The sequence below is a fragment of the Gasterosteus aculeatus genome, chromosome 1, assembly GCF_964276395.1.
Source record: "Gasterosteus aculeatus chromosome 1, fGasAcu3.hap1.1, whole genome shotgun sequence".
NCBI lineage: Eukaryota > Metazoa > Chordata > Actinopteri > Perciformes > Gasterosteidae > Gasterosteus > Gasterosteus aculeatus.
In genome coordinates, this window is record NC_135688.1 from 15,066,846 (window position 1) to 15,281,033 (window position 214,188).

General features: G+C 43.8%; 7 protein-coding genes and 2 long non-coding RNA genes across 17 annotated transcripts; 5 read left to right on the forward strand and 4 right to left on the reverse strand.

The window, feature by feature from the left end:
- Positions 1-7,980: 7,980 nt before the first annotated feature.
- On the forward strand, positions 7,981-71,405 carry gbe1b (glucan (1,4-alpha-), branching enzyme 1b). 2 transcript variants are annotated; one of them, XM_040184777.2, is made up of 16 exons: positions 7,981-8,856; positions 16,367-16,536; positions 19,888-20,003; positions 22,032-22,157; positions 23,203-23,338; positions 25,597-25,687; positions 26,950-27,159; positions 34,352-34,467; positions 35,162-35,289; positions 35,592-35,690; positions 42,701-42,811; positions 42,897-43,068; positions 52,436-52,620; positions 55,387-55,517; positions 62,179-62,296; positions 69,423-71,179. In XM_040184777.2, the coding sequence occupies exons 1-16, from the start codon at positions 8,759-8,761 to the stop codon at positions 69,483-69,485; spliced, it is 2,070 nt and encodes a 689-aa protein (XP_040040711.2). In that variant the 5' UTR covers positions 7,981-8,758; the 3' UTR covers positions 69,486-71,179. The 2 variants fall into 2 exon arrangements, with proteins under 2 accessions (XP_040040711.2, XP_040040720.2); XM_040184786.2 differs by lacking the exon at positions 62,179-62,296 and having other exon boundaries at positions 8,413-8,856; positions 69,423-71,405.
- LOC120824194 (uncharacterized) lies at positions 58,243-86,374 on the reverse strand. The gene is made up of 2 exons (XR_013467643.1): positions 85,890-86,374; positions 58,243-58,709 (listed from the first exon to the last, which is right to left on the reverse strand). It is a non-coding gene; the product is annotated as an uncharacterized LOC120824194 (long non-coding RNA).
- Positions 75,124-85,513, forward strand: LOC120824176 (high affinity cationic amino acid transporter 1). Of its 6 annotated transcripts, none has more exons than XM_040184819.2 (13): positions 75,124-75,472; positions 78,802-78,837; positions 79,307-79,714; positions 79,797-79,955; positions 80,043-80,214; positions 80,319-80,452; positions 80,535-80,757; positions 81,143-81,282; positions 81,987-82,089; positions 82,773-82,978; positions 83,064-83,215; positions 83,508-83,616; positions 83,719-85,513. In XM_040184819.2, exons 3-13 carry the CDS (start codon positions 79,345-79,347, stop codon positions 83,889-83,891), a joined length of 1,941 nt encoding a protein of 646 aa, XP_040040753.2. In that variant the 5' UTR covers positions 75,124-75,472; positions 78,802-78,837; positions 79,307-79,344; the 3' UTR covers positions 83,892-85,513. The 6 variants fall into 6 exon arrangements, with proteins under 6 accessions (XP_040040753.2, XP_040040762.2, XP_077958513.1 ...); XM_040184828.2 differs by lacking the exon at positions 81,143-81,282 and adding an exon at positions 81,624-81,760 and having other exon boundaries at positions 75,262-75,472; XM_078102377.1 differs by lacking the exon at positions 75,124-75,472 and adding an exon at positions 77,982-78,302.
- On the forward strand, positions 85,890-106,969 carry mtus2b (microtubule associated tumor suppressor candidate 2b). 3 transcript variants are annotated; one of them, XM_040184730.2, is made up of 15 exons: positions 85,890-86,096; positions 89,395-91,373; positions 91,470-91,653; positions 91,962-92,177; positions 96,180-96,320; positions 98,250-98,348; positions 98,959-99,155; positions 102,969-103,035; positions 103,246-103,460; positions 103,592-103,697; positions 103,771-103,844; positions 103,931-104,029; positions 104,161-104,280; positions 104,409-104,509; positions 104,610-106,969. In XM_040184730.2, the coding sequence occupies exons 2-15, from the start codon at positions 89,577-89,579 to the stop codon at positions 104,815-104,817; spliced, it is 3,624 nt and encodes a 1,207-aa protein (XP_040040664.2). In that variant the 5' UTR covers positions 85,890-86,096; positions 89,395-89,576; the 3' UTR covers positions 104,818-106,969. The 3 variants fall into 3 exon arrangements, with proteins under 3 accessions (XP_040040664.2, XP_040040655.2, XP_040040671.2); XM_040184721.2 differs by having other exon boundaries at positions 86,012-86,319; XM_040184737.2 differs by having other exon boundaries at positions 86,012-86,319; positions 104,412-104,509.
- Positions 105,958-111,076, reverse strand: stoml3a (stomatin (EPB72)-like 3a). Its single transcript, XM_040184837.2, has 7 exons — positions 110,237-111,076; positions 109,641-109,744; positions 108,972-109,044; positions 108,098-108,180; positions 107,783-107,986; positions 107,345-107,479; positions 105,958-107,266 (listed from the first exon to the last, which is right to left on the reverse strand). The coding sequence occupies exons 1-7, from the start codon at positions 110,313-110,315 to the stop codon at positions 107,075-107,077; spliced, it is 870 nt and encodes a 289-aa protein (XP_040040771.2). The 5' UTR covers positions 110,316-111,076; the 3' UTR covers positions 105,958-107,074.
- Positions 111,077-112,937: 1,861 nt separating this feature from the next.
- foxo1a (forkhead box O1 a) lies at positions 112,938-134,593 on the forward strand. Its single transcript, XM_040184798.2, has 3 exons — positions 112,938-113,998; positions 129,885-130,076; positions 130,429-134,593. Exons 1-3 carry the CDS (start codon positions 113,327-113,329, stop codon positions 131,626-131,628), a joined length of 2,064 nt encoding a protein of 687 aa, XP_040040732.2. The 5' UTR covers positions 112,938-113,326; the 3' UTR covers positions 131,629-134,593.
- Positions 134,594-140,643: 6,050 nt separating this feature from the next.
- LOC144407422 (uncharacterized) lies at positions 140,644-144,480 on the reverse strand. Its single transcript, XR_013467644.1, has 2 exons — positions 144,395-144,480; positions 140,644-141,764 (listed from the first exon to the last, which is right to left on the reverse strand). It is a non-coding gene; the product is annotated as an uncharacterized LOC144407422 (long non-coding RNA).
- A 10,816-nt stretch (positions 144,481-155,296) lies between these two features.
- Positions 155,297-172,989, reverse strand: cog6 (component of oligomeric golgi complex 6). The gene is made up of 19 exons (XM_078102432.1): positions 172,738-172,989; positions 172,324-172,467; positions 171,821-171,892; positions 171,555-171,613; positions 165,781-165,892; positions 165,354-165,436; positions 165,186-165,256; positions 164,310-164,403; positions 163,035-163,163; positions 161,953-162,044; positions 161,144-161,208; positions 160,937-161,028; positions 160,607-160,724; positions 159,645-159,776; positions 159,356-159,523; positions 158,752-158,859; positions 157,115-157,168; positions 156,933-157,012; positions 155,297-155,746 (listed from the first exon to the last, which is right to left on the reverse strand). Exons 1-19 carry the CDS (start codon positions 172,870-172,872, stop codon positions 155,599-155,601), a joined length of 1,956 nt encoding a protein of 651 aa, XP_077958558.1. The 5' UTR covers positions 172,873-172,989; the 3' UTR covers positions 155,297-155,598.
- A 1,086-nt stretch (positions 172,990-174,075) lies between these two features.
- On the forward strand, positions 174,076-209,686 carry LOC120822845 (LHFPL tetraspan subfamily member 6 protein). The gene is made up of 4 exons (XM_040182793.2): positions 174,076-174,409; positions 175,215-175,732; positions 206,007-206,105; positions 208,907-209,686. The coding sequence occupies exons 2-4, from the start codon at positions 175,348-175,350 to the stop codon at positions 209,023-209,025; spliced, it is 603 nt and encodes a 200-aa protein (XP_040038727.1). The 5' UTR covers positions 174,076-174,409; positions 175,215-175,347; the 3' UTR covers positions 209,026-209,686.
- The last annotated feature ends 4,502 nt before the right edge of the window (positions 209,687-214,188 follow it).

The window sequence follows — 214,188 nt, forward strand, 5'->3', positions numbered from 1 at the left end:
TTTATAGAGAACTCATTAATGTTTAGGAGGGAACAATTTAGCTAATTCACTTTCAACAAACCGGAATTCATGACGTGTGCAGATCATCATAACTAACTCTTCGTAACAAAGCAACCAAGCAAATATTAATGGTAGGACGATGACAGAGGTCTTTAAAGTGTGAGTGAAGCTGGTGTGAAATGGAAGGTAATCAAAGTTCCTTCTATGGCAGAACGAAAGAATAGTCTTCATTTTTTTGTCTTGTTGAGAAAAATAGACCTTACATGGCGCGTTTCCATTCCATGGCGGTACCCTTCCGTTGGGGTACCTGGCACAGTTGTTTGGTACTAAAGGGTGGAGCTAGACTCACTGCAGAACGTAGATTGGTTGAAAGAGTGTCGTCATTTGTGTGTGCCGCAAGGGGAAAGACAACACACGTAACACACTTGCAGCATGTAGCCTTTGCTCAAACAAAGATTGTCGTCTCCTTGTGACAAACAGCCACATATCGAGAAGCAAGAACAGGATCGGCTGTATGTCCTCCATTGTTGTTTGCGGTTAGCTTTCAGTTTTCGTGCGATCGAATGACTTCAATCTACTTTCCGTCATATACCACGCCTATCAAGTAAGGGTACTGTTGGCGGTGAAAACAATCGCCAAATCATGGTTAACAGACCCGACCCGTACCGACCCAAACCGTACCGTATCATACCGCTCTGTGGAAACGCGCTAATAGTCAACCCTTCTGCCCCCAACGAGGCTGAGGGCTAAAATCAAGTGGTTCCTCTTGACCACAGCTTTTTAAAGAGGTTATCCTTGTTTTCCTACATTTGGGCCCAATCCCAAAATAGATTTCTATAGTTGACTGTATCATGATACAAGGGAAACGCATTTCCTACAGGGGCTGCCATTTGGTCACGCACCATTCAACCTTTCGGTGGAGGCCTTAGCTGTCAAGTTTTGAACCTCGTCTGGATCCCATAGTTTTCAGAGTGACAGGTACTCTTCCTCATCTGCCAGTTTCTTAAACATATAGTTTGGACCACTCTTGAGGCGCAAAATAAATGCTCCCAATCTCGCATATATCTATATATTTATAGATTTAAATCTTGAATGATATTTTAAAGTGGTATATAGCACTGAGTCAGGGCCTTCTTAAAATTTATAAAATTACATTTTAGCAGTAAATGCTGTGGAATTTTCGATCTTAATCTTTTTCGATCTCTGTAAGGCTTTTGATACTGTAGATCATGCAATTTTAATTGACTGCCTGAAGCACTGCTTGGGTATCAGAAATGCAGCATTGTGCTGGCTCAGCTACTACGGCACATTTCCCAGAGAACCTTTTCTTTCACTGTAGGCAATCATTCTCTTTGCCAGACACACTGTCACTTGCCGAGTCCCGCAGGGTTACGTTTTAAGTCCTATCTCCTTTGGCGTGAATGTTCTCACTTGGCCATAACATCCGTGAACATAATGTCTATTTCAGCTGATATAACTGAGGGTTTCTTATCTTACCTTACTTACCCTTCTTACCATATCTTACCATACATTCTACCAGAACCCCATCAGCATGATTTAAGCTTTGAATTACAGGTACTCAACAAGAATTAGAGTAAAGGAGTGAATGCACAACAAGAAAGTAATCCACCAATAGCCTTCGAATGCAAACATTTCATGAAGCTACATAGCCTACAAGTATCAAGGAGCATCAGTTAGCATCAATTGTTGTTAGCTTCATAGTTTAATAGTAGGCTATCTCAATTCAACAGATACAAAACACATCCTACACACAGAGTGCATGTGAGCAAAAGCAGCACTTACATTGTTGAGGTGAAGCTGTTGACCTAAAGTTCAACTTTGTGGCTGACAGACTTCTGACAACCGCTGAACGCCGGCCGAATCTGCAACAAGAAGCTCCAAAAAGGATCCTGAAGCCTTGTAATCCCAGATGGTGTGACTGTCTACAGGCGAGCGAGTATGTAAAACAGAAAAAGGAGTAGCAGTGCTGGAAGCAGCAATAACGAAGAGTTCAGCAACCACAGTTCAAAATACATCTGAGTCACTTCACAGCGAAACACTGAAAGTTTCAATAGCGCGCAGAGGTGAAAAGTTGGATTAGATATCTATTAAAGCAGAGCAGACTAAGACATGTGCACTAAGATGCTTGGCTGTATTACTACACTACTTGTGGTTGGACAACTCATTTTAGCAATGAAATGTAATGATAAAACTTTCCAGTCCAATCAAGAATTAATCAAAAATAGTTTTGTGTTTTCTGTGTATGCACTTCACTAGTTTCCTCGAGTGCATTAATAATTCTGTAAATATTTTCTAATTAGACAATTATACATAAATTTCTGCTTTTGTGATAACTTCCACTACTTACATTAGAGAACTCTAAAATAATGTTTTACATTTAGAGTTAATGTTACGTGCATTTGGTAAATGATTCCATTTCCATTTGTATGCATTATATCCACAACGCATTAGCTGAATGAAAACTATACAGCCTGCTTTGCTGCGAGAGAGAAAGAGGAGATCCGTTCGCCATTGTTGTAAGTAAATGCATCAGTAACAAAGAAAACATTGTACTTGTGAACAATAAATGAACATTGGTAAAGTGTATATTAAAAATGAAAACGTCAGCAGTCCTCATTCAAAATGACTGATGCATCCAGAAAAAAATGTACAGATATTTAATTTTGATGATTGCCTTTAATGATGCATTCAGGCCATCTTGATAACCAACGTTTCATCAGACTGTGACAAGCGAGATGGAACATGAACATTATATTTATGTACCTACAAGATAAGTACTATATATATAGTAATGGAAGTTCTGTCAAATTACAGGCGTAGTTGAGTTGAGATCTTAGATGCACTCATGCGGCCGTTTAGGCTAATAGAGGACATTATGTGCCTCTTGAGTTAATCACTCAAATGTCAATGTTCACTGGTTGAATAGGTCACATTATTGGACTTTTAAAAGAAACTTAAAAGCAGGACAGCCTGAAAATGTCACTTCATTATCGCATTACACTTAAAACACAAAATGTAAGACTACATTCACAGTAATAATAAGACTAGAAAGCTTTATATTCTCATGCACCTAAACACTCCGAGCTTTCTGTAGTTTGAGTCATCTTTGTAATAAGAAATAGAAAACATTCATTTTTTTCACTAATCTTAGTGTAGCATTTTGTCGTCCGAAAAAATTGCTACTGGCTTAAAAAATAATGCGTTTCTCTTTTTTCTTTTTTACATGCTTGATCTTGAAAGGTGCCGGAAACACAAACTCACACGGTGGAAACGAGTGAATTCAGTACACGCATTTGATGTTTTAATGCGTTCATCTTTGCTTTCATCTTGGCAGCAAAATGGAAACTGGGCACGTATGATCGACTGCATTTTTGTTTTTATTGCTTAAGGTTTGAACGTCTGTAACAACATATGCCTGGATTTGTGAGTATGATCTCATCTCAACCAATAAATAAACAACAAAATATAATCTTGTTCCTTTTTTTCGGTTATTCCCTTTTTTTGTTTTGCCAGTTGCACTAGGATACAGTCGGACTGTGTTCATCAAGACCACGAGGGACATTACACCCTCACGTGAGTAACCCGCAAATCAATGGTGACCACGGCGGGTATTAAATTAGTCATTATTATGTGTGTTATGTTCAATATTGAGACGAGGCCAGTGTAATTATTTTCCGGTAACCTTCTTTGACAATGGTCTCCTTGCTTCTGTTGAGGAAGCCTTGACTTCCCCTCACCGAGGCTCAACGGAAATGCGGCCTCTTCACCCTCTTTCTCCGGCGGCATCCCTTGAGTCCCTGCTGCTCGTTTTAAACCATTTGCCCTGTTAAAGTGTGAGGTCAGGTGCTAACAATCCACTTCTTTTGAAGGGGCTGACTAGTATGGAATTCATAAATGAGTTTTGCCCAAAGCCCCTGAGTGGGGCAATGCAGGCTCCGCTTGCCTCTTTGTGTCCTCAAACTACATCTGAAACCACGATGTCAACCGAAGGAAACTCCTTTAATTCATTTTAAACTCACTCGACATATTGGCAATAGTACAGTGACACGTTCAGAAAGAGGACACATACACCTTTGCACGCTGGAGCGGCACGCCACCTGATACCTCGACTCTTTGAAGGGATCCATGTATACGTGGTCAGCTCAGTTGACTCTCGCCTTGTGTCCTGCATCACACGTACAGAAAATTCACAGCTCCCGCCTTCGCCGATGTCGCTCATCAATGATATCCTTCCCCGTGTCAGTCTGCGGCCCTTTCTGAGGTTGCCAAGCTCCTGCATCCTTGAAATTGAAGGCTGGAGGGAATCTTATCGCCTCTCATTAGCTTCATTCCCATCCTATCTGGTTGCTTTTATTGCCCGGCATTACCCTTCTCACTCGGTAGCATTAATGGAGAAGTGGTGTCTTTCTGTCAGGGGAATTATATGAGACACAATATTTCTATGACATACAACTTGAACCCCAACAGAAAGAGGTTGTCTGTATTGTGCCCGGATCATGTGGATTTTCTTCATGTAGCATTTTGTTCCTTTCTTTATCCCTGATCCCTAAACAAAAAGGAGCATGAGCTGTTACATTTATATAGCTCCATTTAAGAGGGATTTGCCCATATTTTTATTGCAAGTGTTCATGGACTGTAAACCCCAAAACTGTCTCAAGCTAATTGTCTGATGAGGATTTATGGAACATTTAGTTCCACACACTAAAATCAGCAGCAATTTGAGGCTTTTGGTTATGTTGTGTTATGGATGCAGTTCAAGAAACATTGCCCATGCTTTTGTTTAGTTTGATGGATGTTTTTGCTTTGATGCTAATTATTTTTGCCTTTCTTCCCCCAAATCACAAACCAAAGGAACTGATTCTACTCCTGTCTGATGGCACACGTTGGGAGATGGTTGTTGTTTTGAAAAATAGCTCCCCGGAAAAAATGTCTTTCGTCATTCGACTGCTGTGAGGCAGCGTTCTGTCCACACAGTCACTTAAAAATGACTGTTCCCTGACCAACAATACGTCATCTTCATCTTAATCAAGCACGGCAGACAGAATCAGAGTTGCAATGCTCAGAGACTGTGCTTGTTTCAGTCAATTTGGCTCCAAATTTGGATTAAAATGAGACTGAGATGTCCGCTGTTCTTTTATATTGACATTGAATGGAGCGGTCCTCTTTGCCTCGGCTGTGACATCTGGAAATATAATGCGTTTGTTTATCTTTCAGTTTTTCGTGATGTCATAAGCTTTCGTCAAATTTCCTTAGAACTCTTAGATTATGACTGCAGCTTACAGTATATTTCAAATTTCATTTGATGGACATGTTCTTTGGGCTTGGCTCCTCACAGATCTGATAAGAATTCTAATATCCAACAACGGTTTGGCTGTGATTTTTTTCTTATCATAGTTATGGGCACGAGGGACTTCTGTTTTTTACAAATATTGTATCTATAAATTACCCATGTGGACAATACAATCAACCATTTGTATCTATGCAATCACAACACAATGAATATAAAAAAATGATGATTAACGCAATGTGGAAAATGTTGCACAGAATGTCTGGACCCTAACCTTAACCCTAAGACCAATAAATTCTCCACAAAATTAGTTAAGTCACCAATACAGTATCACAAGTATTTCTGAGCTCCTTTTTATTTTCTCTGCTCATTAACCTATTATGCGTCCTCGCATGGCCTTTGGAAGCATTGCACATGGTTTAGCACATGATTTCCACATCAAACTGTCAACTTCTCCCTTGCAAAGATATCGTGAAAATAAGTTTTTCTTTACATTGTCTGTGAATGATGAACATGGCATCTTGATGGAGAGGCTGGTTTCCTTTTTTTAAACTTCAGCCTTTATTTTTCTCTAGGATTCCTGCAGAGTAAATATATCCTCATTCTGTGTCCTGCTCCACGTTAATACGATTGCATGCAGTAAGGACATAGTGGTTATGCTCAAAGCTTTGCTTTGAAGAGATGTTACTACTATTCATGCACCAGATTGTTTTTTTATTCTTTTAAATTGAAAATTTAAATTCTTATAAAACAATGCCTCCTATTAAAACATTTAACTACAGTTTTAGTATTCACTGACTTCCATTCTATCTTCAAACAGCTATATTGTTTAGCTTTAGATGTGTAATGTGGAGATTGAATACTCTGGGAAGTAATTCTCTCTCGCTTTGATGCAACAATATCTTTTGGAGAATAATTACCGGTATTGGAAGACTAATTGTATTTTTTCATTACACACGATATCAATGTAGCATGCTTGTATACCCACATCAATTTAGGAAAATGAGAAGCTTGTATGTGTCAGCTTCAATTAAAGTCACATTGCCAGTCGAAACTAGCATTTCAATTGTGTTTTTCATCTGTCATAGTCTTTCCCACTGAAATAGGATTCAGCGGAGGGACATACAGTTCAGCACCACAGGGAGGGGATGCTCAAAGCTTCGTCATCAACATCATCTGTACTCTGTCTGAATGAATAAATTACTGCCACTCTGGGTTGTAAACATGGTGTCTTGGGAAAAGGAAACACAGAAAAGGGAAGACTTTGTCGCAGTGAAATTTGGGTGAATAGGTTGGGAGTTGTCATGAAAAAAAAAAAAAAAAAAAAAAAAAATTGAAATCTCCTATTTTCAGTTTGAGTCTGTCTCTGCACCAAATAGTTTTGACGCCTGTAACAAAGCATCTACATATAACATATGTATAATGCAATGGTCGGCTCAACCACACTAATCATAAAGCGTCAAGCAGACCTGCAGAAAACCACATTAGGACACATAGAATAGTGATTTTGTCTTAGTCTTATATATCTTTAGTCAAGTTAGTTCTGTTCCTGTAGACGGGCTGAAGAATTTCTGTGTTGACCGAATGGAGCTCTGTTTGCTGACTTGCCCGGCTTTGAAAGGTCACATCAAGATAACATTGCCTAACGTTTATTTTGTGGTTGACAAATGCCCTCATGCATTCCTCCTTCACAGCAGCGTTTGTAATTGTGACATTCATTGCATTTTATTATTCTGTCTACTCCATGGGATTTGTAGGTTACAGTAAGGTTGATGAGCTTTTTATTTACTGCTGCAGTCAGACTATAGTTTAGACTCTGCAGCCACTTAATGCATACAGATGTGCATCATCGGGAAAGTGTTATTTAGCTCCGTATTGATTCATTCAACCAAAATCAACTGTATAAAAAAAAAAAAACATTTGTGGGAAATGTTTTAGCTCACGGCCTTTACAGAGAGATCGCAATCGTAATTTGAAGTGCAAAACATCTCATTGTCGTTCGTTACAGCTGAAAAAAACTGTTTAACTGAATCAGACGGATTAACTAAGTAATATAAAGTGTAGCTGCTGCTTGTTTTACCGTATTGCTCACAGGTAGCCTGAAATCCCTCAAGAGCTTCCTTTTGCTCCTCCAGTTAACACCCTGTAGATAAAATCGAATGTTTGTGTCAACTGTTGTCATCGGGTTTCCTATTGTGTCTTTCCACATACCGTTGAAAATATTTGTTATTTAGCTATGAATTCCAGAGACAAAATTTATTGGCATAACCTTCAGGGATGGACAGTAATACGCTTGTTTCCTCTATTACCAACGGATGGCTCTTTAGAATGGCACTCCTGCTGTCACTTTTAGATGGGAAAGTTTTATTTTGCAACAAGGACATTTTCAGGAGCCTCTCTATTTCTTCAGTCGGCATGCATTTTTATCAGCCTTTTTCCAAGGGGGATTTAATCCAAATTATAGCAAGTTTATCGTTCTCAAGTCTATGAAGTTAGTTCTGCCACTTTGCTGAAGTTGTTTAGGGCAGAACATATTGAGACCGCAGACAACAAAATCAGCATTTCATTTGAGAAAGACATGCAGATAAAAAAGGGAATAATTATTTACAGACACAGAGACCAGTGCTCTCTCTCGCACACACAAGAGTTCAATAGTTCAATAGTCCTACAAGAGTGGGACTATATTTACTTAAGCTCTGTCAGCACAAATGTCAAGGACAGATGTTTTTACTCAACTACATGTATTTGAGAGCTTATGTTACTAGTTTATTTGCTTTAAAATATAATCAACAAATACATGTTAAAAAAGCTAAACACCAGGTGATTCTCAGAGCAAATTCAACCCATACTAACTGTAATATTAAGCTAAGCTCCAATTTTATCAGCGGTCATATCAAATGAGTGTTAATGTTAATGCACCACTAATTTAAATAAAATCTTATAAATGTACATCATTCTGAAATTAGCTATTCTCAATGATGCGTAGCATTGGTGCTTAAAATGTTTCCTGATGCTACTGCTTTTCGCTTGTGCTTTTAGTTAAGACCATTTACACACTGTCATGTTATACTTTTACTCAAGTTATGTATTCTGTGGCCCCTCCATCATTGGTTGTTTGTATACATCTAAACTAAATCACCAGGAAGCCCAGCAGCAGCCTGCCGAGCCGCCGAGTCATCTTCCTGTGACGCGCCACGTTTCTACCTCTGCGGTCATCTTAAAGTTACACTGCGTCACGCCACCGTACGGCTCGGCTCGGCTCGGCTCTCCCTCGTGTCTAAACCCAGCTGGACAGCAACGCATGTGATCATGGGACGGGCTTGGCACAAAAGCGGGGTGATGCGCCGTTGCGCCCGGATGCTATAAAGAGGCGCACACCGCGCGCGCGGCTCTCCGGCGCCACACTGTCAGCGAGCGGTCGGTGCTCGATTGGTTTCGTCTGGAGAAACCATGGCAGACCGAGAGGATAGTGTTGCAATTCCTGAGTTCAGCTTCCTTCTCCAAATGGATCCCTATCTCAAACCGTACGAGAAGGACTTCAAGAGGAGGTAAAAAAAAAAAACACGGCTAAAACGGGCGCTTGTGTGCAATGCTTTACTCCCCCAAAATCAGCCCCACGGTGACGCGAGCAGGAGCCCGGGTTCACGGTGTCTTTGAAATTAAACGCGCACCCACCAACAGATGCAAAGCGATGTTTCCCACACAGCAGGCGGTCAGCCCTCCGCGTGCGAGGTTTGACATTCGGTTTGATTGGAGGCCGTTTCCCTCCCACGCGCGCACGCACGCGCGGCTCGCCTTCCTCCCCGCCGAACAGCACGTTCCGCGGGTGTCACATGAATGAACCGCCGGCATTGTGCGTACGAGTTGCAGAAGAGGTCGAGTCGTGTGTGCACATCCTGCGCGTGACCGCCGCAGGTAGCCGCGTGTGTCGCACTCAGGTGACGTCTACGTTGCGTCGTCAGCTCCTGCTTTTCATTTTGCGGCTGCTGGAGCCTTTGCTGTCATTATGTCAGATTGTCCACATTTTTTATTTATTTATTCCTTTTTGATAAGCTTGTGTTTTTGTTTTTTCTGCAGAGTGAGGCTCTGCAACACAAATAACCTCAGACATAAATTGACTTTATGTTGCACTAATGTCTTTCAGCCTCGATTCGGCCTGCATACAAATGAATTAGGCTGGAAGTCACAGCTTTTTGTGAGACACACACACACACACACACACATATATATTGTTTGTGCACTTGGCAAAATAAGCTGGTTGATGATATCAAACTACGACTGCTTCCATGATGCATCTTCCTAACAGAGTCGTGTCTGTACCAGTAAAGTGCACCCCAGAGAGGAAGGTTCAGATGTTTATATAATGCAGTGTCTTTGAGTGCTGTGCATGAACTTTAGATCGAACCATTTGTTGGACTGCAATGTACCTGAAATGATAAATTGATGTTATTGTCTAATTATCCCAGTTTCTTGTGGCATCACTGTGAGATTGTTAGATGCCATAGTTGCCTTTTTAACGAATACATTGAGGGAAGACGAGCCATACCGTTCAACTGGATCAATTTGAATTTACTCAACTTAAATTTACTTTGCAATTTAGTCACCCAAGATTAGGACCAAAATCATACAGTGAATATTTACAGGAAATGGGGCGAGGAGTTGCTTTACGTGAACATTAACAACGATTTTTAATACATTTGCTCTTAAATGATCTCCCCTCCAGAGACCTGAAAACTCTTTTCTCCCTCATTTGACCTTGTGCCTGATCTAATCTCCAAAAGTAAATAGACTCTGTCTAAGTCAATAGGCAGTCTCTTTACATTAATTTTTTGTGGTTCTTCTTTTTAATTGCTGTGAGTTGATCAGAATTAAAGGTTGCACTTTAAATAATGATCGAATGGCAACAAACTGTTGCAGGTCATAGTAACGCAATGTTGTTTTCATAATGATTTGTTTATCTTTGAGAAGATCCTGTAGGCCTATTTCTAGGCCGAAGGCCATATGGCAGAGGCTTACACGACGACAGTGCAGTTATTCAGCTCAATTCCACACCTGTCAAATTAGTCCTACCTGCTGAATGTCTTGATTTAAAAAGAGTGTGATTTTTTTTTTTTTAAAGCAGACCGCGATAATGATCTTCAGCGCTCATTGCTACGGTTTTGGTTCATCCCCCAATCTAGCCCTGAAAAACTTAGCTTAGGGGCCACATTAGTTTAATCCATTTTCATTACCGTGTCCGATCTAAAGTGGCAGGTAAGGGACCACCTGCTTTGTATTTGAAGCACGCGAGTGGGGCCGTGGTCCTGCAGAGAGACGAGCGCGTCAGTTCCATCTCAGACACAGCTTGGGATCGCTCTGCTTCACAGAGCCTCAGACGTGTCTCAAACACCTGTCACGCTGATGAAACCCGCACATAAATTATTTTACATATAGGAGCACTGCTGTGCGAAGGTTAATTCTTGATAAGCCCGCCGGTCTCTTAACGGCCCACGGCCCAAACATCCCACCACCCAGAGCAGGCGTGGCAATCGAGAGCCTTCTCCGGCTTCGGCGTCACGCTGAGTCCCCTCGCCGAGCTGCGCAGTGCCAAGAATTCAGCCGGCTTATCAGGAAGAGACCCGTGACCACGCGGCTGATTCTTCAGATTGAACCGCCATGTCGCGGCTTAAGGCTTGGCCACATCTCAGGTTTGTCGTTCTTTAGTCTCACACCAGAAACAAACTGGCCTTATTTTAAGACTGATTCCAGGCAAATCCCCCCCCTCCCCCCCATCTAATGAGTTGTTCGACGGTTCGTGGGCAGTTTTGATTTCATTTCATCAGGATGCTACTTTTAGAATCGGTGCAAAAAAAACCATTGATGTTGGACTTGGGTTACAGCCCCAGCGAGCAGTGCTCTGTTGACATGCTTCATTATTTACACTTCCTGTTGGGCAATTTTGCTGGAAGATTTGCCCAGATTTTGCAGCTTCGTGGCACCACGCATCTCCTAAATTGGACCAAATGAAAGTCTGCTGCTTTGGGAACGCTGCTTATTGCGGCGATGCGTTTTTTCGCAGAGACTTGATGTCATCACAACTCATTTCCGAGTAAAAAATAAAGCAATATGTCTGCGTCGGCTTCTGATGGTGATGCAATACATTCAAAGCAAATGTGATAATTAAGTTTGAAGTGATGAACACGGATGCATGTGCTCTGACTGAAAAGCGAAGTGCCAAAATACAGGGATTAAGTAGAAGTACGTCTGTGGTGAAGGGAGAGGGGCGGGGGGGATTTACAGGTCCTTGATGGGTAAATCTAATTATTAAACATTTAACATTTTCACATTTCGGAAACTGTTGTATTATAATGAGGGAATTTGTAATATACCTGCGTTTAAAGGGCAGTATTCATATTTCCGTCACCTTGCTTGAGGGTCAGTGAAGGTATGAGGTCAGCAGGGAAGTTTCACTGCCATCCATCAATCAACATCTACGTTCAGGCCCCTCTTTAGCCTCATTAATGGACTTGTTCAAAGAAGGACGTTAATGGCATTATTTGAAAGTCACCTTGCCACATGGAAGCCGTGTAGGCGAGCTGAGATCCGGAGGAGAGTTCAAACCTTTTTCCTATGTGTGTTTCTCCAAGCTGTTGTGGACGAAACGGACACCTCTATTTTCAGCTGTCACCCTCAGCCAACAGACGCGAACGCTTTCTAAATTTAGATAACAGTGAGGGAACGAACAGGTTACAAAGTCCAGCTGCTCCATCGGGAGATTTTTAAAAAGTGTAAAGTTTGACTGTAATTGAGGAGATTTGAGTGATGTGTGTGTCTGTGTGTGTTTAAGTGAAGATAAGACTGTTGAAGGATTAATAAGAGTCACTAAGCCAGTCTCACATACCACCATTGAGCAAAGGTTCTCATGTCCGGCCAAGTTTTTATGAGAATCCAAGGGAAAAAACCTCACAGGTCTTCCACTGGGGTGAGGCATTGAAACTGCTTCGCTGACTAATCCCGCAGGATGGCAGGCAATCTTCTTCCTTTTTCGTTTTTGCAGATGTTAGATCTTCTGCTGCTCCAGACCAACGCTTCAGAACCAAAGTCTGGCCAGCTGTGTCTGAGCCTCCTTTCTCTTATTCAGTAGAGTGCGCCCCAGCTGGTGTTCCATGTTGAGCACCCTCTGAGCCTCACTGAGATCTTCATGAACCTTCTGCAGCAGCGGAATATCTCTCCCACTAACCTATGAGCTCTCTTTTGCCTGCTGGGCCTAACTGTTCCTCTGTGGCACGGCTTTCTCCACACAACTCCCACTTTCTCTCGCTTCAGTCTCAGTTTGTGACTTTGGGACTAACTGAACGTTTCCTCAAGATACAATGTGATCTATTTTGAATAATTGCTTGAAAGAATCATGTGAATCCAACACGGAAGTGATTTCAAAGGATGTTGATGTCTGTCGGAAATATGCATTTTAATATATCTGTTGTGCCATATGATATTTTTTCCAGTATGTTTTTAGATAAAGAACAGTTATCCAAACCAAGAGTGAGCCCCTGTTGCTCTGTACCACTGCAGAAGATGCAGAAAAAGACTTTTTGTCATTTGTGGCCATAAGGATGATTATTATATTAGATTAGATTTTCAATGTCTGCCGGGGGTGTAGGAAGCAGATAATTTTGAGTTAATCCCCATAGAAATTCGTGGTTGGCGGCTCACAATAGCAACACCAGTGTACTGTTGTTGTTGTTGTTAATGACAACTATAAATGTACCAGAATGCACTCTATCCCGTTTTAGCGTTTATTTCATGTGTAAAACACTCATTCATTATATTGCAATTAGGAAATGCGTTTGAGGGCGACTGAAGAGTAGCATCGTGTCAAGAACCACATTAAGATTCAAGTTGCACATTTGTTTTTTTGACAGCCCAACTCTTTAGGGACTCTTAAAGCCTGTGCCAGATATAAAAACCCTCACTTGAGCAATAGTATATCCAACGGTATTCTTTTAACGAAAGAACTGGGACTGACACCAAATAAATCCTCATTGTTACTGAATAATTCTGTAGATGGAATATTCCCACAGAACTCCTGCACCTTTTTGGGATCAAGCTAGAGCCAAACGAGATTCTCAACATATGATTGAAGAACATCACCAACACCCTGTGATAAATAACTTCTGTATTATTACATTTTGTATGCATAAAGATGTTTTTTTTTAAATGTATAGATAGTTTTAGCTTTCACAGGTTTAAACGAGCCAGGAGCAAAGTATTTATGGCTTTAGAACCTCGTGACCCACTAAGAAATGAGGTGGCTGCAAAGGAATAAGGGAAGACACTGTATAAAAATTCAGCACCAGTTCTACAATTCTAAAATTGACTTTTCCTTTATTAGGAATTCAGCGGCAGGGGAATAAAGGCCTGCCATATGTGATGAAACGGTCACACTTTTAGACTCGGCTCTTTGCAGCTTGATGGGAGAGTGTTTTATGGCCAAATATTGCCCATGGATACCTTGTGCGGTAGCATGCTGGATGTTGTTGTGTAGACTGTAGAAAAGCTATAGAGATGTGGGAGCAGGTACAACGTCATCAAAATACCATTCGTAGACGAGGGCGCAGAGGACAGCAAGGGTCTTATGTCTTATCTTCAATCACAGGAAAATAGATCAAAGTTTAGATTTTTGCCATAGCTCCAACTCTGTTAATGACTTTTTCCAAAATGAATTGTTCCTTTTTTATAGGTGCACAATTCATTCGTGACGTGTGTGTCTCATCTCGCCTCCCCGCTGCAATAAAGTGGAAACCGAGGCGGGAAATGTGCGGCGAATACGGCATCCATAGGACATTGGCTCGCTGTCCCCCTGCCATGTCCAACTGTCTGGAACTCACTTGTTATAACGATAGGTGTGACTTTCATGCCTATTAATGCCGTGGCAGAGGAGCTTTGCCGCTTTTGTGAAGTGTTCCCTTTGCCCTTCCCTTTTTCGGCATATTCTGCAAAATGTTGACAAAGTGGCAAAGGAGGCATGTGGCGTCATTGGTTGGGCATTAAAGGTTTCACATTTGGCAAGTACTGTCTGTATCCACTGAGCTCAACAGAGGGAGCAGCTGCTGAGAAATGGCGCTGTGACTTCAGCCCATCATCACCAGCCCCAGGGCATTCACAGGCCAGCCTGAGCTTGGCTTCAGGGCTATAGGGGAGCGAGTGCACTTAACTCGGCTGGCTGAAAGAGGCTTTCTGTACTCTGGGGTCGGGGTGGGTAGGGGGGGATTTGATACGGACACCAGCTGGCTGCAGGAACTTAAGTGAGATAAATTGCAAAGTAGTTAGTTTTTCCTTTCGCAGTCGAAGGTAACGGACAGAGGTTTTATATCTCCAAGTGTGCCTAAAGTCAGTCATTGTTGAGGGACTGAGCCAGGTTTGCAACCCAAGATATAGAGCTTAAAGGGAGAGTGTTTGCGTGGCAACGTTGACATTCTGCACCGTCAACTGATTTACTGCCGTATTTGTCAATATTTTCAACTATAAAAGATTTTCAAGCATGCTTTTGGTAAATGGGAAAATAATTAAATTTGATGATTAAATAATTTGTTTATAGTGACATTGTAGCTTGAATCATCAGTTTACCATTCCTGTTTTCATACAAAGATAGAAGAGTTTTGAGTTATTATGCTTTACTAGTTATTATGCTTAACAACTAACACAGAAATAAGGGAAGTAATTAATTACTGATGCTTTTAAAAAAAATGCTTTCATAAGTATCTGTTCCTTCTAGTTAACCCGTGATAAATTTAAATCACGGACTGGGTTTTTACTAATAAATATCTTCACCTGTTATTTGGATGTAAATGTAACATTAGGATTTGTCTTCCTGTGTAATGAAGCAGTTGTTTGAAAATTACATGTAATCGCATGTCATTTATCGCACTACATATTTCACATTATTAATTGCCTTAAAAAAAAATCCAAAGGTGAGACACAAAATAAAAATAAAATAAATGAAACTGCCATCAAACGCCCCCAGTTGATGACTTACTTTAAGGCAATCCAATTGTATATTACAACAATAATTTGTTAGTTTTTCAAATTTTTGCTGATAACTATAATCGTAAGTCAAAAAATACTGTCAACAGTCATGATTTCTTTTTAGTAGTCCATGGTTTAAGGAAGCTATGAATGATGGATGAACAAAACGCTGTGCCAAACCCTTCAGAATATAGAGGGGAATATAAGTCTGTAAGTGCTGCTTAAAAGATTTGTGGCTCAGAGTATGAGAGAAAAAAGCCCACTTTGACTAAATATCTTTTTAAAGGAACATTGTGTAGCATTTAGGAAGGATGTGTTTCCATAAAAACATGTGTAACTGAGTGTTTTCTTTAGTATGTATTAACCTGAAAATAAGAATATTCGTGTTTTCAATATCTTGAGTCACTTACATGGGCGCTGATCCTTAACATGAAGCCCTAAAGGGACAAAGCCAAACGCATTGATATGGACGTGTTGTCCTTTTCACAGTTCTTTCTCCTCAAGACACTGTGGCTCATCTATGGGTAGTTTCAGTCTGTAACCTCACTGCAAATCCTATGATCTAACAGATTTTACCATAAAACTTTTTAGGAAATTTTATTTTCAAATATAAAATGAGACATTAACGTTTGGTGAATTTAGTCCATAGATGCAAATTGACAAAGTGGTAAAAGTGTGGTATTTTGCATGTTGTCTTTCCTCCAGTCCACTAAGAAGGGATGTTATGAAAGCACTAAAAAGAAATTGATCAGTGAAGGAAAACCCAGTTTTTGCCTTTTTTGAGTCGCTGATACCTGATCAATTCTTTTGATTTACTTAATTTATTCTGACATTCAGCAGTCACACCGAGCGAGAATCTCTGTTTTTACTGCTAATTCACTCTCCACCCAGACCCGAATGCAGTTAATGTTCTTCAGGGGTCAAAAAGCAAATGAGTGAAATGTATTCAACATTCCCAACGATGGACACCATTTAATGTATCTTGTGTTTTCATTGGTCGGTATTCCCTTGACCTGAACCTGCGTTTCGTGTGTGTTTTTCCTTGCTTTCAAGGTATGAGCTGCTACAGAAGCAGCTGGTACGGCTGGAAGAGACAGAAGGAGGCTTTGACCAGTTCACAAGCAGCTACAAGAACTTCGGTGTGCATCGGCAGCCCGACAACAGCCTGCTTTTCCTGGAGTGGGCTCCTGCCGCAGAGGCACTCTTCCTCACCGGTGACTTCAGTAAGTTCACAACAGCATGTCCATCTAGTTTCCCTTAAGCTTGCACTTGAATTTTAATGTTACTCGTTCATTATCCGCTCATGCATTTTAAGGTGTCACTAACCCTTTTGTACCCGGTATGGACGTGAAATTGGGCGCGTTAACCTCCATGGTTTTCACGTGGGCGTCATTCCAATTGTACAAGGCAGTCGATTTTCGGATTAATTCAAAATAACACTTCATTATAACGTTGTGGTCACTGTTGGGACGAGAAAAGGACGAAGAGATTTCAGGGTTGTGACAGTACAATAAGGTTGCATATATTTGTGCTGCGTTAAATAATAAATGGGACATTTCCGCGCCCTTGAACACAACGGGGCACAAAATAAAGAAGGCTCAGAACCGCGGCACAAGGACAGCAGTCCTTTTGATCAACCAACTCGAGAGCAGAAAATGTGGAAAATATTGATTACACAGTGAAAACTTTTAAACTGAAGAGGGTTCTCTTGAATGTGGGAGTGTTTGTTAATATTTCAGTAGCTGGTTATTTCATCAGCGCTTGTAAAGTTGTTGAGAGAGTGCAACCTCTGTGTGTGTGCGTGCTGAAATCTCTCCACCCCCCCCACCGCCCCTCCTCCCCGGGGCCAACTTTGAAAGTAATTTCAGGTTAATAGTCTTTTGAGTGTTATTTTCTTTTAATGTGGCCTGTGCAAATTCGGCAAGATCATTTTTTTTTTTTTCATCATTAACACGATGAAATGTGACTTCCTCTCATCTATCGAGCAGATGTACAAGGTTATGCAAGCCCTCAGTGTCATTTGCTTCCCTCTATCGAATATATTAATGTCTCTTTTACACATGCCAGTAGAAATGATAGCATGCAAGTGGAAATAAATATGTGTGTATATATATATATATATATACATACATATGTATGTGTGTATATATATATACATATATATATACACACACACATACATATGTATGTATGTATGTATATATATATATATATATACATACATATGTATGTGTGTATATATATATACATATATATATACACACACACATACATATGTATGTATGTATGTATATATATATACATATATATATACACACACACATACATATGTATGTATGTATGTATGTATGTATATACATACATATGTATGTGTGTATATATATATATATATATACATACATATGTATGTGTGTATATATATATATGTGTGTATATATATATATATACATACATATGTATGTGTGTATATATATATATATATATACATACATATGTATGTGTGTATATATATATATATATATATATATACACATACATATGTATGTATGTGTATATATATATATATATATATATATATACACATACATATGTATGTATGTATATTGTTGGTGCCAGACGGGCTGCTCTGAGTACGCCACAAACTGCTGATCTCTGGGGTTAACAGAATGGTCCGAAAAAGAGAAAATATCCAGTGGAGCGGCAGTTATGTGCAAAAAAATGGCTTGTTGACGTGAGAGGTCAGAGGAGAATGGACAGACTGGTTTGAGATGATGGAATTCGACAGTAAGTCAAATAACCACTTGTTACAACCAAGGAATGCAGAACAGCATCTCTGACCGCACGTGGAACCTTGAGGAAGATAAAGCAGCAGAAGGAGAGCACACCGGGTCCCCTCCAGTCCGCTAAGAACAGGAAACTGAGACTGCAATTCGCACAAGCTCACCAAAATTGGACAATAGAAGATTGGTAAAACGGTGCCTGGTCCGGTGATTTTTGATTTCAACTGCGACATTCAGATGGTAGGGTCAGAATTTGGAATAAACGACATGAAAGCATGGATCCATCTTGCCGGTCCAGGCGGCTGGTGGTGGTGTAATGGTTTGGGGGATATTTTCTTGGCACACTTTGGGCCCCTTAGTAATAACTGAGCACCGTTTAAATGCCGCAGCCTTCCTGAGTACTATTGGTGACCATGTCCAACCCTTTATGACCACAGTGTACCCATCTCCTGACACTTCCAGCAGGATAATGCACCATGTCACAAAGCTTGTGTTGTCTCAATCTGCTTTCTTGATCATGACGATGAGTTCACTGCACTCAAACGGCCTCCACAGTCACCAGATCCCCATCCAATAGAGCACCTTTGGGATGCAGTGGAACGGGAGATTCGGCCGCAACTGCGCGATGCCATCATGTCAATATGGACCAAAATCACTGAGGGTTGTTTCCAGCAGCTCGTGGAAAGTATGCCACAAATAATTAAGGCAGTTCTGGAGGCAAAAATAGGTCACGTGCATGTGAATTACAACAAGGATGGTGAAATAATTCAGACCTGTCCACATAACTCTGGCATCATTTTCCATGCAAGGCCACGGCACAAGCACCGCTTTTGGTGCCAAAGCTATTCTGAACATGCACCCGGCAGGTAATGGCGAAGAAAAGTGAACACGAATGCCCTCAGATGGAATGCGGTGTAAATTGTTTATTGTCCCTACACATTTTATTTGTAAGTAGGCTCTGTTGCTGCCTTTCCCTCTTTCCATATTTTCTGCCGTTTCCTTTTTTAATTATCTTCCCGGGACCTTGGGCAGCAGCTCAATTCCAACATTCAATTCTGCGAGAGATTACATTTTGACATGAGTCAGTCATATTATTTGATTTCAATTTCATACTAAACGGGGAAACAGCCGAGCGGCCCCAGTCATGAATATAGTGCAGGTTGGATGCATAATGCACTATTTTTTGAAGCGGTTTAAGCAAAGGGAGATAAATAAATGGTGAAAAAAATATGACTTTGTCTGCTGTGCCAGAGAAAAGTGCTAGTGTTGTGCCCGGTCACTTCTGGAGTATCTCCTGTGATTTAATTTCCCATCCTGCGCCTGTTTCTGCTCATGAATAGCAAACGGGTGTGGATTACTGAATAAAAACAACATCCCTAAATTGAGACGCCAAGGTGGCCGCCTCGTGCCCCGAAGTGTTCCCGTCAGTCAATGGCGTTTGGTAATGTGGAATCAGCAAGTAAAAAATTTAACTCCTCTGACGTTCCCTCAGATTTATAATTCAATAAACAGCACTTTTTTTTTCTTCTTTTTTTTCCTAAGATGACTGAGCCCGCTGCTTTTCCCACTGTGACAAAAGTCACAGGATACAGGGGAGCAATGTGTGACAGTGTGACAACGATGAGCCCGAAAAATGCATAATGAGGCAGAGACATTGTGATCGCGTCACACCGAGTTGTGCATCTCCGATCATATGGCTTCTTTTGATCATTACACAGTTAATCAGAATGTCGTCTGGCTCCGTGTTTGTAAACAAATTAATTTGCCGTGATTTTAATCCGTGTTCCCTTCTAGATGACTGGGAGAAATTCTCCTACCCCTACACCAAGAAAGAGTTTGGCAAGTGGGAGCTGATTCTACCCGCCAAGCATGACGGGACACCCGCTGTGGGCCATAACACCAGACTTAAGGTAGAGAACGGAACACCTTCATGCCTTTTCGCTCCCTCAGTAGGTGTCACCCTGCCGCGGTACAGAAGACGGGTCTGCTGTAATGTGCGAGGGAGATTCCCCGGCATGTGTGGCGTCTTATTGACCAAGCGAAAACCTGGCGCTTCAACAACATGTCATGCTCTCAGCACGCTAGCACGCGGGAGGTTACTGTATGTACACAATCTGCACAGTGGAGGGTGGATACACCCGAGGAGCCCGGCCGACGGCTTGTTTTTCAGCTCCCTCAAGATCCGTTTTTTTTTTTTCTGTCTGTGCCAAAAAAAAAAAGAAAAGAAATCCTACGTGGTGGTTTAGTCCTAGTAAATGATTCATCAGGATTCAAGGCAAAAAAATGCATTGCGCATTATTCATTGTCTTCTGAAGCAAATGGCGTGGATGAGAAATAATCGTGAAATGAGATGCCAGACGTGGAACGGACGGCACCGTGGCGCCGCTCTCCTTGGGCCCGGGTCATCGCTGGCACGCGGTCCCGCGCCCTGGACAGGCTGCCCGGCTCCCATTGTCAGCGGAGGTCAGTCTAAGGACGATAAGAAGCAGATGGAAAAGCTGGCACCTGGCCTTTTTCCGCGCGCACCCGCACCCCCGCCCCCCCCCCCCGCCGCCTATGAATGGCCGTCTTGCTGCGAGCTCCACTTCAGAATTAGTTCCACAGCACTCCCTCGTGGAAGCACGAGCCCGGCTCCAATCCCGCTCACGCAGAGCCGCTTGCCCTCCGCTCCCCTTTTGTTCAGGGCCCAATTTCTCTCCATAAACAAGCAGTGTCTTTTTGTCGCTGCGGTACTTACAATGAGCTCTTCATGTTGAGAGTAAGCAAGACTTGAGAGGACGAGGTCTCATCGAGGGGAACAGACGCCCACTTTTTATTCTTTTTAATCCCCACCTAACTTCTCTAGTTCTCTAGTCTAGTCCCATGTCGCTTAGTTGTTTTTCCTGTTCATGCATCCCCTCACCTAGCAGTCAGTTTTCTTTAATATTCCCAATTTGTCTGGCGGACCACCGCTCTCTCAGCCATTATGCCAGTCCATGGTTCCAGCTATCTTTTCCTAATCCTATAAACTGTGAAGCACGTTATAAAGGGAGCCAGGCAGCGAACCCCTAGGTCGCCTGGCCATAATAAAAAAAAACCAGAGGGGGGTCTGGCCAACGGCTCCACCCGCTGGGGGGCATTGGAACAGTCATTACTTCAACAATAGTGGCCAGAATTAGTCGGCTTCTAATGCCGGTTTCTGCAGGGGACAAAACTGTGCAAACGCATAGGGCAACGCTACAGGATCGATTTCTTGTTGGGTTTTTCCGAACTCTCACACTGGCTTTCTCCTTCGCTTTTTCACTGATGGAGGCAAAGTAACTTTTCAGTTAGATTTCCGAACTATACTTATTCGACCCCCTTCCAGTCCCGAATTGCAAACATAATAGATGAGAGGCGAAGGATAATGATTTATATTTCCTATTTTTCTAAATTGCTCCCTGGCTCCAATCCCCTCTCCAGATGAGCCAGTGAGTGGCCTTGTTTGTACCAAAAATGATTACCATTTAATCCCGATTTCACCACAACAACTTCTCTTAACAATGTTTTCTGTCTCTGGGAGAATTTTTTTAGTTTTTTTTGGAAAGCACGCATCCGTTTCCTGGAAAGAGTGCGCTTTTCATTTTGACATGTTTGAAAAATATCTTTCATTGGTTGAAGAATCTGTAACATCTTCTCTGTATAATGTGTGAAGGATAACGGCACAGGTGTATGATGTAAGCATGTCATGGCTGAATAATGCTGCTTTATTGTCTCATACATCCAGGGACAGCTTCACACGAGAGTCACAGAAGACTCAAAGGCTACTTGAACTTGGCTACTTTGATAGAAAACAATGATGTTTTTTCTTTAAATCACCTTTTTCTACTTTTGTAGAAAGAGTGTGTGCGCATTGTTTGGATGACCTTGCAGTAACCGAACACTCATTAGTCTTTTTTTTTTTCTTCTTTTTTTTCTAGGTGGTAGTTCACACCAAGGAGGGTGGCCGGCTGTACCGAATCTCTCCCTGGGCAAAATATGTGAACAGGGAGGAGAAGTCCATCGTCTATGACTGGGTTCACTGGGATCCCCCTCAGCCCTATACTGTAAGTTGCTGTTTTAATTTGAACTGAAGGGGGGAAAAAATCTTTCTTCATCAATTTATTCTTTAATTATAGAAAAGTAGCAATCAAAAAAAATCAAATCCAGGTGAAATAGGGTTTGGAAAAAGAACAGTGCAGTAAAATCATTCAGAGAGACTGGTTTATTTTTCCCAATTTTTTCCGGAAGCGTTTTATAAACTGCCAATATTGAACGAGGACATTAAAGTTGTGATGTAAACAACAATTATCGGTGTCTTTTTGCAACAGCAGAATGAAACAAGCGGTTGGATTTGAATGCCACAGAATGCGACATAAACTGAGCTGATCCTTTTTTTCTGGTGTAAAAACATTTGATGCATAATTCTCAAAAGCCTCATTGTCATGGTTTGATGGCTAAAATAGATTAAACAGATTAAAAAAAGAAAATGCTTTATCAAGCTAAATTCATCTGTTGTCACTATAATGACTGAGTTAGTCCAGTGTCTGCATGCAGCGTGGATGATGCAGTTACATCTGAAAGCAGTCTTGCTTGTCATTCCCACAGCTGTTGTGGCGATTGTTAACACGGGTGCTTGATGGTAAGAGGGTCTGAATGTGTCTCAATACTTAACGCTCTCAGCAGGAGTGTGCCCAAGCAAAACAATAAGAGGCTATTAAAGACCACCTTGCTTTTTGATCGGCTGTTATTTAGCACCGTTTTAATTAGAGGAGCCCTCCGACCGGCAGTATATTTGCTTTATTTACAAGTGGCTCAATCATGTGCTTCAAACAGTGGGTTTGTTCGGCCTGATTGGTGGCAATCAGGACATGTGTTCTAGTGTGAGACAAATCCTGTTCTCATTATCACACTCGGTGTGAATCATAGATCTATTTGTGTTCTACATGTGGGGAACCATTTTCATCCCCTGTAGAAACATGCAAAGACACAGAAATCCCAAACTGACCTCATGGCTCATAATCACCCACAAAATATAATGTATTTATGTTTTGAAAGCAATTTTTAAGGAAAAAGTGCTCTCGTGATTTCTTATGTTGGTTTGTTCTCCAGCAAATCCACCCGCGGCCCAAGAAGCCCACGAGCCTGAGAATATACGAGGCCCACGTGGGCATCGCCTCACCGGAGGGGAAGGTCGCCTCATACACCAACTTCACCACCAACGTGCTGCCTCGTATAAAAGACCTGGGTAAGAAACGCGGCTACTTGATATTATTTTCTTCCCCTTCCGGCGTCCCACTTATTTCATTGGCTACTCTTTAAGTCTGATGAGAATGCACAGCAATCATCCTGCTTTTATCCCCTCGACCTGTGAGGGCTTTTGTTGACTCGCCTTGAGACCGTTTTGTATCTTTTCTAGCCAGGAGCGGATGTGAAGCAATGAGGCGATGCAATCAGAGCCGGCGATGTGGTTGGGAGAATACCAGTCGAGTGGTTCATTGAAATCCATTCCTTTTTATAACTGCCAGGGTCCTCTGCAGTCTGTGTCAACACGCTGGTCTATAACCGCTCCTCCAGTAGCCGTGTTTGCAGGGGCAAACCTGTCACTCTCCCTGTGCTCAAGGCCACATCGGCGAGTCAACGTCCCGTTTACTGGCGTGCCCTAAAGAGGGCTCCACAACACCAGTCTGACGCCACACCCACTTGGTTCTTCAGCTCGAATCTCGCGGATAATCCAAAAATATATTTGCACGTTGCGTGTTCAAAAGCCCTTTTAAAGACTACCTCTAGTATATATTATAAACCCTCACAATTAAGTTGAGATCAAAACAATTAAACGGTAATCTTTTATTCAGTGCCGACTGCCTTCTGATCTGTATGTGCAGATTAATTCAGTAAAACCCTCAGAGGTTTTAGCCGTCCGGACTCAACTGTGGGTTTATCGATTGTTTGAAACTCTGGTTAAATGTCAGTGGCTGTTGCAGTTAGCTCTGTTGCACTAAATAGGACAATTTATTTATAGAGTCAACTTGGTCAGATATTCAGTGAGTCAATAAGGGCATTTCAGCAAAGCTTTACTTGTGTTCAGTATAGAAACTGTCTTTTCTTTTCTTTTACCTGGAGGCTACTTTAATTCCCTTTGCTACAAAACCAGCTATTCATTAGATGACTATTGGTGGCACTAAATGTCCCTTCATCTCTTCGACACTATAACATTTTATGTAATTAGTATAGTTGTGGTAAAATACCTTAAAATTACCTTAACACTGACAGGATTTCAATTTTTCCACCAATTATAAAAATGAGTTATAATCAGTAAGTGAAATCACACCGCTTAAGAAATTCTTTGGGCAACAAAACAAATTAAAAACACTTCATTTATTCAATTAAAAATATCCAATACTATTAAGTGTGATTTGTTTCTCATTACACATGTGACTTTGTAATATTCAATTTGTGATGCATTTTCATAATAACTCAACTTGCAATAAAGAGCTTGGCTTCAGAGAGACTTTAAGCAGAAACAGATCCCTGCTAAGCTCTACAGTTCAGCCCATATGAGCAGTGGCATCCGTTTGCTTTTAAATACAGCCTGCTGCCCTGACATTACAAGGCACAGATATGACTGGCATAGAAAACCAGGAGCAATCTGATAAATACTTTCCCTTGGATGTCAGAGTAAATGCTGTCAAACTATCTACTTGCAGCCGCTCAGGGAATCTGCACAATGGGATTCTTCAGGAGGCTAAACTCCACCGTCTCTAGTGACGGTTGCCTTTGCTTGCCATTCCATTTTCTTGACTGCGAGTGTGTGTGTGTGTATATATCAATATAAAAAAAGAGAAATGTCCTCTCACCCCAGTGCTTTGTCACACCCCTTCAGAAGCCAACATTCCCCCTTTTTTTCTCTCTCTCTCTCTCTCTAGCCTGAAAAGAAGCTGCAATATAAATAAATAAATGTGCTCCAAACAACAGTGGAAAACCACAGGGCTTCCCTCCGGAGTGCTCAGTGGCAGTTCAAAAGCCTGTTGTTCTCTTATTCATAGAAGCAGTTTTTGTAGGTCGTTTTTGAAATGTCGTACATGACCTCCTGACTCTGATGGCTGGTGTTTCCCTGTAGCCACAGCTTGCCTTCAGGATCCCAGAGCTTTTATTAGAAAGGAAATGCCTGCAGCACACACGGTACGATTGACGCGGGTTAAATAGTATTGAGTCCTGAAGTTTCCAGATGATTACTGTACAACATTAATGCATCAGAAGAGTAGAGGCTTTCCGTTTCAGTTCAGATATTTCCTCTGATTTTATTTACAACCAAACCCATGCATGTAAGAAAAGTAGGAGATGGCATGAGGCTGCCTAATGTAATGCACTGTGTGACAAAGAAGCGGCGGCATGTGACACCGCATTGTGTCATGAATTGTTTTCATAAGTTGAACGTTGGTTCCATACTCTGTTAGGAAAGTCAAAGAATGTTTTTTCAAATGTCTCTCCTCGCTGTGTGTGCAGGTTACAACTGCATTCAGCTGATGGCAATCATGGAGCACGCTTACTATGCCAGCTTTGGATATCAGGTTACCAGTTTCTTTGCTGCTTCCAGGTAAATGCCGGTCAATTTCACAGTCCTATACAACATGTGTTTATACACTGAATGGCTCTCCTGTAAAAAAAAAAATCTCTGCATTTACTATTTAATATTTGTAAAAGCTATCGTTTTCATTCTAAAAGCACTAACATTTTATTGTATTTGTTAACATTTTCCCTTTTTATCATTAGTCATTCATACAATATTGTTTGCATTAAATGGCAAATGACTAAAAAAGACCAAATAGTTGCCGATAAATGTGTGTTTTATTAGGAGGGTTCGGTGAGTAACTTCACAACTGCATGAGAGCAAAACTCCCAAAGCAACTTTCTACATTGAAACAGTCCCCTTGATTCAAGGTTGGAAAGTCTTACCCCAACAATAATCTCTCTGTAAATACATTTGTTGTTAATCCAGAGGGCAAAGGAGTCTCGGATAAAGGTTCACTAGTCGGGAGTACTTGTAATTTCCCCTTAGATCTGTCTTCTCTTGCGTAAAGTAGAGCATAACTCCAAATTGTAATGTGTACAGTGTAATTTCACCCCAGATTGATCTCTCAGTGTCATTTAAAACCCGAGCGGTCGAATACCAGGAAGCACGGTAATACTGTCGCTACGTGTCCCGTTTTGAAAAGGAAGCGGATATAATGCTCACTAGAAGGGCAGCGCGCGCGTGTGTGTGTGTGCGTGTGTGCGTGCGTGCGTGCGTGCGTGCGTGCGCGCGTGTGTGCGTGTGCGCGTGTGTGCGTGTGCGTGTGTGTGTGTGTGTGTGTGTGTGTGTGTGTGTGTGTGTGTGTGTGTGTGTGTGTGTGTGTGTGTAAAAACGTACTCTGGATTTTTCCATTGTTTTTTCTTTATGACCCTTTGAATGATAGTGAAGGTGTTTTAGAATATTTTACAAAAGCCATCAATCCTTTGCTGTGGTTGGAGTGGATGATCTTTCGTCAAACGTTCTGAGAAGGACATTATGTTCGTGAAACAATGTCCTGCTCAACAGTCTGGTGGTTATTTAAGTTGGAAACTCCTGCCTATGAAAATAGTTCTGCGTGTCCTCGCACTTCTTCTTACATTGTAAACTTGTGGTCCTGTGAGGATAAGGGGAAAAAAGTTAAGGTCTATTTTACATTTAGCTGATGCTTTTGTCCAAAGCGACTTACAAAAAGTTATAATTAGAAAGAGTGGTTGATTTGGGGTTATCATTGAGATTTGGGGTTTGAGCCCTATAAAATGAGCGAGGTTTGGGACTAACACACTACGCACATGTGTGTGTGTGTTTAGTCGGTACGGGACCCCAGAAGAACTGAAGCGGATGATCGACGCGGCTCACTCGATGGGCATAGTGGTGCTGCTGGACGTAGTTCACAGCCACGCCTCCAAGAACACGGAGGACGGCCTGAACTGCTTCGATGGCTCCGACTCGTGCTTCTTCCACTCGCCACCCAGAGGGGAGCACAAGCTGTGGGGCAGCCGTCTCTTCAACTACTCCAGGTACTCCTCGTCTCGTTCCACCTTTCTGTGTTCTTATAAAATGCATTACTCTGTAATGTACCACGCGTAGACATCCGTTAATCAACATGGAAGGGTTTCTTCACGCTTCCACCTGTGGTACCTCAATTTCTCAAGCTTATCTTGTTGGACAACGTGGTTGCGCGACGTGATGTATTTGTTGATGCTACGCAAGAGAAACGGAACATTTATGGAGTCTCAAGTCTGAGCAAAGAGGCTGCTCTGTATTCTGCTAGGACTGCAGCCAGTGCTTCCTTCTGTGCCACTTGCCAGACAGCAGCAGGGTGAGCAGGCTGTGTTGTGGTGGGTATAAACGACACAAACAACGGTTTTTTTTTCCCCTGCATTAAGTTTTTTGGCATCAAAATATGTTGTGAGATAATAAAAAACATATTTCCGGATGTGCGTTGGTTCATATGTTCAAAACACAATGTTAAAGTCATTCATGTTTACCTTTTTTGTGAAAGAGTCTCATTAATGAGCACTAGGATTTTAGAAGGTTATGGATTTGAAAGGAAATGCATAAGCAATGTGTTAAGTGGTTAATGTATGAGGCCGAATGGGAGCTGGCATTCCGCTCTTGGTATTTTCTCAGACTATCGGATACAGCACGGTGTGCTAAAGGTCAAAAGCAAGACATGATTCTCAAAATGACAGATTGCATCTCTCACGGAAATGGCCATGCAGTCAGGCTCACTGTTCCTATAAGGACCATTAGTGCTGAATGCAAGTTTCCCCAAATGCTCTTGATTTTACACATTTGGCCACACAGGTGTCGGATGTTAATCGTTGTGAGTAATGCTTTGGATGTTACGGCATTGGCAGGTTTTAGTAATGTTCATATTTTCACCATATTTTTTACAAAATGCGGCAGGCTGTGCTGGGGCTCAGTACACTAAAACTATTTAGTGTCCTGTATTGATTGGTGTTGTTGTACAGGCCCCTGTTTAATTAAGTCTCTCTCCTCTTCCCTCTGTTCCCAGAAAATGATCCTAGAGCGCATTAAAGAGGAACCCGCGCTGTTCAGTCTTTTGCTTTTAATAAGAGTGCGCTGCAGTTTCCAATACATTACACCATGTTTAGTGTCAGGCATGCGGCCTATAATAAGGGAACAGGGTTCTTCCATCATCACTTATTGAACCCTCCCCGTATCCGCGGCACTCATTAGAAACGGTGCAGACATACGCCACGACCGGGAGGCATGCGAGGAGTCGTTTGTAAAAGCCCAAAGGAGCTCCGCCACGTCGGAGCCAGTTCATTTGTCTTCGATGTCTCTCACAGGTTGTTTGGACGTGTCAAGCTTTTCTGCTGCTCCCTGTAGGAAGGAAATCAACCTCGGAGGCCCAGCAGCGATCGCGGTGTGAAACACGGGCTGTTTTTAATCAAGCAGGCCTGCTATCTGCCATCACACTCTGACCATGATGTTCTTATTAGGTTGACGGGAGCTGACTGATGCTGACTATTGGAGCACAGATATATTTTCCTCCTTGCTGCAGCTTCAGCTCTGCATCTTTATCAAAGAGCACCGTTTTTCTAGTTTGTATGTGTTTCTCTTTAACTCTCCCTCATAGACAAATGGAGCTCACTCCGGAGTGAATCTTATTAATGTATATGAATGCTATCTAGCTGTTAACTTGAGGCAAATACATCTGGATTCGATTCAGATGCCTGCTCTTGCCGCTGATGTTAGAGCTGGTAAATATTGGGATGTTCCTGTCGTCTCTGTATTAAAAGTAACTTATTTTTCCACTTACTAAATGGTTGAATTAGATAAATAGCTTGAGTGTAATGGTAGGAAAGGTAATAAATCCTCTGCTCAAACCTGTGCTTTGAACCGAAATGTTCCAAATGCCCTTGAAACTTCAAAATATATTTAGCTTTCCATCAACAGACTGTCTGTCTGATAAAGATTTTTTTTTTTTTAAACTTACAGGGATGAGTTTTATTGAACGTACCAGTTATTCTCCGAGCTCTCAACTGCTCTTCATGTGACGAGCAGAAAAACTAACCTGAATCATTTGTTATAAGGCCGTTTCTTTCTCAAACCTTGTTTTTAAATAAGTCAAAGTCACCCTGAGACGGGGATCGAGCCCGTGGTTCGGCGTGTAGGCGGCTGGCAGCCAGAGAAGCCTTTCTGCAGATCAGGGCGCTCAGATGTGAGCGTTCTAAGAAGCTTGATGTGGGCTTGTTCCGTAATCCCCCCCCCCCACACACACACCTTTCTCAGGATCATTTGCATCCATTTTTCATCAATCTTTGTGTGAATTCTTAAGATAGGAAAAATAAGGCCCAGGGCCAGGCTTTTGAAAACTCGTTTTAATTTTTTTAATTTATTTTTTTAACTCTTCTGCGTGTTCTCATGCTGAGACCAGGACGGTGTTGGAGGACCATGGGGGCAAAAATTCTCCTTTTGACAAGATTATTTTATGCGTGTCTTTGTCATTAAGATCAAATAATTGTTAAAGATGTGTGCAATGGGTATGAATGTTGAATATTACTGGTCATGTGTGCCGCTGGTGATCCTACATTAATGAGGACCAAAGAAGGCTTAAAGAAATTTGCTAAACAGATTAGCACTTTTTAGACAACGTTTTTACAGCATGAGAGCTCAAATAAGAAAAGAAACGTGTAACATTCTTCTTGGTAGGCATTGGTATTTGACCAGGGAAATCTGTCTACATCTTTACTGCAGTGTGAGCCAACAGTGTATACCGCCTTAACAGTTCTAAAAATCATGAAATTCTTAAATAAAGGTATCACACACTAACGGACATCTAGGGAAGCAAAGAATCATCAGGCTTGTAAGTGACCGTTTTTTATTTTAGAGAACCTGTGCTGAAACAAACAAACAAAGGAAGGGAGAAAATGGACCTCCCTTTTGGAGTATATGGCGTTTATGTATTGGGGCAAACTTTTCACTATTTGGTGCATTGCTACTGCCTGATCAATCAATAAACTCACACTCAAATTCAGTCATTTCAGTATTTAGTACCCATGACTTATTTCTCCTGCCCCATCAAGTCACACAGCAAGGGGGGAAAAGCTGTTTTTCCCTTCCGGTGAGCACAAGCTAATGAGCTGAGCGCGGCTGTAGGTGTGCATTGCGCCTGGTCGGAGTTGCCTGTAGTGCTTCCAGTAGATGCTGGATGGAGCCAGTTGGAAAGAACTTAGCAGCTCTGCACCGTCATTCCCCTCAGCCCCTTTAAAATCAATCTGACAAATTGCGGAAAAGTGCCATGGAACTAATGTGTGCAAAGAGCTCTCTGTTGGCAGTCTTTTTTTGTGTTTCTTCTAAATGGAAGGACTGCTTTTCATCTTAAACACCTATTTTATACATTGTACACTGAAGACAAAAAAAAAACATTTAATGTGTTGACAGAAATGTATTTCCCCTCGAGTCGCTGCTTTGTAGTATTTTGTGAGTGCATGTAGGGATTGGAGGCAATTTGAGAGGATCTCAGCCACACGGTATACGACAGGTGGCCATGGTCACCGTAATGACTGTTTCTTCTTTTTTATTGGTGTTTTCGTCACCAGAAGAAAGGTTGAATCTAAAAGGACCTTTAAAGCTAATGCTGATTATGACATTTCTAGGCCTCCAAACACATAAACTGAAAGCGCATTAGGAAAGGGTTACAGATTTCATATGGAAATATAAACACCCAGACTACCCTGCTTAATTGTCTATTTGACTCTAAATGACACCATTGATCTCATTTTATGCTGTATAAAGAAACCGGTCATTTGCAATATTTACTAAGGTAGTAAAGCAAGTGAGAAGTGGTATTATTGTCTAATAGACTCAGTTTTCTTGCAACTACAGGAGTTGCCCCATGCAGGCTTTTATGTACCGTTGCAGAATTACAGGTTGCTGCCTGGGTGCATCAAAAAGGGGCCGTTGTCACATTCTTTGTGTGAAGCCCTTTTAGGAAATGGTGTCTTCTGTTGCTCTACTCCGGTTTCCTACCTTACCGACCCCAGGGACTTCTATTCCCCTCAGGCAATCTCCCTTTATACTCATTGCCAAGCTCTGGCCTACCTTTTTTTTTTTTTGTTTCTAGGTAACCAATGCCAAGTGTGCCACTACTAAAACATGGTCCACTGGAGAGAACTCCAATGGCGCAGGGTTGGCCTGCCGCACAAGTACACAGATCCTAATTATAGGGCGCTAAACATACAAACAGTCTCGCGGGCAGGAGAGTATCTCTCCCAGGATGCCAGGCAATAGCCCCTAGCTGCCAGGCAACCCAACGAAAGCCAGATAAATGGCAGATATCTGACACAAAGCACAGCAATACAGGGACAATCTGTCAGGCTGCTAGATGAGAGCTTAGACGGCGATGCTGCCAGCCTCCCCCAGACTGCTTGGAAGGCTGTTCAACAATGCAGCGCCAAATATCAAGATGTATTTTTATTTTTTATTTTTATTTTTTTTACACGTGTCCAGTAAATCGTGAACATTTGCAATTTGCAAAGACACACAAATAGCTTATTGGCTGACGGAACCGTGTTTTGCTGGACGGTGGCTTATTTAAAATAAACATGATTAATATACCTCTCTTTAGTCACAAACATAATGGAAAATGCATTATACAACATCAGCAAGTCATATCTGTCAAGAATCTGCAGTGCATATATGTATTTAATGTACCTACAAGCTGGATGAATAATTTCATGATTGAATAAATAAATAAATCAAGCCTCGCCCTAGAAATGGGAATTTATTGCAGGTGTCTCTCCTGTCACATTCTCTGTCCTGGACACTTTAATAGCTTCGGGATTGGAGAAAAGTTTGAAATGCGTTAAATGAGGCACCTTATTTGTCCTTTTTGGTCCAACAAATGCACACCATCCATCAGGCTGTCGAGCGTCGTTGTTTCAGCATCACATTTTGTGTGGAATGACCTGTCAGCTTCTTAAATTTATTTGGTCTTATCTGCGGCTTACCTGTGATGTTGTAAGAAAAGGGACTTAATCTTTCTTTCTCCCATCACGACGAGTTACCTTGACCCCTTATTCAGTTGACTCCCTATAGGCTCCCTATAGGCTCTGCTTGCAACAGATCCCGAACACCATAATATGGGTCAGAATCACGTTTGGCTGGAGGAGGAAAGTAGTCTGAAAATGAAGTCTTAATTTTGATTAAACTTTGTAGCTGTGTAACCTGCTTTTGCTGTCATTGCTGAGCTTTATTATGAGGACGGTATAATATGGAATTTGCTTTTGTATTACCACAGCAGGCCGAGGGACACCTTCATGCACGCGGTGCATTGCATCGCGGGCAGAGAGCTAACTTGCCCGCTGTAATTGGACTTGATGATGAATGGCATTGTGGGTCCTAATGTGGCAGTATGGTTTCATCTCGGGGCCGCTGGCTCTCACTGGCTATTATCTCCCTCCCGCGAGGATACATTGTGTCTGAGCCTTTTGTTGGCTCTGCGCAGTGGAGTGGAGGACCTAATCTATTTATCACAGGGTCTGCGTGACCACCCAGCCAGGCTGCTGTATCAGATCATACCTCCCTTGTGCTCTTCCTCAAGGGGGGAGGGCAGGAAGCGCCGATGTAACATGCAGCTTCACACCTGTCAAACACTGAGGTTGATCGTCCCAGAGGAATGGAGCACAGAAGGAAATGTTCTTAAATGTATTTTTGAGTCATGGCCTACCTGGACAAAAATATCTTTTTTTTTTTTTTTTCTTTTTTTTTCTTTCACAATAGAATCCTCAGGATTTTATTGTTTGAGCCCTCCAGCGATGAATCGTTTATATTGTTGTACACAAATGTTTAGTGTTTGGATAGACTTGTCTGGGATCCCTCACTGCTTCAACAACTTTTGGACATGAGATGTTTCAGCAGTGAAACAAGACTACCCACTTTAGTGTGAACTCACAACTAACAAACAAAAAAACTCATTAAATTTAATGCCGAACTTTTCTAAATTACGGTCTGAATGAGATCAGACTACTGAAAACCTCATTCAAATCCATATTTAAATTATTTTATTATGTCATTCAGAACTTAAGCCTTACCATACAACTTTGGTCCACTCCATTTGAGATGGTAAATCTTGATGTTTCTCATGTTGGTGTATCTTATAAATCTATTCCAAGTAAGTTTTGTAAATTGTTGGGTTTGAATTTGTCGAAATCAGGAAGGATGCAGTTTATAATCACACCTGCTGTACTACAGTCGTTCTCAATCAGGGGTTCCAATAAATGGGGAAGGAGGGTATTTTTACTATTTAATCCACTGTAGAATATTTCGCTATGTGAGGGAGGGGAAGGGCCTGCCGCACTGCCGGCCGATGACCACGTAGACGTACCGTAGCCTAGACACCAGCTTTTTCCAAAAACAAAAGATCTATCGGCTCCCTAGGAATGTGTAAATTCATGTACCCTGTACATGTGTCTTCAGACCGTACAGAGAGAATCTGAGAATATCCGCCCGAACACAGGCGGCAGTTCACGTTTCATCATTCTCATGAATGTGTCATTTGCCTCACATCCACTGAGCTTCACTGCTGCCTTTAGATCACGGCGTCCCTGCGTACAATGTTTCATTCTGCACTCATTATGCACGCGGCACAGAGACCACTAAATCCCGAGTTTTAACGGTTCCATGGCAACGTGCCACGGTGCAGGAAGAGGTGAGGTGCGCTGTGTACTTTGCCTGAAGTGGCTGCTCAGATCCAGATGTGCCCCCCCCCCCCCCAAAAAAAAATTCTGCTTTTCTATTTCTTTTTGTATTTTCTTTTTTAGTGGAACAGAGAAACTTGTGGAAGCCAAACAAGTAGACGTATATGAGTAATATAAATTCCCCGTCATGGTGTTTGTGTGCCCAAGTTTAACGTGAAACTCCCGTTCCCGGCTGTACTAAACGCTTGCTGACGGAAAGCGGACAACTTTGACGCGGACTGGAAGCCCCTGATTTCTCATTCTGACACCAGGATACCTGAAAGGCAGGTTCTCCTCTACAGTGCAGTTAATGAAAACACCATCCTCTGTCACGGACACTCCATCTCTCACAAAATGGGGCTTTGGGTATCAATATGTGAATGTCCTGTAGCGGTGAAAATTAATCTCTGGTGTCTAAAGCGCATGATGAAATGTGTGAATAATTCACGGCTTCTTTGTTTATCTGACCTTGCATGAATGATTGTGTGTGTTTTGCTAGCTGGGAGGTGCAGCGGTTCCTACTGTCAAACCTGCGCTGGTGGATGGAGGAGTACTGCTTTGACGGGTTCCGATTTGATGGCATTACGTCTATGCTGTACCATCACCATGGCATCGGTAAGGCTCATATTTCAGGTGTGTGTGTGTGTCTGTGTGTGTGTGTGTGTGTTACCCCTTTTGCATCATGCAGCGCAAACTTGTCAATCAATCGCGATGCAGAAACCGACACCTGGGCTTTGGGTGTTGGCCAATACTGATCCCAACCCAGGGCTTAATCACTGTGTGGAAGGGACAAAGAAGGCAAACATTGTTTTATTCACTTTTGTAACAACATAAAACAATTATTACTTGGATATAAATGCAATACGTGTTTATTGTTTTAAAAAGGCTTACGACGGACTATCTGCAAAAATATCTTACTCCAGATGTTTAGTGAGTAAAGGTATTGAATAAAACTGTAAAAATGACTAAAGGAGCCAATTAAATTAACAGATTCATGCTTGCATAATTCTAATTATTTTATTATCTAATAAAAACTACTTTTAACGTTTTTTGTAAACGTACAACATGATCAGCTTTGTTTCAAATCTGCGATTTGTCTAAAGTCTTATTACAAATATCTTCTACCACTTGTAGTTTGTAGTACTCCGTCTCTTGAGTAGCATCTCACTCGTGTGCTTATCAGAGTCTCTGTACTAAAGTGAATGAGCAGTACACTTCTGATATAATGCCGAGTACTGGTGAAAGTACCTGAACCTACTGAGGAACAGGGTTTTTAGGAGCGTTTACGGTGTGGACGTTTACTCCGCAGGCACTGGCTTCTCGGGAGACTACAGTGAGTACTTTGGCCTACAGGTGGACGAGGACTCTCTGGTCTACCTGATGCTTGCCAATCACATCCTCCATACCCTTTATCCTGACTGCATCACTGTGGCAGAGGTAAAAAACACCCTCAACAACACACCTTTCCACTTACTTTGCAATGACACTGCCCACAGCTATTGTTAATTAAAAGCACTTAATAGTCAGGCATGGCTTACTTACATATTCATTGGTGTAATTAAGAGATAATGCAAAAGAAGATGGGGTGTCTCTCTTTTGGCCTGTGGAATACTATTGTCAGCCTTTTTCAATATGTGAGTTGTGGAGTGGTATTGGATGTGACCTTTGCTGACTACAGGAAAAGAAAGCGGTCCACACAAAGGACAAATGTGATCTAAAATGGTGTGACTTGTTTGCAGGATGTATCTGGGATGCCCGCTCTCTGCAGAGGAGTGGAGGAGGGAGGGCTTGGGTTTGATTACAGACTGGCTATGGCCATACCCGACAAGTGGATTCAGGTGAGATTATGTACTTTTTGTTCTTCCTCTTTTGTAGTTTTCTTTTTTTCTTCTCCCCACCAGGACAGATACTGTAGACCTCTGCTCAAACAGAAATTATTCAGCCACCAATTCAGTAGAGAGGAAACAAAGTACCTCAAAAGGGGATAAAAGACAAAGAAAGTGACGGGACAATGTAGCAGCCCGAGCACTCTCCTGTGCAATATTACAGCGTGGTCTATTGCTAAGCATATGAGCCTTTTTATAATGCCCAGTTTTAGGTTCATCATTTTTTTTAGGTTTCCACTTGAACAGTTTTACTTGCTTTAATGTCAAGGTGAATATAGACTCTTATACCTATACCTACCCACTATTATCAATCCCCCACCACTCCCGAAAAAAGCTCATTCTGCACTAACTGGTTGTGCCACGCTGCCATCTTCACAGTGTGTTACGCACACGGAATTTACATGCACTTTTCGGTCCGACCGTATAGTTCTGAAATCGCAACCAGCTCGGATAAAGCCACAGCTTCTGAAGTCTGGCTCGTCGCGGATGGTGCTTTTCGATACTCAAAGACCTGCCTTATAATCTTCTGCAACTGATTGATAGACCAAAACTGCACTAAAATAGCTCTTCTTTTACACTGCTGATACACTGGACTGCCATGCACAAATTAAATTGCATTTTCATGGAGTAGTAACACATTTCTATGAAGCAAAGCACCAAGCTGACTGTAAGCACTCCGAAAGGATGACAATACATATGCTTCGACAAGCACAATGTCACATTAAATGAGAGACACGTTTTCAAATAGGTCAAATTAATTTTCTTGACCTATTTTGCTATTATAAAGAAGATGACACAACTATTGTTTGTCTTTCCTTTTATTCTCCCCGAGCGGCAAATTCTTTTCTTTTAAAAAATCGAGGAAGGTCTTTGTGCTTTTTATAAAGCACTGTTAGTTCATCCCCCAATCCCCTTAATCCTACCCAGTGTGTGAATGGGAAGGTCATTATCTATCCCTTCAAACAGAGTTATGAATAGATGATGGAGGAGAAATAATTGTGATTGAAAATAAAAGCAAGAGAAAGACAAACTTTAATAATGGCAACTAAAAGGTCATGGTCACTGATCCAAGCTGAAATCTCTGTGTGTGTTTTTTTTTTTTGTGCGTTTTGTCTTAAGTGAAGCATTTGAATAGGCTGGCAGTCGCCTCTACATTTCTCTTTGATGCATTATTCCGTCTGCTATGTCTCCTCGTAGAGGCTTGAACTGATGTCAAAGCAAGGGTTATTTTTCTGTTCTAATTCTAAATTCTATAAAGATCTGTTCATTTTACTCTTCTAACAACAAACACTTGTAGCATTATGTGTTTCACCCTCCTCTGGTTCACAAGGCCACAGGATCATTTCAGCTGCACAGAATTATGTTCACTCAAGCATTAGCTGTGAATAAATAAAATGTAATAATTGGCTTGAAAATATCAATTAATAAATGTAATTAAATGGCAATACATTATATTTACTACACAAATTGAGAAATAATTACGTATTTCTCAGTGCTTAATGTTGCACTGAAAATCATGAAACACTGGAGGGAGGTTTGTCTTGATGGCCTGAAAGAGAAATATGCTCAATTTAAAGTTGATATGTGACTTTGGCAATTTCTTCGTCTAGTTAAAGTCAAAATAGGATGTGAAGATGGAGAAAAAAGAGCTTTATTCTAGAGTTGCAAATGTGTTGTGCTTCACTTTCCTTTCTTTTAATGAATATACCATCTTGTTTGTTGATTCAGTTTTAGTTTTGCAGATGAGTGAAGTGATGTGTGAATAATTCACAATATGCAGAATCAGTGCCACCACTTGGTTATTCTCGAGGAAAGGCTAGTTGCAAGAGGGATGTCTTGCTAGTATTTAAGGCCATTTTAGGGCAGATCAATGTTTTTTCCCCGCTGTCAGAGTTTTCAGTTTTTAAAATGTTTCCATATTTTCTCAAAGTCTACACCAGTCATGCATACAACACGTGATGCAGATCTTTGCTCTCACCGATAGCGTAAAATGCCTCGCCATTAAACAGCAACTGCTCCAGGTGAAGACTATAGAACAAACGTGTTTTTATCCGTTTAGTGTCGGGGACAGATGTACTGCATCTGTGCTGGGAATGTGTCCCATCAAAATGTTGTTTAAAAATAAAATGATTGCAAAGGTTGTCGCCGAGGGAAAAACTTGGTAATCACTGCTAAAATTTTAAAGAGGATGATTAACCATTGCCAGCAAAGGTACGCGAGTGATATGTTGTTGTTCCCCGGCCCCGCTTCACACTGGATGGGAAATTCTGGACGCCAAATGTGCTCCGTCCTTCCACAACAACCGGTTGAAGCACCCTTTAGCTTGCCACTTCAGTCCAAACTGCCACTGTGAAAGTACTTAAGTGGCCCACAATGGGAAAATGTTGTTTATAACCATGCAGCCATCGGGTATGAAAGTCCACAACTGTGTGATATGAAAGCCGAGCAGCGCAGTGGAAGTGCATGCATACTCCGCCATCCATCCAGAGACGAATAAAGGTTATTATGGGTTTCTTTATCTGAGAGTTGCTGTCCGCACTGCTGGTCGCCGTCACACACTGCCGTACACGTACGCACTTCTTTCTACCCTTTTTGGGGGATACAATCTCTACTCTACTTGGGATTAGTACATAACTCATTTATTTCCTTCCCTTCTTCCTTCCTCTAAGCGTGTATTAATATTAACAACATATTGTTGTGATTCAGGAAAGCAGCTATATTACTTTAGAAAGAACATTTGTAGAATTTGCGGGTGTGTCTGTTTTGAGTTGTCTGTATGTTCACAGCAAGCAAAGGACTTCTGTTGTTTGATAATTATGAAAAACATGGTAGGCCTAAAGACGTGGTTAAGATTTAGCCCAGATTTTTATATAGTTGCCCCACATTAAAAGTGATACTTACTCATAGTTTGGCCTCTACGCCGTGTGCATACTTTCGCACTACGGTCTCTGGTGTTTCCCGATGGGGAAGGTCTATGCACGATGGGGGAGGTCTATGCACCGTTAATCTGGTCTCCTGGCCTTCCTCTGGTTCTCGCAGTATGTGTGCAGGACAATGTGCTGCGCTGCCACCATGCAGCATCCTCCACGGTACCCAAAGGTTTTACAGGATTATCCTTGCGACACCTCTGGAGAGGTTGTAGATGTTTTTACTTTATTTACAATATCGCGTGCAATGCAATATTCGTTTACATACTACTTCTGGTGCATTTTTTTTATTTATTTTTTTTCAACTACATTTGTTGCCTTCCCGAGGAGACTTGAAATCACAAGAATCGCAAAGCTGAGGGAGAACAAGCGAGCAGTGAAATTCATGTATTTCTGTGCAGGGAAGCATTCACATGAACATGCCTTGGTATAGTCAGTGAAGTGCACTCGGGGGTAGCCTCGCCTCTTCTCACAGTGTCAATTAGGGAAGGATTTGAATGGACTGAAGGAGAGCCCCTAGTGAGGGGGGGTGTTGCAGTGAAGGAAGGCATGGGGCGGACAGACAGACAGACAGACAGACACAGACCGACCGACAAGAAGGGAACAGAAGGAATGAGAGACAAAGAGAACCGAGCAACATGTCCGTTGGTTTATTTATAGATTCACGTGTACACCCGCCGTTCCCTCTCTGGGTTCCTCAAGCGGGCATCACGCTGTGTTTCTTCCCCATCAGGACTGACTGATGACTTTACTGGCTGTAAGTGGGCTGTTGAGACCAAAAAAAGATATCCTAATGAGGACCAGATAAGGAAACGCAAGTTTGGATGATTCAATCTGATTATAACCAGAAAATGCTGTCAACCCTAATGGATAATATTACAAAGGCCCTCTGATTTAACAAGCACCATTCCCTCCAGCTACAATCGATTTGTAATTGAAACGATTGGAGGCAGAAAAGGTGAGTGGCTCGCCAGTCGCGGCTTCGAAGAGAGCCTCTGCTTCTCGCCGCTCTTCAACTCGAATGACCTCCGACTCACTTGTTCCCATTTTTTTTTATTCGTTTCTGTTCGTCCATTTATTTTAATTGAACGAACACATCACACTGCACAGCTATCCTTATTAGTTCAAAGGGGGTAATCCATTTGTGCTTGACATACTTTCCTCGGACATCATACTGGAAACACTTTCAATTAACAAGACTTTATAAATTCCAGGTGCCTGCTAGCGATGATGGACTCCAGCTTTTATGTAAACATGCCGAAGGCTTCATGTCTGACCGGTGTCGGCCTCGTCTTTGCCTCCTTAACATTCACATCTCAGTTTTATTTTTTTGTTTCTATTCACTAATTGCACCCTGAGGCCTCCCTCTAAGGGTTGTACTGGCAATGCAAGATTTTAGAACCGTGTCTCCTTCCTCAAACTGTGTCTATTTGCAGAGTCAAGCCGGAGACATTGTTATGGGAAGAATGTTTTATTAATAAAAACCGATAGTCTAAAGAGCGCGAGGCATTGACTCGGGCCCATCGCTGCACACCTTTTTGTTACCTGCCAATCTCTGGGGGCGGCACCGTGAGAAGTGACCGCATGTCCCCATAGCAACACAGTGAGGACAGGAGAGGCAGGATGCTCAGGGCCGGCCAACAAATGTAAAACAAGAGCTTTATACTAAACACGCCACCAGCTCAGAGTCGTTCCCAGCATGATGTGATGCTGGTAGACTGGCTCTGGAATCCGTCACAGCAGGCCAGCGACAGTGACATGACCTCATCCTGCACCGCTAGATTTCTTTCTTTTTTTCTTCTTTTATTTCTGGATCTGCCTAATTAATCTGGGCACTGTGGTTGGCTCCTGACAGCAGGCTTGTAAAGTAAGATTTGTGCACTGCTCATTATCGTTGATGAAGTGGCGTGTCAGTGGTGCCAGGAAGCTCGGCTGCTCGGGGCTGATGCGGGTGAGCTGGTGGAAGGGACGTCGTCGACCCAGTCGCTCTCGTCTCCGCTCCGACGCTGCCCCCCCCCCCCCCCCCCCCCCCGCTTCCAGATTAATTGCTCCCAGGCCACTTTTGCGGTTGAATTGAATTGTAATGATTCATAAGGAAGGGTAAAGTGTCTGAGTGTACGTGGATGTGGAGGCGGAGGGGATGATCTCTGGGGTATATTCTGCAGATTTGGTTGTTTGGCTTTTATATTGTAGCCGGGGGTAAAAAAGGAGGGCATTATTATTTAGATTTATTTGTTTCCAGCTGGTGTTGTATTCTAAACAATTCAATTTATTTGTTCTAAATAAAATGTATTATTAAACATAGTTGCAGGAGGGAAATTCAATTTAAAACTTTATTACTATTCAGTCTATCCATTTATCAACCATTTTATTGTAATATTCTCAATGTTGCTACAGATCTACCTAACACATTTTTGTTTAGAATTATCAAAACATAAACTGGATAACTGAATGATCTGCCATCATTATTAGTGGCCATTTAATTTGATCAAATATGCATAGTCATGACCGTTTTCACAGATGTCATGTATGTGATGCAATGTTTTTCAATCATTTTTTTTTAGCCTCCACTAGGTTTGCATAGTACGTTCTATGTACCAAGTACAGTACCTCTGAATGTAAAGTTTGGACCATCTGCTTTGTGAAACAGCTTCAGTTTAAAATGCCTCGAATGAATACACTTTTTAACCTGTTTGTTTTGATATATTGATGACTTATAAGGCGTCTTTGCCTGTCGTTCCTGCCCTCATACCTTTTCATCCTCCTCTAACTTTAAATGTTTATGACTAATTACACTTGCTGCACTTAAAAATGGTACGTTCAAAAAACACAAGCAAATAAACTAAACCAATAAACATGTTCAAAGGACAACATGGACTACATTAATTCCATTAAATCCAGTTACTTGGGACAAAAACAGGTGAACACTAGATCAAACACGACATCTGGGGCGAGGGAAGACACTTGTTAAACTGTGATTGTTGAAATAACAGTGCTGTTTGTTCCGAGGTATAAGGTCCTCCGTGTTGAGCTGAAACCAAATAACAGCCGGCGCGGCTTGGCCCGACCGATCTGAGGCAATGCACCGAGCTCAGAGAGAGTTAAGCGGCTTGAGAATTTGTAGCACATGCAGATGAGAAGTGCCTCACGGAGGTTTTTCTGCTGCCGGTGGGAATGACTAATATATTGCCACACAAGGCGAAGGTTAGGAAGAGTGAATGTGAACAGATGGTGATGTATAGAGCGCGGGAGCCTCTATTTAGGTGGACCAGCCAGTTCATCTCAGACATATTGATCGACACAATTACCTTCTTTACTCCGAGGATTATGGCTCTGTAGAGTAATATAAAGGTTTCCCGACATGTCAATCAGCTGTCACAGCAAATTCCACCGAGCAGACTTCAGCCTGTCACTGAGAGGGGGGGGGGGGGTAGCAGAGCCCATCTCAGGCTGCATGTCTATCACCAAGGGTTCTTGGAGGGCATAAACCCTCTTATTTTTCCATTTAATAGTGATATAGAGATTTTGGCTTTCTAACATCCTTCTTTTCTTTTTAAATCCTCTCCGTTGCCCACGACTCTGATTATCTTTATTTTGCCCCTGTGCTCTCGTTAGCTCGACCACCTCCTGAAAATGACCTTTTCAGCAGCAGCAAGCGTGCATGCAGGCAGGCCAGCTGGACATTGATTCCGTGGTTGGATTTATTGTTGAGGCCCTCGGTTAGGATGAGAGGCTCTGACCTTGCCCGTCTCAAGTGGGGAGGGCCGATGCCTTAACACCCGTGGGCTGTAAAGAAGTTATTAAAAACTCCATTACCGCCATTCAAAGGTAGATATAACTCACAGCGCGGATATAGAGATGTCAAAACAGAGATTGATCTGAGAAAGCCGTGCAAGCCGGAGAAAACTTAAGAATGGTAGAAAGAGTGCCAGGAACCGAAATACCGAGCTCCAGACATCAGTCAGAGCCTGAATGGATCTCTCGGCTACACATCCATCACTTCCTTTTCAATAACCCCACCGTGTCACCCTGTAGATCCTGAAGGAGTCAAAGGATGAGGACTGGGACATGGGCGACATCGTACACACGCTGACCAACAGGCGCTATGGAGAGAAATGCATAGCCTATGCAGAGAGTCACGATCAGGTAGGCCACTCTCTACGAGATCCCACCTTTTCAAGTGTCTGGATTATGTTGCTGTTGGGTTCTAAAACACAAGCCACCTTTCCAGGCCCTGGTTGGGGATAAGAGTCTGGCCTTCTGGTTGATGGACAAGGAGATGTACACCAACATGAGCTCCCTGATTCCCATGACCGCCGTCATTGACCGCGGCATGCAGCTGCATAAGATGATCCGCCTCCTCACTCACGGTCTGGGTGGAGAAGGCTACCTCAACTTCATCGGTGAGCGATTGTGCTCACAATCAATCTATCGATCTAACAACTACAATTGTCTAGAAATGATATTGTATAGAAAGACTGTACGAGATATGAGGTGACTGAGTGAGTAGTCATTCAGAAACGTTGCGTCCGCCTTATGTGAAATCTTTGATGGTCAATTCGGGGTGGATTTATACTGGCAATCTACTACTAGTCCTGTCATTGGGTTTTTGTGTAAAGTTAATTTTTACATATTGTACAATATTATCGATTCCGCTCTCGCATGTATTACAATCTTTGACATTGCATACAAATTGCTTGTATATAAATATATGTATCTAATAGATGTATAAATATACCTACAAATATACTATATATAACTGGTCATATTATTGATGTATGACGAATAGTCAAGAGGCAGGTGGGATCGTCATTGTGAGGCATCGTCCTTCGGTTTGGTTCACTCTTTGTTGAGAGTTCATTTTAGATCTCTCTCATGTACCGTATTCATCCTGGATTTGAAGCTCTCCCCTCAGGCGGACACATCAATCCTTTAAGAGTTCAATGAATGGATAGAAATGCACATTTATTCTCCTGTCCCTCCACAGAAGAAGTCAAAGTCCTCCACAGAAACCGGTTCACAATACATTTTTAAGTGACGAGCTATTCCTCCTGCTGTTTGAGGTGATTAGTGCATTTTATTTTGTAGATATCATTTTTTTCGTCAGCTTCAGGGTTCAAAAAACAGAATTAGCCTTTGCAGTAATAAAGATCTCTTAATTCTCAAAGGCTTCAAGCTTGACGAAGACCGTGCCACTTTTTTTTCATTTTGGGTTGAAGTGTTCAATTATTAGATTCCATATATTTCTTTCATGGATGCATCTTCGGAGTAGCTCGCGACCAACGAGTCGAAGGGGATGATAAGCATCAAAGGAACCTTTTTGAAGTGGGGTTGACATTAATACTTCCCAGAGATGATGGTGAAATACAGGACGAAAGCGATCTGAGATCAGATAGGTTATTTTTTATTTCTCGCATTGATTCCATTTCACAGTCACTGCTGAGATTCTTTTCATATCATCTGAGCTGCCGTATACTTTATTGAGGCCTGGTGATAAAGATAATACAATTATATTTGATGTTGTTGGAGGTCGACCTTGGTTGAAGGGAATGCATTTCCTTGGATGAGCCGACGGTAAAGACGGCCTGCCCTTGTGATCCACAGTATTTGAGCTCCACCTGGTGACCGGGTGATCTGGTCAAGCTCCTTGAATCCACTGTCGCTCAGTATTCGTTGTAATGTCCCGTCTTACTGTGGAGATTGCTGATGATGTCGTGAGGAGGGGGGTGGACATGTGTGGTGGAGGGTGGGGGACATAATCAAAGCGGCAGACAATCATAACAGCGCTGCTCCTAACTGACCCCCTGTGGGCAGTTGAAGGACAATTGATCGTAATCATATCTTGTCCTCTGGCTCGAGTGTTCGCTAAAAGTCCCACTCTGCTGTGCTCTTGGTGTTTTGTGTCCCATGTACTTTTACTCTTAATCAGTGCAGCATCAGAATCATTATGTGATGGTGTAGTGGTTGAAAAAAAAAATCCCTAAATGGCTATTTGATAATGATGTCATGCTAATTCTTATCTTTTTTTTAATGAAAACTAATTAAACTGCTCATTTGCCTTCTTAACTTTAACTGATTGCTTTTTCCATGCATCTTCTGATCAAATGTACTGCATTATTGCATAGTCGTAAGCATATACATTTACAGTAGCTGAGTCTCTTGAGTCTCTTGTGAGTTGAGGACTGAATCGATGCTCTGCCAATTGAAGTGCTCCAATCTGGCTAAATAAAGCAATGTTAAAGTACACAACATGGGACTCATTGTAAGAACTTTATTTGTTAAGCTGAGACTAGTTTTGCACTATTCGCTTCATGTTTAGTCGTCAGAATGGGAATTAGAGGGCATGTATTATTTTCACTTTCTATTGACAAAAAATGGGAATGAACATCTTGTCTAAGTAGTAAAATGTGCAAAATATTCATTTTTATACTATCTCTACATTTGTCCATGCTCCACTACTCCAATTCTTGCATTACGTATCCTACATCCGGCCTTTCAATGTTTAATGAAATAAATCTTAATTAGAGTTGCTAAAATAATAGACATTGAGAAATGGGTGTCGATGATAACAACCTACTTTCTTCATTTATATTCACTTGAAATATGAGCTAAAGAATGTAAATCTTTAGATTCCATCGAAGTCCTCCGCCTGTCTTGAAATAATGCGGTAAAACATCAACCCTCATCAGCCTCTAGATCACAGCTAATTCTTCTTGTTGATGCAGTTTTCTACGGGCCAGACTGCAAGCCTTTTATTACCCGCTTTACTGAAGGAACAGATGGACACTTTATCACACAAACGACTTTCCTCCTCCCCCTTAGTTTTCTCTAAAGCGGTTGTTTTGATTTTTTCCATTTTTCCTCTTGTTTAAATCTTTCATGCATCGGTAAATCTGTTTAGTTTGTAGGTGTTGCATCATAGAAGCATCGACTCTGTTTTAATATTGATACAGCTGTAACAAAAGGGGGCGGCACGGTGGCGTGGTGGTTAGCACTGTCGCCTCACAGCAAGAAGGTCCTGGGTTCGATTCCGCCCAGTGGCCTTTCTGTGTGCAGTCTGCATGTTCTCCCCGTGTCTGCGTGGGTTCTCTCCGGGTTCTCCGGCTTCCTCCCACAGTCCAAAGACATGCTCTGGGAATCAGGTTAATTGGGGACTTTAAATTGCCCGTAGTTGTGTGAATGTGAGTGTGAATGGTTGTGTGTCTCTGTGTTGGCCCTGCGATTGGCTGGCGACCAATCCAGGATGTACCCTGTCTATCGCCTGAAGTTGGCTGGGATGGACTCCAGCCCCCCCGCGACCCTGTGTGCAGGATAAGCGGTCTGACAATGGATGGATGGATGGATGTAACAAAAGGACTCCGATGTGATTTACTTCACAATTATGCTTCCCGGTAATTGCGCTTTATTTTCTTTTAAACCCGAGTTGACAGAGTTACCACAAACTTGCATTTCAAACTTAAATTTACACCATTTTGTCTAATATTTGAATAGCGGTTACGGAAAGGAGACCAGAACTAAGGACTCACAAAAACCTAAAGTATAATTTTCTTTTGAGAACTGCTGGCTGACTAGTACGAGAACTAGAATACTTCTACCACCGTGTGATAACAGGAATAATGGATGAAAGCTTAAAATGATCCTGAAGCATGAAGAAGTTTCAAAGTAACGCACCGCTCAATAGTTCATCCCTGACAACTTACGACTTTCGGTAGATCATTGGGGGACGGGGGGGGGGGGAGAAAAGTCAAGTAGATCTAAGACGACATGTCGTGTCATGTGATCAATGTCGACAGTCATTTAGTCGGAGCTGAGCAAGAGCAAATTGTTTGAGCAAGCAAATCAATTGGACGTGTCTAACTGAGAAACCCATTTATTTACTCATGACCAATGCCGAGCAGCAAGGGGACGGAGGGAGCGTCGGCCTTTGAGCGGCTGGGAGACGGAAACAGTGAAGGATGCAGTGTCAATGACATCAAAGGGCTGAGTGGCACTGCATTAATGAAACGCCTCAGTGGTTTTATCATTACGTCAGCCGGGACAGAACGGAGGCACTTGCTCTTTCTGACTCTCAGGCCTCCCAGACACTTAAGATAACCTTGCAGATTTACAGTCAAAATCATTGAGCTAAAAAAGTTCTCCCAAGCACTCTGTATTTTATGGATTGCTACTAAGCAGGCAACTATTATACGCCAGCCTAGGACAGTGATGTTAGAACCAGAGCTCCCTCCTCATACATTTCAAATAGATCATCTCATTGAGAGCTAACTGCACTGCACTGACGCTGCTGCTGGACCAGTAATGCTCATTTTATGTGCAAACTGTGACTGGAGGAGTCTGTTGACGCAGTAACAGGAAATCGATCTAGCTGGTGCAAATAATCATTGCATCGTGTTTGTACATTTTTATTTTTTTCATTTTTATTTCACTACATCTGAAACCTGTGCCCCCTTACTGCCCCCCCCCCCCCCCCCGATCACCTCATTGATCTTCCTTTGCCAGAATCCCTCCAATGGAAAACACATTGATCCTTGGCTCCTTCTTGTGCTGCTAATTACTCGGGGGGGGGGACTGTGTCACTGTCAGGCCCTTATCTGATGCAGGGCTGTGTGGAGGAGCAACGGGACGTGCCAGCTGAAAAGCCGTCGCACATAACCTTGTTTGAAAATTCTTGTTGCCGATTAATCACATGTTTATTAGAACCACCATAATTGTAAGCATCGCTTGCCTCGTACAATAGGGGTTTAAAGTCTTTTACCCATTAAATGTAATTTTGTCTGATCTCTTATTGGCTATGATAACATTTAATTTGACTCCTCAGTTAATGACTTCTGAGTATGTGGTGGGTGAGCTGTAATCTTGAAATCCGACACCTTGTACATCAATGATGGATTACGTTGTTTCACTTAGAATCACAAAGGTTAAGCAGCTTGTGGCAGGAGAGGGAAATTCAGATACACACACAATTCATCCTCTGGAGACCATGCACCTCGGTGTCACATTTCTTGGCAGTGGTTTGGGATATTTTTGGTTTGGGATGCTGAGTGTCATGCAGATGGCAATAACTGCTCTCTAATAATGGTGCTCTAGTAGAATTTGGAGATTTACTTGTAAATGCCATTCTGGCCGACAGAGGATTTGGCCCAAATCTGGATGTTTGCATCTTGACCTTCCTGACTAGTGTTTATCCACATGTCGGACTTCATTGTAGACCAAAAAATGCAATTATCCTTTTAAGGAATGTTAAAAACGTTGTTTGTATAAACTGAAACCCCTCATGGTATTTTATCTCTGATAACGGTACCCCATATGTAGTTTGAGACATGAATGATGATTTTGTTCACATGTGTATTGTGATGGGAATCCATCATATTTTACCCTCGTTACAGAATGTGCTATCTGGTTTATTTCAGCTGTGAGGAGGCAGAGGACGGTTATTATCGCAGTGATTAATGCAGGCATATGGGAGGAACATTGGCGTGTTATCGTAGGGGAGAGGGGGAATGATTACCTAATGGAGGTGTGTCCAATGTGTTTCTCTAAAGCTGAAATGAAAAGAGACAAAGACTTCAACAGGGGCACTGAATCAACCTGAACGGGAAATCCATCATCTCTACGAGACTTTATAAAACAATAACATTAGGAAAAATCAAAGCAAATACAGGCAAAATAGGCTGGTGTGGACTGTTAATGTTGTGTTAGTGTTAATGTGTTAATGTTGCTGTTAGTGTTGCTCCGGTAGCCTGTATCAGGGATCCAGTAACTGTAATGTCTGTGTTTAAGCGGATGTCATTGAAAACTTTAACAAGATCATTTTCAGAACTGTGAAGTCGCATCGCATTGAAATATCTCAAGAGCAGCGTTGAGCCGCAGTTCCTCTTTTATACGCTCATTATTTTTGCCCCGGCGCTGTTCACGCCTGTTCGGTTCCCGCGTTCTAAACCAAAGACCAAAAATGATCCAATGTTTCCTATTTGTTCAAGTCCATTTGGGGTTGAAACTAAGTTATTGCAAACAAAGCTCGAGTTGGAAACATGGACTCATGGGCAACTTATTCATTAGACAGTTTTGGTGACCTATTCTGCATCGTCAGCGCTACTTGGGGACCAGGGGGAGAAAATCATCGTCATCGACAGCAAGTGACGCTGTGTTTTTGTGGCAGTAAAAAAAAAAACTACCACGAACAGAGAAACCGGGTCTTTAGCAGCAGTTCAGGCTGGAAGGTCAGAGACAGAAGTGAGCCGTCGGGGGCTGCTGATGGGGAAACAATTGTTGTCAGTATCAGATTAGAAATTTGCTTAGTTTTTTTAAACTCCGCTTGTGTCATTGCATTTGGTTGGTCAATGACATGGATGCTCTCACTCTCCGACATGATCCAGGTGAAAAGGGCAGATGCAGCAGAGAAAAAAAAAAAAAAATTAATTAATTGAATGCAAAGTTTATCAATAACCGCATGCATGAACCCACTTGAAGACATGCGTGAGAATGGAAAAAGATGCGTGTTGAGTGCGAGGGGGGGTGGACCAGTACTCTCTGGTATGTTCAGTGAGTATCTTGATGGCATCAGATGGAAGGGACTCCAGTCTGCCGCAGACTTTGCCTATTTCTGAAGCTCACACTCTGTCTTCACCAGAACATGTTTGTTACTACTGTGGTTGATACCACTCACACCACCGACTTGTACCCGATGCAACGCGGAGGTTGAAAATCATTCTGGGAATTTAGTGAAGCCAAAAGTACCCAATAGATGTTGTTAAGCCAGAAAGAGGAAGGACAAAAAGATTTCATGATGCACTGAACATCACGTATTGATGCCCTACAGAGAGAGTATCTGAAAACTTTTTTGCCATCGCTCCCTCTTGATCTGTCTTTTATTACGCTAACTCTACCTGATTCAACATAATCTTATGCTAGCAGGGACTGCCATTGTAAAACGAGAAATGAATCCTGTGTCTGTTCATGAAATAAGATCATCAAATTATTATAATTATACCATCACATTTTTCATTCAGCACAATCCCGTTGGATGCAGACAGCATCTTGCTTTCTTACAGCGTTAGTTTACTAACGCTAATGTTATTCCATGAATCACTCATTTCCCCCATTCTTTGTGCTGTGCATGTGACTGCTCGGCTAATCAACCTGAGCTTATAATCGCCCCTTTGGGGAAGCCCCTACGTACTTTAGGATAGCATTGATGCAATTCCTTATCAAACACATGCTTACGGTGGGTAATTTGTTAACAAAATCATCTAATTGACTCATATCACCTAAAAACGTTTATTTTTCAACCCCACAAAGCTGGTGAACCACCGACAAAGTAAGTCTCCAAAGTCCCTGTTCCCAGTGTAAAGCACAGATGTGGGGTAAACCCAAATGCCCACTAGGGAAGTTAGAAAGAAGGAATCTGTTTCTGTTAAATGTCTTTGCATTAATCACAAGTGAAGGGGACTGGATTTGTAAGTTTAAAAAATCTGCTCCCGGCTGAGAGACTTTGGTGCTTGAAAAGCTTGCTGATGTAGCTTCATATGGTGGACTGGGCATCTGCAACTAGTACGCTCAGTCAGCCGCGATCAGTTCTTTACATACACACGTTTGTCCCCGTCAGTATCCAGGATGGCCGATTTGGGGGCCGGTGCAGCACGGCATTGAACAATTTCTCCCCATTGCCTGAGGTTGTCCTTCACAGTGCTGCCTACATGCCCACATACCCCGGTGTATGTGTCCAGGGGTGGCTAATATCTAGCGCCTCATCGTTCAGTGCACATTGGTAACCAAACAATTCAACGTTTTCTTTTTTTCGGTCGAAATGTGTTGAAAGTGGTGTCATCGCTGAACGCAGAGGGAGGATGATGACCGCTGAGGAAGAGTCTTGAATTGGACTATTTCATCCTTGAGGCTTGTGAGGGCGCTGGGAAGATTTGACACATTGGACTGTCTTTTTCGTGGCAGCAGAGCACAACCAAGAACTTCCAACGGCTTTCTGTCTCAAGGGCAGTCGCACCTACCAGACGTACCGGCCGCCGTCTTGTGGTTGAGGCTGTGACGTTGCCCGGAGCGGCTGCCACCTTTATAGGGAAAATTACAAATTTCTGTCGCTACAGCAGATGCAAAAACAGCTCGGTCAAAACTGTGAGCCTGAAACTTGAGAAGACTACTCCCATAAGTGTCCCAGAATGTGACGGTCTTCAGTCGTGCCAGGAAGAGTCTGGTCTTAAGTCTGTAACATAGAGTGTTTCTAGGAATGTAAAGTGAAAGCCAGACACTGATTTACATACATGCACAAGGTCTCATCACAAGAGGCTTTCTAGTCTTTTGCTGTGTGTGTGTGTGTGTGTGTGTGTGTGTGTGTGTGTGTGTGTGTGTGTGTGTGTGTGTGTGTGTGTGTGTGTGTGTGTGTGTGTGTGTGTGTGTGTGTGTGTGTGTGTGCTTACTGAGTTGTTTGCATGTTAAATACCAACACATTTCTCTTGTTGTAGTGCAAGGAAGAAAATCTTCCTTTTGACTGCCAGTGTTTCAAGCCTGAGATGTAATTTTCTCCTTTCTTTCCACTTCAAGTTCAGATGTGTAGGAGGCTTGTTATTCATGCAGATGTCACAAGTAAAGTGTCTCTCTCTCGCTTTGCCCTTTCCTCCCTCCCTCCCTCTCTGTGTTTGTCTTTGCTGCCCTAATTCCAAGGCAAGTGCTGCAGAGGGCTGCTTCTGCTGGCATTCCTCGCCTCATTGTTTGCTACTTCTTTAACACCTACATAATGTATTTCATTAGAATCTGCTGTCAGCCCCTGTCTGTTCCACTTCAACCCCTCAGATTTTATTTCTTTTTTTTTTTCTTTGAGGAGGTTGTGCTGCTGGCCCTGCAAACAACTAGCCTGTATTATTGTTGTTATTGTCATGCATCTTACTCCGTCTCTTGTCTGTGCGTTTCTTCCTTTGCCAGGAATTCAATTATCCCGGCTGTTGTTTTATGATGATGTGGTGACATCTGATGAATGATTCATTATCTCTTCTCCGGGCGTGACAGCAGTGTAGCAACAAGACCGCTGTTTCCAACACTTCGGCAGTATATATGTTTGGCTTTGCTTCTGGACCGTGTGACTCCTTCTCTTTTGATGCTGCTACTCTGAAGTTTTTTTTTATACTGGCCCTCGTTGGCTTTTCCTCAATTAAAATATGTTAAGGAAGAGGAAAAAATCTTGGGTTGTTACTTGAAAAGTGCAGTACTGGTGGTTTTTGAGGGTGCGGAAACATTCAGATATTTAGTTAATGATGTAATTAATATGAATTAATCAACACTGTGATGAAGAGTGTTGAATTTCCTCTTTTCTTCTCAGCAGTTTCTCCCCATTTCCAGCATTGACTTGTTTGCTCTTGGTGAATTAATATATAAATAAATGCTGGTGAACTATTTTTGCATAACTTTGTTGAGGTGAGACTCAAGTGAAAGTTATGGGATTTTTTTGCAATGTTTTTTTCCCCTTTCCAGGCTTTATTTATGAAAGGGCACAGTCCTGTGTGACAGTAATGTTTGTACACTGTAGATGGTGAAAACATCGCAGGAGCACCGGGGCTCTGTTTTTTAATATGGAAAGTACTAACCTCGGCTGGGGTTATACGAAGGTTGCTGACTCTGGCCGCTTTGATCGCTCTCGTCTTTAAAAATAAAAGTAAAAAAACCCTGCACAAAACCTGAAATAGAACCTCACCGAGCATGCGAACACAGCATGCCTTCCCCTTCGTTATGTAGCTTCCTTAATTACACACTCTTGTGTTGCAGGGAATGAGTTCGGCCATCCTGAGTGGCTGGATTTCCCTCGAGAGGGGAACAATCAGAGTTACCACTACGCCCGCAGGCAGTTCAACCTGCTGGAAACGGATCACCTCCGCTACCACCAGCTCTACGCCTTTGACCGGGACATGAACCGCACCGAAGACCAGTACGGCTGGCTGGCTGCCCAACCTGTAAGGACACTGCACACTCGCTGTGAAATGAGCACTATGCGCACACACACACTCCCAATGACGACGCGATACGGCAACGTATTGTTGAAGCATCCTCGTCACTTGCAGCAGGTTTCAGCAAACTGCTCATAAATGTTTTTGCTCTGGTAAAAAAGAAAAAAGTTATTTTCACAAATGAATACATTTCCAAAGCCTCCGTCTTCTTCTTTCCACATTGGAGTACTCAGGTAGGTGGTGATATATGCACCCTAAGGAGAGTTCATTTTGAAGATGTCCTGATTGTCTGGCTGCTGTCAAGGTGAACAGTAATAGATTTCATTCTCATCCGGCATCCTCTCTTTTTGCCTACATTTGAAGCCCACGAGAGAAAGAAAATGATGTTTTTCTCTTCAGGGGCCAGCAGCAAAGTAATGGGATAATGCAAATGGAGAGTGTGGAGAAATTGACAGGGATTAGAAGGGGAGTCTGTGTAATTGATTCAAAAAATACCCTCCCTCACATCCCCGGGAATCAAGTCGTCAGATTAGAGCTATACTTCACCTTGGCGCATTACACTCGGGCTTTTCTCCTCGACAGACAGATGGACAGACAGATGCAGCAGAGGGGAACATGTCGTATCAGAGTGCATAATTAGGGACATGTCTGGTTCACAAGTGTAATTTCTGTAAATTGGCCTTTCGATCAGAAGTGTGTTCTGACTCTTACAGCCTTTATAACCTGATGAAACGGAGCGTTGGAGGTGAGGCAAAGGAAAACGTCAGAGCCCGTCTGATTTCTGAGCTCCTTTTGTGCAGGGAGGAGGGGAGGACTGCTGTTCCCGGAGGATGCTACTGGCAGGAAAGATGCATATGTTTGGCATCAGTCCTGAGTCCTGCTACACATTCAACGCTGTTTCTTTTGGCTTCCGCTGTGCCTCCAATGTATGAAATCATATAGATTGAGAGAACGTGTATTTATTTCTATACATAACATATATGATTATATTTTCATCTACTTTTGTTCTTCCGATTTATCACCTCAAACAATTCCCTTGTTTGAGGTGGAGCAACTAAAAGTGCTGCTATAATGTACGTCTAGAATCGGACAGTGTCTTTGTACCTCCCGATTTAGTCCATATTAGTTCCAAGGCTCGATCTGAGTGGAGGGACGTCTGAATCAAGGCACATGAAGGCCTACTCAGAAACCATTTATACTGTCCTGATGCTAATGATGAGCAGACAAAACGGGATCCTTTATGTGGTCTGTGCAGCTCGTGTTAAAAGACTAGAAGGGACCAGAATGGCCTTTTTCAGAGATTGATACAATATCACAAAAAGACTTCGTAGAACATCACTCACCGATAAGCCAATAACTACCGAGAGATTGTGTAATAACCAAATGAGAATCCTCTGTGCAGCTTATCGATGACATTGCCATGGTAATCGTGCTTAGAGGGAATGTTCTATAGCTGGGTTGAATATATCTCGGTACTGGGAGCTTTCAAGGATTTTTCTCTAGTTTAATTGACAAGCAGAAGAGGATTTACTGGCAAATCTCCCTGTTGTCCCAAGTGCATGTGAACTTAGCATATGTTTGAAACATGCAAGGGCTCTGCTTAAAAGTGTGATTCTTGTCCACGTCTCTTCAAAAGACCAAACTCTGGACCTGAGCTGAAGTGCTCGGCATCTCTTGAAGGGTTTTGCCGTGAGGAAATGTACATAAACCAGTACGCACACAGACGATGGCATCTAAGGTAGTCTGTGTTTTACTTTAACCAGCACTACTTAACTGGCATGCAAACAATTAGTTATCCATTAGATTTATTTACTTACTAGTCATATGTAAAGATAAATATACCTTTAATTTTTACCAGTAAAAATAGTTTGTGTACCCAAACATTCATTAAAACGTTTAATTTTTTAATCATTATCACACAGAATCACCATTTATGGAAATGTTTGAACGTTAGCTTCATTGCTGAGGTCACAAGTGGGTCTACGGAGGGATTACCCTGCTCCCCCAGTAGTGTTTCAGATCAGATGCTACATGCAGAGACAGCAACTTCAAACCACAATCTTTGGCCTACTGTGTCTTGGGGAGGTATGTTTCTTGCATAAAAATAATAGGTTAGATGATCATTTTTATATTTTCCACAACACATTCTGAATATAATCACAATTCATAATCAACGTCAAGTCTGTTAATTAAGTTTTACATTCATTTATTTGAGAAAGTCAACAGTACTTGTTCATCAGGTCCTAGCAGCACGGATGCAGGTTGTTGTTGTTTTTCTGACGTCGAAGCAGTTCTTCTCCGCAGGGCTTCTCCCGTTAAAAATGGACTCACTCCTCGTCTCCTCACCCCATAACCTCCATCCTTTCAGCCGGTCCAGCAGCAGGGATGCTTATCTTCTCGTTCAGCCGTGCATATGCTGCCCTGAAATTGGCTTTGGCGAACAAGACACTAAAAATAGGGGGTTGGGTGACATTGATAATCTCTGCTAATGACGCGTTAACAGTGGCGCGCTCCGCAGGAGAGTGGTGACTTTTTAATGTGCAGCTGTCTAAAGCCGTCAGCGCGTCCCTCGCACCATCCTGGCCCGGTGCTTTCTGCTGATGAGTGCCACCTGAAACGCGGTGCGGGAACGTTGCCCTATTTGGAAATGTGTAGCTCACTGATATAATGTGTCCCATTAGAACTCTCTAAATCCAAGATGAGAAAGGTAATGACTATTCATGAGGAAATATTTCATTAGCTTGTTCTCCCTCTATCTTTTTCTCCCTTCAGGGCTTTGTCAGCGCCAAGCATGGAGAGGACAAGGTCATTGTGTTTGACAGGGGACACGTGGTCTTTATCTTCAACTTCCACCCAAGTAAGAGCTTCCAGGACTACAGGGTTGCTGTAGAAGCTCCAGGAAGGTATCCTTTTTTTTTTTTTTATTCGTCAGACATTTGCTTTCCTCTGTCACTCACACCAGTAATGATGTTGTTGTTAGCTACTTCTGCCATTCAAAGAAATGACAAATCTTTTTGTCCTGACAAACCCACTAACTGCTGATATTACAGCGGTGCATGTCTGTTGAAAAGGGAGGAATTACATGATCTATGTGCGTGTTAACACCTTGTTGTTAGGATCATGAATAGGATTATTTTGAAAAAACGTCATTATATAGTTTATTTATTCTTTACGAGAAATTAAAAAAAGAACTTCTCTGCTGTAGTTTTTAGCAAATGTTGCATTTGCTGGACTTTTTTTCAGCTGCGGCTTTTGCGTGCTAACCATGTCGCAGCAGCCGTGGAATCATGGAAAGTGGATCAGGGATCTAAATCGTGTCAGACTTCAGTGAATGTGATTTGCAAAGAACTGGCATTTTGATCGCCGTTTTTCTCCGAGGCTAATACGTTAGTGGTGTAATATTGGCAGTCGCTGTTGAGAGGAATACGAGTCCGTTGTTTATGGTGATATTATGCTATCACAGAGAAATAAAAGCAGAGCGCAGTGATTCAGAAAGCGCTCTCTTTAGAGGCATTGGCTGTCTTCCTTCCCAGTGAGCCGCACAGAGGAATTTAATGAGTTCCAGAGTTGTGATTACAGCAGGCTTAATGATCAGGGATGTGAATGGGGACTGGAAGTTGACAGATTTGTATTTATTATTACGGGACATCACTCTCTTCTGGGGCCCACTGAAGCCACCGCCAACAGTTTACCGCATGGATACGAAGCTGTGTGGCTTTTTCAGCTATGCCTTTAAATAACGAAATGGCAAGCCGGAACGCAGAGAGAGTTTGTTCGTTTTCTCTGGGCGCCCCTCGGCTCAAATGGCTGCGCATGAACCATTCATTCTCAAATAACGATTATTTTGGCTGACGAGACTGTTAAACAGCAGTTGGTCCTCCGATTTCTGCATTTGAAATTTGTTTCATTTAAATGGAAAATGATGCTTCTGTCTAATATCAGTAAAACTCCTACCTAAATGCCCTAAAAGGAAGGGGAAAAAAGGTTCAACAATCTCAGACAATATGTTTTATGACTTCTCAAATCATTTAAGGAATTGAGGGAAAGGAATTTAATTCCTTTTGCCTGGCTATTACGGACAATCAATCATTATTGGACAATTATTATATGATATACTGTTGGTTGCATTTTAATGCCATATAACCGCATATATAAAACTATTTTAAAAAGTGTTAATCACCAAGTTAAAAGATAAAGACAAAAAGAACATAGACAGAGCTACAAGTTTGACAAAAAATTTGACCGCTAATCTCTTAACAGCCAGCGTTGATTGTAACCCTGTTTGATGTGCAGTAATTGCACTTTCTGCCTGGTGTTTTTCGGCTCTCCCTTGATGTGAGTCTCGGGCATGCCACTAATGGCCCTACTGCGCAGTGTCTGTAACACCGTTTTTGAGGGTTTATTTTCATTTAGATGGAACCACGTCTCTTCCTCCCGGTGCTTCTTTTGATGTGTAAGGAGCAGCCTCAGACACTTGGTGGGTTGAGAGGAAATGCAAATAAATGTGAGGGCAAAGCTCCGGCTGTCATTATACAGAGATGCAGTAAACACATAAAGGCAAATGTGCTGTGTGCGGGGAAGGTAAATGTGGCGTGTGTGCATGAGGAGATGCAGATCCTCCGATGGGAATGTGTGCAGAGGATCCAATTAGGAGAGAAGAGCGATGAAAGTGCCACTCTGAGCTTGTCTTGTTTACCTCCTCTGCCTCTTAAGAGTCCAAAAGGGGGGTTTTTTCATCACACTCTGCTGTCGTGCACTTAAACTTTCTTCTACCTGTGAGGGTCCGGGATGTCACCGTGTAGCCCCACACCATTGCTGTGTCTCAAAAAAATAATGGCTGCGTGCAGCTGACCACTGAAAATGGATCCAAAACACAGGCTCATTTTAACCTGGTCCCACTTCCGCCGCGTCAAATAAACCGACAGATAGCCCTTCTGCGTGTGATGCCACCACGCGGGGCTTTGATCGAACGTCTGTGTGAACTCATCCATGTCCTCATAGATGACACTGCGTAGTACAGAGAGGTGGACTGTTTGTGTCGTGTGCAAAACAAAAGGAGTTTTGCCGTTTTTTGTCCCGTCAGTCTTGAGTCACGTGACGCGAGTCGCTGCTCAGTCAAGTCAACGTCGACGGGAATCAAATCCTTAACATAACTAAGTTGTTTTATTGCCGCAACCCAGCTTCCTGTGAAGATGGTTTATTTAGAAAATGCGTTGGGCATGAAGGGAATAGAATATTACATTGCCACATCTGACACAGATGGGTCACAGTTTGACGCTTAGGGCTACTGACTAAGTGTTGCTTTTTGAACCGTTCGTAAGAGTGTGTCTGTTAGTTCCAATGGCAATATGGCAAATTGGATATGATATGAGAAATGCTTTGAATATCATGATGGAAATAACTGATGCTGTTCAGATGTGTTACTGCTGAAAAGCGAAAAGAGTTTTTTTGTGTTTGCAGTACAATGTAAAACTGAAAGTCTGCAGTCTTAACTTTGAGATAAATAACTCTGCGGCAATATGGTCATCATCTCTTAGTGCCGGGCCTTCGCTACGGTGACTCTTTTGCCTCTTCTGAATGTGTTCTTTTTTTCTCGAAAATATTGGCCATTAAAATGCACTCAGCGTGGACTTTTCGACAGGCACTCAATCAATCTGTTTATTTTGTTTCATTATTTTCTCTCTGTCATGGTGGAGACATTCTTCCAGCATTCGGCTTCATCAGAAACTGTTGTGTTGGCCACCTGTGCTTATGCATGCTTATCTTTTGCTCTCCACATACTGTATGTACAGTCCCTTTTTTACAAAAACGATAACAAGGACAGCACAAAAAAGAATAGGTGCAGGTGTAAACATTGGTTTTGGCGTACGGTGCTCTGAGATGAAACGGGTCGTCTGAAGGTCTCCAGTGATATTTCCTGACTGGAGTCCAGGATGGAGGGCAGACTGGAATCAATGATTCTCTCTGCAGACAGTCCGTAGTCGTCTGTCCCGGTCCTGTGCCTCCTGTCTAGTGGCCGATCCAAACAACACAGGGATGGAAGATGGAACCAGCAGCTCCCGAGGAAGGCTGTACTTCCTGAGCTGGCTTCCTTCCTGCGGAAAGAGACAAACCGAAAAAGTACGAGAGCGAGCGAAGCACCGAGGCGCCATCTTGCTTGCTATTTATCTGACTGGTTGGAGTATTTTAAATCGGAGTAGGATACCGTCATGATGAAAGCTGTACCTGTCGGGGCCGATTGGGCTTTGATTTACACTCTGCCAAAAGGCAGTTGAGATGGTGTCAGGTCATCATTCTCCTTTTCTGTCTGAGCCGTTCCTTGAATTCCATTTGGAATAATTCGTCTACGGGGGCAGCGACACTAACAAACTAGAATAAAATGTACACCGATCGAGAATGTATCAGATATGTCTCTGAAATTGTGACGCATCAAGATGGATTGCTTGAACAAAGTTACATTACTTTTCTCTGCGGCTAGATATCCCCCACAAACATCCTCATCAATCCGTTGGCCTCGTGTTAAATCCAAATACCGTCGTGTTCAAAAGCTGGAGACAAATGGTAGTACTGCTTTTTTACAGGAAGTTAAACTTCATCCTGACTTGGGTCTTTTTTTTAATAGTTTTTGATTATGATGAAATCGTAAGGATGTCAAATCTGATGGAGCAAAAAATATGTGAAGAGCAGCCAACGTTTGCTCCGTTAACATCTACAGAAGACACTAAACGGGTAGATGAAGCAGTTATTCGTGCACGTACCATAAGCTGCAGCTCAAACACCCCAAACTCCTGAGTAAATCATTTAATATAAGGCATGAGGCTCATTGCAAAACAACCATACTCATCAACCACATCAGCAAACACAGGAGATTAGATTCTCTTTCTGAATCGCAATAATCAAAAGTGTTCTCGTCACACCATCTAATCGTCTAGTTCAACAGTCAAACGCACAAAGGACTCCTGCAGCTTCCAAATCACTCGACATAATCGGCATCACCTCCTATCAACGAAATCCTTCACCTGAAACGTATTACAAAAAAACGCATGGAAACTTTGCAAAATAAGTAAGCCCTTCAATGCCCAGGAAAACTGACTCATAATGGTACCTTCTTTACACAAAGTGACGGAATCCCTTTTCTTTAAAAACAAATCTTCAGTTTCAGCAGAAGGCCGGGAGGAATCCAGGTGAGGCAAGACGTGGCGTTTAGAATGCTGGTGAGGAAATGCCACATTCTTAAGATGTGCACCCACATTCAGCTCCGCTCTTGTAAACCATCATCGGGTTTCCATTACTTTCATAAAACCGGGGGGAGACGACAGCCTGATGGGGAAACTAAGTGGGGGTTCGGTCTGCAATCACGGTCAAGGCCAGATTGTTTTCAGGTCATTAATGGCTGCCATCTTTTTCTTTCTGCTCATTGGGCAAAGTTGATTGTGTTCTTAAACCATTCCCCTTTTATTCACAAAAGCGTTATTGATTGCAATGCTTTAGAGCTGCACTTGCAAGCTGCTGTTGTTGCCACCGTCTGTGGCCGCTAACAAAGGCGTAATTGCGCAACGCCTCAACTACCAATTTGTGCTGTTTCTCGCTTCCTTGCAGAGATCTTTGCCAAGGAACTCGGAATTACTGTAACTGCCTCATTTCCAGAGCGCTCCGTGTCACTGACATGCGCTCCAGCAGTGCACATGCAATCACACATGACTGGAAACGCACTACAACCTGTGTGGACGAGCACCGCAGTGTCGCTTGCCCTCCAAATCACTTGTAGGAAAATATTTACAGCGCACGTGAATTGCTCCATGTCGTGGCTTCTCATTGTTTGTATTGGGAGGATTAACCTTTTTGAAATCACAAACATGCTCCGTTTCCCCAGAAACCCTTCATAACCCTTGGGAGACTATTTCCATATTTGTCTGATTAGATATTGCACTGCAGAGCAGAATGAGTTTGTTCTGTCAATAAAACAGCAGAGCATGGGAGATGTGGGGGAGGAGAAACGATGCACAGGGCGACGCTTTCTTGGATCATCACTATCAAAGCGGACGCGCAGGCGGCAAAGGAGGAATTGGCCTGGCTCCGGGCACAATGCGGCAAGTTTGAGGATCACACTTGAGCTCCACAATGTCTGCTGTAGGGAGGTCGGGTGATTATTCAGCCGTCCAATTAGGGAGCTGTTTACATGTCTTCTCCTCGCTCCTGGTGTTTGTTACAGGGCCGTTCCTTAGAGCTCCTGTCCCGTAGGAGTAAATAATGTACTGCCCAGATGTTTATGGGCATTTGCATTACACATGGACATAGGGGTGTACATGTAGGCTGCCAAGAACTAGAGGAAAACTGTCTGGGGGGGAGTTTTCTATTGAGGGTATATGTTTAGACAAACTGCAATTTCTTGCATTTTAAATCAGGCTCTTAAAATGCCTTCTGTATTTTCAATGACATTAATAACAGCTTTGTAAGTGATTCCAACATCCATCCCTTTTTTCGTTTTTTGATGGGACTTGTGCAAATGTCAAGCACTTTAAGAAAGGGAGGAGGGCTTTGTTCAAACTAACTTGGGGTGCTCTTTCCTAACAATTATTCTATTGTTATTCTTCATTTACCTTGCTGTCGGGCATAATTCAAAATCTAATTGATTTGATCCTGCAGTTCTGGGAAACATCTGAATGTATGCTCAAGCCCTCAGTGGAGCATTTGGCATATTGTATTTCCTGCAATGTCTTTCCATCTTGTTTCTCCCTCAAGAAAATGCACATATTTTCTGAGACTGCGTTAAACTTCTTATGGAGGCTCCCAGCAGTCAGCTCTTCAGTGTCTGAGCGTCCTTCAGAAGCACGGAGGATGGCATTGGCCACTCTCACACACACACTCTCACACCCCTTCATTTTATATATGTTTGACGGCTGCTTAATAGTTTTTCATCTATTTAACTATCTCGGTGCAGCAAAGATCCTTACCACCATCACCCTGTCTTGGCATGTTTTATTGTTTTGCTGCCTTGAATCACGGTGGAAACAGCAGGCTTTATTGACCGGGTGCGTGATACATTATTTCCCACATAAAGTACACCGTCTTTCTATAGGAAAACTGCATTGATTGTTTGGTAAGTCAGGTTAGACCTAAAATCAAACTCATTTACATGTTGTGTTACTCATTTCCAAAGATTATTTTTCTTAATCTCTAATCAAATGAAATTAATTAATCCCTAGATGAGTAGATTTATTTTACAGTGTTTTTGTTGCAAGTCATATGCATCACTTTTGTGATTAAATCATTATTTATGCAGTGAAGTGGATACATTGGAAAGACAGACAGACAGACAGGACGGCTGATCACTTTTGTAGTTATGTTTATTTCAGGCAACGTTCTCTTCGCTCTGTCACTTTGTAATGTTGCAAAGGGGAGATAAACGCTGATGGATGCGAGGATTTCAATGAATATGAACCAGCCGAGCAAGTCTGAACGCCGAGAGCACTGCTGATAAAACCCTCTCCCGTGCTTCTTACGTCTTAGATCTTATAATCTACTTCTCCGCTGCTATTGTGCCTTAACATCAATCTTTGCCAGATACAAAATCAAGCTGGATTCAGATCAGGATCAGTATGGAGGTCACGGACGGCTGGACCACAACACCGAGTTCTACACTGAGCCGCAGCCCTTCAACGGTCGCCCCAACTCCATGCAGGTAATCCTTCTTTGTCTTTGACTCGTCAAAGGTGGTCTTTTGTTGAACGTCAGAGGCTCTAAACTATGGAGTGTACTCCAAACTTAAGTCCCACGCCGTTGTGGCCGAGTTCTGTCTCTAGACCACTTTAATGCTGTATCACCATCCCACTCTGCACACTAATTCTAAATGTGGCTCAAGGATGTTGTACGTTGGTACAAAAAAGTGACAAAATGAAGGGCACTCAAAGATGTCAGTATGCATACTAAATATTTGTGGAGTGTGTTGTTGATGGACACCATTGTCCCGCAATGCAGTGCACATGAGTAATGGAGGAGCTGCTCATGGCTAAAACAAATATCAAGAGCAGCTGTGGGTGGTGATGAGACAGCTCCCAGAAGTATCTCCGAAAATATAACGTGTGGGGATTCAAACTAAGGACGGATGTTTTTTGGGGGGTTTTTTGTTTGCTTTAGTCGGTCCAAATGTATTTTGCCTGTAGCAGTCGCATGTCATTACAAAATGTACAAAAGTTGCATTCATTTTTTTTTCTCCAAACTGCCTGAATGCTCACAGTAAGTTTGCTGCATGCTTGTTAGGTGACGGGCATAGCTTTGATGTTGTATCCTTTTTTTAATTTCAGGTATTATGACTTGTCAGGTTTAACTAGATGGGTCATAAAACACTTGGAGCTAACATAACAGGAAAGGCACCTGGTGACACTAAAGACTTAAAACGGATCTATTCCAATTAGGTGTTCCTGTGAACCTCACCAATACAATATGGGTAGATTAAAACATAATGCAGCATTCATTTGTATTATTGTATTAAACCTCATAAGTGTGTATCTGGAGGATTAATTCATGTATATCCACTAGTCAACAGATGAATCGCCCGTGAACAGAATACCTTTCTTGAGGACTTCCACAATTGTAAACATTAATCAACATGAGATAATTACTATATCCTGACCATGACATCCTGATACATCAAATTGTATTTTGCAGACGTAGCTTTAATTTCCGAGGGTGCACATAAATAACGCTCTGTAGAAACTGAGGCATTACATTATAGCCGTGATTAGGCCTTGACTTTACCGTCCCATCAGTGAAGACAGATGATTAACGTTATTCTATTTTGTCTGCAGCATTAGTGCCAACAGTTCATAACTCGCCTGCCAGTTTCATGAATCGGTTGGGTAGTGATGGTTTTACAGCGGGTAGTGTTTTCCTTTTATGCAGGAATGATGTGTACACTCAACCTGCTTGCAGCAATTACAAAGTACGATGAAATAGCTCTGAGCGTATTCATGTTTTTTTCCTTTTAATGTTTCTTGATTTACAATTTACAAATTTTCCTCACAATTAAATTCGCTTGAAATGGAGTTTGGCCCGAAAGGATCCTCTCGGTATCTAATGAGGTTGATGTGTGCTGTCACAAGAGAAGGCTGGCTGTTCTGGCAAAAAGCCACCGTCTCCCCGGTCCAGGCCCCTCGGCTTAACCACTGCTCTATAATTCAGTATCTGCCTCATTAATACGATTAGCTTTTAATGCAGAATATTGAAACTGATCAAACATGCACGCACAAGACTCTTGGGCATCCATTGTTTGTGAATATCTGATTTGGGCTTCTATGCATTTTACTCATGCTGGCGGTCATCCTGAAGTCATTGAGGTTTCTGTGAATCCGATGGACGCCGATCATTCAGATTCCACCGCGAACAATTTGCATTATGCATGTTGTTAGAACTCACCTTTTTATGTGCATGCCTCTAGAACTCGCACTCCAGCACGGAGGGGCGGATAATGTCTCAGAGAATGAACCACTGGTCTTCCTTCGTGGAGATTGCTTTAGGGTAATTGAATAAAATAGGTCGGTCCTCGAAATAAAGAAAGCAGCACCGATGTGCATTTTCAGCAAAGTGCTTAAGGAGCTTGCTCATTTTTTACTTTTTTGGATGTAATTTTTGCTCGATCAAAACACTGAAAGGCGATAATATGTTTATGAAATAAGGTCAGGGATGAATTAGTGAGGATCAGCACTGCTACCACAACACTTCAAATGTAACTCTGCCGATTGCGTGTTAGATCTTATGTTAATGAATGCAATTAATGTGGGGGGGACTGTGATGTCTGTGAAGTGGTCTGCACAGTCATCGTCTCGCGCTGTGGTTTTTCAGTTTCAGTCAAATATGAAATATCTCCAGGCAGTGCACTTCAGCTGGTACCAGAGATGACATATCACCCCATAAGGTGCTTGTTTATCTGAACTCAACTTGACTCCCCTCGGATCAATACGGAAAGCGTTGCACGTAATGAACTGAGAATTTGCTCCATGTGTATATAAGAGTTGGATGAAGCACTTTAATGAACCAAAAATGTGTTTGGAAAAACTCACAGTGCCATTTAGAGCATCATTTCAACATTATTTAACCTTTTAAAAGCCTCTCACTCCCTCATGCAGACCGTTCAGGTTTTGCCAGATGGGGACTCAAATTCCACATTCGCTTAAATCTCTTATTACTTCAAACTCCACTGCTTTAGCCACGTCCCTCTTGGCCAAATTGTGAAGTTCAGTTAACGAGTCGTCTGCTAATGTTTGCACAATCATGGATTAAAGGGGGAATGAAAGAGTGAGCGGGCCGAGGCCGACAGGGTGGGCCCCCTCCTGCACACACTGTAACTCCTTTACAGGCCCCCTCGGAGAGATTGCACAGGGAGACCGTGGTCTTGCATAAGGACGCGCCTTTTTCTTCTCCACCTCCTCCTCCTCACACCTACCTGCTTATGACAGGAACAACCAGATAAGGGGCTCCGCGGGAGCTCCGAAAGGAGCCCACGTCGGCCATGTTTTATTTAACAACGGCTGCTTTCAAAGTCCGCGCAAAAAGTATTTTATTTTTTAATGGGTCCGACTGAGCGATAATAAACCGCTGTATCTCCTCAAACCGAGGATGCACGTAATTAGATGAAGCCCGCAGAGTCGACAGCATGCAGGTGGCCCGGCGGGCTGCGGCGAACATCATATAACGGGAACGCCCTGTGTTTACAAACGTGCTCCTCGTCTGTTGTTGTTGTTGCTGTTGGGTAATATGGCTTTAGCTCTTTCACTCGTGACACTCTTCCGTACACGGAACAAATCAATGAAGAGAAGGAGATCCTGCACCTCCTCAAAAACGACAAACAAGAACAAAATGGAGGCGGTTGGGGGTGACAGACGGTTAACAGGTTCCACAGCCGAGCCGAATGCTCTCTGATAGCAGGTGAAATAATGGATATCAACGTTTTCTTCCACCGAATTGGACTTCATGCTGCGTCTGTTCCAAGGCTACGAAAAAATAAATCTATTTGGATTTCCCAGTTTCAAAATCCAACGATCATTCATAAGTCTTCAGTTAAGTTAGTGTGTTAATTAAGTTAGGACTGATATAAAGATTAGTTGTTAGTAGTTTCCTTTCATTAATTGTTGTATGAATTTAATAGCTCACCCTGAAGCTGAATGGAAAAAAAAAGCTAACAAATATGCTCGAGTCTCAATGTGAATTAAAACTTTCAACCTTCATCTGAGGGAACTGACAGCTTGATATAGTCAGCAGGGCGTTTTATGAGAATCTCACACTTCACGGACTACTGCAATTGAATGATTACAATGTATTTGTTTTAGCTACACAAACCCTTCTCGTATAGTCAGGGACAACAACTCTGTGTGAAAATGGGTTCACGGTTTAACCTCTTCTGGTTCATGTCACATTTCGGCTTTTGTCTGATCGTTATAATGTCAGACATAACGCTAAGAAACTCTGATGAATAATCAGGCGCTTCAGAAGCTTTTGATCAACTTTGCATGCATCAAAGGGCTCGTCTCGTCTGACAGTTTCACAAAAAGAAATTAAGTGAGGGAGAAAAGGAAAATGAGGGAAACGTTGCAGGCTCTTAGCAAATCATCAAAAGATGTAAATTTCCATCAGAAGCATCTAAGGCCTGTTGTTGAAGTGTGACCTCAAAGAATAAAACTTTGCCTGCAGATACAGATGTGCAGTCCTACTGAATCCTCTGTTGTACTGTATGCAACACGCACATATGCCCTTTACACAGGTACTGTCATTGTGATGATACGTTTACAGAATGTGAAACCGACCAGGCCGCGCTTTCATTAGTCGTGATATTTTGTCATTCATCTATTTTGTGTCTGGTAATAAAAACACAATTTAAAAGGTGGTCGGTATTGGCTCGAAAAAAGTTATCATTCTCTATTTTAAAGGCGCTTAATGCGTGGCGATTTGTTGATGGTAAATGCGATGTTGATCAGTGAGTGTGGTGCTGCGTATAAAGTGACCAATACATCCTAACATTCCTCAGATACTACGGTTGTGCTTTCTCCAGCAGCCTGGATCCGCATGCAGAGACGTGGTGGATGATATATTTCTGAGAAGCACTTCATGAATCCTTTATCGGCGTGCTTTAACATTGATCATCAGCCCAAAGGCTGGACTCGTCTCACAAAGTGAGACGAAAATCCATAATTTCACACGAGAGCGATACAAAAATATGCGTTCTAAAGCAAACAGCCTTTTCCGACCTTCTATTAATTCAGTACTTGTACTTACATTGGCTCGACTTTCTCTTATTCTCGTGTTTTTGCAGCAATGATTTTAACACTTACAAATTGCCGTATTTATAAAGGTTCTGTTGAACAGGAGCTGCTGTTGTATGTGGTCACTGTAAGTAACTGCTGCTGCTGTTGGATCTCAAACGTGGTTCGTGAGAGTCGGCCGATGAAGCGATAGCCGCCTACTCCAAATGAGTCATCAGAAAGCAGAAGAGGCTTTATGGAAATATTCAGACAAATCCAGTCAGAGGCTTGAAGACGGGGGTTGCTTGTTGTGTATTACCTTCTACAAAACGTTGGCAGCAGAATGTGTGCTACACTGATTAACACTGGGTGACTGGATGTGTGAGCTGAATAACATCACACTGCAAGTTCACCAGGAATGTGAATTCTTTGCACTGACAGCTTCTTCTTTTTTTGCCATTCTGGTTTGTTCTGTTTTTCTGTCGTATTGTTTCACTTTGTGGTAGTGGTCTTTTTGTGGTCCTTTTGTGTATATCTGTGGTTGTTCCGTGTCGTTTTGTGGTCATTCTGCGTCTCTTTGTGGAGGTTTCGTATTACTTTGGGGTGGTCAAGCATTTATTGCTTTAAATTGCATTACCACAAAGACAATACGGCACCTACAAGAAAATTATTCATTCTCCTGCTTTATTTAAATTTCAAGGTGCAGAAAACCGTTTTTAATATTTTACGGAAACAAACAAATTGATTGAATAATGCTAATTCTAATCCACAACATTTTTAAGACACAGTAGAACATTTTGTAAATGGTTAGCTGAAATATGTCGTACAACATTGGCTAAAATGTTCAAAGTCATTGTTAAAGCTTGTTCAGAATTATGCACAATTTTTTTTAGCTCAACTCGAGATTTCATAATATCACGTCAATGCGTCTAATTGAAATCATGAATGGCAACGGGTAACTGGTCATCTACAAGCTGTACAACGTAACACATTTATATCTTAGAGAGCAACATGTTCATTAGAATTCATTTCGCTAATTGCAGTGGAACTATCTGCTGCTCTTTGTTCACAGATCAATTTTTGGAATGTGTCACTATTTGTATCTATTCGGCGGAAGTCAAAGCTGTTGACGCACCCCGGGTTCGGCGCCGTGGTGGCTTTTGTCTAAACAGGTGCAATGATTTATTCTGGCTTCCCCTTTCTCTGCGGTGCGCCTGCATGGAGACGCTCCCACTGTGACTGTTTAATTAGTCACCAATGTCTGTGTGAGTGTTTTCTGCGCCGAGCTGCTCGACTCCCTCGGTGACAAACTGTTGCCAAAGAAACACATCGGCGGCGAGCTCGCATCCACCGAGGGGCGGCTTGAACAGTTCAGGGGGTGATTGAATTGTTTACAGTTCTCCGCTCTTTTTCAGTTTTCTGTTGGGAAATGTAGCATCATTTATGTCTGCTTGGCTTTTCCTTTTGGCATGAATCTGAAATGACTAATGGTACACAGTGTCTCCTTGCCTCCAAACAACACTGAATATCAAAAGGATTGATCAAAGACTTTATCAGCTACACCTCTCCAGAATAACACCCTTACGAAGATTTATTTTATATATATATATATATATACACACATATATATATACACATATATAAACACACCCACTGTAAAAAGAAATCTTAGTAGGGGTGTTATTTTGGAGAGGTGTAACTAATAAAGTGAATATATGGGATCTGACTTTTCCAGGCTCGGTTCCTTCTCTCTTTTTTTTTTTTTTTTTCCCGCTGTGTGCGTGTGCTTAGTTTTTGCTGACATTTTGTTTCTTCAGTCCACCGAAACCCGGGAGATGCTCACAGCTCAGTTTATGGCCGCTGGCAGATTGCATCTTCACAGGACTTCTAGTTTTACAGTTGATGCTCAGCCAACGTATAGAGAGGACGAAACACAAAGTAATTGCATCTAATTAGAGAGTTAAGAATTGAAAAATAATTACTATTTGGCTCCACACGGGTTGCTCATTTGGGGTTTGTTGACTTTAAAGCACAAGCTTTGAACGTGATGAAATGTTAATGAATTTAAGACAGATTAAGGGCCCTTTGCAGCACCAACTACGCCTCCACATTTCAACGATGAAATTGAAACTCTATAGAACCAGCTTGAACACACAACTTGAAGCTACTGACCCGCTGACTGCAGCGCCACCCTGAGGTGTTGACGGAGCTGGGACTTTGTCCCACTTTGATTTATACTTTCATGACCTTGGTAATCCATTTCAGACACTGGCTGTGGTGTTTCTCTACCGTCTGCTCACATCTGTATATCCTTCTAAATAAAAGCCCCATCCCCTTCACAGTTTCCCCGCTTTTTTCGCCTTGCCTTCATTTTGGGCCGTCGTGTCGACCTTGATTGTGAGAAGCAATCAGGCCTGGTTGCCAAGGCACCACCATCTGACTTCTAAAGAAGGATAAACGTGAAGATTCAATAAGTTACAAAATTGGTGATCTTGTTGACATCATTAATCTTCAATTGTCAACTCACTTTTCTCCCTACTTGCTTCCCCCCCATTGTCTCTCTTTCTCTCTCAGGTCTACATCCCCTGCAGAACCGCTATTGTCCTGGCCAACGAGGAGAGAGATTACTGTTATTAGAGGATGATTGTCTCCACAGAGACCAGCATCGAGAATGGATTCCAGCCTCAAACTGAGTGTTAGCAATCACCTTCATCTTAAAGCGCCAACCTTGCGCACCACTCAAACCAGTCTTTTTTCTTTTTTCTTTTCTAAATGAGGATGGGGGGGGGGGGGGCAATTGTGAGCTTTTGTGCTTTCAAACTCCATCTGCAACCGTAGATGCACATGTAACCCCATTTAGTACAGATCGGTCCGTTTGGGAAGCGTCCAACCCAACCAGCAGCTAGATGCTAGAACATAAAACCCTGCCGAGTCCTTCCACCACCAGCCAGCAGCCATTTATAGGCTCTGATGAATTTGGCGTGCCATCTGAAACACATGACCGGCGACTGCGACAGAGGAAAGCGATTCATTAAGCATTCCAACATGATAAAAGCTCAGAGAAAATTAAAACATTTCAGAGTATTATACATGTTGATAAACCGTTAAACTTTAATTATTTTCTAATTAAATACGGATTAAATGACAGTGTCAAAGACGCAAGGAGATTAACAGTATCATAATTTACATTGAAGTCCATCCAGGTATTTAATCGCTGGTGATTCGTCTTTCATCATTTGCATTTTGGGAGTGTGTACGTATAAAAATACTGCAATTTGCACAAAGTAATAAGCTGCTTTGAATTATTATACTTTTAATGGGTATCAAAAACAGTTGTGTTGTAATGTTTGAATTAATGCAGCTATTGGGAGCTGTTGTGTGGTTATTTATGTTCCTGTTATTTAGCAGCTAAAGCAAAGTGATAAAATCAACTAATTGGGATTGTTCGTGCTGTGTTGCATAATGCACAAGTTACGCTTTTGCTGAATTACTTGGATTTTTTTTTGTCTTCCACTTAACTCAAAGCAAAGCGTGGTTTTCTTCAATAGTAGATCCCATTAGAGTAGTTTGTCATGTGTTTCCATAAAATCCTTCGTAGTGTGCTGAAATAAATTGGTACTGATAATGAACACCATTTTCTGCGGGTTTTAAGAGTGTGACTCGCACACCAGACTGCTTTAAGATACCATGATTCACGAGCACCATGTTGATTAGAAGCTGCAGCACTCCTTTGGGATGCGCTAGAAAACAGACGGAGCCTAAATTCACGCAGAATGACATGTGCCTCCCCCCAATTAGCTCAGACTTTTGTGACTTTTGTCTCAACTTGATGATTGAACAGCTGCAGCGCTTGTTCCTGTTCCTCCCATTAGATAATACGTACGGAGGTAATCGATGAACTAAAACGGGTGATAGGTGACTGTTTTTGTGACGGCTGAACTCACTGTGTCATTAAATTGGGCTTTCATACCAGACGATTCATCCTTTGAAATTATGTTTTGCAAACTGTGATAATTGATCTGTCTTCAGCCTAAAAGTCTCCCATCTGAATGGATGTCTATTGGACAACTTTCAGCATTTGCTGCACGTCCTATCGAGGCAATCCTGGTGTAAGTGAAATAAGAGCAGATTCCTGCGCATCCCAGATAAAAGCTAATGCTTTGATTCACTGCCAACGACACTGTTATTCTGTGATCCACACCTACTGCATTAACACAGATTCTCAGCCGTTTAAGCTGTGCATTGTAGCATATGGCAGGTTTTGATCTGCCGCCACTGCAGCTGAATAAAACTAATTTATATTCAAGACCATCCTCTCGTTTGGCCAAAAAGTATCATGAACATGTCATTTTTTTCTCTTTGTGTTGCACTCAGCGACGCCTTTTTCCACCCCTCAAAGCACGGAGTGGATGACTGCATTCATTCCAAGCAACAAGGTGGTGATTGATGTGGAGCGTTAAATCATCCCCCAACTGACCCGTTGTCGTTGTCGTTTTACCACCGGCAACATGAATTGTCTGCGTTTGTTCTTATAAGTAAAATTGATGTCTGATGCAACTTTTTTTATGCATATTTCATTATTACTAATGATGATAATTTAGTGCCTGTCGGACCACAAGAAAAATGTGGATGAACTACATATGCAATCTGACTACTGATTCTGTGCCATCGCTCACTTTGGTGCTTGTGTGAGTAGGAGAGCACTGGACCAGACTTTAATAAGGAAAGCCTTGAAGAGTTTGGGATGACAAAAGTTGGACTCTGCCTTGCACTCTGCACCCTAGAACATAGTTTGAGTTTCCATTTGGTGACCAGCGAAGCTGTGAAATGTTGTTACAGGACTATTCATGGCAATTCCTTCAGCCTGATGTAAGGGGGATGAAAGACTACTCATCAGGCCATAGTAGTTATATTTACATTTCCTAGGTATTGTCACTTGTGCGGCTTCGTCCTCTTATCATCTTAATAGCAGGTGCACTATGAAAAGAATAATGCTGTGGTCCTTTTGAGGTTGTATTTTCTTTTTTTTCTTCACATTTTTTCATCTTAAAACTTCAGAAGATGTTAACTAGTTCCTGCCAACCGACTTGGTGTTTGGAAGCTGCAGCTCATGTCTCCAGCAACTTTTCAGTCTCTTTGCTGTCAACTAGGCCAATGCCTAAAATACATAAATCTCCACCCCTTAAACTCTCCAGTCTTAGTAACTTGATGGGTATGTGTGTGCTACAGCAGGGGATGGCTTGTACAATGCAATGCAATTCAATCCAATTACCATGCAAATTTGATCACGATAGACCAAACACCCTTGCATACTAGTTAAATCCACAACGTTCTCAAACAGTTGCAGAAAACTGACGTGAAAGCTTCAGTCTTTAGATCTTGCACTGATGCTGCAAGACTGACTGCTTTGACAAATCAGGACACGTCTGATGCACTGTAGCCTCGCTAAAAATGTTATAATAACCGTTAAAGCGCAGACCGTATTCTGTGTTTGTCTTTTTGTATTTCTTATGGACTCACAAGCCTACAGATGCAGTGGAAGGAGAAGGGTAAGGGGGGGGGGGGGTCTTGGAGAATGCAGTATTTTCAAAGTCAGAATTGGGGCTCTGACATGCACAAAGAAAGTGTTTTCAGAGCTCAACCCAGGTGACTGCACGGTTAGATCCTTACCTGACTTGTGCAGGCTGATGCGTCTTTAATACAAAATGCCTGCTATCATTTTATATTTTGTCACCTGAGCTTCCCAGGTACACGCTGGCCTATTTCTAGAAAACGACTAAATCAATTACAAATGTGACGTTAACGTGACAATCCGATATCAGTAAATATGGCAGCATGCAAGTATAAATACCAGGCAACTTTGCGGTCGTGGAAGCAAAGCACTGTTGCCATTGTTTGTTTGTTTGTTTGTTAGTGCTATTAGCACTGCTAGCCGCTCGCCGCCAGCTCATCAGACTAAAATTTTCCATTTTAGCAGGTTTAATAAGTGAACAGTTTGTTAGGTCACAACCGGCGGGCTATTTAGTGTTAGTTGTCAAAGTATTGCATAAAGCAATACACTTTAAGGCAAATGTGATTAAATGCTCTAATGAAGAAGGCTCTGTGTCTGTCTTTCAGAATCATTGTAAAAATGTATATTTTCAATCCAGTCCAAGATAATTTGTCAGGTTTGAGGATAAATGTTCAAAATACTTAAAGCCTTGTTGTCTCCATTAATAAATACATGATCAGAGCTGTTATCAAATTAGCACATTCCATGCTACAGTTGGAGAATTAACAAGTAACAGGAGTAAGCAGTAACACGGATTGGACCAAGAAGGCCAGATTAAATACAACTAATCTAGTACAAATAAAAAAATACCAAAATATGGTAAAACATATAAGTTAATTAAGGAAAGGGTAAAACGTTATTAGTGACACATGTTGCAACTATCCATTATTGTGTTGCAAAATGTAATATCTAATTTGTTTCCTTCAGATGTGAATTACATGCTCTATGAGTTCGATAAATAGGAACTAGAACTGTCCCTAGTCTCTCTATAAAGTTCAGATTAAACATAAAAATGATTTTCTCTTGTGAATATGTGGAACAGTGGAGAAAAGGTTATCTTTATCGTTGAAAGAAGAAGGGTAGCCTGTGGTTTTCAGGAACAATTGCTCCTGCTGGGCTGAAGGCCCACAGTACGGTTACTTGATGCGGTTTGAAAAGCTTGATGTAATTTTATAAAATTGTGAAACACTATCTTCCGCAACTTCAATCCATATGTAATCAAAAGCGTCCTTTCTTTGGATAATTAGTGAGACGTTTAAAAAAAAAGGTTAAAAGGTTTTTCAAAACTCATATTACAACCCATAGTATACAAGATATTTGTAGTCGGGATGGGGATGTTTGGGGGTTGGCACATTTTGTGCCTCCCGTGATTTACAAAAAAAATAAAAGCAGGAGGATTCTGCTTTTGTTACAAATCTGAAGGTATTCACATAAACCTCAAAACTTCTCAACATCTAGATTCAGATCAGAAGGTATATATCTCCTTGCTCATTATTAATGAAACATAAATCTATTCTCAACGTGGATGTCGTGAAACGTTTTAAAAAATGAATTCAGTCAATACGAGCGTAAAGAAATCTACAATGCCAAAAGAAATTACACAACGAAGACTAGAAGAATAAATATTTGGCACGACTGGTTCCAATGGAGATCTTCGGGGCCCAAAGTGCCTTTTGTTTCCTATTGTGCGAGGTAATTAAATGCGTTCCCCTGGCATCTCGTGTCTATTCAGTCCTCGTTAAACAGCTTGAATGAAAAACATCTACCAGAGTTCCCGAGAACCAGAGTTGGGAAGAAACTGCATCAGGACCCTGAACTAAGTTCATAGAGCTGAGGAAAGGATTCACCAGAAATCTACTATTAAAGGTAGCAAAATGCAGCAGTTCCTGGTGAGGGGGGAGCGTACAAGTACCTCTCGTGAAGTGCTTCCTTCTCCAAGTCCCATCGGGACTGCAGTACCTCTGCGTCACCTTAAAGTGACTCCGAGGTCTGACGACCATAAATCTAGAAATGTCAGATGAAGCAGCGTCTACAACAACTTCTCCACCAATTACGTGCGAGTAAGCGCTGATGCATGTGGTAGTTGTCGTCAAAGCAAAGCAGGGAATCATGAAGTCGGCAATATCCAACTGATCTCAACAAGCTCTGCGGCTGCTTGCAGCAGGGGAAAACCTACTGATGCTGTGGGGAGGAATCTCTCCCTCCCAGGAGCTCGGTCATGTGTGGGCTCCTTTTCTTACAGTCAGAAAGGATCCACTTGCACCAAATTAATCCCAAATCCTGGTGTGGACGTTGGGGGCTATATAACAAGAGTGAGTTTGTAATGTAAAGAGGAGGTAAGTGGAATATATGTTTTTATATAGCATGTTTGATACAAACACATGTGCGCATACCAGGGTCACTAACTTAGAAAAGTTATTAAAACAAAGGCGCAATAAACATTAAATAACAGAAGAAGAAAAAATGCACAGCATGAATTTCACCCAAACGCCTGTTGAAACAGGTTCGTCTCAAGCTGATTTTTAAAAAAACAAATTCATAGAACCAGCAGTGCTCGGTCGCCTGGGGCCTTAAGGCGAGTGTGTGGGATAGACGGAACACTTAGTCTGACCTGAGAGCGCGCTGGGGGGGTCAATAAGGTCAAAGCAGTTCAGCCACTCATAAATGCTCCGTAACGTTAGTGTGAGGGAGCATTTCAAAGTGGATCTATACGTCCTACAGGGGGACGGGGAGGGCAAATCGGGATTGTTAAGAGCATACTGAGTGAGGAGGAACGTGCCTGAGAGTTCACGGAGCTTAAATCTAAAATGAAGACATGCTTAAAAGGCGGAATGTCTCATGAAGGTCCTTCCGCTGGGGAAGAGCGCCATCTGCTGGGAGACGTGTGGTACTGACGAAGGGGAACAATAGGCGGCTGATGTTAGTTTGATGTTCGGGTGGAACCAGCTAGTGGAACCCCCGCCCCCCTCGCCACTACACACAGAAAACACGCACACGCGTGTTCCTGCGGCCGGAAGTTGAGTCGCGCAAACCGAAAGAGGCCGGAAGCTGTTTGGCGGGTTCCTTAAATAAGGTAAGACGTTGCGGCTCCACTCGTGTGTGTAAAAACAAAATGACAATACAATGAAAGGAAAATAAAGAGTGATGGGGGGGGGGCAACAACAGCGTGGTTACGGCTCTGCGTCGCGCGTCCTGCAGAAGTCCACGCGGACACGCGGAGTGGACGTGGTCGCAGGAAGGCGAACGAGAGAGCCGGCTGATGCAACATGCACGCGCAGCTGCGTGCAGTTCACTGGACCGTGTCCTCCCCGTCCGGTACCAGCAGAATTGAGAGGCCCAAAGAGCCCCAACTGCTGCTCCACAGAGTACACGGGGGGGGGAAGTAGCTATGGACGCGAGAGAGGACACGTTGTCTTTTGTGAAAGCGGGGGACGCGTCCGCGGGACCGCGGGGAGAGCTCGCGCTGTGAATAAAGGGCCGTTAAGCAGAATAAATGAAAAGGTTATTCCCAAATAAGGAAAGTCCTCTTCTATCAGGCGACATTGTCCCGGTCCAAACGGTACTTGCAAATGAACAAGTGTTATTTGAACGCTTCCTCTGGCCGGGCGGAGGATCCTCTCTGAGCCCTCCGGAATGGAGCAGACTGTGACTAAATCGACTTTTTACTGCCTCTAAAGTTCACCAAAGCTCACCTCAGAAGTGTGAGTTGTTCATGTCACGTCTGTATCGTTCAAAGTGAGTGTTTTTTTTTAAATTATCTTCCCTCGTGTTGATAAAAAAAGATAAACAGAATTCGCTGAAGTAGACGAAGACACATTTAATTGAAGAAGATGGTGCCGTCAAAAGCTTCCCAGAATAAAACAAATCCTACACGAACCACACAGATGTTTGAGTCTATCAAAGTTCACAATCACAAAGGTCAGTACTGCGTCCCTTCTGTCCACCCGTCCCTCTGAGAAGTCTCACGACGCAGGACATATTGGTTCCACTTTTTTAAACTATCTACACCTTCAAACCCTAGAATCATTACCGCGTCTATAATGCCTCAAAACCGTTAAATTCAGTTTTTATCATTTTATTTTCCTATTTGTTTAGTTTCAATGGGGCTGTTTGGGGTCCGGTTTGCCATTTCCTTTCCTTCCTACTTGAAGATTCATCATCTGTTTTGATCACACCTTTATTAACGGTTTTATTATTTAATTATTTGTAACCGTGACGTGTGTATGCATGAGTTTATGTATGATGATCTATGTTTCGTGCATTTGTGTGCGTTGTCATGCTGGCAGCTGTAATTTGATGCTATGGTTTGATCCAAGAGCAAATACCCCGTGGGATGTTAATTCTTTTCTTATCTTAGTGCGCAGTGACCGTACTTTGTTTGGTTGAATCAGATCTCTTGTATGAGGACTGTTTCTCTTCAAAGAAGTAAATGTCAATAGAGGGCTTTATGCGGGTAAAATAAATGTGAATATTGGTATTATTCCTGTCATGTTGATAAAGCAAAATGTCTGATTGAACAATTGTACAATGGACAGAAAAAAACTTCCACACTCCTTCTTGAGGTTGTTTGCTTTAAACCAGGGTGTCTACATCACGGATGGTCCTAGTATTGGCTGTACTCTGTGCATGTGTGGTTTTATATTCAGGCATTAAACCACCCAGAAGAAACCACCCATGTTCGCTCAAGTGGCCACTTTGAGACTTCTGTCCGCCTGACAATATGAACGTCAGCTGTACTTTCCTTTCTTCTATTGGCCCCTTGTAACGTTCTGTCCTTCGCGGCTTCAATGCTACAAGGTCAGCGTGGCCCGAGAAAGGTCACCGAGGCCTGATTTCCTGGAAAGTTTGTTTTGGCTTGTGTAAGCGTCATGTTTCACGATCGCTCTCACGTGGCACTTTTGTTTGCTTCACACCAGTTGCACCACAAGGGCAGGTGGGCTTTTTGTAGCGCTGCTAAATACACTTCTTGTGCCAAGTGAGACACAAGCGTCCTTTGTTACTGCAGCCTTTTTTTTAAATTCATGCAGGGAAAATGATCAAAGACACTCCGCAGTGTTTCTCAAATTCATGGGAGAAGTTGCATACTCAAACCCTCTGGATACGGTGTATTTTCCACATGCAGGTGGTTCTGCAGGTGTTCACGTCGAGTAATAAGACTCACTGAAAGTCCATCATATTCTGAGGATGTAATGCCATCGAAAACCTTCGTTTACATCAATGGAACGATTTTGGTGATATATTCCTTAAATAGCAACAACTACTACTAAAAGGTCACTAACTTAACTTTTTCCTGGAGCTTAAAAGTTAACGGCGCTTAAGTATTTAGTCATACGCCAAATAGTTCCGAGCATGTGGTCGCCTGCTATTCCTAATTCACCCAAGTACGTCACGAGCACATTTCCCCCCGATTGGCTGAGAAGAGGGCCGGGTCCTGCCTCGCCCACCCGCCTTTTTTTAGCCCAGCCGCTGCACGTCACTTCTTCTTTTACTTCTGTTACAGAACTCCCCCGCCTCTGCGGGGAGTTCTGAACCACTTCCTTTTTTTCCCCCTGTAATTTAACAAATGTTGCCACCTGCATCGCACACAAGGTTGCATTCTTTCACGTCCTACACACACGTACACCCATGTTCATTTTTATTGCTTACGGCTTTGCGTGCATTCAGCGAGGGTTTGTTTGGCGGCCTCGTCCAACTTCTTGCCCAATGGAGACGTTTCAAGTCACCGTAACCTCGAGGGGCCGCAGAAAAGGGGACGGGCATCATGGCAGCTGGTTTTGGGTCTCCAGCTCATTGGCCCGCTGAGGGAGTCACCGTTCTGTTGGAGTGAGTGAGTTGTTGAGTGGATTTGCACGCTAAAGAAGAAAAGCTGCACAGCAGTGAAGGCAGGAGATCCTGTTGAGAAAGTGAGTGCTTGTGTGCACTGTCGATCAGATCGGTCTCTGATGCACTCTTTTAGAAGAAGCTTTGACATCGGATGTCAGATTGTCATGAATTATGACCTGCGCAATATTAAGAATATGCATTTATGTCATTTGTTCTGCAGATGATGTTGTTATGAAACGTCTGGTGACATCATGGTTGAGTTATCTTTATTCTCATGAAAGGTGACGTTTAAGCTGTCCGGCTGACTTTGTAACATTGATGTTGTTATTTTAACTGAACAAATTGTTCTTGTGCCTTATTTTGACAGGTTGTTGTTATATTTGATAAGAAAATAAGTTGTCAGCCGCTGTATTTCTCTGCGTAGATCGGATAATATAGGAGAACAGAATGTCTGTCACCTTATTGATGGATAATACTTTTCAACTAGAATGGAAAATGTAATGGATTTTAGGGTTCAAATGAACAACGTTGCAACCTAATTGTTCACTCCAGTCACTTTTCTTTTTTTCTTTTTTTCAGCCACCTAAAGGAACACACAAGCGTGTGCAGAACTTGGTATGATTTTATTGACTGTTTCTTTACCTAAAGTCTTGTACTGTAATAATGTGCTCGGTTGAAGCAATTAGTACGTTCTATACTCTCATTGAAGCACTTTCATAACGTGAAACCTACTTGATTGTGTTTTTGGATTAATGGCCATCACAATGCAGAATAAATAAACTAATTCTCTTTATTTGGAAATCCCTTTTTATTACAGCATGTAGCCTCCATCACTGGACAGAAGACCTTCAAGTACATTAAGCAGAGGGGATTTGAGTGTGTTTTTATTTTAAATGTAAAAGTGATACAACAAAATGTTCCGTTTATATGTCAGCACTTCAATCAACCCACGCTATTATTTCTGAAACCGTCCAGTCACAGAGAGACGTTGATCTGATGGAACAGCACTTGTTTTCTCCTTCCTTCTGTCTGATTACATGAAATCTCGGCGCTGAAGTCGGTCCCGTCTTTTTTCTGTCCACAGCCAAGTGACGTCCCGCTGAGCTCCCGGTGGCGGCCAGGATGATTCTGGCGACATTAAAGGGCGTCGGGAAGCAGCTCCTGCGGGTGAAAGTCGTTGACTGCAGCGCCGACGACTCCCGCTTGTCTCGGTGCCTCAACACGTTTGACCTCGTGGCCCTGGGGGTCGGCAGTACGCTGGGCGCCGGGGTCTACGTCCTCGCCGGCGCCGTGGCCCGGGACGGCTCCGGACCCGCCATCGTCCTCTCCTTCCTCATCGCCGCCTTCGCCTCGGTCCTGGCAGGCCTGTGCTACGCCGAGTTCGGCGCCCGGGTCCCCAAAACCGGCTCTGCTTACCTCTACAGCTACGTGACTGTGGGGGAACTGTGGGCCTTCATCACAGGCTGGAACCTCATCCTGTCTTACGTCATCGGTGAGACACTGGGACTCGGGGAGGACTCGGCGTTCGGCTGCTACGTGTTGCTCCGTTAACGTGAGAACTTTCCTCCGCACAGGGACTTCGAGTGTGGCCCGGGCGTGGAGCGCGACCTTCGATGAGCTCATCGGAGGGCACATTGAGATGTTCTGCAGACGTCACATGACCATGAACGCCCCAGGCATCCTGGCAGACTATCCAGACATATTTGCCGTCTTTATAATAATCTCTCTGACAGGTGAGCAGCTCTGGGGAAACGACGGTTTTATCTCTGTCTTCCTTTCAGCTGTCCTTTCTCACGTTGTCTGTTGTGATCTGCTCTCAGGACTGCTTATATTTGGAGTGAAGGAGTCGGCCTGGGTTAATAAAGTGTTCACCTGCATCAATGTGCTGGTGCTGCTGTTTATGATCATCTCTGGCTTGGTCAAAGGAAACGTACAAAACTGGAACTTGAAACCTGAGGAAATCCTCAATGCCACCAGCAACTTTAGCCTCAAGTGAGTGACACCAGAAGCCCGTTTCCTCAAATGCTTTGTGCCTGATAATGTACCTGTGTGTGTTTATTTAAATAAGCAAAAGCCTTTTTGGGTTTTACTTCCAGTGCGTCCGTTTCCACACCATTAAAAGCACGCATCGGCGAAGGCGGCTTCATGCCCTTCGGCATTAGTGGCGTCCTCTCCGGCGCCGCCACCTGTTTCTATGCATTTATAGGCTTCGACTGCATTGCCACCACAGGTGAGCGGGAACGCAGCGCATTGATGAGCCACGCTGGTGCCGCTAGCCTCTCTGACGTCTCCCTGCTATGTTCCATCCCCAGGAGAAGAAGTGAAGAATCCTCAGAGGGCCATTCCCATCGGGATCGTGGCCTCGCTCCTTATTTGCCTCGTGGCGTACGTCGGTGTGTCCGCGGCCCTCACTCTGATGATGCCTTACTACTTGCTGGATGAGAACAGCCCTCTACCAGTGGCCTTCAAGCACGTGGGCTGGGAGGAAGCCACTTACGCAGTCGCTATTGGATCTTTATGTGCCTTGTCGACCAGGTAAGAGGCTTCCCTACTGCCTTTCTGCATGCAGAGTTCTTAATAATTCATTTTTATAACCCCTAATATAGTATTTAATATAGTTTTTATTTTCTTTAATTCAACACATGTGGTTGTTGTATAATTGTATTTTTTTGGAGCTGAGCCATATTGATTTGGATTTTTTGTGATTAATTAACTCCGGTTTTCTCTTGCTCGATGTATTATAGGGCGTTTTCCCTGGTTTGAGCTCCTTGGATCTAGTTATGGGAATTGTTGATGCTTTAGCAAACAACATTTCAGACTGTGGACACGTTGAAAGCTTGTGGCGACAGCCCCCTGTTAAACGATCTAACCGCGTGCATTGGCTTGCACGGCATGCCGTTTTCTCTCCCTCCCGTGCTAGTTTACTCGGCTCCATGTTCCCAATGCCCAGAGTGATCTGGGCCATGGCAGAAGATGGCTTGCTCTTCAAATGTTTGGCCGAAATCAGCCCACGAACCAAAACCCCTCTAACAGCTACAGTAACATCAGGCGTGGCGGCAGGTGAGGTCATGACTTAAAACCTACTAACTGGCTGGGGTTCCTATTGAACTTTGACCCTATAAGACGTGCTTGGCACACGACGCCTCAACACACGCACGCACTCGTCCAAAAACCAAGATCGGGATGCAGGACAAGTGTCCTGCAAAGATGCTAAATGTTTTCCACAAGTGTTGCCATGTGCAACTCAGCGCAGGCACATCTTAAGAGATGAGCTGTATAACCGCATGTCTGGCTGAGAAGGGTTGCAGTTGAGGCCACGTGTGAAACTCGATCTCCCGAAATATATTTAAGTAAAAAAATATCTCTGCCTCCTCCTCCTTCTTCCTTCATCCATGGCTTAGTCTCCTTGGCTCCATGTTTCCACTCCCACGCATTATCTTTGCGATGGCTCGCGATGGTCTGCTCTTCTCGTTTTTGGCGCGTGTCAGCGTGAGGAGGACGCCCGACCTCGCCACCTTGGGGGCGGGGCTTATGTCTGGTAGGTAGCTGCCATGAGGCCCAAGGCAACAGTGCCCTCTTCAGGAAGGAGGATGTTGGCTGAGGTTGTAATGAAATAATCTACAGTAATACTTGAAAGTGTGTAGGAATAATATAAAAATAAAATATCTGCCTTATGTTGTGATACTTTTTTCTTTTTCTTTAAGGATTAGCTAAAAGAAATCTCATCCGTATGTGTGTGTGGTTTCCTCCCGTTTGTCCTGCAGCTGTGATGGCTTTCCTGTTTGACCTGAAGGATCTGGTGGACCTCATGTCCATCGGCACGTTGCTGGCCTACTCTTTGGTGGCGGCCTGTGTGCTGGTCCTCAGGTACGACGCATCTCTCCGTTGACGTATACAGTCTGTCGCGATGCTAAAGGATTACAGGCCTGAATCCCTCGGGAATTTGCACCTCCTCTCACTGGTTGAGGGAATCCCCAGTCAGAGGCTTGTTCTGGTCAGATGTGTGTAGAAGTGCTTAAAGGTCCAAGATAAAAGATTGTTGGCGTTTCTAATGCCTCTCAACAAGGCAACGGCCGAGCTGGTGGCTGAGAGCTAGAAGTGCAAACTGTGTTTAACGGGGTGAGGAGATGCTTTGCGAACAACACACACACACACACAGGAGGGAATTTACATGACAAATAGCAGTTTGGTGCCACATTAAAGCGCTTACTCCTGCACAATACACCTTTTTAAAGATGCTCAGTTTTTGTTTCCACTTTTCTAACCTGCATCGTGATGTTAAACGTTTTGGCTTCAAATACACATTGAATGATTTTAAAGACGATAATTTGCAGCCGCCTCCCTTCATAAACCCATTGATCTCCAGCTGGACTGTATTTCATGTGTATTAGATTACAGTAATTCTCTGCAGCATTTTCACAAGAGAGAAATGCTAAACCCCTCATAATGAAGGTGATGCATTGGAATTTAAAATGTCCTGAGCCATGGCGAACAGCAGTTTGGGGACTGTGCAGTTTCTAAGCTTTGACCATCTGTTTTGCCACCTGAAGGTACCAGCCTGAACAGCCCAGTGTGGCCTATGAGATGGCCAACACCCAGGACAGGACCGAAATGGCTGAGACTTGCAATGAGGGGAACATCCACATACTGCCACAACCGGACGATCGCTTCACCATCAGGAATTTACTTTGGCCTTCAAACAGCGAGCCGTCCCCCCTGTCCGGGTTTTCGGTCAACATTTGCACCAGCGTAATCGGTGAGCTGCACCCACGAAGCGGGGGCGGAACAAACGGTGGTACCGACACCGTACATCATCTCACGCTTTTTCTTCTCCCGTCCAGGTGTTTTGGTGTGTGTCTTCAGCGTCGTAGCTGTCCAAGGACGCCTGGCAGTGTGGTCGGTGACTGTCCTCTGTATCGTGGCGGCGGCCTGTTTGGTCGTCACCTTCATTGTGTGGAGACAGCCGCAGAGCAAGACCAAGCTGGCCTTTAAGGTACACTGCGTTCTTTCAGCAGTGTGACACTGTTATATAGAGTACTCAGCTGTTTGCTTGTATGTAACCTGTTTTATGTTGTATGCAAATACAGCTTGACTTGCTGATCTCAAGAAACCACTTAAAATGCCTTCTTTAAACATGAGTTGTTGCATACAGTAAAGTGAGAGGAGGGGGTTTGCGCTTTAGACTTTGAAGTTGCTCCCAACATGCTAGAGGACTAATGCAAATAGAGTGTACTTTTTCCTAACATTTAAGGTTGTAATGTTGTGCACACACTGTTTTCTCACAGGTTCCCCTGCTGCCCTTTGTCCCGATTATCAGTATGTTCATAAACATCTATCTGATGATGCAGCTCGACAGAGGAACCTGGATGCGCTTTGCCATCTGGATGGCGTTAGGTATTTTGGAATTGTGGCACTGCAGTGCCAAACACAATCTGTGCACTCGTGATTTAACAATGAATTTGCTGCTTTCACGTAATGTTTGTACACCATTTCTAGGTTTCTCCATATACTTCGGCTATGGTATTCGCAACAGTACAGAAGCGGCGTTGAGCAGGTCCGACACCTACGCGCCAACCTGCGCAATAAAGGGGGAGCCCATGGCCAAAGAGAGGGAAGCCTTTCTACACCACAAACAAACTTCCACAGGAGACAACGATGAAGATTCATGAGGAGACGGGAGTTTTATTACCAGATTGTTTTTGAAAAGGCCGATTACATCTCAAACCCAATATTTTATTTCAGACGTATGGATTTTCTAGCTGAAAAGTAGGTTTGCACTCTGATATATGAATTAAATATGAATTTTTGCTGAACCAAATCAACCAAAGAAACATTTTTAGAGACTTCACTCAAACTACTTGGTTCCTTATAACATCAGTGTATCAGAATTATTTTTCATTATTTCTGTTATTATATCTGACCTTTTTTGGGGGGGGGTCGCTCAACATTTTTGTGTTGCCAAAAGCGTTCAGATCAAAATAAGGCTCAGCAGATATGCATGCGTTTGGACGATTTTCTACGTCCAGGACGAGTTACTCGCCTTGCAACTTTTACATTCGGCACAGTGCCGGCGACCGTGCCAACGTCAAATTGTAGATTATTTTTTTTAATCCAGGTGGCACTCGGAAACACTACTACATTCATCCAGGAAAAATAAGCACAAAGTTAATGATCCCTTTTTAGGAATTTGCCAGTCAGCAAATAATGCTTTTCAAACTAAGCTGGGAATTTCCCAGTATCTTGATTGAAAGAAAGCACAATTCTGCAGGTATTACACTTGTTTCATCTCCGAGCTCTGAAACATGGTACAGTACTTTGATTAGTGCATCTCAGGGCATCTAAGATTAAATAGAGCAGTGTTGTCTCAATCAAGGAACGCCATTTTCTTATACCAGCCAAAGAGAAGAGACCATCCTAATGTGGAATGATTTATTAAACGCAACAGAGGAGGTCTTTTAGGTGTCTACTTCTCAAGCGAATGTTAAGTCTTTGAAAGGTGGGATATTGCTCTATCAACACCTAGAATTTTGAAAAGTATATATTATCTGCATATAGTGTATACTTTGATGTTTGGAGAGCATATATTTATAAGGCCAAACAGAAATTTTCACCTTTTGCCATTTTATGTTTCACTTGAGAAAAACGTTTAATTTTATTTTTATTATTGTTTTTAGTTATTTTAGATTCCTTACCAATGGAAATGAAATGGCGTGCAAATGTCAAATACGACATGGCTTTGTGTATAAACAGTTTTTATGAAACTTTGCTGTATTTGAGATTATGAAGCAACATTGACAAATAAGATTGTGCTGCAGAAAGTTACCATTTTCTGGCGCAGCTGGCTTTTATCTAAACTGTTCACTAAATGTTGTAAATCAGTGGGACATTATCAAACATTCGAGTTTCACTTTCCGTCCTTGGTCTATTCTTGCAAGTGTTACTTAAAGTAAATAATGAACTGATTGTACCTGTGGCTGTTCACACCGTAGATGGAATACATGTTTGAATGTACAGCAGTCAGGAATCATTCATTTAGTGAGACTCCTCTTCCTTTGAGTTGGATGGTTCATCTGAATAAGTCGCATAGGGTTTTTTTAAACATTTGCATGCTGCACTATGTAAAAACTTAATGATGCTTAAAAGATATTTAGATAATTTAGGTAGGTGTTTACGGTGCACTGGAATGGTGACGCACGCTTGTCCAGCAAGTGTTGTCTTTGTATTGGTTGCGGTTAGTATTGTTACTGCTGTAAAATATTTGAATTAAATTTCAATAAAATGTGAAAATATACACACAGATCCTGTTTTTCTTGCTAATTGTGTTATGGGTATTTTCCTTTTTTTTCCCCCCTACTCTTTCCCTATTTTAAATTTTCTAAAATGACTGTATATTATACTATATATACTAATATATCTAATTTACTTGGGTCAAGCAATCATTTATCTGGTTGTATTTATGGAAATTCTACATAATGTTGACAGTTCAAAAATACAGTTCGTAGAACAATGACACTGAGAAAGCTCTTCGCGAGGAGTAGAACTTACTTTGCTACAACTCTTTATTAATGTTCAGTGTTTCTGTGTCCTCTTCATCGCCTTCGCGGACTATAGCGCTATGACGCCTATGCACCTATTTGAGGAGGAGGAGGAGACATGGAGGGTCTTACCTGAAGGGGGCGACGTAAAGTCGGCATGGGCGTCGGGTCCTCTCTCCTCTCTCCTCTCCTCCTTCCCTGCTTTCCAGCCATGGTGCAGACCTCCTGATTGCCTCTAAAGCCGAAGGTGTCGTCCCTCCTCCTCCTCCTCGTCTTCTGGCGGCTTCTTCGTGTCTCCACCGACGCGCTCCTCCGCGGCGGATGTCCTGCATCTCGTCGGTGAGGTTTTACCGTTTCACGCCGGAGGCCAGCGGGCGTTTTTCTCTATTTTGTCTCCGTCTCAAATCTCCGATCAGCGGCAGTGATGATTGGATTTATTGACTACTGGAGCGACAGCGAATGAATCCATGGGTGCTGCTGTTCTTTTCAAGTCGTTTTTCCAGCAGCACACATTATAGTTGCCAGTGTGCACGTTCAAGCTATTCAAAAAAAAGAAGCAACGGTAACCTCGCTGCATGTGGGCTCACCTCAGAGTGTGTGTGTGTGTGTGTGTGTGTGTGTGTGTGTGTGTGTGTGTGTCTCAGACCTGCATGCATTATTCTTTCACCTCTCTCATGTTTGTTTCGTTTCTGTCCCAAAAGTCACACATCCTCCTCCTTCCTCCGTGTTTGGGATCATGTGTGTGGAATTTATATTTAGAAGCTGCGAAATGAGGAAGAAGCTGCAGCATGAGCCGGGTTACGAAATCAGTGACAGATGTCTGCTGGTGGGGTTTTGAGTGACCACGGTTATTCAAATCTGCAGATTGGTGGATGGAAAATGTGACGGTGAAGCTCTGAGGACCACGAGGCCTCAACCAGCTGATTATGTTTAACATGAACAATGTTGTTGCTGCACCTGTGCAAATATCTAGAAATCACTTCCATTTATTTGTATGTCACATCAATGCTTTTCCCAGCATGTATTATTGCCTCTGCACGGAGTGTGCCTCTACGTGGCACACACACACACACACACACACACACCGTGTTAATGTGCTCATACAGGATCTTATTCGAGCTCCAGTTGGTTACACAAAGAAGTCAGAGCCACTGAAGCGTTAAAATGGGAGGGAGACTGGTGTCAATATTTCATGAGGAATCCAGTTCAAACACCAAGAGCAGCTTGGTGGACAAATTGCCGGCCTTGATTTGTGCCCTGCTGTGGATAAATTTGCGCCATGTAGCTCCTCAGTTACTGTAAAAACCAGTGGTTCGAGTCCACGCTCCCACGAGCAGCAAGGATGCACTGATTTCATAAGAGGTCCGTTGAAGGTCTCGCCATCACGCCTATATGCATCATGCTGCATACAGGCGGGAAGGTGGCGGCGGCGGGGTGAGTCGCTGAACAATTGGGGGAGGGGGAAAACATGCTCCGTGAAGCGTGTCGTCGTTGCGAGCACGGATTCCCTGCATCGCTGTAACCGTTGTGTGAGGAAAACATTTAGCAAGGAAACAGCCTGAGATCCTCACGCACATCAGTCTGCACATACGGTGGAGCAGCATGGGAATGGCATAGAGGCCGTAAAGGAAGTGGAGTGGAGTCAGTGAGACGAGCGGCGTTTCACTCTTTCCGTCAGGCTCAGACCCCTAGAGGTTTTTTTTTTTTTTTTTGAAGGGAAAGCGGTTTGAAATGAATTAAAAGGTAATTATCTCTGTAATGCTTTCATCTCAAACCTGTGCAGCGGAAACGCACAGTGTGAAATGTTAACGTAACTCCCAGGTAAAAGTAGGACAGGCAAGGTACGAACCCTTCCCAGATCAGAGATCCCTCAAAGTGAGCGAGTGACAGTCTATTTTGGGCCTTTGAGAGATGTTAATGTTACATGTTTGCCTTAATCCTTTCCGTTTATGTTTTTGTCATTTGTCAAATAACTAAGAAAAAAAGAAAACATCTACATAACACTGAGCCACATCCATCACCTGTTGTGATTTGTGTTATATATATATATACTTGACACGGGCACAGTGTTGTTGCGTCTGCAGTGCATTTTACTGGAGCCGGAAATCCGTTTAAGAAAACAGAAAGAATCCTACTACTGGAACTTCTCTCTTGAACAAGACTTAATCCCTCCTCTGTCAGTTCTTGTCAGGCAGTGAAGTAACCGTGTGGTGTAGACCTGATTGGTGGGCGGGGTGGGAGAGTCAGGTCTGATTCATCGGTTTGTGCTCTGCATTGCAGCTGCTGACACAGCATTTACTGTCTGTGCCGTCTTTGGGCGCCGCCAGGAGTAGAAAACACAATACACGTGTTTGGTTACAGTTAGTATCCCCCTTCTGGTTGGAAACCTGCAGCAGCTTGTTGTAACACAACTGTTTTTATTTTATTTTTTTAAAGAAGGGAAATGAGATGCCATTTCCTGCTACGTAAGAAAAGTGAAAACAATTAGTTGTTTTATGAAAAAAAGAGCCAAAGCTCTCAGTACCACACACAAGGTCACTGAGGGAATAGTTCAATCCCTGAGGTCACATTTAACAGCCACACGCTGTTATTATAACACAACCGCACGCTTCTCTTCTTGTCAAACAGTGCCGTGCCCGCTGTTCACCAAATGTTCTGGCATTGGTAACATGTTATGTATTTACACGGTATTTTCAGAGTAAACTACTTTGATGACATTTGATTGTTGAGAAGTATGAAAAGGTATGTTTGATCATCTTAGACAGAGCCATAGTGTCTACATGAGAATGATCTTAACATGCACCTACATGCTCCTACATGCTCTAGCAAGACCTAAAATCATTTTGTTGGGTATTAAAGGACTTTTAAAGGACAGGTCATTCTTGTGTGTATGCTCGTCTGTTTTAAAGGACTGTAACTGCATCTTTTTTTAACTCAAAGGTTGGAAGTATTTTCTCCTCTCGCCCTTTTATTAAATTATGTTTTTATTGCTGCCAATCGGAAAACCTTTTCAGTATTTTCCGAGTGCAATCAATCAGCTTTCTGTCAGATGAGAAAATCATTTGGGAAATTATCCACTAATGAGGTTTCTCCAGTTTTAGATTTTGCAATCATGCGTTCAACAATGGATGGATTTTGGAACTGGTGGGAACTTTGATTAATGGAATCTCAAGATATACAAAAGCACAAAGAGCGTTTCGCGAATGTATTTATTTGACACTCTTCCCAAAACTATTTTCAAAGCACAGAACATCATTATTGTTGGATATGAATGTAAAAACTAATCCATATACATTCTCACATAATAATATATATATATATATCTGATCCACGCACAAATGCATCCTGCTTTAAATACATATATTATACTCAAATATCCCTGTATTTAGATGTTACATTCATATACAAACCATTGAACCAGCATTTACAAACTGTTTGTCATTTGTAAACTGGAAGGTGAAATCCAAATGCATCTTTTTATTTTTAATCTTTTTTCTCTACAGACTTAGTAAGTCTTTGGAACATTTTGCCATCTGGTTGTTTTACTTGTCTGGGAGATTCCTTCCTATTTCTATCTATTCTTCTATCTATCTCTCATTAGTTGACATTTTAATCTGTCATCTTTTATTCAATACAGGATAAGGACCCCAGATTTCATGAAAATTCATCCTCCAAATCAGACACGACAATAGAGATTCTCAATACTGCCACACCGAATGACTCTTCGATGGGTAGACAGACGTTTTTGTAATTTATGCCATGGATGATGGATTTTGAAAGTCCTCTTGAGGGAGCTGTAAACTCAGAGGTATTTCCAAAATGAGCGAGACTTTTGGTGACAGGGAATTAAGGAACAACAACCAGCAGAGTGGCGTGCTGGCCGGCGGTGATGCCAACGGCAACGAAATCCAGACAGAGGATGGCGCGACGACGGACGACGTCGGCACTCTGTCTGGGCCGGTGACCGAAACGGCTCAGCGGGACAAAGTCATCATCTGGGGTACTGACTCGCAGTGCGATGACCCCGAGCTGGCTGAGTTTGAGATGCTGGAGTGTCAAGAGCTCGAGGCCTACCTGGTTGAGGATGGGCAGGACTTTGTGGGACTCGCAGACCGTAAACCGCTTCAAGGACAGCGTTCGTCGTGTAGCAAAGATACAGTAGAACCAGTAATGGATAACAAGAGCAGGGGAGAGAGAAGGTCTGTTCTGCACGGGGCCAGTGAGCAGGAATCGAGTGCCGCTCACATCTCTGAGAGCAGAGAGGTTTCCGGAACAGAGTTGAGCTCAGAAACGGATGTTTTTGTAACCTGTCTGTCCACCATTTCAAGCATGGACACTGCTATGGACACCGCTAGCAGGACGCAGACTACAGACTCCTGGAACATGGCCTCCGGTCCTTACTCAACCATCTCAGAAGACTTGACTCTGGTGTCCCAGAATGGCAACAACATCCCAGAGAGAGTCAAGGCCTCTTCCCTCTCTTCTGGAGACAGCACAATACACGGGAACCACGTGGACATGAACTCGAATTCAGCAGTTAAAAAATCAGTCGTGGGCAATGGAGTAGAACTGTGTGAAGGTGTCATTGATGAGCACAAGAACAACAAAAACCAGGGAATTAAAGCAGGGAAAACCATTTCCGAGGGGGATTCTTATCGACGGAGAAGCACAGAGCACAAAGGTTCGCACGCTGCAAACGTATCACATGATGAAAGCACACAAATGGACAAAAGCACACAAGCTGATGAGAGCCCTGCTGTGAACCACAACCTGACAAAAACAGGTGCAAAGGGGTCTCCGTCGCCAATGGAATCCAAATCCACAAAGACACAAGGATCGTCTGATACCTCGTTCAAAAAACAGAACTCCTTTGACAGGAGTTTCAAAAAGCAGCCATCGTTTGAGAATACTGTAAAAAAGCAGCATTCCTTTGACAACAGCTTGAAAAAGCAAGGCTCCTTTGAGAAAAGCGCCACCTCCAGCTCTTCAAGTCTGGAGAGGAGGAAGCCATGGGGAAGTCCCAGTCGACCAGCCACTCCTGCTTCACCTAAAACGACCTCCTGTTCCCCCAGAAGGCAACGGCTCGGTTCTCCAGCCAAGGTCCAGAGCATCGGGGCACTGAGCTTGGAGCGCAGTGACTCCCCTCAGAGAGATTTAGGTCAATCAGTCCGACATCCAATTAAGACGAGTTTGAGCAGTTGCATCCCCAAACCCGTCACGTCCCAGCAGAAAGAACCTGAACCTAGGAGGACTTCTCCCCAGAAGCCTAAAAATGTCCGACCAAAAATCATCACCTGTGTCCGTAAAAATCCTCAAGCAAAACAACAAGGGACGGATGCTCCACTCGAAGCTCCCGCACATCCACTTAGACTGTCTTCTTACTCCAGCTCACCAGCTCAAAACACTCCTAAGGTTGGTCCTCAAGCAAAATCCACCTCTGTGCTGTGTTCCTCCAACCTGCTGTTCGACAAATATCAACAGGAGATGCAGAAGAGGGGGGGCTATCCTCCGGGCACGGCTGCGACTGCGCTCAAACCTTCGAGCAGCACCATCCCTCAAAGGCTGGGTGGGAAGTCGGGCAGTTTCCATGAGGAAATGTCAGAGAAATATCTCCAGGTGAACAATGGTCTTGAGAATCAATATAATCGATCAATCACCACCAGTCGTGAAATGAGGACAGTGATTGAGTGTTTCTCTAATGCTCCTCCCCAGCACGTTTCCCAAGAAGGAGGCAGCGTCTACCGCTCACCCAGAGCTATGAGGCCTCAGCTGGGGTTGGGGGCAGTCACCAGGCAGCCTGCAGCCAAGACAAGAGTTCAGCAGACAGGTCAAAGGTCAGGCCCCGTCCCGGGCCAAAATTGTCAGGCGTCTACCCATGGATACCTGGACTCTGCAGGTGAGAATCAAAGTGAATGAGTACGTGTAGTGTTGTGTACGAGAACGTTAAATAACACCACATTAAACAAGCTTCCTGCTTAGGTGCTTATGTTGCGAAATGAATAGTGGACATTTGATTCATCACTTAATGAAAATATGTATTCTTACCTGAGATTGGACATTAATCATTTGTCTTACTCCTCACAGCAGATTTGACTTATTCCCTCCCAATAAATCCTGTGCCAATATTTATTTCAAAGTAAAATATATTTTTCATTTAATATTGACCACCGCTGTCTAATTACATATGTTTCTATCTACCTCCAGGAGAACAAAAGAGGTCAGGAGAGAGATGTCCGGAAACCGGCCCCAAGAGTGTCCTGCTCAAATCAGGCCAGTCTGGTCTGCGGCCTCCCGGCTTCTCCGCCCTGCCGGTGGCCCGTCTGGGCACCTTTGGCATCGCCCGGACCTCCAGTGTCTCCTCTGCCTCCAGCAATCAGTCCTACGAAAGTAGTCACAGTGATCCATGCCGCCCTTCTCCCCGTGAGTCACGCTGCCTGCCCCCATCTCTTATGAATTGAGTTAGAGAATTTCTATCACCTCAGCGTATAAATGTGAGAGACTCAGACTGAAATATTTCAGACATCAGACAGACAGTGCTTCGTCTGATCTGCCTGCCTTATATTTCACTTTCACGTTTCAGTGCATCTACATCTTCTCGTTAGTTCCCCAGTAATCCTGGCTGCCCTCGGTTACTATAGTAACATACGCTCACTTCCTCTCATTTTCCATTCATTTATCACGAGTAGGCGCATCATAGGGGTTTTCATGCCCGCCCTCTGCTGCCTCTGATCAGCCTGTGTAATGCAGTATTTCTAATCTTTATACCGTCTTTATTTAAACAGATCAAGGTTGGTAAGATGTCCTCGGCAAGCAGATTATCTACGAGTGTAACAGAAGGATAATAAAATGTGTGTTTGTTACACGGTACATGTGTGTTCTGATCCAATGTAGAGCTACTGCAGATTAATGTATCCATAGAGCTGACTCAAACCAGCCATTGTCTGAAAAACACAACCCGTGGGGAAAATATTTCCCCTCCTGCTTTCATCCCAAGATCCTGTTCAACTGAGTCACAAAAATGCCACTTAAAGCAGCAGAGTTTTATTTTCGGTAGTTTTGATCGAAAATACAGATTTCCTTTAGGAGTGAAATGTGTTAACTGCTTTGTACACTTCCACCACAGATGAGTCGGATAATGGTCCTTCTTTCTGCTGCAGCACCCCTCCTAGGATTCTCCAATTGGGTTATTTTGTTCCATTTTTAACACGGCGCTTTCAGAAAATGGCCGCAGCAAATGTGGACCACTGTGTCTTATATCGGCACCGTTGTTAGTTTCCCTGTGGAGCGGCGGCTTGATTCATAAATGACGGACAAATTTGCGGACTTCCTTTCTGCTGCCTCAGTGAATAGATAAGTGTGTAGCAGATAATTAATCTCTAGCTCAGGCAGCATAGACGCGACTGGCAGCTTCCACGGCAGCAGTTGCCTTCAGGCTGCTGCTGGCTCTGACAACGCTGCTTTATTACTACGCGACAGTATGTTTTATATGCAGCCACGTTTGCAGAGGTGTCACTCACATTGTGATTAGAAGGGAGTAAATCCTTCCGTGATGAACATCTTGAATCTGGTGCCATATTGAATACGTCTGTCCATTTAGTGGGAGTGGGAGTCAATTATGAGCCCACAGTATGCTGTTGTGTCTGTTGTACAAGTGTGTTTGGACTTACAGCGTCTTTTCCAAATGGTCGGATGGTAAGCGAACGTGGACCTGATGGTTACGACGTTTACGGGCCATCTTCATTACTCCTTGACTTCCACACAAGACAACAGAAATTACTGACTGTTTGGACGACGCTAGAACGATCATGGGACGTTATCGCAATGTTCAAAGAACGTTTGCTGCAGATATATTTACTATCATTTAGTTATGGGTTTCAAGGCTGCTAAAAAAGAGTTGAAGAAGGCTATGATGAGGCCTGGTAGCCCTCATAAAAGAGTGTGCTAATACTTTATCCGCGTGGTGTTTTCAAGCGATTTTAATGTGAACAAAGTGAAGGGCCGCTTCTCGATTGCAGATTCATCAATCAGTCCACTAGGAAGTCTGTCTAACATTTGATTGTGTGGTCAGTTATAGTTGACTTGTTCAGTCAGATGCTAAAACTGAAGGCAGAAAGACCCACAAACAAGCAGCACATGCATGAGGCTGCAGTAAAAAGCCTGGCAAAGCTTCTCGAGGCAGCATTTAGGATTTCTACAGGAGCAAGACTTCAGTCAACCATTGACGCAAAGGACTTTTTTCTAAGTGTCAAAAAGAATCCTCATATTCACAGTTAGTTTTGTCCACTTACGTCAGAGTCTCTGAAAATGGAGATCCGTCTAAAAATGGCGGCAATTCCTCAACGGGTAATTTAATGTTGTTATATCCATTGAAATAAAGCTGAGAGTCTACACTTCTACCAAATACTGAAATAATGATTTCAACTGCCGCAGTCAGAGGCAACATTTAGTACTCATGGCCTTGACTGAATGTAATCTTTCCTCTTTGAAATGAGCCATTATTTAACTACGCGTAGGTGTCATATGTGCGTTTGTGTACATAATGGAACCCACCTCTTTGGTATTATGTGAACTTTGTATAGCTACTCGTGACTGTATACTATATAATCCAAGTTTGTACTTAACATACCAGTTTCAAGTGAGACTTCAAAGCAGTTCAGTACAAATCTCTGTCACATGTTTTGCATAATAAGCCTCTTTTCTTGTGGCTTAGTCACTCAACCTCGTCATGTCCTGCATGGAATAAGAACCAATTTTCTTCTAGAAAGACCGTATTTTTTAGTTAATCTTCTTTACAGTGTAGCTGGTTTCTGTTGCTATGATAAAATAATTGTATCAAACTAATCCGACAAAAAAAAAAAGAAGACAAAATTACTATTCTGTATTTCCAATATTTGTATCACAGTGGCCAGACGTCATAATTATCCCATGAAAGGTCATTTTTCACTCAGTAGAGATAATAAAGATGAGCGATATGCAGATACAATGTTTGCTATTATTCCCCTGTAGAGTACACTTCTTCCTTGTAACACTGATCAGTGGATGCCTACAGCAGCTTTTTGTTCTGTATGAGCCAGCCTCCGACCGACTGCTTCAACCAATCTGCTCCTTGGTTCAGACTTTCAGTAGGTCGCCTTCGGAAAGAAAAGCATCTGTTGACTCTCCGAGGGGAATCGGTGGCAGGGAGGAGAGTTTCTGTAATCCCACAGGAGGCTGCACACAGGCCCCCCCGGCGGTTTTGACATCGAAAGGGAATTCAATTAATTTTGCATTAAATTATATTTTTGTGGAGCACCTGGCTTAATGTGTAAATTCAGGCTCCTTGAAGCACTGTCTGTTTTATTCTTTCTTAGATTAAGTATACATTTCACTTCAAGGATGTACACCTGTCCTCCTTTGCTCTCTGACGCACCTATTGATGCTGCATATGCCAGCAGACATAAGGATTGAGGAGCTGAATATTTCATGACATGTAATTGGAGCTATCCGGGCTCACTTGCAACAGCGAAGTAGATGTAAAGGCTGAATTGTCTGTTGTGCAGGAATCCAGAGACAGAGTTATACTGATGAAATGATATGAAAGAAAACAACAATATCTGGCAATTTTTAACAATCCTGAGGATATTCTGTTCGTATGGCAGGAATGTTTCTCTGCTGCTTCTTGCCACAGCCTCGGTTTGTCTAAAAATCAAAGCCTTTCAAAGCCACAGAAAGCTAGAGGTGAAATAACAGCTGTTATGAATAATTAATAATTGAGTTTTGGAGCCTTCTAGTTTTCTGCTAATCCTTTCAACGGGAACTGCAACGATTCAAGACAAAAACCCTCTCCAAAGAAAGATAGTGATTTGTTGACTCTTGAGTCAGTAGATCCATAGCAATGCTACGTAGTAAACATTAGAGAGTGTTTGCAGCACTGCTATTAATGTGACAAAATATATGCTTTACCTTCTGTTAGTTACTGCAGTATATTTGCCCACCAGCACTACACTGTGTATATGCAAATTTGGAAAAATGGTAATTAAAGCTACAGGGCTCCCTTTGCAATAGGTTTATTTGTTGTCACACTTTGATTAAACAAAATGTGAAATGTGAAAAAAGTCATTATAAAGAGAACATACCAAGCCAAGTATTTTTGTGGTATATTATCAAGAACTGTTAAGAAGGATCAAATATCTTTGCAGTGTTTGCAGCCAAGTATTTATGAATACGTTCTGATTTACATTAATGCCCTGAACAATTCTACCATTTCTTTTTCATTCAACAATCAAAACCAAGAAGGTCAAACATGGAGGGACTGAAACGGGATGCCAGTGTGCTATCCATTCATCCACTCATCTGTTCCTACTCATTCATTTTCTTTGTCAAAGGATTGGTGCATCGTTATGGATGCTAAACGGTCAAAATGTTCTCTTCTCTGCTGCGTAGATCCAGAGCCCAACAACACACCTCTGCACAACGCCACAGCGCCCCCCGGTGAAGCCTCCCACGCTCAGAGCCGGCCTCCGCCTCCAAACGGCCCCGGCCTCCAGCACCGCAGCCTGCCGCCCCAGCGCAGCTCCCCGCTTGGTACGTAGCACATGCAAACAAGCACCCACTCCTCCTTTGTTACGCGTGTGTTCACGTTGGAGCTGTCCTAAGCCTTCCAGATCGAGGGCACTGTGTGCTTCCGACCACACGACCCCTGAGGATTGGATATGCGAGCGAGTGCTAGAAGGAGCAGTAGAGGGAGGTGGCAACTTTGCGGATGGATGGCGACCGATGAACTGCGCCCTTCAAATGCACATGTCAGTGTTCATTCCTCAGACGTTGTCTGTAGGAACACTCAACTTTTCATTTTTCTCTGTTTAGTTAAACTGAGCTGCATGAGGAAGAAAGAGCACATGCACCTTGGGAGGGCACCTCAAGTACTTTACTGGTGCACTGTTTGTAACAATTGCGTTCTGGGATTTTTAGACATGTCCCTGTGCTCAGTGGACCGTGATACGGTTTGCTGTACGGAAATAGGGGAATTTGATGTGTAGTGCCGTAGCTGCCCTGGCAATTCATAAATATATGAGACGTTCAGTTTTGTGTTTATTTCCTGTGTGTTTTAGTGGCACGGTTGACGTCTCACCTTTCTCAGCACTGTAAAGAAGGTATCTTACCTGTGTTTAATTCAATCTAAATACGATACAATTTGGCCCCATTACGAGAGAAGTAATATAGGTACCAACGAGTCCTGCTGTAATGCTTCTTTGTTTCATTAGAGCAATGACACAGTGGGATAAATGTACTCCCTCTCTGCTGATGTAAGCCTTTTTGTTGTTGTTAAAGTGGGAGAACCTTGTGGCTCCTGTTGAATGTGAAGTATCGACACCAGTGTGAACATCCAGTGTTCACAGGGTGTGAACGAGAAGCGTCCGCTTCCTGCAGCAGAACAAGTGGAACAAAACTCCAGCTACCGGCCACTGATTGTACCACAAAACTCTTAAATGTTTCCTCCGTTTTTTTTTCTGTGTGTTTATATTAAAGTTTGATTTTTCCTTCTCCGATTGTTGGAAGCCTGACTACATTTTTGAGGAGGCTCCTCAAGTAAAAAAAAACCTTTGCATGTTCCAACCCTTACATTGGGGTGCTTGTGCTCTATATAATACATGAAGATTTGCGTAATCAAATATTTACAGTTTACCGTACTACAGTAATTACCTAAAAGTACCCTTGTGTTTTGGATAGGGACTCTGGGGGAAGCATTCAGATTCATTACCTGGTTAAAATGATAATGCAACGGTTGTTACCGACATAAAAGACAGCATCTCCGTCATTTTGCTCAAATGAGATCTTTTCCATCAATTTGTGAGGCTGAAACTGTAATCCATGCATTTGTATCCTCCAGACTTGGTTATTCCTTGAAACTATAAGTCTTAATTTTGTTCAGACTGCTTCGGCAAAAGCCCCAAAAATATTGATATATTACATCTTCCGTGGATATGAGTAAATGCTAGATCGGATATTAAGAGTTCTTCATTTAACTGAAGGCGCTGCATGGTCTTGCAGTGCTGAAACCTGGTTATTTTGGCCGTATTATTGTTCATATTGTGTTGCTCTCTGTGTCTGCTTTCGATTACAATGTCTACTTCAACGATGCTGCACAGTGACACTGCACTTTCAATATCAAATTGATTATAACCATAACTGGTGCATTAATGTTCATTAACATTGCAATGAATTAGGAGGTTAGGGTGGACTTCGTTTGATCTACTTATTTAGGTGTCAAATTTATTTTCAGTACTTAACTCTTATGTTTTGTTTGTAAGCAAAGTAACTTACCTTAACTAAAAATAGTTCAGTGATGTTTGACTCTATCAAAAGTAATTTTACATCACTATTAAACCATGAATTTGCACTATTTTGTTATATATTCTGAAAACAATATGTATTAGAGGCAACTAAACCTTTTATTTTTCTTGTGTATTTTATTAATTAAACATAGTAACATTTATCTACCCATCTCTACAGCCTCTAGGAGAGAGATACAGAAGGACACAGAAGCTGCGGTGCCACCAGTGTCCTCACCTAAAAGATTTGCAGTGGTTTCGCCTAAACCGCAGTCCCCTGGTGAGTGCTACATATGTGTGTGTGTGTCTGAGTTCATTTAAATGATAAGTAAACATACAGTATGTATAATATTGAAGGTTTTATTTGATGTCTAATGGCACAAAGGGAAATGTAGTGCCATCTACTTCTACTGTCCCTTTAAAACGAACCGCGTCTCTCTCTCTCTCTCTCTCTCTCTGTCTCTCTGTCTCTCTCCCCCGCCCTCTCCATACTTTATTACAAGACCCATGGCAGCCTGCCGTTGTCATAGCAACAAGCTGCTGGAGCCTAATGCTAGATTGCTCCTTTATTAGCCATCCTTCTAGGTCAAATCCCCAAAACAAGTCAGCATGTTTGTCAAATTTGATCCCAGTCGGGTAGAGTTCCAGTACTACTGCAGACATGATGTGCAAATAGAGTTTTCTAATGGGTGTCTGGAGGGGAGAGAGGAAACTGCAGCTGATTGGCTCGAGGAGGGAGAAGACTTGAGTCTTGCTTGTTCATCCAATCAGCCATTCATCTGTGTGTGAACTCAGTGAGGAAACTTACTGTTGATCATCATCCGCAGTAAGTTTATGATTGAAAATATTCCAGTTTAGGTGGTTAATCATTCTGCTCTCTGTTGCTATAGTTCGTGGGCGGACTGCAGCGGTTCAGGGAGCGGTTCGGACTGACAAGGCCCAGGAGTTGGACCGGATTCTGATCCAGCAACTGCGGGAACGCTGTGAGCACCAGGACCTGCAGCTGCGCAGCCTTCAGGCCCAGTTGAAGAAGGCCTCCCTTTGCCTGGACGTTTTCAGCATCACCACCCAGCACTTTTGTCAAAAGGTAGGCTGCAGCATTGTGTTCTGGCACCTCAGCTCGGTTGACAGACATGTAACTTGGTTTTGCCTTCTCTATTAGAGCCCCCTACAGTGTTCTTTTTTTTCTAAATTCTTTCAACGTTAACGGTAAAACAGGACAGCAACAAACCAATCCAATTTACTCCCTTCAATTGTGTTGGTTTAAGTAAGCTGTAACAATCGGCATTCGTGAGCAGTGCATTTACAAGGCAATGTTACCAGAAATAAATCCCAGAAGTTTGAAACCAGCAGTGTGTTTGAATATCTTTAGGTGTCATGCAAACAAAATGGTGTAATGGATGTTGCAGGTTTTTCCTAAATCAAAAGCTAGCATCGTGGTTCATCTGTTGATCGGTGCATTTTGCAGCCTTGTTTCAGGCTAAAACATCAGCCTGCTGTTAAAAATCTACAAAGGAAAAGCTGTTGCGAGCTTCAGAGCGGAGCTACAGAGCGAGATGCTGCTCACTAGCACATTTGACACCTGCAGCATCTGGCTTTTGTTGTCAGCATTACTTTGTTCTCAAATGCTTTTGTTGTGGGGTTTTTGAACATGTTACTTCGGAGCAGCAGGATTAAACATTTGTCATTGAAGAAAGTTTGAGGAGATACTGGAGATTTCCAATGTTTTTTTTGTAGTTTGAACAAAAGGAACTAGTGTATACATTGGCATGCTTGCTGGGTGATAAACATCACTGATCCTCTGCTTGCGTTTCATCCATTTCCCATCCCCACCCACCTACTCCGACTGTACAGTGGGAGATGGTAAATGAGACTAGAGCCGCCTGCTTGGGCCCAGCTGTGCTTGTATTGAGAATGATTGTCTCTCTGGCAGAGTATCCCCACTGAGGTCTGACCGCTGGTAGGGTGGGATTGGACCCCTCTCTGTAGGTGTTCCTTTAAATGTTTATTATTTTAAATTGTTTGTTTAGTTTGTAATCCCAAATTATGACAAATAGTAGTGATTTACTGATGCAAACTACAGGTGAATTTAACAGCCCGCGAGCAACTTTACCTCTAAGTGAAATAATTTCTATTTTTGGAATAGATATTGTTATATTTACCATGAACCCCCTCCATCTACCCTGTTACCAAGCACCAATGGTGTGTTTTCTACTGGTCATACAGTGCATGTTTCTGTCATGGATTTTTACATTTTTACACACGTGATAACATCTGATAACATATGCTAATGATTTTTAGAAGGCTAAATGTTTATATAAGAATGATTGAAAAATATCCCAAGATTTCAAATGCTTTATCATGTATAGAAATTATAAATATAGAATAATATAAATATATTGAACAGTCTGGACATTATTGTTTCAGAAAGAGCTATCTAGAAGAAATTATTTTTTAATTATTATTTATATCAAATGGATGTAAATGCCTGCGTGTAGCTACTTTCTCTGAGTTACAGAGCAAATAATCTGCCACTTATTGATTATATCCCTCCCCCATCTTCTACCACGGCAGCCTTTTGTTTTTTTTCACAAAGATGCAAAAGACTGCACATTGTGTGTGTGTGTGTGTGTGTATTGTCCGCTGCCATGCGTGTGAATGTTTTACGGGGCGTGTTGGTGGGGGGCGTTAGGGGAGGGCAGGCTGGGCTGGGCTGGGCTGGGTTGGGGCCGGCAGTCTTTGTTCCTGCAGGGATAAACGCCGGCCGTAAACCAGGAAACGAGGTGAGTCTCCGGTCTTCCCCATCCCTCCTCCCCTCTTCTGCCTTTGCCTGGTTCCCTCCCCCCTCTGCCTCTCTTTCTGTATCTCTCCGGCACTCCTGTCACTGCTGCATCTCCAGTCGGCTCGGGGATGCTGCTGTCCGCTAGCCTGGTATGGGCCACTGCTGCTGTAGGCTCCATTTCCTCCCTGTGTGCTATCTGGACCAAACGGTAAAGACAGTATCTCCTGCAGCCTGTTTTGCAGCCAGAGTTGCTGCTGGATGTGTGGTTGTGCGCATGTGTGCGTGTCAAAGATGGGTGGTGAGTGCGTATATGGGGCTTTACATCCTCCTTTCCTAGAGACAAGAGGTGGTAGGGAGAATGAAAGCTGTGCACGGTTATGCTGAGTCAAAGCGGGCTTGTCCGTCCCCATTTCTTTTCTCTCAGAGCTCTCAGGGACATTACATAACACGCTTCTGCTGCTCTGCTGCATCCTTACACTACTAAAGTGTACGTTTGTTTTTTCGCTGTATGTCTGCTGATGTGTTGGTGAATACGTGCCATCGATTGTGTAGAATAACCTTTTGCTGCAATGTGTTAATATCTTCTGTAATCAATGTTGCTGGATTTCTACAAGAAAAAGCATACATTCCAAAAATAAAATGACATTCACGCTGTAGTTGCATCTATAGTGTTCTGGACAGTAGCTGCACATTGAAGGTTTTATTGGTGCCACTGAAACTGGATTCATTATATGAGTGCAGACTTTGAGACGTTAATGAACTAAGAATCTGGACCCGTACTGTAAATAGACATATTCATTTTTCTCCAGGAGTAAAAAGGAACATTTCTGAAATGATTGATAGGAAAAAAAGAATATTCTGTTAATCATTTTTGTTGTATTAAGATTAACATTTGAACATTTCAGTTTTACATCATCGTTAGCAGAATATACTCGAGTTGTAAGCTAGTCAGCCCAATCAGTTATGGTGACATGCATGTGTTTCTATGTTACAGACCAAAGAATGGTTGAAAGAATTACGACAGCGTAATCAATTTGGAACAGTTATTGGATGCAGACTTAAACAGATTAAGTTGTCTCAGTGAGTGCTGAATGTCAGATTGCAAAATTAAAATGCACGTCACATAACTCCCTGGAGATCTGGGGAGGGGGAGGGGGCGGGGGCATGTGTGTAGGAGCAAAAGTGGAGTTTAACAGTAAGAAATGAGAAAAGGCCACTGACCATCCTGCCTCCCTCATGATGTCACGGTGGTCCCTCCCTAATGACTGTACACTCCAAGTAAAAGCCTTTTAGAGAGTGACATCATTGTTGCCGAGACATGCTGGATGCCCGTCTCATACATATTTAACCCTCTGCTATTTATCCCCCGTCGCTACAGTCTGTGCATCTGCAGGTTTCAAATATGTCGTAGTCTACTTTTGAAGTACAGTAATTAATCGTTGGACACCTTTGCAATGATGATCAAGGGTTAACTGACACATTTTAGCCAAACTGTGCTGCTTTATTAAAAGTGATGTGTAGTTTGTATCGTTAATGAGCAGAAATTATGCAACTTGTATTTTTTTTCTCTTGAATTTCCTTCTGATCTTCTGACATTTGTTAATCATCTATTGTTATCAAAGGTGCGGTAGACTATTGCTATGATTTTCAGCCCTGGATAGGTTGTCAAGTTATCACATGGAGCTTTAATGTCATGTTTATCAATTAATCATTGCTGATGTCAGTGCATCCTGGAGGTGGATTTTTTCAGTAGAGCATTCGGTTTGCATCTTTATAAAAATACAAAATGGGTCCAGCTTATTGTGAACTGCACATTTAAGATCTTATAAAAACAAGGTGTGATGGAACAATCATTTTGGTAAAGAGGGACCTATAAATAAAAACAACTTTCGGTGTATAGCCCTTTAATGTACCTGCATGCTACCATATTGTGTATCAAGTATTTTTGCTTTCGTTAACCTAGTTTCAACTAAAAATAACACTATGGATTCTTTAGAGGGCTGTTGTATTGAACTGCATTACTTTTAGCATGATGACCTAATGACCTTGTAACTGGGTGGGCAGTGAGGCTGTTCAGTTTAGAGGTGTTCATTGCTGTTCATTGTGATTGCATTTCAGAGCGAGAGTGCCATCGTGAAGGAGAGGGAACTGTCCCTGGAGCTCGCCAGAATCAGGGATGAAGTGGGTAAGTGGGATTCGGGCACGATAGACACAGCACCACGGGGACTCTCTGCTTACCACATATAATGTGATCTACAGTGTACTATACTACCACCAGGCTTATGGGAGCCTGCGTTTAGCCAGATTGAACGCCCTTCACCCAATGCTTTACTTTGATTTGAAACAACCGATCTGGCTCTGGTGGAAGAAGCTAAAGCTCCAGGTTGTGTTCCAGCTTTCAGCGTTGCACACTGGGAGCAACTGCAGCAGGAGAAGGAGGCACTGGAGCGTCGTTTCGAGGCCGAGCTGCAGGGACTGCGGGCTCAGCAGCAGAGGGAGCTGGGAAGGCTGGAGGAGCGGCTGAAGGCGAAGCACGCGGCCGAGGCCAAGAGCCTCCAGGCCCAGCAACGAGACGAGCTGGAGGAGCTTCGGGTCCAACAGCAAGAGCAGGTGTGCGTCTTTTAGATGAACGCTGGATCCAAGCACGTCTGTTCAGTCCAATTTTGACATTAGACGTAAATATCGGAGTTCTCTGTTAAATTCGAGGAAAAAGAAGATCATTGCTTGCTTATCTTGTCCAGATTGAGGAGATGAGTGAGAACCATGAGACTTCCTTGATGGAGATGGAGACGGCTCACGATAACACTCTGGCCACTCTACAGGACGAGCACGCCAGGACCGTGAAGAGTGAGCGCCTCGTTTTTAAAACCTGTTGCTCTCCTGTTGCGATGAGATAATGGTGTGTTGTGTCTCGTGTCAGATCTCAAGATGGCCCATGAGCAGCAGACCAGGTCTCTGGGAGAAGAGTTTGAGAAGATCAGACTGTCACTGCAGGTAAACCGTTCCTACAGATCCATGGAGTGATACATCTTGTTTTCAGAGATTAGTTATTAACAAGTTGATATCGGTCTGGTCCCCAGGATCAGGTGGACACGCTGACGTTTCAGAATCGTAGCCTCAGAGATCGAGCCAAGCGCTTTGAAGAAGCTCTGCGCAAGAGCACAGATGAGCAAATTGTGGTAACTGCTGCACGATACAATACAGAACCATTATGTTCAGTTCTTTGGTGACAGTAGCCTGATTGAACCTGTTGATTTTGTGTTTTGGTGTATAAGACTGGTGGTTTTTACTGGTTACCTCTTTTTGCCAGGATGCCTTGGCACCATACAAACACATTGACGAGGACCTAAAAAGTCTGAAAGACGTTCTGGAGATGAAGAATCAACAAATTCACCAACAGGAGCTGAAGATCTCAGAATTGGAGAAAATAGTAGGCTTCAAATTTCTGCTTTTCTTTAAATTCACCTTCCAGTTCCAATAACACTTTATATCTTGTGTAAGCTAATCCTCATCATTTGAAGAATTTAATGTTGAGCACCTTCCTCCTGTGTTTTTGAGCAGGCTGAAAAGAATGTGTACCTGGAGGAGAGAGTACAGGTGCTGCAGCAGCAGAACGAGGACCTGCAGGAGAGAATAGACAAGAACCTTGCTATATCCAGGTCCGATTTTTTTAATTTTTTTTTAACTAAAGCAGGGTCGTTGCAACGCTAACACAGGGCATTTATGTTCTGACTTTCCTCTGTTCCCCTTCGTTCTAAGGCAACTCTCAGAAGATAACGCCAGCCTGCAAGTCCACGTGGAAAAGGAAAGCAACGAGAAGAAGCGGCTGAGTCGCAACAACGAGGAGCTGCTGTGGCGCCTTCAGACGGGCGAGCTGAGTCCTCGTATGTCCCCCAGCGCCTCGCCCATCCACCGGCCGCTCTCTGGACCGGGCTCTCCGGCCCGCCCACACTCCTACCATCAATGAAACTCTCCATGGAAGCTCTTGTATCAAAGGCTTTCTTTTATCTAGCATCCAAAGCTCTGATCTTTTTTTTTTTAAAGCTGAATGTTACTAAGATTTAACACCACGTAGATGGACAGAAACATTTCTTGTCATATGGCGCTCACTGATGCCAGGCTTTTTCAATGTCGACCCCTTCTGACCTAAGGAATTGTATTAATAATTACGCCTCATGTGTTCATATGGGATTTTTCTCTCCCTCCGTACTTTCCCTGTCCCACCGGAGCCCCTCGCAAAAAACAAAGTACTGGAGTGGATGAAAGGCCTGCTCGTTGGAGACTTCAGAGAGCAGGATCAGAGTCACGGTGCCTCATTTCCATTCCTTTTTTTCCACATTTACACCCCTTCCTCATGCAGCGCTCAGGATGAGAGAGCGCAACAGAAACAACAACAAGCGCCTTTGCCGTCCATTTTCTCTCACCAGCAACGTCTGTCAAGGCGCAGGCAAAAAGCTGAACTAAAATGACTGAACTACTTAAAGCGAGTTACACTCAAAGTGGGGATTCTTCTCTGGTGTACGTCCTCTGCTGAAGGATTTCATCAGATGTGTTTGAAGGACTAACCATATAACCTAAATCATCCATGCTGCGTTTGCCTGAAACAGCTGGTTGTTGACATCAAATGTTCCGTTGAAACAAAATAACTCATAAATCCAACTGCCTACACAGCATAACCATTAATGATAGTTAAGTATTAATGATTTTGTAAAAACTGTAAATTTATGTCTCTTTAAAGCATGATCTGTCTTCCGGTAATGAATTTACTCGTAAGATTACCTTACATCGAGGGAGAAACTAGGATTTATTCAATAGATGCCAGGAAATTATTCATTATTGAAGTATAGTATTAAACATTGCTGACTAGTCTCCAATGTTTTTTATGTAAGATGGTGCCTCTCCCCTTTAGTCGAGTTAAAGAAATTCAATTATTTTGTGCTGGATGTGGAAACACCACCAAAAAGAAAAACATCAAATGCAGCATTTCATCGTTTGCTGAAGCTGTCAAATTTCTGCAGTTAAGCAACGTAGAAATCGTCCATTAATGGTGCAGACACTGCAGTCCAAATGAACTGTACACATGCAAATCCAACAGTTCCTCACTACGTTGCATTAGATCTTTATTTAAGTGTACTCTCAATCAATTTGTTCCTGTTTTTTTTCAATGTGTTCTGAAATTCACAAGAGAAGCTCTTATGAGCAAATATAACGGAAGAATCTATTATGGGCGTCGTTATTTTCCATTTGAGAATGAAGAGCAATTTCTATTAAGAGCAACAATCAAGAATTATATCCTGAAAATTTCAAAGATAATTTCTCTAATTTCTCATTGTAGAGAATAATCTCAGGTCTCAAGGAGAATCATGAGTCAACAAAGGGAAAGTAACTGCCATATAATTCTTTTTTCAAGTGTCTATTTTGCAATGTATTCTTTGCAAAACATGACATGTATGTACAGAATGTGCATACATATTTTAAAGAACATAGAGCATCACCAGATTTACACAAATACTTTAAAGAAATTTTGCCTCATTGTGACATATTACCCCAGATCCATAAAATCTGGAAATCTGCTCAGACAAGGACTTGGTTGTAGTTAATTTGCATGTACTGTTGGGACATTAAGTAGATTATGTTTGACTTGGTGGGCCCGGCTGTGGGCGGAAATTATATTTCTCTCCATCAGGTACCCCGGGTGCATTGATTGCCTCTGTGTCCTGTGGACATGACCCTGTACTCATTTACTGAATGTTTGTTTGGCACTGGAATAATAGGGATTTGTTTACAGTTTGCATCCAATGTTTCCTGTGGACGTTTGCTCTCCTGTTGACCGTTTACAGGACTTCTGTTCTGTAAAGATTGTATTTCAGAAGTTATTCTCTGGATGGGGTTTAATGAAAGCATGTCTGCATAAGGTTGTCGTGCATTGTTCTCCGTTTTAATTTCCATGTGTATTTCTTATATATAATTATTTATTTGGCCTTCTCCGAAACCGCAACCGCAACCGCAACTGCAGCTTAACTGGTTAGAGTATTGTGATCAGTGATGAGACTTTGGGGAATATCTAGTGTATATGTCCCACTTTGTATTTAAGTATTAAATCACAATGAGGAAAATAATTGTACCAATGTGTGTTTTGTTGTGGATATTTCTTTAAGTGATCATTATTCTATTGAATACTATGCCAATCTTATACAGTGTACACGCAAGGCACAATAATATAATCATTGCCTCTTCATAAAATTCTGCATTATATCTATGGGCAAAGGAAAGATGATGGTAGAGTTCTTCTCTACTGCAATGCTGCTGAGGGTCTGCAGGTATCGCAGCTGAAGGGCAGAGGGTGACTCTGCAATAATCAGGGAGGCTTCTTTCAGAGCCCTGGAAGCGTTCATCTCTCCTTCTGCAGCAATGATCTGCAGCACAGACAGAGAACCGTTATTTCCAATAGTCCTCACTGCATTGAGAGGAAATAGTCCCAATGCCCTCTTTACCTTCGCTCTGGCTTCCCGACTAGCCTCTGCCTCTGCCGCCATGGCTCTCTGCAGCTGGTGAGGCAACTTCACGTCCTTGATCTCCACACGTTCCACCTTAATACCCCACCGATCTGTAGCCTCATCCAGAGACTCCTGGGAGAATATCAAATCCCAAATACTCCAGTCATATAAAACCCTCCTTGTTATGCTTCATTCAAATAACTACAAAATGCGCTCTTCAACTCCTGAGGTGTATGTTGCACTTTGGCCTTCATGAATTAAAGTTTAGGGGTTTTGGTGGTACATGACTTCTCTGGTTCAATCTTAGTGCGACCATTAACTTTTTAGCAACAGGCAGAATTAAGGACAGTAGATAAAAAAGGGTCAATTAAACATTCACACTTCTCTTATGCCCTGCAGCTGCTCATAAACTATATTGCCACCGTTTCTGCTCACCTGCATACTGAGTGATATACCCTCTCTGTCGGACAGCAGTTCTGCAAGGTTTTTGGTCCCCAGTGCATTCCTCAGGGTGGTTTGAGCCAGCAGCCGTGTAGATGAGTGTGCGTTGGACACATTGGCCACGGATGAGATGGGGCAGTTTATGCGAAAGTACACCACACCGTCCACCGACACCGTCACCGAATCTCTCGTTAGGATCTGCAAGTTATAAGAACAGCATTTTGCTGTGACTTTAATCACTTAAACCAAAGATGGCATTGAGAGAGTTCGTAGACAATATTTTTAAATTTTCAAAAACAAAAATTGTACCTCTTGTGGAGGGATGTCAAAGGACACTGTTCTCAGATCGACTTTCACAAAGGTATTAGTACAGGGCAGAACAAACATAAGTCCTGAAAATAAATTGAAAGTATTTCTAAATAATTAATTGTATGCCATACCATTGTTTAGTATTTAATCAATTTGTGACAGAAAAAGTCAGCATTAAAAACAAATTTAAAAGTCAAAGTCAAACATGATATTTGCATACCACATATGCAGAGAAATGGATTGTATAATAAAAAAATGTAAATAACATCATATTCCAACATGCCATAAAAAGGTATGGTACACTTTGAAAATGGAATGAAAATATAATATATGTAAATAATATTCACTTGAAAAATCATTGAATAGCATTCAAATGAAAAATCAAATGAAAGCATGCTTTTTATTGTCATTAGTAGTATGTTATTGTAACAACTGTAAACCCCATATGTGTAAATGGACTGAAAAATCCCTCGGAGAGCATGACAAGGTGCAGTTAGGATATCATTACCTGCCAAAACCGGTTTGGTACGCGAAGGATCTGTCAGCTAATCAGACAAATAAAGGCGGCAAGGATAATGCAAAACCACCAAAGACCAAAGCCAGAAACATGAAAAAACAGGAAAGTAGAGGATGATGGATGAAAAGACACAAAATAAATAACCTAAGGGGCTGGAAAAGACATGACAAGTACGACAAATAAAGCATCAAATGTAATGCCATAAGGAAATAACATTTTACAGTACTCCATCATAATACGTTCTTTTATAAAATAAAGTAACAGGACATACATTCATATATTATATGACATTCAAAAAGCTGTAAAGAGAAGTATCGTGCAGTATGTCACATTTAATGAATGAATCAATAAACAAACCTGGCCCTTTAGGTTTCCGGTCCGTGATCCGGCCAAGTCTAAAAATGACGGCCCGCTCGTACTCCTTCACTATCTGGATGTTAGAAACATGGACCAAAAGTAAATTAGCCTCAGAGTGAGTTAGACTAAACTCAAGGTCATAATGTGGGTTTATCCAAGCCCACTGTGTATAACAGCTTCACAGCATATCACATTCCCTTCTCTTGTTTGGCTGATAACCTGAAACCGATGTATGCAGAGCTCACATTGTGGAGACATGATTTTCCACACACACAAACATACCATCAGGGTAATCTTAACCAGTCTCCACATTTTGAGGGTAAAGACATTCACTTGTACAAAACAGAGGCATAGTCACAGAAGAGTTTTGCAGGATGGCAGAGAGGAGCAGACTAAACTATCTCAGTTCTGTATCTCACCTGCCATGGGCGGCCACTTTTATGAACCAAGGAACTCCATTTCTTTATCCCAAATATGCTATGCACCAAAAGCTCAGGCACTTTTTGTAACAGTTAAACTGTTGGAGCTTGCTAGTCATTTCTCTCCATGAGGGATTTCTAAAAGGATTATAAAAATAATATCCGTAGGTATCTGTATTGGCCTTTACAGACAATTACTGGCCTAACATCGATGGAATCAGTTGTGTACATTGATGAGAATATACTCTACCTTAACACACATAAATAATGTGATGGGGAAGGTCGCTGTTACAAAGAGGAAGGATATAAGGACCAACAGCCAACCGAAACATCCCAGTCTCCCTGCATTTTTATCTGCAGAGAATGAAATACACTTCACAAGCTTCAACTCGAAAACACAGAGGTTTGCAATTTGGCTAATTTGTCATGCCATGTCCTCACTTGTGACCATAACACGCTGTGGTCGCTTTGTTGACTCAATTTAACAGCGAAGGGATAAAATGGGACATTTCCTTTATCAAATATGACCCAAAGCATTCACACAATTGCGCAGTGTGAGGAAGTCGGTTCCATACTTCAAATCGGTCTCTAATGGTGTAATTAATCTAAAGTCATGTTCACTTCACATCCCCCTGAGTCACAACGTAAGCTACTGAATTATTGAAAACTGGAATTACTTGTCAACAATTAACAAGGATTCTTTATTTGTCTTAAACACCGCAGACAAACAACACCTATTGCACGTGACATGTTCACCCTAAATAACTCTCACAATCCTCTCGCTTTGTGTTCTCACAGGCAAAGTGCGAGACTCAAATTCTTTAAAAGATCATAAAAAGCATTTACCTTCGATGTTCTCCTCGCCGTTGATCTCAACTTTACTCTGTTTAACCATCTCAGCCGTGCTCGCCGTGTTCGAGTTCATTAGTGAACAAGTACTTTGTTTGGTGTGATGGAGCGAGTGAAGCAGTGCTGCAATGGTTTGTCCTTTCTCCCCGTAACTCCTTCCCCTCAGCGCCTGACACACATACACATGAACTCCCACTTGGTGTCCCAACAGGCAACATGATCCTCGGAGGCTGTGTGGACTCTGTATTTAATGCCTTAAAATTCAGCTCTGACCTCCATTGTAATCTTACATTCACTTCCAGGAAAGGTACTGACACCTGTTGCGTGCAAGTGATGAATAAACAATAACTGGCATCCAAATGGTGAAACATGAGAGCTGGTGCAGGCACAAAAAGTACCCGGGAGCCAAGTCCCTTTCTGTGACGAGAAGCTGCACGGCACGGGTGTGCTTTGGAGCCCTAACAACCGACATGGGAGCCGCCCGGTTGCCATCGCTATTCACTCAGGGTCCCTTTTATTGATTGTCACGTGATACGTGGTCACATGACAGCCAGGTCACATTACATGACAAGTTAAAGGTGAATCCGGGGGTATTTGTTTACAACACTTACACACAACGGGCTTATTTTGTACTTTTGTAAATTTTATTTTGATGGTTTTGGAGATGGTTATTACACCCCGGAAGATAATTCCTAGCAGTTTGCATTTTTAGGATGAACTGGATAAATGTACTTATCCTCAGTTTTGTTATAATGTGTTTATTACAGATTGCAGACGCTCCAATGGCATAATTTACAGTTGGAGTCTATTTTTTTTAAGAATATGTGTTGAGGTGAACACGGCCCTCTTGCGGTGACGCAGACAGAAACAAATTTACTTCAGCAAACCAAAAACAAAAACAAAACTGAAAAAAGATAGTTGGTGATGTTTTCAGTCCAAACATGCTCTGATAACTATCAGAAGTTGTAGGCTTTATCTAATTTGTGTTCTAGAGTTTGTAAAGTTTCCACGACTTTACCACAGGTTGAATATGGTGAGGTTAAATACATCTATATCATTGTTGTTGCATCGGAGGAGAGAAGCTGAACTGCTTGAATTTGCTCAGAGGACAGGTTGAGGCGTCTTTTGGTATTCCACTCTCAGACTTCTTGCTTTGATTTCAAAGACCTTTTTGAAATGGTAACTGATTTGGGTACCGGAAAAAACGAGACATCTTTTACCACAAGGAAGTATATGCACCGGTAATGTGTTACACTTTGAGTTTGAGGTGATGTTTAGATTAAGAATTAATTTCAAATCACAGCGGCCAGCAGAGAAGATTCATCTAATTTCTTCAAGTGCCAAGATGCTGCACCTCAGTAACCGGCTTTCTCTATCATGAGCTTGCGACGCATCTCACAGGCCCGGGAGAGGGCTCCGTTGGCAGGGGAGGTGCGGAGTCAGGCCCGAGCAGAGAGCGCTGAACCCTGTGGGACAAGTGAGCGCCAAGCACAGGTCGTTCCCCACAGATATGACGGGCCCCCGGCTTGGGGCAACAAGCAAAGGATCCGCTCTCTGCGTCACACTTAGACAGCCGCTGTTGCGTTCTGATCGTTTCAGAGTAAAAAAATACATCAGCTATAATGTTAAAATACTTAGGGACTCTATTTAAGTTTACAGGTCACAGGTTTGCATTAAAATTCTGACATGTCCCCTTGGGGTGAGTTGTGTTTGTTAAGGGATGCTTCATTTCTGACAGGTCAGCAGTTAACAGTTCAGTCATCGTATAATGCCAATGTTAATAGCGTTCATCTAAATTGTGATTTTCCCATATTAGACCTGTTCCATACACTCTGAGGCCATGTTGTTTAGTGCATCTCCTGATGGTGCAAATAGATGTTGCAGATTGTGGGACATGTGGTAATGACTAAGTACATTCAGCCATACGGAGCAACAATTTAATATTTCATTCGATCACTGAAAGTACTTTAAGTCAATGGATCAATGGAACAAAAAAGGGGATCAAAAAGAGCAAACGTGTCTTTCGCTGAATTTTTGTCAGGCTGACAAACTAAAAGCAGAAGAGATTTATATACCCGCAGCGTCTGATTGGTATACCTCATAATTGCCACGAGATGTCGATAGAGTCCACAGTGGGCGCAGTGCATCCAAACAGCTTCTAGTCCAACAAACCACCGAGGAGCATTACACCATCCGAAAGACTGAAACTGTTTGGTTGAATCCTTATTTTACGAAGGGGGTGTCACTCTTCTCTTGTGTATCTCTATCAAAGTATTTTTTATAACTTTTTAAAACACATTTCTGTGTTTCTAGTAGGCTGGACAGAGTTGGTATGAGTGTTTTCAGTATGCTGTGATAAGCAGCCTATCGTATATGTGCAATATCCCTCTTTGATATTTGATTATAGGTTCTTTAAACACTTCTTTTTAACACCACTTGTTACTGAGGAATGTTGGTTGCACGAATATAATCACTCTCTGGGTAAATAGGGTTTGGGATTTGGGATGGGGCGGGGGGTAAACTTTTTTTTTAAATTCTTTTTTGGTGCCCAGATTAGATGTTGACTAGACGAAAGAATGAAAACAAGGACGATTCTGTTTTACGCAACGCGTTCGAGGCCTCTCATTGGCGGCCTTCCGCTGTCGATCAAACTGTGGGCGGGGTCACGGCTGACAAACGATACTTCCAGTAAATCCTCACATGCTGAACGACACAGAGAGTCAACGGGCAGCAGCGCGCGCGCACCACCGCTACTACGGCACAACAAAAACAAAGCAGCGGACCAACACACTTTGGACACACACACACAACGTTTGCTCTCCGCGGGAAAAGGATCTTTTTTTTTTAAAGTATACTTTTTTGTTGTTGTTATTCTTATAAACCGTTTTTGTTGTCGCTTTCTTACCGGCTTGGGATGTGAATGTGACTTTCAGCCCAGACTTTGCGCCCGCGCGGAGCACGCAGCACTTCCTCCGGACTTCGTTTCGCACATTTCACAGGCCGAAGTTTAGGACTTTCTGAGCGGCGCGACAGGTTCGTCACACTTTACATGACATTTTAACACTCGGCTCCGTCACCTCTCGACCAATGGCGGAAGCGGCCCAGCAGCCACACCTGGTGGAAATCGACCCGGATTTCGAGCCCCTGTCGCGGCCCCGGTCGTGCACTTGGCCTTTGCCCCGACCGGAGTTCGTCAACCCGGGCGACTCCAACACGTCCTCGCCGGTGCCCTCCGTGAAGCAGGAGCCCGCCGGCAACGACTTCATCAACAACCTGAGCCTGCTGGAGGAGAGCGAGGACTTCGCGGAGCAAAAGCCCGCGATCCTGTGCGCCGACTTCCAGTGTCGGGAGGACTGCGTCCACCGGCGACCTCCGCAGCAGCAGCAGCAACTCCAGCAGCAGCAGCAGCAGCATCACCACCATCACCCTCAGCAGCAGCAGCAGCAGCAGCAGCAGCAGCAGCAAAACCCAAACGCGCAACTCCCGCATCATCAGCAGCAGCAGGTGTCTCTGCTCTCCTCCCCGGCGGGATCGTCCTCCCCGACGGCCGCGGCCGCAGCGGCCGCCGCTGCCCAGCGGAAGAGCAGCTCCTCCCGGCGGAACGCGTGGGGGAATATGTCATATGCAGACCTCATAACCAAAGCGATCGAGAGCTCTCCCGAGAACCGACTCACGCTGTCTCAGATCTACGACTGGATGGTGAAGAGCGTGCCGTATTTCAAGGACAAAGGTGACAGCAACAGCTCGGCGGGCTGGAAGGTACGTTTGTTTTTTGTTTTTTTCTCGTTAACGTTTGTGAACTTCTTCTACCCACGACAAACAGGGTGTGCGTGTTTGTGTGTGCGCGCGCGCGCGCGCGTGTGTGTGTGTGTGTGGCTGTTCAATGGCTGCAGCCCGTTGAAGTTTTCCACTTGTGGCTTTGCGGTTCGCGCGGGGACCGATCGAGCGTTATTCTGTGTCTTCTGTCCCCTGTGCTCACAGCACTGTCCTTGCTTGTCCTGCAGAGTTTAATAGTATGTTGACTTTGATCCAATTTATTTATTGTTTATCTCCATCATCTATGGCTGTCACGGACACGATGCCCCCCCCCCCCCCACACACACACACACCTTCCACACACACACAAGACATTTTCTCCATTGACAAAAGTGCGTGCATCAATATTTTAGTTGTTTAGAATTTGCTCCCAGTCTTGTGAAACCTTAGCCCCCCCCCACACCCCCCCCCATTGTGATCCATCCAGTTCATGGCAATTCAGTAAACTGTCCAATTTGCTACCATGACCTTCGACAGTCATCTGACTTCTTTCCTGCAGATATGTGCTTTATATGAGTCTGCTGACACACAGGGTTTTTTTTTTCGCTCTGTCTCTCTGTCTTATTGTCCCTCAACGTGCTTTTCAGAAGTGCTGTTGATTTGTAGCCTGGCGTGTCTGAGACAGCTCTCCTCGCTCTGCTGATATTTTAAAACTCGTGGTACATTTTAAGGCAAAATCAAAACAGTGCTTTTATTTATTTATTTTATACCCATATTCGAGTGCGTGCCTTGAGTGACGCTGTGTTTGGACGTTGATGTCGTAGGGGGAATGCCAGAAGGATTGTCCTGGAAGTCGTCCAAAACATTACACAAGAGAGGACTTCAAGTTTGTGATGTGACAGGCGCCTCCCACTGATTGTCTGGTTTGGCACGGCAGGCTCCCATGTTGTTTGAGTCACGTGCTCATCATTATAATGTCGATTGAACCACAATAAAAACATTCAGTCACTACTTACTTATTTTGCCATATACTGATTTTGTATGTAACAAAAAAAAGCAACGCTTTGTTACATATTCATCCTTTTAACCGCAGTGTTTAAAAAGCCACAAAACTCGTGTTGGGCTGTCAAATGCAGTCCAGTCAATCAAATTATACGGGGGTGGGGAAAAAAAACCCTCTTCAGTGCGGTGCAACATGCACAAGCATGTAAAGCAAGTACTTTGAAAATGATATTGTGCAAGGAGAAAAAGCAACATTTACCTGCACCTATTCATCACATTGGCACTTTGAAAAGTGCAGCATCTGTCCTACTGTGTTTGTGTGTCCCCTTTTTGTCCCCTTTCACCAATACCGTGTCACTTGCCGAAACCCGCTCACCGTTTTGCTTGAAAAGGGCAAAGACAAACTTAATCCAAAATAAAGAGCGGTTCAGTCGTGTGTGGAAAACATCCACGCAGGACCAGTGGATACTTTATCACTGAGTTTGCAGGAGCTGGAACATGGATTCTGAATAAATCGTCTAGTCGTTAGTAGCTGTTGTTACACGGGAGTCCAGCATCATTACAACCAACAGTAGATCATTTACATTTTGCAAAGCATGCAGCAGAGTTACGGTGAGAAAGACTCATTATTGTACCTAAATAAACAGAAGTCTCTCAGAGCTGCTGCACGCTCCATTTAACAGTTATTGTGCGAATGGCGGCTCGCGGGATGGGGGGGGGGGGGGCGGGACGGGGGGGGGGCGCGGCCCGGGCTCACCGCTTGGGGGTGTAGACTGAGTAATGCTGTGGGAAAGCAAAGTGCCATTCACCGCTGCGAGGGGAGTTATTCAGGGCGCTCCCCTCGGCTCCACACGGGGGGGCGAGGGGGGGGCGCTATCACACATTGTCCTTTCAGAGCGAGTTTACTTATGAGCCGCGGCCTGAGAGGAGCTGGGGAAGGTGACAATATCAAATGGTACTTTTGTGGCCTCTCCTGTGTTTTTAAATATTTTTTTGTGTGTTGTTTCCTCTCCAAAGGCCCGCGGGTGTTAGTATGAAATCCCAAACAGTTAGATTCATTAATCATTTGACCGCAAATAGCCGACTGAAGCATGGAAATATGTTCACAAGACAGATGCTTTTACAAAGTGTAAATATCAAAACAAAAGCACTCAAAACAATGATCGTACAAGCGTTGATGTCAACCCTGTGAACCTCCCTGAGGGAGTAAAAGAAGTCGAATGAGAACCACACATGTTTTGTTGTTAGTGGAAATATTGAGTGTAAAGGGAAGTTTCTGGTGGCTTCTTTGGTGCTGCAGGACGATGATCCCGCCGACACAACCCAACCGCTTGGTCTCACTCCGCCCCCCAAAAACACCCGCAAACGTCGATTTGAAAATCATTTACGGTCCGCCTGTCTGTGTGAGCGATCTCTCTGAGCAGATGGGGCTCTCGCAAAGGGAACAGGCTGAAGTTCTTCATTAATCTGTGATTAAGGCTGTCTGCTCTGCAATTGTTCGAGGGCCGAGCTTGTTTCTCCACGCTGCTGATCCTCCGCAGTCGGTCGGTCGTGTCTGAGCTGAGTCATGGCAGCCTCCGCACTCCTCGGGCCGTCTGCGAGAGTGTGAGTTCTGGGGACAGTTGTGCCAGGTGGGACCAGCTCGGAGAGGCTGCGTAAGTGGACTGGACACCGGGCCGGGCTCATGATGCCATCCAACAGGAAGAAGAACAGATGGCACAAGCGATGCATCACCAAACCTCTCTGCAGAGCGACATATTCGTTTTTAATAAAGCCTCGTTCACATTTTTTAATTCTAATTTCACTCCATGAAATGTGTGTTGATCAGTCAGTCATTTTCTTGTATTTTGCCGCCGTGTACACATCACCACAGGGTAAATATTTGGCTTGCGCCAGTGGAACTGCGTGACTTGGATGCTCTTTGAAGTCAATATCGAGATCAATTCGGTCATAGGTTTTCTCTGTACCCGGCGCTCTCTTGACCCGAAATTCCTCAACCTACGCTGGTAAACACTCCCACGGATCTGCAAAGGAACTGCGCCGGCGCGGACAAACACGCAGGTACGAGCAGAGCGTACGGGTGCCTCCGGGGTCATTACCACCAAAATGCCCCCATCGACTCCAGAGCCACTTGGTCTAAAGGTAAACACTGGCATCGCCGAGGGGGGGGGGGGGGGGGGGGGGGGGGCGATTTGACTTTACAATGCATGGATCCCAGTGAGGCTACTGGTTATTAATATTCAGGAGAGGTTGGATTTGGTTTCTTTATCCGCTGTTGATCATCACCTGCAATGTAAACAACGGTTTTTGTTGTCTTACTGTAGATATTAGAGAGCCACGACTTACTGCAAACATCATCATTGAAGGTCAACACGTTTAATCTAACTGAATCAAATTCATTGATCATTTTATCACTATGTTTAGTTTCATTGGCTTTCATTTCGACCTCCTGACAGCTCATGCCCAAATGCTCAAGAAATGGGAGAAAGCACAGAGCCGGTTGTACTTTATCACCCGCCACAGACTGCGTGTTGCTCTGGGTCCAAAAGTGTACTAGCAGGACAGAGAGCTGGATAGAACAGCAGCGCTCCTGTTTCTACTGGTTCAACGCACACTTACACACACACACCTCTCACCCCCCCTGAGGCAGTCGAGGAGTCCAACCTTGGCATTGCCCCAAGACATGAGGGGCAGCTGTGTTTCTCAGGCAAAGAGCTGGAGCACCTCTCCTCACCCTCCTCCCCATTTCCTGCCTGCTCCGCCGAGCCTCTGCACAAAAGCAGGGCACACTTAATATTGTGAAGGGTTACTGCCCCCCCCCCCCTCCTCCCGCACACCCCAATGGGTCAAATCCTGAAGAAGCAAGCCGCTTGGACTTCAGAGAGAAGAGAAGGAGAGAAGTAAGAGAGGGAGACGGCAGAGACCCACAACGCTTTAAGTTCAGACTGGGTGACACTTGTTAGGAGTTGCATAACAAGACGTTTACTGGAATCTGGGAGCCGCAGGCCAAAGTCTGGTGCCACTGGTTAGTCAGCGGAACTGTGAGCCACTGTGTTAGAGATATGTGGGACGCTTGTATCCTGTGTGTATGTGTGTGCACGTAACCTGGGCCTCTTAATTAAAGCCCTGCAGCTGGCGGATGCACAGACACGATGGCAGACAGACAGACAGACAGACAGGCCGATACACGGAGCATTCCTGGACAGGCTTTTATATACCTTTTTTTAAATTTTGACTTTCCTTCTCTTTGTATCAGTTTGTGCTTTCATTTGGCAAATATCCACAGCTGGCAAATGGATAAATCTTACCAATGCATGTCTCACATTCAAGAAGAACCAGTGAGCGCGTGCATTTAAAGAATTCCATTCTAAAAGTGTTATCCTAATTCAGAAACACTGGTTGAACACGAGTAGGTCCACCTGTGTTAGGTGCCTTTGGCTCGGCGTAGTGTGGAAACGATTAGTGAAGAATACGATCGTGTTCCAAGTGATGTAACTGTGTCTATCCCACCCCGGTTGGATTAGGCAACATTTTGGAACTGCAGATTATTTCACAACCGCATGTTGTCCTTCCTTTAACTGTCCCAACCCACACCAGGCTTACGGACGCCCTTTAGTCTCTCAGTTCTTCTCCCAAGAAAAACACTTTAGGATGTTAATGACTTGAAACCCAACGGATTGAAATGAAGAAAGAGGTGAAAAGGGATATTAAATAGTGTTTATGTCTGCGTGTGTTTGTTGGTGGATCCAGCTGTTCTCTGGCTACGAATTTGCATCAGTGTTTCCACAGCGGCTTGGTTCCAGAATGCCATAGGAGGAAGCCACTTGGCAATGCCAGAAGCTGTGAGAAACACTTACCGCACACAGGGGATTATGTCTGTTTGTCTGGCAGCCTGTCTGAGTTCAAGAGGCTTCACAAGTTCAGAGTAAGTTGGGTCACTCATCGGTTCGCCAGACCGAGTGCAAACAATCTTCTCCTCTCAGATGCAAAGACGTTTTGCTTTGAATGAGGAATAATTCCGATTCTGTTTGCTCAACACAACACAACGGCCACATGTGCAGGGGTTTGATAATGCTTATTGATGTTCCAGATCCAGATTTCCTGCAGCAAGAGCTCTCTGGCTGCATCAATCTGAGCCAGCAAGGACACATTCAGATACACTATACAGCTCTTGAGTATGAATGCGTCTTTGAGTTGAAGGACTTATTTTGTAAATACCATTATTATTTCAAATTGAATGTTTTGTTTGTGAGCTGAGGAGTAACAGTTGAGATTTTCAGAGTAAGGGTAGCGCCTCAGTGCTAAAGCTAGTTACTTTAATCTTACTGCCATCTCATTGGTAACAGCCGTGGAAAATCCCTGCAAAGTGCCCCTTTTATTCAGTGAATTCAAATAAATCGCGTGTGCACGGTGTTTCCACCCACCTCAGACACGGGCATCACTCAAACCCGCAGTAACCCTGCCAGCGTGTTGTTTTGTCAGTTCTTTTTCTGGCTGTGGACCAAAGGACAGATCCTCCGGTGGGCCTGTAGTCAGGTAACGTCACAGACGATGTAAGCAACGTACAAAAAGACTGCAGCCGAGCGCAGCGCCTCACTCAACAGCACACAGGAAAAGGTGCCCACGCATGCTGCTTCACTCTCAAGTTAAAAAAAAGCCCAGCGGCGCGGTCAAGTCAACAGTCTTTTAGGGTGAGTCAGATTGTTTTGTTTTTCCCAGCCGCGCGTTCGGTAGTAGCAGGGCGAGAGCACGCGACTCTCTGTTTTGGCCCGAGGGTTTGGTCACATCGTGGCAGTTTGTTTAACGGAATGAGGCTGTCACCACAACTTCTCATCGGTTCGGGGCATTTGGAAAATTCTCCTGTGGGTTTAGCCTGGAAGACCTCAGCGGTGTTTTACAGTGCCGGAAGAGGAACTGTGGATTTTGGCTAATTTCACCATTTAGACGAGAAGGGAAAGCCCTCAACGCTCCTTTTGCCCATGAAACATGTGGCGTCCTATCAGTCTCTCTGCAGGCTCGGGCGCGAGGAGAGCGACGCTTTTTTTTTTTTTTTTTTACGGGACCGCTCACTGCCGAGGGCCCCAAACCACAGGCATTACCCAGACCCACATTGTTGTGCAATTCCCTAAGGCGATTAAGCACGGTGCCTGTCAGGCTGGCCTGGCATTATCACACAATCTCACATGCATTCAGGCACGTGAGATTGCGTTCACATACATGAACGCTCACAGGAGCCCTGAAGCCGACTGGCGATCCAACTGCTCACTTCGATCAGAAGTGCCGTCGTGACGTGGGCGTCAGACAGCAGGTTACCCGCTGCCGTTGTCACAGTGAATAATCGTCGTTGTCAAGGTCAAATTGTAACCGCCCTGAGGAGTGTTCACTTTTAGGTTTGCACAAGTGTGACGGCAGTGCGGCTCTATTGTCTGTGTTGTGCAGCGAGGCTCTCGCATGACGTAGCGCTTATAAAAGAAACGCCTGACGGGGGGGGGAGGACAGGTTACCAGAAGTTGGGTTTCGTTTCGCAGGAACTTCATTAAAGTTCATTAAAGTATTTCCCAAGCAATGGTGGGATGTCCTTATCCTGTCAGCATTAGAATTATCTTGTCAGACTGATGACTGTATTTGTCCTGAGAGTATCTGCGTATGCACGTGGTGCTGATTCAGTCAGGCTGATTATTAGACGTACCACACGGGACTCCTTTTTTCTCTCAAGGAATCATTTCATCTCTTTTTGACAGGAAAAGTGAATTTTCATCGGGTTTTGCCAATGCGTTAAGAATAATGCATCGTTATTCCCGTTGTTTCTAAAGACAATGTCAATTTCTGTGGGATAAAATAGTCTTCTGTACCAAACGTGTAACCGCAATTGCGCAAATTATATCGTACATTTCCATTTCTCTTTTCCTCCACCTCCTCTTCTAACCTTGAGAGATGCAAATTTCAGTCCATGGCTGACAGGAAGTGGGTGCTATGAAACAAGGGCAACCTATACAGTACCAGGGCGGTCATGTCATGAGCACTGTAGAGGAAACATGAGCGTGACGCCAGATTCTGTCACTTCCTTCTCTTCCAGTGTTTCCGTTTTTTTTTTCCATTCTTAGTAGTAGTGATATCAGTAAGTAGATTTGGTGCGGTGTGAGTGAGGCTTTGGTTTGCTCATTAAGCTCCCACCCTGACCTTTACTGGTGCTGGCTTGATAATGGTCCTTTTGACGGGGATAACAGGTCCGGGTCTCCGTGCCCTCGTTCAGTGTCACCCTCAACCTGTCCTTCACAAAGATGTGATCTCACAGCGAACAGTAAAGATAAAAACAATATTCTAAACGCAGGATTTTGAATGTTGGAAAGCATTTAATACATCTCTAGTTCTAAATTCGAACAATAAAAACATTTTTCATGTTCATTTTTTTATGAGTGCTGAGGACTTCTCATCAGGACAGCTCATTCATGTGTCATTCATAAGTTGAGTGTTTGTCGTCAAATGCTGCTGGTGTGATAGCACCAAGGCCAAATAGCCCTGGTTGATAATATCCCCCAAAAATTGCAAATGCGTTAAACAGAGTTATATGTTTATGTCACGAAAGCTGTGTTGTGCAATGCAAAAACTCAAAGATCGTTTTATTTAAGATGGACCGTGAAAAAAGTTCAAATCAAGTTGTCTCATTCAGTTAAGAAACTCTTTATTTATATGTACTGTACTGCATATTTATTTATATATAAATATAAATATCTATATTTTTCACTGCTACTTCCTTTTCATAATGAGCCGGGAGAACAAACAATAAACTTCTTTTTTTTCTCAAAAGAATTATTTGTAGCACAGCATGAGTCCTGCTAGTTTAACAGGTAAATGCCTTGCAGCCCAACATGCAGCATCATGGACATTAGGAGAGTTAAAGGGAAAGGAAATAAACCTAAAGAGGAAGAAAGAAATATAATTTTAAAGATTTGTTTGTGGTTTAAACAATGTGCCCCCATTAACACCTTTTAAAGTAACTTAAAAGTGAAGTGTTTGTTTGAATTTGGGGACATTTCTGCTGCCCGGCAGGAGGGGTGTTTTATGAAACCATCCATATTAAAACGGAGTGGGTGTCTGTTTCACCGCTTTTACTCATTTAATAATGTAATATTGTTGGTTTCCAAGTGCACGTATTGACTTCAGCTACTACGGAGTAATAAAACAACACAAAGAGGCTCAACATTTATTGTTGGAATCAACGTGCAACCATTAAAACAGCTGGGGGATTTCCCCGTGTTTGCCAGGTTAAAAAGGGGGTAACGGGCTTATAAATATAACCCTCCCTCGCTCCTGCGGTGGGGTCGAGCCTATGGGTGCCGGCCCCCCAGCAGTGGCCCCATACACTGCATCTTTATCCAGGTGTAGCAGGCAGCGGCCCGGCCCAGCCTGCTCTGCTGATCTGAGGCGAAAAAATCTCCCCGCTCCACAGACACAGCTCTGTGCATTCACAGGCTCACATTGTGTCGCACAGAGCAGCACACGCGCATATTTCAGCATGGCCCGCTTGGCCAGCACAACCCGGTCCCTGTCCGCACACACGAGCTGTGTGCTGCTTAAATCTCGAGTCAGGAAATCAGCGAGCGCGACGGAGAGCTCTGCATGTAAACAGCAGTTCCTGTTCACGCAATATTTTCCAAAAAGTATCACGGGGCATCAGTTATTATAAACAGCTTATGAGCGGTCTGGAGATGATATCAAATGTAACCTGAAGGATTTAACCAGTGACTTTCTTCTTTCTGGACCTTGCTGTTGACATAGTTTGTTTAATCAATACAACTTCCTGAATACATTGTTTTTCATACAGCTTTGAATTACCGTTTTCTGAAGTGAAGTACAAGCGTTTGAAACACACTCACGTGTGTACACATCTGAAACGGTCATTTAAAGTGTATGCACTAAAAGCAGCAGAGGCGACGGCACAGGGGTAAAACAACGCTTTCAACAACTCATTTTATCAGTCAATTTAGACTTTTTGCCTTGTAACAAAAAATGTCAACAGGGTAACGGTTGATAATTGATGCTGTGTAATTATCACCGAGCTGTGTGGGAAGATTGGGGACAATCAAGTTCACAGTCAAATGCAGACGCCACATGCAAATATTTCGGTTGACTAAAATAGAAATTGATTCCTGCTAAACTTGGAATTTAGCAACCATGAGTTCGATAGCATTGTCTGCTGGATCAATCTCTTAGATCTTTATTTCCGTAGGATTGTTCGTTGCCCTCTTCGTCTCCTTTTCTAAATGGCCGTGTTTTCTCTGTCCAAATCTCGGAAAAGCCAGAGGAACTGGCAGATAATTCATTATTCTCACACCGGGTTCTGTTTGTTTGGGCTCATAAGTGGGGAAGTGTTTCTAAGATGTACAGCAAGAGCTTTATCCGCTATTGTAATCCTGCTGGAAAAGCGCTACCTGGGCAAGGCGCACCCCCCCCCCCCCCCCCTCTTTCCTCTTTCCTCTTGTTTTGCTCAGTCAGACTGCACAGTTTTGATTAGGAAGTACTGGCTCTTGAACCCGCTGTTGTGCTTCAGCCGGTCGCCTGCATCGCACTATCCAGGGTCTCATTCTGCAGCGTTTTGCATAGAAACCCGAGGCATCAATGGGATCAGTATCAGGACTAGCCAGCTCTTCCTGTGCGGATACAATGCAGCAGGAAGTTTGCTAATAGCCCTTCTCACCACGCCACTCGTGTCACACTATCACGCGGCGGTGAAAGAGCCCGGCGTGCCAGTTGCCTTGCTGCTTCTCACCTTGTGCACAGAACCACTCACTGGCTATTTATCATTTGTCTACAAATGTGAGACCGATCCATCTGAAACTTAATCATCACCAGTTCAAGCTTCCAAGTTTAGCTTATTGTGTGTGAGTGTGTGTGTGTGTGTGTGTGTGTGTGTGTGTGTGTTTGTGGGGAGGGCCCTCGGTTCCACTCCAGATTCTTGCGGAGGATTGTGAAAAAGAGATCCTGCCAAAACACTGTCAGTAAATACATTTGCAGACAGATTTGCTTCTGCATGACTGCGTGTTTCCTGCTTTTCCATCTGTGCTACTTTAAGGTTGTGTAACCGTAGGTTAAAGGTACTTTCTTGGAAGTCATAGCCTGCTGGTTTGGCTCGTAGAAGCCTAAAGTGAATTTAAGGAGATTCGCACTGAGCGCTCTGTGTCCGGGCCTCCGCTCTTGCCCCTCTTTGCCAAATTGAATAATTGGATGTTGACGTCAGTGGGCGAGAAGGAACCCTTTTTGCCGCAACCTGCAGTGCGAGATCAGCTGCGTACGTGCACGATGTCCCAGGGGAGCACGTGAAAGGGACACGGGTGGAACAGAATGCTGGAAAGGGGGCGGGATGGAGGGTGAGCACGGAGGAGATCTATTTCTGGTTCGAACCATGTCCTAGGGTCAGTTTCCATTTTTACTGCGCCACTGCTTTTAAAAACAGAAGCTGTGGCCGAACAGACTTATTTTTATACCACTGTGTGAACAGTGACACATTTATCCGTTCCCCACCAGTCGAACCTGAGGCCCCGCGTTGTGTCGCTCCATCGCTACGCAACGTTAATGACAGCAGTCCAGTTCCTTTTCTACCGACTGTTTCAACGAAGCCGAGGGTGCAAATCAGTTTTTAAAAAGACCCCGGCGCTTTACATTTCCGGTGCTCTGCTTTTTTTTATTTCCACTGCCTTTTATGATTATTGATGTATTGACTTCAGTAAATAGGTCAGTGTTTATCTCTGGTCGGTTCAGTATTGGAGCGGACGATAACTTATCAAACTGCAAACACATGAAGTCATCGAGGTCTATTCAGATCGCCTTGTGAATGTGGTAATGTGTGTTAGAGAAAGAGACAGCCAGATTCCTTGTATTTGTCTAGTAATGTGTGAAGATCAACATGAGACTTATCAAGACCGTAATAGTCTCCTTTTTATTTTCAATAAAAAAACAATAAATTGGCTGTTGTTAATGGCTGTAAAGCTGCACCAGCTCAAACAAAGTATTCGCACAGTGACTGAATACTCCGTGACTCAGCAAAATAAGGGGAAAGTTAGTTGCAGACACTTGTAAATCAAGTCATTTGATCCTGTCTTTATTGAAAACTGACATAAATCCCCCACCCCGTTAAATAACCAGAAAGAAATTCACCCCACAACCCATTATGGATGATTCAACGCAGTTTTAGGCCATTTGGTCTTGAAAGCTGTCCAAAATATTATCTAGTATCCTTAGCCAAGACCAAGTGACGCTAGAAAAATAGCAATTAGTTCTCGCTCATGTTTGTTTTGCTCTTTTCCCCCGGCTGCAGGGGTTTTCCCTCTCATCAGCCACCACCCAGCTCACCGCGATGCACCACCTTCAGCGCACCTGATTTCATGACCTGTGGGAATCAGTTGCAATGGATGACAGATAACTAAAGGCCAAAACCTGCCGCTAGTGGCTCCCCCCGATGACTGTGTGTGATTCCACGCGCTGAGTGGCGCTCCCCCCCCCCTCCCCCGTCACCTGTCGCCTCCGCGGCTCACCTGGAACTCTGCGCGCAGCCGCAGACTGCTGATAAGCGGGAAGGCTGCTGAGCTGGTGCGGCGCTAATAACGGGTTGACGTGTTTTCTCTCCCGAACCACATCGCGCAAACTCCGCCGGACTCAGCAAAAAAAGGGCCCCAGACATGACCAAGCTGCAGATTTGGGGCCACTTAATTTTGGCGGTTACAAGTGGTGCACTACACACCCTGTAGGTTGCCCTCTTCATATCCGCAGACGTTCCACAGAAAATAGCTAGTTACGGTGCAGGCACCCACCTACTTTGCTTGAAACGGCTCGTTCAGGACGGCCCCGTCTCTCTAATGAGTTCACGAGAAATAGTGCAGGGAAACCGCATTCTTATTTCACTTTCATCGGTTCCATATCTCTGGCACATATGTATGTGAAACTTCTCAGTTGAACTGGCTGGCGTGCAATCTACTGCTCGCTTCAAGTCAGTGAGGAAGTTGCACTGCTGCAGAAGCTTTAAAGCTGTAGCTGTATGGGCTTTGCAGCTGAGGTTTCACTTGTGGCTTCTTTATTCAAAGCAGCCCTGCGAGTGGGCTGTGTTCCTTTTCGCTGGGGATTTTTTTTTTTTCTTTATGAAGCGAGTTGACATTTGAGCAGCTCCGAGAGCGTCAGCACCTCGGACAGTGTTCCGGCGGCTTCCAGGTCATTGCAGGTGCTTTGCTTCTGTCTGCAGGAGAAGTAAGAGAGCACAGGGGAGGAGTGGAGGAGAAAGGGAAAAACCAAAGGAGAGAAGGCGGGAAGAAGAGAATCGGAAGAGGGAGAAGAGAGGACAAAGAGGGAAACGTGATAAGGTTTGGGATGAAAGAAGAAAAAAAGATAATGAAAGGAGACGAGAGGACAAAGGAGGTAATTTAACGGAGGAGATGAGGTAGGAATAAAAATGTTAACAAACAAGGCAGGAAGGAGAGAAGATTAAAACAAGGAAAAGGAGTCAAGGAGTAAAGAGAAGGAGACAAGGAGAGGGCGATGCACTGAACACTGTGGCCTTTCAGTGCCGCTGCCAGTGCGGGAGTTCAAACCAGCACAGTGTGTTCTTTACAGATGCATGCTCACTCTGTCACACACAACCCTTCTTTCTCTGTTTCTCAAATAGCCTCCCCTCAAAACACACACACACACACACACACACACACACAACCCAGACGTCTTTACTGCAGCCAACGGTAGAGTCATGACGCATCTACTCATGTAATTCAGTTCCAGCAGTCACACGACGAAGGGAACATTACTTTTCATATAGTGTGACATCAGGGATTATGCCCGCTTCGAAACATGAACTCTATTGCCATGTTGGTTGGGGGCAAGAGGGGGGGGGGGGGCGGGGGTGGGGTGGGCGAGTTAAATGTGTGCCGTCCACTCTGCTCACGGCGCTGTGGCTTCACATTCCATGGCTTTTTCTCCGCCTCATGACCGCCGCGCTTCCTGTGAGACAGGAAGTCAGCTCCGTTTCCTGTCACGGTGCTCTTTCATGTGGTCACTTCCTCGTGTTTTGCCAGCGCCGCTGTGTTGACTCAGAGAACAGAGGTGGTGCTCCTTGCGGTGGGCTGGGGCGGATTATTTTAGTTTATAGCTTATTATCTCTGGCTACACCAACTAGCCTTCAGAGATAACGTCAAGTTGCTGCCGGTTTCCAAATGATTACATTCCTCAGTGCAACAATAAGCGTTTCTATTCCCGTTACTGTACAATAATTGCCAGCGACATTATATATTTTTGTCCTTTGGCAAGCTGCTTGCCGTTTTATTTCTGTTCCAAGACAGGTGGGAAGAAACACAAGTACTTACGAGATGGGAGGGTGTTATTCTTTATTTTTTATACAACACAAGATAGGTCCTTCCTCCTGCAACGGTAATCGGAGTTCAGTTCTGTGAAAAGTTTTGTAACCTTGCCGAGGAATGTTGATTGTGATGGCTGCCTGGCTGGGAATCCTGCCGTTACTGTTTCCTAAGAGATACTAACAAGTTGGCTCTGATTAAGATTGAACTTTGCACACGGTGATTAGCTGGAATGTTAAGATTCCTGTGTATTCCCCAGATAAATCAGTGTCACATACAGTCCCCAAATCCCGAAGAAGCACACTTTCAATTTGCAAAAAAAAAAAAAACCACAAAAACCTTTTCATGCATTCGTCCAGTCGTGCGTTTGCGTCATTGACTGTAACATGACTGCGTGTTCATGTGCGAGTGTTCTTCCCAAATCACTATTTCAAACCACAATAACAGACTGCATTGAGGGGAGCAACAGAATCAAAACCATCCACGCTGCTGTTTGTCGTACTGCCAGTGCACTAAAACTATGAGCTCTCCCTCACAAGACCGCACACACGCACACACACACACACACACACACACACTGAGAGACGAGCCTTTTCCATTGGCCCCACCAAACACCCTCAGCCACATTCCCCACACGGCACACCAAGTCCTGCCGAGTTCTGGTATTTCCCATCAGAGGAGTTTATGACCCCTCACGTGTACATCAAGACTTTTGAACTGGTTTTACAATGTTCTCATCAAAACTCTCACGCTATTGACTTTGAGATCGGCCAAAAAGGAAAAAAACACTGGCTCCAAAGGAGGGAGAGTTTAGCCGTCACTTTCCCCTTCCCGTCATCGGGAAGACGTAAGGCTTCAACAGGACGAAAGGAGTGGCTCATGAGCAGAATTGACTCTTTACATTTTGTCGGCGATGTGCACGGCGAGGTGACGGCAGAAGAGCATTTGCTCATTGCCAATGAGGGAAAGGCGCTCACGTCGCTCAGGTTCGGGCAAACCAGCTGGAGACTGATTGGCTGAGGCAGTCGGGTTCATTTGTGACGGGCCGGTGTTCACGCGAGCCCCCATGTGCCCAGCCGGGAGGAGAGACAGGAAAAGCATAGAGAGTGAGGTGGCTGGAATGGAAGATAATAGCATTTGACACGGCAGATTAGTCAAAACAATTGAACAACAATTCTGTTGGAAGACTTTTTTTACTCATGGAGGTCAGTTTACGTGTCACGAGGAGTTTTCCTGTCTCTGGTTTCATTGTCAAACAGTTGTACAATGTCTTCGAGGGCTCAGGAGGGAGCTTTCCAAAGTTTGAGAGAATAACACTGATGATGTCCTGATGATGGCGTCAAGATCAATCACTTTGTAAGAGTGATTGACAACTGAAAAAGGTTTTTTATCAAGATGGCAATTGACTTATGAGAAATGCAGCGTGGACCCATAACAGGATCTTGTTCTCTCAATTTATCTTCTCAAATGTGTCCCTTGGATGGTTGGAGTGGGACGGTAGAGATGAGGCAGGGCAGAGATGAAGGCAGAGCAGAGGGCAGACTGTGAACCAGATGTGAAGCGCTGACTCACAGCAGGAACAGGCTCGATGACGTTAGCCGCCATGCACGCTAAGCTCTTCGTGAGTGTCTGTGTGTCGGGAGTTCCAGCCTTTCTTCCAAAACAACAAGCTTTACGTAGGCACAGTAATGTCTGGCCAAGGCTTATTACTTCATGTTGTGCGCCCGGACACAAAACGATACGGGGGCCAAAGAGCGTAAATGATCCTCTGAGGGTTAAACGGTCACTTCAGTAACCTTTTGGACAGACTAGGCGTTTAAAAATCCTAACCGGACCAAAAACAAATGAAGTGTCCCAGTACAGCAGTGGTTCCAATAAAGTGGAACAGAAATGGAGTTTGTGTGGTTAGCTTAGCAGACGTTTGCCCAATATTCTGGCTCTTGTTTGCAGTGTTTTAATGCTGCTTCAGTAGCTTCCTGCACAAAAATGAGTTTTTCCACTGTGGGTGTCACTAAGCAACGTTAATGTGCCGGTTTCCTCCATTCGATTCCGTGCTGGTTCGGACAAAACACAAAGTCAGAAGTTGGTATAATGTTGTTTTAAAACATTATACCATTATGCCGTCTGTTTTTTGTGAAGGAAATAAAGGCCCTGATGCACACTGTGGTGTGCAGATGAGAGTGTTGTAGATTAATCCTTGTTCTGGTCAGGCTGAACTGCTCATGGATAAAATTATTATTAACGTCTACTGTGTGTGTGTGTGTGTGTGAGGGTGGAGGGGGAGGAGTGTGTGTTTTGTATGTGCACATTGTGTGTCTTTGCACACGGTAGTAGATTGTTGAGTGACCTTAAAAAGCTTTCCTTTCTCTTCTGTAAAGCCAGCTGTCGACAGGTGTGTTTTTAAAAAACAACCACCGTGTACGGATGGATTTGCACTTGTACGCTACAGCGGAATTGAGTGGTTTCCGGAAAAGGGCAAGCACAAATCTGTTGTCTACTTTGGGGGTTTGTCTGCCTCTCACCCAGCCTCCCTCTTTATACTCCTCCCCCAGAACTCCATCAGGCACAACCTGTCGCTGCACAGCCGCTTCATCCGCGTGCAAAACGAGGGCACGGGGAAGAGTTCCTGGTGGATGCTTAATCCGGAGGGCGGCAAGAGCGGGAAGTCCCCGCGACGCAGGGCGGCCTCCATGGACAACAACAGCAAGTTCACCAAGAGCAGAGGCAGAGCGGCTAAGAAAAAGGTAAACACAAAATATCATAGCTAGAGGAGTTTTAACTGCATTTTCCTCGTACGGTATAATGAAAAAGAACAGACATCATATGTGATTTTGGTAATATTCTAATTGTTCTTGGTCTGGATGGCTAAATTACAGTTGGTGTTATTAGCATAGTAGAGTTATGTCTTTAAACATTGCTGACAAGAGATTTTATCAAAGCGGTATTTAACAAGAATACTTATTCTACTGTAGTACTGTATATATTTTTTTTAAATCAAACCTTCCTGTATTGCCAACGGTATCTTCCTAAAACACATGCTGCACTGACTGGTTCTGGCACATACAGCACACTGTGAATCTCCTTGTCTCCCCACAGCTGTCCCTGCAAGGCGGCCCTGACGGAGGCGCAGACAGCCCGGGTTCCTACTCCAAGTGGCCTGGCAGCCCCAACTCCCACAGCAACGATGACTTCGATGCATGGAACAGCTTCAGGCCTCGGACCAGCTCCAACGCCAGCACCCTGAGCGGCCGTCTCTCGCCCTTCATGCCCGAAGACGATCTCGGGGAGGGCGACGTGCATATGGGCTACCCGGGGGCTCCCGGGGCGAAGATGACAGCCACCCTGCCCAGCCTCACGGAGATGACAGGCTCCCTGCGACACGGTTCCGAGAATATCATGGAGAACCTTTTGGACAACCTGAACTTGCTGTCGCCCAACAACCCTCAGGTCGGGGGACGTGCGACGACCCCCGGCTCCTCCCAGTCCTCTCCGTCTCCTATGATGCAGCCGAGCCCCGGGTACCCCGCTTACAGCTCTCCGAGTATGGCCCCGCAGCCTCAGCAGGAGTACCTCAAGTGTGTGTACGGCCAAGCGGGGATGAGCACGCTGTCGTCCATGCCGCTGCAGACACTGCCAGAGAGCAAGCCCAGCTTCGGGCCCGCCATGGGCCAGTACAGCTGCCCCGCGGGTCTTCTGAAGGAGCTGCTGACGTCAGACACAGACCAGCACGGCGAGCTTATGCCGTCGGTGGACACGGTGGTGTCTCAGTCCGGCGGGGGCTGCATGCTGCCGCCGTACAGCAGCGGTCAGCACGCGGCCAAACTCATGGGTGGCGGGAGCGCTCATCCGCACGTCCTGGCGCACACTCACGGCCGCAGCGCTCACGGCCAAGCCCCGGTCACGTCCCCGGCCATGAACGGACGCTTGCTCATGTCGCTGAGCCACAACGGGGGCCACAACGGGGGCCCCGCGCGTTTGCCCGCAGTCAAAGGCCCTATGCAGATGCCGTACGGCCTCTCCAGCCACCTTAGCGCAGGAGGCATGCCCGGTGGCTTCTGCCCCCTCAGTACCAACGGATACGGCCGGCCGGGCCTGCCGCAGCCGTTGCACCCGGAGAAGCTGCCCAGCGACTTGGACGACATGTCCATCGAGAAGTTTGAGTTCGACATGGAGACGGTCCTCCACGACACTCTGATGGACGGGGACTCCCTGGACTTCAACTTTGAGCCAATGATGACCCAGCAAGGTTTTTCCCACGGAGTGAAGAGCACTACGCACAGCTGGGTGTCGGGGTAGAAGCTGTACTGCTGTTGCTGTTTGGTAAAAAAGAACAACAACAAAAAACACAATCGCAACTCATGTGAGACAAAAAGGTGCGTCTTTGGATCCTCGAGCCAACTTCAGCTGCAGTCCACGTACCATCCACCGTCAAAAACACCTTTTCGGATCACGTCAGCAGACTGAGGCTGGTCGTGATAAGCTGAGGACGCGTCTCCATTAGAACCCTTGGAACTGGTGGAGAAAACATTTGAATTATCTTCGAAATATCAAATCATTTGTACAAACTAAGTGCCAAACAATTTGCCTTAACTAAGAGCCAAAACGGAATCACACCTCTGGTTTACTTCTGCAAGTGACACTGCCAACCGCATCAGCAGCAGCAGCACAATCTGTCATACCGTGATGTTTACCGTGTGATCACAATCAACATGTTTGTATGTACAGTGTGGTGATAATTGATTACCACTACGGAAGAATGATGAAGGTAATCTGGCTCATGGGTTTGTCAACTGACATTATGTAAAGTGAGAGACTTCTCAAGGGATCCTCGGATCATGTTACATGGTTACTCACTTTGTTGTTGCCTGAATGTACATAGCGCCATCATACAGGTTGTAAAATCAGGCCTCTTAGTGTATTTTCTAAGACTGTACATAGTGTTTACAGAGCGGAAGCAAAGGTCGATGCAGCAGAGGTGAGCCCGCGTTGTAAACTGGATCCGATTCTTTGAAACATACGTCAAGTGGACAGATCCGTGCTTTAGGAGCTCGGGCCGTAAAATGGTAACACGTGTTCTGATTTCTTGTACATACATTAAGAATGTATTCTAAAATAATGTAGTAGATGTTTACTGGATTTAGTATATATATTTGAGACCTAAATTATTTATGGTTAAAATAGATTTATTCTAGTGCACAACCTGCACTCAGACATCAGAACTGTTCTGAGTAATTTGTCACTCTGAACCTTAATACCACAGGGGCCTATTTATTGTGCCTAACAAAGGACATCTCGACTGCAGGCTTGAAGGGTTTTATATTGTAAATGTCTACGGTCCAGTAGATACTCAAATCCAGCTGTCATGAAGAAAAGTACAGTGAATACTTGATTTGAAGTTCCCTGCATCCCTTCTTTTTTTTTTAGAGGTCAAGAAGATACGAGTGACTGTAGATCTTTATTGTTTGGTTTTCCTGAACGTTTCGCAGCTATGTGAATATTAAGAGGTCACACGTCGGTGGATAAAAGATATTCTGTGCTGCTGTTATTTTCACATCGAGGCTGAGTATTTAAGAAGCCTGTCCACTGTATGGTTTCAGAACTTTTTTTTTTTTTCTGTCTCAAACCGTTAGTGTGACTACTTGACTATGAAAACTTTTTGTCCAAAAAGGATCGTCTGATGCTGTCGGTAGAATCATCTTTTTTGCTCCACATTCACTCTGCCCCTTCTACCTCTACCCATCTTCAAGTCCAATGTTCAATAACACAAGTTTTACGTCTGAATGAATAGATTCCAATCATCTTCTCAATCAAGTCTATTTCAATTTGCCCCTGAAAAGCGCCACTAAGTGTTAAGTATTTTATCTAGCATGTATATCTGCATTCTCTGTCTCGCTTTTCCCACCTGTTGCTGTACTAACAATGAGCTTGACGGCCTGTCAGTGACTTATTATACAGACTCACAAATAGTGGTCACCTCTGTGAGAAGGGTGTCTATGAACGCGAGTACTTCTAACAAAGTCGACTGTTTCTGTGGCTGAAAGACCCGTTTAGAGATAACAAAAGTAATCGGCTTATTCTACCTTAATGTTTATTGCATTGTTTACCCAGAAACCACATATATCAGTGTGGGTCTGATCATGTGTTATAAAGGGCTCTGAGTATGCAAGCTTTTACTTAAGTCGTTCTGCTAGCAACTTTCCCTCAAACCGAGGGGGGGAATGCTCTTTAAATAGTTTGGGTGTTTGGTGGGGGGGGGGAACAAAAACGTGCATACTCCAGATCAGTAATGTCACATGGTCTGACACCACATGTCATTTTGCTACTAAGTCCAGGAAGTTGGGCAGGTTTTACTAGAGTAAAAAGGAATTCTTGACATTTCAAAAGGCCGTTAAATAAGCTGCTGTTTGGCTTTGGTGCCGGGTGTTTCCCTTTCTTACCCAAATATGCCATAGTGTACTTTAGCCAAATTTGCCTTTGAAGTCAAAGCGATACAATTAGCGTTTTTTTTTCATGTGATATGTTCAGAATAAAATATATTTGTGCCGGTCACTTAAGTCAGGATAAACTGTAAAGAATCCATACAGCCAGTCAAACAGGATTCACTCTAAAAGTAAACGAGCTGTACTAAGTAAATTATATCTCTACATTTTTAAATGATTGAATCTATGCATTGTATTCCTTAATTTTATGTTGCTATTTTCCTTTTCATTGAACTTATGACAGAGATATTTTATTGTAACATAGCGCTGTGAGATATTATGGTGTTGTTCTTGTCAAAACTATATGTTCCAGATAGTTATATGGGATAAAGATGAAGTTTATTTAGAGAATAGATGCAGTGATTAATATGCTAAGCTTTTGTTAACTGACAATGTTGTATTTCTTGTATTTAGCTACAGTTTTTAGAAAATAGCATCAAAAAGCAAATTGCTGAAAAAAATGTTAAGACATATTGAATTTTTTAAATGGAAAACACAATATTTAGTCTGTCAGAGAATTCCTGCTCAGAATGCAGTTTGGGGACCAATTTTTGTAATTTTATGAATAGAGAGATATTGCACTTTTACTTACATGTTATGATTAAGTGCTCCTCACAACAAGAGGAAGAGTTCCCATTACATATTTTAAAATGAAAATCTGTTACATTGAATTTATATACAGGAATAAATTGGAATTTTGCTGTGTGATTTGCAATCAATACAAATATGTAACTTGTTCAATATTAATGTATTAAGACCTGAATAAATGTTCCTCTGTGTTAGAGTTGTGTCAGATGTGTCATTCAACCTAAACAAAGACATTGCATGCAGACGTTTTGGTTTGGTAGGAACATAAAAAACATCCTTCACTATGTGTGGAAGAAGGCTGGGAGAGGAAGCAGAAAGGTGGTAAGCGGGATATTGAGCTTAAATTATTTTGTCACAGTCTTGAAGCACTTGGTTGACAGAAACAACACTGGGCAAATTTATCCGGTAAGCAAGGTATGTCTACTGCCCTTTTTTAAAATAGACGGCTACTAACAAAGCTTTGGGCATCATAACATTATTCACCAATACTACTACTATTACTGCTGATTCCTGGGGGAGCAGTCAGTCACTGATTCACTGGCATATCCCGTCTTTAGCAGTAAATATTGCAATATCTAAACTGGAGAATGGCTTTGCAGGAGATGATTGTCTGAGGTTGTCTGCCCTCAGGTCACGTTTCCATCCCAACTAATGAGCCAAGTTTTCAGGTTGAAGTGTAGAGTGGAATGTAGTGTTACAAGACCTGCAGACGTTGATTCAAGTTGCACAGGGTTATGCGCAAAGTGTATCATGGTTTTGATGTAGGCCTTGTGTAATATTAGATATTTATTAAAACTATAAAGCGAAAAAGCCAAAAACTGTATACAGTACATTGTCAAGAAACAACCACTTGCTTGACAATCAAAGTGTGTAAAGAGAAAATCTAGTTACTGTCTTTCACACCGTTTCTTTGCTGGAATTGACAGTAAAGTAGGCATTGATACATACATAACCCTCAAACAGAAGGATCAAGTTGCGCAAAGGGGCTTGTTTCATAAAGACAAAAAATGATCTCCTTATGTGCCGCCCTCCCAGCTCTGGCGTCTCAGTGCTTCCCTACAATGATTCCTCCTGGCTTTTCCTTACAACCACATTCCACACAATGCACCCCCTACCAGTGAACCCAGTCACCCTTACACAGCAAACTGCACAGTCTCCCCGGCCCCAGTCTCTTTGACTTTGAGTTGAGTGTAAAAGATAACCTTTAACTAGACAAGCTACTGGGGACAAGCCCCATAAGAAGAAAGGAGAACTCGCAGATCGGAACGGTTCCCCTGCACAAGTCTTTGTCTCACTTTAAAATGTTAACAAGCACGAACGTACAGTTGGTGAAATTACAGTCAGAATAGCCACTTGTGCATGTATCTGCAACGCTGAAAGTGGCACTCTCTATGCACCTCCCCCCCTTCTTCCCCCTTGTCAATGGGAAAGAAGTAGTGTTTGCATTTCTTTACAGTGAACAGCAATGTGGGCCAAAGTTATGGTGTCAGAGCAAAGTAGGAGGGAGAGGAAGAGGGGGGCAGAGAGGACGTTTGTGAGCACATAGCTGAGGAATTTGGGTGCGGACTCCTGCCAAAGGCATATGCGATCCTTATGTTCCCCTGGGTGCTACAAGGCAAAATGCGGTTAGACTGTTTGGGGCCATTTCAGGACACAAGCGGAGCGAGAACACAATGATAGGCCATCGAGTTCACACTCTTTGCTGCAATTGACAACAGCAATCTATAGGCGTGCACATTTTTGCTCTTCTGGAAGTAAAGGTGTTAGCGGTGAATATTGAGTTCAGTTGAGAGTAAAAAAAAAAAGAAATAACTAGACTGGAACCAAAAATAATCAGTTACATCCTATCGAGATTAGTCCACAATATACAGAGCTTTATTGTACAACACATTCTTAAATGTTCGATCCCAATTTCATTGGAGTTTGGCTGTGTAACTGGGCTGGAAAATACCATTGAAGAAAGGACTCATCTAAACCAGTTTAACATGTTGGGGACCAAAAGACACCAAGCAATGGGGCCTCTAACCAGTGGGAGTATTAGTGCTGACCTGTATAGCAGTCCCACTTTTTAAACATTTTTCTACCTGCTTCTTACACCTACATTCCTAGTCTTGTTTGATGTCACAACTGCAACATAGCACTCCAAAGCTGCCCCTGATCCGATGGCAAGTTGTGACATGTCATCCTGGACCAAAGCAACTCCACTTCTAGGCACCGTTCTAGTGACGGAAGAAAAAAGAGACGGCGACGTAGAGAGAGGAGTAGAGGGTAAAGGAGAAACACATGTTGCTCAACTGTTGTGTAATTTGAGTGAGACAGACGGGCTTGGGGTGCGTGATTTGTGTCCTGAATTGACCTCTCAAACAGCACTGAATTTCTGTTCTGATTCTCTGATTATCTTCCCTGACTCTTACCCTGCAGCTGACCATCACTGTTGCCCCTTTTTGTAATTTATGCATCACTGGAACTGATTAGCCCCATATGACTTCAGCTTCCAGGGTAGGTACATTCCACATCGGTCTTTGCTCCTTGCAGCCTTTGTACTGACACAAGCAGCCCTCCCCAACCACCTCTGACATTATTGAAGTATCCATCTTCGTAGCACCAGATACATATCCCAGGGAGCTCCAGTTATCACGTAATAAATGCGTTTTTCCCTAAAACACCGTCTTTAACAAAACACCTAAAGAGGGCGGCACGGTGGTGTGGTGGTTAAGCACTGTTGCCTCACAGCAAGGAGGTCCTGGGATCATCTCCACCCATCGGCCTTTCTGTGTGGGTTCTCTCCAGGTAGTTTGGGTTGTTCCCACAGTTGAGACATGGTGGATTGAACAGTCTGGTAGTAAGTTATTCATGGGGCCAAATCCAGGTCAAGTTTTGATCATTTTAAAAACCAATTTGAACATGAAAGTTATTGTCTTGAACATTGAAGAATACAACAATTCCAAATAAAAAATAAGTGGACAGAACGTATTTTTGGGTTGAAGATAGTTTGGACTCAGTTCTATTTTTTTAATTCATTTATTTTTTCATTTTTCAATTGCATATATTTTTTGAATATTTGCTGTATTATATATTTTGATTGCAGATTTTATATTTTCAGTTTCAGAATTTTTTGATCACTTTTGGATATTTTTTTCACTTTCGGATTGTTTTTCTTTTCAGATTCAGACTTTTGACCCTGAAGTGGTGTAGGGGGCGGGGCATCCACTGAGAGGGGCGTGTGTGATCATGAGTGACAGCTTAACAAATAAGGCTCAAAACCTTCAAAACTCAAAAGTTTGACCTGGATTTGGCTCCATACTTATGACTATCTCGTGAATGCATAGAAACAATAAGAGCCCTTTGACCCAGCTTTTCCACAGGCAGTGGTTGCAGTCTGCCTTTGCGGTGCTAAAAGCTATTACCACAGGCAATGGAACTCTATTTACGGCTGTTCACTTACGACTGAAGGCCATTTTCCATGATTTGTATGAAAAATGCCCCTCTCCACCAAGCTTGGGTTTGTGGTGAACTGCAACTGGCACGAGACTCATGGTATTTCCTCCAGAATTATAGTACGAGACACCTACACTGAGACTGAAGAATAAACAAGATCTTCTTGAGAGAGACAAAAGATGTAAATATTGATGTTTCTCTGGTAAAAATACAAGAGGACAAAGAGGGAAAGGAACAAAAAACACATGGTAACTGAGGTAAATGACAACAATATATTGAAACAGGAAAATAATAAGGTACACCAGTCTGGATGAAGAACCCCAAAATTTGTTTTTGAGACTCGCATTTTCCCAAGAACTGAAGTTTGTTTATCAAGAGAGAAAAAAGAAAAAAGAAATGCTTTGTTTCATAAACACTACATCAATCCATCACTGAATTATAAATGTCTTTAAACAGATCCCAGGTGTACACCTCTGCAGAGACTAAACACAACAGCACACTGAGACAGTATTTGGCTGGCTTGTGGCTAGCGGTACAGTATATTTTCTGGTTTTGGAATAATCGTGCTCATCGGCATGTGTAAGTCCCAATTTAATACCTGCAAGCTCACAATTATTGTCCACTCTCGCTTGTGGACGGGATCTTCTCCAATCACAAGGTGTGGTTCTCTGCTGTTCATCCTAACAACTGCTGAAATGGCCACTTTAGACGCTTAGAAATTCCATTTATTGGTGGTTTGTTGTTACGAACATGTGGTTTTTATTTAGTTAAAGGTCACACATTTTGTATATTCATTACCAGTTGGCCGTACCTCGCCATAAGTCATGGGTTTTAAGGTGTTACTCATCAATGGCAGGGAATGGGAAAAGATACAGCGGCTCATTCAACAGCTGATGATTTTATTCATAAGTGAATTAGATTCTGTGTCGCCTCTACTCATGTGTGACATAAGGTCTTTCACGCTTGTTTACGTTTCATCCAGGAACATATCAGTTACCTGAGCCCGGCCTAATAATCTGCATCCAGGGCACAAGTGGCCGAGAACCAATTTCCTCCCAGGACAGGTAAACAACACCGTCAACAACACGCAGAGCTGCTGACGAACACGGAGCGCTGATCCGATCAAAGCAGCACGTGTGTTAGTAAAAGTCTGGCAGGTGTTGCAGGTGTTGCAGGTGGAGGCGCTCGGGTCTCTCAGGTCTCTGTGTTCCAACCACACAATTTGTCCCGTTTCTGTTGCAGTCAAAGATTTGTTTTGTGATTACAGAGTCCACAAAAGCATAATTGTTTGGTTTGGGGTTAGGGGATGTTTGCTTTGCCTCCGCAGTGTCCCTTTACAAAAGCACATTTTACAGTGTGTTTGTGAGTCTACGAATGTGGAGTTCAGCGTATTGTTTTACCAATACAAGTTTACACAAAGGGACATTTTTCAGCTTGCGTTTAGAGAAGAAAGAGCCACAGCTCGGTGGTTAAGTACTAAGAACTGAGGAGCAGACACAACAGAAGTGAAACAGTACGACCAGTGAGACAACTCTTCAGAGAAATGGCAACCAAAACCCTCATTTTTCAAATGTATGGTATTGATTATTTTTTGAGCAACCAAAAGATTTTTGTCTTTACAGGAGCTTTGTTGTGGTTTTCCTTCTTGCATTTTATTTCAAGTCATCAATTACTGTATATAAGCCAACATGTTTCGTCTGCAACCTCCCATCACTTCATCCTGAAATGCAATGTCTAAACTGTTCCTTTTGAAGGTTTTAAACAAATAAAGGTTTTTGCTTTTGTTACAAAATCCAAACACTTACACAAAATGCTCTTGGTTCAGTCAAAAACTGTTCCATCTACCACCCTAAAATATCTGATGTGCAGTTTGAAGTGATGTTCGACCCGTTTGAACATTGGATATTGGTTCATACAACATTGAACAAAAATACTGCTAATTGTTGCCATATAGACCTTTCTAGATACTTTAATGATCTATTTTGACTGTCATGTACTTTCACAATAATGCTGCTATGGTAATATACCACACATTATTGTATTTTTATTAAAATGACCCAAAAATGCATCAACCTATGGACTGTTAAAACACAATGTCCTATCCCTTGCCTCATCAAATCTAAAAAGGAAATAATCACCTCTTATTAGCTACGTGAACATGTATCTGAGTGGTTGAGGGATAATAATCATTTAGAATTGAGATAATCAGTGAGAAAACGTAAAACTATTAACTACTAACTAAAAGCCAGAGCGGCGATGCACATGGTCCAGGCTCTAAACGGTCCAGTATTGGATTCTATTTGTTTTTGCTATCGAATGGTAGTCTCCTTTTTGAAAAGAGCCTGCTGATGCTTTGCAAGCCCTTTAATTATTGCTCTTAATAATCACATTATGGAGTTTGCACTCAAGGATGTAGATGGCCAAATGTGCGTGTTCTGAGTTACTCCATTATTGACTTAGAGAGTTCAGGGAGGAGCTCGTGTCAATAAGCTGGCCTGCCCCATGCTGGCTGCACCATACGGAGAGGTCTGGTTGTAATTCGTGGGACAGGCCGGGGCATAGTGCCAGGGAATTAGAGAGGTGGGCGGCAGGAGACATTTTAATTTGTGCTGCCATGTGCAAAGGCATGCACCTCCAGCCCAGGTCGGTTCCTGTGATTAGGGTGGCCGGCGTGTTCTTAGAAGAGGGGAGGAGCAGGAAAACATGAGGAAATATAACAAGAAGCAGGAAATGCTACTGATCATCTAACAGTGTTAGTGTGACGATGTGACGGGAGCACCAATCTGAACAATCAAAACAGTAGACGTTGAACATGAGAAATACATTTTATCTCTTCTAACCCCGTCTCCTAAAAATTATATTTCCATATTGATAAACTACGTTGTCAGCATATTATATACATGAACATGAGTTTTCTCAAACATCATTAACGTTGTGAAGAACGTGTGCAACAAATCAACCTAGTTTGAGTAAGAGATCATGGTTTGGCTCAAAATACTTATAATTGTAATACAGTAAGCAAATGCTAATAATGAAAGTAGAAACAGTCAATCATTTACTCCAGAGGTAAGTGGAGACCAAAATGGAGCTAAATACTGAGTGAATATTAGACTTAGATTGGTCTTATTCCGTATTTGGTGTAAACAGGTTGTTAACATGTGGTTATTGCTCTAACATTTTGCACATTTTGCACCATATTGCATCGGCCCACGTCCGATTTGTAGAGAAAAAAGGATGTACTCGATGCAACAATATTTAATCTGCCACTTACTGATGCTTCTAAATCCAATTTGCCTCGTGCAGGGAAATATTTATCAAAGGTACTAATGGGGCCGCCAATGATGAGTTTTAGGCGTGAAATTATCAAAGGACAACAAATAATGGCCATTTCTCTAAAGTGCTTGGCAGACAACCTCAAGGACTTAATATATTTAACTTTTGTCTTCTACGCGTTAGCGTGCCTGTCTGGCATCTCTACCAACCCCTAAACGCTAGAGAAAAACAACTTTTTTTTTATTAATCCCCTTAATGAACTAATAATAATTAATACAACTTGTTTTGATGTTCCGGGGATTGCCGACGTCATCGGGCCAAGCGAGAGTCCCTATCACAGCTTTGCCCCCCCAACACGTCGAAGCACTGCGTCCCAGTCTTCTCCAATATCAATATGAAGTCTATTTTTTTTTATTTCAGTATTTTTGTTATTTCCTTTTAAATTAAAACTAGGTAGTGTGACAGTGTCTCTGATCAGCTCATCACGAAGAGTGAACCGGTGTGAATCTGACGATGGATTTGGTCCTGTGGGATGTGCTGCTGTCTCCCCCGGCTCTGGTAGAGAGCGATTACCTCCACATCTCCACGGTGACGGATTCCCATGAAAACAGCAGAGCAGCACAAGCCGCTGAAGACGAAGAGCCTCGTTCTGAACTGAAAGGTTCAGGATTTTGAAGAGAAAAGACACAATTATTCAGTTTGTAAACACTGCTATCAAATTGTGAAATTGAGGTTAAAAATGGAAGGTAAAACCAAAATCCGTCCCCTCAGAATAGAGAAATTGTGCCATGAAAGTTTCTGTTCATATAAAAGCCACATTGAGTGGCTGCAAAGTGATGTTTTGAAAGCCTTGGCGTCGGCCTGAGCAGCGATGTATGTAATCCTGTGTGGTAACCGACAGCTGATCCAATACACTGCAGGCTTGTCAGGTGTAGAGATTTAAGCATTCCTCCGTTTCCTAGACAATGAGATTATGGGATATAGACAGTGAGATATGTCCAAACCGCGGGGGGCAGCCTGGGTATTGCACTCATTAGCGAGTTGGGGAGAGGATGGCAATTACCAGTCTGAGCCCCACAGGATGACAGAGGTAATTCTAAAGGGACTTGTTAGGTGTGGGTGATACAAAGGTGTCACCTTTTCCTACATGTGAGAGACTTCAATGCACCTCTTTCTTAGTGAGGAGCAACACTAACTCCATGTTTGTCAGGACAATTTAAAATCGTACAAAACTTGAATTTGTCATAGTTTCAATTCTTTAGCAGATCACATGAGGAGGATCGATTAAACCACTCAACCATACAGACGCGTGACAGATCAGACGTTGATCAAGGTGAGACCACAAATAAGTGATGAACTGTAACTCATTTTATTTATTTGTTTCACGCATAGTTATTAAGGCAATAAGTTAAGAACCAGTCAGACTGAGCTCACAAAAATACTGAACCAGAGAGGAATTGTTTATACTTTATTTTTTGACGTTATAAAAATTGTAGTTTTACAGATGGATTCGCTTATACTTTTAATTGGAATAACTTTGAAGAGCGCACATTATTTGTTAAAGACCTTTTCCACTTTCCATTTTTTTTTTTAACCAGAGTTGTATTGTTTACTTCAGTCCATAATATTAGTCACCTGGATGATTGCTGAGATACTGTATGTCACAGTTGATAAATTGTTTTTAAAGCAGGACTAGAATACCAAACTAATTATTTGGATTGAAACCACAATATCATAAAGTTTAGATATATGCAACCAATTTTTCCACATTGACCTTCCGTACTTGTCATAGCTGTGTGTGGATGACATTTTATAATACAATGGGGAACAATATTATTCAAAACAAATGCCTTATACAGCAGATAACTATTTTAATTGAAAGTGAGGTGGTCTGACCACTCTTGTTGCCCTATTGAACTCTGCTTCAACAACGGCATCATCCTTTAGTGAAAAGGATGTTCAAAGAACGTTTGCAGACGCACGTCGTCCCGAAAAATGGGCTTCCTAGTATGTTTTGCTGTCACTGACATGTAACAACACACATTAAGAAGGTACAACAGACACAAAAAAGCTTCATTTTATTCACAATCATTGTAATTGAAGCCTTTAAAAAGATTCGCTCTCTTGAGCAACCGTTATGACCGCAGTAATAAGATATATTTGAAAGTTATACAAAACAAGGAATCTTTGTCTTAGGCAATATATAGGCCGTTTTTCGTCACAGTTCGACTTTAAACACATGTTGATGGATGTTTGACAAGAAGCAAGAGAAACATCTATTGAACTAAATTCTTTAGATATTATTATCAAAGTCTCTCTACAAAGCGTACACTTTAAAGTCACTGCACTTGTGCTACTCAGGAGTAAAAGTGTGTGCCTGTGTGTGTTTATGAGAGAGCGACGGAGAGGCAGTGTTCATTTCTCTGTGTGTGTTGAGGGGAGAGCTGATTCAGTGTTGCTAATGACTGCCTTTCCCTTGAGCTTAATCGAAGATTTCTACATTTAATTGCCGTCAAGTCAGCGCTCACCACCTGCCACGTCTTGCCACACATGTGCTCACCCCCTCTCTGGGAGCCTTTCCAGCCCCATCCATCATCCGTGGCGGAAGGCTGAGACAACACAGCCTGCTGGGCAACCTGCACTCAGCCAACCAGCCGGGCCCAGCCAAGCCTGCGCAGCGTGGACCCAGAGAGCCTGCTCATCGCGCCGGGAGGTCTGTCGGCACCGGGGCCTCACAGTGACAAAACCACTCCTCCCATTACTAGAAACAGACGAGCCGAAAACTGACACCGACTAAAGCCGGTGAGATGTATGTTTTTTATGTTTTGTCCTCTCACCGAGGCGGTATCGTGACGCGGAACCTGCTGCCGCGGCACGAGATACATATCAAAGCAGGGGAGCTTTGTGAAGCGCCTCTGCAGGCCTCTCCTCTTCTCCCACGCTAATCGCAATCGCGCGCGTGTGTGTGTGTGTGTAAAATCGGTGGTCGGCTTTGTGCCTCGGCACAGCCCAGGATGGAATGTGGGCCCGATCTGTTATCAGTCTCAGCTTGTTTTCCCAGCTGATGCCCACAAGGCCCGGCCTATCACTGACACACTGTTGCACAAGCTGTGCTAAGATCTGTCAGCGCTGCTCGCTGCTGAATCTCACCTTTGGATTTGCAAGGCTACTACAGTATGCAAGACAGACAGCACTACTCCCAAAAGGCCCGAGGCTCCCAGTGAGCCGTCATGCAACACGGCACTGCAGCATCAAATGGATTTGGACCTTTTGGAAGAACTTACCGAGTGCACTCTTCCATGCAGGTTCCCCTCTGTGGGTGTCGTTCCATGGCCTGTCGGTCATAAGTGGTGAGACCATGAGTACATCTAACAGGCGGATGTAATATCATAAATCTCAGTTTTGAAGGCATAAATCTATCAACAGCACAATTAAATTTATAAATGCAGACTTGGTAAATTATTAAAATGTTTGCGATATTAAGTCATCGGGCTGCAGTTATATTAGTATCACATTGAGCAAGGACATGGCCCTTATTAATGTCTATACAGACAAATTACTTAATAGTGATACATTTGTCCTATATACCACGTTTGATTAATAAAAATAAAACAATTTTTACATATTTTCTAGTTACACAAGTGTTGAATATTAGTGTTGTCAATAGGTTAAAGAAAATTAACTAATTAATTGCACATTTTGAAATTAATGAATTGCGATTAAAAGTTTGTTTTTCTTCTGAAGACTAAATAGTAATGAGGAATCACTTAAGAAAGACAACAACAAAGACAACTGGCTTTGGCTGGCTGCTTGTGGTCTACAAATCCATTTTGGGAATGACCCCCCCGCTACCTCTCAAATCTTCTGCACATTTCCGACAGCAATCGCCATTTAAGATCCAGTGACTTCATTCGGCTCATCAATCCAAAAGTCCGTACTGTGTTTGGTCATAACTCTTTTCATTTTTCCGCTGCAAATGATTGGAACTCAGTACAAAACACGCTCAAACTAACAGCCCTCACCTCTCTCAACATATTCAAACATAAGTTGCAACGCGCCATAGTTGACTGCTGTACTTGCTGACCAGCATTCACTTTTATGTTCCAATTTTTACAAAGTACTGGCCACTGGGTTTGACTCCGCCCAGTGGCCTTTTTGTGTGGAGTCTGCATGTTCTCCCCGTGTCTGTGTGGGTTCTCTCCGGGTTCTCCGGCTTCCTCCCAAAGACATGCTCTCGGGATCAGGTTGATGGGGACTCTAAATTGCCCGTAGGTATGTGAGTGTGAATGGTTGTATGTCACTGTGATTGGCTGGCGACCAGTCCAGGGTGAACCCCGTCTATCGCCTGAAGTTGGCTGGGATAGACTGCAGCCCCCCCGCAACCCTGTATGAAGGATAAGCGGTTGGGTGATGGATGGATGGAAACTACACACATTTTGTCATCTCCAAGACAAATTCCTGGAACATGTTAAACTAGTGACTCTTACTGCTGTCGTCGTGCACTTTGCTGTGCTCTCAACCCTCCATCATTTGACGGCTGTGTTGTTGGCACTTCGAAGTGCCAACAATCTCCCGACAATTAACCAGAGCGTTTTCCAAACGACTGTCTTTAGGGCAACACTCGTGGTCCTCTGCAGGGTAGATGAGATGGACGTAGCCTAGCAGCTAGCTTAGCCTAGCAGCTAGCTTAGCATGGCAGCTATTTTAGCATAGCAGTGCATAGAGTTGTCTGTTTGCCACTCATCCCCCTTCTATTTGGCACATGGAGGAATTCCTCTGCACAGTTTTATGTTTTTAATCGCATAGATTAATGCGTTAATTTGCGTTAATGCGTTAATTTTGACAGCCCTATTAAATATACGTGTACAATATTTTAGGACAAAAATCCAATAGGAAACTTAAAAGAAGAATTTGACTGTGTTAAACAGATATTGGATCGGTTTCACACATAGTCAACCTTACAAGATCACAAACGTATGGCGGTGGCTCAGGTGTTACACCCAGTGTCATACTCAACCCTGAAAGTTTGCTTATTATCCCCTGCACGGCTCCAGGCTAAACACAAGCAAACAGGCCTGACCTTTACGGTGGGAGTCGGTTTGAACGTAAACTGGCAAGTCTGGACAAGGCTCTCCGTAGCCTGGCGTCTCCTGGGCCCACGGCGCTGCCTGCAAGGTGTGATCCCGACCTGCTCCCACGGGCACCGGAGCCAGGGAGCAGGTGGAAGGCGACTGCAACCTGTTTGACTCCCTTAGCTCATCAGTGGCCCAGCCTTTTTACTGCCTAGAGGAACGAGGACAGTTGACTTCCCTCCGTAGGCCTTGCAGTGGAAAACCAGATTTATTTGAATTTACCATGTCTGTCACCTTCACGCCAACTTTAAAGATATTTTTCTCTTGATGTATGCAAGTGGTTAATAATAGCAAGTAATAAATCAACCAACAGAGCCAAGTTTAAATTGTTAATCGAATCATGTGTTGACTACACTTGTTTTTGACAATTATCTAGGATTTTAACCCTCATGAATTGGATTTTGTAATTACTGGACGCCTGTCTGTTTTTCATGCTTTTAGCTCGATCCCAATTTGTGTAATTACAGCTTTTGTGTGTCGCTTTAAAAAAAAAGTCTCGCTTGTAATTACAGTTTTGGGAAAAAACGTAATGCGCTTCTTGTCGAGCGTCCGATGTAAAGATTCCTACCAGTCAAATTTTTCTGTTCAGTAGCCAGAGCTGGGCATAAACAAAATGGACACAATACGTTCATTGCTGAGCTTTTGAAATGGTGACAGGTGGATTTATCTGGTGCTGAGCGTCAAACTTACAGCAGGAATGCGAGCACTTACCTCCCAAAATAAAAGCTTCCAACATGTTGTGCTTTTAACGTCCCTAAGCGATAACTCTTCTTGCACCAGCCTTAATTATGAATCAATGAAACATGCCACTTAAAAGTTTTGATGAGTGAGACTTGGGTAATGTCATATGAATTATCATTAATCCAAACCAAATCAAATGCTTAACACAATATGAAAATTACAGTATTAAAAAGGAAACCTGAGAAGCCAGTTTGAGGATTGCACCATTAGAGCGAAGGCTTGACCATATGGACGCTCTCCTCAGGGAATAAAAAAATAAATAGAGGGCACGATCCCTCATATCGTGACAGCAGATGCAATCTGAGTGGTCTATTTTGCTGACTCACATGTTGGGCCACCCACGCATGTGAGCGCCAAGCTCAAATCACACTGTTTCCACGACGACCATAATTTACACCTTCAAAACAATTTTTTTTTTTCATCTACATAATCACGCAAAGTAACTAGAAAACTACCCTCTGGATCGTCATGAATACAGACTTTCTGCAAAGTTTGAGAAAAAACGAGTAGAACAAGGAGGTCATGTAGACTATTGCAGAACCGGTAAGCTAAAAAAAAAAAAGAAGGTTTTTAGAGAAAGCAAATTTTTTTGACGGGCATATTGTCTTTCTGGAAGTTGAACCAAGGGCAAAAACAAAAATGCCCATATATCACACTGCACGATAAAGTGTTCTGTGAATGTCTGATCCCCCATTCTTCAACTTTATCTAACTTCCTTCTGTGATTTCCTAGTTCAGGTCGAGCGCAGCTTCCTACACCTTGATCAATCCAGAGCATTTCATACGGAGGAGCCAAGATTTTACTTAAGTGAAAGTCAGGAACTTTCTGTGGCATGAATGGCAGGAAATGGCTGAAGAGTTTACCCTCCATGCCAGCCATTCAATAATAACAACCCTTCTTCGCTACTGTGCACTCGGGTTAAACGCCAGCGCTTGTTTTCTCTGTATGGATTTGATTTGCCTCCGTGATTTTGAACCTAAAAACATTTGTGTGGAAAGTTTTCAGATCTGTCCCTCTGCTCCCCCCCCCCCCCCCCTTCTCCTCCTCAGTGCAAACAGGGCCTGATCCGGCCCCGGCCCCCGGCTTGTTGGGACAGCTGCTCAGATGATCTGGGCTCTCTGCAGGTTCCATGATTCATTTTCTGAGTCAACACCACCAACTCGAGATTCAACCTCAATGCAGTTGTTATTCATGGGGCAGATTTGTAAAATTGATTGATTACTCAAGTAGATTTTCACAGCGTTGGCACGCGGTGTGTAAATCACATGGAGGCGGTGTCAGCAAGGGGAATAAAAAGAGACACTAAACGATGACAGTACGAGCATTTCTGCCAAACTGCACAGCTTCCACAAGCATCTCAAGATGTCTCACGAGGTTTCTGTTTGACACTTCATTTTGAGATCACATGGAATTCATGGCGGTGTCTGCTGGCTGGCTGTTATTTTACTTGTGACAAGAGAAGAGCAGCTGTATCAGTCATGCACGCGAGTTCTATTATCTAGAAACGGACCATTTGTGAGGTCCGTCTTTCGATCTAGTTTTCCACTGGCGCTGAGGTGTTCACATCATAAACTTCACATCATTTGATGGTCCTAATCATTGATTCCGCCGGTATATGTTTAATTCCGCTGCTCGGTCGGTGTACATATGGATGCATGTGTCTTTCAGACACAGGCTGAGTCGCTGAGCGTGCTGATAGGAAAGGGAGAGAAGAACTGAGACTGAGCGGGGCGGACTCTCAAACCTGCCCATAGTAACGATTTTTTAGAAAATGCACACTACCACCGTTGTCCACAGGGGCCGTTCAAATCCATCCCTACTTCCAGTTCTTCTGTAGAGTGGAGCTTCAATAAAGTCACGTAATGAAGATCCTCATCCAGACTTCTTGTTCCCATTACACTGCTAAGCAAAATATACAGGACCAGTAATGATGGATGATTAACAGGGACAGGCACAAGCCAAAAGGCCTAAGCACAAAATGATGTATTAGTTTATTTTTGTAGGCATTTAATCCCTACAAAGTATGTATCTAGTCAGTTGAAAGAATGCGCCCTGCAGTGTGAGAAAGCACATTCTTTTTTTTTTTTTTTTCAACACAGGGCACCACCAGAAAATGTCCCGGTCCCGCCCTTATTGACGAGGGAAAGGGCCAAACCTTCAGTGTGGCGGATCTGGATCACTCTGGTTCTGCTCGTCACCCAGTACTGAATTAGCATCCCATCTTTCAGCCGGTACCTCCCTTGCCAGTCAGCGTGTGCGGGTTGGGAGGATTAATGATGTCAGGCCAGCAGCCACTCCCAGTCTGCGTAGAAAGCCACTAATCACCAATCTACCTTTTTCAGACTGCTCACAGTTCCCCCGCTCGGCCTAAATATTATTGTTGTGAGTTGTAGGTTTAGTGACTCATACTTTCCATTGACATCTTACTCATTCAGCAGCCACAATGGGAAGGAGTGGCTCCCTCCGCTGACACAGTCGTGCACACATTCCCACACACTCCTCCTTACCGACATATTCGATTGTGTATCGCACACCTCAACAGTGAACTACAGAGTTCAGTTCCTTACTTTAGATCAGCGTAACCCTTTCGGAATTCTGCCAGTGACGAGACAACGACCAACCCCAGTGGAAAGCAAAGAAGAAACGCAATACTGAAGTGATAATCCTGCTTTGTCAGGCTTATTCATAACTGCAATATTTGGTGATTTTTGGGGACTGGTTGCAATCTGCCAGCAAACCTGAACGTTCTGCTACTTGCAAAGGCCGATGGATTCTATCGCCTCATGCAGCCTTCTCAAAGTTGCGCTTGAACACAGCAAACGGCAAGTTTACTGCCCTCAGAACATAGACTGCGTGCTCTGAATGTTCTGAGCATTCAAGAGGAAACAACTAGTCGGTTGTCGTAGCATCCGCCCTCAAAAAACGATGCAGCAGAACAAATACAGGCTACTTATGTTGTCAGAATACAAATTGTGATTCAAAAAGGGGTAAAAAGGCAAAGTGATAAAATAACAGGTGATAAAATAACAGGTAGAGGTGTACCAGAGAAACTTCACTTCATGCTGACTGCCTCCAGCGTAAGTCTCCTTCGAATGACCCCGATGAGGATTGACTGAAGCCAATTGGCTGCTTCAGCCCCGAGGGGATTCCGCTGAGGTCACACTGTGACTAACTGCACTCCCTGCATGAATAGCTTATTTTAAGAAATGCTTCCTAAAGAAGCAGACATGCAGGTCTACAATTTGCATTTGTAGGTAATTTCCATTAAAATCAAACAAATCCAGCAGCAATATGAAGTTAAAAGATGAAAATGGAAGCAAATGCTACTGACCAAAGTGTAGAGAGAACAACCTCATCAACAGGAAATTCAGAGAAGACATTGAAATTAAATTTAAATTTGAACCCCAAAGCAGCATGTGTATATGAGCGGTATAGCTTCAGTAACTAGCCTTGCTCTGAAGTGCTAGTTAATGCTAAATTAACCTGAGACACACGCAGACAAAACTCCTTTCAACTTCTCTGGATAACGTCTTTCACTCAACGCTTAACCACGACTTGCTTCAAATCTACAAAACCAGCTTGAAAACAAAGAAAATCCGGACGTCCACAGAGCAGATGTCGGCCCCGGGTCAGAGCCGGCAGATCCTATGCTATGATTGGCCAGTCTGCGTTAGAGGGCGGGACGTAGCGAAATCACACAGCAAACACTACAGATGAACACACACGGCCCAATAGCTCCCGAGCGTTGATCCCGCTGGTCCTTTTGTGTTACGGGAAAGTGGAATTAAACACATTCCACCTGTAGGCTGCTTCTGCTCTCAAGGGAAACTTGTGCTCGATGCTCTTGTGCAGCGTGTGCTGCCGCGTCTCCCCGTCACTAGTTGCACTAGCTTTGTCGGTCCGTGTGTTTGAGCGCACACTGTGGGGAGGCAGCACACAGGCCCACTTCACGTGGTTCGGAAGGTGAAGGGCCATTGGGGGAAAGGTGAGTGTGGGGCTGCGCTGCTGAGTTACTCAGTAACCGGGGCTCTCTCCTTTCCCTCGCAGGTCTCTGGTGTTGTTTGTGTGTGCTGCTACCAACACCCCCCCCACCCTGCCAACACACACACACACACACACCTCCTACCACACACAAACACTCCCAGCAATGAAGCAATACTATTTCTTATATACATTGCCCCATCGGAAAACCTGGAACTTTTTGTTAGTGTGTATACAGATGTGTCACAGACTGCTGTGACGGGTGACGGCCTTCAAACCAAGAATGGAGTGGGTTGATCGGCTCTGAAAACAGCCGGTTGAATGGGGTCTGCATGCACGTATCAGACACTTTTATCCGTGGTTTAGCGGCTGCGTTTGAGGCACTTTTGGCATTACTTAAACAGTATTAGGATTACTGTGTAGTCACTGCGTGGATGCTGTAATACGTGCGCTTAAACTAACACTATAGCGACAGAGTACAGAGCCAGTTTGGACACCTTTGACAGCGCCGCAGACCTTGCATCACCTTTTGGCAACTCTTTACGTCCAAACGCAGCGTTGTGTAGTGCCGCTCGAGCTCGTGCTCGTAGCCGTGGTGGTTTTCTGGCCCGGAGCAGGGACACATGGAAGTGGGTCTGAACCCGGCCGTGAACCCAGGCGACGAGCACGACCCCTGTCGATGCGATCACTGCCTTTTGTCCCTCCGCCGCACCCGGGACACAGGCCTTTTCAGCACGGGAGTCACGGGACCGTGCACTGAAGAAGCGCACAGCGGGGACACAGTCGGACCAATGAGAGCGCAGACAGAGTGAGTAATAATTGACAGCATGTTGGATTACTCACAGAGGTATTAGTCACGGTGAGTTTGTTACATGTTCTTGTTCTCTATTCTGTAAGTGTGAACTGCTCTGTCTGTCGGATTCGTGGACTCGGGGGTGTGCTGGTGGCAAACCTGGTGATCTTTAAAATGTTCGGAAGGGAAAAGAAAATTGAATTTTCTTCTGTTTAAAATATTGAGGAAATTTCAAAGAAAATAATGCATGAGTGAAGTTGAGAGAATCTGTCTTTTGAGGTGTACACTATTTCAGAAACGATATCGTCTCTCTGCAGAAAAAAAGGAGATATGTTGTGTTATGTATGTATGTTACGGGTAACTCAAAACTCAACAACAAGTCAGATAGGGTCAGCAGTGAAACAATTCGGAAATCACCAAATGTGCGCGGCCCGGGACTCTGTACAAAGTATTCGTACCAGCAAAAGCAAACATGTTTCTGCTGAGAGGAAGAGCTTACACAATGGAGTATCACAGCCACACGCAATACTGTACAAGCATTCTGGGGCACCGTCGGGGGGTCCGGCCTTTTCCAGCAGCGAGAGGGCACGGCCGCTCTGTCATTGGCTAAGATTTGGCCGGAGAGAGCCAGTCATCTCCGCGCTCCCCTCTCGTCCCACTACTAACCAAACACTGTGCTGTTTAGCGTCTCTGATATGCTTTTGTTTGTCAGGCCACCTGGACACGCATCTGGCCAGCCAGGGAGCACGACAGATGGACAGATGGACGCGCCAATAGCCGCGCCCTACGTGCCTTAGCCTCAGGCTTCCAGAGCTGATTTTTGAGGCAGCCTTTTTTTGGGGGGGGGGGCGTTTCTGCAGTACTGTGTCGGGTCAGGAGCAATGAATGAAATGCTGATTAGTCTGACGGGAAGCGCAGAGAATCAGAAAGGAAAAATAATTACTGTGCAGTAGTGTTTCAGGTCACCACTTCGGTGCCCCCCCCCCCTCCCTCCTTCCCCCACTTTCCTGCGCTAATAGACAAATTACATAATAGCCTCCGAAGAGAAAGAGGTTTGACACGAGGGAACCTTTTCGAATAATGCAAGGGATGTGGAGAGATAATTATGAGTTGTAATGATATGAGGCAGGAGATATTTGAGCATCACAATAAGATGGGTGACAATGGCGCAGCCTCGAAGCGGCACAAAGCATGGACAGCATGTTACATAATTAACATCGTTTTTCAAATTGCTTTAATAAGGTATGCTGGGGATGAGGCGGATCAATTTAAGATCATGTTGCATGTAATGACCACTTTTGCAAGAGAAACGCATCTCCTGCCCAAATTTCTTTTCAATGTTTAACAAGGGCGGCGGGCGTGACGAAGCCCTCCACAATCTGCGAGTACTGTACAGCACAGTTTTCTAAATGAAAAGTAGAATCAAAACTGATAAGACGTTTACATCGTTCACCTTCCAGTGTTCCTACGTCGTAGTTTAGCGGCGCTAAAGTCCATTTCCCCGTCAATCATTGCTCAACAACTTCCTCACGGACAGGACTTTATCTGTCAGGGAAAGTCAGCTGGAAAGTAGAAGAAGACTTTTTACCTGAAACATGGTATCACTGGTAAAAACAACAATAACAACATACGTTGGTATGAAGTCCTTTTTCTAATCACCTAGAGCTGCCATTCATCATTTTAGTCAATCTTAGTCTAATACAATCGTTTGTACTTTTAGTATTCTGTCCGCGCCACTGAGGGTCATGTTGTGCCGTCAGAACTGGTTTGTAAAATGTAAACAGTAACACTATGGAAGTCAATGGCAGTGACAGCTGACCTGGGTTCATCATTAACATGATGGCAGTGTCCTATCAAACAACAAATACGAATCATTAGTCTATTCGGTTAAAATAGTGAGCTCAAATTACCACGTCAATATATTGCTTCTAGATGCACTCCCTGGATTTGTCCTGAATTTGAATGACATTAGAACTGCCGGCGCTGTGATACAAAAAAAAATAAAAAATAAAAAAATCACAAAATCCCACTTTGAGGAGGAAATGATTGATATCCAAGCGAGGAAACAACTTAGTCCACTGAGCCGTGCGTTAGTTAGACTCCTTTTCCTTACAAAGTTTCTGCTAAGACAATAGATGAGTTGAGTTGTTAGCTCTAGATCCGGACATTAATCAGCCACTGGAGCGAGAGAGAGGAGGGTAAAAAAAAAACCCCTCAATATTATCCTTTAACCCAGATTCCTGCTGGTCTCACGCTTCAGCGGGTGAAAGCTTGGTGGCCGCTGTCATGTGGAGCGGATGATGGGATGAATGTTTGCCACCCTGCTCACCACTACCTGCCTCTAAGTGGTGACTCCATCACCTCTCACATCTGCTAACTCATTAATACAGCCAACGGCAAGGGGAGAAAAAAAAAGCTGTCACATGCTGATCTCACACACACACAAGTGACGTGAAGCTGATCGAGTGAGGGCGTGAACAATGAACAATAATGTTGTTATTCGGTAATGCCGCCTCTCAAGCATCATTCCACTTTTTGTCAAAGAGTGCTGGGTAAATAAAAATAAAAATAAAAAAAACACTAGAGTATCCAGCTAGTATGCGACCGGAGCCAAGCAGTACTGGAAGAAGGAGCTGGTCTATTTAAAGGATTTAAGAGCACTGTCCAGATGCTGAACTTTGCGGTATTCCATTTATTCCCAGTACTCAATGTCCTGGCCAATGATACCAGAGTTACATCGCGTGAGCTGGGGAAATCCTGGGTCTCGGTGCTGGCAGAGCCGCGAGGATCAGGCCCGCTGCCATGGACCAGGAGAAGTCAGAGAGCAGAAATAAAACGCTGCCTCTCGGGCCAGATACCATAACGACAGCATCAACATCCACTTAGCTCTACCGTTTCAGTGGTGCTTTATTGGGGATTTGCGTGGGCTAAGTGGTGTCAGATATTCAACGGTACGAAATCATTCGCCGCTGTGTTTACTTTCAGAAGAGAAGAAGAGAAAAGTATTGGCATCAACTGTCTTGAATGGGGCTTCGGTTACTTTACGCGACGATTAAGCTAAATAAATTCATTTGGATTGATAGTATAGTTACAAACTTGTTGCATTCTAAAGTCACTTTATATAACAAACTGGAATCAGGACCTCGCGATTGTACGCCTCCGCCAACTGGTCGTATGAAGTTTACATCCATGTCCGTCCAAAATTCCACTAACCACATCATCATCATTCTGTTCTAAGAAACATTTCTGTGAAATTGTCACAATTAGCCTTCGAATGGCTGAGTTATGGCTATTGCTTCACACGGTCAAAGGCTCATTTCAAATGGCAGAACGTCTTGTTTATTCATCTTGGTCAACATGAACATTTTTTGAAAAGCCCAATGACGTGACGTACTTTCCATTTCGTCGCTAAAATTCAAAACAGTTGAGAGGAAAATAAACAACATGTTTAAGTTTTGAAGCTCCTCTTAACATTGGAGCGGATTTCTTTTTACATCCAAGTGTGGTAAAATAAGCCAAGTCTCTCAAATGAAGTGTACTAGTTTTATATAATGTTTTTAATAAAAAAGACACAGATTTGTACAATCATGCGTATAGAAGCAGAGAGTCAATGAGTTTTTTCTCATAGCACACAGGGGAGAGCCTCTCTCTGAGGTCAGTGACCCACATCCCACCAACAAGAACCCCCACCGCAACAGCCACGTTTTATATATTATGGTACTTGTTCTTATTTCTTTACAAATTACACAGCTCTTTAAAAAAGAAAAAACACCGGGGAGTCCTTCGCTGGGGCTCACCTTGTCCTTTTGAGATCAACCGAGTGGGACAAAAAAAGTGTCTCTCAGGACAGCAAGGTCTGAACCTGCTGAGGGGATCTGGGAAGCAGGTTCTCTGGGTCTTTGTAGCTGTTGGCTGGGCTGCTGAGCGCAGCGTAGACCTCCCCATAGGCTCTGCACACCAGCTCGGTGGACTGACGGAAAATCTGCTCCCTGCACACACACAGAGGGAGAGAAAGCTCTTTACATCGGTACAGACGGAAAGCACAGTATCACAAGTGAGCGATTTAAATCCACGTCAGACCAGCAGAGCTACGCTGTAAGAGCTCAGCAAGTAAGTAACAAGAATAGTCTCCTAATTCTTTAAGTTCGGTGACCACTGTGTGCCCCCGCTGGATGAAAACAACCAGTGGTATGTGGTGCACACTGCCACCTATGGATAAATGCAAAAGAATCAGGTCAGACACAGCAAACATATTACACAAAATGTGTATCGTGTCACATGTTAGAGAACTATTAATCCATTCAAAAAAAAAAAGAAAACTACTTTGGTTGCAGGACTATTAAGGTATCCATTCTAGATGCCTTAAACAACATGGATTCATAACTCACAATGTTTTAATCACACTAAAATGAGAGCATTTGTTCATCGTTTTAGTTCTCAAGTTAGATTTCCTTTAAGGAGCCAGAGGAGCCCATCGAGAGGTCTCAAGGACACAGTGGGAGCGCCTCGCTGGTACCCAACGCAAGCTCTCGAGATCCATATTTTTAATTGGCCAACGGGGAACAGAGTGCATTTGTTATGTAGTAATGTTTGATACCATTAGAGTTCTAACGTGAACTGTGAAAGGAAGGCAGTCTAAAAGTATATTCCCATTATTCGTGAACTCCAGGGGCGTTTTCAGAGTGCTGTTTTTCTCTATTTAGGTGAGCAGAGACGCAGACTTGAGAGATAGGTGGGAGAGAGAGAGCGAGAGACAAAGAGGAGCAGTGATTCCAGGGAACGAGTACGAGTGAGAAATGGACCAGAGGCTAATTAATGGCGTCCTGCCCATCAGTCCTCCCATGTCCATTAATAGAGAACATTAACCTGAGGTACAGAGTGCTCCTCAAGCCTGCTGCACTTCCTAGTAAACGTGACTCACAGAAAGAGCCCTCCAATGTAGCAGCTGGATGGAGCTAAAAGCGTATGAGTTTCCTGATCAGTGAGACAAATACTGGCGATCCCGCCGTCCAAACTCTCAATGTTCCGGTGGCTTTAGCTACGCCATCCGTATGACGGATGATGCTGTATAACCTGTTGAAAAAACCAGGTTGTAACGGGCCTGAATGTTACATTGTTTACTATTATTTTCCTGAACAGGAAGATCCTTTGTCAACACTTGGGACGGGAACTCACTTGATGGCTGCACTGAGCAGGAAGTTGAGCTGCGGCATCACAAGAGTGTCGGGTGACGACAAGTACCGATCGAACTGGACCTGTTGTTTTGTGTGATGAGGAAAAGATGCATCACAATTACATTTAAATATATTGATTCCTGCAGAGAGATTTTCCTCACCGTCACACACAGGGCAACTCACCATCGCTGCTTTCACAGAGGAGCTTTCCATGCTGGGGAGGAGCGACAGAGGACCCTGAGACGGAAAAGTCAACATCAGCGTGGAATCCAACTCAAGGTCAAAGTGTTTGAACAGCAACGACGTGGAATCTCAACTCATTCATTCACATTTGCAGGCAATGTTGAACTGTTTTCTCCCTTCCTCATTCTGCTGCCGACCCTTCGGGCAGCTACTAAAAATGGAAGTATGAAGAAGTGTGTGATGTCTGAATGAATTATTCTAACTCCAACCAACTAATAAGGAAAGTGTATTCTTCATTGGTTTAAGAGAACGTCCCATCATCAGTCCTACTGCTCCCCCTCCTTTGATGAAAACATTTGGGACTAGAGGGTCTGTCTCGTAATAATGTCAACTGCTGCATGTACATCAGCAGAGGAGACTTACTTTGTCACGCTGGATTACTTCTTAAACAGCTGATTGGTTGGTTGGTTCCACATTTGTTTCATGTCATGAGTTGTTGAAATTGAATTATAGGGTATTTGGATTAGCATAAGTAGGTAATGATTGTTAATTTTGATGATTTGATAACTCAAGTTTATATTTAGCCGTGACAGAAGATGTTTATTCCGAGGAAAATAAGTTTCAAAACTTGTACTCTGAATCACGACAGAAAAAAAGAAGAGAAATATCATTTTTCAATCTTGATAGCTAACGACACGACGGACTTTGTGGGAACATTACAGCTGCTACCTTGATGGCAATTAGTTGACACTGATTATCGAGAATGGCAACATTAAGTAAAGCTAAAATGCCTTAATTGCCAACAGTAAAAGCAGCAAATAGAAGGTAGTGCAAGGGTCACAGCTAGAGTGCAGCGGCTAGCAGGATTTTATGGGGATATGAGGACGTCAACAAACACGCTGTGAGCAAACTCATCGACTAGCTGCGAGCGAGTGCTGTTCTAATCCCGTTTGTCTTGTATGCGACTCGTTCGTCTGATGTATCACAGAACATAGCATATGAAACAACACAGAACAAGGAGAAAATGTATGGCTGATGTTGAAAGTAAACCTGAAAGTCTAAAACAAAGGGGATTGTTTTGATCTGGTGTGCCGTCCAGTGTGGACAGCTGGACGTAATCTTTTTTCAAGCAGAAGACTATTTAAAGCAAACAGACGAAGTCTGCGAGAAGAGTGACAGTCCTCGACTGAGCTTTGCGTCGCGCTGCAGCAGCAGGGTGTGGTGTGTCCTGACGTGACCCAGGGTTTTAAGACTTGCATGCTCGGCCACAGCTATGGGTCTCAGTTAACACGGTGTGTTACAAAGAGGGTGGAACAAACCAGGGCATCAGCGCTCTCATTTGCACAGGACCATTCTGGAGAAGCGCGTATATTTGTTATAGAACATAATGTGATCTGCCCCCATCTCTCTCCTTTTCCCATCCGAACATGTGACCAAAATGCTATTACGCCCTAATAAAGACACCGGTCATGTGGTAACCATAGCGATGGCTAGTGTAGAGCCTAGGGGGGTAGCGTAAACAATATCGTTAGGGCCTATAAAATATGGAAAGGGGACCATTAGGGACTCTAACAGGTTGTTCTATAACTTCATGAGCGAGTGCATGTGAATGTGGAGTTGAGTGCTCCGAGCGAGACCTGTTCAGCACTATGCTGCTGCACGCAGCTGTAGATGTAGCTCAGTCCGGCTCTGGTCAGCACGTAGGATGCTTGCTCGTTGATCAGGGTGTCAAGGTGAGCCTCGATCTAAAAAAAAAAAAACGCAGGAGAGAGTGGCTTAATATCCAGTCAAAGTCCGCATTGTGGACCTGATGGTACTTGTGGTTAATAGGTGACCACTGTGCTATTGATAATAAAACTTCCACAGGAGCTCTTGTGCTACTCAATTACAAAAGACGTGCTAAAAATAGAGGCTAGGGGGCACGTTTGAGCATGAACAACAATGCATGACGCACACCCTTTTATTGGACAGAAAATGGAATCTTTGAAATAAAGCATGTGGGCTCTGTGGGGTTTTAATGAAAGGAAAGATGATTATTTTTGACGAACAAAACCTCTACGCACGGACAATGTGAGAAATGCAAGCGGAGTGTTCATGTTAGATGACATTACTTTCAGTTCTGTAAATTAACATTCTGTCTGTCATTATTAGTTTCATACTCTTGACTACTTGTAATTCTAACTAATGGTTTGATACTAAAACTAATTCAAATGTGTGTGATTAGTGTTTGTTAAGACCGACCTGGAATTCGAGCATCTCAAGCCTCTTGTCAGTGAACTCAAAGAGAGCCAAGGTTGTCTTCATGACATACAGGGAGTTGACCATGTAGGTAGCCATGTCAGCAGTGCCCAGGTTACTGGCAGACACAGTACATAACTGCAGGAGGGGATCCAAGATGCAGGAGAGCACCTGGGAAAGATAAAGAGAGACAGATCGCTAAGGGGCGAGAACAAACAGTCACACATTGGCGTTCGATGTGACAATGCAGGGAGACGCGTCCGACTTTCCCACTGTTTGACCGCAAGTTCACCTGAGCAAAGTCCGCCTGGCGGGCATCCAGAGGAACCACCGACGAGTCGTGGGAGGCCAGCACCTCCCTGAGGAGTGAGAGGGTCTGAGTGAGGGAGGCCGTAGGTCCCAAGTCTACAGGTGGTAGCTCCACCTGCCGGGGCGGACAAAGGAGGAACAAGATGGTGCAAAAAGGGCGACGCGGCAATGCTTGTTCTCGCAGAGATTAGTTGCGCGCGTGCCGTCGCCTTCACCGAAGACGAGCGGTCCTCGCGGCGCCATGAAATTGTCAGGCTTCCCTAATGAGCAGCACGACGGGCCGAGTGTAAAGCTGCTGCCTCCTGCTGCTACTCGAAGCCTCAGCTTGTTCAGACTCAGTAGAGTTTTTCTTTTAATGAAGAGAGTTTCGCTTTTTTCATTGGCTGCTGGATACACAACACACAGCTGAGGCCGGCCACCGTCCTCCACCTAATGGAGCAAATTATCAGAGGGCTGTGTTCCCGGCATTAGCTGGAATTGACACCAAAAACCTGAGGGCCTCCAATTTGATTAACGCAGAGCTGCAGGGATCATTCTAGTAACTGCTATTGATCAGGACACAGCCAGCAAGTTATATGGAAGCGCTCCCGCTCGTGCTGAGGTATATTTGGAAGGCAATTTAACTGCACGGTAACGAGTTGGGTGTTTTTTGGCAGCAAGTGCCATTTTGATGCCTTAGCCTGGCAGGCTGAAAGTGTTTACAAGCACAAGTGCTTCAGAAATAGCCTCGTTGTCGAGGGTTGTAACGCAGAGCTTAAATACACACTGAGGGTTCAAACTGAACTTCTGTATCATCACCCAAGTGTTTCCGTGGAGGAGCAGAAAAGTCTATTTTAAAACTCCCTTTTCAGATTGTTTACCTTTATCTGTCACTTTCTCAAATCTTTACATGGCAAAACCATTTTGTGAATTATTCAAATAGAAATCCTCCTACTCATGCTATACCTTGTCCATGAGTCTGCTTGCATGAAGACTCAGGCTGTTGAAGAACATCTTTTTGCTGAGAATGTGCATTTCTTCAATAGTGATGAGCAGAGAGGCCACACTGGTCCCGATGATCGAACTGGACAAAGATCATGGATAATTTACAGATGTATGTCTTTTGATAAAAGTAAAAAAACAACCAACAATGCTCATTGGCCTAAAATGACATCTTCAACCTGCTTGTTTGTGCGTCTGACTGTTAAACTAAACCATTAACAAGAACAGAAAACAGACAAATTTTCACAAGAAATGTTTCAGCGTATGTATCGCAGACTGAGTGAGTTAAAACACCTGATGGTGTGGTGGTAGAACTTGAGCAGGTTGGACAGCTTGTAAAGCAGGACAGCGCCAGGCTCAGCCACAATGACCTGCTCTATCCGAACCTGAGGGACGGATCCAGAACACACACAGTGAGCACATGAGCAGGATGTGAGCAGAAAACGTGGTGCTACTCGGTAGTTCTTCATCACAGCGCCTTAAACCGGTTTGGCTTCTCACTTTGAGTGGCCTGCAGACTCCCTCAGTGATGTGTGCAACCACCTCCTGCAGGTTCTCCTCCACACCTAATGGCACACACACACACACACACACACACACAAGTATCAGGGAATCTGGGAATAAATACATCAACTGTACATTCAGTACATTCAGATTGTGTTTAAGCAAGTGACAACAATGCTATTGTTCAACTCAATGTAACTCAACTGAACCCAAGATTACACTATTTATTCATCATAAACCCAACATTTACTTTGGAGCAATAATTGTGAAATAATGGTTCCCAGCCTCCCACAATCAATGCAAAACGAATGTAAGTAATAAAAGGGAAATTCAACACAGAAATATTATCATAATATTATTGCAAAAATTAAAATATAGGAATAGAATTAAATATAAAACACATTATTAATTACAAGTTGATATAATATATGAAAAAGAATAATATACATATAAACAAGAGTGATGGATTGTTCAGAATTGATTGTATGAGGGAAATGAGCAGAGGATTAGTCGGGCTGAACTAAATGTACCGGCATTAGTTCTGCTGACCGCTCTGACCTTACAGAACCATTGGTCCCCAATTAGCAAGCTACTTGTGAGTCTGTGTGACATTTGCTGACACCGAAATAAACTATTCAACAAAGCAAACATTTACCAAGAAGGGCAAGACCAAAAACTAAAGTGCAAAAATCGTTTATATAGAGCATGGGGGGGGGGGGGGGGGGGGTTGTAACTCAAGGCGTGGGAGGAACCTGCCGTGATGGAGAACTGCAGAATGTGGGATTAGCAGGCAGGAAGCATCGTACCTGGCAGAGTGACTTGTTTCAGCAGAGCTTCCAGGTGCTCTTTCTCGGAGGCGGTGGCTTGGTGCAGCCAGGCCAGCATGTCCCCAACATACCTGAAAAAGCCCCAAAACAGTCCGAATCAAACAACGTGTCACCGAGGGGCCGACCTGAGGGCTAACCATACCACGCCGGGACCACAGCTACACTGAGGCATTGGTCATTGCTTTTCACACACAAACACACACTTCTGGTGTTAGATAACGGTGGAAAGCGGCACGGTTAAACTTGAATTACTGGGTGTCTGTGTGTGTGTGTGTGTGTGCGTGTGTGTGTGCGTGCGTGTGTGTGTGAGGGTGTTTGCAGGGACATAGGGAGGTGAGAAAGAACTTAATGTTCTCAGAACTGTTGATGCTTCCTATAAAGTGGAGGTGATTTTGTGTTCCACACATGCCTGGTATTCTGAGAAAATCTCCCATTTGGCTCCCGGGCACGGGGGGGGGAAGGAGGAAGAGGATGTTGTACGACAGGAAACAAATGGACACTTATAACATCTTCTCAAATGGGATTTTGAAAGTTAACAATCTGAGGAGTTCAGAACAAACTGATTCATAAATGATTATAGCAATAATCACACTCTAGTATATATAGATATACTATATATACTGTGTTTTAAAGGAATAGTACTGCATTTCTGTATCTTTTTCACCTTGATTCCATTTGAATTTTTGAATTAATTAAATTGAGTTTTGGGGTGTGTAATATTTTATTAGTGCGAGATTTATTTTCAAGCAAAATCCCAACAACTGTATTCCTCAACTCTGGCTGTATCCACATTTAAAAAAAAAAAACTTTCATTTAATTTTAAAGAAATTTAATAGTTTGAAATAAATTGGATTATTCCACATCACATCTTTGGAGTCGGGTTACTGTAGATGTTCCTATTTTTACCCGGGAGATAAACTTTTTGATTTAACAACCATTCTTTAGTTGAGCGAAGCTACACTCGGCTCATTGTTTTCTATCCGATCCTAAAGCGTCCTCTGGATATTGTTAGCCGTAGCAAAGGGCGCCGTTCAGGTCACACACACACACACAAGATGTACCTCATGGGGTCATGTGAATGCATCTCTATGGGCCGCGGGGTTCCGCCTTGCCCGCCGCGGGTCAGCGCGTCGATGAAGCCTCGAACCACCGCGCACCTGCGCGCCGTCCCAAACTCGTCCAGAGTGTACCTGGCACAGACAAGACGAGAAGGAGGGCGACGTTAGGCGGCACGACATAATGGGGAAAAAACGGTGGCGTTTTTGGCGCAGGCGGTGTAGCGGAGGTCAGCCGCCGACGCGCATCGACCCATGCAGGCAGATTCTTCAAAAAGGAAATGCTTTTTGGGGTTGTTTTGATTGGCCGGCGGTGGCGGTCTCTGGGGCAGACTAAACAGAAGATAGTGCTGAATTAAGATTCCGGGAACGTCGGCCGCCGCTCTCATAGCCTCAACATGCCCAGCCTCAACATGACCTCGAAGCTTCACTGGGCCCCCGCTTGCTGTTTGTTCTTGGGACAAAGTCAAATCAGTCTGGAATAATTCTTTATTCTATACGAGCGCAAATTGCAGTCCTGCAAGGTGTATTAACGTTCATTACGAACTAATGCTTGCCTAAAATGCAGGCATCGGCATGTCAAAGCACTTGTAGATAATTCAGATCCATAGTGGTATGTCTCATAAGATTTTTAGAAAATAGAAATTCCTTCCAAGCCATTGAAAATACGCACAAAACTTGTGTGACACCAACTTCAGTATTACCGGCCAATTATTTAAAATGTCAAATTTTGCTATAATTTACCGCTAAGTATGAATAAGTGGTTGAAAGCGAAGGAAAGGAATGAGGCGGAAGATGAATGGAGACACGCTGGAAAAGTCAGAAATAAATGCGTCAAATAAATCACGGCTTCTCGAGGCCTAATCCTTAAGTTTATCTATGTTTAACTCACAAAAAATACTTGAAAGAGGAATTAAACCATAAATGAAAACTAAATAGACCAGGTGAATCAAAAACGTAGCTGCTGTAAACAAAACACTTTGTTTAAAATAAAAATGTATCCCTCATTTCTCAAATATACTTAATATATTCGAGCATTGTTTTATTAAAATACACAGGAACATGTTTTGATTAATTGATGCCAAACATACACTTAATTTACACAATCTGCTACTGGAGTGGCTCAAGAACATGTTTGGAGCACCTTTTACCATTTGCATTGAATAAATAAATAATATTGACCACTGCACAGGTCTACTTAGGCTCCTGGAAGACGATTAAACACTGATTAGCATGGAGAGGAAGACGAATAAATGTGTGTGTCTCCCTGTCACGGTTTACTTGTAAAGGACGGGTCGGTCCTGTAAGGCTTCCATGGCTTGAGTCAACACAGGGGAGACATCGCAGCTCTCTTGGGTCAGTCCTCTGCAGTCATCTACGTAGAGACAAGGAACAAGAAGGGCATCAATAAGAATAAAACACTATCCTCCATCTAACTAAATAGCTGTCTTTTTAGTAACTATTCCTGATGAGTCATCTTCATTGTTAATAAATATATTTGGCCATGGTAACCTTGTTGGCAAGAAGAAAATCAAACCACCGAGAACATTTTTCAATGAGACTTTTCCCGTGTTTTTTCAGTGCTTTTACTTTGAACAATGAACAGTTTCCAGACTGTGGAAAACATTTGCAGACACACTCCACTCTAGTCGGACCTCAAAATAAAAGTAAATGCCCTATTCAACGAATGTGCAGAAACATCTTAGTGGAAATATATTTGGCACAACTGACAAATGCATACACGAAGAAGAGAGCCTTGAGAAGATCGACTAACTGTGTCTCCATTTGGAGAAATGCTGAGAAAATGAGCACCTGTAGGGCAACGCATAATTTAGTAGATGCTCTATGAGGAGTTCTGCGGTGTCTGTGATCTAAATGGTTTATTTACTGTTCATTTTCATGTCAAAACTCATGTCCAAGCTGAGGTTTTTGGCATTCTTTAGACAGAACTCAGTGAGCGGCTATGAGTCACATGAGTCCACAAATTTCCCCTATGCACGCACTACTTGCACTTGAAAGAGCATAACTCTGAGTGCACAAACCATCAAACTGCAGAAATCCTTTGGACAAACATTGACTGAAATGTCTGCTTCTGGTTGCGGATTAGTGTGGAGGCCTCGTACAGTGGCTCAGTGAGTCAGTGTGTCCGGTACTCACTTTGGGCCCAGCGGTACAGCTGCTCATATGATGTCTCCTGTAACACGGCCATCTGCTCCATGATCTCTAACCTGGAGCAAGCACACAAGCCCAGAGCACACATTACATACGCTCAACCTGCTGCCGCATCGCACAGGGCGACACAGTGGGGAGGGACGTGCATCTTACCCCGCAGTTTGCTGGTTGGTTCGCAAGAGGACTTTGACATCCTCGTGGATGTGCTTCACTCGGCTCAGAGCTTTGAAGAAATCCTGGGAAATTGAACGACACCTGAGCATATTAGGGGCGGCGAGGGTTGCAGGATTGTGCCAAACAAAAAAGGCAACAATGGCTTTGGTTTGGTTTTCTGAAGTGACCGATCATGCAATGCGGATTGACAGTTGAAGTTTGTTAGTGTTGTTTCATATGCTAAATTATTGACTCGCACATCACATATTGTGGCGGCGTGTTGGCAAGGGGAGAAGATTAAACCCCAGAGGAGAGAGTGAAAACAATTCTCGCGACGCACTAATCTGCATTCCCCCGTCCTCTGGGCGCACGTGGGAGGATTCTTTATGTGATTTTATTAAGGAGCCCACGTTAGGACAGAGATTACCTCAGTGATGGGGGCATCCCGAGACCCTCGCAGTGTGGCCATTTCCTCATTTGACAGCTGGAACTTTGCGAGGAAGGCCTGAGCAACCTGAGCTCTCAGCTCCAGCCTGTGACTGAGGGGAGAGAGATAATTTCATTCACTGTTGCACTTTAATATCTGCATGAAGACAATTGTTTTCTCCTTGTGGCATTTTGATTTAGAAATGCTTTCTGTTAATTTCAGTTGGGCCTTTTCTAGTCATCACAACTCGTTTTGTCTGTCGTCAAGGCCCTTAAGGACTTTTTCCTCATAAAAGGAGTTCATTCATTTCTTTCTTTCATCACTATGTTTTATCGCTGTGTCCCATTCCTCTTGTGTGTTCTTCTCTGCAAATAAAAAAGACAGTGTGTCAGCGTAGGAAAACTGGAACAAAGTTGCATGCTATCGTCAAAAAAAAGATAAAAAATAAGATAAAAAGATGTTGTCAACTGGGTGTAATGTTGGAAGTTCTCCAGCAGATGGCAGTCATACTACTCCCAAACACTCTATGACTCAGTCATAGAGCTTAGGTTGAGATGCCAGGGTGACACACACACAGAAGATATCATGTGACAGAATAAAAACAGCGGACACACACACACACACACACACACACACAGTTTTTTTTGTCACCATAAATAAAAGCAGAGCGATCGCTATCCGTGTCACTATAAGTGTTTCAACACAATAGTGTCCATGGCAACCGCCCCGTATGAACAAGGAACTCTTGTCATGGGATGGCAGGACAACAGGGAGCGCTCCCTCTGTCCCAACGTTTTCATCCAAACCACCCGGTCTACATTCTCTCCTCCCGGCTGTGAAGAGAAAGCTGGATCGGTAAATCACCGCCTTGTTTTGGTGGAGGAGAACCTTTAGAATTATAAATTGCATTATATCCGAACATTGTCTCTCACGCCGCTATTACCGGTGCTCAGCCAGCTGAAAGCAACGGGTTGTAAATCTGTTGGAGGATTGTATGATTTAGTGTTTCCGTGTTCGGCTTGCTGGGCCTCACACGCAGCACCTCACATGCAGCACCTCCAGGCGTCTTCGCCCATCATGGGATTCGCGCGTGGAGATGTTTACGGCGAAGGACAAAGACGACAGCGTGGCTTTTCGCCGCCTTCAATTCCCTGACCACAGAGGCCTGAGGTCATCCTTTAACAAAAAAGGACCCCGTTATAGTGACCTGGCTACACCATATTTATCACTAGATTGACTTGGTTAGGAGAAGGTACTATTTCTTTAAGTTATTTGTATGTGCAAGGCTGTCGGTCACTGCCAGAACCTTCGTTCCACTAAATGGATTAAGCGAAAATATACCATGCAACTGAGACACAACAAATACCTAATATACCTTTGCAATTACAGTTATATTCTGATAGTGTTATATATAGCAAGTAGTATATCTTGCTATCAGGCTATTAAACTGGGTGATGCAGAGATTGGGGAAAGTATTTTCATGTGAACATGCTTGTTTTGATTTAGCAACACCGACATCAGATCTGTAAGTCGGCGAGAAGATACTGTTGTCTCAATAAAGGAGAGTTGATCACTATAATGCAAATGTATGCAGCAAGATTTTGATCCGCAAACTGGGCATTTCTATCATTAAAGGTTGATGAGTCGCTTGTGTGGTTGTAGTCATGACTTCATAAGATTAAGCCAAAGCTAACGTCATATTATCTGCCATCAAATCAGGCCTACTCAACACTGAAATGCAGAAAATACAAAACAATTAGCAATTGGCAACGCCTTTAGTGTCCTCATGGTTACGTCACTTGACCGGCCATCGTATAATTACCTCATAACTTTCATGTAAATGTAACAATTGCTTCATCATTTCTTGATAAAGGCTTCCTTCTGTGGGCGCGTTGACCTTCGCAGAAATGGGAGCACCGGCCAAACTGCGCCAGATATCCCCGTACAAACTTGTTTTTGGCCAAAAGTGACAGCCCTGTTCCTCCAGGAGTCACAGCGCAGACACGCAGGCTGCAGGCGGTGGGGAGAGGGGGGGGGGGGCGCCTGTGGCAGTAGGATCGTTTACTGCGGCGCTGTTGGGACATGACACGTTCTTCCTCCAGACTGCAATTATGGAATAACAGGGAGAGGAAGCACTGCACTGGCAAAGTGTGTGGAGACTCTGGGCTGCTGGTTCAAAGAAAGAAAGAACGCCAATGATCTCAAGATAGAAGTGCAATATGTGAAAAGTGGAGGTAGATGCAGGTACTTTTTAAATGATTAAATTAAATCGTTATAGTGTTTGGTTTGTGAAAGAGCTTCATCAGTGAGTAACATTGAATTTCTTTCATTGGGATCTCGTTGTAATGCTTTGATTAAAATACGTGCTTTCTATAAAAAGATTTACAATACTTTTTTTCTGGCTGATAATGATGATGTAGAGATGGCAATCTCTCACAAGCCAACGGACAACCTTCTCATAAATTGCAAACCATGGGGGTGGATTATCCATTAAAATCTATTAGCGGCCCTTTTAAAGGCCAGCGCGGAAATTTGGCACTCTCAAAGTGCTTAGATCGTTAGCCACGCGCCAATAATCACGGTCGCACTAGACAACAGGCACACAGCCCTGATTAACAGCCTGCTGGGCCTCAATAAGGCTCCGGTGTCATTTTACACAGGTTGTCACCTTAGTGTCTCTGATCGCTCTCTCGAGGGTTTCCGACCCCTTGATGACCTCAGCAGGCTTTACTTTCAGGGAAAAAATGGGTCTATCAATGCGCCGTAAGCTGGAGGAATAACTGAAGGACGAAATGCGGCTGCCAAGCAAAATGCAGCTAAATCTTGGTTATGGTTTCTAAATGTATCTACGGAGCATGCAGCCATTCAGCCGTGCTGTTGCTACCCCGTTCAGCAACAGCTGCAGCACTAAACCAACAGCTCAACTAACCCTTCAGCTAGTGAGGTCGACATCCGTTTGGGAGACGTCTCCACCTGTTCAGCGGGGTGACGTGTCCCGCTAATGCAAAGATCACACGCTGCGGGACAGCTGGGCAGCGGTGCAGAACAACACGCGCCGAGTGATCTCGCTGACAGCGTCTTTGCACAGGGCCGGCCGCCGGAAAAAAAAACAAAAGGGCCGCTCTGTCACCGCGAGCTGGCGGACAAACATGGCATGCCGGCTGGACCTCTCCCGCCTTCCCCTTTTCTGTTTCATTAGAGCTGACAAATGACTCCTTAATATAGCAAACAGCGACGGGCGGGCCGGCCCTGCTAGGTAGATGCACATCAGAGCTCTCTTAACGCAGCTTCCCTTGTGCGCGAACAAAATATGAGATTATGCTGCTAATGTGGCACTGCTGTGAGGAGGGGCAACAGGAGCTGACTGATAATATTTTACATGAAGATCGCGGCTTGGGACTACGGAGGATTGTGTGACCTGAAAAAGAACCTGACCGAGAATACTGAAGTGGCTGACTGGTGGGCGGCTCCAGGAGGACAGCTTGACTGCACGCGTCCCCTGGCAGCTTCTCTGAGACCAAAAATAAAAAATAAAAAATCACTTCGACAAGGTCAAAGCCCCGCGTGCAGACACTGGGCCGTCCGGCTGTAAGGTTATTGCAGTCTTGCCAACGACGGCATGTCCCAGTGGGACCGCTGGGTAAAGACTGGGCGCTCAGAAAATTTGAGCACCTACATAAAAAGGAAATCAATTTTTTTAAAAGCCCCCGCCCCCTTTCATGAAATGGGGCTTGTATTCATTCACCGCCTGCACGTCTCCGCTGCTGGCGAATCCCCATCGGTGTCTTTCACTGTCATATTCAGAGCCCCCCCCCCAACCTCCCTTTCCTGCGCCAACTCCCCGCCATCGCCGCCCTCAAGCCGGGCCAGCAGAGCATGGAATTGACATGCAGCTGCGATGCATGCAGACTCTTTTTGCCACCAATCTACATTAGCATTGCTCATGCCGCTGCTGCAATTTAGGCTCCCAAGGTGACTGAGGATACGAATGTCACGGTTGCCACAAAATGGTAATGGATCCATTCCCCACCCTCAGCTGAGCGAACAGGAGCGTGGGCGGGTGTGGGGGGGGGGATTGTCACAGGATTGTCTGAACACTGCTCGGCCCAATTCATTGTTTGAAGGTGGAGTGTGGAGCTTCTGTCTCTTTGTAAGAACCACAGCAATAGAGCTGTCGGTTGCACCTAATCAAAAACAAACCTAAAATACACTCCGCGTTCGCAGCAAGGAATTAACAACAGTATAATGTTTGTAGAAATGCACGGGCAGAGCTGGAGAGAGCGCTCCTGGAGGCAGGAGAGACGCATCGAGCTCACCTGAAGGCGAAGGTGTGCCAGCCCAGGAAGTTCCCCACCAGACACCACAACTACCGCCCGATACGAAGAGCTTTCCCTGGCGGCAATGAGTTCAGGAAGTCATTGTGTGAACTGGTTTGGGACAGGAGGTTTCTTTTATATGTTAAAGTCATGCACTCCAGAATCCAGAGCAACAGACGGGCAGGTATGCACTGTCTGACTAAGTCATGCAGAGCTCCAAATATTGGATCTGCACATCTGACGGCCCTTAATATGTGATATCAGCAAATCTCAAAGCAGCCGCTCTGAAGGGCCGCTCTCCGGCTGTAATCGCCTGGCTTCCACGAGACAACGGAGTAAGGCTGGGTAAACTGCTTTGATGTTTATCTCACAGCCAAACATCACAGGACCTCACGAATGTGTCAAATGAAACTTTGTTAATGGTGATTGCTGACCTCCTTATGCAAATAGACAACTGCGGGAGATACATTCATCAAACTCATAAATCATTCATCAATCTCCATCAGAAATAAAAGATATGCTTGACAGCTCCTCCTGCCCTGCACCATTTCCTTCTAACACGTGACTCTGTAAAGGAGCTGCATTTCGCCGACTCGGAATCCACTTTTAAGGCTTGTGTTGGCAGCGCAAATTCATATCTGTGCACATATTCAAATCACCCACATGTGATCCTTAATTTAGGTGCTTGGCTCGGACTAAATGTAAAGACGCCCTCGAGTTGACTTTCAGAGGCAGCTCTAAGCAAAGGAGGTGCGAGCATGTTGAGCTCACTTTCCAAACAACGTGTCTGCAATAAAAGCTGATCACTAAGTAGACCGCGTTGTTCCCGCAGTGTGGTTTGATGGAAGTGCTATTTGTCTTGAAAAGAGGTAATTTCACTGTAGGAGAAATGAGACTACAGAGAGTGAGAAAGAGCGAGAGAGACGATGGGGTCGAGCTGCCGCACGATGAAGATGCCTATCAGCAACAAAGATGACTTGTGGCCTCAGAACAGATTAGGGCAGCAGGCAAGATGGAGTTTCTTTGAAATTTCTGGAGATCTTTTTTTATTAAATAAAGTGGCCACTTTATCTCTCGTATCCCTCAGAGACATCCTGAAAGGCTGATATAAAGGTTCACAGGCGGTCTCATCATTTCACTGATGTAGTTAGAGTCAGACAGAGACAGCTTGTGCTTGATAATAACAAATAGTAAAATACAATTTGTCACTCGGGATTAATTCCCATATGAAGAGAGAACAATGCGGAATATCAGCTGAAAAACGGTTGAGTTTTTTGAAAGCTCACTAAACTCTATAGAGTAACTTTGGACTGTACATTATTAAATTGTTGTGCGCTCAACAGCAGGATGGAAAATTTGCTGTTTTCTCCTTGTGTATCTAAAAACGATATGTGTGTATGTCAAGTTACAAGTCTAACTCATACATACAGTATGTTTGCCCCTTTACACTTAACTCACTTTTCTCCCTGCAGCTTGTTGGTTTTTACGATGAGGTCTTGAGTTTGCTCCTTCGCAGCCTGTTGAAAAAAGTTGCTGTGATTTCAAAAGATGGGATGTAAACATTATGCTCACCAAATTTTCATTTAATAAATCTGTTTAATGAAATACACACCGTATGTAAATATGCTACTTTTTATTGATATGAAGAGTTTAGCTTTAGTAAGTCATAATCTGGAAAAGGATCGGGGTTTTTTGAGAAGGCGTGCAGATATGACACAACGTACCTTCAACCTGTTGGTCATTTCTTCCGAACATGCGCTCATGGCCTGAACGTCCTCATTAACACTTTCAAGCGCCTTTGGAAAAGACAAAGTCACAGTCACAAAAGAACTGAGGCCGATAGAGCCCCGGACAAAAACATGCAGCATTCAAATCAGTGCTCTTATCTCAGGTGTAGTAAGATTCCCCACTATACTTTTTGGTATCAGTGAGAGAAGCTGCTAATTAATACCCAAAACAACTACACGTCTCCTTGAACTTCAAACTCCAGGTCACTCCCTGAAAAAATGCTAAATTTCTCAAATTTGATCTGCTGTTTGACATCACTAGCTCAGCTATGGTAATTGTAACCGTTGCTACTAATCTGAAAACAAAACACCAGGGTCAGCATGTGTTGTCTTTTAAAAACATAGTTATTCTTATTTAAGGATGAACCAACATAACCGCCTCTCCATGTTAAGATTTCTCAACCCACATGAAACAAATATAACAATCACTGATCAGGTACCTCTTTTACATCCTTAAATATTCGTGCAAAGTCCTCGTTGATGGAGAGGCTTCGTCTCTCTATGTCGCCACGAAGATTTCTCCTGGTGCGCAAACTGTTGTCAGTGAAGAACACGGAGAGAGCCTTCAGAGCCTCGAGCATCTCCTGAAAGCACGAAAAGGACCGTATAACGTCAGTCAGCTGTTTGTGGAAAGGGGACACTAGCTACACGCTAACTATTAAATGAGTGACGTTTGTCTGGACGTGGTTATTGTGATCAACCACAGCCAGTCCGGATCAATATCATTCCCTCTTAAAATGTATCCTTGTATCCCCCAAGAGAAGTGGTATCCCCGGTTGTGAAGGGAATCTCTTGCAGCTGTAGCTACTGACAGCTAGCTAACGTTAGCAAGGAGCTACACTCTTCCATCTCACCTTGTCATTGTCGAGCCTCGTCTCCAGTATTTTGTTAAGCTTCCTGGACAGCGGGTTGTTGGGCTGCGTGTGTGCATTTGGGTTCTGTAATGCGGTGGAGTTATCAGAAGACATTTCTAGTTTAGGATCAGCCATCGCGCACGAAAATCTCCACGTCAACTTTCTCAGAGATGTTTTGGTCCGTCTGGAATTGCCGTCCGGTTGGCGTGTACAACGATACAACGTTCCGCCACGCTGTTAATTCTTTTTTTACTAAAATGCTTTATTGTTTTGGAAAAGTAAGGAGGCACCGGGATGACGACACTAATTACGTTAACGACATCATAAAAATATAACTTAATCTCAACATTAGGCTTCCTCACTCAGAAGCTGTGTTGTTATGCATAATAACGTTAAAAACAACATACGTCATTTTTTGGTAGGATTGGGGGGTGAGGCTCGTTTACTCAGTTCAATGGTTCGTTATCTGAGTCACATTTGCTTTTAAAAGATAAGAGGGACAAGACCACAATTAAAAGATACCCCCCGTTTAAAGCATGATAGGGAGATACTGCGTTCAAGTACATTTGCAAATATAATTTTATGGATCCTGCCTTGGTTTCATAGAATTAAAAATTCAATAATTAACTAGGTATACTGGGATGACCTTGTGGTTCGTGAGGTGATGTCCCATCTACACATGCCTGGGCTTGGTAAGCCGCTTGCTAAATTGTGTGACTGTGCATCCCCTATTTATCAAACAAATGATTTAAAAATACTTACTTTAAATGTAAGGTTTCAGAAATACATTCTACTCTTTTGGTGGCCTTCGAAGACCTCATTGCTCTTTTACTTATATCTTCAGACACCATAATAGTTAGTTAGTTATTTATTAATAGTTAGTTAGGCAGTGTATATTAGGCTAATAAACATGTACTTGTTTGAACTGGACGTAACACAGACGTGCAGAGTATCCTACGTTGTCACTGTTAATGAATTAGGATTTTTATTCATGATCACCCACCAAAAATAATAAGTTTACGATCTCAAGACAATGCAAAGATAATGCAAAGGAAAACTGCGTCTTGCAGTTGTATTCTCTGATTGGAATATTTACCCTGTGTTAATAATACCCCACTAATCCTTCCATCGTGTAACTAGGTTTGGGGATCGTTACATTTCAGTGCAGCAGTTTACGCAGCTTCATTGAATGCACCGTGAGCACGAGGGGAATGATAGTAGCGGTGAGTCCAACCTCTGGGTGGGGATTTGAGTGATTGATGGTCGCCTCCCCGAGAGTGTTTCATGGACTCGCCCCCTCCACGCCTCCCCCCCCCCCCCCCCCCTCTCCCTCTCCCTCTCCCTCTCCCTCTCTCTCTCTCTCTGAGCAGGAATGTGGAAACGGGGAATTCAGTCAGTCTGCGCTGCACGTTACTGCGCCTCACAGGAGTGAATCATTGATCTTTGCCTCGGTTAAATATATTGATGAAGAGGAAGTGATATATTTGTCAGCGGATTCTGCGGTCACTTTTATTTATTTTTTTGATTGAGGAGGGGGGTGAAGAAGCAACATTCTTCTCCGTTCCTCGACTGGAGAGAAAAGTTTGCTTTGAGACCCACAGCTGGAGTCCGCAGATGGGAATAAGCTCTCAGTGGACGCCGAGCGCACCTCATTCCGCACATCTCACAACATGTAAGCTGCCTTTTCCCCCCCTTTATTTTTTATCTTGATCCCGTGATTTACATTCCGAGGGCGTGAGCACTGCGATAATACAGCATGTTCCGTGAGGTCACAGCGAAAAGCCTGTGCGATATCTATGTTCCCGTGGTGGCTGCTGCTCCTCCTCAACTATTTCCAGTTTTTCTTGTACTTACTGGGTATTTGTTGTTATGGTTCCACAGTGGTTGTGGTTTTGCTGTGATATATGCATAGCATAACGTTTAGCATATGCATGTCATTGCTGTTTTGTTTTTCAAAATAAAACTAAATTCACATGTGGCATGCTTGATAATGCCTGTTGTTCCCTTAACAGCCTACCTGTTTGTTGTTGTTATTATTGTGCATATTCAGGAATGAATTCGGTAAACTAACTAGAATGCTCTAATTAGTTTTTTCTCCCATTCCTGAGTGATTATAAAAGAATAAGAATCTTACTTGAGTTGATGATGTGTCCTGTAGTTAATATAAAAGATGAATTGTGTTTCCGAACTCCTCACAGATTTTGGATAACTGTGCCTGTTAAATCAGAAATCAGGATCAGGAAACATTTATTGCCAAAATCTGTCATACATACAAGGAATTTGACTTGGCGGTAGGTGCGTGACAGTAGACAGTATAACAATAGACAACAAGAAATAAAAAAAATTATGTCTCCTTTAGTATCTGCTTACTTGATCAAATAAAAAAAATAGCACAGGAGCATTGACAAAAGCCAACAGATTGTTCTCACAGATGTTTGTTTGCTGTCCTCTCTGCGTCTCTTCCTCCTTCCCGACAGGGGCCGGGAGTCACTGAGGAGGTGAAGGCTGCTGCTGTTAAATGCTCACTGCGAGGCTTCCCACCACACCGCGACTGCTCATCTAACTCCTGTTACCTCAGTGAGCGCGTGAACCGCTCGCGGGCTGTTTGCCATGGCGTCCAGTCTGACATGCACCGGTGTTATCTGGGCCCTGCTGTCCCTGCTCTGCGCTGCCGCCTCCTGCGTCGGCTTCTTCATGCCCTACTGGCTGCTGGGGACGCAGATGGACAAGCCAGTGTCCTTTGGCCCGTTCCGCCGCTGCTCCTACCCGGTGAGGGACGAGGAGAGGCACGCCACGGTGATGCTGGAGCAGTGCGGCCGCTACGCCTCCTTCCTCGGCATCCCGAGCCTGGAGTGGAGGATCTGCACGGTGGTGACGGGCGTGGGGTGCGGCCTCCTCCTCCTGGTGGCCCTCACGGCTCTCATGGGCTGCTGCATCTCTGACCTCATCTCCCGCACCATCGGCCGCGTGGCCGGCGGCATTCAGTTTGTTGGAGGTGAGTTTGTGTTTCTGTGTTCTCCGGCTGTGCAGAGCCACGCCTCCGGTGTGGATTCCATTCATTGATGGTCGTCTTTGCATTGAAAGATGCTATCGATTTATATACAAGTCTGAATGGAAATCTGAGAGATGGTGATGGTAGTGATTAACTTATTATCGTGGTATCTCAGGAAGAAGAGTGAACAAGGAGTCGTAGAAATGAATGAACAGTGAACATCTCACTTCCGCCTCCAGTTTTCTTGGACACCGGGAATCCAGGCGTCGGTTTTGCGTTCTCCCCGGCTCGCGAGGTCTGAAGGTCTTCCGGCGAAGCTGCAAGTTGCCGTGGCTCATCACGCTGCTATTTGCAATCCCTGTCACTTCAGCCCGGCTTTAAAAAGTGATGTGACAGAAAAGCAGGTTTCACAGAGCTGCCAGTTTTCTTTACACAGACGGATAAATTTACAGAGGACTACCGCAACGTGTCGTGTGCGAGTTTTTAGCTGCTTCGAAACGTCGGTATTAATGATGTATAATATGGAGGATGAGTAAGGTGAAGGCTGGCGGGCTTATTCTCAAATGTGCACTTTTATGTAAGGAGAGATTACAGCAAGAGGCTATTTTTGGTTATAGGATTAAAACTAAAAAGTCCTTCTTTCATGCGATTTGTCTTTTTTCGTAGACTCACAAATCCGGCCTCAGCGTGAGTTTAAGGTTGAGGGAGTGCAAAGTAAGGCGGAGTGCAATACAAGGGGCAGCACTCAGTTCTGTTAAAGCCAAAGGGCAGAGATGTCTCACAAGGGCTAATTGGAAGTGACACAATTTGGAAGCTCAGTGGGCTGCTCCGGACATTGCCTGGTCACTGCTGGCTAAGAGTGTCGAAATGTCAGGCTAAATTGGGAGAGAGAGCGGAAGAAAAGAAGAAAAAGAATCTTGATTATTGAAACATTCTTCATCCACTTCCTATAAAGCAAGAATCGCGCCGAGACACAAGCGCATCTTGTGTTCACCAGATGTGGTGGCCGGTGTCTTCCTCCTTTTGTGTTTCCTCTGCTCCTCTTGTTGGGCCCCCTAATGAAGAGCGTCTCACCAGAGAGGGCAGGGCCTCCGGGCCCCCCGAGAAAAAAACACGCACTTCAATATCCCCCCGTAATTTGTCTCAATCCAATAAAATAGATTAGAACAGAAAGGATTTATCCAGGCTTTATCGGACTGAAGGAGTACCTCTGAACAATAATGCAATGATGATATTGCGGTATTTGTGACTCGTGTTGTTGTTTACCCCCTCTGATGCTGCTCTCCCCAAGTCCGCTTGTGAGGCGAGTCGTTCCAGACCTGGTTAGTTGCTGATGGCAAAGGCCCAAATTTCCTCTTTACAGGCCAGAGAGTTTCAGTCTGAGCATGAGACTATGAGACTGTTCTGCCTCATAAATCAAAGGCCCTGTGCTGCTTACACTAAACAACTGCCTGTGCGGTAATTTCTCGTCTTAGTTATGCGGCGATGCAAACTCCAAAGTGCTGTGCCACAGACGGCAGCTTCAGACGTTCAAAGATTTTCCGACTTGGATTTGGTTGTTAGGGATTTTGATCCCCGTCCCCCCCTGCAGAGTCCGGCTTGTCTTTTTGGTTCCTCGAGCAGAGTTGTGCACCGCGGGGGGTAAGCTGTTTAACGTTTGTTTTCCAGGCTCGATACAGGGCCTCCGCGTACCTTTTTTGAATGCTTTGTAGCTCCACTCGGCACAATAAGCTGCCTTTTTAAATGATCCTCTGGTGTCTTTTTGGGTGTTTGTTCCTTGTCGTTCTTCTCTGCGCATGACTGCTGGTTTCGTTTTGACATTTTGCTGTTTGATCGCCTCATGATGACTGACACTTTGACAGCCGCCATGATTTGACGAGCGGTCTGCTCCATCACCAATGAGTTATTAGGGGACAGTGATAGGAGCGTGGGGAGGCCTCCCACAAGCTTTTTGCAATACTGGGATGCTATTTTGACTTTATAATATATCTGATTGTTGGGAGGATTATGTAAGAGGGATGCTTGATCTGCACATTTGGCATTTGGGAATGTTATAATGTGGCAAGAAAAGCAAACTTCAAATGGGCCTTTCTGAAATGATGTTGCTACAGTAGGAGTTAGGAGAAAGACTCTTCCGGTGCTGAAAAAGAATGCTGGGTGCCAGATTTGTAAAAAGAAAAGGCGTTGAATGGCTAAATTCTAGTTATCGCACTGCTATAATTCCAGTGTGCACTGATGAATTGCGAATTAAAACGCATTTTCTACCACCCTTTGCCCTTTCAAGCCAATCAATCAAATAAAACCTCTTTGCTCCCCAAAACAACGGTTCCAAAGGTTGATTTGCTATACGTGGAGCCCAAATAACATCTCAAGTCACATTATGGGAGGCGGTGATAAAGCATTGTCCCAAAACACGCCTTAAATCGCTAAAAGATATTGCCTTTACCTGCAGAGAATGGCGAATGGACTGAGATCACTTGAGGTCTTGATATACTGTAAATGTCACGAGATAAAGCTGTGCCAAGCTGCAGGGTGAAGTCTATGTGTTTTTTTTATTGAGGGGGGTGCTGGACCGCCGCGTCCTTCAAATTGAAGCCGAAATAACAGGACAAACAATGTGATGCGTTATCGGCTGCGCTTGGCCTCTTTCCGGGGGTTTGTTGGTGCAGTTTGTTTGATGCAAGCAGGGCACTTCATGAGACCAGCAGTGGTTTGTGAGGAAGTGCAGACCTACTGGATACGGTCCATTTCAAATCGGTGGAAAACAGTCCAACGTGGCATATTTCACTGCCATATAGGGGCAGTGAATCTATATGGTCTAATTGTTGTCACAGAAGTGCTGAGAACAGTTTTTGCAGGAATTTGCAATGCTGGGATGGGCTAAAAGCATTTATCATTGATTAGAGACATTTAATGCATGTTACATTAAATATTACCCCTGGGTTCTGACGGCCCTTTAATGAGATGAGAGGAATATGGGTTTTGTCCATCTCTGCTTTGTGATGCTCCCATGTAAGGTCCCTCAGTTTGAGATGACAAACGTTTATTCTCTCTTCTTTTCGTTGTATTTCTTCAATGCAAAATTGAAGATCCCTCTACTGAAAGTAGAAATTCCAAATGAAACGTCAACGCGCTGGTTTGTTGTGTTTGTGGGTGAAACAATCCACGCGCTGGGGCTGCAGCCTCCACGTGACGCACAGGCCTGTTGGCCACGCTAGTTAAAAAACGCACCCCCACCTGCCTCTGGCGAAGCTGCAGTTGATCTGAACCATCAAATAATTGGCAGTGTTGCCCGTTGGGAAAGCTCCTCCATTTCGTTTGCTGGTTGATGGGCTCTGTTCGCATCTCTGTGCCAGCATCTCGTTTGCCCACTCCGGTGTGCGATGTCGGTAAATGAACACTATGAAGCCGAGGATGAAACACGCGTCAACCTCCGTGGCTCAAAGTCTATGTCAAGGGCATGGGCGCGAGCGATACTTTTAAAGAGGTAAATAAACTACAGATGGACTGCAATTTCGTCTTCCGCGATGTTGCCAAGGGCTATTTGGCACGGGGGCGTGTTGTCCTGTTTGAGAGCCATACCAACACAGCCAGGAGCTCCGTCCTTGTGTCTGCTTCGTGAGCGCTTGCCAGCTGGATCCCACCCAGTCCCAGAATGCGAGCCTCCACCTCCCCGTCACCACCAGCACTCTTTTTCAAGAGGTACAACAAAGAGAAATCACATCCGCACGAGGAAGGCTTTGGGATGAAGACCTCATGTGTCCTGGGAGGGGGGAGGCGGGTGGGGGTTCTTTCTGGGGCAGCGTCCCACGACAGTCAAGTCGCATCGCGAGACATCAGACATTTCCACGGCGATGGATGGAATATTCCCATTTTCATCAGTTTGCTCACAAAAACCAAATCTGTATTCCTTCCTTCCTTCCTCCTCAAAGACCTGGCAGTTTGATGTGACGATGATGGACTACGGTGTCTCATCTGCACGTAGGCATTGCATAAAACTAATACGCTAGCACCACTCGATATGTCTGAGAGGAAGAATCAGTCTTTTGCGATGTTTTTTATGTTATGTTTTCTCCATCGTTCTCGTTTCCGGCCACTGATGGTTACAAAGTGGACGTCTCTTCCTCTCTTGGGTGATTGATCACCTAAAGTGCAGACCCCTCTTGCAGCACTGTAATGTGCTCATTGAGCCCAGCAGCTATCTTTTTTTGCTACACATACACTTCCTTAAGCCCCCACCAACATCGTCACCAGTCAGAGCCGAGAAACGAAGCCCCTTCCCCACAGGCAGTCTGTACTCCCCAACACCCCGGCCTATCCTTCTCCTTTCACTCTTTCTCGGGATGACCCCCTCCACCCTTCTTGCCTTTTGAGTTACAGTATTATTTCCAGTGCTCTCAGTCTTTCTACTGCTTTTCTACGTTTTTCTATTTGTCTTTGCTCTCTTCTACCGCATCTATTTCCCTCACTCTTCGCCACATGTCGTGGCCTCCCCCCAAAAAAGAATTTATTGGATCAGTGACCTAAAGAGTGGATCTGACGCTCCGACAGAAAGAGTTAACGGATGAAACAAAACAAAAAGCGTGAGGCAGAAACGGGGCGGAAAGCCCAGCACCAACAGGGATTTAGTTTTGTCAAACAGGAAGTCTGGGCAACCAAAGGACAGACAGAAGAGTTATTTCAGTCTGCTCCTCTGTTAAGTCGTTGTTTTCACTGCCATAGTCGCAGGCGTACTGCATATCGGGTTGTTTTTGTCACTTGGAACCCAACTGTTCCAGAAAACGTGTCTGGTGTGTCTGTATTTGTGCCTGACATCATGCAGCTAAAAAAGAAAAAACAAGCGAGTTGCGTGAGAATGAATTTATTTGAGATAATGCAATTTGATCATTTATAAATGATTTGCCAAGCAACAATGTCAAACAATGGCTGATAAAGATAAAAAGTAAATGCTAGTTCAGCGTTCTTATACAATCACAATAATCTGCGAGGATACTAGCTGTTTAGCAGATATAATGTTAACCAAGGTTGACATCTTCTATTAGCTAGCATTTATCTCAAATATTTATTGCAACAACGGAAGCAAACTATCTTCCTTGTGAGGAGGTTGTTTCCTTAGATGGTTCTCCAAGATGTTCCCCTCTGCTCCAACAGAGACACGGCGAAGCAGTTGGGAAAGTAATTGCCGACACATTTCACATCTCTGCCGCTGACACCTGAAACAGTGAATATGTGTGAATCACTGCTTGTGCAGATGCTTAACAGATGGTGCAGGCTCCGCTTCTCTGTACCACCGGTGACACACATTGTGCAGGGCATGTTTGGTGTCAGTGCCCTAGCCAGTACTTACAGTTGGCAACGCTTGAGTCACAGGTAGCGATACAAGAATAAACCCCTCTCATGTACTCTGATTCATCCAGGCCCTCGTTTCTGTGGCAGATAAACCCCACAGTGTTAACAGAAACACAAGGAGAGAACAAGAGACTGTTTCCCTGAACTTCCCCACATGTTGTGTATAATTAGAGTTGAATAAGATGGAAAGCCCACATTTGACCTGTTAGACTTCTCTGAGGGAGTCAGAGGCCACGAGTCGACTGAATAAATGAATAAGTATGGATCGGATGGATTGGGCCGGAGTCCTTCGGGATGAAGTAGTTTGCTCGGCATGCACACCCTGTTTTACAGTCTCAGAGGCACCGTGCCTTTAACACTACAGTTAATTATGCGCCGTTCCTCCCAGTGAGGGGGAATGTGGGGTCAATACTCCTTTTATGCTGCCTTCTCGTAGGTCAAATAGCAGGACAGCAAAGAATTACAAAACGGGCTGGATTTACGAATAAAATTGGCAGCGTATAACAACCAAGACAGGAGTCCGTTATTGGCAAAAGAATTCACAGTAATTGTATTATTGTTTTCTGAAACGATCGATATGTTATATATTTTACACTCTCATATCCCAAAGAGCCAATGCAAAATACGCTGTTGAGAACGAGCAATTTGACTCAATGTGTCCGATCATCTCCTGCATCTGATCCCTTTAGAGGCTAGGAAAAGAATCAGGAGCTCTCGTGGGTGGTAATGTGTGGAACAGAGTCGCCTCGGACTCCAGATGAATTAGATCGGGGTCAGTGCGCGTCTCCGAGAAAGAAGCTTTTCCCCCTCAGAGGGTCACTTCAACGCATGAAGCCTTGAAGACAACGAGGACAGGTGAAGGAGGCGTAAAAGGCAGCTGGAGATCAGATCAGAGGAGGAGCGGTGTCACCTGTGCACGTGCATTTGTCTGTCACCAGTGTCCCTCAGTCTGTTGATCACATGCGTGAAAAGGGACGTGTGCTCTTTCAAAGTGTGAAGTTGTTCAGTTGTCTTCCTGTGTCCTTCCTGTGTCCATCTGTGTCCGTCGGAGAGAGCCGTTAGTTTTAGCCCGCATGCAGCTGGCTTTATTAATGTCCCGTGTGCTGAGGCCAGGGCCTGGCTTCACTGTCTGCCTCAAGTAATGCTGGGAATTTAGGGTAAATATATTCCGGCGCCCCCGTCCCCATACCAAAGCTCCCCCCACCACTCAGAACCACTTCCAGTTACATTTGAGGCTTTTAATGAGTGGTGCACAAGAGAAAGTGTTGGAGTTTAATAAATTCCGCAGCTTTCTTCTTGTTGTGGTTAAAGCAGCAGGGTGAAATCTATTTTTAGCTTGCGATCGTCCTAACAGAGGCAGGGATTTTTTCCGTCATGAATTCACACCACATAAATTAGAGGGGGCAAGGCCCTTGAGAGAATGAGCGCTTGTGTGTTTTAGTGATCAATAAAAACACGAATTCCTTTGAAGGAATGGAATGTGCACACTGGGATTATTTGATGCCCTGCAGAAACACACCATCAAAGGCACCTCGGTGTGGTAATAAGCAAAAATGTCACTGCCGTCATTATCATAAAAGGACAAACCTGTAATTGTGCCGCATGGAAATGATGTCACAGGAAAAAAAAAAAAAAATGCATGTGCAAGTGCATGCCTCAGTCTTTACGAGGCTGACACAAGCTGAACAACCATCTCCAGTCTGTGGCCCGTCTCTGCTTTGTGGATACAGGGGAGGGTTTTAGTGTTTGGCTGGAAGGCGACACAGTGTGATTCTCGTTCTGCTTTGCTTCCCGGACGCTCATTCCAGCTGGTCAGCTGCAGTTGGGTGTGCTCTCCCCCTTTATAGTATCTGATTTCCACAGCAGCAAGGGGTGCAGACCTGAAGCAGAGAGATGGAGAGGGAGAGAGGGAGAGAGGAGGATCAACATTTGGAGAAATCCCCCGAGTCTTGTAGTCAGTATTCTGTGGCTGAAGATAAACAAGTTAGAAGTTACAAGTTGCCTTTAGATTCAGGAAACGACACCACCAATCTGCTGATTGGAGTTCAGCTCTAAAAGCTAATGTTGCACCCTCCGTGAGCAGATTGTAAGGCGAGAAAGAGCCTGGATATCAGGCATTTACCCAATCTAGCCAGCAGACAAAGGTTGTGAAAGTGCTGTGCAATAAGAGGGCACAAAACGCAGCGCCCATGAGACACAGCGGCTGGATGTATTTTCAGCCCCTCTGTCCAAAATGCAGTTCCAAGAAAGCATAACACAAGGTCTCTGGAATGCTCCAAGAGAGCCGCATGAGGCTATAAACAGGACAGCAGACGAGCTCTACCCATATTTGTATGTGTTTGGGAAGATCAGCACGAGCTGGTGGCCATATATAGGATTGTTGTGGGGAAAAAACGTCTGCGCAGACCTGTCTGACTTAAGGAAGCTATTGTTAAAAACAATGCAGAGACAATTGTTAAACCTAGAATAATAACGAGCTTGAACATAAGGAACTCTTGATAGTCGGATGCAGTTATAGAAATAGCTGTACGGTAAATGATGACATCTGCAGCGATACCTTATCTCTTTCCTCACCCGGCCTCCATGCCCACTCCGCCCCCTCCTCTGCCGCTTGCGTGCCCTTTTACTACCATTAGTCACATATTACCTTTTTCTGTTTCCGCTTGAGTCTTGCTTGACTCATGAGTGTAATGTCTTTGAAATGAGATGACTAAGAAAACTGAAACGAAAAGCGAAGGCTCAAAATTCCGCTGCCTTCCAAAAGGGGAGCATGGCAACAAAGGTCCCCTTTGATCAGGCAGGGTGACTTTTGCTAACTGCACAACTTCTGGTCTCTGGACCAGTCTGAGCCCCCCCCCCCGGCGTTGTTCTCCCAGGCCTGACGAGCTAACTACCCGAGCTATAGTTGCGGGTCCCCATGGCAACGGCGACCTGGCTCTAGTTACCGTCACATCCGAACAGTACTGAAACTTTGCACAGCAGCGATTTGGAGTCAGAGTGTGACCAAACCCAGGGCTTTTCAATCACATATTCCAGCTATGGCTTGAGCTGGCTCACGAGCTGCAGTCTCTAGGGGAGAAGGAGAGGGTGTGGATGAATCGAAATTATTAAATGTGACTTATTCCCCTGCTGTATAGACTCACCACCGTAATGAAAACATTCGACATTCGTCAGTGTGTAGCTGCCAAGATGATACGAACACTGACCACCATCATTTGTATTCTTGGTCTTGTGTCTTTCATATAAAACATATCTTCGCTAGAAAGTGGGATTTAAATCCATTCAGAAGCAAAAATGGGATCTTATTATTATTATTTTCTGGCTATGGTTGTGCTGTTCTAGTATCCAACATCTGAACAAAGCATTGATTTTCCAAGCGCTAAGTGCCACTGCATGGGGAACCTCAATGTTTTTAACAGACACAATTAAAGACAAAGGTGTCACCTGTTCGGGGCGAAGCAGGGGGGGAACATTTGTAATTACCGCGTGATTATATGTCGAGCCGAGCCCACGGGAGGTGAAGCGTACCGCTCCGCTGCCGGTGGGATCGCTCACATCTACTTATCTCCTGCACCGCCAGCTAAGACTTGATCATTAGTGAATGTGTCGCTATCGTGACCGTCCTGATAGTGCTGCTCTAATGCGGGTCCTTTGTTGGCATTCCCGTCAGGGCTCCAACCGCTGCCCCCCGCCGCCTCCCGTCTCTCTGCAAGAGCACGTACATGGAAAGGAAAACTGAAGATGTGGCTCGCGTTAGAAAGCTGTCAGGGGTGGCTGCTTGTATTGAATTTGGCTCTTTCACTATGCATTCCTGGGAGCATTTCAGACAAATAAAAAGATTCCGCTGATTACTTGTCATAACAACAGAGCTTTTTGTGGGTGGCTGGACTCTTCTGACAAGGTCAAAAGTCTGTGTGATTTTTCCCAACATTCCTGGATCTCCGAGAGATCCGGCTGAATCGGGACGTGAAGTCCTTCAAAGCTTTTCTGCTCAACGTGTTTCAGCCTGACCGTGATGGACTTGCCATCTGACTTTTGAAGATAACCACGGAATAAGTGGTTTGGCCGGAGTGTGTGTTTTCTTTTTTTTCTTTTTCAAACGGGAAGCACTCAGCCTCACTCATGAGGGATGCCAAATGGCTACTTGTGTGCAAAGAGGGAGATAGTAGATAGCGGAAAAGTTGGGCACTCAGGCCTGCCGATAAAACAGCAGCTCCACGGCAGAGTGGACGAAGCGTAGGTTGTAATAATTTGATTTCCTCCTCGATATCAGATTTTTGATTTCATGTCACATCCAACGTCTTTCTCTTGACCCGCCCCCAAAAATGCCATCTGTAACTGCATCAGCTCTCTGGAGTGGTGTGGCCGAGGCGGCTATTATTGAAGAAGGCAACTTCGACATTGTCATCCAGTACATTTGCACCGCCCATCACCCGTAAACAGCAGTGACACCAAGGTCATTCTGTAGGCCACCCCGTAACACGACCCGGGCTGCACGTACAAAATGTCGATAAAAGCACAGGCAGCTGTGTGGGGCACAGAGACCCTTGCAATGCCCTTCTTGGTTTTGGCCACTGAATGTTCATTTTTATCACAGCATCGTATCCTCCAGCCTCCAACTTGTCTGTAGCTCTGAGCTCATTTAGCTTCCGGTGCAGTTGGAGATGAGTTATCCGTTATTATTTTGCCTGCCAAACAGCCGAACAAAAGCACGTGGCCTTGCTGGCTGTCGATCCGCGCTGGAATTATCCGGATATGAGTGAGATTTTTATTATGCATCTTGGCGGATCCGGGCGGCACGGTGGCGTGGTGGTTAGCACTGTTGCCTCACAGCAAGAAGGTCCTGGGTTCGATTCCGCCCAGTGGCCTTTCTGTGTGGAGTCTGCATGTTCTCCCCGTGTCTGCGTGGGTTCTCTCCGGGTTCTCCGGCTTCCTCCCACAGTCCAAAGACATGCTCTGGGGATCAGGTTAATTGGGGACTTTAAATTGCCCGTAGATGTGTGAATGTGAGTGTGAATGGTTGTATGTCTCTGTGTCGCCCTGCGATTGGCTGGCGACCAATCCAGGATGTACCCTGTCTATCGCCTGAAGTTGGCTGGGATGGACTCCAGCCCCCCCGCGACCCTGTGTGCAGGATAAGCGGTTTGACAATGGATGGATGGATGGATCTTGGCGGATCCCTCCTGTCAACGTTTGGGTCGGACCATAAAGGAAGAACTGGGGTTTTCAGGTGCTCTGCAGCCTGCTCTTCTGGAGAAACTGGCACACGTCCAAGCCACGCCTGTCAAAGGATGCCTCTGTTAAGTGGGATCATTCTCTAAAGTGTGAGGCGACATAAGACTTGGCTCAGACATTGATTTCTTAAAGGATGTAACAAACCGTATGTTGACCGGCCCAAAAACACCTGTAACGAACCGTATCGTTATTCATTTTTCAGAAATAATAAGCAGCATGATCCAAAAAAACAGTAAAACCCCCCTCATCAATACCTGATCCAGCAAATAGAGTCATCAATTAGTTGACTGTAGGTCAATTAGTTGACTGTAACTGTAGGATTGTGAAACTTTGTGTGTGTGTGTGTGTGTGTGTGTGTGTGTGTGTGTGTGTGTGTGTGTGTGTGTGTGTGTGTGTGTGTGTGTGTGTGTGTGTGTGTGTGTGTGTGTGTGTGTGTGTGTGTGTGTGTTTATGGGTAAAACTATCACTTTAAATCTTGTGTTTACTAGCAAAAGTAAAATAAAATATGACAAATCGATCGTTTTAGAAAACAATAATACAATTACTGTGGATTCTCAGAAATAAATCCTTCAGGGTGAGTATTAAGTATTAAACTGATTTTCCCTCTAAAGCTGCTGGCAGTTATATGACTGTAAAGCATCAATAACTATATTAAAAGGTTTATTTTGTATTGAAAATATGTGTCTTTCCGAGACAGTAAAAACATAAGCAACAAATGGAAATGTCAAGTTTCAAATGAAATCTGACAACAATCATTTCAAGTGGTTTGCATCTTTCAAGCCGTGGTGAATCTCACACTCTCTGCCTGTTGTTCTGCCTGCGCTTCAGGCCCACAGCCCAACAGGAAAGGGCATACTGAAGAAAAATAAACAAATACGGTTGTTGGTCGACCCACAGCTTTGCTCTTTGTCTTTCAGAGACGCTGAGCCCTTTTTTTCCTCCGCAGTCGTCTGCCGGATACTTGCCGACTGAAATGGTCCATTCAGTATGAAAAGCGAGCGTGTGTACCGGCATTCGCCACTTTGTTCAAACCTTTAAACACAAAAGGTACAGGAGTTTTACAAAACCTGCTTGGGTTTATAAGAAAAAGCAGATGCATAAATAGGATGAAGTATGCGGTAGGTTCTTAAATACTACTTGGGGTTGAGAGTTTGGGATTTTCTTAATAGAAAAAAAGTTTTCCTTCAGAAGCTCCCCTGAGTTTTCACAAACATCCCTTTTCCCTGGAAGGCAAGTGAACAAAACAACATTTCAAAAGCAGGCAACGTGTACTATGGGAATTCAAAGGTGTGTTGTCGTCGAGCCAAAGTATTCCAACAGTCAACTGCCTATTGATGGGCTCTCTCCGAGGTCTTGCCCAATCAGGAGGACACCTGCCATACGATCCACTGTGATCAGTAACCAGCAGGATCAAAGCTTAGCGGGCTCCCGGCTCTCGCAGGCTTTGTTCTGAGCGTGCTCCCCCCCCCCTGGCGAGCCCTGCAGGCAGGCTACGCAGGAGGCGAGCGGCTGGATGGTGCAGGGCGGAGACTCAGACAGGCACCAGGCCCGTGGCGTTTGACACTGTGTTTCTGCAGGACTTATCGATCGGTGAGACGAGATATACACCGACTGAGCACGACTTGGCACTTGATGATCAATAGCTGCGTACGCGTGTGTTTCTCCCAACCCATTTTTGTCTTCTTTTTCTTTTTATCTTCATTCCTCACATGTGGCACTTTGGTCCTCTTTCTGACTTTTCTTTTATGCGTTAAAACTCCCCAATTAATAGATCCCAATTTGTGCATCAAGCAATTGAGGAACCACCCTCACACACACACACACACATGCTCACGCACACACACCCCATCTCTCCTTCGCACTCCGGCTGAACATGCCATCATCTAACATCCTCCTCCGTCTCACGGCTTGGTGGTAATTACTCCGTTGTTAGACCTTGAGCTTGAGAAGTAACACCCAACCAAGGGCAACGTGTCGCGTGCAGAGCGGGGCTGGGATTCATTGGCATGTATATGGCCGGCTGTATATCTCCAGGAAGTAGTAATGGGTGGGGGCGGTGGGGGCGAACATGCAGGGGAACTGGGCTCTTGCCGCTTGAGCGGCCGCTAATGTGGTCTCGCCAGTGATGATATTAAACATTGAAAGGACAATCTGTTATTATTATGTTCCCGTGGCCTAAACGGCACACACACACAAAACGCTGCGTGATCCATATTAATAAGAATGGGGCTGCAGCTCATTTACTTGTGCCCGAGGTGACGCCTTCAGATTGCTTGCTTTATCCAACCAGCAGACCACTACATTAGGGTGTAAAATATTTTCATTTAAAATGGTTTTGAATTTGCTGTCGATTTTTAAATAACCAATTGTTTTGACCAATTGTTCCAGCAATAGCTGTACGTACACATCCTTTAAATTAGTTTATAGAGATATAGGGAATACCTCAAACCCAGGATCACACGGCAGCTCCGCTTCTGAAGTACGGAGAGAAGAAAACCCTCCAACCCCCCCCCCCCCTCTCTCTGCACCACCCCATTGCTTTCTGCCGTGGGACGTCAACTGTGATCCAGACCTAATCTACCAGCCCAATGGTGAGGTCCCTGCAGGGAGCCAGGGGGGCCCCCGGGCCCAGCACCATTGCCTCATCAGTCTTCAAGACAGGCTGCAGGCGGAGGCCCGACTAGTAGCAGAGCAACGAGGGGATGTTAAACCCCGATGACCGACCCCTTTTTTCCCTGCGCGGGGGCGGGGGGGGCTCCTGCCTCCTCGGAGGCGACAAGCATGCGTGGCCGCGTTCTCTCTCAGAGGTGACGGTGAGCAAATAGCAAATAGCCTGCGGGGTTAGGTTCCCCCGGCTCTGCTGTTTGTGCCAAATCCTGTTTTTCACCACGGGTTTCATTTTGATCTGGTGGCCGCTCCTATATCGCGCATAAATATCTGCTGGAACAGCATTTTATGTTTTTGTCTTCGCCCTGCAAATTGCCACCGCGGCTCTGTCGCGTAGCCAGATTAGAGCAAACAATCATTCTCGCAGTAACGCAAACACGGGCACATGGTGCGGAGGCAGCAAAAGATGCTCCCCAACAGTGTGTTTGTTCTCGGCAGAGCTCAAATTCGGGCAGACAAAGGAGTGTTTGCAAATCATTTTGGGGGCTTTTGTTTTATCACAGAATGCCTTCATCTGACTAGTTTGAGGGCTTCACAGTCTGTTTCAGCAGCATTGTGTGAATCTTTGCGAGTCAGTATTTGCTTGATTTATTATTCCGTTCTTTATAAATCCAGCATCAAAGTTCCGTCAGACAGACGGACGGACGGCTTCATTGCCAGTTATTTAGTCTCAAGTACACTCAGAAACTCTTGCCGTTGTGGCAAAGTGAATGACAGGTTGCCCCTGGCAACGCTGCCTGAGGCCCGGCCCCTTGTTTGTTTCTTTCGAGAGAAAGTCAAATACAGCTTCAACAAACTTCAATGTAACACTTCAGAGAAGGAGACAAACGGCACGTTTCAGCTGAAACCAGATGCTGATTAATCATCACATCAGAGATTGCCCAGTTTTTAAGTTTTGCGGGAGGGGGGGGGGGGGGGGGGTTCAGCAGAAAAATAGCCCATGAAATGAGGCATTGGAGATAACGGCTCATCGTTAGCCTTCGCTTCCCTCATTTCACCCACTTTTCCCTGCACCAGCAAACTGAGTAAAGAATACATTAGATGTAATGAAATAAGGGCTTTTAAAGAAAGATCTGAATTGAGTGTCAGTCATGGGTAGATGATCGCATTACCAGTTGTCCATTGGAATGACTTTCCTTCCCATTAAGAGGTATTATGATCTCTAAAATATAATTATACTGGAAATGGGCTCACGTCTGAAATGTGCTGCTGAAATGTTCTGGAAGGTACAGACAATTTCATATTGCTCCATGTTGGAGTAAGCCAATATGTGGGTTTTTTTCTTTTGAGGCTTCTTTAGATCAGAAAATCTCTTTTCTTTTTGTAGCTTGCTTTCCTGCCCCACATTTCCTGTGCATTAACACAAATCAAAGACATCGCCACCTACACTTGCCTCATTTGTAGATGCAAATGCTTGAAAACACTGCACGTCTAAAAGAGATCCAGACATGCAAGCCAGTGGGTAAGGAGTGCTTTTAATCAGCCTCTGGTTCCCCAAACCTCAGCTCTGTTACTTCCACCCCTCTGTACCCCTCCCTTTCAGGGGCTGCTGAAGGTTGATGGGAGCGGAGGCTGGGGGGAGGGTTGCGGAAGGCGAGGGGCTCTGGAGGCCGCCTGTGGAATCTTTGCATACCACCGCAGAAAGTGGGAGGGATTTTTTTTTCTTTCTTTTTTTTTTTTTCACCTCCGCAGGCTCCGCACCCACCTCTTTATCCCGATGCCTCCCAGCCGGCATCATAAACTGTGCAGCAGCTGGTGTCAGAAAGAAAGACGGAGAGAGGAGCGACACCCCTGCTATCTCACTTCTCCATCTTCTTTAAATAAAGGCCTGTAAGCAGAGAAGTGTTGGATATGTGGATAAGGGGACGGGAGGAACGGGGGAGCGGAGCATGTGGCACACATCCCTACAACCAAATCACCAGATGGAGCAGATCTTATTCAAGCCCCTCCCTGCTATAAATACAGTCATGGGGAATAATAAGTGGCAGCATGTGCTGTGGTCAACCTCTATTCTGCCATGCTTTGCATTTCTCCCCTGAATTCATCCATGAGGGCGCTCAGTTTAGCACGCACCGCAGCAGAGGAAGCCCGGGCAGCAGGACATGCCAATCAGACCCGTGGCCTCTATTTTCCTGTTTTCTCTGCCGGGGGAAAACGAAGGTGCATCCAATGGAAAGGAAGTTCTGCAATAAAACGCTGAGTTCACCTTGGTGGTCCAGCAGTTGCTCGATTTTACAAGAGACTGGCAATTTTGTAATTGAGTTTTGAACAAGGAGGCCGTTTGGGTTAAAAAGCTGCTGCGGTCTTGTTTTTGTCTGGTGTTTTTCTTCCTATCGGGTGCCATTTGATCTCTGGATGGGCGGAGGAGCGTTTTACTTTGTTGGCCCACAAGGATCAATTAAGCCATCAGGAGGGAGAGACAGTAATAAGGCATGTAATGGAAGGCTTGGCTTCCTCGGGGAGCTGTGTTAAATTCATCACCGCCTCGTGTTCACACATTTATCACCGGCACATTACAACTTGTAATCAGTCACAGATGTCAGGGGTGGTGCTGACTCTCCGTCACGCCACACGTGTTGACGCCGGTATCAGTATCTACATAACGCTTTTGCACGCTGGTAAGATGCGTAGCTCTATGTGTGAATCTCGTGTGGGCAGATGGAATTAATTAAATAAGGAATTGGTTTAACACGCAATTCATTTATGCATATATTCAATTCAAGATCTTCCGAGCAAAATGGTTTAAATGATCAATTTCCTTACAAGCTGGTGACGTTGCAGAAACTTCTCACATTCTTTTACACACAAGGTGTTATCCTGCGGCACGGAAGCTTCATCTTCATATCCTTATAACACATACTCCGCAGTTTGGAAATTCAATTCACGCCCCTTCCCCCACAGAAAAATAATGAGGTTGGAATTCCTTCCAAACAATCACAATTCGATCCGAATCCGAAGCTGGGGAGGGATTGGTCGAGTGTACGTGTCGTGAAGGGCGACAGCGGTTTCCGTCCAGTGGTTCATTGCGTGCTGACCAAAACACCGCTTTACTGCACCTTGTAATTTCTGCGTTTTGGACACGGTCCGAACTGCAAAATGTAACTCCTGGTGGTCGGTAGAAAAAATGACTTGGTAGAGCGATGACTGGCGGAGCTCTCAATCAGACGATATTAAAAAAACCTTCCTGCAGCTGACTGGATGAGCACACTGCTCACCTTTTGCTGTCACCAGCTTCTCTGGTGGCTTCCTTTGGATCTATAGAAAGAGGTGTTTCTTAACATTGTTCTAAATCTTCCAGAAAAAAACTGTCCAGTGGTGAGTCGTGCAGACTTTATTTTACATCCACACCTGGCGGTAAATCACCAGGCTTTGGGATGTAGACATTTTGGACTCATGTCATCACCACAATCGCTCCCCACAGCACAGTGACTGGTTTGCCAGCTGTCAGCCCCAGTCCGTTCCCAGTTAATGCTTTCTGAGGTTACAAGGCGTAGCAATGGGGATTTTGGAGGTTATTGGATTTTTTTTTAAACGATGACCTCATGATGCACACGTAGGTGTAAATAAATAACTGGACCTCTTATTAAGGCCAGGAAAGTTTCTTTCATAGCAATTTATAATTTCTATAAGGAGGCAATTCAAAGTGCTTCAAATATAACCACAAAAATCGTCAAAACTTAAAAGAAAAGAAAATAAATGTATACAATAAAAACAGACATTAAAACTTTAAATAAGCTAAAAGTAGAATAAAGCTGCGCTGCAGTTTATGAAATAAACACTAGTTTATTAGATATTTAGGAAAATTCTTACTCAAGTGAAGTATAAGCGGTCTCTCATGCGCAAGAAGCTTGTGTACGTTTTCAATTGATTGTATTTTCTATATCTTGTTTGTACAATTATCAAAGAATAAGGACTGCAAAGCTGCGCTGTTTTTCAAAGAGATTACCTGAGCACCATCCTGAAGGATGCCACAAATAAAACCGGAATGACAGGGACGCTGTGAGCGCTGCCTGTCTAGTTGGCCTTGCCATATGGCGTTGGTGAGGGAGCCAGCGCCTGGGGAGGATGCAGCCGTATGGTGGCAGGAAACAGCAGCGTGGCAAAACAAGACAGAAAAAGAACGTGAGTCTCCTGGCTTGTGATGCAAGAACAACAGACCTCATGCAGCTCATGCAGGATGACTGAGACAAATGAATGAGAGGGAGGAGAATGATCACAAGGTGCAAAGCCATTTATTTGTTCTCTGCACGGCCATAAAGACTAACGTTTTTTTTAACACATCACTCTGTTCCGTCTTCCATTCCTGTCCCTTCAAACATGGAAACAAAGGTGCTGTGATAATAATCTTTTTTCCCCCCCAAAACAGCCACAAGCTTCTTTATTGAGTACAGGCATTGCCACTATCTCCTCGGTGAGTGTGCAACTCAGGCCCGACCGCCATTTGACTCTTTTGAAAGGCATGTTCTTCTACCTTCTATACACTTAAAACAACGATTGATCGACGAGGGACTACAAACCCGACCCTCAGCCAGCGGTCCCCCGGTGCCCCCGGTATTTTGTGTGTGACCTTTTCCGAACGACCCGCGAGGTTTCCGGTGCCATCTGTGCCCTCCGGGTACCAGTAATCCCCTCGCAGCTACGCAGTGATGGCTAACTTTGCAAAATGCCCCAGATCTCATCACACGCACAGAAACACGCTGCCTTATTTGTTTTAGCTGGATTTGTAGCTAAAGCTTACCTTCTATTTTCTGTGGACATTTTTGTCAAAACGAAACTGCCATGTCAGTTCCCGTCGATCTAAAAATGCATTTAGCCCGCACAGATTCAGCCTTTTATTTGTTTTCTCGTCAAAGGGGCAGCAAGTAACGTCACACAAGCCTCACCAACAACAGCACCAACGTCGGCGTTAAATCTTAACACCCGTGATCCGTCCACGGCAGCCCCCCCCCCGGCAACTCCATTTCCACTCTTGTCGTGACAGTCCGAAGACCACTCCGCGTGTCGGGAAAGATTCGTTTTGTTTGACACTTGCCACGGCGTCTTGGTTCTCTGACGAGTGCGGCGCGACGGCTTTTCTTTTCCTGACAGTTCACCTCATTTTCCTCTGCATTCTCCTTCATGGAAGGCTCAACGTATATGCCCTGATTTAGTTTTTTCCTCTTCTCCTGCTGAGCGAGATACAGTAGAGTGGATGATCAAAGCCTTCCTCATTGTGGTGGAGGAAAACAGAAATAAGCTTCAGGACATTGAACAGATTTCTCTCTGGAACTAGAGCTGTGGACCGCCTTCGGATTACTTTTGTTTGTGTTTGTTTTTCTTTTCTTTTAATGGTAATTGGGCTTTATTGCAATCACATTGAAACCTGTGCAGGTGAGATGTATTTCTATATGTATGGAAACAGATGGATAAATTGCGTTATTCAGCCCGTGGGGAGAGAGAGTTTTGTTTGATAATTATTCTCATAATTCAAATCGTTATCGGATGTAGGAAGTGATATGTATAATAATATATATATATATATATGACATATAGACATAAGGATTTGCATTTGGAGCTTCAGGTTGAATTGATGATGAGCAGGGTTGAAGAAATACACAAGATTGACAGTCCAGCAGCGAGAGGAGAGTTAAATCCAACTCTACTGGCTCTACTGCGCATCGTGGCCTTATGATATATATTTCTGCTCGCCGGTGATCTATTATTGTGAGGCTTTCATGCGGGACGGGTTTTCGGGTGTTTTTCATTAACCTGGCTGAAGTGTGTATTTGCTTCCCTGAGGAATGATTCACCTTTCCGGGACGAGACCGAAGCTCGCCTCCCTAACTTATGAACCACTGGAGCAGCAGGCGGAAGAGTTTTCTACAAGGTGTCATCGTCGTCCCCCCTCCCACGACCCCCCCAACACATTCATCCCAACGTTGATTTAAATAGTTGTGCATGTGAGGGCGGGGGTTGAACCCTTGAGAGATGGATTGTCTGCAGGCTCCAAAGTCTGATGTTGTTTATGTATTTTTTTGTCCTACTGCACAACAACAACCCCCCCTCCCCCCCCTCTCTGGTGACCAAACAAGCCACAAGTCCCTCTCACGTCCCCTGTGATCATTACATCGGCGGCTGAGTGAGGACATGGCGACCTTCAGGTTTGGGGGATGGGGACTTACCCACTGGGCTGAACTCGACCTCTGTCAAGAGTTCCCATGTTCCCAGACCCCAGCGATTGTGTCTTTAATGAATTCACCGAATGCTAATCAGGCAGCCAAAGTCCAGGGGGGGTGGGGCGGTGTTTAATGGTCCTCTATAAATATGCGGAGGAATCTTTTTTTTTTTTTTTTACCCCACCGCCGTCATCACAGGGAAAAATGAAATGTCCCGCCCTTTTTAAGTTGTGTATTTTGGTCAAGTCTTTGTTGCGTCGCTTCATTAGTCTGGTAATGCGCTTGCTTGGCTCATTATGAAATTGGGACAATCTCCCGGGGATCACCCCCTCGGATTGTTTCCTCTTCGCTGGCTTCAAATCGTGCGTACATTTTGCCACGAGCCTCTGTTTGTATAAATCTTTCAGCACCGCTGGCCAGAGGTCGTATCCTCTAACATTAATCAAGGCTCAACGGACTCCTAATCTTTTATCCCGGTCCTGTTTGCCCCTCGGACCAACACTTTATGGCTCAATCCATCAGACTGACTAGCTGTGAAATGTCAAGGGTACACCAGCAAGGGCCCTCGTCGGGCCATTCAGTCACCGTGAGGCTAGAGTAACGGCGCTGCACTAATCAACATTCAAAGCTTCATCTGGGAAAGAAGAGTATGCAATAACTTGTGATCTCAGGAAATTCAGTGGTAATCTGAGAGCAGGGACAAGTCCCTCTCAGAGGCTAATGCACTCGAAGCCGATTCAATCAGGAGACACATTGTGGCCTGAGCCCTCGGGAAAGTGAATGGGAGCCTTTGTGGACACGTGATGTTACACTGCAGGCGAACTTTCCTGCCTCCAAGAGCTCTGCAATAACACAAAGTTAATTGGCCCGCAAAGTTTTCACAGTTTCATCCCACAAAGTTGATCTTTAATCAGCCCAGCAGACCGACATTTTTATCTAATATTTAATTTATTTTAAGCTTGTGAAGAAGAGCCGCTCATGTTGATGAATACTGATGCAACTTTTATAAAGCTCTATATGCACGATGCTGATGTAACCTGATGTTGGAAAGTGATTTCTATAATTGGGGGAGATCGTTGATGATTTTAATCCCGATGCTAGTCTGCTGCGGTTGTAATTTAAGCAAAAGAGAAATCCACCTGCCACATCGCGGTGAAGCCAGAAGCCCCCCCCGGGTAATACTTCCGAATCGCACGCAAATTGATTATTATTATTTTTTTTTCTTGGCTTGTCTTTTTCTTAGGCACAGTTTTGCACTCCAGAAACACTTGAGGCAGTAGTGGAAACCGCGCGAACTTGGTTGGGAATAATTTTGGGAGGCAATTTGAAGTGTAGCCTTGAACGGTGACTGACGAAAGCTTTTACTTTACACGCTTGTATCAAACGTTTCCTTTCCTGGTCTTGGTGCTGTGAGATATGGCGCTAATTGGTGAATTACATGAACATACTGTGCTATTGGCCCCGTGTGAATTGAGCGTGAGACAAAGGAGTGGAAGCGCATTCTAAATAGCCCGGCCGCAGGGCGAAACCACTGGTGCTTAAATAGCAGGGTTCCCTTCTGCAGATAGTTTTTTCTCTCTCTTTGAAACATCTCAGTGAAAGGCAGTTTTGATTACTCAGGGAACTATTGATTTTCATTCGTCCTTGCTCCCGTGCTATAGTCTCTGGATTCATGCGGTCCACTGGCTTCCACGACATGAAGCCCTGCAGCTCGATTGAAGCCATGTGTTTGCGGGAGTGTAATAGAGGTGTTAAGTCTGCGGTGTGTGTGTGTGTGTGTGTGTGTGTGTAAAGCTTAGTCAAAGATGTCCTGTTTTAAAAGTTCTCATTTTATTAGAAACTGCTGGATAACTCGTTACATTACACTTGGGTTTTCCAACATTGTTCAAAGTGGACACAGAAATAAACAAAAAAAGACCATGAATTTATATCAATTATGTATTAGTATTTTTTCTATATTCTCTGTAATTACTCATATAAACTGCTTCATTTTCAGCCGACTGCTCAATCTTATCCCTTTTGGTTTATATTTCTATACTGATCCCAGTTGTTGTTTTATTTATTTCTTTAGCCTCAGGGCCGAATAGACAAAAATACAAACTGTTGATCAAGAGGATGATTTAATGTAAGTGCCTTTCCAAACAAAGAAGCAACGTATCACACTTAACCCCGTCCAAGCGGTAGAAATTGTTTAGGCGGTGCGTGCATTTCCTCAGGTTTTACTACATGTTGACCACCGAGGCCAAGAAAAAAGAATGACACTGACATGCAACTTTTTTGTTTAAATTGGGATCAAAGAACTCCATAGTTAGGAGTACAAGGCTACCTCAACAAAACAGCATCTGTTTCTGTTTATCTCATTTCTTTATAATACCCTGTCAGAGAAGATGTGGCAACCTAAAATGACAATAACGGTAAATCTTGATATGAAATGGAATTGGTGGCCTTCTCTTGACATCTGTTTAGTTTCAATCTGCTGAATCGTCGGGGCAGGAATAGCTTTTCATCCTTGAGCGAACGGGATAAACCAGATATTACGTGATTATGTAGGTTCACAATGCCAATTCAATATCATACAAAACATCAGCAGCACGCACAGCCCTGCTCAACCTTATCCACCCTTGTCCATTGTATTGCCCTATTGTACTGCTCACAGATTTTCTTGACATGTTACATAATGTGCCCTCATTTCCACTGTTCTCCTCTTCCTCGCGGGCTCTCCAATGTCCCGACACCAGCATGTGATGAGAGAGGAACCACTTGAGCTTCATCATATAATGTTGATCCATCTGCATGTACACGAGTAAGAATAACTGTAGGACAGGTTTTTTAGCGTTATTAGAAATGTCTGAAAATATGCAGCTAAAAAGGTCTGGCATTTCTGGCGGAGGGTTAGAGGAGGAGATGCACACTGCCGGGTCTCTTGCAGTTAGCTTAGCTCAGCTCAAAGTAACAGCAAGCCTACTGTGTCTAATGGGAACATCCTCTGACTAAAGTCCCCGAATAATTACACTCTGAATTTTTTTTGTATGGATGTAAACAAACAAGGTAAATGTAGTGAATTTGTGAGTTTCAAATGTGCTGGCATGCATTTTATGTTTGGACCAGAACTAGGCTAAATGTCTCCCCCCTTTTACCAGTCTTTATGCTAAGCTAAGGTAATCAGCGGCTTGTGCTAGCTCCACATTCCCTGTGCAGAAATAAGCCTGCTATAGAAGCTAAACAATGGTAAAACTTCAGGTTTGATGCTGTGTTTTGAGACTTGTAGTATATCAGGTTTTATCCTGCTGTTATTATAACCTTTCCAGCGCTTTAGAATGAGAATAAGGTTTTCACAGCACACTGACACAATGAAACACTGTGAGCAGAAGTGACCTGTGAGTTTAGGGAATGATTGATTTCTGGCCGTTTGTGAAGTGAACCCGTTTCCCAGTGGTGACACGCTTGCCTTATGCATGTCCCAGAAGACATGGGGTCGGCGCTATAAACACATGCTTTGGAGTCCTTTTTACGCTTTGCAGTGGGAGTCCGTTCTTCCTCCATCCCTGAAGCGTTGCATTGTCATCAGAACGGAGGCCCTTTTGTGTTCTCCGATGGAAGGCGCTCACATGATGAGCACAGTGCTTTCTGATGCCGGCCACTATCGGTGTGCAAGGCACTGAAACATTCATTGCACATTTGGATCCTATTTAGCATGAATATTAAAGTGTAGACTCCCCTCTTCTCCCTGAAGGCCTTGTTTTAGCATGTTTCCTGCTCATTTGAAAGGGGAACTAACACCACGTGGGAAAGGAACGTATAGATGTATATATCCTGACTTCTGGACAGCTGTGGTGCTTTTCTGTCAGTGGGAGCAGGAGGTGCTGCTCATCACACATGACCCAGTTAGAGGAGCTGCACTTGTAGGACCATATAAAGCGGATCCTACCCTGAGGAGGCTTTGGCTTTGTTCTCCTCACACTCCTTCCTCTTCACTCGCCTCTCTGATGGATTGAACAGCCATGGCTCTTTTTTTTTACAATGAAACCACACCGGCATGCTGATTTGTATAACAGCCTGTAGACAGTGCGCATATTTCCTTTTTTTAAACGCGCTTTTCAACTTACTTGGATTCCTCCAAATGAGTGAAATTTCCATTCAATGAGGCTGAAAAACTGTTGTCCGGAATCTACTGTAATTTGGCTTCTACTTTATCTTTGTCATGCGCAAGTAAAGCAGCTTATTGTCACCACCCAGAAGCCAAGCCTCACAATGATAGTAAGTCATTCAAAAATGGCAAAAAAAAGATATTGCAAAAGCTAATCTTCCCCCTGACTTGAGTTGTGGCAGCAAATTAACTCCAGTAAAGCAGTCAAGTGGTCTTGACATTGCAGGTTTCTCATTTAGCCGACTAACGTACATGAGCTCACTGTTTCTGCTGCTTTGCACAGCAGTGGCAACATTAACAAGGGAAAGGTAACATTCTTTTGGAAAAGCAAGAGCAAGAATTTTTTCTCAGATCCTGCCAAATTCTTTCCCCTTGCCCCCCCCACCCCTTGGCCTCTTATTTGACTTCTCGTCGGGAACTGAGAGAGGAGGAGGAAGAATGTCCAATTTGCAACATGAGATTAAAGGAGCCTTGAGGTCGCAAGGAGGCGTTGGGTTCGTAGCTGGAAAGAGTGAGACATGCAGAAAATATCTGCGCCCTCGTGCCAAAGAACTCATTGTCCCCACATGTCCAGAAGACGTTGTCTTTTGAAAGTTATTTGCTAGGTTATTTAGCACGCGCCAGCTTAGTCCTCATGCGATGCGCTGTGCCCCGGTTGTTTTGTGTTTTTTTTCCTGCCTGATAATCGCCCACTGCTTAATGAACCAGAAGTTAATTTTGCTCTCGTAACTGCTGTGTTTATCAATTACCGGTTGTAGTCCAAAACTGTGTGGCAAATGAAGGGTGTGATTAGATACGGCTGACTCCTGACAGAATGCCTGTAGCAAAACCGCTGAAACGGATCGATACAACACAAGCTGCTCTTTCCGCCCTGGGCCGGCCAAGGTGACTGATGGGCGGACATGGAATGAAATGAGACCGTATTAAAGGAGAGTGGCACGGGCCAACAGGTCAAACCCACCGGCACGTACTGTACATCACTTTATCAGATTACATTGTCCCGAGGAACAGGCCAAGAATAAAGCCCATGTCATATTCAGCATCGTCTCAGCGTTGACAGCTTTCCATCACCGTAACCTCGCCGGAACTTTTTTAAGGGATGCACAATGAATCAATATTAATCACAATTTGGGATTTTTTTTATAAATGAGCATTATAATAGATTGGATATTTCCGTTTGAAATATGTCCCCGGCCCATAGAAAGCCCTGCTGCATTTGAAGTGCGTCCTACACTCATAGGTTGAGACCGAGATGTGTTAGATTTCTCTGCAGAGACTATCTGTGAAAAACCTTCCCAAATGTCGCACTGCATACATGATATGGCTGCTGGACAGGGTTCTTTAATTAAATGGGAAAGGGGTCCAGTTAGTCAAAGCACGCACAAAATAATTGCAATAAAAGCAGAAATATTGATAATGAGAGATAGACAGTAGGAGACAGATTCACAATCTACATTATATAGGTTCTTTGAAATTATTAACCCTAACCCAGATATAGCAAAACTTCACAACAATATGAACTTGATAGACCACAAAACAACGCAGAGTGTGCCGAGGGCTGTTTATATCTGTTAGGTTCAGTATATTATTAATTTGTCCCAGCAGGGAACTGATATCAAGCAGATACAAATAAGAAGTGCTGCCAAAACGCGTGTGAAAAACCTGGCGGTTTGTCAGCAGGATGATATGAAAATATCACCACGCAAGGCCTCACGAGAACCCGACGTGAACAATGTGTCTTGTTAAGTCCTTTGACGGCTGCTGGAATAAAAGGACTGTTTGTAACTGTCTGACCTTTTTTCCCGGGCCGGCGGGAGCAGATTCCAGAGGGAACAGGCAGAAATTTGCCACGGAGGAGATGGACACACTGAATGAATAGTCAGAGCCGAGGTTTGTTTTCCGGAACTCTGTTCTCACCGTCCTGGTCAGTAATTCAATTCCCTGCGTATCATATTCGAGACTGGAAGATCAAATGTGTAATCACCCATCACACAGGGGTAAACCTTTAAAACGTCACAGTTGGGAGGCAAACGTCGTCCAACCAGAAAGACGTCCTTCACCACGAACACACCTCTCAGTCAGCTGGATGATTGAGGTATAAATTTCAGGATTCATATGCATCACTTCGCACATCACATATCACACGCATTGCACGCGCTCTCTTTAAATCCCTTCCCCTCCTCTGTATGCCCTGCTCATCCTGCATCTCTCAGAGCTCCAGATTTAAACGGTTCAACCGAATCTCCAGTCCCCCCAGCTGGCTCGCGTGAAAGCCAACAACCGCTTCAACGGCGAGAAATGCTCACATCAGAGTGAGCCCTTCGGAAAACGACTGCGGTGATCCAACTCTGAATGACGGAGAGAAGCGAAGCAGGAACGTGAGCCGAGGTCGGCCTTGTGTTTCAACTGAAGGGAGAACAAAGGGAGAAAGGGAGAACATGCCTCGACGTGCCGGGATGGTGCTGTTGACGGATGAGTCACATCCGCTGTTAGGGAGGAAGGAACACCTGTCAACCTGTCCCTCGAACCCAATCTCAGAATAACATCACATTTGCACGTACGTACGTGAGAACCATGTAACGACATACGTCATAGTGATGTCATCTAAAATTAGACCCAAGGTAACCGCAGTATTTGCAAGTGAGGTTTAATACCTTTAGCAGAAATTACCCAGAAGAGCAACTTTCGTACCTGTGCACTGTATGATGATTGATACTGAAAAATCTCATGGTTCCTAACTTAAACCCCCCCCCCGTTTAGCCCCCCTGTTTAACCTTTCGCTGGTGATATCAGTACGTCTCTGTTAAACCGCCTTCCCACAAGTGGCTCTCTCTTCTTCAGATGATCATCCAATCCCAATAGGGAATGTCTTTCATTAAGCCGCCCCATTCAGGCCCCTCCCCACCCAAATTCCCTGACCACCGAAAAATTCTCTCCAGCTTATAGCGGCAGCCCTTTCTACTTGTCCTCTTTGGCCTTCTGAATGATAACCTTGAATGGTATTGTCTCGGGGCGGGAGGGAGGGCAAAGAAATGCTTTGCTTTCTGACAGAGAGCAGGAAAGCTTGACAAAAGGCATCGGCACTCCCTAAATCAGAGAATGTGGGGCAATGAAAAGGGGGCAGTTTTTCATTCAGGTAAAAAGCGTCCACAGAAAAAAGACGGGGGAACAATGCAGCAGCTCTGGTGGAACAAAGTACTTCTCTGTGTGCTTTTTAAAGCCATTTCACAAGTGAGCTCGACTACGATGATGAAATCCGAGGCAACCATGTGCAGAAGAAAGTTCACTGAGATTTTATGGATTGAACACTGATATGTGGGACTGATTGTATTCGGTTGAGTTCGTTCATCTGAACTATATCCCAGTCCATAGAATCCCAGTTCATGAAATAACCCTTCAGAGGGGCCATTAAGCGACCTCATGGAGATCAATTGGAACTCAATCTGTGAGTGAGTCGTCTGGCCTCGCTGCATTCTCTCCCTGACCCTCGTCTTCTCTACCGCCTCTGCCTGAGAAGACCATCAGCATCCGGTGGGCGCCATAGCAACTGCAACCCGAGTCCAGAAAGAAGGTGCTTTACAAACAGCGGTTGCGGTCAGAGAGCAGCGACGCAAGCAAACAAACAAACCACCCGGGCCCGAGTTAACACAGCGGCATTGAAACCACCTCTGCCGATCTCGTAGAACGATCAGGGGCGTCTTTGAGTTTGACCCCGAGGGCGCGGATGGAAGGTGCGCTGGGCGGCCGCGGACGCAGGTTGATGGCAGACTCGATCTGATCTTTCCCCGTCCGTCTGTTCCACTGGGTGATTGGAGGGGCTGTGTGCTGGCTGCAGTCACCGCCTCGCTGGGACTTGTTCCACTACAACCGTCATGGCAGCGTATGTGGAGCTCTGAAATGATTTCATCATGAGGAGGCCATCTGCTCACAGAGAAGTGAGCGATTTGAAGTAGATTGTGTTGTCTGCAGGATAAGAGAGAACATCCCTGGGTAAAGCAGTGAAATTTGCAAAAATCACATTTGTAGAAGCCAATATGGGTGTTTTGATTTGAGGCATTTGCACTTTTTTACGGCATGACATCCAAGAGCTAGTTGCGTTTTTTTTTTTTTACACCGAACTAATTTCCCCCCAGAGTGATCATTATCTTTTTTTCTTACCGTGGTTTAGTGCTTGTGATTGTAGTGTTCCTGCTTGCAGTGCTCCTCAAGCCGGTGGTCAGAACACCAGAATTAGGTCAAAACATTTTTGGTTGGGGGGGAAACAAGTGTCTTCACACTCTGATGGGAGGTCAGGAGAAGACTTTGCTTTGAGAGGTCAAAAGCCAAAAAGGTTGAGAAGCATTGACAACCACACGCTAACTGACGCAAATCCCCAACCGATTGTTTGTGCCGATCGGGATGTCGGTTCGTGAAAACGAGGAGGACAGGAAGCGTCTGTCTCCAGCAGCACGCACGGGGACTATAGCCGTCTCTCCCAGGAGCAGCTTGCCTCCTAAACATTGTGTGAAAGAACGTGTTCCTTTCTTTGTAATCCGTCTCCCACGTCCCAGTCACCCACCACCCTACCTCTGGTACTCAGTAACCCACACACTGAGTGTGGAGGATGGGATTTGACAGAATTAACTATAGTTGCAAAAAAATAAAGAAATTCAGTTAAGGAAAAAGCCAAAAGAGAAATATTGGGGCACGTATGATACGGTATGGAATTGGTGGCGATGTGTTTATATTTATCTGCTCTCACAGTGTCCCGGTGTCTGTCTCCACAGTGTCATGGTAACACGTGAGTCCTCGCATTGACTACACCCGCCGCAGTGTTTATCCCCCAAAAACAACAGACGAGACTGTCAGTTCACCCAGAAGCCTCTGATTCTTTTTTTCGTGTGGTGCCACAGCGGGACTCAGCTTTTGACAGTAATTTACCTGCCGTCCGTGTAGCTTTAGTCCGCCAGCGTTACATGTTATCATCATCAAGTCCATTTTCTGACCTGATGTGGAAACAATTGAGTCTTCAGTTGCCGCGTTCTAAGTTGGCATCTGTAGAACAGCAGCTCTTTATTGTTTGGATCATTTTAACAAATGGGTTAGTCAAAGAATGACTGCAAATTCCCAATACCCAATCTGGAATTCTTCAAATGGATAATGGGTGCAGGGTTGAATAACAATGTCTTTGGGAAACAAAGCCACATTCTGCACTGCATTATTTTTATTCCCCTTGTGCTGTTAGGAAATCAAATTTGATTGCATGCTGCTGTATCTCTCTGCATTATACTTGAAAGGGAATTTTTGATTTGGTTAAATATTAATCATGAATACATTATCATACTTGCATGCTTTATTGCCTTTGCTGTTACAAATTTGAATCAAAACACATTTGATGACATTATATAACTATTAAGACTGTGTGTGTGCGTGTGCCCGCTTGCTTCTGTACTAGAACGGCGTGTTTTTTGTTTGTCACAGTAGCGCCTCGCACAGGGATTTACATCGAATGCCTTTGTGTTACTTAAATGTTGTCATTTTGGGTCTGAAGCAGTAACTCCCCCTTAAGGGGGTCGAAGAAGAAATAGCGTTGTTACGTTTGACAATCACTGGATCCCCTCTGAACACACACCTGGACGGAGCCTCTTTTACACCGTCCCCAATTCGATTTTCTATCACAGGTGCCGTAATAAGTCAATTTTCTTTTTTTTTTACGGGCGGATGACATTTGCCGTGATTTCGTCCGCGGCTTTGGAAAAACACAGATGTCATATTCACTTCTCCAACTCCACCTCCTGATGTTAGCCAGTTTGTCTGGCCCATCAGCATTAGCATATGGATTAATTTCTGCTTGTTATCTTGGCCTATATGCAATAAGGCAGTCCTGGATGGCAGTGCTAATCAGGTTGGAAGGCAGAGCTTTCTCGCCTTCCCTTCCTCTGCTGCCATCCTCACATCCCAAAACTGATAGAAGGGTAGACACGTTGGAGGGGATTAGGCTAATGTGATGGCTGAGCCACCTACGGGGTAATTTTAAGAGACGGGCCTTGGCATCCGGGGAATAACTTGTCAAGACCCGGCTGTAGGGTGATATTTTGGATATTAATCTTTAATGTAAATTGACTAGATTTTCCTCAGTCATAAGTCTATTTAATCACCGACGTAAAGCAGTCCCTCAAGGATTTTCCAGAGTTTTACAGTAATTATTGCACACCAAAAAGATGCTTGGATTTTGTAGGGGTTTTTTCCCCTCTGTAGCCTCTGTGAGCAATTGCCAAGCTATTTGCATATGTTCCTTGTTTATTTGCAGCTTTTTTTTATGAGCTGCTTTGTTTTGTCGCGGTTAAAACGCGCGACAGAGTGTTAAAATCATAATCCGTGTCATTTTACAGATGGATTTGAAGCTTGTTAGGTAAAGCTGTTGGATCAGGTCACAGCTGCCCCCCCCTCACTAGTATCTGCTGGAAATGTTTGATAAGGTGAAAACAAAACCAGTCACAGCAGTGGCTCCTTGTTTTTGTTCTCATTTTAATCATTTTTAATTAAAACAGAATCCAAACAAAACCAAAAGTTTTGATTAACAAACACTGCTTTGCATTTTTCCTCCTCATTAATGAGACTATTCTCAAATCAGGAAAATCCACCGAGCAAAGCAACAAGGATGCAGAGTGAGCACCTTGCCGGTGTCCTCGCCGTCAGGTTCGATCCCTTCATCGCTGACGGACTCTCTTTCTTTCATCCTCAGGTCTGCTCATAGGATCTGGCTGCGCACTCTATCCTCTGGGATGGGTCAGTGAGGAAGTGCAACAGACCTGCAACAACAGCTCAGGACAGTTTCAACTAGGTGAGATGTGCAGCATGCTCGCTCGCACGCACACACACACACACACACACAGCCACAACATTACATTACATGTCATTTAGATGACGCTTTTATCCCAAGCGACTTACAATAAGTGCATTTCAACAACAGGGATACAAACTCAGAAGAGCAAGAAACAAGATTTCATCAAATAAGCCAATTCACAACTTGTTATAGCTAAGTGCCATTATAAATCCAATTTAAGTGCTATAATTTGTTAGTGTTTTTAGTCACGGTAAAGTCTGAAGAGGTGTGTCATTAGTTTGCGGCAGAAGATGTGAAGGCTCTCTGCCCAATGCTTCAACCATGAATGTGTACATTTGTTCGTCCAAGCTGAAAACCCAAGAGATACAAAAAAAACAATAAAAATTCAACAGAATGTGTAGCTGCTCTCCATTTCTGCATTTTAAAAAAATCTCTAAATAGGTGTTGAGAATAAAGCAGGAGCCAGATTGGTGCTCTGTATTCAACTAGCATTGTCAGGACTGCTTGATAGATGCTACTGTAAGAGATGCTGGGCCGGTGGAGGGGCGATTCATTCTGCAGCTGCTTTTTTTTATTTGATGCTAATCAAATAGTGTTTGATCTTCTACTTAACGGAGAAAAATCACTCGGCGTGATTGTAGTAGTTTAATTAAATGTCAGAGGTAAATTTTTGATAGAGCTGTGGAGACCATTACTTATGTGATCAGGTAGGCATAGATTTGCTTTCTCTTTCAATTTACATTAACATACGCTAGTCTGACACTTTTGTAAGTTTTTTTTTCCTTTTTCTTCTAGGAAATAAGTGAGACCTTTTTTTTTCCTCCTTTCTTCCTCAAGCATTAAGATGTGTGCTCATTGAACCGGTAACAGCAAAGAAAATTCAACCTGCAACAAAGCAACTTATTAAGAAGAAACTTCTCCCCCGTTTACTTCAATTCATTAAGCTTTTTTCTCCATCTTTTCTTTCTAAAACAATGTTTATTCAGATAATTCACAAATGAGTTAATTCACATTCAAATGGTAAATATTCCATGCAGTCCCAGAAAATGACCCCAGTGCGATGTGAAATCTAATTGTCAATTTGACTAAATGTTACTCAATGACAAGTTCTGAATTGACAGAGAATTACAAGTAATATCAATATACAAATATGTGAGCAGATAGATCACGCAACATGAAATCCAATCCATTTCCATTCAATTCTGTCGGATTGAAATTCACAATTTCGATCAATAAGAACCGGCTCTTGTCGGTACATATCGTTTCTTGCGTTTGTGGTGCGTTTGCATTGGTTTCCCGGTTAGTTGGCGGCTCCACTGTAGTTTGTCTCACCTGTACGGCATGACAACACTGTCTCATGACGACACCGAGATGCTCTGCACGGCATTTCAAACAACGTAGACTTCTTCCTCTATCATGAACAGAGCAGTCGGTACCTTCAAAGTCAGCTTTGACTGTTGCTCGTGTCTCACTGCTGCAAGTGAGACACGTGCATTTTCAATGTGAAATTTTAAAAAAAAAAGTGCGGTTCATTTATCACCCTTACGTCCAAAGAATGAATGCATGGAAGATTCAAGTCATTGCTTTGACCTGACATCTTTTCAAATGTAATACTCCCAAACCACGTGGATGGTTATTAAACCACAGCTACGTTTTCAAAAGAGCCGAAGCTCATTTTCAGTAATGCCGACGGAGAGAATAATTTGCTAAAAAGGAAAAAAAATGGGACTCTGAGAAATAATGGTCTTCTGCGGGTTGGGGTTTTATGGGAAGTGAGAAGAGGGCTGATCTGATTCGTCAATGAGACGCCTCTCCTTCCGCCCCACGTCTAGTAGTCGGATAACTACATTCAATCAGGCGTTCTCCACCAAATTGGATGTTTGTTATGAGAAGTCTTGATGGTCATCTGAACATTTCCAGAGTTTGAGGCAGATTTAGGTCAGATCCTTATTTTAATAGTGCACATAATTCCCTTTTGAGGATTAGAGAAAGAGGCCCTTTAAGTTTTAATACGGGCTTGTTTTTGGCTCACTTTCAGAATATTCTGCCTCTGGTGTGCTTTCCAAAAGTCTGTGCTGTGAGAGCACATTTGGCACATACCACACTGTCTGTTTGCAAATAAAGTTAACTATGTCCAGTGCATTTGTTTCACCAGGGCCAACTCTTTTCCACAAGAGGAAGGGAAATGTTACGGCTTGAACAACATTTTATGGTTCTCAACTCAAGGACCTTTTTCCTCATCTTATGTAAGGGTAAAAAAAAAAGGACACAGGGTGCCATGTGCTGTACTTAGTGGTGTAATTAAAACTTAATTTTGAATCAAAGGTAAAACATTAACATCTCTATTATTCGTACAGACACAGACCGTAGACATGATGTTATCAGAAGGCGGTGTCCTTAACATTCATGCTCATTCATGCGCAGCCATGATGTCATGTTCTCTAAACATTTACAATCTTGGGGTTAAGTAATAACTTCTTATGTAAAACCACTCAGTTATCCAGTCACACACTGCTGACCAGTGCCAAGTGTTTCCACTTTGGGATGAGCAATGAACAGCCGAGGTAACAAACACAATAAATAAGCCTTGTTAAAAACCAAATTGTCTATTTCTTTTGCCTATTGTAGAACTGACGATACTACTCCTAAAAATGGAATCACCTGTTCCCTGGCCAAAGGCCTATCTTTCTCAAATTAATTGAAATCCATTCATGGGTCCTTGGAGATGCCGAGTGACAGGACGGAGAAAACGCAACGGCGGAAAGATCTCACCCACAATCCTCTGCTTTCCTCTGCAGGTTCCTGCCAGATCGGCTGGGCGTATTACTGCACAGGGGCGGGGGCGGCGGTGGCCATGCTGCTGTGCACCTGGCTGTCTTGTTTCGCGGGGAAGAAGAAGAAGCAGTACCCGTACTGAAGGGACCATCGGGGGAGAGAGAGGGGAGGGACAGGAAGAGACCCCGGGAGAGGAATCCGGCCCTGTGGACTCGCACCAGTACAGCACATCAGGCACCAAAGACACCAAGTCGTTATGGTGCATCATGGGACACAACTCATCTGACAACTGCAGGGACTGTTTCATAATGCAACACAAACGCACGCACACAAGGCTTTGAAAAACACGTTCTTCTCTCAAGAGCTGTTCTTAAGTGAAAGATGTACGGACCAATTCTATTTGTAAAATTGTTACATTTCTTAAAGAATATTCTCTGGCTTTTTTCTTTTGTCCTTCTCCCCTTCAGTTATTGATGTTTCGTGCCCTGTGATAATGAAGAGAAAAGTCATCTTGCATCATTGTTACGTGAAGTGTTTCTGTGTCCTTTTCATGTCTCGTCCTTGCCTTAAACACAGTGAAATGCAATAATCCTTATAATGTAAAGCAATCCAACACTGGCTGCCTGCTTCCTTCGACTCAACCGTTTCAGATCCCAAAAGTCTAAGCATAGTTTATTATACACATTCATAAGATGATATACGTCGTGTACAATAATGTATTTTATCATATTAGCACATGTTTTGTATTCTTCCAATGTATTCCTTGTCATTATCTTTGTTTTGTAAATAAATGTTTATTGAAATGTCGTATTTAAAGTGACTTTGGTGAAACAATAACTGAACAGGCATCCTCTCACATTCCTGAAAAGCTTTTCTCATGACCTTTTGACCCTGTAGTGTTCACTACAAGTGGGAATCTTTTCTTTTTTCTTTTTTTTTTTGTTTATCACCCCACAATCAATAAAGAGGATGACGACGAGCAGTGCTTGTGAATTGAACTTTTCCCCATTATTGATCCTGCGACCTCCCGACAGATTATTTATCTTTTGATCTGGTTACTCAACTTACTCAAAGCTTTCGAGTCTTTCAGGCGAAGCCGGAGATGCGATTACGTATGACATGAAGTAGACGCGCATCATGGGGCTTAATGTCAAGGACTTTTTTTCCGGAGTTCCTCCACCTGTCTTCACAGTGTGAATAACTAGAACGGTAACCTTTTCATACCAATTACCACAGCTGTATGTGAGCCGCTCACAGCTTTCCGATCCCTATTTTTTTTTGTCCTTTTCGTCGATCCCCTTCACTTTACTGGACCGTTGATTAACAAACAACACTTCAGAGTTTCATCCCAGCTCCAGTCAGCTCATTTACAGAGCAGTATTTGGCCCGCGTTATTTATTAAGCATCCCCAATTTCTCACAATGCGCCGCCTCCCCCGGATAATGTCCCCCCTCCACACTTGAGAATACTCTCTCTCAGTACATCCTCTGTTTAATATGTTTGCACGGCTCCTCTGCATTCTGCTCGCGCTCACGTCTGATCTGCAGTGCTGATTGATATCAGGCGCCATTGTTCCAACCAGATGCTTCATCAGCACAGGCTGACACAATGGGGTTAAGTTGGAGCGTTCCCGCTTTTTTTACATCAGTACCCGAACCTCAGACTGACAGACGCGATCTTACTCGTAGGAGGACGATTGTCTTGAAACGTGCGAAACGTGTCGTAACAGAGGAAGTGCTGCTGCTCTGGTCCACTGATGAGTACAACGGGTGTTACAACTGCTGGAACTGATTTCTGATCTGAGCACTTTAAAGTATCATTTTATTAATACAGTGAGGACCACATCTCGCATCTCACTTTCATAATCTGAGCATTTGATGCTGATACTCAAAATGCAATCCCGTTAATGAGCGGAGCCAAGAAGTAAATAGAAATTAACACTTCTAGTCAAACTAAAAAAATAAAGGATGTATCAATTTGAGAAATTACATGGATTACTGTTTTTCTATTTAGTCTATGATTTGGGAGGACCAGCAGGATTACTTCATGGATTATCTCTTGAGGCTGCAAATGAGTAGCTGGATCTAAAAATACAGCCAGCATTAAAAGGTTATTTTCTTAATTATCTTATTGATTTCCCTTAAAGAAAATTGCAAGAGAACATGTGGAAAACCAGCGAGAACAAATTATACCCCAAAGTGAATGCTGCTGAAGTCACAGGCAACACAACGACAGATTAAAAGCCTTAAATTGTGCTCTGTTTTAACATCATAGTTTTGGGGATTTTTAAGGGAGAAAGCATTGAATCACTTTTATAGAGTACACCCAGTAAGATATCAATTAATTCATTTCTAATTAGTTTTCTTTCCTCGACAGTACCCTTGCGAGATAATTACTGCCCTTAAGAGCAACTCTGTTTATAAAAAGTTTTGTGCTACTACTACTAGTACTACTATCTCCATAAAGATATCGCATCATTAATTAATAGTGCTGCAGGTTGGCAAGATAGTGAGCCGTGCCGGCCGTCACATAGTGCCTGTGCAGCAAAATAGTGGTCTGTCGGCAATGTGTAACATACTATATGTGATCGAGTGCAGTATCTGCAGCACAAGAACAAAGAAAAGCGCCCGGGTGTTTCACATTTCACAATGAAAACAATTTAGTGCTGCCCAGAAAGGTCAGCGGTTTGGGCCAAAACCTATTTAAATAGGTTACCCCATTTGGGTTTCCTTCTGTGCCTTAGCCTGCCTGCCTGTTATTAGGGAATAGCAAATGAGTGGCGTGTCAGTTATCTTATTTCCCTTTGAAATTAGCAGTTTGTTTAAACAAAAGGCAATCCTTTATATACCCCAAGGGGCGTGTTTAATAAGACAAAATGTCAGTCTCCTCCATATTTACAGTGCGGCTCTGTTTACCTTTTAAAGGTCACACACACCCACACAGGTGGGTGTCCGAGTCTAGGGGATAGCAGCTCGCCCCGGGTTCCATGAGTGGAGGCTTTTCTCCCAGCACGGGCGATCAGGACAACGTTAACGTGAGATCGGCCCCGTTCAAGGCGTCTCCGGGAGGCCGTGACATGGTGACAGGGAGCCGGCGTGCACGAAAGCCGGACTCTGAAACCAAACAGAATGCCGCCAGCCTTCATTTGTATCCATTTACACCTGTCAAAACGTCTAATGCGGGAAAAGGCTCAAGTTAGAGGTGTCGTTTGTGACAGCGTGTGTGCACTAAAGCTAACTAAAGAGTCAAAGAGATGTCAATCAAGAAGCGTCATGCTCCTTTAAAGGCACCCGTGTGGGTTTAACATTGCTTTGCAGGGCCTCTAAACTAAAATGTAATTATCAACAAAAGAGAGACAAATTGAGAAAAATGTGCGGATTGCAACAGAAGGTTATCACTAATCTGCATGTAGGACGATAGCTCCTCACTAATATGTGCATAAAATGAAACGGGATAGAGGATTACTTCATTAGAATTAAACATATAAATACCCAAATGACCTCCCCGTTTACTTACTCCCCCTTTGCAGCACTTCATTCCCTCATCTCCTTTTTTTTCTCTGGTAAGAGCACAGTGGCGCTTCAGGGATGCAAGGAAAGAAGCGAGAATGCAAAGCTTTTGGTGTCCTCCCACAGAGTCAGTGAATGGAGTCTTTCATCACTTCTGGCTAACTCAAGTTGAGCTTCAAACCGCAAAGTTATACCTTTTTTTTTAAACCGAAAGTAACGGCTCACACATTTCCAGAGAACTGAAATCACAGTTCTAGGCAAGGTCTCAAGGAAGAAAACGAAACATGGTGAGCGTCTTGAAGCTTACGGTTCCCCATATGGACCCCCTCTGTTGAACCAATCGAGAAAAAAAGAAAAGAAATCCAGCTTCAAAGGCTTCTCTTTACTCGTGGAACAAAAAAAAAACCTATATGGATCGAACATAAGACACGATCAACAGAATGCAAATATTTCAGCACGCTATATGGAAGAGCTCCTTGAATGTGAAATTTTGTCAGAGAAGATGCAAGGGCATCATTCGCTGGGCTTCTATCTTGTTGTTGCTGCAGCACCGGAGCACTTTTCAGTGTAATCAACTCTGCCATCAGCCCTCTGCCGCACAGGGGGAGAGTACAGAATCCTCCCGGGAGAGACATGCAGATTATTTTATCCTTCATCAAAAGCTCGAGAGCTCCCGGTCGGCCGCTGTTCTGACCCTGTGTGGGATGGTCTCAATGCTTTGCTCCTGTCGTGCTTTTCAGGAGGCTCTGCTCATGTGAAGTACATCACCTGTCCCCGTGCAATGCTGTCCCGGCGGAGCTAATCCACAAGGTCTATGATGGAGTTAATCCCAGCATTTTATCAGTCACAAACAGCTCTCTGGCCACGGGTAAATATGCAGCTTCATGTGTAAGAATCCAGCCTCGGATCGCTTAATCCCAAGTAAACATAGACCGAACTGTGAAACGCTGTTTTGTCAAGTTACTTTAAGACAACTGATATATGCAGGAGTCAGACAGCTATTTAACTAAGATATACCTATTCAGAAATTAGAGACCTATTTAACTAAGACAGCAAATGAAAATCACCGCCCAGCCTTTGTTGTTTGTGTGTGCAGTGAAAAACACCGCTGCATGCTACTTTAGTAAATAACACTTAATAACAGAGCATGGCGTTTAAAGCACTAAATATAGTTGGTGTGGAACCCATAACAAAACCTCCCCAGTGGGTTCTGCTTTGAAAGTAGCCCGTGGTCTGAGGGGGCTTCCTCTGGTGCTTGCTTTGTGTTCCTGGGGCATTTTCGTCTTTCTGTGGTACTCAGAGACTTGTGTGGAATTTGGGGACATCTATCAGAGGAATGTAGCACATGTTCTGTGGTAATTTACCACACGTGTTATGGTGCTGTGGTAAATCTATCAAAAATACCTCACAGGTCTCTAAAAGAACCTGAATAGGACTCCTGGAAAATGTTACATGACCACTTGATGAGTATAGGAATTGTGATCAGTGGATATACATTTAAAAAAGGTTTTATTCAAACAATTTGAATGGATCTTTGCATAGGAACACATACATGTGCACATGTATTGTTTTTCTCTATAAGGAAAAAAGTAAGTGGTTTTATAAGTGGTTTTTTTTAAGTATAGTAAAGTCACGATTTATTATGACTATGACTCACTTCTGGAAATCACCAGCTGGAGGTGGCAGTTATCCTATGCTTGAGAGTGCTTGTGTATTATATAATACCAACAGTGTCTCGTCTGAAAGGAAAGAAATCGTCCATCTGTGAGAAAAAGCTCAAAAGATCGTTAATTAAA

Coding starts and splice junctions, on each gene's coding strand:
- mtus2b (XM_040184730.2), top strand. CDS start 89,577: ATGAGCGAGACTTTTGGTGACAGGGAATTAAGGAACAACAACCAGCAG. Junction 103,461..103,591: donor GGGTCCAACAGCAAGAGCAG/GTGTGCGTCTTT, acceptor TATCTTGTCCAG/ATTGAGGAGATGAGTGAGAA. Junction 104,030..104,160: donor GCACAGATGAGCAAATTGTG/GTAACTGCTGCA, acceptor TCTTTTTGCCAG/GATGCCTTGGCACCATACAA.
- cog6 (XM_078102432.1), bottom strand. CDS start 172,872: ATGGCTGATCCTAAACTAGAAATGTCTTCTGATAACTCCACCGCATTA. Junction 165,437..165,780: donor GGGATGCCCCCATCACTGAG/GTAATCTCTGTC, acceptor TCAATTTCCCAG/GATTTCTTCAAAGCTCTGAG. Junction 160,725..160,936: donor TTCTACCACCACACCATCAG/GTGTTTTAACTC, acceptor ATCTTTGTCCAG/TTCGATCATCGGGACCAGTG.
- LOC120822845 (XM_040182793.2), top strand. CDS start 175,348: ATGGCGTCCAGTCTGACATGCACCGGTGTTATCTGGGCCCTGCTGTCC. Junction 175,733..206,006: donor CGGCATTCAGTTTGTTGGAG/GTGAGTTTGTGT, acceptor TTTCATCCTCAG/GTCTGCTCATAGGATCTGGC. Junction 206,106..208,906: donor CTCAGGACAGTTTCAACTAG/GTGAGATGTGCA, acceptor TTTCCTCTGCAG/GTTCCTGCCAGATCGGCTGG.
- gbe1b (XM_040184777.2), top strand. CDS start 8,759: ATGGCAGACCGAGAGGATAGTGTTGCAATTCCTGAGTTCAGCTTCCTT. Junction 20,004..22,031: donor GCCATAACACCAGACTTAAG/GTAGAGAACGGA, acceptor TTTTTTTTCTAG/GTGGTAGTTCACACCAAGGA. Junction 23,339..25,596: donor GCCTCGTATAAAAGACCTGG/GTAAGAAACGCG, acceptor CTGTGTGTGCAG/GTTACAACTGCATTCAGCTG.
- stoml3a (XM_040184837.2), bottom strand. CDS start 110,315: ATGAACTCGAACACGGCGAGCACGGCTGAGATGGTTAAACAGAGTAAA. Junction 107,480..107,782: donor GTATATCACTCAGTATGCAG/GTGAGCAGAAAC, acceptor ATATTCTCCCAG/GAGTCTCTGGATGAGGCTAC. Junction 107,267..107,344: donor GTCGGGAAGCCAGAGCGAAG/GTAAAGAGGGCA, acceptor TCTGTGCTGCAG/ATCATTGCTGCAGAAGGAGA.
- foxo1a (XM_040184798.2), top strand. CDS start 113,327: ATGGCGGAAGCGGCCCAGCAGCCACACCTGGTGGAAATCGACCCGGAT. Junction 113,999..129,884: donor ACAGCTCGGCGGGCTGGAAG/GTACGTTTGTTT, acceptor CTCCTCCCCCAG/AACTCCATCAGGCACAACCT. Junction 130,077..130,428: donor GCAGAGCGGCTAAGAAAAAG/GTAAACACAAAA, acceptor GTCTCCCCACAG/CTGTCCCTGCAAGGCGGCCC.
- LOC120824176 (XM_040184819.2), top strand. CDS start 79,345: ATGATTCTGGCGACATTAAAGGGCGTCGGGAAGCAGCTCCTGCGGGTG. Junction 80,758..81,142: donor TTATGTGCCTTGTCGACCAG/GTAAGAGGCTTC, acceptor CTCCCGTGCTAG/TTTACTCGGCTCCATGTTCC. Junction 81,283..81,986: donor AACATCAGGCGTGGCGGCAG/GTGAGGTCATGA, acceptor TTTGTCCTGCAG/CTGTGATGGCTTTCCTGTTT.